Source organism: Giraffa tippelskirchi, chromosome 2 (assembly GCF_054371585.1).
Source record: "Giraffa tippelskirchi isolate mGirTip1 chromosome 2, T2T-mGirTip1v1.2.pri, whole genome shotgun sequence".
Lineage (NCBI taxonomy): Eukaryota > Metazoa > Chordata > Mammalia > Artiodactyla > Giraffidae > Giraffa > Giraffa tippelskirchi.
Window position 1 is genome coordinate 7,279,293 of NC_137276.1, and position 287,704 is coordinate 7,566,996.

At 47.6% G+C, this 287,704-nt stretch overlaps 2 protein-coding genes and 2 long non-coding RNA genes across 16 annotated transcripts; 2 read left to right on the top strand and 2 right to left on the bottom strand.

Annotated features, from left to right (window-relative positions):
- The first annotated feature begins 19,936 nt into the window (after positions 1-19,936).
- CTBP2 (C-terminal binding protein 2) lies at positions 19,937-187,059 on the top strand. Of its 3 annotated transcripts, XM_081533652.1 has the most exons (13): positions 20,447-20,736; positions 72,523-72,627; positions 82,749-82,866; positions 91,338-91,486; positions 138,933-139,092; positions 174,510-174,664; positions 174,944-175,088; positions 178,900-179,106; positions 182,223-182,437; positions 182,894-183,024; positions 183,554-183,681; positions 184,203-184,320; positions 185,664-187,059. In XM_081533652.1, exons 5-13 carry the CDS (start codon positions 139,035-139,037, stop codon positions 185,842-185,844), a joined length of 1,338 nt encoding a protein of 445 aa, XP_081389778.1. In that variant the 5' UTR covers positions 20,447-20,736; positions 72,523-72,627; positions 82,749-82,866; positions 91,338-91,486; positions 138,933-139,034; the 3' UTR covers positions 185,845-187,059. The 3 variants fall into 3 exon arrangements, with proteins under 3 accessions (XP_081389768.1, XP_081389778.1, XP_081389758.1); XM_081533642.1 differs by lacking the exons at positions 82,749-82,866; positions 91,338-91,486 and adding an exon at positions 19,937-20,188 and having other exon boundaries at positions 20,518-20,736; XM_081533632.1 differs by lacking the exons at positions 20,447-20,736; positions 72,523-72,627; positions 82,749-82,866; positions 91,338-91,486; positions 138,933-139,092 and adding an exon at positions 149,181-153,758.
- LOC145523458 (uncharacterized) lies at positions 142,629-167,564 on the bottom strand. Its single transcript, XR_014066578.1, has 2 exons — positions 166,470-167,564; positions 142,629-146,945 (listed from the first exon to the last, which is right to left on the bottom strand). It is a non-coding gene; the product is annotated as an uncharacterized LOC145523458 (long non-coding RNA).
- Positions 187,060-189,732: 2,673 nt separating the features above from the next.
- ZRANB1 (zinc finger RANBP2-type containing 1) lies at positions 189,733-259,274 on the bottom strand. 11 transcript variants are annotated; one of them, XM_081533724.1, is made up of 12 exons: positions 258,877-259,274; positions 234,104-234,278; positions 231,987-232,837; positions 213,884-214,005; positions 209,537-209,724; positions 204,772-204,925; positions 202,437-202,508; positions 199,394-199,592; positions 193,940-194,060; positions 192,084-192,213; positions 191,751-191,980; positions 189,733-190,574 (listed from the first exon to the last, which is right to left on the bottom strand). In XM_081533724.1, exons 5-12 carry the CDS (start codon positions 209,558-209,560, stop codon positions 190,356-190,358), a joined length of 1,149 nt encoding a protein of 382 aa, XP_081389850.1. In that variant the 5' UTR covers positions 209,561-209,724; positions 213,884-214,005; positions 231,987-232,837; positions 234,104-234,278; positions 258,877-259,274; the 3' UTR covers positions 189,733-190,355. The 11 variants fall into 11 exon arrangements, 9 of the variants coding, with proteins under 9 accessions (XP_081389850.1, XP_081389840.1, XP_081389815.1 ...); XM_081533714.1 differs by lacking the exon at positions 234,104-234,278; XM_081533689.1 differs by lacking the exon at positions 213,884-214,005 and having other exon boundaries at positions 189,733-190,570.
- On the top strand, positions 236,065-244,145 carry LOC145523464 (uncharacterized). The gene is made up of 2 exons (XR_014066591.1): positions 236,065-236,254; positions 243,526-244,145. It is a non-coding gene; the product is annotated as an uncharacterized LOC145523464 (long non-coding RNA).
- Positions 259,275-287,704: the final 28,430 nt, after the last annotated feature.

Sequence of the window (287,704 nt, forward strand, 5' to 3'; positions counted from 1 at the left end):
GCTCCCGAGTCTTATCATTAAGATTTAAATGGCCCTTGGATTGGGGGCACTTGGAGCATTCACACGAAAGATTGCTCCAAAGAGAAGCCCTTGGGTTTGAGTGACAAGCTTAAGCAAGTCTTGCCTTGTTATTCTTGGTCTTCTACTCCAGGGCCCATTGTCTTACTCTGCTGCTCCTGCCAACTCCTCCATAATACAGTAAAAAAATCAAAGCCTTAAGTAATAGGAGGTTATTTGCAAATGGTATTCTTTTTTTTTGTTTAAGTAGAGCAGTTCCTTGTTAATAAATGAAATTTATTGAAAACTCTTTAGAGAATCCTCATGAGTAGCAGAGGCTGGACAATCTGTTCCCAGCCACCAGTGGTGAGAGGAAGAAAAAGAAAACGGCTCTCTGTCGACTACTAAAGTTCCTCCCAAAGAACCCGCTTTTGGAAATTAGAGTTTTGCACATTTCCCAAGTGTATCTTCATGTGAACTTAGAAGCCACTTTTCCGTCTGGCCATTCACTAGGAGTTCTGTCCAGCGTCACTTGAGCCAAGTGAGTGCAGCCGCTCATAATCAGAATGCCGCCAAGTGCCAGGCTTTGCTTGGCGTGTGTTTCCAGAAGTGCCACGGCTGGAGGATGTAAGACCCTCAAGCGTTCTTAGAATCACTCAGGGACTTGGTACCAGGCAAGGGCTGTAAGGAAATGCCACCAATTTCCATGTTATCAGCAAACCTATTGGGTATTTATTTCTGTCTCAACTCATCACGAAGAAGAATGGGAGTCATGTTATGGAAACTCATACAACACTGCACCAGGATACTGCATGTCAAGTCCCACCAGAAGACAAAGGCACTCTCCAAATAGAACCATTTAAGGCAGGTCGATTTTTTAAATTTAATTTTTGGTTGTTCTAGGTCTTCATCGGGCACGCAGGCTTTCTCTGGTTTCAGCAAGCGGGGGCTACTCTTCATTGCAGTGTGCGAGCTTCTCACTGCAGTGGCTTCTCACGTTGCAGAGCACAGGCTCTAGGCACTCAGGCTCAATAGTTACAGTGCACAGGCTTAGTTGCCCTGCAGTAAGTGGAGTCTTCCTGGTCCAGAGATTGAACCTGTGTCCCCTGCATTGGCAGGTGGATTCTTAACCACTGAACCAGCAGGGATGTTCTGAGCAAGGTTAATTTTGTAAAGCGTGGGTACAGGGAAACCCCACCAACGAGTGCAGCAACCTGGGGCAGAAGCTGAGCTGTTATCAGCTCTAGGTCCAAAGGGCTGGGACAGGAAGAAGTGACTACAACACGGAAAGAGAGAGATGTAGCGTGTCACAGGGAACGTTGAAGGAAGTGCCATACTGATGCATGCTACTACAGGAGGAACCTTGGAAACATCATGCCAAATGAAAGAAACCAGACCAAAGGCCACTTATTCCATGACTTCATTTATAGGAAATGTCCAGAATAGGCAAATCCACAGACACAACAAATAGATTAGTGGCTGCCTAGGGTTGAGAGAGGGGAGGAATAAAGAATGAATGACTCCTAATGGATTCCAGGTTTCTTTGAGGGGTGATGAAAATGATGGAATTAAATAGAAGTGGTCATTGCACAACCCTATGAATACACTATAAGCCACTGAAATGGTACTTTTTTAAAGATGGTGACATTTATGGTATGTGAATTATATCTCAAGAAATATTTAAAAGAGGGCCTGGAGCGTGACCTTTGGTGAAAAAGCAGTCAGTCCAAGGCAACCAGGTGAGGGTGGTGGGAGGAAGGAGGGGAGAGGGGGAGACTAGGGAACAAATGCACTGACTTCCCTCTCCTTCCTCCCTCTGGTTGACGGTGGCTGCCCATTGGCCAAACCCAACTGGAAGTCAGTGAGTGAGCAAATGTTGGTGTCGTCTATACAGGCCAGCCTCCACGACAGATCGCGGGTGGGAAAGGATGCAGTGTGGGTCTGGAGGGCGAATGGGAGCCATCTGGACCCCAGAATAAAAGGAAAATAAGAATACGTAAATGAGGGGATGTCCCTGGTGGTCCAGCAGTTAAGACTTCGCCTTCCAATGCAGGGGGCGCAGGTTTGATCCCTGATCTGGGAACTAAGATCCCACGTGCCTCACTGCCAAAAAACCAAAATGTAAAACAGAAGCAGTTTTGTAACAAATTAATTCAATAAAGACTTTAAAAATGGTCCACATCCAAAAAATCTTTAAAGAAGAATACGTAAATGAAATGGAGCTAAGACTGACAAGAGAATTTAAAAGCTGTCCTATAAGAGACTCCCTAGTTGCAAGAGTTAGTTCAGACTTGGGGTGTGAGTGAGCAAGCAACTAGCACAGAAAGGAAACCTACCAAAAAGGAGACGTGGGGTGTCCCGTAGGTAAAAACAAGCTCGAGGGGAAGATTGAAGGATGGACACTGTGCACGCTTGTGTTGACTGGCTTGCAGAGATGGTGCGGGAAAGATGCAACAGGAAAGTGGGCAAAAAAATTGCTGTTCTTCTGCACTGGCTCAAGATTCGTAGACTTCCCTCCCTACACTCAGCTGGTGGGGTGCTGCTCCTTTGAAGAGACTTCCGACACCAGAAAATCACAGAATGCCACACCGCACTAGAAGGTCGTCCAGGGCACGTTATGAGGGCTCAGCACTGGGGTCAGACCACCTGAGTGAAAACCCCTGTTCTAACAGTTACTCCTCTATGACCTGTGGACTCAATCACCCTACGCCTTGGTTTCTTAGCCTCTCAAATGGGAATGATTAAAATCTACACTGCAGGAGGTTGTTGTGAAAGTAAATAAAATATTGCATAGCAAGGGTTTGATGTTGCCCTGGCACACCATATGTTCTTAATAAATGTCCCGATTGATTCATTTTTTGTTGTTGTTGTTCAGTTGCTCAGTCGTGTCTAACTCTCGTGACCCCGTGGACTGCAGCACGCCAGGCTTCCCTATCCATCACCATCTCCCAGAGCTTGCTCAAACTTAGGCCAATGGAGTCAGTGATGCCATCCAACCATCTCATCCTCTGTCGTCCCCTTCTCCTCCTGCCTTCAATCATTCACAGCATCAGGGTCTTTTCCAGTGAGTCAGTTCTTCCCATCAGGTGGCCAAAGTATTGGAGTTTCAGCTTCAACATCAGACCTTCCAATGAATATTCAGGACTGATTTCCTTTAGGATGGACTGGTTGGCTCTCCTTGCAGTGCAAGGGACTCTCAAGAGTCTTCTCCAACACTACAGTTCATAAGCATCAATTCTTCGGCACTCAGCTTTCTTTATAGTCCAACTCTCACATCCAAACTGGAAAAACCATAGCCTTGACTAGACGGACCTTGGTTGGCAAAGTAATGTCTCTGCTTTTTAATATGCTATTTAGGTTTGTCAGAGCTTTCCTTCCAAGGAGTAAGCGTCCTTTAATTTCATGGCTGCAGTCACCATCTGCAGTGATTTTGGAGCCCCCCAAAAATAAGATATGTCACTGTTTCCACTGTTTCCCCATCTATTTGCCATGAAGTGATGGGACCAGATGCCATGATCTTAGTTTTCTGAACGTTGAGCTTTAAGCCAACTTTTTCACTCTCCTCTTTTACTTTCATCAAGAGGCTCTTTAGTTCTTCTTCACTTTTTGCCATAAGGGTGGTATCATCTGCGTATCTGAGGTTTTTGATATTTCTCCTGGCAATCTTGATTCCAGCTTGTGCTTCATCCAGCCTGGTGTTTCGCATGATGTACTCTGCTTGTAAGTTAAATAAGCAGGGTGACAATATACAGCCTTGACGTACTCCTTTCCCGATTTGGAACCAGTCCGTTTTCCCCTGTCCTGTTCTACCTGTTGCTTCTTGATCTGCATACAGATTTCTCAGGAGGCAGGTCAGATGGCCTGGTATTCCCATCTCTTTAAGAATTTTCCAGTTTGCTGTGATCCACACAAATGCTTTAGTGTAGTCAAAGAAGCAGAAGTAGTTGTTTTTCTGGAACTCTCTTGCTTTTCGATGATCCAACAGATGTTAGCAATTTGATCTCTGGTTCTTCTGCCTTTTCTAAATCCAGCTTGAACATCTGGAAGTTCTCAGTTCACGTACTATTGAAGCCTAGCTAGGAGAATTTTGAGCATCACTTTGCTAGCATGTGAAATAAGTGTAATTGTGCAGTAGTCTGAGAATTCTTTGGCATTGCCTTTCTTTGAGATTGGAATGAACCTTTTCCAGTTCTGTGGCCCTGCTGAACTTTCCAAATTTACTGACATACTGAGTGCAGCACTTTAACAGCATCATCTTTTAGGGTTTGATCATTTTTTGAAATATTTATTTATTTGGCTTTTAAAAATATTTATTAATTTGGCTTTTAAAAATATTTATTTATTTGGCTTTTAAAAAAAAATGATTTATTTGGCTTTGCCAGGTCTTAGTTTTGGCATGTAGGACCTTCGATCTTCATTGTGGCATGGAAGATTTCTTTAGTTGTGGCATGTAGGATCTAGTTCCCTGACCAGGAAGTGAACCCAGGCCCCCTGCATTGGGAACTTGAAGTCTTAGCCACTGGACCACCAGGGAAGTCCCCAGATTGACTCTTGACTAAAATGGTGACATAAGAGTTGACAAGCCCTGCAGCACCACCTCATTTCATTTGCTCACTTTCACAGAAGAGGAGAAGGAGGCCCCGAGAGGGGCATGATCAATCCAAAGTCACATGACCAGAAAAAAGACAGTCAAGACAAGAACCCAGCTTCCAGTCTCCCCACACCACGGTTATTCTCAGCAGTGGCTCTTGGGTTTGTACTTTGCCTCGAAACAGTGCCTGGCAGCCCATATGTACCAAAGAGAGCAAAAATATCAGAACCTAGGTCGTGCTTTACATGCAGTGGACATTCAGCAAATGCTTCTGGCATGAATTTGTGAATTTTTGTAACCATTGCCTGGCATCCCCCCCATGCATTCTTTGAGGGCAGGATCTGTTCCCAAATTGTTCTTGTCTTTCTAGTGCCTGGCACGGGAGCCTGGCATAAATTAAGTGCTTAATAAATATTTTACATGTATTAATTATTAACATCTGAGGCTATTTATAAACAGCTATGTGGGAAAAGCCCAGCTGGGATTACGACCTGTATCAGAGGTTAAATTCTCAGCCCAATCCCAAAGAGCCATGTCAAAACACGGCTGCAATCCACCCAGGAAATCTGGCTTCCTTGTAACGACATAAAAGTGAAAATGCCATTCAAGAGGCACGTGAACTGATCCCAGAGTTACAAATTATCCTCTGGCTGGCCTCTGCCAGCTGATCCGAGAAAAAAGAAAAAGAAACAAGCCCCTAGGCCCAAATGTTATGCATTTATTTTAAATAAAATTCCACTCTCCCTCTCTAGTGGGTAGCGCTGTATCAAATGATTCGTCAAGTCCTCAACCCTGGCACCTATGAATGTGACCTTGCTTGGAAATGTAGATGTCTTTGCAGATGTAACTAAGGTCAGATAAGGTCATACTGGATTAGGGTGGGCCCTGATCCCATGACAGGCTTTCCTGGTAGCTCAGCTGGTAAAGAATCCACCTGCAATGCAGGAAGTGGTGGTGGTTGTGATTTAGCTGCTAAGTCATGTCCGACTCTTCGTGACCCCATGGACTGTAGCCCGCCACGCTCCTCTGTCCATGGGATTCTCTAGGCAAGAATACTGGAGTGGGTTGCCATTTCCTTCTCTAACAATGCAGGAGACCCTGGTTCAATTCCTGGGTCAGAAGACCCCCTGGAGAATGGATAGGCTACCCACTCCAGTACTCTTGGGCTTCCCTGGTGGCTCAGATGGTAAAGAATCCACCTGCAATGTGGGAGACCTGGGTTCGATCCCTGGGTTGGGAAGATTCTCTGGAGGATGGCCTGGCAACCAGTCCTGTATTCTTGCCTGGAGAATCCCAAGGACAGAGGAGCCTGGCAGGCTACAATCCATGGGGTCACAAAGAGTTGGACGTGACTTAAGCAACTGAACACAGCACTGACCCCATGACTGGTCTCCTTATAAGAAGAGAAAGCAGAGGTGCAGAGGTAGACACACAGGAAGACTGAGGCAGAGGCGGCAGTGATACATCTTCAAGCCAAAGAGTGCTGGCAACCACCAGAAACTGGAGGGGCGAGGAAGGATCCTCCCCTAGAACCTTTAGAAACAGCATGGCCCTGCCAACATATTGATTCAGATCTCTGGCCTCCAGAACTGGGAGGGGATATTTTCCTGATGTTGTAAGCCACCCCGTCTGTGGTCCATCCCTGTCACTCTTGCTCTTACGTTTCCTGTCAATTTCTGCTGAACAAGAAGCTCTGGACAGGTTAGAAAGGAAGTTAAACTGACAGAAGGCTTCCCAGGCTGTGCTAGTGGTAAAGGATCCGCCTGCCATGGCCAAAGACACAAGAGATGCAGGTTTGATCCCAGGTTGGGAAGATCCCCTGGAAAAGGGAATAGGTACCCACTCCAGTATTCCTGCCTGGAGAATTCCATGGACTGAGGAGCCTAGCAGGCTACAGTCCATGGGGTCGCAAAGAGTCAGACATGACTGAGTTTGCACACACACACACACATACGCTACTTAGTGACCTCCTACTATGTGCCAGGCTCTGAACCAGAGTTTCCACAGTTTATCTCACTGACTCTTGTCAGTAATTCTATGAGCTAGTTCAGTTCATTTCAGTCACTCAGTCGTGTCTGATTCTCTGCAACCCCATGAACTGCAGCATGCCAGGCCTCCCTGTCCATCACTAACTCCCGGAGTTTACCCAAACTCATGTCCATCGAGTCAGTGATGCCCTCCAACCATCTCATCCTCTGTCGTCCCCTTCTCCTCCTGCCCTCAATCTTTCCCAGCATCAGGGTCTTTTCAAACGAGTCAGCTCTTCGCATCAGGTGGCCAAAGTATTGGAGTTTCAGCTTCAACATCAGTCCTTCCAATGAACACCCAGGACTGATCTCCTTTAGGATGGACTGGTTGGATCTCCTTGCACTCCAAGGGACTCTCAAGGGTCTTCTCCAACACCACAGTTCAAAAGCATCAATTCTTTGGCACTCAGCTTTCTTCATAGTCCAACTCTCACATCCATACATGACTACTGGAAAAACCATAGCGTTGACTAAGCACTCACTTATTCATATAACACGCAGTTATAGAACACCTCCTAGTGAGACTGTCCTGGCATGAGTTTCTCCAGAAGCAGAGTCTCAGACAAGGTCTTGGGTGCAAGAGGTTTACTTGGGAGGTGGTCCCAAGAAGCAGGAGTAAGGGTATTGGGAGTGGAAATAGGGCATCAGGGACTCACTTATCCTGGGAACTCTGAGAAGTGTACAAAACACACGTCAGAAGCCTGTGTCCAGGGAGCTGGAGCCCAAGCACATTGACCAACCACTCCCACTGCCAATAATGCCCATCACTTGTAGGAATCCCTCTCCACACACACTTCATTTCCCCTGACCTTCTGAGCTGTAGCTCAGTGCGGGCGAAGGCAATCCTTTGGTGTTGGAGAAGGCTCAGGGCAGAACACGGAAAGTTGTGCTGTTTGTGTGTGTGTGTGTGTGTGTGTGTGTGAGCAGTGTGTCTGTCAGTGTCGGGGGTGCCTGAGCTTGCACTCAGCCATCCAGCCCATCTTGCTATGAAATCAGAGGTGGGTCAATAGATTTGAGGGATGAGACTGGCTACATAATTTGCGGGACTCAGTGCAAAATGCAAATGCAGGGTGCTTGTTAAAAATTTTGTAAGTGTTTTCTGAGGGCAGCCACAGAGCATTAAAACCCAACACAGGGCCCTTCTAAGCCCAGGGTCTGTGTAACTGCTCATTTTGCAGCCATTATGCTGGCCAGTGGTGGAGAGCCCACCAGCATTTGCACTAAGAGGTACTTTGTCCTGGGCGCTATACTGAATGCTTCACACGTGCAGCGAGTGGTATTTCTTTGCATCCTGCCTCACATCAGTCACGTTGACTATCTCTCTTTAGTGGACATGAATTTAGACACATACATGTCCCTTCCTGGCCGGCAGTCCCTACGCCCACACTTGGTCTACCACCTGCTCGCTGACAGCCTTGAGCCCAAACCTGACAACTTCCGATTCACGTGCAAAGGAGTTTAGCCAAAGCTTGAGCACCGCATGCTGTTGTGGTGGTTTACCCGACGACCATCTCTGACATCAGCACGTCACAAAGAGCTGATACTGAACACAAACACCGCTTTCCTGCCTTATCCAGCGTAATTCTGCCAGATTGCCACAGACATGTCAACATTTTTTTCCTGTCATCACGAAGACATTCATGGGAAATTTGAAAATGACTTATCAGGTCATTGGGCTTCCATGATGACAGTTTTATGAACAGTAATTTGTAGGGGCCTCAGAAAGCGGCAGACCCCCTAAATACTGAAGTTACTGTCTCTAAGGAAGCTCACCCTGAAGTTCCAAAGCAGAGCAGGAGGAAGGCCTAGTCTCTGCTCAGAAGGGCCGGTAGAGCTCACGACCACTGGACGGAATCTGTGCACCGCAGCTGGGTCCTTGATCCCTCTCAAAAAAATCTAGTAAAAGATGTTTTGAAAAGTTGAGGAAATTTGAAAACTATCTGGAAATTAAGCAGAGCTTCTCAAACTCTCTGCAGTGAAGAACCAGTTTTTGTTTTTATTTTTTTGGTGTGTCTCAGATGCTTTTCGGAGAAGGCAATGGCACCCCACTCCAGTACTCTTGCCTGGAAAATCCCATGGACGGAGGAGCCTGGTAGGCTGCAGGCCATGGGGTCGCTGAGAGTTGGACACGACTGAGCAACTTCACTTTCACTTTCATGCACTGGAGAAGGAAATAGCAACCCACTCCAGTGTTCTTGCCTGGCAGATCCCAGGGATGGGGGAGCCTGGTGGGCTGCCATCTATGGGGTTGCACAGAGTTGGACACGACTGACGCCACTTAGCAGCAGCAGCAGATGCTTTTATAAAATATAATAAAAGTAAATTTCTTGAAAATAAAATATACAAAAATGCAAGCCCAGGTTTTTTTATTATTAAACTTATGAGGTCTAAAATTACCCTGTCAAATTACTATGAAAGTGGGATTGCCCTGGTGGTCCAGTGGCTTATACTCCACACTCCCAACGCAGGGGGCCCAGGTTAGATCCCTGGTCAGGGAACTAGATCCCATGTGCTGCAACTAAAATCCCTCTTGCCATCACTAAGATCCAGTGTAACAAAACAGATAAATATTTTTAGAAAAATTACTGTAAAAGTTTCTGAAACCTTTCTCTCGCTTTTGGTATTTAGCTTGTTCCTGATAGTCGGCCAGATGACCCCAGCGGGCTGACCACACACTGAACAGCACTGAATTGGCAGCCTTGATAGTACGAGAAATTATTCATTTTCACAGATGTGATAAGATATTAGTGTTCTGTAGTAGAAGATCTTTCTTATTAGGAGACACATGCTGAAATTTAGGGAGAAAACATCAGGATATGTGCAACTGACTCTCAAATGGTTCAAGAAAAAAAAATTATCTATGATAGAAAAGGTCCATATAGTCAAAGCTGTGGTTTTTCCAGTAGTCATATATGGATGTGACAGCTGGACCATAAAGAAGGCTGAATGCCAAAGAATTGATGCTTCTGAACTGTGGTGTTGGAGAAGACTTGAGAGTCCCTTGGACTGCAAGGAGATCAAGCCAGTCAATCCTAAAGGAGATCAGTTCTGAATATTCACTGATATTGATGATGCTGAAGGACTGATGCTGAAGGACTGATGCTGAAGCTGAAACTCCAAACTTTGGCCACCTGATGCAAAGAGCTGACTCATTGGAAAAGACCTTGATGCTGGGAAAGATTGAGGGCAGGAGGAGAAGGGGACGACAGAGGATGAGATGGTTGGATGGCATCACCGACTCAATGCACATGAGTCTGAGCAAGCTCTGGGAGTTGGTGATGGACAGGGAAGCCTGGCATGCTGCAGTCCATGGGGTTGCAAAGGGTTGGGCATGACTGAGTGACTGAACAACAAGGATAGAAAAAAAGGGTGAAAGCAGATGTCACAAAATGTGAACAAATTGTTGTAATATAACAAGTGGTGAGTCTGTGGGTATTCACTGTACTCTTAAATCAACTTCTGTACAGATTTGAGCAATCTTGAAAAGTTGGAGCTGGGAAGAAAAACTAGCAGACCACAGCTTCGTTTCTTCCCAGCACAAATTAAACGTGAGGGCAAGTCTACAGAGATGCACAGGCCTGGGACATGTCCACTTTCTGGGGAGCACTGGGCAGGCAGACAGCAGAGTCAGGGAGAGCCTGGGAAGTCCTCGGACCTGAGGCTTTTTTTCTTTCTTTCTTTTGGCTGTGCTGGGTCTTTGTTGCTGTGCAGGCATTTCTCTAGCTGCAGAGAGCAGGAGCTACTCCAGTTGCAGAGCACAGGCTCTAGGTGCACAGGCTTCAGTAGTTGTGGAATGCGGGCTCAGTAGTTGCAACCCAAAGGTTAGTAGTTGCGGTTCATGGGCTTAGTTGCTCCATGGCATGTGGGATCTTCCTGGACCAGGGATTTAACCTGTATTCTCTGCATTGGCAGGTAGATTCTTATCCATGCCACCCCCAGGGAAGCCCAGAAGTGCAGTTTCATCCTGGACTCCCCAGCTTGTCTGCTGAGAGGCTTTGACAAGTGATCCAAGCTTGAAGCCTCAGCATTCTCATCTGAAATGCAAGAGCCGCCCTTGCTAATATGAGACAAATGATGCCATCCTGGGACAAGTGAGTGCACCGTGAATGGTAGGAATTGGCAAGCCTAGGCTCCCCGATCAGCTGACCTGATGAAGATGGGCCTTATTTGTGGATTTTCAGGGATGCACCATTTTTTTTGTTTGTTTTTAAAGTACAAAGTTCCCCGAGGAGAAGGAACTCACTGACATCAGTTCCAGTTTAGGGCCTTTTGCAGGTGATGGAACTGCAGGTTGCATGACAAGTTTAAGACCCCAAACCCAGTTCTTCTTGGAGCTGAGTAACACATCCTTTGACAATAGTGTTCGTTTCCCTGCATGCAGCAATTCCAGGGGGCTGGCCACCCCCTTGGCCATTTCCATTAGCTGTCCTACCGTGGACTGTGGGCTGAGTCACATCAGTGGCCTGTATGACTCTGGTGTTAGTCATGGTTGCTGACACGTCTGGATGTCTGGATGTCACAGAAAAGCTAACATTAAAATTAACATTCTGGGACTTCCCTGGTGGCTCAGTGGTTAAGAATCTGCAAGGGGCCCAGATTTGATCCTTGGTCAGGAAACTAGATCCCATATACTGCAACTAAGACTCAGTGCAAATAAGTAAATAATTTTTTTTTTTTTAATTTAACATTCCAAGGGTAGGGTCCCAAGCTGGGTGTGTGATAAGGTGGCCTCATAAGAGGCCAGAGGACTTTTGAGACTGATGTTGACTCTGTTTGACTGCCTGGGACACTAACCGAGAATTCTAAGCTTTCCCACTGCACAAGGATTGGACATATTTTATCACGTATTTCAATCAGTTTCCCAAAGCAAATGAAGTACGGTATACTTGGAGGTTAGACAAACAGCCCTGCATTCTAGATCTGCCACTTGCTGAGGGACCTTTAGGCAAGAGATTTAAATAGGACCAGCTACTAACCTGTGGGGTTCAGGGTAAAATGCAAGGTCCTCGAAGATGCAAGGTCCTTGTTCAAATTATTCAGAATTTCAAGACAGCAACTGCAGAGAATTAAAGCACGCTCAGGGCCCTTCTGCATATGAGCCTGTGTGACTACATGGGTCGCAGCCCATGGAGCCGGTCTTGCACCAAATCCTCCTTCATTTCTCACAGACAACTGTGGGCTTTACACCCTACCTCAAACTATGGTAAGGATTGAAACATGTAATACTCGGGCCAGAGCAGTTTGCATGGGGTCCTCTCTCCTGAGAGGCAGCAACCAGCTCGGGTTAATCTTGTACCAAGGGTCCAGCCCAGGCCAGGCACAGAGCAGACCTTCCTTCAGTGTTTGTTGAGTAGTAGTATCTCAATATGTTTGTTTATTTCCTCCGTATGTTACACTACAGATTCACTCACTTCCGCAATCAGCATGCTTGGTTTCCTAGGAATGGAGTCACTGTTTTTCAAAGGATTCAGGCAGTGTTTGTGTGTATGTGTGTGTGTTTACTTAAAAAATAAAAGTGATGGGCTTAAACCCAAATGCCAATTAAATCCTGAAACTGAGAGCTTCATCCACTTGGATCTGTACCCCTCACTGCATAGAGTGTGAGCACAGGAGTTTTAACACGTATTTGCAAAGGGCCACAGCATCTGCAAAGGCAAAATGTACTCGCTGATCTGAATGAATTACGAAGCACATCGTGGTTGTATCATAGCCACCAGGAACACAGCTACTCCACAGAAAACAGCCCAGCAAAATTCCCACCTCCATTCAGGACAGCAGCTGAGAGCTTCAGATAATGTGGTTCTGAAGCGAGCTGAACCCTCAACAACATAGATAGGTGAATGACAATACAGTCAAGTCCAACTCCCAGCAACTCTTACCACACAGATCCTTGAAATACTCAAGTGCACGCTACTAGTCCATTTTACTGCACAAAACAGTCACAATAAAAGAACCCACTATTATCTAGGGCCGCTATCTTTTTTGTACAACCGTTGGTTCCTAGAAATGAAACAAGAGAGAGATAGGGAGAGGAGAAATAAGGCCCTCAGTTAGAAGGCTTTGATGAAGGCAGGGCAGGCGAAAGCTCCCGCCCTCCCCCAGTGGCCGGTCCCAGAGGCCTTTTATAGGCCCCAGGGTCCAGAGTCATCAAAGCTGCTCTCAGGGAGGCACAAAGCAGGGAAGGAATTATGCCTTCCTGTTTAAAGACTGCTAAACAGGAGAAAATAAGTGCCTTTCAAACTCAACATTTCACACTGCAGCTATGGATTCCATTTTTTCTACTACTTTTTAAAAAACTTTTTATTTTGAAATAATTCTTAAACGAACAGATAAAGTGGTCAGTCGTCCCATATATCCATTACTCTGATTCAGCAGTTTTTAACATTTGGCACATGGGTTTTATACACTTATTATTTTTTTCTAAACTGTTTGTTGCATATATCATTTTCTTTTTCCCTTTTACTTTTTTAAGTTAAAAATAATAAAAGAGAATAAAGATTAAAAAAAAAAAGCTTTCAGGATAACCCCCAATCCTACCTCCCTAATACTAATACTAGGTTCAATTAAAAATGACTTTATTCTCCTTGTCAGTTTGAATATATGATTTTCACACAGCTGAGATCTCTTGAAATATATTCCCTGAATGATTCATTCATCCATCCAAGAAATACTTAACCTAGTAAGTAACTCCTTCAGTCCAGGCCCTACAAAACCAGTCAAACCATCATGTAATTTCATGTTACAAAATGTGATAGCTGCTATTAAGAGCAATTCTTGCAATTTTCTCCAAAGGAAAAGTCCCTTGCCCTGACTCAGGGATGTTGATATGGCTGGGGCTTTTGTGGTATTTATTAATATTTTCCCACCAACTTCTAAAAAAAAAATATTTTAGTTGGTTATAGTAAGAACATATAAGCAACCCTGCAGTAAATCAAAAAGTCAACACGTGAGCTGGAAACTCTTTTCAACAGTTTCTCAGACTAGTTTTTTCAAATCCAGGAAATGATCCTGTGTCACCAGCTCAGCCAAGCAAGGAGATTTTACTGAGCTTTATTTTCCACAATACGTACCATCAAACACTTCGTATTTTGCTGTCCAGACATAAAATTATATGAAAAGATTTCATATGCCTTTTCAAACAACACAAACCAGCCCTCTCTTATAGCAAGTTGAAGATCACTTTTCATGGAGGAAGGCAAAAGTTAATTCCTGGAACGTGACAAGCAGAGTGGCTGGCACCCTTGGGCATCCGCATTTGACTTTAGCTTCATCTTGACTTGAGCCCAAGGCAACAAGGAATCATGATGGTTTACAGTTTTTGATTTCTTTTTTAAATGTTTCCTTTTATACTGGGAGTATAGCCGATGAACACTGTGACAGTTTCAGGTGAACAAGTGAAGATCTCAGCCATACATACACAGACATACATACACAGACATACATACACAGCCATACATACACAGCCATACATACACAGCCATACATACACAGCCATACATACACAGCCATACATACACAGACATACATACACAGCCATACATACACAGACATACATACACAGACATACATACACAGACATACATACACAGACATACATACACAGACATACATACACAGACATACATACACAGCCATACATACACAGACATACATACACAGACATACATACACAGACATACATACACAGACATACATACACAGACATACATACACAGACATACATACACATGTGCCCATTCTCCCCCAAACTCTGCCTCCATCCAGGTCGCTACACAACACTGACCAGAGCCCCAGGCGCTTGCAGTAGGTCCTTGTCAGCTATCCATTTTCAACATAGCAGTGGGTTTACACTTTTCAATTATCTGTTAAAAGCAAACCATTAGATCTTCGTGAAAGATGTCCTTTGTTTATTTATATACAAGTATGTGTATGTACCGGCTTCTCTCGTGGCTCAGATGGGAAAGAATCTGCCTGCAATGCGGGAGACTTGGGTTCAATCCCTGGGTTGGGAAGATCCCCAGAAGAAGGGACCGGCTATCCACTCTAGTATTCTTGCTTGGAGAATTCCATGGACAGAGAAGCCCGGTGGGCTACAGTCCACGGGGTCACAAAGAGTAGGACACGACAGAGCAACTTTCACTTTCACTTTCTTTCACGTGTATGTATGTATGCGAGGCTTCCCAGTTGGCGCAAGCAGTGAAGAACCTGCCTGCCAATGTAGGAGACATAAGCGACAAGAGACGTGAGTTCGATCCCTGGGTCGGGCACAGTCCATGGGGTCGCAAAGACTCGGACACAGCTGAGTGGCTAACACACACAGTGCATCCATGGAGGAAGGTGGCCCTGTGGGAGGGACTAGAGTGGGTGGTGTGTGCTCTGGAGGAAAAGCAGCATCTCTAAGGGTCAGCTGTGCCAGGTCTGGTCAGCAGGGGATGGCCGAGTCCACAGGAAAAATGCCCCTGCTCTGTGTGTGCTGAGAACTATACGCCTGCCCACACGCCGCAGCACTAGGGCTCCTCTGGGCCAGACCCCTCAACTGGAGAGAGAAGTCTTCTCCCCAGACCCTCAGGGTTGGAAAACACCCCTGATGTGAATCCCAAATTCCAGTACCCAGAAAGGAGGAGGGAGACTTCTTGAACAAGGGGAAAAGTCACTTTGCTAAGGACTTGAAGTACCAAAGGAGACCTGATAATCCAGAAGAAACAGAATCAAACCAGAAGGCACAAAGTTGCCTTTTATTGGCAACATCTACCAGGAATGGAAGCTCCCCAGGCCAGAAAATTGAGTTTCCCAGAATAAAGGAAAAGCTTCTACCGGACATCTTTGGGCAGTGTGTACATTTCCAACTCCTCCCACTTGAAAAACTTGATTAACAAGATTGCTGCTGCCACGTTGCTTCAGTAATTTCTGGCTCATAGCGACCCTATAGAACGTAACCCACCAGGCTCCTCTGTCCTTGAGATTTTCCAGGCAAGAATATTGGAGTGGATTCCCACGCTCTCCTCCAGGAGAATCTTACCTACCCAGGAATCAGACCAGCATCTCTTAGGTCTCCTGCCTTGGCAGGCAGTTTCTTTACCATTAGATTACCTGAACAAATGAGATATTCTGGGTGAATGGATTTTTCTATTTAACTCAGATCATCAGGAAAAAGTGATTATGGATCTTTTGCAAGGCAAAAAAGAAAAAAAAAAGTATTAGATGCAACTTTTCTGAACTATTTATATTACTTCTGCCTTAATATGAAAGTAATATGTGGAATCCTGACTCTCAGTAATCGTTTATTTTTTACTTTCACTATCACAGCTTTTGTTGGTTGTTCTGAAATTGATCCTCAGGAGTCTTAAAATCCACCATATCATACCATCATCTTTCTCTTTTTATTTTTTAACCAGTGTCTGACAGCACATTTATTTTGGAACATTCCTTATTTTTCTTCCTTTAAAGATTAGATTGAAGGCTTATTACTAAAAAAATGAAGAAAGAAAAACCTGTCATATAGGAAGCTAAAAATATGTTTTTAAAGTAACTAATTTTGCCTGTTTTGAATCCACACTAATAATGAAGGTATATGTATATAAACAAAATCAGACAGACAGGGGTCTAGCCCCAGCTCCTCACTCACCAGCAGTGTGACCTTGGGGAAGTCACACGAAGTCTTTGCCTCTCACATTCTCTCAACTGTAAAATGGGGATAATCCTAGCATGTCTCTTCAGGGGTTGCTATGAGGATTAAAGATGCATGTCAAGGGCTTAACCCAGTGCCAGGCATCCTAGTGAGTCAAGGACCAACATTTGTTGCTGTTATAATTATTTTTGTGACTCTTTTTTGTGTCTTTCAAAATCTATGTTGGGACACCAGAAATTAAACCTGAACAATTAAATAGGATTAGATGAGAAGAGAGCACAGAGAGTACTAAAAAATTAGCATTTCAGTACTATATACTGTAAAGGTAACTGGCATAGATCAAAATTGGTAAAAGGCATTTACTCAGAAAATTAACTGAAATATATTTTAAAACATTGTCTCTTGATTTTTTTCTTATTGAAAAAATACCTTTATATATAATTGTAAGTATAAACTAAGGTTTGTAAAACAAAAGCTACTTTACAACATTTATATTGCAGTAAAACGTGCATAAAATTTACCAGTTTTGAGGTGTACAGTTGTGCGGCATTAGGCACATTCACAATTGTTGTAAAATCTGTCACCACCATCCATTTCTGGAACTTTTTCATCATTCCAAACAGAAACTCTGTGCCCATTAAACAATAACTCCCCTTTCTCCCCTCCTCCGTGCCCTTGGTCATCTCTTTCCATTTGTCTCCATGACTTTGCTTATTCCAGACACCTTATATCAGTGGAATCATAGTATTTATCCTTTTGTCTCTGGTTTATCTCACTTAGAATAATGTCCTCAAGGCTGGTCCATGTTTAGCATGTGTTGGAATTCTCTCCTTTTTAAAGGCTGAATAATATTCTATTGTGTGTATAGACCACATTTCATCCATTCATCCTTTGACAGATATTTGGGTTATTTCCACCTTTTGGCTACTGTTATGAAGATTGGCATACAAATACTTGTTTGAGACCCTGCTTTCCATTATCCTGTGTATATACCTAGAATTGGAAGTGCTGATCATCTAGTAAATTCTACAGTACTTTTTGAGGAACTACCAAACTGTTTTCCACAGGAGCTGCACCAATTTATATTTAATTTCTGATTTCTGACATTGTTACCAACATTTGATATATATATTTTTAATAATAGACATCTTGATGAATATGATGTGATATCTTTCTATGATACTGATTCACGTTTTCCTTATGTTAGGGAAATCTCCTTGTTGGTCATTTGTGTATCTTCCTTTGAGAAATGTCTCTTCAACTCTTTGTCCATTTAAACATTCCTATTGCTGTCTGGAACATCTTTTTAAAAACTGGAGTTTGAGGGACTTCCCTGGTGGTCCAGTGGTTAAGAATCTGCTTGCCAGTGCAGAGGACAGGGGTTCAGTTCCTGGGATAGGAAGATCCCACATGCCGCAACTAAAGAGAAAAGATCCTGCATGCCACAACGAAGACCTGGCACAGCCAAATAAATAAATAAATATTAAAAAAATTGGAATGTGAAATAACTCAAATTGCTGGGGGGCAAATAATTTGTGTTGGGGGCAAATGGACTCTATTTCAAAATACAGGGTATCAAGCTGCAATGAGAAATAAGCTTTGGTTCTGAGGATACCTTTTTCTTTTTTAAACATTCTTAAAACAATGAACACAGTATTTTCTAAGTTTAGGTCAAAATCATGTAGACATAAAAGTTGAAGAAGTGATCTAAAACACCAGCTGATTTTCTGTGCTTTCTGGGTAAAAAGAGGGCCACTCACAACCAAAGATCATCAGTGAAATAAGCAAGCAGAAAATCTTTCTAGTTATTATAGTTTATGCCTAAAAGACAGAAAAGCAGATAACAGTAGCCCAGTAGTCTGGGGTGGGTGGGGTCAGGGTATAACCTAGAACTATCTTGGGCGCCATGACCTTGAGGCAAAACTGTTGGGGAGAGGAGCGCCTGGAAGATGTTTCTGAGGGTGCAGGGTGGTCAGAAGATGGGGACCATTAAGAGTGCGACTCTGGCGGTTTTTCAGCGGAACCGGAGCCACTCCAGCTGGCCCTCCGGGGCTAATAGGGTCAAGCAGAAAACGAGCTTCGAACATCCTAGTAACCGAATTTTGTGAACTAGCTGGTGTGAAAAGCCTCGTCCCGCGCTGCCGCCACTTCTAGGAGGTCTTCAGTAGGGTTCGAGAACCTTTTGTTGGATGATAAAGCAACCATCAGGAGTCAGGACCCCCACAAGGCCGGTCGCGCCTGCCAACCTGGGCGCACTTTAGTACACGCTGCGTGCCTGAGTAGGGGTTTTAAAAATGTTAATAGACCGAGAGGCCTAGAGCTGCGCTCTTGGGGAGGCAGAACAGGGCTTCGCGGTTCGGGGGCCCTTTCTCTGGCCCCCAGGCCCCGGCTGAAGTTGCCTCTGATTCGTAGGGCGTGGTGCACTCCCGGGTACGCGGGAAGCCAAACTCGGCGACTCGGCTCCGGGAACCGCTGCCTCGGCGGCCTGCAGAGGCCGGGCCTCACACCCCTCCCCACGCTTTTCCAGCTCAACATCTCAATCTACTTCGTAACATCTCAATATGGTTTTTCAACAGATCGAGACGAAGGGCTCCGTTCAGCCCACACCAGGGGCCCTCGGAGGACGCTCGGCCGATCTCGGGGACGAGAGATGAGAGTCGGTGGGCTTCTGGGTCGCAGGGAGAAGAACCCTCCCAGCCCGCATCGCGGAGTCCCTTTAGCAAACCGCGCTCCAACGCCGCGGGCCACGGGCGTGGGATGTAGCTGCAGCCGGCGCTCGGCCTGGATCCCAGGTTTGGTGTCCAGACACCAACCTCGGGGCCTCGGGACGGCGCGCGCGTCCAGGTCCCCGACTCCGGGGCGGGGTGTGGGGGTACTCAGCCGCAGAGCGCCTCCGTCCCGCGGGGCCCGGAGCTCCCACCCAAAGGCAAGGCTTTAAAAATAGCCCCGGCGAGATTCAGGCAACAGGAAGGAACATTTTTTTTTTAATGTGTAAAAAATGTTTTGCTTCTCGTAGGGAACACAACCGCTGCGAGTTCCAGCACATCGGGCTCCCTCCGGCCCGCACCCACAGCCATCCGCCGCCCCTCGGGCCAGGCGCGGGCAAGCGTCTCCCGGATCCGGATTTGGGGAGCGCAACTGCCCCCTGTGGCCGGCCCGCGCCTGACCCCGCGGCCTGAGAAGGCAGAAGCGGCCGGCGGAGGGGCCCGGGAGGAAGTTGAAGCCGCGGGGCCGGGAAGGGGACAGGTCGGCGCCGCGGGCCTGGCGGGGGGCCCGCCGGAGCCAGGGCCACCCTGGGGCGCCGCGCCAAGGCCCGCGCGCACTCGAGTCCCCCCACGTGGCCGGCCGCCCGGGGCCCCACGTGGAAGGGGCGGAGGAGGAAGGAGGGCGGCGGGAGGGCCGGGCTCCCGGCTGCGGCCGCCGGACCCCCCCGCAACCCCTCCCGGCTCCTGCCCCCAAGGCCCCAGCGCGTCTCCAGGGCCTCCCGGGCGGGGCCAGGCCGGGGAGTGCCCGCCGGGCCGGCCCCCTCGCCCGCCCGCCGCGCCCGTGTGCACTTTCGCGGAGCCACTAATCCCCCGAGAGAGCCGATTTGTAGTGAAGAGTATCTGTAGGGGGCGAGGCCGGCCCATGTGGGGTTGTGTCATTGGTTTGCAAAGAGAGACCCCGCCTTTGCCCAAAAAAAAAAAAAAAAAAGGGAGCGAGGAGTGAGCGAACGGCGACCCTCACCTCGCCTCCCGCCTCGCTCCTGCGCAGCCGGCGGCCACCGCGAGACGCGGCCGCGCCGCTTCTTTCCCTTTCCTTTTCTCTCCGTTTCCCTCCTCCTTCCCCGGAGGAGAAAACAAATAAAGAAGAGCAAATAGCCGGGAGGCGCTCGGCTTCCCGGACGCTCCCTTCCCCCGCCCCCCCACCCACCCGATCCAAGTTGGAAGCAGCATCCTCTCGGGGGTGAGCGCGGCGCGGGGCGGGTGCGGGGCGGGTGCGGGGCGGGGACCCCCAGCGCGGCCCCCTCCTGGCAGGCGGGCGGGCGCGGGGCCGGGACCGGGCTGGGGAGGATCTGGAGCCGGGTGGGCGGAGGAAGGGGGTGGGGTGGGTGGGGAAGTAGGAAGAGGCTCGGCGGCGAGGGGAGGAGGAGGAAGGGAAGGGGAGGGGAGGGCTGGGGTGGGGAGCGGAGGGGAGGGGAGGGGAGGAGAGGAGAGGCCGGGAGGGGGAGGGGCGGGGAGCTGGAGAGATTAAGTTTTTGTGTGTGTGTCCCTGTGTGCGTGTGTCATTTTAAGGTGGCCCGGGAGCGGCCCAGAGGAGCCGGCGGCGGCCCGAGGAGCGAGGGACGGAGCCGGGAGCCATGCCGCGCTGACCCGGGGGGCCGCACAGCCACCGCCACCGCCACCGCCGCCGGGTGGGGTGGAAGGGGCGGGAGCCGCCGCCGCCGCCGCCGCCGCCGCCGCCGCCTCCCGGGTGGGCGCCCTTCGCCGTGGACGCCGGCGGCCCGGGACGAGGTAAGCGGGGTGCCCGGGGGAGGGCTAGGGCTCCGCCGCCCCCGCCTCACCTGCGGCCACGGGCTGGGGGGCGCCGCGCCCGCGCCTCACTGCGCCACTGGGGGAGGAGGAGGAGGGCGAAGGACACCGAGCCGGCATCTGAGGACATCTTTGGTCTGCGCCCCCCCCCCACGGCCCGGTGTCCCCGCTTGGCGCTCGGGGGGTGGGTGGGCGCAGGCCTGGGGGTCCCTGCCTGCCGTTCCCCCCCCTCCATCCGCCGCCGCCGATCGCGCCCGCTGGCCGCTGTTTGCGCCAGGATTTTTGTTGTTGTGATGAGAGTTGATGAATGCGAAGTAGGCGGTCACCTTCCTTCCCATCAGGATTGGCAAAAAAAAAAAAAAAGAAACCCCGAGCGCGGCGGCGTCCGGAGGGCAGCGGCGGCGGCGGCGTCTCGGCGACGGTTTCCTAGGCGCCCCCGGCTCCTGTTCCCCGAGGCCGGTGGGTGTGCGCGCGCGCGGGGGCCGCTAGCGACCCAGGCCGAGCGCGCGGCGCGCCGCGGGGACAATACGGCCGGATCCCCCCGGACCCGGAGTCCGAGCGCGCGGGGCCTGGGGCCTGCGGGGCGGGGGCGGGGGAGGGGAGCGGGGGGTCCGCTGGGAAAACGGGGCGCGCGCGGCTCCGGGCCCCCAGGGGAGCGGCCCCTGCTGGCGGGGGATCCTGCGCGGCACCCCGGGAGCGCAAGTGAGAGACGGCAACGCAGGCGAAGTGGAACCCTTTTGTTTTGCCGGCCCCGCATTGTTGGCTCCTCCGGGCAGCCAGGCCACATCTGCCGCCGCCTCCGCCGCCACTGCCGCGCCGGGCTCGGCCCGCCAAAGTCGCAGCGGGGCGGGGGCCCGGGGCGAGCCGGGCGACGGGCGCGGGCGGGGGCCGAGCTGGCCGGGCATTTCCTCTGCCCGGCCGCGCTCCCGCCGGCACCACTTCCTCCTCGCCCGCCGCTGCCGCGGCCGCCGCGAACCCTGCCCGCCCGCCCGCCTCCCCCGCCCTGGCCGCACTTTTCGGGTGGGGCGAACCCAGAAGAAAAAGTTTCGCAGGAGGGGCTGGCGAGGGCGCGCCCCAGGCGGCGGGGACTCGGCGCGGCGCGGCGCGGCGCAGCGACAGCCGGGCGGCCGCGATCGCCTCTTCTTCCTTGTCCTCCGCGGCGCCGGACCGACCCGCGCGGCCGAGGGGAAGCGCCTTTCTTTCTCTGCCTGGCGCTCTTCCCAGCGCCCCGGGGCAAGTTGGACACGGGCGCGCGAGATCCGGGGCGCGCGGGGGCCCTTCACCAGCGGGAGAGACCCGCGGCGTGGCCGGTCGCCTGCTGCCCACGCAGCGCCCGGGTGTTGGGAGGCCGCGGGCCCGGGAGCTCAGCGCGGTCACCGCCGGCCGCGTCGAGACACACACGCGCACACACTCCCTCCGGTGGCTCGCTTTCCGCAGCCGCCGATGGTCACGGACACCGAGTCTGAGTGCGCGCGCGAGTGTCTGTAGTGCTCCCAGCCCCCCGAATACTTTTTCCGGAGGCGGCCCAAGCGGCAGTTGGCTCCAAGGGTCCCCGTGCCTAGTATTTAGCAAGTGAAAGGAATTTTTCTTAGAAATCCCCGCCTGATCTGCGTCCTAGGCGGTGGAGGCTGCTGGCAGTGGCCTGCGTCGTCACGCCGGGCTCACTTGCTCTCTCCGGGGTAAACAGATCTTTCTGGATTTTTCCCCGTTTTTTTTTTTTTTTCTTTCAAGACTGGAGATCGGGTTAAGTTCTTAGAGAGTCAGACGTGAGTGGCTCGAAGGGTAGACCAGAGAATTCTATTCTATAAATATGCATTGGGAATTTAAAATGCTAAGTGCCTTATTTGCAATTCTGTTGGATATTGTAGAGACTGGTATATTTTTATCTGACATGGATAATTTGGAGGGGACGTTTATTTTGGTTAGTTTACTAAGTGATTCTGCCTCCCGACTTAGGTGAAATAAATCAAACTCTCCTACCACTCCTTCAAAGAAGACACTTCTCTGCTAGATGCTTGGGTTCAAAGACAAGTTTAAAATTTACCTCCTGTTCAGTTCTTAACTGCTGTTCTGCCTCTACGGTTCTCAAAGTAGAACTTTAGTTTTCATGTGCTTAGGAGAATTCCACTGTTTTGATTTTAAAAAAAATTCCCCCCCCTACATTGTGAAGTAATGGAACCTTAAAAGGATCTTGTTTTTATAATCATTTTATTTCAAAGAGTACTTCTTAGAGCAATTACAAAGTAATATTCAAAATGCTAATTAAACACTTTCAGTCAGAGCAGCTTTCATATTGAAACAGGATTTTTTTCTCTTTTTTAAGTACCGGGGACCCTATCCCAGAGTTGAAACACTAAATATCCTTTTGTCTAGCATCACATCTCTTTGCGGCTCTGACACTCTCCTGTAAAAACCCTAGTGCCCTTTTTCTTGCCCCCAAAAGAAAAGTTAATGAGATGGTAGATTTCAAGCAAAAAACCAGGCCCTCCTTCTTGCAAAATATGCTTCCAGTTGCCATTGAAGTTAGATGCTAGCTGTGAATGCACTTGCCTTTAATAAAACCAGTTTAATAGTTCACACTTGATCAAGTATAACAGGACCAAACAAAGGAAATAAGCCAGCATATTTCTGTAGAGCATTGAGGGGTTTAGGGCAAGTGTTGATGCTAGGTCACCCCCTCCCCCCACTCTTTCCCTGGTAGCAGGGAGTGAGGGTTGAAGGCAAAGGGAATTTATGACACTGATTGGTTTTCTGTGCCCGAGGGGTAGGGACCCGTTTGTCCCTGTAGAAAATAGTTATTAGAGGAAATTTACGAATCTTGGGTTTGGAGCTTGTTTTGGACCTGACTAGGTGCCTTTTGGTTTAATTCTTTTTCCTGTTGATAAAGCTAGGAGGGAAGATAAAGCTAGGTTTGTTTTTGTCCTCTTTTCTGATTGTGCATTAATAACAGCTGGGTGGTGGGTGCTCTCTGTAGCTCTGTGGATTTGAGCTCAGAGCCCTGCTATTTAAGATTTCAGTTGGGATCTTTGAAACTGTCCCTTAACTGGGTGTTCTCCTGGGGGAGGGGCAAGGCGAATTACCATCTCTTATCTGTGATTTAAGCAACAACAACAGCAACAAGAGCAAACAAAAACAACAACAAAACTCTTTGTCCCTAAGAGGGTTTTCTTTTTGGTGCTGGAATTGCAACTTATGTCTGGCACTTAGTAATTGACTAGGTTGAAGAAATATTTGCAAAGTGTGTCTCTTTAAAGTTAAAAAAGTTAAAAGTTTAGCTACTTAAAAACAAATACTACTAGCATTGTAAAAATACACCAGTGACATACTTTGTGAGATATTTTGGCCTTTTAAGACTCAGGGCACACCTGTTCCTGCAGAGTCCAGTTTGCTTTCCCTGGCATTGTTAATCTGGTCGTGTACACAAGATGAAACAGGAAAACTTGCTATCTGTATAATGATTAACTAGCCATCAGTTACCCTTTCAGGGAATAATCAATACGTTTGCTCTTGACTTGTAAAACTCCAGAAGGAAATCCTATTCATAAGTCTGAAAAGTGTTTTAATGAGAGACAAGTGAAACAAACAGCAACAACAGCAAACAAAGCTGCAGAATTAACCTGGAACTTTTTTAGTGTTCTGAGTAGCTAGCGACCAGGTAAAGGATGAGTGTGTACATAGTGTAACATAGTGCGGCAAGCACAGTGCAGGACTGGGAAAGAATTTTATTGCTGGGAACTGTTAAAATACTCTGGCAAAGAGAGCTCAGGATGGCTCACACCATTGGAAATCCTTGAGGTTCAAAACCAAAAGGGTGGCCCCGCTGAGGTCTAACACCCCAAAGCCATTTGCCAACAGTTCTCTCCATCATGAATCATTTTTGAAGGCAAAGTTATCCCCTTTGCACTTAGCACTTTTCCCTAAATGGAAAAAATGTAAAGCGTTTACAGCAACTATAGAATGGCCACCCCAGTTGTCATTTTTTACCACTGTCATTTCGGTATAGAAGGGCTGTCACCATAACGTGTGTGAGTACAAGCCTGGGTCCCTCTGTGAATGATCTTTCTGTCGGTGAAAAGCAGCAGCAGTCCAAGTGTCTCATGTTCCCGATACTGGCCACAAATACCTACTCATATAGGACATGATTGGGGGAGGAAATTTATCTGTTCGGCAGAGCACAACTCTGGTAATATTTCCACCGCCTGGCTGATAGTTCAATTACAGCGGGTGGAACACATTTTCATAGTAATTAAAAAACGGGAGTGCAGTTTGCTTGACTCTTCCAATAGACGTACTTAGACTTAACACCGTGTATTGAAACGCTGTGCCTTGTTCTCCAAGAAGGTTCCTGTGCTACTCGCTAGCTAAGGAATGCTTGTGTGGACTTCCCCTACCGCAGACTTTTAGCAGGCTCATGAAAATGCTGGAATGGATATGCTTTCAGAGGCTATACTGCCTGGGCAGTATCAGTTTTCTCCTTTCCAGCTGGTAAGCATGTCCTAATTTACGCTGCTACAGTTAAAGTTACAGCGACCTGGGAAAGAAGGAAAAATATAAAACTCCCCACCCCACCACCTTCACCTAATCTTTTGAAGTTAATTTTTGTTCAAGTGTGTGTTTGATGGAATATGTATCAAAGACTCATGAAAGGGATTTTTTTCTTTTTTTAAAACATATCTCTGGGTTTGGAAAATTATACTTAATAATTGCTAAAAACTTCATAACCATTTTAAAAGGTGTTCAGAGTTTCTTTTGATCATGATTTAATGGACAGCAGTATCCAAATGCCATCAATGTGACTCTAATAATCTGAACAAATCATGTGCAGTTTGCTCTTAGCATCATTATTAGTGTTTCCAGCCGAAATTACGGCTACACTTGGGCCTTCAGGACTGCACCAGTGAAAAGAAGGGCTTTGCACATTGTGTTAAAAACCGGGATTCACAGATGAATACCGAATGTACAATAGTGAGCGAGCCAGGCCATTGTTTGTGTGGAATGTTGACAATGGGAGCCGAGGGGCAGCTTCATGCTCTAACTGCTGGAGAACTCGGCAACTTCAGGAGCTGCAGACGGGGTGGGAACCAGTCATCCGCCTTTGCTCAGCCGCTGGCCTGCTCCCTTTCCAGACTTTTTCTTAGAAGGTGGTCTTTTCTGGACTGCCGGGGAACTTTGCGTGCTTTCTCTTCTCAGTGATCTACTCTTTTGGAGGCAAGATTCTGAAAGCAAGGTAACAGAGTTCTTCAAAGAAAGTGGACACGAAGCAAACTTTTTGTCTCCCTGGAATGCAGTTTTCAGAAATTATACTCAACCCTTACAGAAATCGAGGCATCTGAAGTCACAGGAAGCAGTGGTGTTTATTTTTATTATTTCCCTCACATTAAAGTCGTTTTGGGTTTATTGGTGGTGTTAGGGAAAGTGCAGCGAAAATGAGTATTTGTTGGATTTTCATATTTTGCTACATAGCTGCTGCTATTTCTGGAAACGTTCCTCTGAGTTGCATCTTCTTCCTCCATTCACAAAGCTTCCTGCTTGCACATGGGAGCTGAGGTTCCCAAGTACAGCCGAAACTCTTGCTAAAGGGGCGGGTGCCCCTGTTAACCTTCTCTTTCGCGCCCCCACCCCCTCCAGAACTGGGGTCATTGTTGCCCTGGCTCCTTGCTGAGGCCTGATTGATGCCTGTTCTGATTGGAGTGAGGTGCTTTGGTTACAACTTTGGGGGCCAGTTGACTTTCTACCTGTGTCTAGCCTGGTTCCTCCTTGAGTGAATGTTTTAGAAATGATCCGCTTTAACTGTTTCTGTAACGAAATGTAACAGATGGTTGCTTGAGGTTGGCTTAATATTCACAAAAACAGTGATAAGACACTTGGGTTCTTACTCATGGATTCCTGGAGGGGATGCTTTTCCTTTCACAGAGAATTGTGACTTTGCTCCTGGGTAATAATACAGCCTTCATTTTCCCTGGGACCATCGGATGGTATTTAGGGGATGTTAATCCCAAATAGCTGTTGTTGCTTGAACTTGGTGGGCAGCCTCACCTTTTGAGTGTTGTTCACTGAGAGTCCAAACATGTCCTGGGCTGGGGGGAGGCGGCGCTTTTCAACAGAACCCTGTGATTCTTAAAATCCATTGAGCTTGTAAGGTAAAAAACCCAGCAACAACAAAACTTTACGTTGTTACTTTCCCTCCCTCTCAAAAATGCTCAGAAAGGTGCTTTTTGCTTTAAAGTAAACCCTTAGTTATGACTTGAGAGGTGCTATTAATTGGCTTGAAGATTGGTTCCAAGCCCTGGCCATGTTTCTGTGTCTCATCCCAGCCCATGTGGCAGAATCTTGGAAGGGCCTCTGAACAGAGTTCATGGAGAATGTGTGGGTCTCTCTGCAGCGCCCAGGCTGGCCAGGGGGTTGTAAACTTACTGCCCTGCTCCAGTCATGCCTGAAATCTGGCCTTCAGCACAGGACAAACAAAAACTTCATTATGTGGAGTCATGGAATCCCAGGAAGTTTCTTTGGAGAGAACTGGAGACCGAGATCATAGAGGTCAGCTCCTCCGGCCTGATTCCCCACGTATGGCAATTTAAAAAGCTCGATGGGTGAAAATGCCCTGCATCCAACCTGGAAGTGATTGTGTAGTTTGTAGCGGCCCCAGGTATGTGAGTCTGTGTAGGGGGAGGTGAGGGGGAGGGATGGATGGGGGAATGGGGGTAGGGGGCAGGAGGAGCTGCAGGTGAATTTCCTTGGCTGTCCTGGGTAGAGTCCAGGAAGCCTTGTGTGCACCTTTCCTGCTGAAGGAACCCTGGCTGGGACTTGATTCTTTGGCTGATGGATGTGTTTAGTGCGGTTGGTCCAGAAGTGCAAACAAAGTCTGCTTGTTCAGGCCCAGGTGGGCCGCACACCCATTTGGATGGTGAGGAGCCTATAGGGTGTTGCAGCTTCCGGGTCTGCCCACCTGGAGGGCAGCCAGGGCCAGCGCGAACGGGGGGGGGGGGGGGATAGGATGGGGGGAGGGAGGTGGGCTCGGAGCTCTGAAAGCCCTGTCCAGGGATGGTCCAGGGGACTGGAGTGGAGCAGCCTCGCCTGGTCACATGGGCGTGCTTTGCTGGGAGGGACGGTGCTAGTGACACCAGGGAGGCCTTGCTGTGGGAGCTGCCAGGCCAGACGGGCTGCGTGGGCTCCTAGCACTGGCTGAACTTGACTGACCACTGGGCCCCCCCGGGTGGAGCAGAGGCTTTCCAAACAGCAGAGCCTCCCCCTGCCCCCCCACAAAGGGCGGCCCACGCTTGGGGGCACTGCTAAGGAACTGAGGGGTAGGAATGCTGCGATTTCTTCCTGGTGGTGTGATAAACGCTTTGAAAAGTTTCTTTCCGGCTCTTCTGCAGACGGTGAACTGTGTGGGCTGCAATGCTGGCTGATTCCTCCAGCTGCCCCTTGGGGCCCAGTGTGGATGCCACGGTTTCTGCCCATATTCCAGATACGGGGAGGACACAGTGATGTACCTGATTCCATTTCCTCAGCGCTTTGTGGTCGTGGGCTAGAAGTCACTCGGGGGGCAATCAATACAGTATATTTTGCCGTGCAGATAGCAATATGTACATATAAGTGCCTACAAGTAAAATCTCAGAATGTTTTTGATCTTAAGAACATTTCACAGTCATTAATCTTCACGACGCTCCTGCGGGCTAGGTAAATAGAGCAATTCCTATTTTATGCGAGGAAGAAATGTTGAATTGCCTCTGCCAAGTCATAAAGAGGCTGATCTCCCCCTCCCGTTTCCGTAGCGGGAGTTTGGGGGCCCCGAGCGCCCGGGAACACCATCGTACCGCCCAGACTGACCGCAGGGCGACTTCCGGGCTCCTGCTCGACCTTGTGCTGCGGGGAGGGCAACGCTGGGGCCTGGGTGAAGGCCAACCCGCCCAACCTGGCCGCGCGCTACCTGGAGGGGGGCGTGGTCTGCGGCTGCACCGCCCTTAATGCGCCCCGCCACCCGGGGTGCTGGGCCCTGCTGGAAGGACGTCTCCTGGCGTCTGGGGTTCGGGGCTTCTGGGACCCCAGCCCCGAAGGTGAGGTCCTCCTGATCCTCGGGAGCCCGCGGACCCTGCAGCTCCTTCCCTCCTTTCCAGACTGGCTTACCTGGAGGCTCCGCCTCCGAAGACCGCCTATTTGCGGCCTCGCCCCTGCGATCCTTCCCTGCCCCCGGGGGGGCCCTCAGCTATCTGCCACCTCCACCCCACCCCCAGCCCATCCACGGCTCGGCCCCCGACTCTGCCGGAAGCGCCCCTCCCCCGGCTCTTCGCCCTTTCACTTGCAGATAGGGAGCCGCTTCCCGCTGCGGGGGCCGCAGTCAAGAGATGTTGGAGATGGCCCTTCCCCCCCCCGCAATGCCCACTTCCTCCTCCTGCTCCTCCCTCCCGCAGCCCCGTACAGGATCCCTCCCCTTCGCGGCGGCCCACCCGCGGGCTGGCCCGCGCCCTGCCCAGCCCCCGCCCCCACGGCGGGTACCTGGAAGGAGCCGGGAGAGGACGCAGGACACCGAGGTGGGCCCCGAACCCGCGAGCGAGGCTCGGAGCAGAAGCAGGTATCCCGCTAGACCTTGCCCCAGCCACCCCCGCTTCCCCCGCCTCCCTCAGCGATCGCGGGTTCCGGGGACCTTAGAGCTGGAGTCCTGTGTGGTTCCGCCCGCCACCCCCCGCCGGACAGGGAGGTTTGTCCATTGCACGATGGTGGCTGAGATGCAACGAGCTTGTAGATGGTCCCATCGCCGGGGCCTGGCCGGATCGACATTCTGTCCCCGGGGCGGTGTTGAGGCCGTGGTTTCCGCCGCCACCTTCAAAAAATCGGGGGTATTTCGCTTGAACTGCGCAGAGCGCGGTCGTAGCTCCGAGGGCTCCCGGGCCTTTGCAGGTTTCTCCAGGCTGGGAGCCGGATGGGCCATGTGACCAGAGGCTGCGGCCAGGAAGTGAAGAGCCGAGATGACTTTTCCCTACTGCAACCTTCTTGGAGGAGGAATTTCTCTGTGTTTGGCGCTTTCTCGCCACTCAGGCTTAACTTGGTACCCAAGTAGTGCTTGCAGGCTGTTCAAGACGTTCTGTTTTTGTGATGATAACACGGCGGACTACCTTTTATTGAGCCTCTATTTAGTATCTTTCTCACTCTCACTAAGACACTTCGCCAGTGTTTGCATTGAACCTTCACAACAAGGTGGGTGAGGTGTCTGGAACAGGGCGCTCTCCCGCCCTCCAGGTGGCAGAGCTGGGACTTGAAGAAGCTCCTGAAGTTGAGGACCAGGCGGGAGTCCCTGGTGGAGGGGCTCTTCCCCGTGGCGCTGAGAGCAGAGGGGAGGTGAGCGTTCAGGCTTGCCCCACATCTGGCACTTTCTCCCCAGGGTTCAGATGGCTTCTCCGAAACAATGATCTTTCTCAGGCCCAGAGTTGCCTTCCAGATCACATGGGGCTGTGAGAAGTCTGGCTTGTTTTAATTTCCGTCTTTGATTAGTGGTCTTTTGTTGGCATCTCACGATCTAATGCCAACGAAGGGTTTCTAGATGGTTTCCTGGACCAGGCCTGTTTTAAATTCACTCCGTTTTCTGAGTTAATGAACAGCATGGCTGCTGAGCAGAAGCCTGAGGCTCAGTAGATGCGGGGGTGGGGTGGGCTGGTGGGTGCAGGGGGAAAGAGTTCTTCCTCTGGACCACAGACTCACTGTCCGGGCAAAGACTACACACCAGAAGGACCCCGAGGGCTGGGCACAGTGCCATTGGTCCGGCCTCTCCCAGGCAGAAGTGATGGTCACTGTTGCACCAATCAAGAAACAGTGGGGGGCGGGGGGCTAAGCCACCAGAGGGCCAGAAGCCAGCTCCACCTGGCTCTGGTTTCTCTGTGATTGATGGAGGCTTCTTCTGGCTTTTGATTTGGGATTTGGGTGCCTTTGGGGGTAGCTTTGCTGTGCTCCCCACGTCCGACCCCTTCTGTCCTCCTGATCGCCTTTTCCCTTGTCTCTATCTGGGGGATGTCGCTGAAGGGCAGCCCTTCCCCAAACACGCATGTGTGTGCATGAGCACACACACACTGGCCCTGAGATTATGTGGATAGCTTTCAGTGTTTGGGGCTTTTTGGTGGTAAAATTGGATTTAGTGGCCAGGTACCTTTTCTGCCGGTAGGTAAGGCTTGGATTTACAAGTCTGTGGTCCGGGTGAGTGAGCCCAGAGCCTCCTTCCCGGCAGGTTCCCCTCACTTGGGGGAGGGGCTGGAGGCGGTTGGGGTCCTCCCCTCCCTCCCTCTGGCTCTTCCCTCTTTCCTGGTGGATTCTTTACGCACCTCTTCCAGTGGGAGTGAGCCCCTGTGTTCATCGTGGGGTGGGGGGAATCTGGGAGAAGAGACCAGGGAGATGGTGAGGATTTCACCTAATCAGAATGGTCTTGTTTGCACCACTACTGTAAAAACTGGCCAGAAACTTGATGCTGCTGGGTAAACCTCCTTTGGGTTGCTGCCCTGCATTTGTGTTGGCCTTGGAAAGGAATTTGAATGAATACTCCCGAACAAAAGGAGCAGCTTTCTTTTCACAGAGGCTATCAGAGAATTGAAAGGGAATGGCACAAAGTTGGGTGTGTCCTGAAATCTGGAGACTGGCCCTGCCTTGAGTGATTAACTCACCTGAAAGGCACCCGGAGCAGGTGATGTGGGAGCGCTCCGACTGACCTTGGCTTCCTTTAGGGTAAGGTCCCCACGAGATGGAGATTTTCCTGAAAAACAGGCTTTCCTTTAATTATGAGATTATCTTCCTGCCCTGCAACGCCTCTCTTCCTTTAGTTGAACATGTGTGTGCTTGGGAAATAGATCCCTGAATTCTTTACTGATGCCCCAGGGCTCCAGTAAGATGAGCGGGGGAGGGGGTGGTTGGGGATGCTAAAGACTGCCTGTTTCAAACTTCGAGTTCTGCCTGTTCCCAGAGGGTTGAGGTCAGCTCGGGGTGGGTTCTTTCTACCAGTTCGTCTCGTTAGCCCCAGCGTGGTGGCTCGGCGCCAGCTTAGGTCATGATTATGCCCCGTGATTCTGTCTATTTAAGCCCCCCCACCCCGCAGTTTTCAAACAGGTTCTCCGTTCTGCTTTACTCCCCACGGGAAACGGTGGGGGGGGGTGTGTGTGGCGGGCTGCAGCCATGCAGTGATCAGCCTTGGGCTAGCTCACCACCTCTTAGGCCTCCGCAGTGCTCAGGGGAGAGAGAAGCTGCTTCCTTGGGGTTGTTCATTCTGGAGGGTAGATGTGGCTGGATCTTAGGGCAACTAAACAACACAGGAATGTTCTGGTGGTTCTCATAGTTCTGTCAGCCAGGGCCAGTCGAAAGCCAGATTTGCGGATGGCCCCAGAACATCTTTTGGATCTTCAGGTGTCTATCATTGCCTTGCCCCGGGTTTAGGGACCCCTGGCTCCGCAGAAGGGCCCCTGGGCTAGGCCCTCCAGCACAGCATGAGGGAAATCGGATCAGTTTCCACACACCCATGTTGGTGAGTACACCAGGTTTCCCAAGACCCAGTTTTTCTCCGCCTTGTGCAGAGTTCTGTTTATTCTCCCCCTTCCTCCAAGATGTTTGCTGCTTTTTGCTCAGGGCTGAGTTTTTGGGTTTTTTATTTTTTTCCCTCCACACTCAGACATCCTTTCTTCTCATTTCTCAACTAAGCCTGGGATTTAGAATGTGGCTTCATCTGACAAAAGCCAGGAGATTTCAGAATTAACATTGGAATTCTATCTGTAATGATGTCTTCCTGGGTATTTAAGGAGGGCTTTGAACAGTGGGTAATTTTTTTTCTTCGCTAAAACTGGTCAGACGTACTCCCCCAAGTAGTGGGCAGAGGAAGTGGCTCAAAGTGGTTTGCGTTTTCTTTACAGTAATTGTGAGCTTGCCTTATTTAAGTCCCTCCTGTGTCCCAGGGGCAGGAAGGGAGAGGGCTTGTGACTAACAGTTTGGGTTGTGCTTATGATGTGCATCTCAGATGTCCCAAGAGCATAGACGCCACTCACAGCTTAGCAGAACCATTTGAAATGTACGTTGCAAGTATAACAGTATAACTCTGGTTCTTGGAAAGGTTTCTTCTCTGCAGGGGAGATTAAAGGATTTTTTCCTAATTTATTTCATCCTCTTGAGCAGCAGTGGGTGGGCTGAGGTCTTGGAGGGGGAGTGACTGACCGGTAGGAGTCGGGTCTGGGTGCCCTTGTTAGTGGAGGGCAGGGCAGGGTCAGGGCAGGCACCACTTTTTGACCATGCTCGTAGCTAGGAGTTTTGCAACCTGGTGATTACTCGGCACATCCGGCTGCAGGCTTGAATCCAAAAGCTTTTCTCTGAGCCACCCCGGCAGCCCATTTTGGAGCTCTGGGTGGATCTCAGCGTTACCTGGGCACTCTTGCTCTGATGGCATTGGAGAGGTCCCAGCAAAAGGACTCCTTTCCCAGGACTGAGGCTGGGCCGAGGGAGGAAGGGCCCTGCCTTCAAAGTTAACACCCATCCCCACCAGCAGGGGAGGAGGCATCAGATGTGACAGACTGTTCTAGAAAGTGTGGGGAAAAAAGGAGGGATGGCATGAGACATGTGACTGCATTCAGAATTTCCTGAGCCCTTGCAAAGGGCTGTGTTTCTGAATCTGAAGCAAGGGTAAGAATAGGGTGGGCTGCAAGGGTCTGATGAGGTTATATTTATAAAGCGCTTCGGTTCAGTTCAGTCTCTCAGTCATGTCCGACTCTTTGCGACCCTGTGGATTGCAGCATGCCAGGCTTCTCTGTCCATCACCAACTCCCGGAGTTTACTCAATATCATGTCCTCTGAGTCAGTGACATGGATATGATGCCATCCAACCATCTCATCCTCTGTCGTTCTCTTCTCCTCCCGCCTTCAGTCTTGCCCAGCATCAGGGTCTTTTCCAGTGAGTCAGTTCTTCGCATCAGGTGGCCAAAGTATTGGAGTTTCAGCTTCAGCATCAGTCCTTCCAATGAATATTCAGGACTGATTTCCTTTAGGATTGACTGGATGGATCACCTTGCAGTCCAAGGGATCTCAAGAGTCTTCTCCAACACCACAGTTCAAAAGCATCAAGTCTTCGGCGCTCAGCTTTATAGTCCAACTCTCACATCCATACATGACTACTGGAAAAACCATAGCTTTGACTAGAAGCATTTTTGTTAGCAAAGTAATATCTCTGCTTTTTAATATGCTGTCTAGGTTGGTCATAACTTTTCTTCCAAGGAGCAGGCGTCTTTTAATTTCTTGGCTGCAGTCACCATCTGCAGTGATTTTGGAGCCCAGAAAAATAAAGTCAGCCACTGTTGCCACTGTTTCCCCATCTATTTGCCATGAAGTGATGGGACCAGATGCCATGATCTTAGTTTTCTGAACCTTGAGCTTTAAGCCAACTTTTTCACTCTCCTCTTTCACTTTCATCAAGAGGCTTTTTAGTTTTTCTTCACTTTCTGCCATAAGGGTGGTGTCATCTGCATATCTGAGATTATTGATATTTCTCCCAGCGATCTTGATTCCAGCTTGTGCTTCCTCCAGCCCAGCGTTTCTCGTGATGTACTCTGCATATAAGTTAAATAAGCAGGGTGACAATAAACAGCTTTGACGTACTCCTTTCCTGATTTGGAACCAGTCTTTTGTTCCATGTCCAGTTCTAACTGTAGCTTCTTGACCTGCATACAGATTTCTCAGGAGGCAGGTCAGGTGGTCTGGTATTCCCATGTCTTGAAGAATTTTCCAGTTTGTTGTGATCCACACAGACAGTGGCTTTGGTGTAGTCAATAAAGCAGAAGTAGATGTTTTTCTGGAACTCACTCGCTTTTTCAGTGATCGAACGGATGTTGGCAATTTGATCTCTGGTTCCTCTGCTATTTCTAAATCCAGCTTGAACATCTGGAAGTTCACAGTTCACGTACTGTTGAAGCCTGGCTTGGAGAATTTTGAACATTACTTTACTAGCGTGTGAGATGAATGCAATTGTGTGGTAGTTTGAGCATTCTTTGGCATTGCCTTTCTTTGGGATTGGGATGAAAACTGACCTTTTCCAGTCCTGTGGCCACTGCTGAGTTTTCCAAATTTGCTGGCCTACTGAGTGCAGCACTTTCACAGCATCATTTAGGATTTGAAATACCTCAACTGGAATAAAGCGCTTAGATCAGGCCTGATGTTGTTGTTGAGTTGCTAAGGCGTCTCTGATTCTTTTGTGACCCCATGGACTGTAGCCCACCAGACTCCTCTGTCCATGGGATTGTCCTGGCAAGAATACTGGAGTGGGTTGCCATTTCTTCCTCTCAGCTATAGGCATGGTCAAAAAGTGGTCCCTGCACTGACCCCACCCTGCTCTCCAGACCAAAGGATCAAACCCAAGTCTCTTGCACTGTCAGGTGGATTCTTTACCACTGAGCCACCAGCGAAATCCAATTTGAATTTTTCAAGAATCACCATCTACTTTACTTCCACACATATTTTGTCCTAATGCGCCCTGTGTGTGCTCTCAGTCACTCAGTCGACTCTTTTGCGACCCCACAGACTGTAGCCAGCCAGGCTCCTCTGTGCTTGGAATTTTCTGGGCAAGGATACTGGAGTGGGTAGCCATTTCCTCTTCCAGGGCTATCTTCCCCACCCAGGGATGGAACCTGAATCTCTTGCATCTCCTGCATTGCAGGCAGATTCTTTACCACTGTGCCACCTTGTTAAATTTATAAATACAAAATAAACAGAGAAGTAAATTAGTTGCTCTTGCCCTGAGCAATTGATGCTTTTGAAGAGTGGTGTTGGAGAAGACTCTCGAGAGACCCTTGGACTGCAAGGAAATCCAACCAGTCCCTCCTAAAGGAAATCAGTCCTGAATATTCATTGGAAGGACTGATGCTAAAGCTGAAATTCCAATTCTTTGGCCACCTGATGGGAAGAACCGACTCATTGGAAAAGACTCTGATGCTGAGAAAGATTGAAGGTGGGAGAAGGGGATGACAGAGGATGAGATAGTTAGATGGCATGACTGACTCAATAGACATGAGTTTGAGTCAACTCCGGGAGTTGGTGATGGACCGGAGGCCTGGCGTGCTGCACTCCATTTGATTGCAAAAGTCACGACTGAGTAACTGAACTGAACTGAGGTGCTGTGTGCCCTGAGGAGCAGATTTCCTTGTGCATTCCTGGAGAGAGCTCAGGGAGTCTTGATGGAGGCACTGGAAGGGGAGGGGTTGCCCTCAGGGGACATCCGAGAAGGCTCCCTGGGGCTTGACTGGTTTGGCTGTGCAGGGTAGGAGATGGGCTTGCTAGGCAAGATGGTGGGTGGGTCCTGTCCTAGGGGAATGGGTCTTTTAGGGGAGGGAGACTTGATCCTTTGCACAGAAGAGGTGGGTGAGTCTTCCAGAGTCAGGGGAAACCCCGGGTAAAGGGGGCGGGGCCTAGGAAGATGTGTTTGGGGTGAGAGTTCCAGGTCCTGGTGCTCTTAAAAAAACACTGATCTACAATGGGAATTTGCTGTATGGCTCAGGAAACTCAAAACGGGCTCTGTATCAACCTAGAGGGGTAGGATGGGGAGGGAGACGGGAGGGAGTTTCAAAAGGGAGGGGATGTATGTATACCTGTGGCTGATTCATGTTGAGGTTTGACAGAAAACAGCAAAATTCTGTAAAGCAATTATCCTTCAATAAAAAATAAATTAATAAAAAAATAAAATAAAACTATATACCAAAAAATACCGAGTTAAACAGCGCAGGGAGGGTGAGGGGGAGGCTGGCCTGGGTAGGGAGTGATTCTGGGGCCTAAGCGATGAACTGAAAACTGTTCTGAGGTTGTTTTTAGATGGTGGAATGTGACTTGGTATCAGGTCCCTCTGAGGGATGCCCAGTTAAATATTTGCTTTCTATTTAAGACCTACTTTCCCTTCCCAGAGAAGGAAGAACGAGTGAGTGAGTGAGCGGTGGGGTGCTGCTCCTCCTTTGCCTGAGCATGGGCAGCGCCCTGGGCCATGGGGGTCTGCTGGTGTTGGCGCTCGGCTCCTCTTCCCAGAGGAGGTGAAAGCACGGCAGAGGAGGGCCTGACCGGCCACGTCCCTGGGGGGTTTGTCTGGGACAAGGCCCTCTCCCTGTCCCCTTCCCCGCACGCATCTGCCTTCATGTGTCCCCTTCCTCTTGCTGGAGGAGGAACATCTGGAGCGCAGCAGCAGTGAACTCGGGTCCCAGAGAACCACGTGTTGGGTTTGTCTTCTGGCACGTGGTGGGCACTCGGGCAGCAGCAGCGTCGGTGACCGGCCTGGGTCCAGCTGGGTGTCCGGTGTGCCGTGGGTGTTTGTGTGTCCCAATCTGGGCCCAGGAGATCATCTCCCTCTGGGGCACTCGCCCGCTCCCAGAGATGGACTGGTTACCCCCACCCCCAGCTGTGCCGCTGCTCCCAGCTGCCCCATTGGGTCAGGTGAGCGAGAAACGGTTGGGGGCGGGGGACTGGGGTTAGGGAACATGTCTTTCCAGAGTCTGTGGAAGAGACCGATCATCACCTTCAGGGTGGCTGGTCATTTCATGGACCAGCAGTTTCTTCGGGCTTCATTCATACTGTTAAAAAAAAAAACCTCACTTGTAAAGTGAGATGATCCTTGCAGATGCTCTTGGGAGGCAGCCAGTGGTGGAATGCAAGCGCATTTCAGGGGTCAGGGGCCAGAATGCCCTATTGCCACGTTTGCAAATGTGCACAGCAAGGAAGGCTGATGCAGGTGGGAAGGGTTTGAACGCGAGCTGTTTGGTGCTCTTGTTGTTTGCGGTGGTGATGGAGGAAGAGGGGAAGAGTGGCAGCTTCGGTGGCTCTTAGGTAACGGAGTGAGGGTCCTGCCCCGTCCCGCCCCTCCTCCGTACTCTGTGTCTCGCGCTTCATCTGGAAAAGAGAGTTGGGGTTGGGGTCTTCCCCTGGTGGCTCAGACCATAAAGAATCCGCCTGCAGTGCACGAGACCCGGGTTCGATCGCTGGGTCCAGAAGATCCCCTGGAGAAGTCCATGGACAGAGGAGCCTGACGGGCTACAGACCATGGGGTCGCAGAGAGTCGGACATGACTGAGCGACCAAGCACAGAAGCGCGTACACACACACACACACACACACACACACACACACACGGAGGGGTCCTCTGCGCTGTTGTTATCAGAAGGGAGCAGGTGAGTTGGGCACACGTTCAGTGGTGAGAAGCTGGCTGTGGGCTTGGTGGTTTTCACATGAGTGACTCACAGTCCCTGGGGAGGGCCTGCTGGCTGCCCAGGTGCCTGGAGAGGGTGGCTCTGGAGCAGGGGAAGCCCCAGGGCACCCTTGGCTGGGAGTCAGTCTCTTGGGGCTCCACTTAAGGAACATCTGGACTGAGAACCGCCAGGAGGGGCTTCTCAGAGCAGCCAGTCTGGAGCCTGCCAACGGCCCGCAGACCATCTTTCTTTAAAAACAAAGCACACCCCCGACACACACCCACACAACTTGAGTCTAGATTTTGAACATTTGGCATGACCGATGATTGAAGGATTTTATATTTGAATCCTCTTCCCCCATCTGAATGAATAGATCTCAAAGTGGAAATCTGGATTTCTGCCTGACCAAGTCTCTCTCTTTTTTTTTTGGTTTAAGCAGGGGTTCTACCCCCTCAACCAGCACTCAGCATTCCGAGGGACTTGAGGGAAATTTAGTGTGTGTGTGCGCGTGCACGCCTGTTAAAAGTTGGAGCCGGGTCTTTGTTCCGATGAACTTGACATTTAACTGTCTCTTTTGACCAGTCAGCAGTGCTCATGGGGAGGAGGCTGGTCTGAGCGTCATAGCCTGGTGGTAAGAGAGAAATTGTTTTTACAAATTATGTTTTAGTAAGGTATGAGCCGTGGTGACAGTGGAGCGCACTTTGAAAGTCTGTATAGGCAAGCCGAGGACGGGTGCAGCGGAGTTGGTGACTGTCTTTGAAGGCAGAGATCAGCATGAGGCACTCCCACCTCACCATGTGGGCGAGTGAAGTCTGTATCAACTTTTTAATCTCACTTGTGCATTATTTCATCTGTGTTGCCAAGCAGATTTGGGGATGACACTTTTCTGTTTCAGAAATGCAGATACACACGTTTTGTGGCAAATCCTTTTTTACCTTGGTGAATTTATTGATTGGTATTGGTTAGTATTGAATAAATATAGAATTTATTGATTAGCTTCAGTGAGGCTGATCCCTTATGTTGCTGTATCAAGGACATCTTTCCTTTAGTCCCTTTGTAGGAACACCGTATTATACACTTGCTTGTTGTTTTGTTTTTAGTGATGACCTCGGTAGGAGGTGGCGAGGCTTTCCCAATACAGGGAAGGGCTCACAGTTAATAAATGATGGCACAGAATCTGAACTGGTTCTTTTTTCCAACACCAGGCTGCTTAGAGGATGGCTGTGTATTCAGATAGTTCTAGGGATGGCGGGGGGCGGCGGGGGTTATGTACACATTCGAAGGCAGAGAAGCGTGCAGGGTGGTACCCCCGTGTTGAGGTCTGGAGGAGCCTGTGGCACATTCCCTGTGCCAGCTGAAGAGTGAACTTGAAAGGCCATGTACAGTGTCCACCGGGGATTTAAGGGGTCTCCACCTGCCTCTTGATATGAGGTTGGCAACTGTGGTCTTGGGCAGAAAGAATTTGCCCTTTCTGGTTTGAGTAACTGCTTTCTGGGGGGCAGTTTGGGGTACTTTTTGAGTTGCAGGCTAAGCCACTTTCTGGGAGAGAAATGATAGCCATTACCGTCACCCTTACCTGGCAGAGTGGCACAGAGCTAAGTGGGCCACATGTTGAAAGCTTACCAACTGTGCTTAAATATGATAAGTGGGAGCCTTTGGGGCCCCAGTAGGCTCTTTGGGGGCTGCTTTTGGACTTTATGATTTATGGTGTTTATGAAGACTAGCATACCTATCTATTTTCATGTAGACATCTTAATAGAGATTAAATACAAAATAAAGCAGAATGCATGAACAGAGATATTCCCATAAGCAATGTTGTAGTGTTAGGCAGTGTAATTATGTTTTGTACACTTCCCAATTAAGCAGTTATGCATTACTGGGAAAACCACCTTTAAGAGATTGAGGAAAGCTTTATAACTTAGTAGATCAAATAAAAATGGATGTATAATATTTTATGCATAGGGTTTAAAATTTTTACAGCGTATGCTAAGGTAGCTCAATTGGGATTGATTTGTGGAAATTGATGCTGTGACATTGAGATGCATTTGCTTATTCTGAAAATTGCTTGTTGAACAAAGATCTGCTTCTTCAGCAAATAGAGCTCCTACTGTGTGACAGATACCAGGGCTGCAAGCAAGAGCAAGGAGGATTTACTCTGAAGTTCAGAGAGCTGGGATGGGGGCAGAGTGCATCCCAAGTGCAGGGGTGGAGGGTGGGTCCTCTCCAGGCCAGGGGGTTAGGGACAGGCGATCTTGGTGTTCTCCTGGCCTGAGGAAGTGCTGTGTTGTGTAGCCCTGGTGGCTCAGATGGTAAAGAGTCTGCCTGCAGTGTGGGAGACCCGGTTTGATCCCTGGGTGGGGAAGATCCCCTAGAGAAGGAAATGGCAACCCACTCCAGTATTCTTCTCTGGAAAAATCCCATGGACAGAGGAGACTGGTGGGCTACAGTCCATGGGGTTGCAAAGAGTCATAGGGGCATGACTGAGCAACTAACACTTTGACTACGGAACCTACAGACATCCGCCTCCCATCCTGGCGACCCCTGGGGCTCAGCCGCAGGCCTGGGGAAGGTCCCTACCTCCTTGTGTCCTTGTGGTGGGTGGGCGTTCTTCGTATCCACCTCTGGTGTGTGTGAGGACTCAACGAGTTAATGCATGACAAACCGTCAACATTGCACCCTGAGTTGTCTCCAGTGTGGGGTTTATTGTTTTTACTATTATTCTTATTCTCTCTTTGTTGGAGTAAAAGTGTGAGGTGTGGGGCAGTCGGTTGGGGCTGGGGAAGCCAAGAGAGAGGGCTAGATTTACCACCACCAGACATGGCATTTTATCTTTTTGTTGTTGTGCTTGAACTCAGTCGTATCTGGCTCTTTGTGACCCCACCGACTGTAGTCCGCCAGGCTCCTCTGTCCATGGGATTCTCCAGGCAAGGACACTGGAGTGGGTTGTCATTTCTTCCTCCAGGGGATCGAACCGAGTCTCTTGCATCTCCTGCGTTGGCAGGTGGATTCTTTACCACTGTGTCACCTGAGAAGCCCCTTTATTTTATTTACTTATTTTTATTTTGGCTGCACAGCGTGGCCTGTGGGATCTTAGTTCCCCTACCAGGGATTGAATCCACACCCTGGGAGTTCAGAGTCTTAACCACTTAACCACTGGGAAGTCCTGGGATCAACTTCTTAAGAATGCTACATAGTTACACTTTATGTACAGTAAAATTCACTCTTTCAGCGTGCAATTCTGCATGTTTTGTCCAACGCTGTGTAAAAGCCATGTGGTTGCAGACCAGTTCCATCTCCAAGGGAGGTCCCAGGAGCTCCTTGTGGTTCTGCCCTCCCTTACCCTTCCCACCACTGGTGCAGTTTGTCCCTCTTTGATGCTAGCAAGGCCAGCCTGGGAAGCATGGGGAAGTACGTGGGTGTTCGTGTGAGGTGCCAGGATTTTCTCAGATGTCTGTCATGTCCAAGGGTTCCGCCAGCTCAGGAGGACACTCCAGGCTCACCAGACAGACTTGCCTGAGGGGGTCCCACCGTGTCATCCCAGGGAGGAACACTTAAGGAAGTTGGCCAGGCTGGGCAGACTCTGTGGTTGGAATCTTTATTTGGTCCATTAATTCCCCCGGCCCCCAAGGCCCCCCCTCCTCCAAGTGGGCAGTTCCACACCCACACCACGGGCCTGGGTACACCTCCGCCCATTGTCCCCGGACTTTCCAGGGACACACACACACCCAATAGCTGCTCACCTTCCTCCCTGGGTTGGAAGGTATCTGGGGACAGGTGCTTCCTCTGTCCACCACGGCCACTCCAGAGGGCCTGGGAGTGACCGTGGGCCGCTGGCTCCTTCCTGTTCCCTTGGTGGGGAAGTGGCTGAGGAGAGAGCCAGGCGGTGTTTGCTCTCGGGTTCCTGCATGCCCAGGCTGGTCCCTGTGCCTCTAGGGGCGCAGGGCATCCCTCACGGCCTAGTCCTGCTTCCCACAGGTAGAGGCCAACCGGGCCAGCCCCTAGTCTGTGGTCAGGGAGCCTAGTTGGCTGGCAGCCTGCAGGGACCAGCGCCCTTTCCTGTGGGAAGGTCAGCAGTGGGTCACCTGGCTCAGCGTCCTACCCCGGAGCCGGAGTCCTGGGCTCCACTGCCACCCTTGCCAGCTCCTCCTGTGTGTCTCAGGGACCCTGGTTTCTCTCAGGAGGAGGTGTGTGATGGAGGGGCCGGCCCCTCTGCGCCCAGAGGACATGCTCGTGAGTGGTCTCTGTTGCACTTTGGGAAGGAGGCCACTGCCAGCTCACTCTTCATAGTCTTAAAATATTCTGTGTCTGTTCATTTGGGGGAGATTTTATGAAATGAGTCTGAATTTTTGAAATTGTTACGTGGGGATCGCTGCACTTATTAGCGTTCTGGTTGTTGCTGGAGCTGCCTTTTCAGGGCTCGTGCTGTTTGCGCCCAGCACCCCAGCGCGCAGGGCAGGGAGAGCACTCACCGGGCGGAGTGACTCCCAGCGCGTTTTGCCTGCATTCACTGGTAGCAAACCCTCTGATGCCTGTGAGCTCAGACTCACCCTGACCTTGATTCCTGGCCTGAGATTCCCGTCTGAGAATCCTTGGCCTCTTTGGGGTGGTCATCTGTGAGCTGACACATGCCGTGAGTGCAGCAGAGACGTGACCACATGCTTAGAAGATGTGGGGAGCTTCCAGATGCAAAGAGGTTGGAGCCTGGGGTTAGTCGCTGAAAGGTTGGTGCCCCAGTGGGACAAGGGCTGTTTGAAGCACCGTTTTGAGCTGCTTGTCTGTGGGTGGCATCCACACTCTGACAATTCTTCCTTGGGGATTGGACACCACCAGCCTGTCTGGAGACCCGAGTCCTCCCAGCCTGGGGACCTGGCGGCCGGGAGGTTCTGGTGTCCAGAAGCTGCCACGACCACCCTGAGACTGTGTCGTCTTCCCATCCTTGCCCAGGGGAGAATTAGTTGGCCAAACACTGGAATTTATTAACAGGAAAAGTCAAAGGCTGGATTTTATTTAAACAGCAGGGAAATGGTTTCTGTCCGGAGGCGCTCTGGAAGCATCTTCGGTGGTCCCACGTACACATGACCTTCTTACCCAGGCGGTGGCTGTCTGAGTCCTGGGGAGCACAGTAGGACTGCAGTTCTAGGCAGCCCCAGGGACTGCCCGTGTCCATCCTGCCCCTGGGGTGCCTCCCCTGCGCCCTCCTGGAGCTCCACGCCTTTCTCCGCAGGGTAGCTCGCCAGGTTAACACAGGTAACAGCGGGAAGCCACTTCACTTGAGTGGATCCTGAAATTGCAGTGGTCTTGGAGGAAAGGGAGTGGGCAGCCGCTGCTGAGCCTGTGGGGCGAACAGCTTGCTGCTATGTGCTCTGGCCCCACTGGCCTCGGTGGGCAATCGTGCCTGAGGTGTGCCAATTGTCAAGCGACTATTTCAGAGAGCGCCAGTTAAGAAAGGCCTTTGCCTTCACTTGGAAACACTAGAAATATGTTAATTTGGTGGGTCTATAATAATAATTTTTCTTGAGCACCAGGAGTGAGCCAGGAGGGAAGATGATAAGAACAGATGAATTCGGTGCCTCCATAATAGGAACAGCTGAGATGCCCTTCCGGCTGGAGGCTGATCTTCAGCACATGAGGTTCTTTCTGGGCAGCTCAGTCGCCTGCAGGGACACAGCCCTTTGAAATCTTGGTGGGATTTGAATCAAAAGCCTGTTCCTTTGCACAGCTTCCCAGGTGGCACTAGTAGTAAAGAACCTACCCGCCAATGCAGGAGACATAAGAGACGCGGGTTCCACCCCTGGGTCAGGAAGATCCCTTGGAGGAGGGCATGGCAACCCAGTCCAGTATTCTTGCCTGGAGAACCCCACGAACAGAGGAGCCCGGCAGGCTGCAGTCCATGGGGTCGCACAGAGTCGGACACCACGAGCGACTAACCCTTGCACAGCTAACCAACTGCGTGTAGTGCCATCTGACAAGTTGTTTGGGTTTGGCTAGTCTTGTGTCTCACACCCAAGAATCATGGTCCTGGAGGGAAGTTTCAAGGCTCTGGAAGCTGCCAGGAACACAAGAACACAACACGTTTCCGAAAACATACATTTTTGTGTCTATGTGGGTAGTGGTGGTTTTCTGGTTTAATTTTCTTTTTTAACCTTTTGGCTTGGAGAACTCTTCTTTTTGGTTATGGTAATTATCCTTCCCTGACACGTAAATTGATTACACATTTGATTATCCATGAGCCTCCCTCTGCCTCTTATTTAGGCTTATTTTTAGCACAGTCCTTGAAACCTCAGCATGAGACTGTCCATCTTCTGCTGTTTTTGAAGGTCGTTTTAATCAAGTGCCTCACAAGTCAACATGATGGGAACAAGGCCTGGGCTGCTGGATGAGCCGTGGGTTTGCTCTGGACATCTCGAAATTCTGAGCTGTCTTTCTTCATCTTGGTCAACATGGGGATGAGTGAACTTGACCAGCAGCCACCTGGATGGATCTGGAAGGTCTACGACGGCGGGATTACAGGGGCTGGAGGGTGAGCTCAGGGGAGGAAACCTGAAGGCCTGTCCCCCACCTGGATAGGACCTGTTTCATAAAGGTTCAAACTTTGCTCCAGGTCAAATTGATGCCTGTCCCTGACTGTCTGTGCAAAAGCCCATTGCCAGCCTGGGCTTTGTAAATTGGGTGAGAGAAGTGTGGCAGGGTTTGGAGGTTCAGGGGTCTCCCTCATCTGGTCCTAGGGGGGCCTTTGCGGCATCTGATTTTTCTCAGAGGCCACCTAAGTAAGTCAACAGCCCCAGTGGACTCCCGGATGTTTTCTGAGCCTCACCTTGATAAAGAATAAAAACGTTTTAGTGCTTGATTTGATTTGTTTGCTGGAAGATTAGTACAAAAGCAGGAAGGAAAAAGAATGTGTGGTGGAGGTGATTGCTGGAGACTGGCAGAGGGTTATTTACGGATTTTTGCTGACAGTCCTTGTTTAAAGGAATTCCCTGCGAGATTTATGAAGCCTTTCCAATTTATTGTCTTTCCAAGTAAGGTAAGCAAATAAATAGGGTATTCTCTTTTATTATGAACCTCGCCAAAGTAAGATTAAAAATAAGAGGAAACAGGGCTCTTTTTTTTTTTCCAGCCCAGTGTGTTTCTGGAATTTGGAAAGCATCTTGGGAAGGCTTTTTGTTTTGTTTTTGGCTCGAGCACATTGTGCATTTAAAAGATAAAGTCTGACCCTTGATATTGTGTGTGCTGTTCCCCATCCTTGAGAGCTGGCTGAGCTCTGGCAGGGGACTGTGGGTGGGGGTGCTGGCAGTTGAGCCCACCACAGTCAGCAAAGGCCGCACAGGCCCCCGAGCCAGCCTCCTGCTCTGAGATGGAGCACCACTGTGGCAGCAGAGGGGACTCTGGGTCTACAGACAGTATAGCTTTGTGTAAAAGATCAAAACCTGTTGTGGTCAAACGGAACTTTTCCTTCACTTTCCTTCATATCTGCTTAATTTCCTCATCCCTTTCCCGTTTTAATCTCCTTCTCTGCAGTTGTGGGTGGTTTTGATATTTCAGTGAATTGTGGTTTTGGTCACATTGGTATGTGAAGACCCAGATGGAAAATTTTTTACTTCTAGGTAAAGAAGCAGCAGGAACATGAGACGTTGTAATAAAACAAACATTTTGTTTCCTGGTGGTGATGTCAGTGCTAAAGGTTTGGGTGGGGAAAAGTTTGACCTGACCCCTCCCAACTGTAGCTCCCCCCTCCCTTCCCCTGCCCGGAGCCCATTTGAAGTCAGAGCCCCTTCCACGCGGTAGGCAGCCCCGCCGGGGAGACGCCCTGTTGCCATTTTGGGAGAATGTGTTTTGTGTGTCTGTCCCTGTATGTCTGTGGCCTAGTGATGCTATTTTGGGGGGACTAATAGCATTTCGAAGGGTGTCTTGTAACAGACCGTGCGGTCCGGGTTCCTCAGCTCCCTGGCAGGGGGTAGGGGTTTGCTGTGGGTTGGGTGGATTTAGCTTTCTGGGGGCTGCGGGGGGCAGGTCAGGAGTCAATTGGACCTACGGCAGGGAGGCTTGGAAAGATGCCCCGGGCATGAATCCTGTGCGAATGGGCTCCATGGGGTTCGTCTTCCTTCCTGCCCACTTCCTCCATGGCACCTTCTATCTGATGGACCTTCTGTATTCTACCGGCTAACGAGCCTTGCGGGGAAGGCAGGACAGTGTCCCTAGCTAGGGTGGTGGCCTGAACCAGCCTGACCCCGTCCGGCCCGCAGGAGCCCACGTAGGCAGAGGGCAGTGGACGCGCAGGTGAGCCGGCAAGGGAAGCCTCCCAGTGGCCCCGTGAACTCACCAGGACAGGAAGGGGAGAGGGGACCGCGGTGCTGGGTAGCGCTGCAGTGGTGCTGGTTTAGTCACTCAGTCGTGTCCGACTCTTGTGGCCCCATGGACTGTAGTCCGCCAGGCTCCTCTGTCCATGGGATTCTCCAGGCAAGAGGACCGGAGTGGGTTGTGCTGAAATGGGGAGTGGAGGAAACCCTGGAGGAGTTCCAGGGAATTGTCTCCTTTAGAGGCAGTGGGTTGCTGTGGAAGGCGCTGGGGGAGGGGTTTTGGTGCCCCCAGGTAGGAGGAAGCAAACATGCGTGTGATACTTGGACCCGGGAAAGGGTCCCTTTAGCTGGACCAAGTGGGTTAGGGGTGCCCAGACCCCTGGGCGCTACAGGGTCTTGTTCACACACCCGAGGTCTGGGAAGTCCTCTTGAAGGAGGTGGGCTGTGGGCTCCCTCCAGCTCCCCACTTCCTTGGAGGCCATCATACCCTCTGTCCCCATCCTTTTCATCATCACCTGGACCTGAGATCACCTGGGGAGGCTTTGAAAAAAGATCCAAGCCCAGCCCCTCCTGGGGTTCTGAGTCCCTGGTTGCAGGGTGGAACCCGCCTGGTTGATTAACAAGCTCCCAGGTGATTCTGATGGGCAATCGTGTAGAGAGGCCCTGCCCCACCCAGCTGAGGCCACTTGCCCCTTTCCAAGCCTTGGGGCTGGAAGGCAGGGCCTCAGAGAGTCGGGCAACTCCTAACTTCCCTGCCCCACACGCTGGAGGCAGGGGCAGAGAGGGACTTCTTGGGAGGCCCAGCTCCTCAGCCACGGGTCGGCCGTGACAGGTACGCCTCTGCCGCCGGGCCAGGTGACCAGAGCCGCTCACCAAGGAGTGGCAAGGGCAGAGGCCCTGGGTGGACTGGTTCCCCATCGCCGGGTGAGGGCCTGTGGGGCTGTTAGCTTTGCCAGGCTCTCCTGGAGCCAAAGTGCCCTCAGTTTGGCAACACAGGTGCCTGGGGGAGAGCTAGCTGCTGGGGTCCCATCCGCCTCAGGGCCCCTCTGGAAGGAAAGTGGGCGTCTCCCACCCTTGAGAAGAAACTCCAGGAATGCTAGAATCTTCCTGCCATGGTCAGTGTGTGGCTGTAATGGAGAGAGTGGCTGTTGCCTAGGAAACAAAGCCGGAGGGCCTGACTCAGGCCTGTGGACTTCTCGGGCTCCGTGCCTGGGTTGGGGGTGTGAGCCCCAGGAATGGTACGAGTCTAGGGGAGCGTGGGGTGGGGAGGGTCCTATGGGTGGGGTTTTTTTTTGTAGGAAAAGAATCCAGTGCTCAGCCTTGTCTCACGGGAATCTAGGGCGTTCAGCACCCCTGCGTGAGGTTTCTTGGCCTTCGAAGGCTGGGTTGGGGGTGTGTTCTGTGAACTCACCAGGACGGGAGGGAGAGAGGGGACCAGGGGGGCTGGGTAATGCTGAAGGAGGAGTGGAGGAAACCCTGGAGGAGTTCCAGGGAATTGTCTCCTTTAGAGGCAGTGGGTTGCTGTGGAAGGCGCTGGGGGAGGGGTTTTGGTGCCCCCAGGTAGGAGGAAGCAAACATGCGTGTGATACTTGGACCCGGGAAAGGGTCCCTTTAGCTGGACCAAGTGGGTTGGGGGTGCCCCAGGACCCTTTGTGCGTGATGCCAGCCGGCTGCTGCCTCTGAATTATGGAAGGAAAAGGATCTGAGAGTCGAAAAATCACAAATCAGATCCTGGGGTACTGAGTGGTGAGTGTTGAGGTGAATCCATTGCCGGAGGTGGGGTGGTTAATGTGGGATGGGGGAGGAAACTGACCAGACCAGCGGGCAGACGGCAGAAAGCAGAGGGGCCTGAATGCCCCAGGGGGTCTGTCCTGCCGCTTAGTCTCCTTTTGCTGAATTCCTCCTGCCCTGTTGATTTCTGCTGTGGACTCTGGCGTGAGGCTTAAAGCCTCAGTCCCCCCTTGCCCATGAATTGGGAGTAGTAACAGTTACTTGATGGCGTGGCTGTTGGACTGAAAAGAGGTGATGGGTTTAGGAGATGGGCTGTGTAGGGGTGGTCTTGGGGAGCCCCCTTAGTCTTCGAACCCATAGCGATTGAGAGCCCCAGGATGTGGCTTTTGAATGCTCGCCTTCCTTCTGATCACATGCTTTTAAAATCTCATGTGTAGCCTTTTGTTTCTTTAACATCATACAGGTGTTATCTTAAATGCCTTTGTGTGCCTTTGTATTTGAAAGCAAACTTCATTGCCTGTGGAAAAAAGAAAGCTGGATCAGTCTTGGGGCTGTGGCCAGAAGTGTGTGTTGGACTCAGAATTCAGTTAAGCAGCCCTGGTTCCCCCAGGTCAGGCTTGGGGAGGATACAGCAGGAAGGAGGCGCTTCCTTGTCCCTACGTAGCTGTGGGCTTCACTTGGGTTTGAAGGTAGGCTTCAGGATTCTTCCTAAAGACAACTGAGTGTTTTAATTTTGGTTTATTATATCCAAGGCAGAAACGTCATTTCAAAAGACCAGTCCACCCTTTTTATAGTGACTTATAGTTTACAACCATGTTCTAATATGTTCTAATTACAGCCTCCAAACAACAAGCTTGGTTTTCAGATGAAAAAAGACACAGGGCTCAGGTGAATGTGATGGCCCTCTGCATTCTCTGGGGGTGTCAGTGTGTTTCCTTGTCCCCTGGTCATTGCATGCTTTTTTAAAAGCTAAGTGAATGTAAACTCACTGCCGAGATTTAACTTGGGTACCACTTACAGTGTGATGACAGGATGGAGACACAGACAAGAGGATGAGTGGGCATGTGAGCAGGGCTCTGGAGGAATCTGGACCCACCTTGGCCATCCCAGACAGTTCCAAACATCCAGATATTTCCCAGCAGTGCCCTTGGCCCTGAGGGCCATAATGAGCTGGCTAGAGGCAGGTGCCTGCCCTGGGCAAGAATTTGACCCAAAATCTATGTACCATCTTTTGTGGGTACTGACCCACCTGCTGTACAGGTATTGGAACAAAACCAGGCACCTGGTAGCAGATTGGGCCATTGGGGCCAGATCCAGGGACCCAGAACTCCTCTCCTTGTGTGAGAAGCAAGCCCAGGGCCAAGTGCAGATCCGTGGGCCATGAGTGGATTTGAACTAACTCATCCTTTCTGATTTTTCTCTTGTGGTATCTGTCACTTGCTGAGAAGAGTTTGTTTTCTGGGGCTGTCATTCAAAGCATCATTTTGTACCATACCATTAAAATTTTCAGAGTGTTTGCTAATTTGTGTTCATTGAAACTAAATTCATTAGGGTGATGTGAAAATAGCGCTCAACTGTTTACCAAATCGGATTCTTGTTTTTGATATTTCAGTACATCATCTGTTCTCACTTGAATGTCGTGGAATTAGTTGGTTAAGTGTTATGCAGATGAAAACTCATGTTTTAGTGGAGTTTTCTTTTTAATTTGGATGTATTTATAAGAATATTATACCCAAGGTGCTCAATTTGCCGTTTGAAGCAAAATTTGTATGGATGTGAGGATGTTGGGAGCGTGACTTAGCCTTGGAGAGTTTTCAAAACTTGCTGGGATCTTGACCCAGATCCAGATGCTGAGTCAAACTGGTTGGAAACCCCCCTCGCCCAACTGTCCCTCACCAGCTGGGTGACCTCTGGCAAGTCACCCAGTCCTGGGCTAGGCTCTGTGAAATTGCAATTCTTGTGTTTCTTTTACAAGGTTGGCTTGAAGACTTCAAGAGCACTGTTGTTTCATTGGTTTTCAACATTTTGGGATTGAGTTCTGTCATAAAAACTGATAATATGGTATAGTTTAATTGATTTGATTTATTTTTCCCCCATTCTTATTAGGCTTATTAAAAGATGCTGGGTCTAAGAGTTGATGATGGCCATGAAACCATTTTGCGAACATTTTCCAATAAAAGGACAGTTGCTTAACTTTTTACTTGATCAGTGAGAGTCGAGTTGTGACCAGATTTCCACGTGAATGCTACAGCTGTGTAGCAACAAGAGAAGTTAATAGATGCATTTCCAGAATTGTTGACATCTCTTTCCGGATTTGGTTCAGTGGTCAGGTAGCCTTGGATTATGGTGTTCAGAGAGAGCTGACGGCCTATATTGCTTCTAAAATAAGCCTGTCTTGAGATCGAGTTGGAACGTGTAAGTGTGGTGGAGACGACCGGATGTCCACCAGAGATCAGTGCTTCGCGTCGCTGGTGGGGACTTCTGCTGTGGTGGCTGCCCCACCACCACCTGGGCAGCTCCTGGATACCCCGGGTAGTTGTTGCCAGTGGAGCCCTGGTGGGAGTCGGTGTCAGTTCCTGGGAGAAGTGGTTAGGAAGCAAGTGTGCTTTAACCAGTCTTTCTTACCTGGATTGTCAACTGGGTGTGGCCTGTCCAGAAGAGAAAGTGAGGATCCTGGACCCTTGAATCTCCACGTGAAGAGTTGCCCACCCATTGGGAACACTGATCATTTTGTGATACAGACGTTAGCTTTTATTGTGTTGAGTTGATACTCAATTTTGGGTTCATTGTTAAAGCAGACAGTGTTAACTAATAACGCTGAGTTTGGGTAGTTGATTAGCTTGCTCACCCACCAAACCAGCTCCTGCCTCGCTCTCTGCTTCAGTGAGCAGGCGGCCACTTCTCCAGGTCCCCAGCCTCATACCTTTCACTTCTTCACCTGCTGTGTTCATTTATCACTAAGTCCTGGAGATCCCGTCACCCTCCCCTGTCTTGTTGCAGGGGGGCCCTCCCTGAGGGTGAGCATCCCTGCAGGGCTTCCTGCCTCACACCTGCCAAATGACAGCCACCTAGACATGGGGTGTGGCCAGGTGGCCCTGGAAGTCTGACTGCCAGTCGTTGGAGAAGCTCAGAAGCAAGCCTTGGGTCGGAAACGTGTTGCAGTGACTTGGCATGGTGTGGCTGTCATGAAAAGGCACCCCTGATCTTTTTCCTTCTGGGAATGTAACTGGTGGCCCCAAACACCTTCCACAAGTGGACTCCAGCACTGCAGTCACAGAGCCCTCATTCCACAGGCCTTTCCTAGCTAGGGCCTGAGCTCGGTGGGGGATGCCAGCCTGTCCCCGCGAGAGCCGGGACTCCTCCCAACAGCCTGTCCTCTGGGCCCAGAGACTCCCCTCTGGCCTTGAACTGTACGGCAGGCCTCTAGAGGAGTCAGACCAGCGTCTCCCTCTGCCTCTTGTTTCACGTCTCCCAAGAAGTCTCTGGTATAGTCTGTTATTCATCTTGTCCTGGTATCTGTTTTTGGAGGATCTGAACTAACACACGTTGAATTTAAGATAAAGTAGGTCAAAGGGTCAGTGCCCAGGAATTTCTTCCAGTTTGGGAAGCAAGTTTGCCTGCCTCCACAGTGCCAGGTCTGTGCTTGCTGACAGCTAGGACCTGCCCAGATCCAAGGTCTAGGATTCCGTCAGGAGTTGGTTTCTGTCACTCTTGCGTGTGAGCAGCGACTCTTTAAGTGTGCTTTTGTCATAGCTTTCCTGCCATCTGGGTGAAGCATCAGTAATGAAACTGTAGCGGGTGCCACGTTGACCTTTTGGAGTGTCCATGCCCTAGCTTTTAATGGGAAAGTTGCACGTATTTTCAGTACTTGATACTTTAAAACCTCTTGGGTGATAGAGAGTCTGGTAGGCGCAGTCCACGTGTGACCTGGCGCTGGGAACGCAACCTGAGGCTGAGAGGTCTGACCTGTAGGACTCAGCATCTAAGGGCGACAGCGTTAAACGTCACATGGCGTTTAGCAGCTTGTTTCCAAACGTGCCTGTGTAATCCGTGTGCTCTATGGGAACTGTTTGTGGCCAAACAGCTGGGAGAGATTGAAGGTGGGAGGAGAAGGGGATGACAGAGGATGAGATGGTTGGATGGCATCACTGACTCGATGGACATGAGTTTGAGCAAGCTCCGGGAGCTGGTGATGGACAGGGAAGCCTGGCGTGCTGCAGTCCATGGGGTCGCAGAGTCGGGCGTGACTGAGTGACTGAACTGAACTGTGGTCAAAAAAAGGCTGCTCTTGGGGGTTCTGCCTCAAAGCACTGGAGCCTACTGGATGCAAATGTGACTGCCCTGTGGGTTTATTCTCACTGGGTTGGGACCTCCTGTTTTATCAGCCTGCATTTGTACAAACAACCCTTAGCCTGTCCTGTGCCTCCTTGAATTCATAGGTCTGTTCCTGGAGAGAATGGGTGTTACTTAGACGCCCACTGCTCCTACACTCTGGTTTGGGGCCACGATCTGTCTGGGCCTCTGGGGTTTCAGCTCTAGGTGGGGAAATGGCCCTGACCTTGGGGGTGTGTCTGTGGTTGTCATTCTGCGGGTGGGTCAGAGCCGGCGGTTCCCCCCAAGTGGTCACATGGTACAGTGAACCCCCCCAGACCCCAGGCCCAGCACTCCCCGCCTCCCTGCCCATTAGTCTGTCTTGACTTGGCAATGTCCTTGCTTGGCTCCACCCCTGCCTGGGTCCTTCAGCATGCATCTCATTTCTGAAGTTGACTTTTTGTGATTCCTTTAGTTTAGTTTTTCCTTTGAGATAGGACTTGGGGGAGGTGTTCAGGGGGGTGGGAATGGGGGTAGATCCTAGGTGTGCCAATCCATTTGTTTTGACAGATTCACATACCTGGGTACCCCGACGTATATCACAATATACAGGTTAGCACCAATCCAGAAACTTCCTTCATGGCTCTTGCCAGGTAGCCCCCATTCCAGTCTCCCTGATCATCTCCGGCAAATACTCTCCACTCCCACACAATTAATCTTTCATGTTCTAGCATTTCATTTCAGTTCAGTTCAGTCGCTCAGCCATGTCCGACTCTTTGCGACCCCATGAATCGCAGCACGCCAGGCCTCCCTGTCCATCACCAACTCCCAGAGTTTACCCAAACTCCTGTCCATCGAGTTGGTGATGCCATCCAACCATCTCATCCTCTGTCGTCCCCTTCTCCTCCTGCCTCTAATCCTTCCCAGCATTAGGGTCTTTTCCAGTGAGTCAACTCTTCGCATGAGGTGGCCAAAGTATTGGAGTTTCAGCTTCAACATCAGTCCTTCCAATGAACACCCAGGACTGATCTCCTTTAGGATGGACTGGTTGGATCTCCTTGCAGTCCAAGGGACTCTCAAGGTCTTCTCCAACACCACAGTTCAAAAGCATCAATTCTTCGGCGCTCAGCTTTCTTCACCGTCCGACTCTCACATCCATACATGACCACTGGAAAAACCATAGCCTTGACTAGACAGACCTTTGTTGGCAAAGTAATGTCTCTGCTTTTAAATATGCTATCTAGGTTGGTCATAACCTTCCTTCCAAGGAGTAAGCGTCTTTTAATTTCATGGCTGCAATCACCATCAGCAGTGATTTTGGAGCCCAAAAAAATAAAGTCTGACACTGTTTCCACTGTTTTCCCATCTATTTCCCATGAAGTGATGGGACCAGATGCCATGATCTTAGTTTTCTGAACATTGAGCTTTAAGCCAACATTTTCACTCTCCTCTTTCACTTTCATCAAGAGGCTCTTTAGTTCTTCTTCACTTTCTGCCATAAGGGTGGTGTCATCAGCCTATCTGAGGTTATTGATACTTCTCCTGGCAATCTTGATTCCAGCTTGTGTTTCTTCCAGCCCAGCGTTTCTCGTGATGTACTCTGTGTATAAGTTAAATAAGCAGGGTGACAAAATACAGCCTTGACATACTCCTTTTCCTATTTGGAACCAGTCTGTTGCTCCATGTCCAGTTCTCACTGTTGCTTCCTGACCTGCATACAGGTTTCTCAAGAGACGGTCAGGTGGTCTGGTATTCCCATCTCTTTCAGAATTTTCCACAGTTTATTGTGATCCACACAGTCAAAGGCTTTGGCATAGTCAATAAAGCAGAAATAGATGTTTTTCTGGAACTGTCTTGCTTTTTCGATGATCCAGCGGATGTTGGCATTTTGATCTCTGGCTCCTCTGCCTTTTCTAAAACCAGCTTGCACATCTGGAAGTTCACGGTTTATGTATTGCTGAAGCCTGGCTTGGAGAATTTTGAGCATTACTTTACTAGCTTGTGAGATGAGTGTAATTGTGCGGTAGTTTGAGCATTCTTCGGCATCGCCTTTCTTTGGGCATTTAATATACTTTCTAGCATTTAATATACTACATAATATATGTGTACACACATTATACATACATGTATGCTGCTGCTAAGTCACTTCAGTCGTGTCCGACTCTGTGTGACCCCGTAGATGGCAGCCCACCAGGCTCTGCCGTCCCCGGGATTCTCCAGGCAAGAATAGTGGAGTGGGTTGCCATTTCCTTCTCCAACATACATGTATATGTACATGCAATATTACACACATGTGTTATACCACATATACCTTTCGGCAAAAGCTTATACCTTTCAGCAAAAGCTTTTTAAATTTAAATTCACTATGTTTCTTGAAATTTTGGGGTGTTCTCGCCTGGAACAATTGCCTGTTCCTTTTTACTTGCTGTGTAATATTCCATTGTGGCATCCACCATAGTGAGTGTATCCATACACTTGTTGATGGACACTTCGGCTATCCTAAGTAAAGCTGGAGTGAACTATTCTCGTACATGCCTTTTTATGGACATATGTTTTCATTTCTCTTGAGTAAATCCCTAGAAGTGGAATGTTGGGTCATAGAATAGGTGTATGTTTAGTTGTATAAAGCAGTTATAATAAAGTTTTACACTGCTGCCAATCACGTATGGAAGATGGAGCTATTTTTTAAACCACTTAGCAGAACGTTGGCTTTCTGCTTGAGGGCAGTATAACGGAGTGAGGGACACCTTCCTCTACCTTGGTTCCTCCGGTAGCAAGATAGATCCAAAGTTTGCCCCGCTGCTCTGCTGGGGGTGGGCCATAAAGTGTACCTGCTTTGGAAAAAGGAACCTTTTTATTTTATTTCGAGGCCTGCTTCTCTTGGCTTTCCCTGGCGATTCAGGACAATTGTTGATTTTCCTGGGCCGTGTCTCTCCCTGCTCCCATTCCCACGCCATCTCCCACCCCCTTCCCTGCCTCTCAGATAACTGTGCTCTCCAGTGAAGCATAAGGGTCAGGGCCTTTGGTCCGTGGTGTTTCTTAACATTTGTGCCCACGGTTTTGCATTCACGACGGACAGAAGTTGATTTTTGGAGCCCGCTGGTGATCACATGGTAGCGTGTGCATTTCTAGTTTGCTTCGGTGTGGAGAAACTGGCTGAGCAGGTGTGCTATGCAGCTCTCTAACCAGCCGCAGACCAGGAGCCCTGTGAGCCGGGCCACCCAGGAGCCCAGTGGTCTGGAGTGTGCTGGCCTTGGGGAGGCTACTGCCAGCTTCTCCAAGTCTCTTCAGGGCCAGTGCTTTGGGGGATGTGGTTTATAGGGCTGCTAGTAGGTCCTAATGAGTGGATTACATCTTTTTATATCCTGTCTTTTTGGAGAAAGTATTGGTTGGCCAAAAAGTTCATGCAGGTTTCCCTGTGAGCTAGAAAAACCCAAGCAAACTTTTTGACCAACCCAAAACTTTGAGGATTTAAAAAAGAAAAAAGAATACTGTAAGAAGGGATGAGGTTGGGAAGGACTAGCGTTGATTAAAAAATGGACATACACCGACCACAAATTTCAGGACAGTTGGCTGTGAGCAGTTCTCTTTCTCTGAGTTTAGAGAGACGGTGTGTGCCCTTGAGCTCATCCTAAAGAGAAATGCTTCGTTAGAGGTAGTTATAGGGGTAGAGGTCCTGTAATGACAAAGGTTCATATAGGCAAAGCTGTGGTCTTTCTAGTAGTCATGTACAGATGTGAGAGTTGGACCATAAAGAAGGCCGAGTGCCACAGAATTGATGTTTTCAAATTGTGGTGCCGGAGAAGACTCTTGAGAGTCTGTTGGACCGCAAGAAGATCAAACCAGTGAATCCTAAAGGAAATCAACCCTGAATATTCATTGGAAGGCCTGGTGCTGAAGCTGAAGCTCCAATACTTTGGCCACCTGATGTGAAGAGCCAGCTCAGTGGAAAAGACCCTGATGCTGGGAAAGATGGAGGGCAGGAGGAGAAGGGGGCGACAGAGGATGAGATGGCTAGATGGCATCACCGACTCAGTGAAGGCTAGATGGCATCACCGACTCAGTGAAGGGCAGGCTTGGTCAGTTCCAGGATCAGAAACTTAAGTCAGGGCAGGATCTGGCATGCTGCAGTCCCTGGTGTCTCAAAGAGTCGGACACAACTTAGCAACTGAACAACAACAACAAATAGGAGTTGAGGGTTCTACCAGCAACTAAGGTCTGGTAACACAAGCTGCTGCTTGGACCTGGTCTGCAGGCAAACTTAGAAGCACAGTGTTGAGGGAGAATTTAGGGGAAGCCATTCTGTGAGGAGCCCTTCTAAGGGTATCATTTGATTGAGATGGAATTTTAGATACTTCAGGCTTCCCTGGTGTCTCAGACAGTAAAGAATCTGCCTGCAATGCAGGAGAGCTGAGTTCGATCCCTGGGTCGGGAAGATCCCCTAAAGAAGAGACTAGCAACCTGCTCCAGTATCCTTGCCTGGAGAATTCCATGGACAGAGGAGCCTGGTGGACTACAGTCCATGGGGTGGCAAAGAGTCAGGCGAGACTGAGCGACTAACACTTTTTTTTTTTAACAATACTTTTTAACTAGACCAGTTGAGTTGGACTGGGTCTTTCTCCCAAAATGATATTTGTCTCAACTGGATTTTTTGCTAGGTGTTTTAGAGAAGATGGTTGGAGTTTTCATTCTTGCCCAGGAATTGATGTGATTCCAGTGTGGAGGTGGACAAACGTAGGGGCAGGCTTGGTCAGTTCCAGGATCAGAAACTTAAGTCAGGGCAGGGTCTGGACTTGGTTGAGTCTGGGACTCCACAGGGGTAAAGCAGTGGTGTCCATGCTAGTGAACCAGCTGAGTTTGGGGGTGGGAGGGACTTGCAGTCAAGTATCTGGTAGGCAGAGGGGGGAGGGGTGGTAAGGTAATCTGGAGCTCCTTGGAGGGACCAAGGAAGACAGTGATTTGAGAGCGTCTGAGTGGGAGTTCAAGCAAAGTTGCTGCCTCTCCTTCTTCCATATCTGCTTCTCTAGCACTTGGCGTTCTGTTCTTGCTCATTCTGGAACTCCTTGAAGACAAGGTTATGTCTGTCTCCAGATCTATCTCTCAGCAGTACCTGCCCTTCCCTTGGTGCCGAAGCAGAATGGATGCGGTAGTGTGGGTGTGCGGTCCAGCTGGGAAGTTGGACGGCAGATGAGAAGGAGCTGTTGACCTTGACCATCAGGAAGGAGTCCGTGCCAGATTTTTTGGATGTGTTGTGTGTCTATATGGCTATAGCTACAGATATGTGTGTATACTTCGGGTTCATTAAGCTTGATAAATAGCAAAGCTCAAAAAATAGGACTGAAGCCGGAAGAGTCTACTGGGGAGGGGGTGCTGGATGGATGACTTCTCTGGGCCCCAGATGTGGGGAGACAGGAGCACATGTGTTAACTGGGAAGGCCTCCCTCTTAGGAGGAGACTGTGGGTGCAGGAAGCACGCAGAAGGTCCCCCATGACACATACACATTTAGGTTCAGCCATGCTTTCTGGCTTCTCCGTGGGTGCCAAGGTCAGTTTGCAGGGTCTGGCCTCATGGGTGGTGCTTACTGGCCTTTCTCCTCCATGCAGTGGGGGGTGCGGGAGGGGCCCACCACCCAAGGAGGGACATACACCAGAACCCAAAGAGAAAGAGAAGTTCCCATCATAACGCTTCTGTTTCTACGTGCTTGTTCTCTGTCCAGCCCCAGTGAGTAGAGAATTGGCTCTAAGTCTCAGGAGTTGCCTGTTTTAACTGGAATTAGAACTGGAGTTATAGAAACTTGGTGTCTCTGGAGCTTTCCTCTCCCATCCCGGAGAGAAGTTGGTTTCCTAGAGGCAAAGCGACTTGCCTGAGGTCACGGTGTAGGATGAGACAGCAAGGTGTCCGCAGCTGAGGTTTCCCAGCTCCAGCCCAGATTAGGTTGTGAAGCGTATCCCCCCCCCCCACCCAGTCCTCTCCCAGGCTGCCCACCAAACAGTGGGTAATCTGTCTCCAAGGCTCCCTGAGTTGTGAGCGTGCATGGGTCTGGCCTCCACCCACCTCTCGCCTCCACGGGCAGCGCCCCTTCCCCAGGAGGAAGGCAGCCGGTGCCGAGCTGGGCTGGGTGCTCTCCCCAGCCTCTGCCCTGATGCTTCTTGAGATAACTTTAGGATCTTCCTGCAACATTGGTTGGAGAGGGTGGTGGTGAGGCAGTTGACTTACCCACATTTCGTCAAGTTTGGCTGAGATACAAAGAGATTGGCAGTGAAAAGTCCCCCTTCCCTGGTGTTAGAATGACTCTGAGAGCTCTCTCTTCCTTCTGCTGTCGTCTCTGCTGACTCCTCGATTATTCCCATGCTGGTCCCTAGTTCTGAGGTGGAGCAGCTATGAAGAGTTTGCACTTCCTTTGGACACTTGGTATGCGGCATGCTTAACTGACGGGAAGTCCTTTGGTCTGTTTTCTTTGTGAGCACTTGTAGTTGGCCAGGGGCTGGGGCTTGCCTTCCAGTAAAGATGCTTTCTGCCTTGTGTTGTTGTTCAGCCACTAAGTCATGTCTGACTCTTTGCAACCCCGTGGACTGCAGTGTGCCAGGCTCTCCTGTCCTTCATCATCTCCCCGAGTTTGCTCAAAGTCATGTCCATTGAGTCTGTGATGCCATCCAACCATCTCATCCTGTGGTCCCCTTCTCCTCCTGCCTTCCGTCTTTGCCAGCATCAGGGTCTTTTCCAGTTGAGTTGGCTCTTCTCATCAGGTGGCCAAAGTATTGGAGCTTCGTCTTTACTTTTCACAAAAAACAACACTTCTTATTATTAAAACACAGCAGTGCCATGGACCGTGTGTGTTGTCTTGAGTTCCCCAAACAGTTGAGGTTGACAAAGACTTGCATTCCTTAAGCTAGGAAGAAGAGGGCTTGCAGTGTAAGGCTTTATCTGTGTCTCTAAGCATTTCAGAAGAAAGATATATCTGTGCTCTGTTTAAATATAGCATGGTGTTTGCTACTGAGTTGGAGAAGAAGCAATTGAATATGTAGGTCATTGACTTAGAAGAATGAGTTCGGAGTTTTTCTTTGCATCTGATTAACACCGTCTTACAATTGGGCCGTTGATGCTGTGCCATAATTGGGTTACACAGAGTTCAACGAGATACCTGGCAGGGAAACTGCGAGAATCATAAGAAATACCTTTGCTCGCTTAAGGCATTCAGGGGTGTGACTTGGTGTTGGTCCCAGTGGCCAGGTGCTTCGCAGCCAGTGTGGAAGCATTAACCCCCTGGAGTTGTTTGGGGAGGAGACGTACAGTGCCGCTCTCCGGAGCAGATCCTCAGGAACAAGGGGAGAGAGCTCTACTTAATCAGGATAAATGCCAGCGGTGTATTTTAATACATGCTTGATTCAGAACGCACTGTTTGGAATTGCATATTTAAAAGGAAACTGCCATCCCCCTTTGAAGGTACGTGACATTTAAAAGATCTGTAGCAGGCGATAGGTTTGACAGCTTCGAATTATATTTGAAAGAGTTTTTCTTTTGAGAAAGAAAATGATTACTTCTATTTTAAATGTCATCACAAAGACATAAACATGTTTAATCAAATGATATATTTAATTTATGTAGAATGTAATTTTTATTCCCGCAGAGGAGTCGCCGGTTATTTCTTTATCAGCTTTGAGGCTGGGCAACATTTGAAAGTGTTCAGCTTTTTTGAGTAAATGGCTATTTAAGGGTTTATGGAATCTGAAAAAATAGTATTATGATGGAAATATGTTTTATCTGTACATTGTACCGAATGGTACATTTTGGCGAGAGGGGGACTACTTTCATGATTGTTTCTTGGAGGCATTGAGGATAAACTCCTGTTGAATGGATTGAAAGAAGTGTGACCCTGAAGACAATAAAGGCGAGACAGCAAAGATGCTCCTGTAATTTTCTCCTTCTGGGTTCTTTGAATCAGCAGGGAGGTGCCGGGGAGTGTTGGGACTGACTGCCAGCTCTCCTTAAAAGGGAGACAACAGGCAATCTCGGGGGACAGACGCCGAACGCCACAAAAGACCTTGAGGTTGAACAGTGTGATTAAGTTGGGTCACAAGAGGCTGACGGGGAGTTCGAGGGCAGCCTCAAGGTCCCCAGGCTGCTGGAAAAGCAGGAATGTAGCTGTGGGTCAGCTCAGACAGGTGGCTCGCTGGTTCTGGCAATCTGCTAGGACTCACCAGCTCCAGAACTTTCTCTGAGTGAGCTGGGTGTTGGAAGGTGGCCAGCCCAGCATACAACCGCGCGTGTCAGCCAGAGACGGTCTTGACCTGTTCCAGCCTGCCGCCTGGTGTTTTGAGGTAGCCCGGTGGGGTCCAGGAGTCCTGGGGTTCCTTGCCCACTCATCCACACGGAGCAGCCCTGGGGGCTGGCTTTCTCCTGTCCTCTCCAGAGCTGTTTTGTGAGATATGACCTGGGTAGCCCTGGGCAGCTGGCAGCAGCTGGGCAAGAGAAACCAGTCAGTCGTGCCTGTTCCCAGGAAAGATCTTACGTAGCAAGCATCTTTGCCAGCTCCAGTGGAGAAGGTCAGGGTTCAGGAGCCATGTAGCCTGGCAGCCAAAGGAAGATGATCTCAGTTCAGAGCGTGAAGCGTGTCAACAGGCTAGGCTCCTTGTAAACAAACCCCGGTCCACCACAAAAAGGAATCGCCCTGTTTATTGGTCAACGTGCACCAAAGGAACAGACAAAACAGGACAAAGCTACTTGTTATTTTTGTAATTAAGCTTGTCATTGTGACGTAATCATAGAAACACATGTAGGTTGTAAGAGAAATAAGACCCTTTACCTGGTTTTCCCCCAGTTGGTAACATCTTGCAAAACATAGTGACAATAACGTTACCAGGAAATTGAGACTGATACGATCCACAGATACTATTCAGATTTCCCAGTGTTACATGTGTCCGTTCGGGTGTGTTCACTTCTGCTGTTGTACCGTGTTCCGTGTGCCCCACCACAGTGTCACAACCCATGAGGATGTCCCCTGTTCCCCATTTACAACCACATCCACTTTAGGTGGCATAGACGGTTCATGGCCAACATACAGGCTTGTCAACAGGGCTGGCTGACTTCCAAGACCCTGCTCACACAGAGAAAGTTCTGGAGCTAAAGTGTCCTACCTCCTCCCGAGGCCCTAAAGCCTGACAACCTCTGATCTGTTCTCCGTCTCTGTAATTTTGTCCCTTAAGAATGTTATAGAAATGGAATCAGATGATATGTAATGTGTAGCCTTTTTGGGGCAGAGTGTTTTCACTCAGCACAGTTCCCTTTGAAATTCACTCAGCACTTGTATTGCCGGTTGGTTCCTTTTTGTTGCTGAGGAATATTCCATCCCAAGATTTTTTTTAACCCAGTCTTAGACTGGAACCCTGGGTAAGAGGAAATCCATCGTGGAAACCTGAGAGTTGCAGAATGAGAGGAATGAGACATCTCTGGCCTCTGCTTAGCTTACCCGCATCTTGCAGCAGATGTCCGTGGGGTGATGTTTGAAAAAGCTTATGTGCTCTGACGGCTTGGCTGGTTTGGGAAACCAGTGGAAGAGCCTGCCTTCACCGTGTGAGATTTGTTCATCTGTGCTGTTGTGTTTTTGAACAGTGCATATGGACTGAAACAAAAGTTGGGGTAAAAGGTGACTGGATTTTGATGTTTTATTAGCACTGCTGCTAAAAAAATAACAGACGGGAGTTCTGGTCTGGTGCACAAGAGAAGTTAAAAGCTGCGTGAGCATGATTTCTTTAGAGGAAACCCTGAGCACCTCCCTGGCGTTGGCATGCCTTCACGAGAGCTATAAAGTGACATAGCCCCAGAATCTAATTTCACAGGGAAAATTTTAAGCTGTTGTTCCCTCAGAAAGCAGATGTATTTGCACTGTGTTAAACATACATGCTTGTGTATTTACACACGTGTCCTGTCAGTGAGGAGAGCATTTATGAAGTTATTACCCCCCTGCAAGGTCGCCTATACTTTCAAAATTAATGAGTGCGATGGAGTGATTCGGTATGTGAGGAAGCTCGTTGACGATCCCCAGTGTTACTTAGCTGATCCATATGAATCAGGGGGTTTGTATCAAACAGCCTGTAAGGGGAGGTTCCTTTTCCCGATAAGATGCTCCCTGAGGTCTCATCTGGCTCTGGGATTTATTCTTTCTTTTTTTGGCTGCACCGCACGCCACGTGGCAATGTGGGATCTCAGTTGTCCGACCAGAAGCCACATCTCCTGCAGCCATGCATGGGAAATGTGGAGTCTTCACCGCTAGAACACCAGGGAAGTCCCTGGGATTCATTCTGAAGACTAGAATTTGTTGCCTGTAGAGGAAACTTATTTTGGCCCCGTGAATTTCCTTTCTGTTCGACCATGGGGGTCTTCACTCGTGTTTGTAGTTGTGGAGTTGCGCTGCGTCCTGCTCCCTGTGACATGCCTAGTGCTGCAAGTGGCTTTTAAAAAGTGAAGTCGTCTCTTTGGTTGCAGGTGCAGCAGCCGGTCCATTTGATGGCAGTGAAGCACTTCATTTCACACCGAAATCTCCCCTGAACCTGTAGGTTTGGGTTTGAATACATTGGTTTTGAAATAAAACGAAATAGGCCTTTCGTCTTCGCAGGACTCTGGATTCTTGAGTTACTCTAGTCCTGTTAGAAAAGCGTTTGTCACACAGTAGAAGTGTCCACAGATACGTTTCAGAGCTGAGCACTTTACCTGCGGCATCACGCCTCACCCCACTGTGGCCCCTCATTCTAGGTAAGAACAGTCATGGCCTGGGTTTATGGGTGAAGAAGCAAAGCAAGGGATCAGGCAGCTTTTCTGGGGCTACTCACAGCCTCCTTCAGTGCTCTTCACTAGTGGTTGGTCTCCAAGTTCTCCAAGATAAAAATTATGTTGTCCCTGCTCACCTTCCCTGATGGAAGCCATCAGGGCTTCCCTGGTGGCTCAGATGGTAAAGAATCTCTTGCATTGCAAGAGACACGGGTTTGATCCCTGGGTCGAGAACATCCCCTGGAGGAGGAAATGGCAACCCACTCCAGTTTTCTTGCCTGGGAAATCCCATGGACAGAGGAGCCTGGCGGGGTACAGTCCATGAGGCTGCAAAGAGTCGGACACGACAGAGGGATTAACGGTCTTCACTGCTCACCTGGAGCTGACCAACTAAACCAATGACAAACCTGGTAAAATGGTTGGTGCCCTTACAATATATGATAGAGTTGGAGATGGGGAAACGGTGAGAGCTGGGGTCTGAGGGGCTGTTAACCAGCTGAATTCATTTTTACTCAGCTTCCTCCCAGCTCGATATTCTGCCTACAGTCCCATGATCAGTAGCAGTTGGTATCTAAATCTAGTCACAGTTTTTGTGAGTAATTTTTCCAGGGCTTGTGAACTCAGCCGTTTGACTCTCAAGTCATATATGTGTGTGTGTGTGTGTGTGTATGTGTTTTGCTTATCTCTGCTCATTTTCTGCAGTCTAATCTGTAGCCAAGAACTTGGCCGGAGCCTGCCAAGTCCACCTTGCGGCAGTGCCATCCTGTCCTGCAGGCTCTGGGGAGAGGGGGTTCTGAGCTCCCCGTGGGGGTCAAGGGGTCCCTGCTGTGTTGGTGCCCCCTTCCCCTGCCCCTCTGGGCTTCTCCCAGCTTGATTGGCCACTGGAATTCAGATTGATGTGTTGGCATCCATACGAGGGACACCTTTTTGTTTTGTTTTTTTCCTTAAGATTTTTTAAATTTTTTTTTGTTGTTGTTAAACACACTTTTTAAAAGTCTTTATTGAATTTGTTATAATATTGGTGCTATATTTTATGTTTTGGGTTTTTGGCCCCAGAGGCATGTGGGATCCAACCCACACCCTCTGCATTGGAAGGTGAAGTCTTAACCACTGGGCTGCCAGGGAAATCCCTGTTTTTAGATTAAACTTCATGAGCTTGGAGGGTATACCTTACTTACAACTTCTTCTGGACTCAGCTGGACAGTGCAGCAGTTACTTAAGGGCTTAGATCCTAAATAGAGTCATTCTGCAGTGATGCTGTGGCCAGGAACCATCGACAACAGCTCCCTTTCTGTATTCCCAGCCTCAGCGCCCTCTCCAGATGTAGGAGCCCACACAGACTCACTGTACATCTTCCAGACTGTAAGAAACCTGCTCTTTACAGAAAATGGAGAAATCGAGGAAAATATGAAGACTTATTTTTATGATCCAAAGGTGATTTTAAAAATCACCTTAGCATGGAAAAATAATTTCTCTTAACACATTGGGTGTATTTTCTGTCTCATGCATATATGCATACACTAACAAATGAAATTCACTGTTTAAAGAATTTTTTTTTTTTAATATATAAGATTTAGAGTCTGTTTTTTATTTGTTTTTCCATTTGACCTACAAGTGTTTTTCCTAAGTTATGAAGCATTTTTTAATTTTTAAAACGGAGTAAATAGTCTGTTGAGATTACAGGTATCATAATATATGTAGGTATACCATGATAGCTGTTTGTCGTGTCTGTAGTGTAGCAGAAATAGTCATCCAACTCTTTTCTGTTTTAGGGATCATCTTAGATGGTTTATATTTTTGGCGTGGTATGTGGAATCTTGGTTCTGGATCCAGCCAGAGATGGAACCCACGCTGTTTGCATTGGAAGTGCAGAGTCTTAACCACTGGACTGCCAGGGAAATCCCTGAGATTTATTTTTATATAAATCTTGGCTCCTCCTCTAGTTACTCCCTAGGGGTAGAATGAGTTGGGGGGTGAAATCTAACTTTTCAGAAAAGGTGCCCTTTCATACTCCCACTGAAGTGGTGGGAGTTGGGGGGGGGGCTTGTCTCACCAACACTTCAAACGTTCTGTTCTGTCATCCGTGGATTTTACGTTAAAAATCCTCAGCTCAGTGGGTTTTATGTCCCTGTGTTGAGCATCAGGAGACGTGCTTACTGTCTGACCCTGTGTGCTTGGTCAGCGGGGTGTCTGATGGAAAGGAACTCAGCACCCTGCAATCTAACAGAAAGCCGAGGCCAGGGCGTTCTTCAAGATGCTCCATTGGTTAGTGGCTGCTACTTGCTGTGTTCTCTTCGTGGGCTGGCCCATCTCGCCCAGTCCTGGCAGGTTTGGAACCTCTCCTAGAGATGGAGGTGCCTGGGCCTGTAGCTTTCTGGTTCACTTACTGTCTGGATCCACAAAGGCCACCTACAGGATGTCTGATTTGCCTTGTGGACTTATACCCCTGTTGCCCGATGCATTAGCCAGTCAGCGGCCAGGCTTTGAGCCAGGCTGATTGTATGGGGGTCCTCCCCCAGAAAGGTCTCCACCGCTGGGCATTTCAAAGTTAACAAGGCAGCTTCACGGCTTGTCTGACATTGGGACAGATGCTCGGGGTCACAGCCAGGCTTCTGGGAGCTGGGGGTCAGACTGCTCAGACCAGCACTTCCACGGCCAGCTGGGCAGTTTAGGGTGTGGGAACGCTGCTTGAATTCACAGGATGACGTCGTTGTATGTGTGGGTTGCTGCTTACAGCTCCACTTTTTTTTCTTTCTTTCAAAACTTGGCTCATATCCGGCCTGAGCACCCGTCGACTTGCTTTCCATGTTCATTTTTCCAGCTGTATCCAACCCCACCCCCACCCCCAATCTGGCATCCCGATGCCCTTGTTTATTCCTCCATCACTGGAGCCTTTCTCCAGAGGATTGAAGCTCAGCTAATGCCGTGAGGCTAGGCTCCTCCTGGTCACCTAGCCCGGCTCACATCTGCTGGCTCTGTAGGGTGGGTGCGAAAGCTCAAAGCTCAAAGACAGCCGAGGAATGGACACATTAATTGACTACATCTGAGACAACACTGAGAAAATATCCTATTTTGTTTTCCTTAAGAGAGTGGCTGGGTTCCAAGACTTCCCTTACAGTTTTCCACTGGCTGTCCTTATATTTGAAGACAGAGTTCTGAAATCTTGGCTGTTGGGCCTCTTCATGTTCTTAAAACTTAAACCCAGCTGAAGATATTTAATATTACAAAATTTCCATAAACATTCCTTCTACAAAGACTGTATGTAAAGTTTGTGCCTGGAGGGCCTGTTTCTTCTTAAAGTTGAAACTCTTGGACACGGGGGTAATCATGAAGTGTTGATTTGACCTTGGGTGTCTTGATACTAGCGTAATTGTATCGGGACATGGAAAATTAACTTTCAGGGTCCCCACCCCCCTCAATAAGGGGTAATTGTTTCCAAGCTAATTAATATGGTTTATTCATTATTAGGCAGCAGTACGTGGAATTGAATCCTGGAAAGGAATGACATGGCTGTAAAAGGGGAAGGCATCTCAGGTCATACTGTGTTAACTCCGTCTTGCCCAGCTTTTCCGTCTTTAGAGGACATTGTCCTTCCCTGGTGACAACCAGTCCAGAATTCCACCCTGCCTTATGCCTGGTAGGCCAGGTCTTTCTGGGGGCTGTGTTAATATCGAGAGGCTGGGCACGAATGGGAGCCCCATCCCACGTGACTCGGGTCAGCCTGAGGTCCTGGTTGGGGTCAGATCACACTTGTGTGGCCCCCGAGTTCTGAGCACAGGGGCAGAGGTTGGGGGGGGTACATCCCAGCAGCTCCTGGCCTCTCCTACTCAACCCACCTCTCCCCCTGCTGCTCAGAGATGCCCATTTGTGCTCCCAGCAGCCCCCCACATATGCAGCTCTGGTCCCCTGGCCCAGTTGAAGTCTGAAACCATCTGTTTCTGTTGTGGATGATCGTGGGTCACTGGATGTGGGGGAGACCTGCTGAGGGTGGTCAGATGTGAGCCAGGAGCTGCAGGGGTTGGGGAGGGGCCCAGGCTGTTCAAGGGTCCCATGAGCTGTGCTCCAGGAGCCTGTGGCCTCAGATTGACACCTCTGTCTGGGTGTGCCTCTCTGGCCAGAGGACTTCTGTTTGCTGATAGGAGTGGGTCGGTTCTGCGGGGCAGGCATTTGGTTTCTCTTGGGGACTTCTGGGTTCCATGTCTGCTTGGGGCTTTTCCCCACCTGCCACCCTTGAACTTGAGATAGTTCCAAGACCCTGCTGTGGATACACGGGGAAAGCCCCTGGCACCCACTTCCCATGCCCTCACATCCTCACTGTGACTCCATCCCAGAGGGCCACTTCCTTTTTGAACAGGTTGACACAGGGCTGGCCTGGGGTGACCCCCAGATCACCATGGCTCCCCAGGACCGGCTTTTGTCTGGAGCTGGGGCTCAGGTTCCGTGTCTGTTGAGTCCCTCTTGCAGCAGCCCATGGGCAAGTGGTTCCTTCTGCCTGGGGCACAAGTGGGCAGCTGAAGCCCCGGGGTGGGGCCCGGCAGCTGTGGGCAGCTGACCAGCATTTCTGAGAGTGACCGTGCATCACTTCAGTCATACTTAGTTTAAAAAACTTTTTATTTTGTTTTGGTATAGCCAGTTAACGATGCTGTGATAGTTTGAGGTGGACAGCAAAGGGACTCAGCTGTACCTACACATGTATCCATTCTCCCCTAAATTCCACTCCCATCCTGGCTGCCACATAACATTGAGCAGAGTTCCCAGTGCTAAACAGGAGGTCTTTGTTGGTTATCCATTTTAAATACAGCAGTGTGTACCTGTCCATCCCGAACTTCCCTGACTACCCCTTCCCCTCATCCTTCCCTCCTGACAACCCTAGATTCGCCCTCTTAAGTCTGTGAGTCTGTTTCTGTTTTGTAGGTAAGTTCGTGTGTGTGTCATTTCTTTTTAGATTCCGCATCTAAGGGATGTCATACGCTGTTTCCCCGTCCTGTCTGACTTCCCTCAGTGTGTTCAGTCGTAAATTTGATAACAACAGGCGCCCCCTTGAGAGGGCCCGCCAGCAGCATCTGAGCCAAGAGAGCATTGATGAACGCAAAGCCTGGGATTCTGGACAGTTCTCCAGCCGGTCCCTTGTTCCTTTCCTGAGCACAGCCTTGCCTCACTCTCACCATGGGGAGGGCGGGTCCACCCTGCCGTTGGGGGCTGGGGAGCACGTGTGGGTCCCTTCGTGACCTGGCGAGAGGTACTGGACTCGTAGGCCAAACGGGAACCATTTATCTCATGATGCGAGCAGAGACTGGTTGGGTCCTTAGCTGAGGCTGGTGGTGACACACTCAAGTCAGAGGCGCGTGCCAGTATCTGATGATCACTAGCATTTACTGAGCACTTGCTGAACCCTGGCCCTGTGCTGAGCACCCCCCGGGCATGATCGCTTCGAAAGGACCTGATCAGCTGTGAAGCAGTCGCTGTCACCTCCATCTCAGATGGGACAGAGTCCCAGGGCATTAGTCTCCTCGACCCATGGAGCACTGGGATTCTCCACGGTGTCCTGTTAACGCCACGCTCCCCCCTCTGTTCCTTCTCACTTGCCCCTCAAACTGCGGTAAATTCGTGATTGCCTGAGGGAAGAGTCTGTGGACTGCTTTCCGGTTCTCTGTTGCAGCACTAAATTTTTTAAATTTATTTTTGGGGACACTGGGTCTTTGTGGCCGCTCACAGCCTTTCTCTGGTTGGCAGCGAGCAGGGGCTACTCTGGTCGCGGTGCGGGGGCTTCTCATTGCACCCACTGGTTGCAGCGCAGGGACCCTACTTGCTCCGTGGCGTGTGGACCAGGGATCGAACCTGTGTCCCCCGCATTGGTAGGCGGATTCTTAACCACTAGACCAGCAGGGAAGTCCGGAAGTACTAAATGTGAAGGGGGCCCCCTGGATCCGAGACAAGCACAGCATGAAGGAGGGCAGGTTCGAGACAAGACCAGTGTTCTCTGCACCAGGGTTTCCTGCTTCTGTCCACAGTTACCCCTTGAGGACCTCCTCTTCTGCTCACAGATTTCCAGGCCTCGCTTTTGCTCAGTGGCCACCTTGTTCCTCCCAGCCAGAGGGAGAGAAATAGAGGCGCTTTCCTTGGAAGCCCGCCTCCGCCACCCATGGCAGGACAGAGGACGGGCATTTCAAAGCCTCAGTGACCCAAATGTGAGTCCGACAGAGCAGAGAATCCAGGTAGGGTTCAGGCAACCCCCCGGTGGTAGCAGAGCTGACGCATCAAAGCTTTAGAGGCGTTAGAAATAGTTTGTCCAGAGTAACTGCCAGTAAGTGGGCACTTTGTGATACCTGCCGCAGGTAGGGTGGGGGAGAGTCCTGGGGAGCCCACGCTGGGCTGCCCTCATGCCCCTCTTCTCTGTAGAGTTAGGATGGTGCAAGACCTTCATGCAGGGCACAGAGCAGAGCACATCAGCCATTCCTTGAGAGAGCAAAGTTGAAGTGGGAACAGGGCTGGTCCTCCTGGAATGAGCCAGGGCAGAGCCTTTCAGGCCCCCTTGCAGACCTTTTTAGAGTGCATCTCATTCAGTTTTAACTGTGGACCTAAAAGGTAATTTTCATATGCTCCACTCAGGATAAGAAGAAACTAGAAGTCCAGGTGGTGGGGACCCTGCTAGGCAATGTGTCCCAATTTGTAAGTTTCCTGCATGAAAACCCCAGCCTTGGCTCAGACTCCTGCAGGCCCTGGGTGCTGCCTCTTCTTGTGTGTGTGTGTCTGTCTTTCTGTCTTGCCTCTCCCCTCCTGTGTGTGTGCACACGCGCTCACACCTTCATCATTATCAACTGTGGGCGGAACACATTGGCCAAGTGATGTTTAATAGATTCACCCAGGTTATTGTACAAAAATAGATGCCCTTTCCCTTGGCCAGATGAAGCCGAGTCAGCTTGGAGCTTCCTGGCGTTTACTGGCCGAGGCCGAGTTATGTACTTGGTGGAACTGCTCGCTTGGGTTCCTGGGGTTGCTGGTTTAGGAGCGGTGGTGATTTTAATTGGCCCAGTCATTTCTGTGTCTTGTTGTATACTCCTGGAAGTTCTCAGAGGAATCCTGCCAAAAAAATTTCCCCTGGCGAACCCATGGGGCACTGCTCCCCGTCGTACTGTCATCAAGTATCTACGGAAACAAAGTGTTTTTGAATTTTTAGCCTTTCTGTGGCTCCAGTCTTTTTAAGTACTTCTTTTCCACCTTCAAGTAACAATGGGCACTCGCTTTAAAGATTCTGACAGTCTTCCAAGCTTTTTAATGTTCTTAATCCGCTAAAGGAGCTGTCACTGTTCACTTGGGCAGTCTGCAGGCTCTTCCAACTTTTTGGCTTGAAATTCCATGGAAGGTCACCTCCCCTGGCCTTCTACACAGGTGGGGTTGTCTGTTCCCCATTTAATTAATTTTACTGTGAAGTATCTCAAGGAGAGCGCCTGTACCCACCGCTAAGATGAGGTGGATTTAACATGTTAGCTTTGTCGTCAGGCCTTAGTTGAAAAGAATGTTGCTGACACACATAAGTGTACACCCACACTTGTATGTTGGTGCACATAAGTGTACACCCACACTTATATGTTGTTGTTTAGTGGCTCAGTCATGTCCGACTCTTTTGCAACTCCATGAACTGTAGCCTGTCCAACATATGTATATATATTTATATATAACATATATATATGATAATGTATTATATATATAAATAATTTGTTTTTCAGTTAAATGTTTGATTTCCCACTGTGTTCCACACCTGGAGGAATTTGGAGATCAATGATGTGTAGTCAAGGCATTGAAATATTTTAGAGACTTGATGGTGTGCAGAGTGTGTTACAGCCTGGCAGTCAGACGTGGAGGTGTTACAGAAGATGTCCAGGCGATGGGATTTGAAGGGTGGATGAGAGTTTGTTAGGCAGGTTCTCGCTGCCTCCAGAGGATGTTTCTTTGGCTGTAATAGGTACTTAGTCAAGGAAACTGTCATTAGAGGCTTGTGACCATTGAGAGCCCATGACTGTCCGTACCTTCCTAGCACTTCAGAGACTGGATGTCTCTGCTCTCCCCACCCACTCCCTTGAATTGGAAAGTTTGGGGTGTAAGGTAGTGTGGGGCGCGGTAGGAGTGAATTACTTCTTGACTTTGGGTATATGCTAACCCTGACCATAGTGACCACCATGTTCCTGTTCTTGACTCAGGAGTAATGGACAAGCAAAAGCTGATTGGTGTCAGGGTTTGGACCCTTCCTTACATTAGAAAGAGCACAGGAATATGGCTTTCTTGCTTTCTTTTTCTTTTAATTAAAAAATTATTTATTTATTTGGCTGTGTTGGGCCTTAGTTGCAGCATGTGGAATTGTTAGTTGTAGCACGTGGGAACTAGTTCCCTGATGAGGGGTTGAACCTAGGCCCCCTGTATTGGGAACATGGAGTCTTAGCCGTTTGACTACCAGGGAAGTCTCAGGAGTATGGTTTCTTTTGAATGGTTTGAAAAGTAGAGTGCACCTGGGAAACAGGTTACAGTAATTTCATACATTTTTAAAAAAACATCCATCAACCGTTTGAATCCTGCTTGATTGTAAGGTGAGCCTAGAAATGGTCAGGGTCGGCCGCAACAGTTCTTTCCCACGGGACTTGAGAAGGACTGCCTGAAAACGTGAACACTCCTGGCGCCTGGCACCTCCAGCGTTGCAATTGTTTCTGTCCTTCATGGGAAAGGCACAGGGAAGACACGCCTGCCGCCCAGGTGTTTGCCTTTTCTATCAGCCCTGGGAGTTGTAACTTCTGCTTCCACCCCTCTTACTGCTCTGAGTGTGCAGGAAGTGGTTCAGATAATGTGGAAGGTCCCATGTATTTCCTCTTCATTCCACGTATAGTAAAATAAATGTGAGTGCTGTTTAATGCATCACCTCGTTTCATATTGCATTTGCCAAGAAAGTGCAGTTTTATTGAACATTAGGATTGAATTCTTAACTGAGTAATCAATTTCAGTAGTAAGTTAAAATGCCTTCTATTAATGACAACTGCAACCGTTAATCAGTTACAGTGGATTAACAGTTGTCAGCACTTATGCTAATAGCACTTATAAACCATGGGATTCTGGTTCGCACTTTATAATTCCATATATCTCAAACTGCTGGTAAGATGGTTTGCTTGAAGGTATTGATTGTTTTGTCCCTTTGCTTGCTACTTGGAGATGTAAAGAAGTTAAATGACATTTTCACAGCTATGACACAATATCACCTTCTGGTTTTGCACACTTGGCTTCATGTCAAAATAGATGGAAAGAGATCATTTGTTCTGGTGCTCTACTGTTTAATTTGATCTGGTGTATGACTAAAGCAAGACAAATAGTATTTTTAATGAAACCATTTAATAACCTCTGGTAGCTTAGAATCGAAGGCGTTGGAAAAATGCAATTAAAAGATGGCTAGATGTAAACAACAAAGAAAGAAATCATTGCCTCAGCTCTACTGACCCATTTCATTTTGCTTTCAGGGTTTCATCGCCTTAAATGGTTTTGAACCAATGAAGCTGGATTCTCTTAAAAAAGACGGACAACCCATCGTGTGAACTATAGAGTTTGTGGACAAATTTATGTTGGTGAGTTATTATAAAATGGCTCCAGGTAAAAGTTCAGGTTTTTCAAAAGTCCCCTTTAGAATGTGTTTTCAATTTGTTGATGACTATGGCTCTCCTGCAGCCTCCGGATATTTCATTGGGATGTTTAATAGCGGGATCATATTGATTGTCTTTCAATTAATTGCATCTGGTATTTTCATTTATCAAAAGCAAAATACATGTAATTAACTGAAGCAATACAGTTCAGTGTAAAGTGATGTTGCTGCTGTCGCTGCTGCTGTAGAGATAAGTCAACGGAAATTACACTAGGAAACTCGAGTCAGGATGGAGCCGTGCTAGGGCTTCTCGACATATTAATTACAAAGAATAAAAATGAATTAGGGAAATAGTCCCATGCCATCCCAAGTGGCTCGAGCAAAATGGTAGATGGACGTCTTTAGGAAGAAAGCAGCTTGCTGATGATGGTGCATCTTTAATGAGCTAAGAGTCTGAGAGTTACAAACCTCTAGGATGTCCTTTTTTAATTTTTTGCCACAACCTCTCAGGCCTGCGGGATCTTAGTTACCTGAAAGACAAAGTGTTAGTCACTCGGTCGTTTTCGACTCTTTGAGCCCCCTTGGACTGTAGCCCGCCAGGCTCTTCTGTCCACGGAATTCTCCAGGCGAGAATACTGGAGTGGCTAGCCATTCCCTTCTGCAGGGCGTCTTCCGGACCCAGGGGTTGAACCTGCGTCTCCTACGTTGCAAGCGGATGCTTTACTGTTACGTGGCCGGGGATTAAACCTGTGCCCCTGCAGTGGAAGTGCGGACTCTTAACCATTGGACCACCAGGGGAGTCCCTCTGGGATGTCCTGAGCATAGAATGATTTCTTTCTGGTGGACTGGATTAGGGATGTGGGTGTGTTCTGAGGAGAGCCTTCAGTTGTCAGCCCTCATGTGGAGTGTGGTTGAGAAAATATTGATGGATAGACTTCGGTCCCCTTCCCACCACCAGAGCAAGGACTTGGAGTAGGCGGGGTAAGGGGGCTCCTGAGTTAATTTCAACGTGCCTTGAGCCATTTCCCACAAAACCTTTACAGAGTCTCAAAGTGCCAACTTCTCAGAAATGATTGATTTTCATCCTGCTGGGGAAAAAAAAAATTTTGCTCCTTGAGCTGACAGTGTCATTTTAAAGCCAGGAAAAAAAAGAACGTGCGCAAACTCCCTTGGTGTTCTTTGTGTCGAGGCCCTGCGTTTACCCCCTGCAGTAGTGAGTAGGACGGGCTGTCTCTCAGCTCTGGGTCAGAGGCTCACAAAGTGTTTGTACAGCAGCGTCCTCGCCTGGGCTCCTGAGCAGGTCCCTGCACGTGGCTCTGGAGTAAATGTTAGTAGTAACACAGAAATACATGCTGCCTTTAAAATGTTAGCCTTAGGCAGCCTGGCTTTGCTGGGTGGTACTGCCTGGGCTTGAGGAACTGACCCTCAGTCTCAAGCCAGCCAAGGGGGTGTGGCCCAGGAAGGGTCTCACTGTACAGGTTCCCCCCATTTCCCATGGAGGAGAGTCATTTGTGGGCCCTGGGGCTTCTCCCCTGGACCTGGGCCTGCAGAACCTGCTCTCCAGCAGGTCCCTCTTAAAGGCCTCTATTTGTGAAATGAGTAGTTCTGCTATGGTCCCCGTGAGCCCCCGCCTTGTATTGGGTTGGCTAGAACGTTTGTTTGGGTTTTTTTCCATAACATGTTATGGAAAAATCCGAACGCACTTTTTGACCAACCCAATAGATGTCCAGAAACCTTTGCCAAGAGTCATCTGAGGAGGCTGCCCGGGCAAAGGTCACAACAGAGTGTGCAGGTCACAGAGAATGACTTAGCAGAGAGGGCTCCGTAATCTTTGAACAAGTCTGAGTCTTTGTATTGAGGGGATGAGAAGCTAGAAATAATCGGTGACCCTCCTTTGGGACAATGGAACATGAGTGTGTCTGTTTTAGCCATGGAGGCCACTCTCAACCATATACGTTCAATTTTGCCTTTTAAAGCCAATATTTCTTTCTTATCTGGCTGCCACTCATTCTTCTAAAAGAAGCCTTTGTTTTAAAGACCCCATGTGCTGTAATCTGCCCCGGGTTCTCGGGCAGGGACGTCATTGCACACATTTCTTTGTGGACCTGGGAAGGCTCCAAGACTGGGCTCTGGGGCTAAAGATGTGTTCGGCAGCTCATAGCAATGGATATCCTTCAGGCTCCCACGTGCGTCCAGTTCCACATCCAAGCACTGGCAGCGCCTGACCCAAACATCAAAAAAATGGTTAAGTAACAGCCTTTTCATTTGATTCGACCTAATAATTGTACCCGTGTGGGATCCTGTTGATCCATGATCTCTGTCTCAGAGAGAAACATTAACATGGCATAAATGCATCCAGTGTCAGAATGAGATGGCAACACAATTCTGATAACACTTTTCCTGGGCACCTAGCATGCTCAGACATTCCGCCTAATATGATGGTTCTCAGGACTTACGTGTTTTTAGCATAATTTGGGGGGTCAGGTTTTTGGCAGCGCTCTGGAAAAGCTCAAGAAGCTCACTGTGACCCTGGGGTTGGCCCTGATTGGAGCATGGCCACCATGCCTGGAGGCTGCCTCATGGTGTCCGCGACCTCACCCATGGCAACTGTGGCTCTGTTGGCCTGGCTCCTCCCCAGCACTGGGCACCCTGCCAGTGGATTAACCTTTGCCCCTGACCACCCCCAGATGTACTCGCAGGGTGGGGCTCGTCCCTGTCCCAGAGACATGTGTTAGTTCTGAGCTCTCTTCTCTACGGCTCATTCCTGCTCCCAGTACACCGTACCCCACTTTCTGGGTGGCTATTCAGTCAGCCCCTCCTGTAGCCCATCTGGGGCAGCATCTTGAATTGCAGCCTGAGAAAGCGACCCCATGTTGATTTCAACCTGATAGCTTACCTGTTGAGATCTCCTTCTCGCCACGTCTTTTTTTAATATGGGAAGGGGAGAAGGAAATAGATGAAAAACACAATTCATAGGAAGTCCGTCTTGGAATGGCAAATCTGTGTGGTGCTAGAACCGTTTGTGGGTCTTTCTTGTGGTATATTTGTGCGTGTCCTCATTTAAAAGCATGAATATTTCTCTTAATATTTCTAGACTTGATACTCTCTGGCTTTTGTGGATTTTTCTTTTCCTAACTTCAAACCAGACATTTCTACTTTCTCCCCAAAGAGGCTCCTCTGTCATCCGTAATGAACAACTACCCGCTACGTTAAGAGGCTGCTCTGTCATCCGTAATGAACAACTACCCGCTACCTTAAGATCTGTCGCACTTCGTCCTGCTTTTACTATCCAGCCTGTAGTTGTTGCTTATTACGGTGAAAGCCCTACATGCCCCCAGTTTGCTGATTTCTGGAACCAGCATTAGTTCTCCCATGGTTCGGATGGGTCCATTGTTTCTTCTTGTGCCATTTTGTCATTAAGCGTTAATATTTGTAGCGGTGCCAGGTAACCTTGTAATTTTAACAAAAGTGTCGGGGAAAGAAATAAGTGCTTGTTGTCAAATGTCTACAACTAAGTGGAAACACAAATCACAGCCCTTAGCTTTTATTCTGTAAAATGATGGTGGGGTAGCAGTGGCTGTGGTTTGGCAGACACGGCGGCGATTCCGGCTGCCTGCACCCGGAGACGCTCGTGCGCTGCTTTATTTTGACAGATTGCGATAATGCTGTAGAAGCTTGACCGGCCTCACAAAGCCCTAGGGAAAGGTGATCTGAGGTTCTCCAGGCGCTCGTGACGCAGGGGAGGGCCTCGCAAGGTCTGCCTTGGGGACCAGGCAGTTCTGACCTGAGCGTGGCTTTGGTGGGCCAGGGGCGTTCAGTGATGTTGTCTCCAGTCTTTAAGGGTCTCTGCCCCGTTTCTGCCAACACAGCTTCCTTCTCCCCCGACAGAAGGGGAAAGGACTGCCTTACCCCAGAGACAGATGCCTGCACCCTGCAGCGGCCCTGAGTGCTGCTTCCCCAGGCCCTGGAGGGACCCGGCTGTGGTCACGCTGGTCCTCAGTTGTGGCCTTCAGGGTCCCCTTGAGCTCTCGGTCTGCACAAGGGGCGTGTGATCCTCCTCCAACTTTTAGGCTAGAGGCATGGCTGCCAACATGGGAAACCGCAAACCAGAGCAAGATTGGCTGGGCCTTTCATCTCTGGGGACTCTAGATGAGAGACAGCCAGAAGGCCTCGATCCGGGCGGCGGGGGTGATGCTGATGGAGCTGCAGCTCGCTCTCGGTGGGGAGAGGGGAGGGCCCCGCCGGGGCTCTGGGTTCCTGGTTCCTGTCTGTTTCTTCCTGAGCTGCGGATCCAAGCTCCTGCAGGGGCCCTTCTCTGGAACATGTTGGCTCAGGCCTTGTCCTTTCCTCCTAGAATTTCCAGATTTCCCTCAAGGCTTCTGGGCAGCCCCAGGGAGATCAGCCAGCCAGTCCCCTTGTTCTGTTTTCAAAGACCGTCTGTGTCCTGGTCACATGGGGTCAAGTCCCCAGCCCTCGTTCTATTAGGTCATTTCTCTGCTCTGTTGGTGAGCTATTCCCCACCTCCCACCCCTCCGGATTGATGGCTGGTTCTAATCCAAGTCTCTTCCCCAGCCCGGGAGGCTTGGAACTCTGGCATCCGTGTGTCTGGAATATAGGCAGTCTGCCTCCTGTACTTCCTGGGGTCCCGGCCGGGGAGGGACTCTACTGAGCTGTTCTGCCGGGCAGGAGGGGGGCCTGGCTGGGAGAGACTGCTTCTTACAGCCCTCTGTCCTGGGAGGGACACAAATTGGTCATTACCAAGCATACCATCCAGTGTTATGCAGGGACAGGCTAGGTATTTGGCCCTCTCTTCCCAAGACCCTATGACCTTGGCTGAGATCCTTGTTTTATTACTGAGTAATAATAGTATTAATTTATTAAGTGATGCTGAGATGGTACGCCAGCACTTGGGACCCATGAGTAGACCTGGGGCTCAGACCCTGACAGTGTAACCCCAGATTCAGGGTTCCCTAGGTCCCTGCTGAAACACTTGAGTCCTGTGACATGCTCTCTCCCAGCATACAGGATCCCTGGGTAGCGATGACTCTGTCATGCTCGCTCCTGGGGTCCGCGGCTCTCTGGGAAGTCCATGTTCTCATATGCACGATGGAGTCTGTGCCTGCCCCAGGCACTTGGTCCCCGGGAAGCAGGGGCCAACCGTGGGCTGGCTGCTTGTTCCAGGGGGTGTGACTGTGTGCCAGGAAAACCCCTCTAAGGCCAGCCATGATGGGGACCTGGACAAGCCCGCACACGGGGATTCCTACCCCTGGCCTCCCTGATAGAGAGGAGCAGCTGCCCCAGGTTCTGGGACCACCAGAGGCCTGTGTCACGGGTCTGATCCTTATCATTTCTCTGGAACTGGGAGCCAGGTGTGTGTGGGAGGGAAGAGTAGATGGAGTTAAGGACCTGCCACAGGGTTAGGGCCAGGCCGGCTGAAGGAAATACTTTATGTTGACTGTAAGTTTCAGGTTGAGTGTGTACATGTCAGTGTGTGAGTGGCTGGGGAAATGAGCTTTCGCGTATAAAATTGTTTGGGTCTCAGGCAAGCATTTTTGCATGTGATTAATCAGAGAGGAAGAGGTTATTTCTTTGTATAAATATTTTTGTTGAGCATTTATATGTTACCCCTGCTGCTGTAGCTATTTCTAGAATGCGTTAGACCAGTTAAACATCTTTTTAAAATACAGTCTTAGTTTTAGGTCCTTTTGGTGGTCATTCCATCTAAGTCTTTGTGGAGGAACACACAGCACCTCTCCAGGTTCATCTGGCCCTGCTTTCAACTTCTAAGCTGTAAACACTAAGGAAATACCCCACAGCCCAAGAATCAGTCCATGTGATGCGGAAAGATCCAGGACACTCACGAGTTTCTTCGTTTACTCTCTGGGTCCTGAGTTGCCGTGTATTTTCTGAAGGAAGGCTTTGGGAAGTGGCTGGACTTCAGTTGGCCGACGTGAAAGTGGCTTCCCCTGCTTTCCCGTCTGTCTTAACAGGTGGCCGAACACGTTTGCTTTATTGATGGTTGATTCTTTTATTTTTGGCAAACTTGGCAACTCCCACCTGGCCCCATGCTGTTAAAAATAGTCTTCCTGGTTTAACTAAAGGCATTTGCAATTCATTCTTCCATGTAGCAATTAAGATAATTCCCTTAGACTCTGCACCAGTTGAAGATAAATAGGAGGTTTTAAAAGAAAATGCCTCGTAATCCATCGGTTTGTGTGTGCGGGCAGATGGGTAATACTTGAGAATGTCTGCCGTGAGTGGACTCCTGTGAAAGGGGGTAAAATGCAACATTTTTCTGTACTTCTCTCAAGCACAGCCCGAACAGTGACATTTATACATATTTTATAACGTGGTTTCTTTAAGCAGAGGGCTCAAACAAATCAATTTCTCAGCAGTCTACTGTTTAAAGGCAATAGCAACAACCTGTGGGGTAAGTTACAGAAGCTGTTAAAATTAATTATATTTGTCAAAAAGATAGAACGTTAAGGGGAAAATGTGACTATGTGGGGTTAAAAAACAGACCAGGGGCAAGGAGCAGTTCCGAGCCTCTGATCCTGGTATTTAATTTCCATCTCTTCATGTGTCTACCGATCAGCCCTGGTGGCTCCCACGCGGGACCCGCTTTCCAGCCTTTCTCCAGGCTGACGGATGGATCAGATGTCCTCGTGAGCTTCCTCAGATCTGCTTAGGGCAGCCTTGATTTGTCGGACAGTATTGTGCTGTCCTTTAATATAGGAGGTTTGCAGAAAATGAGTCTTGGTGCAGAAATATCTGGTTCCTGTGTCTTGTAACTCAACACCTGGTCTGTGGTTGCTTCCCCTTTTCCGGTTCAGCTTATACATTGTTGAACTCAAAGGAAACCTTTGTTGGCCAGAGCAGGGTGTAACCTGCAACTCCTGGAAAAATTCAGCTGAAGCCAGTAGTACAGGGCAGCGCTCGGGTTCGTGGGGTCCAGAGGGAGGCTGTTGTTGGCTGGATGGGGCTTTCATTCCAGGTACTGGAGCCTCAGGACAGGCCTTGCGATGCAGGGTTACGGGGTGCCCCTTGGTTCCTCAGGTCATGATCACCTGCGTGCCAGCCCCTCTGCATACTGCAGACAGGTGTCCACAACTCAGGAACGGACATTTGGGAAGAAGCACCGCAGGAAGGTGGGTTCTGCATCCTGCGAGGTATTGACTCAAGTTGCCCTTGGCCTCATCCACATCTCTTGATCAGTACTGATAACCTTTCCTGGGTGCCAGAGAGTTGCCCAGTCATTGTTAACATAGAAACCTAGGACTTGAGTCTCTCCTGGCTCCATCAGGTGAGAGGAGATAAAGATTTTGTGAAGAGACTCAGATTCAGAAGCAGTGCTCTGTTACCATAGAATATCCCAGAGTGATTTCTGCAGGCTCTCCGAAGCAGAGGCCACATCTGATATGCCTTCATGATCTCTTTGATTTTCTGTACATAGTCCACACGTTACAGATGCCACAGGACTACCTTTTTTTTTTTTTAAACTATTTATTTGGCGGCACCAGGTCTTACTTGGGGCATGCAGGATCGACTTCCCTGACCAGGGCTTAAACTCAAGCCCCCTGCAATTGGGAGCATGGAATCGCAGCCCCTGGACCACCAGGGACGTCCCAGGACTGCTTTTTGAATAAATGAATCCCGGGCTGTGGAGAGACCAGGGAGGTGCTGGGTGGCTGAGCCTGTGCTGGAGTCGGCCCGTCCCAGCATCTATCCGAAAGGAAGGGTTGATACTGCGTCAGCTGGGAGTGTTTTCTGCTGACAGAAGGCAAACCAGCATGTGCTACACTACCTGTTTGGAGGAGGTGTGTGTGTGCTCTGAAATGATAGATCCACGTTCCTGAACTTTCCGCAGCAGGAGAGCATGTCTGTGCCTCCCCTGCGTGCAGGTGGGCATGCATGGGCAGGGAGTTTGAATTCTGCGTGTCTAGGGGACCCGGCTGTACTGGGGCTGTGCTTGTGGCAGCTTCGTGGATGGGGCGGGGTTGTGACTCAGCCGCCTTGATTGCGTCTGAGCTGGGATTATGAGGACCCTGTCGTCGCCCCAGGTCCCTTGGGGCCGAAGGACAGATGGTGCGCGTATCAGATTCCTTCATGGACACAGTGTGGCGGCGGCCTGCCCTGCCCTGCCCGCCTTTGGAGATCGGGAGGCTGGGATTCTGTGCAGGCGGATCTGTTTGTTAAAAACCTGAACTTTGAGAATCCAGTGCTCCTGACTTTTCATAATTCAGTCAGGCTCGCCGCCACTTCCTAATTACAGTGGAAGAGGACCCCCAAACCGCGATGCAGGGTTGAACTTCCTCTCGAAAGAGGGTCCTTATTTATTGATTAGTACTCGGATCCTCCACGGGCTCCAGTGGCAGCTCCGCGGAGGCCTGTTTAAGGCTGGAGAGACTTCTGCTGGCCTGTCTAAACGAGGCAGAGGGATGCGGCCTTAGGCTTGGCCGGAAAGCTGCCCAGCTCTTTAGTCTGGGACTGCGCGAGCTGAAAACAACCCCATGGCCTTGGCACCTCCTCCTTGTGTTTCCATGGGGAAGGTTAAGATTGCAGTAACCAAGGCCTTGGTGATGGTGGGGGGCAAGGTCCTGAAGGTGGAGCCAGGAGATGCTTGCAGGGTACCCTGGACCACCTCCAGTGCAGACTAAACCCCTCTTTACTTAGTGCCTCGGGCTCTCTCTCTGCCAAATGCAGGTGAGTTGGTACTAAATCCGAGTTGTGGGGGTTCAGTGAAACGTCATCAAGGAGGGCTTGGCCAGTACCTGGTGCATCGTGAGGGCTTCATAGAGAATGACTGCGTCATCATCACTGTTGTTGTCGTCATTCGCAGCATCCGCAAATGAGACGGTCACTCGGCTTGGAGGGGAGCCCCGGTGACCTGCCCACGGCTGGAGGAGCACAGAGCCCAGGGCGCCCCTCGAAGGAAACACCCGGACTCTGGGTGGTGTGAACATTGAGATGAACTCTGTAGACTCCCTTGTTCATGGCAGCTCTGCCTGGCTTTCCTCCTGGGATGTTGAAGTGGCACGCACCCCCCTTTCCCACCAACCTAGTACTGTTTCTTCGTCAAGGGATGAAGAAGGTGTGGGGTTCCCTGAGGCGTTCCCCACGTGTTGCACATTGATTTTGAGCTTTTATTTTCACGAGGATGAGCTGATTGCAGCCATAGCAGGGGTGAAGTGCTGGTAGCCGGGAGCTTTGCCCAGGTGTGCCTGGCTACCTGGATACCTGTCTAATGATGCGTGTCTTGGGAGCGGTCCCCCACTCTCCTGTCAGAGGCTAGCGTCTCTGCAGTTTGCCTGAACATTGAGTGTGACCAGCAGGGGCTGAGGCCGACTCAGCCCCCGGTCTCTCCCCAGCGGTGACCGGGTCAGCCGTGGAGAGGGACCGGCACACGGGGCTGTATCCTGAGAGGCGAGCCGGGGGAGGCTGGTTAGCACGGCCACTTCACATGAAAGGCTGTTAGATTCAGGTCACCGGGTTTGGACTCCTGCATTTTATGGCAACGTCTAAAAATGCAGATTTGTAACAACCAACGTTAATGAATTCAGACTGTTTGAATTTCACACTGAATAATGGCTGGAATTATCAGAGCCGGGGGCTTATGAGATCCTTGGATCGGTGTAATCTTTTCTCAAGATTCAGTTGATAGCATGATGTAATATCACATTACTTTTATTAACAGTCCTGGCCATAAAAGAAACACACCTATTAGGACAGGAGAATTTAGTAAAAATAGTAGTAATAATGAGACCATTTGGAATGTGTAATCTATTCGGTAAATTTCAAGATGCCACATCTCATTTAAAATGCAATGTTGTGCCCCTAGATATTGAAGGTAATACCTCTGTACCCTAGGGCTTCTTTTTTTTACATTAAAAATACTCTATTTAAATGCAGATTTGATTTGCAATCTAGGAAGAGAAGTATAGGAAGAAGGACAACTCTGCATCTATTAAATCAGTTCTGGTTTCATGTAGTTCTCTGCCTTTTCGCCCTTACCTTCTACCCCAAAGGGTAATCTGCAAACATACAAGTTTAGGAAAGTGCATAAAGTTGCAAAGGATAATAACGTTGTAATATCTTTGTCTTCCTTAGAATTTTCCTCCACACACATCCCACCACAAGTTGAAGAAACACAGAAGGCCCCCAGATTTCATCAGAGGGCAGAAGCTTGAACTGACTCACAAGAAGTGAACACACATCCAAGGACTTGGTTAACCTAATTTCTTTTTAGAATGTATCGCTTCTAATTCTGTGTGTGTGTGTGTGTGTGTGCATGCGTTTTTATTCCCCCTGAGTTCTGTCTTTCCATGGCTTTTTTCCACATGTATTTAAAGCTCATTACCTGGAAAACTAATAGAACAGCCATATTGCCGGGTGCAAATGTCAGGAAGATACTAGGGCTTCCCTTCTGAGTGCAGAAGCAATGCGTTTGATGTTGAGCTTCAGTTACCAAAGAAATGGATTTATAGCTTTTGACATTCTACTCTTAGAATTAATTAGGTGGCTAATCATTATAAATACCATTTTCTTTTGCTGTTGTCTCCATTTAACAGAGCATCTCCTGCTATATGCACATGTCAGTTTCAAACTGAGAGTTGTGTTTTGGCTTTTATGCTCTGTCAAGGGAAAATGAAAGTAAATTCTTTATAATATGCTAATTGATCTATTCGGGAGTTTTCAGATATAGACAACATCTGTGCTTGCCAGTAACACAGTTAATAGCTTCCGATCTTCCACATAAGAAAAGATTTTCACTGTATGTGACCTCGCTGAGACATACTGTGTCCTCCCCAGGGCTTGGCCCTGTGGAATTTAGGCCATGGCAGCAGTCCCCAACCTTTGTGGCACCAAAGATCGGTTTTACAGAAGACAGTTTTTCCACGGAATAGGAAAGGGTGGTAGTGGTTTCAGCATGGTTCAAGCATGTTACATTTATTTTGTACTGGGTTTTTTTTTTTAATTATTTATTTTGCGCTGTGTTGGGTTTTCGAAGCTTTGTTCAGGATTTCTTTAGTTGCAGCGAGCAGGGGCTACTCCTGGTTATGATGCTCGGGCGTCTCACTGGGGTGACTTCTCTACTTGCGGACCACGGGCTCAGCAGTTGTGGTGCACCAGCTTGGTTACTCCGCAGCATGTGGGATCTTCCAGGACCGGGGTTCGAACCCAAGTCCCCTGCATTGGCAGGTGGGGATTCTTACCCCCCGCGCCACCAGGGAAGTCCCATGTGGTGCACTTTTATCTCTAATGCCACCGCTGATCCGACAGGAAGTACCCGTCTGTGGCCTGGAGGTTGGGGACCCCCGATAAAGAGGATGGCCAGCTATAGTCTTGTGTCCCCACCCCTCACCCCAGCCTAGACCAGACTGGCTGGAGGGATGGGTTTGGAGCAAGTGACCTTGGGCTTGGGCAGCCCTCAGAACCTTTCTGTCCTCCTTGGAGATGCCACCTTCTCTGGTCACAGGGTGCCCTTGTATTTTCCCTTAGGCAGTGGTTTTGGCAACTCAAAAATGTTTTTTTCTTACAAACCCATAGCTAGGAAGTGTCCTGTCTTTTCCTACTGGCTGTGCGGAGCTGCACCCTGTAAATGCTGCCTCCTGGAAAAGGAGAGTTTCTCCAGCAGCTAGTGGCAGATGCTCCAGATTGTGCAGGGGAGGTGTCCCTCCAGTGTGCCTGGGCACTGGGGCTTGTGTTGCAGGCCTGCCTTGGCCATGGAGCGCAGAGTTGAAAGGGCACTTGTGCTTGGAGGCTTGTAGTGGTTCAGCACTTGACCGCAAAAGGAGGCTTGCCCATCCCTCCTGGGCCCTCAACCTCATTCGGTCTCCTGTGTGTGGCTGGTTCTGTGAAGTTGGGAAACAGGGAATCTTTATTCTTATTATCTTGGGGGTTTCCCTGATAGCTCAGTTGGTAAAGAATCCACCTGCAATGCAGGAGACCCTGGTTCAATTCCTGGGTCGAGAAGATCCCCTGGAGAAGGGATAGGCTACCCACATCAATATTCTTGGGCTTCCCTTGTGACTCAGTTGGTAAGAATCCGCCTGCAGTGCAGGAGACCCTGGTTTGATCTCTGGGTCGGGAAGGTCCCCTGGAGAAGGGAAAGGCTACTGAGCAACTTTCACTTTCCCTGTAGTGGATAATGGAGGTGAGTTACCTGCTCTTGGCTCCTGGCAGGAGCAGAGGTGGGGTTTGACCCCACATCTGGGTTGTACCTGCACTCACAGCCTGTTGTGGCCCATCACCATCTCCCAGAAGCCTTTGGACACTGGGTGTAAAGGGCTTGATGTTGAGTGTCCCTGGACACCTGATCTGATGGTTGTCCTCTTACTGCAGACTCCCAAGTTTGTTGCAGACAACCTCCGATCAGGGGCTTCTTGACCGAAATGCTCCCAGACAGTTGCACTTACCGCGTTCTGTTTGGGATCCAGAGCTCCGAAGACCCAACCTGGCTGGGGGTGGCCCCAGACCAGGACAAGCCCCTCGGACTTTGCAGTAGTCAAGCCCCCGGGCTGGACCAGTGCAGGGAGGGGAGCTCTAACCTCAGAGGGTCTGTCCCTCCTATTTTTATCGCTCTGTTTAGCAGAAGCAGCCGCCACGTTGGCACTATGAGGACGTAGCTGGGGTGGGGGCCAGGCAGGGGAGAGGGATGAACAGCAGGTCTTCTCGCCCGCCCCCTCCCTGGAAGCCTGGCCCTCTCACCCCCAGGTCCTGGTCTTCCTGCAGGCTGCTGACCACAGAGACTCCAGCCAAGTGATGTATTAAGGGCCAGCCACGTGCTGGGCACTGCTCAGCACAGTGTATCCTCCTGTGAGCCCTGATGCTCAGCCACCTGTGATGGTGTGTAGGTGTTGTCATTCCCAGCACAGATAGGGAAACGGGCTGTGCCATCTGAGGGTTTCTGCCCAGGAGCCTACAGCCCGTTCTCTGGGCTGAACCACTTCCTACTTCACACCTGCCCAGGGACCGGCGGCTGAGAAGTCGCAGTGCACTGTAGGGCCTTCACGAGGGTGGTTAGTGACTTTACTGTTGGCCTCTTTTCAAAAAATAATTATTTGTCTGCTCTGGGTCTTAGTGCAGCACATGGAATCTTCGATCTTTGTTGCAGCTTGCAGGGTGTTTTAGATGCAATGTGCAGCATCTTTAGTTGGTGGCGTGTGGGATGTAGGCCCCGAGCGGGGATTGAGCCCGGGCTCCCCGCACTGGCAGTGCAGAGTCTTAGCCCCTGGACCACCAGGGAGGTCCCTCTTTTCTCTCGTTTGAACCTAAATCCTTTGGCAAAATCACTACACAGAGGTTGTCATTGAGATGACTGAGTTACCAGCACCCGTGACCTATTCATCTCTGGTTGAACTTGTCCATTCAGGTGCACTTAGATGTACACACAATTGCACACATTCAGATACACATGCATACTCACATGCACACACATGTGGACACACTCCTCCGTGCACATGTGGGGGTGTGGCCCTCTTGTGGTGTACCCCGTGATGGAGGGGCTTCTCAGGCCCATCCCTGGGTGCTCGCCTTGGCTGACTCTTGGGATCGGCTCGAACGCGTACAGGCTCTCTGCTTCCGTGGTGGTGAGCAGAGGTCTTAGACAAAGTCATCCATCTACACTGTTGCCTGAAATGTTTATAGAAATGGAGTTGGGGGTAATCAGACGCTGCTGCTTCTTTCTCCATCTTCCCCAGCTTGATGCGTAGGGGCAGTTTCATCTGAGACTAGTAAACGTTATAATGGATTTAAAAGAGGAAGCTGCATGGCCCTGGCTGGCACATTCGCTTTCCCACTGTGGCCTCTGGAGCCTCTCAATGCGTATGGATCAGATGATTTTATTATGCCAACATTAATATTGGGTGCACACACGTAATCTAGAGTCAGCAGGTTCACACACTACTATCTCATTAAATTTTCAGGCAAAAGCTTCAAAAATTAATTGGAGGCGTGTAATAGTTTAGAGTGTGAGCCAGCTTATGGTAATATAAATTATATGAATAGAAGACAGTTTTATATACTGAGAGGGGGAAAACCGGTTTACTTTAATGAGAAGAGATGGAAATGTAGAGCTATTTTTTCGTTACAGATGCACTCGAAAGTGTTTGGACTTAGTTGATGAATAGAGTTAATTCTTTGCTACAGTTCCAATAATTCATGTTGCACAGTTTAATGACTTCTAGATAAAAACAGGATTGAAATGTTAATTCCTCTGAAGAAATTGGGGCACCCTTGTATATCAGGCTTTCCCCCCTATTAAACTGCTAGTTAATTTCACTAAACAAGTCTCCTGGAGATATTTCATGCTACATAGACTTTTGTATTTGCTACCTGAGGTAGCTTACTTTCTTTTTTTTTAAACCGTTACGTACTTGATCGTCTTAAATGAGAGAATTTGTTGGGCAGAGCTGTGTCTACATAATTTGACCCAGTGGAGGATCCCCCTACCTGGAGATTCGTGAACATGACGTTCTGTATTTCAGTGACTAATAACTTTGCTTTGCTTTTTGTTTGACTTTGGTTTTGGATGGGTAGGTCTGTTGTCCCTGATTTTGAGCTGGAAAATAAGAAATCTTGATCAGACCCTATTAGATTCCTGAGGCTTTGTCTCAAATCATGCAGGAATTTTTCATCATCACCATGTTTTTTGGCATTTTTGTTTTCTTTTTCACTTTTCGTAATGCTGGGCTTTTTATTCCCGTGGAGCCGATTCGAAACTGAATTCAGTGTCTTCTCTTACTCTTTAACCTACTCTCAGAAAAAGATGAGTAGGAAGTAGTAACTGCAGTAACAAAAAATTGGGCTTCCCAGGTGGCTCAGTGGTAAAGAATCCACCTGCAGTGCAGGAGTCGTGGGTTCCATCCTGAGTTGGGAAGATCCCCTGGAGAAGGAAAGGGCAATCCACTCCAGTATTCTTGCCTGGGAGATCCCATGGACAGAGGAGCCTGGCGGGCTACAGCCCATGGGGTCTCAAAAAAGAGTTGGACGTGACTTAGCGACTAAACAACAACAAACAGGAAGTCGAGTAACGGTGGTGCTGGGTAATTAGGGAACAGTCAAACCTTCGTATTTATTCCCAGATTTTTTTGCATGGCTTTTTTTTTTTTTTTGAGTGTGGTTATTGTTTTGCTTTGGTTTTTGATTTGTTTGTTTTACATTGGGGACAGAAAACAAACTCGAGGGTTTAAAAAGGGAGGGAAAAGATGACTCCACCCTGGTTCTCCGTTTGCCTGGTTTTCCTGGTTTGCCATCCACGGTGGATGCCGTCTTCAAAGGGCTTCCTAGAAAGGACTCCGTTAGGGTTGAGGAAGTGAAGACCTGGGAAGACTTGAGTTTTTGGAGTTGGGGGGAGGGCCTTGCTGCAAAGCATGTGGGATCTGAGTACCTCAACCAGGGATCAGACCCGCAGCTCCTGCATCCTTGCATTGGAAGTGCAGAGTTTTAACCACAGAAGCATCAGGGAAGTCCCAAGGCTGACTTTCAGCTCCCAGGGGGACACAGGGACCCCTGCCTTCCACTCCACCCCCCACTCAGTTACTGACCACTGGGCAGATGTGGTTACGTCCTGAGAATAATCTTATGGATTTTGTTTATCGGGTTTGAGGTTCTTATCTGTTGAAGTAGGCTTTCTGAATCCCTCCATCCCTCTCTTTACCTTTATTGGTTTAGGGACCTTCTAACATTTAGGGGTTTGGTCTTTTTTCCTGAGATCGGTTGGTAGGTGTGTGTCCAGCTTTGGCTTCCAGAGCTGTCAGTGGCTCGGCTGGGAAATGGAACGTGAACTTGGAGCCCATTGAGAGACTCTGCCTGGGAGTCTGCTTTCATCTCCCGGTTCCCAAATGTGCCCTTTGCGCTCCCGGCTTCTGCTTTCACCGCACGCAGCTGTGGATTGGGCACAGTTAGGTCCTCCCCCATGACGTCACATCAGTGATATCTCTTCTGTCCCACGCTGGTGGAAAATTAACTTGTGAACCATCAACCCCGGCCATTTCTTAGCGTTTCTGTTCCTTTGAAGCTTCAGAAGCTTCAATTTAGGATTCTTTTCAGGGCGTTTCTCAGTTCCGGGATTGTTGACATTTGGGACCCCTACTGAGTCCCTGGTGGGGAGCTGTCCTGTGAGTCCTGGCCCCACCCACCAAATGCCAGGCTCACCCTTCCCACCTGCTTTCCGGCAGCCGGTGTCCAGACGCATCACCCAGGGTGCCTTAGGTATAGGTGTCCCCACCGAGACCACTTTTTTCCCTGGGCTGATGTCTCCTCCATCCCTGCTGGGAAATCACCTTCTAGCCAGTTCTGTGTCTTTCGGAACACACGGCCTGCACACCTGTGTTGGCTGCTTGCTCGCTGGTCCTGGTGGAGGAGGAGGCCTCCTCCTGCGCTGAGATGCAGTCCTCCTCCCGCTTACCCTGCAGACTCAACACGGGCAGTTCCTGACAGTACAGCCGGCAGACAAGAGCTCTCACCTTGCTGTGGTGACCTGTCGGGATGGGCCCCCGGTCCTTGGACACTGGGCCTCGGCATCCTTCAGTCTGAACTGGAGGAGCCTTATCAGCGCCAGGCATAACTTACTGCCTGCTTTTCCCTGTTCTTTAACTTTTAATTGAAACCATTTAGTTACCACCCCTGCTGCTAGGAATCTGGGGACAATTAGGGAAGTCCCATCTGTCCTTTGAACCGCGTTCTATTGCCTTCTCCGCGCTATCTCCAGAAGTGGGTTTGAACAGCCCTGTCTCTGCTTCCCCCTGGTTGATGGTTGTTATCTCACTTGAATGAGTTACGGCAACTCTTTAAATCAATTATTTTCCCGGGCGCGGGCTTGGAGATGATTTAGTGGAGTCGGACGCCTGGTTTTCCAGTGCAGAGCGGTGACACCGCCGAGGCAGTCGGGGGGAGTTTCCAGCTGTCACTTAACAGGAGTACCTTCCCTGTTCACCGCTCCCCCCGCCGCCTGGCATGAGCCCCTGTTTACCATTTCAAAACAAAGATTGGAAATGGCAGATGCCATGGGCTTTGCCAGTCTTTCCCCGAGGCGAGGAATTATCTGTCCAGTAATATTAGGTCAGTGAATTCCTACCCAGCTGTGTGTCTGAAAGGAGGGGGGAGGGGAGGGGGAGGGGCGGCCTGGGTGCCAGTCAGGAAGGCCGTTTATAAATCTATAAATGGGTGAAACCGGCCCCTCTCCTGCTTTGCTGTTTGACTTGGAATTAAACAAAGCGTCATGAGTGGGAGGTGTGTCGGACAATCACTTTAACCAGTTTGCTTTCTAATGTGGAAAATCTGCCTAAGATAGGACCTACTGCCGTGACTGTCTGCAGACAGACAGGCTGGCTCAGGCACTGGGACCAGAGCAACATGCGGGGTGGCAGCGGGCACTGGGGCCTGCCTGTTTTTGGCAAGAACTCGGGGGCCGAGCTGGTCTTCTTGTTTTCCTCAGGGGCCGCAGGGTGCCCGTGGACCTGGCTTCAGGTCACAGGACACAGTGAAGCTTTTTTCCTGGAGTGGGTTGCCATGCCCTCCTCCAGGGGATCTTCCCAACCGCGGGAATGGAACCCAGGTCTCCTGCATTGCTGTGCTGTGCTTGGTCGCTCAGTTGTGTCCGACTCTTTGCGACCCCGTGGACTGTAGCCCACCAGGCTCCTCTGTCCATGGGGGTTCTCCAGGCAAGGATACTGGAGTGGGTTGCCATTGCCTCCTCCAGGGGAACTTCCCAACCCAGTGAGCGAACCCAGGTCTCCCGCATTGCAGGCAGATTCTTTACTGTCTGAGCCTTCAGGGAAGTCCATGAATACTGGAGTGGGGTAGCCTATCGCTTCTCCAAGGGATCTTCCCGACCCAGGAATCGAACTGAGTCTCCTTCATTGCAGGCAGATTCTTTACCAACTGAGCTCCCAGGGAAGCCCTTGTTTCTGGAGGGTGTTTTTAACCCAGTACTAGGGCTGTCAGATGCTTACTGAGAAAGCAGACCAGGTGATGATGGCTCTGACTTGCAGGTTTTTCCAGGAAAAGGCAGGAGCCGGGACGCCAAAGCAGGACAGAGCTCAGCCAGCTTGGGCTCCAGAATCCCCGGCTGCCAGGTGCATGCAGCGTCGCCCAGCTCTGGGCACCGGTCTTGCTCCACCCAGCAGTCCCAGCAGGGCCATGGCTGCCCTTAAGCTCCAGGAGTAGGGGCTGCCCCGGTGCCTCTGCAGAAGGTGGGCTGTGTCCCTGGAGGGAGGAAAGTTAGTAAGACGCTCTCAGAGATTGTGAGTACAAGGTGATGAGTCAGACTCTTCAGACGTGGCAACCAGTGTCGCCTCCAAAAATGACCATGTATGCCCTTTGACCTCCTAATTCTCCCTTCCCCACCCATTGCCAGGAAAGCTTTCATACACTAAGGTGGTGTTATTTGATGGCAAAAAGACAGATGCCTCAAGCACCCGACACTGGGAAAATAGCTCGTTCGTTTTAAAATGATGCTTTCACAGTTTGAAATAACATAAGTAGAAGGCTTGTCTTGAAGTGGAAAGATCCAATATTGAATGTACATTTATGAATAAAGCCAGAGAAATACTCACGGGGGATATCTGATGATGAATATTTTATAGTGCTTATCTTTAGCTGGTAGAATTTGGGTGTGTTTTTTCCCCCACTCTCTTCTCATTCCAGTCAGTGTTCTCTAATGAATATATGTTGTCTTTTTTTTTCTTTAAATAGGGAAAAATTTTGCTGGTCATCTTGATGTTTCCAGAAGGGTTATATGCTTAATGAAGAGGGAAGAAATGCAATACAAGATCTATAAAAGCAAAGTCAATCATTCCAACTCAAGATAAAACGTCAGGGTTTTTTCTCCATGCTTTTCCTGAGTATGTATAAAGTGTATAAACACAAGGGTTTCTGTTGACTTATCCAAAAGAACCCAGCCATCCCCGTATTTCCCTGTGATTGTCTTTGGTCACGTGAGTGGACACAGGACTCTCTGTGTCACTGGGTCTGTGTACTTGCTTTGTCTTTAGGTTTTTGCACCACCACCCACCCCTGCCGTTTTTGTCTTTCTTGGCAGAGCCGTGTGTGCTGGGGTCCAGCCGCCCTTTGGTCGCTGTGTGGCTTTGGGGAGATGGTTCGTGCTCTCTTGTGCCTCAGTTTCCTCCTTAAAAACAGGGGCAGTAGTGCCTGTCTGGGAGGACTCGAAGGACTGGACGAGTCGGCGTCTGTCCGCCGGGTGAACAGCCCCTGATGCCTCGGGCTTGGTCACAGTACCGCCCCGCTATCTTTGCCGGTGTCACTCCCGTCTCCCCAGTGTGGGTTGGTTTGTTTTGATTTTGATTGGCGTGTCGTTGATTCACAGTGTTATTTCCCAGTGTTTTTAATAACCAGCATTAGTTCACATTCTCCCCATATTTGTAATCAAAGCATTAGTTCACATTCTCCCCACATTTATAATCACACACACATAACACTTGAGGAGCACAGAACTCAGTTCATAATACGCGTCCTTTGCATTTAACGGCCCTAATACAGCAGCCAAACTCTATCCCCCTCCTCAGAGGCGGTCACAGATTCTGTGTTTGAAGGAAACTCCCTTTTGGGTTACTCCTGTTCCTTCCCCTCCCCGCCACGAGCAGACGTTATCTGTCTGGAGCAAGCACGTTTGGGTTGTCATCTTCAAGGACTGTGGCATTGGAGCTGCCTCCTGGAGCCAGGAGAAATTCAGGGGTGGACCCGGCTGGAAAAGTGTTCCCAGGGACAAAAAATGAGTGCTGACTTATGGGGGAGACTGGGGCGGGGGGTTTGTGAAAACAGAACCAGCAGAGGCCAAGGTGGGAATCCACCTACCAATTGAGCCCATCCAGGACAGGACAGGTCCTGAGACCTGTGTGCTGGGTGATGGGGCTTCCGATGGACAAAATTAACACTGCATTCAGTAACCCCAGGTTGACTCGTCCACCTGGAGTCAGGCTCTCCCTGCTCAGGCTGTTTCTTCTCTAGTTCACCTCTGTACTTAGCTTTTTGAAGAATAATTTCACTGATTCCATCAGGTAATTTTGTTGCCCCGATTTAAATTGGTTTTTTGCATCAACCTGCGCCTACGTCAGAAATCTCTTTAGTTGTGTTTGCTTTTTCACAAGAGTGTTGAAAAGGAAAACAGTTTTTATTCTCGTCTAAAATCTGTTGCCAAGAGCAAATATCTGAAAGTTAAAAAGAGAATGTTTTGCATCATGTTATCAGGCTCAGGAATATCCTGTGCAGGGCTCAGCTTCCTTGGGGGACATACATGACAAATATGCTTCGGGAGAACTCTTACTCATATTCTATCGCATGTTTTGGGGAAGAAATTAGAATCCGGCCTTTGGGTCTCCGATACCAATTTTACATCTCAGGAACCAAATTGATGAATCCCAGCTAGAGTAAAAGGCATATCTGATAGGCTACAAAATTTAAATGGTTACGTTTGATATTTTATCTTGTCTTGATTGATTTGCTCGGTAGAATTCATCATTGAATCGCAGGGGCTGGGCAGAGCTGAGACTTGATATTTATCTCCCTTCCAATTGGATCTCCTTATTTGGGGCGTTTCTTTAAGGTCAGTTTGCACAGTGGTGAGAAGGAGAATTATGGGCAATGTGCTGTTATGTGCTCCTTCTTTTGGTGTGTATTTTAATTTCGGTGGGGAGTGTACCACGCGACTTGTGGCAACTTAATTCCCAGAGCAGGGATCGACCCGTGCCCCCTGCAATGGGTGCAGCCCCTGGCGTGTATTTTAAGGAAAATCAACACTCTTACACACCTTAGGCAGGACTGTTGTTTTCCAACAATTGGAAACAGTAAGTGATTCCCAGGAAAGAGACATCCTCACATGCCTTTGAGTCATACAGCACAGTCCAGAAGATAACGGCGCCAGAGGAAATGCAGAGGTCATCAAGGGTGTAGGCTTTTCCACTGTGTCCACTGGTGAATGCTGCTGGCGCTCCAGCACTGCTTGGGTTCTTTGGCCATGATTGAGTGGCAGACACTGTCAAATGAATGTCTTGAATGAATATGTGCTCAGTTGTGTCTCTTTGTGACCCCATGGACTGTAAGCCTGCCAGGCTCCCCTGATCATGGGATTCTCCAGGCAGGAATCCTGGAGTGGGCTCCCATTTCCTTCTCTAGGGCATCTTCCCAACCCCAGGGATCGAACCCAGGTCTTCTGCATTGGCAGGCAGATTCTTTACTGCTGAGCCACCTGGAAAGCCTATCAAACACTATCCAAGTAGAACCTTAAAGGGCATGGAAGGTTACTGGAGGGCAGCGTGGATGCTGCAGCCTCGGTGGAGAGGGAATGGTTTGTAACTCTTCCCTTTGGGTGGTGGCTCATGACCAACCCTGGTATCCCTGTGTTGTCCCCTCCCCCAGCCCAGTTCCTTCCCTGTAACAAGGAAACCTGTGCCCCTTGCCAACTGCCTGCTCCATTCCGGGAGCAGCGTGAAGGATCCTGTGGTACGTATTTGACCCCCGGGAGGTGCCCATGACGTTCCTCTGCCCAGGAATGCATGTGACCTTTAGACTCAGCAGGCAGAAGAAGGGGGGCAGAAGGAGAGTGCGAGGTGTGTCCCCAGCAGGCCCCGCAGCCTGGGGTGCTGGGGTCAGATTCCAGGGCTGGGTGCGGCTGCATCTCCACCCCTGCAGAGCTCACAGAAGCACGTTGAGCCTAGGGACTGGGCTCTGGAGCAGAAGGAGTGTTACCTCGTGAAGGGAGGAGGCCACTAGCCCCAGAGGGCAGAGCTGGGCGGGGAGGCGGGAAGTCTTTTAAACCCAAAGAATGTTTCTTTTTTGGCCTCGCCCTTCGGATCCTTCCCTGGTGGCTCAGACGTTAAGGGGTGTGCCTGTAACGCAGGAGACCCCGGTTCAATCCCTGGGTTGGGAAGATCCTCTGGAGAAGGAAACGGCAACCCACTCCAGTATTCTTGCCTGGAAAATCCAATGGATGGAGGAGCCTGGCAGGCTACAGTCCATGGGGTTGCAAAGAGTTGGACACGACTGAGTTACTTCCCTTCACTTTCGGATCCTTAGTTCCCCAACCAGGGACTGAATCTAGGGCCCTTGGCACTAACCACTGGGCTACCAGGCAAGTCCCTAAACCTACGAAATTCTTAAGATTAACACATTGTCCAGTCATGAGTCAGAGCCCTGGATCTGGTGGACTGCCTGACAGGCCACCTGTTCAAGCCTGCCAGGGTCACTGCGTGTCTGGAACGTCTGCCTCCCAAAGATATGCTGGAGTCAACGCATGGGAGAGGCCCACACCCTTCTAGATGGTGGGGGGATGGGGGAGGTTCTTGCTTGTCGGCCAACAGAAAAACTCCAAGAGAAAATAAATGCAAAGAGAGAGACGGGCTGTGGGGTGATGGGTCAGCAGCTTTGCAGAGCTGGGAGGCTGGGCTCCTTTAGCCGACAGACCTCACCCTCTGGGGGCTGGCAGGGTGTGCCTTGGTGTGAATGAATGGATGGTCCATCCCCAGGGCTTGCTTTCCTTTGACCAGATGACACTCACAGATGCTTCTGTTCATAGCAAGAAAGGGGCCCAAGCCCCTCTTTTCAGGATTGAGGTGGAGGCTGATCAGCCTGTGCTCCCTACAGACTCAACCACACATCCGTTCAAAAATCATGTGTGTCAGTTCACACTTAAAACATTGGTGCGTGTACGTGCCAGAGGCTGTCCTAGGATTTGTGTGTACCGCCGACAAGCTGTCACAGAGCTTGTGTGCTAGAGGATGATAAGCCCCTGCTGATGGTCTTCCTGAGGGGTGTGTGAGTGTCAGACTGGGAATACAGTCTGTCTTGGACAAAGTAGCCACTTTGGCAGGAGTGTTGAGAGCAGGCCTCCCAGGATAGAGCTGAGGTTGGGGTGGTGGAGATCTGGCTGAAGGGCCTCTGCACAGGGCATGCAGGACAACAGCCAGTGTGGCTGCGGCTGCACAAGAGGGCGCAGCAGTGGGAGGCCTGGCCATCAGAGTCCTGCTGTTGACCGTCAAGGCAGTGGGAGCTGTGATTTCAAGGACAGCGTGATATGGTCAGGTTTAAGTTTTGAAAAAAGTCCTACCCCCTTAAGCCAGAAAAACTGAGACCCCTCGGTGTCTCTGGAAAATGGTTTCGAAAGAGGCCAGAATAAATGGAGACCATTTAAGTGGGCCTGTAAGGTCGTGGTCCATCTATCTACTAAGATTACTCATACTTTAGCTAAGAATGTCTGAGTTAACTTGGAGGTGGTGAGTTTGAAATCAGTCGGAGTAGATTTCCCTAAAGTTTCCTGCAGGATGGTAGCATGGCCCCAGAATAACTTCTGAGGTTTTCTGTTGTTTTTTTTTTTTTTGCCCTGATCTCAGAAGTAAAGCTCACAGCTCTGCCTGGAGTCTGAGTTGTTTCTGGTCCGTAGGATCCTTGGGCTTCCCTGGTGGCTCAGATGGTAAAGAATCCGCCTGCAATGCAAGAGACCCAAGATTGATCCCTGGGTCAGGAAGATCCCCTAGAGAAGGGAACGGCAACCCACTCTAGTACTCTTGCCTGGAGAATCCCATGGACAGAGGAGCCTGGTGGGCTGCAGTCAGTGGGGTCGCAGAGTCAGACACAATGGAGTGACGCGCACACACGGATGTTTAAAACAGCAGAATCCCCCACTTGAGCACTTTCTAAAACTGCCAGTGCATACGGGGTAGCAATCCTGCCATATGTCCTCAGAGCTTGCTTTCATTGTCATTAAAAAGCGTCAGACGTGCGTGTCAGAAAGAGATGAGATCCTGCTGTAAGGACTTTGTCTTCATCTTTTCTCAGCTGCTTAAATTGCTGTCAGGGCCTGCCTGTAGGAATCTTGGACAAGGGGGTTTGCTCTGATCTAATTATGTTGCTAGTAAAAATCTTGGTGCCTTTTCTCCACTTTCCGTCTTAGCCACTAAAATTAAAATTTATCTTGGAGCTGGGCAGCTGTTTGCACCCTGCCTCCTGTTTCCTCTGGACATATTGGTGTCCTGGCTCAGGCAATGGGTGGGCGCAGGGGGTGAAGGGTGACTTCTGTCCTGGTGGCCAGGAGCCCTGGTTTGCCCGGGGTAGCTCCAGGTCGGGTTGCCTTGAGGTTTTGCCCCCAGAGCTGTTGCTAAGGAGAGGGCTTTGTTTACATGGAGCCTGGGGGATGTTCAAGGGCAAGTGCACTTTGGCGAAGATTCGCAGATTGGCAGATTTCTGGGCTCGTGTGTCAAGCACCCTCAGTGTCAGGTGAAGAAGCTGACATGTCCGGGGGCAGCAGTGGGGCAGTGTTTTGGGGATCACGAGGAACCTGGGCGGAAAGGAGGCCCTGATGATCAGCAAGGCCAGGCTGAAGGAGGGAAGGTAACAGGGAGCCGGAGCCTTGTGGCCTTGCTTCCTGGGTGGGGTGGTCACGACCTGCCCTGTGATCAGAAGGCCCACCCTCTCTGCCAAGGAACCAAGGATGGAAGGAGAGAGGCTTGTGGGTGCTTCTGAGAATCCCAGTGTCCTGAGAAATCCTGCCAGACTGGGGCCACCAGCAAGGGCTGCCAAGACAAGAGGCTGGGGAGGGTACCCCTCCCCGTGGTGCCCTCCCTACCCGGAGGGGCGGGGAGGGGCAGGGTGTGGGGCAGGGCAGGGTGTATGGCAAGGAGGGCTGCAGGAACACACCCGCAGGCCAGCCTCTTATTCACTAGTTACCTTTCCCTGCCCAGCTGCCCTGGGCTCCTACTAGAAGGACCCTGGGCTGGCCTCCCCTGCCATGGCCTCCTGTGCTCTGGGCCAGGGCAGAGTCACAGGCCACCTCGATCCCCCCTGCGAAGGAGCCGCCGGTGCATCCTGGCTCCACGCTCAGTACCAGTTTGGACTGAGATCTTGGAGGGCGTGGTCCCCCTCTCTCCCGGCCATGGCCATCTTCCTCACCTTCTGCTCCTGAGGAAGCTGAGTCAGGTCGTCCCTCAAGGGCGGGGGCTCATGTGAGGTCACGCGACAGTGTGCCTGGTGCTTTGTGGAGGAGCCTGCGACGTCTCTGTCCCGTCACACGTATCTAGAGATTCTTTTTGGTCCAGGAGCTTTTCCCCAAGTGACCTGGCTGGGCTTCGCTCCCGTTTGGGGAACTCGGTGGGGATTGTATGCTAGCTAGCCCCGGCGGTCTCACACCCAGCCACGTCTTTGGGGTCTGACTTTGTTGGTGCTGGCTTTAGCTGACCGCTGTCCCTGTCCTCCCGGGTCACATCCTCAGAGGATGGTGCGGACGGCCACTTAGAGAGATGGTCTCTGCCCCTGGGTCCTAGGTAGGCACTGCTCCCGGTGGTTCAGAGGGAGGAACACATAAACCCTGTGCTCTGGGCTCCTGGAGAAAGCGCTTCCAGAACTGAATCTTCTAGCAGCAGGAACGTGAAGAGTGGAAGGTAGTGCTGAAGCCGGCTGGCCTTGTCCTTTGAAAACAGGCCAGAGGAGAATGAGCGTGGCTATTTGCGCCGGCCGCTGCGATCGAGTCGCAGGGGAGAGGGAGAATTAGCTGAAAACGTTACCTGAGGCAAGAGGTATATGAAATTTTTATAAGGATTGATTGAATGATGAAAAAAGTCGAGAGGAGTTACAGAAAAGAATTTTTTTGTGGAAGCTCCTGACCGTCTTCTGCTTTCTCCAGAGAGACTGACTGGTCAGGCTGTGTTTCCATGGGGAGGAAGTCTGTTTTAACTGTGGGGAAGACGGGATTTTGAAGAGGTGGCCTTGCCCTGGGGCCCGTGAACGGCTACCATGGTCAGCCCACCTGGCTCTTGCGGGGACCCTGGGCAGGTCTGGCCCCTGGGCCACCAGAAAGGACGAGTGAAGGCCCCATGTCCTGCCGTGGGCCTCAGCCTTGCCACTGGGCTGCTGCCTGAGTCATCCCTGTCGGGTGGAGTTTGAGAACGGGGCGTGAGGGGGGTGAATTCTTGATCCTTCTCACGCCAGGGGCCTCCAGCTGAAGCCACGTCAAGCTGAAGCCAGGGACGGGAAGAGGTTGTGGGTCCAGAGACCGCCAGAGGGGCCTTGCAGGCCTGGGGTTTAGGTGTTTGGAAGTCCGGCTCCTCACTTGGTGGCCCATTTCTTGGAGCTGCCCCAGCGCAGGTAGAACACAGGCAGTGAAGGGTCAGAAAGCCCTCTTCTCCGCTTGATCTCTCCAGCCTTTCTAGAGCTCTGCAGTTTGTTTGAGGCCAGTGAACCCCAGACTGCGATGGCAGAGTGGGGAGGCCTCACCTGCCTTTGTCTCAGCCCACCCCTTAACCCACCGTGGGGCAGGTGGAGAACAGGATCCTAGAGGCCTCCTTGATCCCTCTGTCTGTCTGTCACCTAGGGCTCCTGACCTGTGGATCGTACTTTGGTTTTTTTATCGTTTTACCTTCAGGAGTAACAAAATCCCATTGCAATGATTTGGGTCCTGTGTTGGAATGTCAGTCAACCTTTTTTTCTTTTTTCTTTCATAAGTTATTTATTTTGGGCTGTGCTTGGGTCTTTGTTGCTGTGCGGGCTTTTCTCTAGTTGCTGTGGGTGGGGTTTACTCTCCAGTTGTGACGCTCCGGCTTCTCCCTGTGACTCACGTCCTCCAGGCTGTGTGGGCTTCAGCAGTGGCGGCACGTGGGCTCAGTAAATGCAGTTCCCAGGCTCTAGAGCACGGGCTCAGCAGTTGTGGCATCGCGGCTTACTTACATGGTAGCAGGCCCAGGGATCCAACCTGTGTCTCCTGCGCTGGCAGGCAGATTCTTTACCGCTGAGCCACCAGGAAAACCCTGCAATATCAGGTAATCCTTAAACTTGATCACAACTGCTATGGATATTTATGCCCATTTCTTTTTTTTTTCCCTTCAGTTTTATAGTCGATATGATTTCAGGCTTACAAAAGAGTTGCAAGAATGAGACAAAGAATTTCTAATTACCTAGACACCCCCACCATCACCGACTCGATGGACATGGGTTTGGGTGGACTCCGGGAGTTGGTGATGGACAGAGAGGCCTGGCGTGCTGCAATTCATGGGGTCGCAAAGAGTCAGACACGACTGAGCAACTGAACTGAACTGAGACACCCCCGAGTGATATTTTACCATGTTTGCTCAGTTCTTATTTCATACACACAAACACAGAAGCATTATTTTTCTTGAACTCTCTGAGATTCTAAATACCTAACTCAGATGTGTTTAGGGATTTAAAAAAAAAAAAGTTTTTCCTAAGTCCCAGCACATTCTTTTACAACACCAAGTATCAAAATCGGTAGATTAACACTGATGATAATATTATCTAGTCTTGACACTGTGTATATAGATTTTGCCAATTGTCACAACAATGTTCTTTATGGCTGAAGAAAGTTTAGTTGCCGTGTCTCCTTGAAAGAAAGTGAAAGTCTCCTTGGTCATCTTTAATCCGGGAGCAATCCGTAATCTGCCTTTGGTCCATAACATTGATTTTTTTCTTTTTTTTTTCTTAAACAAGAACAGACCAGTCATGTTGTATGTGGTTCTGCCTCAGGTTTATTAAAGTCAGCTTACGTACTTTGGGTGGGAATACTTGAGATGTGGTGTGTTTCCCCGTGACGTTGGTTTATCTCATCGCTGGTGAGGTTAACTTCAAACACTGCGCTTCAGTGCTGTTTCTGTTTTCTCTACTGTAAAGCTATCCTCTTTCGCTTTGTGATTAATAAGCATGTTGTGGGGAGATGTTTTGAGACCGTGGTGATGTGCTGTTTGATCTTCACACTTTCTCAGTCACTGATCTCAGTGTCCATTGATGATTCTCACCCAAATCAATTATTATGATGGTTGCCAAGTTATAATTTTCCAACTCCATCCTTTCTTCTACATACACGTATTTGCTTATGTTCTACTGTTTTTTTAAAGAAGCTTCCCCCTTTCCCTTACATATAATAAGATAAAGTACTTTATTTGTGTGTATATAAAAAGACTCAGGTTCTTATTTCACCTAATGGATTATGATCATCATTCATTGCGATGTTCAAATCGCTTCAGATTCGGCCAGTGGGTGTCTGTCTGACTGGCTACAATATTATCTCGTATTTTTGAAATGTCTCTTTATTTCTTGGAGCGTTTCCATTCTTTCTGACTCAACCTCCTTTTCTCCCCCATGTCATCCTACACATGATTTTGTGTATCTTTCTCCTACATACCATGTGTGGGTATGAACTGGGTGGGGGTGGGGAGGCAGCGTTGAGTATTTCTAGTTTGTGAGTAGGACACGTATGTGATCGCACACTCGGAACGTAGAAGTGCGCTTCTGTGCCCGTGAGTTCAGAGGCTGCTGCCTCGGGCTTCCTTGGGGCCGGCAGAGTTTCTCAGTGTCGACCTTTGGGGTCCAGCTTGAGACCCAAGTCTGGCCCTCCCAGATGGACCACGGCTAGGGTTCCCTCCATTCGGTAAATAATTTACGACTTCAGCTGCCATAGGCACGGATTTCTTTTTTTTGACCACTTGTTTATTTCTTCCGTGCATCTGGAGACCTTTGTGGTGTTGGGGCTTGGAGTTCATTTGAGAAAGGATCCCTAGGAGATCGTGTTTCTAATGACAACAGTCAGTGTGGCACAGATGGCAGCCCCATGATGTTAGGGGTATTCTCCAGTCAACAGGGGTCAATCCCTGTCCTTCCAGATGGGTCAGGGGGCAGTGACCAGCGGCAAGGAGGAGGCTGTGCCCTGACAAGCCAGCCTGTCACTTTCCCACACCTGCTCGGGCCCAGGTGTGCTGCTGGCTGCTGGTCCTTGGTAAGAAAAGGAGGCAGGTGCCAGAGGTAGGTGACTTGATTGAAGATGTAGACTTGTGTGTTTGTTTACCCCTGAAGCCAAGGAGCCTTGAGGGGTGTATTTCTCTTTAGAAGTTTTGACTGCTGTTCCCTTAAGTAGAGTTATATGGAAGCTTGATTTATCTGCTCCAAAAAATATGGGCCCCTCAGAGAAGTTAAGCAGAGGATAAAATCCCTTCATGGTAGTTAAATTTACACTCTGTTAAAATGATTTGTGCACTTTGCAGTAAGCCGTGATATTAAATGCATAAATATACAGCACAGTTAACTCGGAAGAACATTTTCTTTGACAGGATCACTCAGATGCTCAGGTACACCATTGAAACCTTTTAGCATAGTTACTGGGATTTTAAACTTCTGCCTAAAATACTCAAAATCAAAGGGAAAGAATGTAAGTCAGTACTTCTCCACAGAGCACTTGATACTGGAAGTGGTTTTTGTCACAGGAGAAAGGCTGTGGTTTCTAAAATCAATCTCCCTGGTTTCATAGGAGAAAATGCCCTGTAAATAAACTCACCATTGAAATAGTCGCTCCTCCTCATTTTGGAACTGATTCTATTCAGATTAACACCCGTTATAGGTATTTTGGTCTTCTGTCAATGAGAATGTTGCCCTCTGGGAACAGGCCCCTTGGTTCACACTGGGACACTGCTGGAGAATTAATAATTAATGCATGCTAGTGTGTGGCCCACCCTTCTGTTTGGAGCCAGGGTTTGCTTTAATTTTCTGTTTCAAAACAGTCTTTCCTCATTGTTTCTTCATATCCTATTGAAACCAGTCCACTGACTGTTGTGGGAGGAGAGCCTGGAGGGTGTGGCGTCCGCGAGACTAAAGGGTGCCCACCCCCCCCCCCCGAAGTTGGGATCAATTAAGGCTCCCGGAGGGGTGCCTGGCAGTGTGGGGACTCTGGCTGATGTCAGAGTCAGCAGCCACCGTGGAAGGTGCTGCTCCTCCGGCCTTCCGCCTGCAAGGGACCAGGGGACTCAACAAGCCAGGAGCCCCTCTGGCAGCTTCTGGACTCTTGGCGGAGGGTGGGGAAAATTGACCCACCTAGGGATGGAGGTTGGGATGCTCTTCCCCCAGTTTTCTGGCTGGCCTGGAAGAAATTTCCTGGCCATGATCCACAGTAGGAAAACAGAATTCAAGGAAGAACATTATAGGGACTGCTCCAGTGGTCTCGTGGTCGTTGGTCGAGGTCGTGTCTGACTCTCTGCGACCCCATGGACTGTAGCCTGCCAGGCTCCTCTGTCCATGGGATTTCCCAAGCAAGAATACTGGAGTGGGTTGCTATTTCCTTCTCCAGGGGATCTTTCCAATCCAGGGATCGAACCCTGGTTTCCTGCATTGCAGGCAGATTCTTTACCAGCTGTCCAGTGGTAATGTAGTGTTAGTCGCTCAGTCATGTCCGACTCTGTGATCCCATGGACTGTAGCCTGCCAGGCTTCTCTGTCCATGGGATTCTCCAGGCAAGAATCCTGGAGTGGATTGCCATTACCTTTTCCAGGGGATCTTCTCAACCTGGGGATCGAACCTGGGTCTCCTGCATTGCAGGCAGATTTTTTACCGTCTGAGCTATAGGGAAGCATAGTGGTAAGACTCCACATTTCCACTGCAGGGGTCTGAATTTAGTCCCTAGTTAGGGACCTGAGATCCCATAAGCCTCTGGATGAGGCAAAAAAAAAAAAAAGTTATCACTGGTATGCGTCAAATTGAGTTGTGGGGCCTGCTCCCCGGTATATTAAAAAAAAATGCTCCTGGGTCGCCCTGTATGAACTAACACTGGCTGCAGCTCCAGAGTTGCCTCCAATAAAGAGGGACTCCCCCCGCCTGCCACCTGCCCAGGCTTCAGCTTTACAGTCCAGCCTGCCTGTGCCCCCATGTCTCCTTAACACTTTCCCCATAGACTTGGAATTGACCCTGGTGGAGCTTGTGAAGACCTGTCCAAGGCACTTTGGATTAAAACAGCTGTAGAAATTGAAGATTCGTGGATTGGCTGTTTTGTTACTGCTGTTCGGTCACTAAGTGTCTGACTCTTGTGACCCCGTGGACTGCAGCACTCCAGACTCCTCTGTCCTCCCCTATCCCCGGGAGTTTGCTCAAACTCATGTCCATTGAGTCGGTGATGCCATCCCACCATCTCATCCTCTGCCTCTAGAATATCTAATTCTTAGTAATGGAGTGTCCTTATGGACCACAACAGGTTCAGCTGCAAATAATTTATATATTTGATAATAAGACCTTACTTGCAGTGTGCTAGGGACAAAAAGTACTCTCCTCTTGTGATACAGAGCTCTGTCCTTGCCCCAGGAAATGAGCCCTAGGTGTTGCCTTGATTGTTGATTTCAGTGCACAGGAGTGGCCTCCCACGAGAAGTGCTCTGTTTTGGTTCTTACAGGCAATGTGACAATGAGGTCAGAGTAGGTTTCCTCCACTGCCTCCTCCAACGTTACATCCAGGGATGTTGCCTGTGTCTGGATTCAGACTTGACCCTTGAAGCAGTAACCCAAGGTAACCAAATGTTGAAGTCACAGAATTCACAGGAGAGACTCCAGGTGGTGGCCCCGTTTAGACAGGATGTTGCAGAGGTGACCTGTGGCTGATGCAGTGTTCAAAGTGATGCTGAGCCTGTGGAATGCAGTTGCCTTGGACACAGCTGCTATTTCAGGGGTGATTTCTGCAGCTCACCTGGGTTCCCTTTCTTTCAGGGAGGCTCCTGCTTGTCTGCCCCAGAGAGCCCTTTTCGTAAGAAATCCCAAGCACAGAACTTTTCCACCATGTGCCATTGGGCCACAGCTTTATTGTTTGATCCTTTTGGAAAATTAGAAATACCTGTCAGGGCTTCTCTGGTGGCTCAGTGGTAAAGAATCTACCTGCCAGTGGAGGAGATACGGGTTCCATCCGTGATCTGGGAGGATCCCGCGTGCCACAGAGCAACTAAGATTGTGTGCTCCAGAGCCCAGTCCAGTTCACTCGCACAGTTGTGTCCGACTCTTTGTGACCCCATGGACTGCAGCCGCCAGGCTTACCTGTTCATCACCAACTCCCGGAGCTGGCTCAAACTCATGTCAGTCAAGTCGGTGATGCCATCCAACCATCTCATCCTCTGGCTGCAACTGTTGAGCCCGTGTGCCCAAGAGCCTGTGCTCCAAAACAAGAGAAGCCCACACACTGCAACTAGAGAAAAGTCTACACAGCAGTGAAGACCCAAACACAACCGAAAAAACAGAAAGAATAGCTGTCAGTGTTGGCTGCCAGTCCTTGTGAAGGAGGCAGGCCACTCTGTTCTCTGAGGTCCGGGAGCTTGGAGTCAGCAGCAGGCTGATCCTTCCTTCCTGCTGTCCCGTCATTCTAATCACATCCATCAAGGAAGCATTTCCTCCCTCACGTGTGTCCACCTCACCCACAGGTGCCTTCATGTCCCTGCAGATGCCAGAATCTAAGACCTCCACCTCTTCTCCGCTCCTGCTGGAAACACTGAATGTTTCTGTACCCTCCCTCTCATTCCACGTGTCTCGAAAATGTGGCGTTTCTTTATGTATGTAAACCTACATTCACAGCTTTACACAATCGATAGCTTGTTGTCCCCTTACAATAGCTACATTTTGGTGGTAGCAGCGCCTGACACCCATTTGATTCTTATTTAACTTGTGAAACCTTTGGGGGTGAGTGCCTCTGAAAACATAAAAGCTTTCATGGAGGGCAGGAGCCATAATTTTGTTGTTTGCAAAATGGAGGTGTGATGCAGCTGGCCTCCAAGCTGACCTGTTGGTTAACTCCAGGAAGTAAAAGTTTGGATGACATCACTGCAGGGTTATTTCTTGTTATTGTAATTAATGGAGCAGCAGGAAGTAGCGAGACAGATGATTCTTGGCAGAAGTGATCCTTTAAAGGGGGAAGGATGAGAAGAGGGTCTGGGAAGGAAGAAACCTTTCTGGATGTTCAAACTCTCATGGGAAGAAATCTGGAAATGCGCAGACAGTCCTGAGAAATGAGCTGCCTCTGGCCAGCAGAGATGTCAGATTCTTAACCCCTGCTACAACTCAATTTCTCTTCCTTCTGTCTTCTCAAAGGCGCTCTGACCTGGCTGGCATTTGGTTTTGTGAGGCTCGTTTGTGCTTAAATGTGCCTTTTACGTGCAGTCGTTGGTGGGAGGGCTCGTAAAAATGAGCTGGTGCTTTGCGGAGAGGTTCCTGCCTCTCAGTTCCCCGTGTTTCCCTTGGTGAGGACTGGAGAGAGCTGAAGGATGTGGATGCGTCGAGACAGGAGAGAGGCAGAGGTCCTGGGGCTTGGGCAGCATTGTGATGGCGATCGTGGGCAGGGCGGAAGCTTCCAGACCTGGAATAGAGGTTAACTCTTCTTCCTCTGGGTTAAGCTGCTCATGGTGTGTGAGCTGAGCAAGGCGGGATGGGTCTGATGAGGGCACCCGCCAGGGAGCTGTGGAGGTGGGGCTGGACCCCGTGAGTCCTGCCTGTACCACCCTCCCGGGAATAACACGGGACTCCGGTCCCCTGAGTGGAAGCCACATGGCTGAGTCCTAGACACACTGGCTCAGGATCACCCTTGGGACTGGGGCAGTGGGACGCGGCACAGAAGTGGGTGCTCCCTCTGGTGTTGGGATGCGGCGTCTGGGTTATGGGAATTTGGAGCTTGAGAAAGAAGGCTGCTGTTCACTGCGGGGAGGAAAGGAAGGTCTAGGATAAGTGGAGGGACTCAGCCGCTCTTTATACATCTTTAAATTTTTCACGAAGACAGAATATGCAAAAAGTGGACAAATCGAAGTGTACAACTTGATGAGGTTACACAGCAGATATATTGTTTAACCCCCACCTGGGGCAAGTCCCTCAGAACTCTCTTTTGAAGACACCCCCACCCCCACCCCCACCCCAAGCCACGTCTCTCTCTCCTCAAAGTTACTCTTCCAACTTACATTAGCTTTGTCTTTTACTTACGATGGAATCGGTTTGTGCTCTGTATTTTTGCATTGCGTCTATGAGGTTCATCTGTGTTTCATACAGGCAGTAGCTTGTTTTACCCGTTGCTCTGTAATATTCCATTGTATGAACAGACGTCAGTGACTATGTCTTTCTGCTGCTGGGCATTTGGGGCTTTATATAGCCTTGGGCTGTCCTGGGCGTGAGAGGCCTCCCTGGTCCAGGCAGCATCCCCTGGGCAGCTCTGACGTCTCACCTGGTTAGCCTTCTCTGCCTCTGTGAACCTGTAGCCCATGAGGAGGAACTGCCCCTGGGTGATGGGGATTTAAGCTGGTTAATACATAGAAGGGGTCAGGGCAATGGGAGGTACCGGTGTGCTTCAAGGCACAGAAAAAACCATGGGAGAACAAGCATGAACCAGTGCTGTGTGTTTCAGAACGTACCCCTGGGCCACCCTGACATCAGTGTGCAAAGGGGCAGTGCTCGCCATGAACTCGCCAGCAAGACCCCACGTCACCCCTGTGGCCCACTGTATGGACCCCCTCCTCTCCCTGAGCTGTTCCATTGTCTTCTTCCCTGTAGTTACTGTTTTCCTAATGAAAACACTGCTGCTGTATGATCAGTGTGTTTGCTGGCAGTTACTTTGGCTCATGACTATTACAGCCTAAGAATATTTCCCCTCTCTTTAATTATTATTTATCCATCTACCTGTTCTGAAACTCTTGACTGAGCACGATCTGAGTTATACAGAATATTGTCCCATGAAATTGTTTGCAGATGCTTTAAGCTTGTTCTTTTAGGGATTCTGGCTGTGTTCCTCATTCAGAATTGCAAAGTGACCCACAGGCTTAAAGTCACAACATGCAAGGCTTGGATGGAACCTTTTGGAGGCCACCGGGTCACCCTCTTTGTTTTCCAGATGAGAACACCAAGGTCTGAAATGTGGCTTATTTCCAGGGAGAGAAAAGCATCTGAACTCTTAATGTGGCTTTAGATTGCTTGCTCGCTGAACCTTTTCATTAAGATTCTCAGGGAGGTGTTGGGAGGGGAATTTTGGGGAGAACAGTTACCTTCCAAGTTTCCTTTTGGGGGAGTGAGGAGTGGAAAGGGGTGAATCCACTGTGAATTGGAGGCTCATTCTCCCAAATGGACGGCCTGTCCTCAAGACCACACTTGAAAATCCAGCCCCAGCTCCTCCCCACAGTCACCATGGTAGCGAGGGATACAAGGTGCCCCCCTCCCCCTCATGATGCTTAGGTGATACTACACGTCCTCAGGAATCAGCGGTCCGAGACTTTGTTTTCCTTAGCTTGGGCCAAGGTGGTGATTTGTACATTGGCCCCTCAGTCCTATGAACAGTGTTGAGGTTTTTGTTTTTTAAGATTTCTTTATTTTTATTTTTTGGCTGTCATGGGTCTTCCTTGCTGCACAGCGGGCTTTCTCTGGTTGCGGCGAGCAGGGGCTAGTCTCCAGTTGCAGTGAGAGGGCTTCTCACTGCAGTGGCTTCTCTTGCTGTGGAGCACGGGTTCTAGGTCCCCAGGCTTCAATAGTTAAAGCACGTGGGCTCAGTAGTTGCAGTCCACTGGCTTAGCTGCTCTGTGCCTGTGGAATCTTCCCAGACCGGGGATCTAACCGGCGTCCCTTGCGTTGCAAGGTGGACTCTTAACCACTGGAACACCAGGGAAATTCCTGAAGTTGTTTTAAAAGGAAATTCTGTTGGAAAGAAAGATCCATCGTCTTGCCAAAAAGTTCCACAGAGTAGAAGGTATCTCTAGGCCCTCGGCATTGAAAATACAGATACAATGATGTGCAGACCAGCCCCCCACAGGAAAGGATTCCCCGGCCAAATGTGAGCAGTGCCAGGGTTGGGAGAACCTGAAGATGCCTGGGTGGCACTCAGCATCCTGTGTTGTTGGACATGTTTCAGGATCAGGGTCCAGGAGACTCGGGCTGGAGACTGGACTTGGGCAAGTAAGTCCATGAGAACTCTCAGGAGCTGATTCCATGTGTGGCCTATGGTCAAGAACAGACCATCCTATGGCCTGGGTAAGAGGGCATTTCCCAGCCTCCCAGCCCAGCACCTGGCCCTGGCTGGGGGGAGTGTTCTCTCTCGGGTCACTCGTGTCCACGCCAGCAAGCCTGTTGCAGATGGCAAGTCGTAGTGAACCTGTATTTTAAAAGAAACTTAATCTTATCTTTCTTTAGGTGAAAAAAAAAATCTGTGGTAGCCATAATATTAGGTAACCCCTGTAGGAATCAAGTGCTTCCCAGATAGCACTGTGATAAGAACCCGCGTGCCCGTGCAGGAGACCTAAGAGATGAGGCTTCCATTCCTCCACCTGGAAGGGCTCCTGAAGGAGGACATGGCAACCCGCCCTAGTATTACTCTTTCCTGGAGAATCCCATGGACAGAGGAGCCTGGCGGGCCACACAGTCCGTAGTGTTGGAAAGAGTTGGCCACGACTGAAGCGACTCAGAAGACACAAGACCTAGGTTTGATTCTTGGGTTGGGAAGACCCCCGGAGGAGGAAATGGCAACCCACTCTTCTTGCCTAGATAATCCCACGGACAGAGCTGCCTGGTGGGCTACAGTCCATGGGGTTGCAAAGAGCTGAACACCAAGTGATCACACACATGTGCACAAAGCAACTTAGCATGCACACAATCAAGACATCTGGCTTGCCACGTGAAAATTGTTGCCTGTGTAAAAATTGGTTTCCAATCCCGTCAATACGTTCACTTTATGGAAAAGTGCCGATTTGAAAGTGATGCGGAAGCCATTGGAGAAATGTGATGCTTTGGAGCATCAACTTGAGATTAAGGAAAAAACATCTAAACTTAACTGCAGTGGCCCCCATGAGCGTTGACGGATGGAGTCTTCAGGGTGATTTCTCAGGTGGGGTTTGACTGAAGACCCGGCCGGCTCATTTGGAGCCAGTGGAGCTGTGTCCTCGGGCTCCGGAGGTGGATCTCGGCGGCTCACTGTTCTGTCTTGACTCTGTTTATTGCATCCAACAGTTTAAGTAATGGCTTCGGTAATGATTGCCAAAACTGCAGGCAGTGATTCTGTTCATGACTGGGGGCCTTGCTTATAAAATATTTGGTCCTGAAGCACCTATCAAGGGGAATACGCCAAATCTCTGAGAGCAGCTTTTTATTGACTGGAGCGTTCAGGTCCTTCAAGGCCAGGTGGGGAGGCCTGTCAGCCCAAGTCTGCTTTGCATGTCCCTCTGAGAGTCCCAGACGGTCACCCAGCCCCTGCTGGTGGACGGTGTTGGGGGGCCTCCCCATTTAACCATGGGGAGCGGAAGGCTGGTGTGTGACAGGCCCAGGAATTGGCATCTATTACTTCCTGAACTTTTCTCCTGGGGCCTTTTCTCGCCAGGCCCAGGTTCCGTCCTGGTGTCCAGCATCTGGCTATAAAAGCTGGTGCCCAGGCCCCGAGGCGGTTGTGTGTTGTGGGCACAGCACAGCCCGGTCCGGCCACCCTCGCAGCTTGGAGGGGAGGCGCCGGTCCTGACCGCCCGTCTCCCTTCTCCCAAGTGCTCCAGCTTCTACATCTGTACGCAGCCGACTGTTTTGGCTCCTTCTCCCCGTAAACGTTGCCAGATTCCGTTTCCTGCTCTCATTCTGAAGGCGCAGCGTCGGGTGGACATCTTTGCAAAGGTGTGGTATCTGTTGTGGGGAGCAGTGGACAGCGCAGTGTCCATTTCTGGGGTGGCACTTTCTGCTGATCGTTTTCTTGTGGAAGGGAAAATGTTGGACCGCTCGCTCTGGTTTCAGAGATTTATTGTCTGCTCTGTTAAGGGTTTTTATTTTGCTGTTCCCGTCAGCCTGGCTTCTCTGAAGGGCTCTTAAAACCTGGCTTGACTGGTCCCTTCTCTGGCTCCTTGGCCGCTGTCATCACCATTAGCTCTGTTTCAGTTTGAGTCTTGTAAGTTTTTACTGCCATCTTTCTGGTCTGACTTCACTTGCGGGGGTGGGTGGGTTCCCCCTGCCTTGTTCCAAAAATTGAAACGCGAGTCTTCAGCATGTTGGATTAATTTCCTGCCCCACACCGGCTCATGCTTACTACATAAATGACCCATTTGTTAGCAGGCTTCTCCACTTCCTCCGTCGGTGGCGTTCTGCGTGTGTTTCCTCGTTTTTCACCGAACCCCTGGTTGGCCCCTCTAGTCCGATGCCAAAGACGGTCAGCCTTCAACAAGCTCTGAGGTTTGTGGACAACCCTCCCCCGTCACCTGGTTTATGCCAGCCTGCCTGCTGCTACGCTGACCATGCCACCCCACCCCAACTCCGTCCATAGAATCTTCTGGATGCTGATGGAACAGTGCTTTAACACAGGGCATGCGTGCTCAGGAGGGTGGAAATCAGGTGATCCCGGCCAGTGTGGGATTATTCTTTACAGGAATGCAGCGTCAGGGTGAAGAATGGATAACTTTTTTTCTTTGATTTAATATTTTTCGATCAATTTTACGTTTATATATTTTTTTTAAGTTTTACAGAAAAATTGAGATTATACAAAGATTCCCATATGCCCTGTACCCAGTTTTCCCTATCATTAACACCTGACGTTAGTGTGATTTTTGCAATTAATGAACCAATACTGATAGATTTCTCCATAGTTAATTTAGAAATGGTAACTTTTTATCTTTCTACAGCACTCAATTTCTTAAGAGGTTTTACTGTTCTGTTTTTGTCGTTTTGAAATGATGCAGTAAAGGAAATAATTACACATCTTCGGTTTCTGTTCAATTTTGGGGCGAGTGTCAGAGGGGCAGGCAAACAAAATATTCTGTGTAAAACCTCTATTAAAAAGGAGGTTTAGTCAGCAAAAGTCTCCATTTCCTGATTAAATAACAAAACAAACAGAAGTGACCGTGTCGTAGCTTAGGAATTTAATACTGGAAAATAGAATTGCCTACATGGAAACTTTGAGCAAGTACGTGCTGGGTGAAACTCATTGTTGTGGATGTTCTGTAGATTAGACTTACCCTGATTCTGGAATTTAAAGCCTTCCAGAACTGGGATGCCATTGCTCTGCGGGGCTGGTGTTGCCAGCCGAAGGCCCCCACCGTTGGAGCTCCTGGAGGAGGCCTTCACTCGGCGACAAAGCAGGGGACCCGGGAGCCCGGGAGCCTCGGCCATGGCACGGTTGAGTGGAAGCAGCCGCCCTGGCAGCGGTTTGCTGGGAGGGTGGTAGGGACCCACATTGCCCAGGCTCTTCGTGGGCATCGCTCCATTTCATCCTTGGGAGCTTTTCTAGCTGATCAGGAGCTGAAGAAACAGAGATGAAGTACACCATCCAAGGTCAAGCCTTGGGAGTCCAGAGGGAAGCCAAGCCTCGTGCAGAAAGAGATGGGCCTGGAGTGTTTGCTGAGGGGGAGCTGGGGTCACAGGGATGGGCAGGCCCTGGGCCTCCCCTGGGGGCCAAGAGAGCCCGGCCTCCAGGTTGCAAAGGACTTACTGGGTGACGCGATGAATGCCTCCCCGAAACCCTGAGCATCCCAGACTCCCTCGGGGCTGCGAGTGATGGCTCAGGAAGCCCTCTGTGTGGGGGGTGGGCATCGGGGGACTCCTCCAGCCGGTCTGAAGAACCAGGGCAGCTGTCTGGGCCAGGACCCCGGAGCCCTGGGAGCTCCCACTCCTCAGTCCAGGAGGCTGGGCGTCCTCAGCTCCCCCGTGAGATGAGCCTGTGACTCTGATGCTTCCTTTCCACTGTGCGTCATGCGCCGTCAGGGCTTGTAGACTCTCTTTTAGGAGGAAAGTTCTCTTTTTCATTGATCACTAAACCTTAGTTATTGAAAATGTTGTTGTGGTTCATTCCTTCATTCCTTTGAGATCCTTTGGACCATAGCCCGCCAGGCGAGAATACTTGGAGTGGGTTGCCATTTCCTTCTCCAGGGGATCTTCCCGACCCAGGGGTCGAACCCGAGTCTCCTGCACTGGCAGGCTGATTCTTTACCATCTGAGCCACCTGGGAAGCACATTTAAAGTATACATAACGTATTCTTTGCTCGCTAAAGCACCTTATTGCTTTGAGAGAAACAGGATGGTGGGATTAACGTGCAGAATAACCGTTTCCTTTGATTTCTCTCACTCCCTCTACATTATTTTTATTTTGGTGGTAAAAAGTACAGATGTAAGTTCGGATGCCTGAACTGGGAGAGTCGTTCTGTGGTGCTTGCCCTTTGCCTAGCGGGGGCTCAGGGGACGTTGGCGGACAGGACTTGTCATCCACACACCGGGAAGGTCCCTGGGGCAGGACCCTCGCCCCAGACCATCTGGAGTCTCATCCTGGGGTTGCTGCCCCATGGGAGGGCAGTTGTTACCCCCGCTTTGTTCCCTGCGGCCTTGTTGGACACACCGGCCGAGGTGAGACACACCCGATGTTGGGGGTGACTGGTGTTGCCCGATGTTGCTGAGATGTGGGTCCTGAGTGAGTGGGCGCTGCGAGGCCTGACGAGGCCCCTGTCGGACACTGAGGGGCCTGCAGCTCGCCGCCTCCTGGGGGCTGACCCTGCGCCTGGTGGCTTCCCGGGTAGGGCCAGGGTGACCTGGGCAGGGAAGGCAAACCCGCACACCTGCCTAAGGTGCGCCCCATGTTTTAGGACACACGCCCCACATTTTGGTGGCTGAAACAGTTACCTAGATGGTGAAGGCAGTTGTTAACATGGTGAGAAATGGCACATATAGGAGCGATTTATTTATTTAGTTTTTTTCCCTTTTTAAATGCTCATTGTTTTCTAGAACACTTGAAGAAAAGTTGGGGATTGGCATAGAGTTCCCACCTACCCCACCCCACTTCCCTGTTCCTAACGCGCCTCATGTTACTGTCGCACGTTGATTCCAACGAACGAGCCAGGGTCGACATTTTACTCTCTGAGGTCGGTCTTCTATCAGGTTACCTGATGTCCTTCTGTCCCAGGGCCCCTATCTGGGACGCCACATGACACTTATTCCTTGTGGCTCCGTCGCAGCTCCTCTTGGCTGTGACAGTGTCTCAGACTTGGCTTGTTTTTGATGACCATGGCAGTTCTGAAGTGTCTGGTCGTGTATGTTTTGTGGCGTTGTCCCTCTGTTGTGGTTTGTCTGATGGTTTTCTCTTGAGTAGACGGAGTTATGGGTTGTGTGGGAGCCATTTCTTGTGGGCTTTTTAAAACAAAAGATGCTTTACAGGTGAAACTTGGCCAGCAAGTGACAAGCCACCCCATGGAGTCGGTGTACTTGGGTACAAAGTTCTGTCCCTCAGACCTCGGCACTGACTGCGTCTGACCTCACTGCTGCCCTGGGTCTGAGGACTTTCAGGAGTCTCAGACTCTTGCTGGTGTTCAGTTCATCACAGACTTTTCCATGGAGCTGGAAAGACCATCCAGGGAGTTAGAGGCAGTCACCACTCACTGACCATAGACATTCACAGGCACAGAGTGGTCTCTTCTGGAATCCCCTCGGGTCACCCTGAGACATAAATGAAGTGTTACTGAGGGCCCCCACATCCTGGACCGGACCCTTCCTCATTCTATTGAAATCCCAGAGAGGTGGCTCCTTTGATGGATGAGGAATCAAGGTGTGGAGGGCCGAGGAGTCTCATAGCTCGTCCGTAAGGGACAAGAGTCAGCCCTCTGTCCTCAGGGGTCACCCTCCTCCACTGTTCAGACCTCCAGCGGTGGAACTGCCCCAAAGCCATCCACATTTCTTGCCTGTCCCCGGGCTCTGTCACCAGCCCCCACGCGTAGCAGCATCACCGCCCTGTGTGTGTTTGTTTAATTTATTTCTTTGGCTGTGCTAGGGCTTAGTTGTGGCATGTGAGACCTAGTTCCCTGACCAGGTATCAAACCTGAGCCTCCTGCATTGGGAGCGTGGAGTCTTAGCCACTGGACCACCAGGGAAGTTTCTCACCCTACTTTTTCGGCATTTTCGTGTATCTGCTTCTCCCTTGGACTTCTCCCCAAGGACAGGGAGCCCTGCTTCCTCGCCTGGTGTGTGTGGTACCACCTAGCCCCATGGAGGCAGAGCTCATTCTGGACTAGGGGTTTTGCAGACCGTTGCACTGGTCCTCTCTGCTGAGGGGAGGGTCTTGGCCATGGCCTGGCAGAGGGGCAGCTAGCTGTGTCCAGCTGCTGCATTTAATGCAAGTGCAGTGCAGGCTCAAGGCTGTGACATCCCTCTGCCAACATCAGCCTGGGTGTTAGAGCAGCTCAGAGTCACCTGGCTGAGAGCTGTCCATCAGCCTCACCTGGCAAGCCAGGCAGGACCACAGAGAAAGTGACATCACCCCCACTCCCCAACCCCCCAGCCAACACCCCTTCTTCAGGGGAGGCTGAACAGATATCACCTTGAGTCTTAAGCCTCAGGAGGATTTTTCTGCTGGGGCAGCCCACCGAGCCAGTGGGCACCGCTTCTAACTTGACATGCCCATCCACCCTTTCTCTGGACCCCCACTTAGTTCACAGCTCAGAGACCCACGGAATCAAAATCTGGGGAGCTGGATGCCCAGGGGCACAAACGTGGCATCCTTTCAGCTCTCCCGGCCCCCAGAGGCTTCTGGGCGTCAGCGATGAGACCAGTACCCGCATGGCAGTGGTTTCTGCTTGTGTTTTTGCTGCAGTTATTGACAGACTGGTGTGAGTTGAGTTACACGATGACTCTCCCCTGGTTATGCCCACAGAGAAGCGTGGAAACCGGACTGCCTTGCAGTGAGCCATCCTAGGGTCAGGCCCTGCGGGGTAGTGAGCTCAGCAGAGCCCCGGGGTTGCAGGATTTCCATCTGGGCTCTCAGGATGGCTTGGCCTTCCTGGAAGGGCCAGACGCCAGGGTCAGAGAACATTCCAGATAATAGCTTGTGGCAATAGCTTGTGGCAGGGAGAGCGGCTGTTCATGGGCAGTTTGTTTGTGTTCTCCCAAGACCCGGTTTCCCCTCCCAGCCGCCGAACCTGGGAGATCCCTGGGTGTTCTCTGAAGCCGCCTCCTGATTGATCTGCAGTTTATGTGGCGAGCGGCGTCGGAGCACATGAAACAGCTGTGGTTACCTGTGGGGCTGTTTGAAGATCATCATTAGAGAGTGCTCTCTGCTCAGTAGTAAAACCAGTGAGGAAGGGAAGGCTGTGAAACTAAAACCGGAAATATGCAAAACTTGGCCAGGAAAGAAGAAAAGAACAAAACCAGCTTTGAGCCAAGTGACCAAACCAGAAAGTTTTCATTCTTTCTTCTTCCTGTGACCTTGACCACAAACCCAGACTCTATCTCCCCCCACCCCCGCCCCACCTCCCGGCCCAGCTCCCTCAGTCCCTGGGCAGGGCGGGGCCGAGGGTGACAAAGGGACAAATGGGAGTGCGGCCAGAAATGGCAAAAACCAACAGCCTGGACACTAGTAACGTCTCTGATTCTTTTTTGTTTGAGAAACCAGCCTCTGCTTTGTATTTCACGGTTTCCGTAAGAACAAGATTCTAAAATGGATTCAGAGCCTCTGTTCTGAACATACAGATAGGAAGTAAAGCCCGTTTATACGGCGGGGTGTGACACCGGTGTTTCTTGTTTGTTTGTTGCTTGGGTTTTTGACCACACGCCTCGCAGCACGTGGATCCTAGTTCTCCAAGCGGGGATGAAGCCCGCCCGCCCTGCATCGGGAGGCAGAGTCTTAGCCACTGTGCTGCCAGCGAAGTCCCAACACTGGTGTGTTTCTAATGTAATGCGAATTCTTGAATTTAATGTGGGGGGCTTCTCATCTGAGAGCAAAGGCTTTGAAGAAGCATCAGTGACTATAACAGAATTCTCCTTAAGAACTTCCTACCCCAAGTTTGCCCCCGCCCCAAAAAAAAGGAAAGATTTTTTTTTTTCCTCCAAAGGCCTCATTTTCAGGAGTTGGGAAGAACTAAACTTGAAACTTGAGTGAAACTTGCATGTTACACTGATTGTGGATAAACCGGAAAGTAATTTACCCGTTTTGTGTCTCTGACCTGGTTCAGTTAGAAAAAGATCAACCCATTTCGGTCCAACACGTATGGAATTAGGCGAGGAAGGCAGTAACCGTAACCCACGAAGTGGTGGGAACAGCGTGTCTTGAAGAGCCTGGCGTTGCTGTCATTTGACTTTCGCAGTGTTGCATTGCTCGTGTGCTCAGTCATGTCTGACTTTTTGTGACCGCCCCCCGGACTGTAGCCCGCCAGGCTCCTCTGTCCCCGGCATTTCCCAGGCAAGAACACTAAGAGTGGGTTGCCATTCCCTTCTCCAGGGGATCGTCCCAACCCAGGGATCTAACCTGGGTCTCCTGCGTTGGCAGACAGATTCTTTACCTCTAGTGCCGCCTGGGAAGCCCCAGTGTTGGGCCTCACCTAATTGTCTGGTGCAGCGGATATGCTATTTATAGATTTATTGTCCCAGCTGAAAATAAAAAAGCAATCAGCAATGATTTGTTTCCATGAGTTTTTAATTCCAGAGTTCCTCCAGGTAGGCGGAATTGAAATATTATGATGGGCTCTAAAAGTCAGAGAGTTGAGGTTCCAGGGTGTCAGAGGGCAGCACCCCCGGGAGGGGGTGGGCAGTGATCCGGTGCAGGTGGGCTTCATGAGTCCCCACCCCAGGCCTGTGCTGGAAAATCTTGTCCTTCCAGACACCCTCTGGCTTTGAGAATCTGTGTGACAACCACTGCAGGGGGTGAGGGGACCTGGGTCTGCTTAATGCCTTTGTTTACTGTGGAAGTTTGTCCTGCGAGAATGAATTTGCGAAACTTTCATTCCCAGTAAAGCTGTCGCTGATCCAAAACACAGCAATAACTTAGGTGATGTAGTTAAACCACTATTGAGTTTGTGCCATCCAGGAGTTGATAAATCGTAGCGCTTCATTTGGTAGGAATCAGCAATTTTATGTGGCAATTAATTTTTTACTACTGGCGGGGAACCAAGGGCCTAGATTTTTTACCCCAGTTTTTGTGTGTATTGAGAAGAACTTAACGGGGTCACCACTGTGAGAAAGGATTCCATTTGAGGACTGCCCAGGGGGTGGCCGTGTTGGGGCCCTTGCTGCCGCTTTGCCCAGGGGGTGGCCATGTTGGGGCCCTTGCTGCCGCTTATGGGTTCCTTGTGTGGCCGGAGTCAGGCCCGTGAGCAAATGGCCTCTCCTCCTCGGGGTGTGCTGGGCCTCACGATGGTGTGTGATGGGCCTGCACAAGGCTTACGGAGGAGCAGATCATAGGAATTTCTTAGACAGGATGTTTCGACCCAGAAGAACAATCTCCCACCCTCGTTCCATGTCAGAAATGTGCTCCTGGTAACACGTAATCAGCTTTGCAGACCTCTCCCCATATGGAAGGATGGTGTGTCATCTGCTCACTGGTCCATCTTGGATTGACCCATATTGTCTGTTGAGTGCAGTCTGTGGTGGTGAATGTCCGGGTTGAGCTGATGCGATGTGGGGCGCTGAACATTGTGGCAGGCGGCGTCCTTCTCTCCAGGGTGCTAGCCTGCTCTCTGGAGCCCAGCTGGCTCCACCTGCCGCCCTTAGGGCCACCAGGAAAATGCAGGGTGCTCTAACACATCACTAGGAACAAGCTCGCCTGTGTGCTAAGAATTTGCTTCACCGTCCAGTCCCCACAGCTGCTGTGCAGAGTGGGTGGCACTGTCCCCATTTTACAGGCGGCAGTGAAGGTGTTAGTTGCTCAGTCTTGTCCGACTATTTGCGACTCCACAGACCTGTAGTCCTCCAGGCTCCTCTGTCCGTGGAATTCTCCAGGCAAGAATGCTGGAGTGGGTAGCTATTCCCTTCTCCAGGGGATCTTCCCGACCCAGAGATCGAACCTTGGTCTCCCATACTGCAGTTGGATTCTTTACCATCCGAGCCACCAGGGGAAGCCTTTGCATGTTACAGATGGAGGACCTCACATATACAAAAGCAGAGAAAATTTGTACCAGACATCCAGATCGTCCATGAATGGCCAGTCCCATTTCCTATGCAGGCCACGTTAAAGCAGAGCCTTGCCATTATTTCCTGGCATCAATAAATGTGTTCAGTTTATATTCCTAAGTGATAAGGACCCCTTCATTTAAAAATGTAGCAATAATAGCATTAGGGCACCTAAAGAAAATTGAAGTTCGCGACCTTGATGTGTCACTCCTGTGGCGACCCCCCCGCCTTCCAGTTCAGGGCCACCTTCTCTCTGATTATCCATAGCTGGGGGGTGTAGACTGAGGGCCTCAGCAGCACACCCCCACCCCACCCCACCCACGACCCCGTCCAGCCCTTTGAAAATACTAACAGACGCCCGTGAGCTTTGTCCCTGCCGCAGAGCCCAGTGTGGGGTCTTCACTGCTATAACGTGTGGGGAGTGGGGACCCTAATGCTAATAACCTGTTTCTCGAGACTGTGAACAAGGAGGAGGTGATGCCGCAAACACCAAGAATGGTGCTCAGACTGTGGATGCTGGTCCCGCTGCAGCTCTGCTCCCCGTGGTGCTGCTCACGTTGCCGTGGCCCAAGGGGCTGGGACCGGCTGCAGCATGCATCGGGCCCCAGAGTGCCCGCCTCAGTGCCATTGGCCCTGGTTGGGGAGTGTCCAGTCTCACCACTCGGCTTCTCTGGACCCTCTTCTCCTCTCCCACGCCCCAGTCACCGCGGGGCTGAGTCCCAGGCTGCCCTGATAAAGGACTAGGGTCTGTTCTCCAGCAGAGAGCAAGAGAGTTGGTTTTTGGTTTCACACATTGGCTGTGCCTCGGAGCAGGTTGCTGGCAGGAGAGGGAACGTTCCCCGAGCTCCGGGGGGGGGGGTGCACCCCAGAAGCAGACACCACCCCCCAGGGAACATGTGGGTGTCATGCACCCCCGGGTCCAGAGTGAGAGCCTTTTCCCTGATCGGAGTGTCTGGTTAGACGGTTCCACCAGAGGGGGCCGTTCCACTGGAAGTCCCGGCAGGAAATATTTTTACCCAGCTTGGCTGTCCTAGGAGACAAAAATAAGATGTTTGCTTTAGCAATTTACTTAGTCCTGAAAACATTCCTAAACAATGCCAAGGCCTCAGTTGAAAATAGTATGCTCAGCTTATTGGGATGGTCCCAGGAAGGATGTTTTGAGTGAAAATAAAGTGGATCATACCAGGGCTGTTTCCCTCCGCAGGAATCCCATGAGAGTTCAGAATTACCAGGGCCTCGGGCAACCTGGGGCCAGTAGGGGCTGGCGGTGGGCTGTCCTGGTGCACACCTCTGAGGCAGGCCAGAAGGTTCTAGAGCAGGGGAAAAGCATCTACAGGTTTGAAACAGAATATCCCTCCCCCACCACCTCGAGGAGGTCGCCTGACTGGACTGTGCCCCCTAGGTTGGGGGAGAGGGGCGTCTGGCTCACATCCACAGACAGCCCGTCCTTAATGGTGAGAAACTCCTTTATCCATCTGAAATCTCTCCTGGCTTCCTCGCCCTCTTTGGTCACGGCTTTGCCTACACGGGACACAGGCGATCTTCTGCATGACTGCCCAGCACATAATTGCAGGCAGAGATCATGGTTCCAGAACTTTCTCTTTTCCTTAAGCATGACCACTTCTTTCCAAGGTGGAGTCTCAAGCAGGTTACTTGTTCAGAACCAGTATTGCAGGTGGGTTATGACACACACACACACACACACACACACACACACACACACACACACACAAACACACAAGGGTTGTAGAATATGACAGCCAGTGGACGTGAGTAAGAAAATTGCATTTCCATTTAAAGGCCACTTGTGTCCTTTTTTTTTTTTTCTTAAAAAAAAAAAGTGCTTGAACTCAAATAATTTCAAGTGATTTGTTTGATGACCTTTGTCTCAGGGAAGGTAGCAGACAGTGTGCCTTGCGCTGGTTCCTTTTGTAACCATGTGAGTCCGGAGTAGCCAGAGCGGCTCTGTCGTCTACTCTTTTTCCTTTGTGGATCCCCTTGGCAGTGTTTCGGTGGAGAATAAAAATAGCTCACGAGGCCCTGAAATAAATGGCTGCGTGGAATGCTTGTGCGCGTCAGCTGCGTGCTGTCACATATGTTCAAATTCTCCATACTGTTCACTCCTCCAGAGAGTGACTTGGAGACGTGGTTTGCAGCGGCCACCCTCCGGCAACTGTCTGGTTCTGGGGGAGAGACCTCCCTGCCTTTGGTCCCGGGGGAGGAAGGACCTGAGGGCTTCCGTCCAGGCAGGGGACTGTGTTCAGCGGGGTGGCAGCCTTGCGGTTCACCTGTGAGGCCTGGGTGAGCTGCTTAGGACCTGAACCCCATCTCATCCTAAGTGTCTACCCCAGGAGAGCAGCTCAGTCAGACCCCACACGGGCTCATCCTTTCCCGATGAGCCCAGCGGCTGGTAGATTCGCTAAGCCCTGGAAGCATGTCTCCAGCCGGTAGGCGGGACATCCCGAGAGGAGGGCCCCTCCCTTGCAAGGTTCTCTCCAGCTTCGGTGCCCTGGGCGTGGTCAGCTGGCACAGCATACTGACCTCAAGCTGTAGGCCTTCTTAGGGTCCAGGAATCTGTGATTCAGGCACGTCTTGGCCCCAAACGGAATTTTATCTGTATCACATTATTGTTCGAAGTTACGTATTCTGTGTTTCCCCTCATTTTCCACTACAGTTGGCCACATATTAGAGTTGTTATTGTTGTTCAGTCGCTAAGTCATGTCCAACTCTTTGGGACCCCATGGACTGCGGCACGCCAGGCTCCCCTGTCCTTCACTGTTTCCCGGAGTTTGCTCAAATTCACGTCCATTGAGTCGGTGATGCCATCCCAACCATCTCATCCTCTGCCTTTCTCCTTTTGCCTTCAATCTTTCCCAGCATCAAGGTCTTTTCCAGTGAGTTGGCTCTTCACATCAGGTAACCAAAGTATTGGAGTGTTAGCATCAGTTCCTTCCAATGAATATTCTGGGTTGATTTCTTTTTAGGATTGACTGGTTTGATCTTGCTGTCCAAAGGACTCTCAAGAGTCCTCCAGCACCACGATTTGAAAGCATCAATTCTTTGGTGCTCAGCTTTCTTTATGGTCCAGCTCTTACATACATACATACATGCCTACTGGAAAAACTATGACTTTCTCTATATGGACCATTGTTGGCAGAATGATGTCTCTGCTTTTTAATACGCTCTCTAGGTTTGTCATACCTTTCCTTCCAAGGAACAGCCTTAGGGACTGAATTTTAAGTTCTCATTTCTTACATGAGATTGCATGACTGTTAACTCTTCACAGAGCTGCAGGTGATTTTCTTCTCCATAAACCAACAAAACCCACCGGAATCCTGAAACAGCTAGCATTTGCTTCTTAAGTCTGGACTTTCAGAAAAATTCTCCTTTGGGTTACAAACTGTGTAGAAAAGTTATGTAATGCAACATACCAGACCGTTTTTATATAATTAGAACACAGAAACCTGCTTCTGCCTTTCCTACTGATAAAGAGACATTTTGCAGGTCCTAGAAAATCAGCATGCCCTAGGAAGTGGAATTTGGTGGTGGTGAGGTCTCTCAGAACCTGGCTGACTTGATTCGGTGATCTTTCAGTGTACGTTGTGTGGTTTCACGTTTTAACAAATGTACGGTTATGATGCGCGCTCACACAGTGCTGTGCTCACACCGTCCTCCTGGTGCTCCGCGGCTAGTAAAGAAAAGGCACAAATTCGTGGGAACGGAGTGGAGTTGGCAGTGGCAGGATTAGCTTTACCTGTCAACTGAAGAACTTTCAGCACCTTTCTTTGAAACTTTCCTTGTGCCCGTCCTCTTGAAAGTGGATGTCTGTGGGAAGATTGGAAACTGTAAATTCCTGACTCCTCTCCTGCCTGGTAGGAGGGAGAAGGAGGCTCAGTCTTTCGGATGTGGATGGAGCCGGGTACAGTCTTTGCGGGCTGCACAGGGGTTTGAGTTCAGGTAATACCCGCGGGCTGTCTGCTCAAGAGTCCGGGCTTCTGTGCAACCCAGCTCTGCTAACTGTCTATAAAGGATAAACAGAACACTAATTCCAGAAGGCCTCCTCATTTTATGTGACTCCAGTGAGAAGCTTGAAAGGGCCCTGGTTCATGAGAAGCCCCAGGCCTGTTCCTGCAGTGGCAGGGCAGGGGGAAGGCCGGCTCCTCCCAAGACCCTCCTCTGAGCTTGTGGACAGGAAGCGGGCCACCCAGCCCTGTGTCCTGAGTCAGAGGGACAAAGGCCAGGCCAGCCTGTCACCCGAGGGAACAGGACAGGGTCCCGAGGAGGATTAGGGGGTACACTGAATCTGGACAGGTCAGGCCAAGAGGCTTTGGAGGCTGGGTTTTGTCAACAGATGATTTTGGCCCTGGTTTAAGCCATGATATGTACTAAGATTTCCTGTTTTTCCAAAACCCCTTGTTTTGGTTTTCACAGTGATGGATTATTGAAATATTTGCTATTCAACTGACCCATGTTGTTTTCCAACCAAAAAGTAAAACTGGAGATTTTGGAAGAACCTCATTCCCTTTAAAGATGACTGCTCCTTCAGGAATATTTTGGCCTCTCTGGCTGTTCAGCCAGCGGGTGAACAAAGACCTAATTGCCAGTCAGGGTCCTGGACTGGTTTCTTAGCTCAGGGGCTGGCCTCTTGTTTAGCGGGGGGGGGGGGGGGGGGGGGGGGGGGCGGGGTTGGTCCAAGGACAATTGAAAGGGGCTTTTTGTTCCTCTGGACTAAGTTAAGCCATGTGTCTCTCTCTCTCTAGGAGTGTAGGTCTGGCCAATCAGAGCCACGCCAGTCCCACTCACTTCCTGCCGACCTTTCGACACCGACAGATGTTTTTTCTTACAAGTGTCATTAGGCCTCTCTACGCGCTGACCTCATCAAATTGTATTGGGGCCGTTTTCATAAGTTTTGTTTCTAAAAATTCATTTAACCCTTGCTGAGTTCCCCTCTGAGAATAAGAGCACTACCTCCTATTTCAGCAGGTCTCTCTTCTGTCCCCAGACCCAGCTGGGGGGAGCTGAGCCCACCCTGGGTCCCACAGAGCTGGGCAGATCCACTGTGGGGAGCTGCGGCTTCCACCTTGAGGAGTAATGTAGGGCCTTTTCCTGGCGTCCAGTGGTTAAGGCTTTGCCTTCTAATGCAGGGGGTGTGGCGGGTTCGATCCCACATCGGGGAGTTAAGATCCACTTGCCTCACGGAAACAAAACATAAAACAGATGAACCTGTTTGCAGGGCAGCAGCAGAGACACAGATAGAACGACAGACTTGGGGACACCGTGCGGGAAGGAGAGGGTGGGACGAATTGAGAGAGTAGCATTGAAACATATACGATACCATACGTAGAATTAAGTAGGTAATGGAACTTTGCTATATGATGCAGGGAGCTCAGATCCAGTGCTCTGTGACAACCTAGAGGGGTGGGATGGGGTGGGGGTTTAAGAAGGGACATTCGAATGTATACCTATGGCTGATTCATGTTGATGTATGGCAAAGTATTTATTTTTTAAAAAAGTATTGTAAAAAAGTTCAGTAAAGACTTTATAAATGGTCCACATTAAAAAAAAAAAAACACCTTGAAAAAAAGGTATAATGAAGACTAATAACCCAAGATTGCAGTGAAGGACCCAGCCACCTCACTATGAGGGAACCTTCTAGGATCTGCCAGCTTTGCATGTGGGTCTGGGTGTGATCACAGCTCATCAAGCCCTGGGGGCACAGGGTGACCCGGAGGCAGGTCCCCAGTAGGTGCGCCTCACCTGTGGGACCCGGACAATCCGTTGCCTGTGGTGGGGCTGGGATGGATCAAGCTGGGGTCCCAGGCCCGTGGAAGTTTCTGGAACTGACGCCCCTCCTCTGGGAGAACAGCCTACCACCATCTGACCGGAGGCCAGATCTGTTCTGGAGGCAGCAAGGTGAAGCTGCTGTTTTGGCCTTTACACGATAGTTTAGAGACCAGCAGATCCTGAGGAGAGGGTGTTTCGAGCCGTCCTGGGGCCCAGGGTTGTGACTTTACCTGGAGGAATTTAGGCTTCCTCTGGGCTCACTGAAAGTGCCTGGGGTTGGAGCAGCACCTCTGCCCTGTGACGCCTGGGGTGTTAGGGACTTGCCCAAAGCCTCCCCCAGAGTCCGTGTGGTAACCAAAGTGGGTGATTGGGTGGGGCGTGTTCCGTGCCACTAGACGCCTTCATTGTTGAATTCAGTGCTGCAGTGAATTTTCGGGCTATCTGTGTGCTTGAGTTAACCCTCTGCAAGCGCTTAGAGCCGAGCCTGCAGCACACTAAATCCTCCCTGAGTGATCGCTGTGGTTAAACTACCAGGCGTGGGTGCAAACTGTACTGTGGAAGGCCTCCCTTCCGCACGGTCCCACTCTTCCGACAAGCTCTGCTGGGGGCTGGGTCCCTTCTGTCTGGACTTGGTTTAATGTGTTTACACACCAGTTTTTCTCTTTTGCTGATCTGGCTCTTGGCTTACTTCTATGGCTCTTGGCTTACTTCTATGGCTGCTCCCTCCCTCAGGGTCTGGGAGCTAGCTCTCCCACAGCAGGGAGTCGTGTTAGATAGAGTTTAGGACTGGGGCAGTGGCTAACTGAAGCTGAGGTGAGCGGGAAGTTGAAGGAGGTGAACAGAAATATGAGCTCAGGGTTGAGTCTCTCTCTGTGAGGGCCGAAGAATGTTCCAGAAATGCCATGGTTCCAAGAAATCACCAAGGACCACATGAGCATACATGGATGATTGTGTGTTACACTCCATGCCCCCTTCTTTTGCCCCTCGGGTTCGGGCAGGCTTGCTGGTATCTTAAGCTCCCCTCTGCCCTTTCGCATGCGGGATTGCCTCTCATGGCACCTGCCTCCTTTTTGCTCTCTGCTTAAATAGCAGTTGCAGTTCAAGGACTTCTTCTAAGAATAAGAAAGCACGAGGGCCTGTTTATCCAGTGCATTCCCATGCAGAGGGGTGGCCTCCAAGGCTGCATTCTTAATGTGGGGCCCCGTCCCGGGGAGATCTTAATGATTTATGGGTGTGTATACGTCAGAGTGGAGACCCCAGGGTGCCCGAGTTAACTCTGTGCACGCTGAGCGCGGCCCTGGAATTTATGGACGCGTCTGGGGTAAGTGAAAACACCTCAAGCCGCCCCATTCTGCAGGCCTGTGGGCATCACTGGTGTGCACAGAACGGTTTACATAGCCGGATATATCACAGACACCCCTCGTGTCAGCGTGGGCAGCCGGGGATTTACAGCAGCTGGCCGGCCTCTTGTTAGCATTCTCTATCCTGTAGGTAGTAGAAACTTGACGTTGTTGCGGTACAGATGTGTTACTGCTTTTGTCTTTCTGTTGAACGACTGTAGTGGTGAGTTTGACAGACGTGGTTTAGTTCAGTTCAGTCGCTCAGTCGGGTCCAACTCTTTGCGACCCTGTGGACTGCAGCACGCCAGGCCTCCCTGTCCATCACCAACTCCCAGAGCTTACTCAAACTCATGTCCATCGAGTCGGTGATGCCATCCAACCATGGAGTGTTGTATTAGTTGTCTATGGCTCTGCGACCGACTGCCTCAAAACTTACGAGTCTTAGAACAGCGAAACCTTTCCTTGGCATCTTCTCAGGTCAGGAATCCAACGCAGCTCAGCTGGGTGCCCTGACTGCGGTCTCTCATGATAATGGCCAGCAGTGTGTCCACCCGAGTTGCCACCTCATCTGCAGGCTTGCCTGGGGGAGCCCTTTTGGGTGCTTGTTAGTGGGTTTTGGTTCCTCACTGGCCACCTCAGGTCTTTGGGCAGCTCCATAAAGCAGCTCACAGCTTGGCAGCTGGATTCCCAGGAGGGAGAGAAAGGAAGGGAGCGGGGCAGGGGGAGGGCAGGGGGAGGAGAGAGAAGACGCCCAAGATGGCAGGATCTCAGCAATGCGTCCCACCCGCCTGCCCGGTGCTGTTATTAAGTCTGTTCTTTAGCATCGGAGATGAGACGGGGTGGGGTCACTGGGGGCCACGTGTGTGTGTTTTTCTGGTCTCCATAGCGAAGATGGAGTCTGTCCCGAGCAGAGAAGGGGGAAGGTCATCAGCCTCTTAAGAAGGGTCTGCAAATCCTCCACGGTCCCGACAGCTCACGCCCCTTCCTCGCTGTTCCCTGGGCACCTCTGTGCCAGCAGCAGGGGGCCGTGCAGAGCGGCCGCATCCCTGGGGTTCTGGGTCTAGGCAGCCCCTGCGGGAGCAGGGTAGATCACACCGTCCTGGCCCCGCCACCTTCTTGGGAGTCCCAGGCAGCAGCACGTCCTGTGCTGGCTCTTGGGCTCATCGTGTCGCTGGGCGTGAAGGGCAACCCTGGCCAGCGCTTGCCGATTGTGTGCTGGGGTGTGTGTGTGTTCATAGTCAGAGATGACTTCCTTTCAGAATTTCCCAGGAAGTTTGGAAGCGTGGAGATGTCCGAGCTGCCCTGGTGGCATATTGATGGAGGCAACTCTAGCCTCAGTGTTCACCCTGAGCCTGGGGTCCCTGGCTCCGAAGCAGAAGCAACGTCTCCCTACTATGTACCGAATGCAGATCCCTCACAGAACCTGGCCCCAGACTGTTACCACCCAGACCCTGGTGTTCAGGGCACAGCCCCGTCATCTGCTTGCTAGCACCTCGAGGGGCCATGCGGACCCTGGGCAGATTCCTGCTGTCTCGGAAACAAGGTCTGCCTGTGCCTGACCGAGGAGAAGGGACAGGGCGGTGGCATGGGACACCCTTCCCCCGTCCCTGGCACCTGGGTGGGCACCTCCACCTGTGGCTAATGCGGAGGACACAGAGCCAGGGTGTTCCGAAGGGACTTTGGATTTGAAGTGGGAAGCACATATCTGACTCTGTGACCCCATGGACTGCAGCGCACCAGGCTCCTCTGTCCTTCCCCATCTTCCGGAGCTTGCTCAGACCCATGTCCATTGAATCAGTGATGCCACCCAACCATCTCATCCTCTGTTGTCCCCTTCTCCTCCTGCCCTCAATCTTGCCCAGCATCAGAGTCTTTTCCAACCCAGGCTCTTCGCATTAGGTGGCCAAGGTATTGGGGCTTCAGTTTCAACATCTGCCCTCCCAGTGAATATTCAGAGTACCCCATATGAGCTGGGAAGGAGGCTGTATTCCAGGTTTGTCTTGGTTTGTAAGTGGCCATCTTTATCCTGTGCCTCATGTGGTCTTCTGTCCATATCTCTTTGTCCAAATTGCCCGTTTTAGAAGGATCCCCACTCACCTTGGATTGTTGTCCAGTCACCGAGTAAGTCACGACTGACTCTTTGCGACCCCCTGGACTGCAGCTCGCCAGGCTTCCCTGTCCTTCACCATCTCCCGAAGTTTGCTCAGTCCCTTGTCCATTGAGTCGGTGGTGCTGTCAATCACCTTGGATTAGGTGATGCCATCCTTTGATTAGGGCCTTAGTTTAACTTCATTATCTCTATAAAGAATATCTCCAAATAAAAAGCCACTGAGGTATTGAGGCTTAGGACTTCAACATAAATGGCAATAAGTACGTAATTCAGTCCATGACAGGGTGGTGTGGCTGTGGGCAGTCAGTAGAAACTGTGTTAAGCCTTTGGGGGTCCATATACTCAGCCCACAGCTGAGCAGACTGGGCTTATCAGGCAGGAGGCCCAGTGCTTCCGGGAGGGGTACTTAGGAGCCTGCCTTCCCCCAGAAGATCATCTTGTCATCCCCATGGGTTGTCTGGTCCGGGGACATGAACGTGGTGTCCAGCTGTCCAGCCCCTTGGAGCCTCCTTCCCCTGTCCTTGTAGAGCACCCACGTACGTTAGCCCAGCAGACTTTTAAATGGCCATCACCTTGTCAAGACTTCTTTGGTAGGATTTCATGTGAAACGAGGATCCTGGGGTGTTAAGCACACTGTCGGCTGTAATCGTATAAACAGGCACCTCTACTCAACACGCGCCCCATCCTTCCCCACCAGCCCATTTGAACCAGCCCAGTGTTCACCCTGTCTGCGAAGAACCGAACTGATCGTGACAAGGATTCACACCTAGAAGATTCTTGGGGAGGGTGGAGCCTTGCAGCCACCTCCTCTCCCCAGTCCCAGCAACCGCTCAACACCAAGTGACATTTTAGCCACAGCCCAGAAGATGTGGAGCTTCACACGGTGCAGAAATGGCATCATTTACCCCCAAAGCCGTGGAAGCCAGCCAGGAGTCCACAGGTGAAACATTCAAGAAGACTGTTTAAACCTCAGGAATACTCTGAAATGAATAGCAAAACAAAAGCAGCTAGTTAGCGACTTTCTTCTTTTTTCTCAATTTGATCAGCAGAGATGGATTCATGTGACACGGGAGTGTCACCTGCTTCCCCCCCAACCTCTCACTGCCTCTCCCCCTCTCGTTACGGATGCGAACAAAGCTGGCCTTCCCACCCCCGGGGGCCGTTACACTCCCGTCCTCCACGTTAAAACCGTGTGAAGCAAAATGAATAGCCCCAAGCTGTTTTATTTCATGTTGTTAAATAGCTACATAGAAGATGAAGATTTTCCTTTCTGTGACTCTATAAGGTCTGGGAAGAACCTCTCTTCTATCGAAAGGACTTTCTGGGCTTCCTCATGTCTGATTCCCCGCTAACATTTCTAGAAAACTCTTACTTCAGAACACAGGGTCGTGTGGGCTTCCCTGTGCCTCCCCAGCTGCAGCCCGGTGCCTTTTCTTGTAGAGCAACGTGATGATGGGGTCTGGGTATCTGTCATGATACAGAGTTCTTACTCTGATCCCAAGGCCTGAGTTGGCCTTCGTGCATGTCTGCCTTTGCGCAAGCAGCGCGTCCTTTGCAATAAAGGATGGGCTGGCCCCAGGCCTGTGGAGTGCTCCTGCCCTGGCCATACCCTTGAGTGATGCCCTGGGACGGGATGAGCTGAGCTGTGTGGGAGTCAAGCCCGGGTCCCCAGAAGTGCTCCTCCCAACCTGCGCGCCTCAGTTCAGGCTGCGGGCGTGTGGAGCAGGGCTGTTCAAAAGCCTTGCTTGACTTTGGTTCTTGACTGGTGACCCTGTGATCCATCCAGCACTGCACTTGGGAAGGTGGATCCCTACACCTTCACTTTTGGAGTGAACTTTGGTGTTTGTTTTTGAGATAATCTTTCCAGAACTTGGTTTCTGAACACGGACAAAGAACGCCAGCCATCCATCCTTCACATGGATGATAACTTCATCTACTGGACCAGCTTGAACCCCCGTCTCGCCTGTGAGCCTGACCTGGGCCTTGCCTGCTGGCCTCTCTCAGCCTCTCCTCGGCCACGAGGTCAGAGCAAATCCCACTTAATGTGGTTTTGGAACAAGCTGGGGACTGGGTTGTGGTGTCAGAGGCAGGGCGAGAAGAAGGGCAGAGAGGCTCATGCAGGGGGCTTCCTGGAGCAGACAGAATCCCCCAGGATCTCTGTGTGTGTAGTCCTTCCAAAGGTATCACTTGCCAAGTCAGGCCAAGACTAAGCCAGTGGCATCAGTTGCTATGGCAACATTGGCTTTGAAGTGGTGGTGAGAAAGGATGCTGGTCCCACAGAGGTGTGGGGAGGGGGTGGGGGGTGTGTCCCTCTGCTCCAGCACTGACGGATGACCCCAGCCCCTCCTTTGCTTCTTCAGCAGGAACCATTTGGGTGCCCTGCACATACAGAGAAGGGAGCTGCTTTACTGTATCCTTATGTCAGCTTTTTTAGAACGTGGTGGTGATCAGCCTGGCAGGTAGAAGCCAGCATCCGTAAAGGTTGCCGCCTTTGGATTCAGGGACCCAGAGCGAAGGCCCCCACCTCCCAGCTGGTGCCTCTAGCCAAAATCAGTTCCTGAATAAGTTTGGAAAAATCTCCCTTTTTCCACCTTCCTTTCCAAATTGCCGTCTAATAAAAAAGTCAAGTGTCCTGAAATCATCCCTGTTTCACAACAAACGGATCTGGAGGTTGAGGACAGTGGAGCAGCCTCCAGCTAAGCAGGTGTGCAGGCTGCCCCAAGAGCTGTGGTTTGTAATGGAAACCCCAGTGCACTTTGCCCAGGCCCACCTCAGTCCTCTCCTCTCCTTGTAAATTATGTCTCTGATTTGTCTTCATCTTTCATCACTGTGGCTCCTTCCTCGTTGACGTATTGATGTCTTTACACAAGAAGCACAGATAGAATGGTAAGTCATGCTTCGGGGGGGCCCATGGCCTTCCTTGATCAGGACCCCCAAACCCAGGGCCTTGAGGCTCCCCCCCCCGCCCCCGCCGCTCTGTGACCCACCTCTCTGGCTCCCTCAGCTCTAAAAAGGGAAACCTTGGCTACCAGCCCAGGAGAGAGAGAGCTGGGGGCGGGGGGATTGATTTTCGTGCCCTGTTTCTGTCCCCTGGCTGGTCGTGTTTCCTAAAGGCTAAACACCTGTTGCTCTAAGGGAGATTGGAGGTCTCTTCTGTCCCTTTTGCATGCTGAGATTGAGGGGGGACGTGCAGCCCGTCATCCTGGAGCCATCTCAGACCTTCCCTTTTGGAGGTATCCAGGCTCACTTTCTCCAGCTTCTCGCAGAGTCCAAGTTAGGATTGAAAGGAGCCAAGATGAGTCCCAGCAAAGCAGCTCCGGCCTCTGCTGCCTCGGGAAGGCCCTGCAGGGTCGCAGTGCCCTCTGCTGGCCGAAGGGCCCCACTGCTGGGCGCCCGGCCTCCTCTGGGTGGGCCTGCTCCAGGAATGACCAGAACCGAAGGTCTGACCTCCTGGTGTTTCTGTCGGCTTTGAGACTGCAGACCACCTCCCCACGTGTGTTGTCTCCAGGCTGCACAGTGTCAAGAGCACATGGGCTGGGACCTCACAAGGACAGCAAAGCAATTGTGTCCCCAGTGGAAGCTGGACGCAGAGAAGCCAGTCTAGGTTCTAGGGCCTCCCAGTGGCAAGAAATCAAGAAGCAGACGTCTGCAAAATCTCACATCAAGCTTTTTAAACATTTAAGATCTCATCGTTGCTATTTGATAACCAACAAATTGCTATAAATGCAAGTGCAACTCATGTATGTTAGAATGAACCAAATAATCCAGAGTTGCCTTTCAAAGGTTAGATCTTCTTTACTCCCCACCTGGCACCTCCAGCTCCCTTCCATAGTCTGTTTTTAAAGTCTAGCATGAGTTTATCATATGACCTCCAGTTAGCTGTCTCCAGGTGGCTCCTGCTTCCATGGCCTCCCGGGTCCAAGCCCCAGTGGACATGAGTTATCCATGCTTTCACTCCACACTGGACCACAGCAAATGCACATGGGCGCAGTCCTTTCATAGCCTGCAGGCATCACCTTCAGGCAATCTTTGGGGCACAGAGGGGCCACCCCAAAAGCCGCACCATGGCCAAGACTCCTCTGCAGGCATTTCGTGAGACCTTTCCAAACTTTCTGACGTTCTAGCTTCTTTCTCTGCTCACTTTCACTCACTCAGATATAAACTTGTGTCAATAATTTCTTGCATGTAATATGTGGAAAAGGATCAGTCCTCCGGTCAGGATGGGGCTTCCTGTATCCACGGAGAAATTGAGAGTGCTCATCCCTTCACCCTACTCAACCAGACTCACAGCAATCGATCAGAATTGCCAAAGGAGGAAGGGGGTCAGAAAGTGGAACGGGAATATTCACTTGTGTGTCTTATGATTCTCCAGTCTCAACACAATGGAAACAAAAGGTGTCATTTGACACTTCCTAATCTGGGTGAAAGTTTGCTTATTTGCCTTTACCGTTTTAGTTTCATTTTGTTTTTTAAAGAATTCTCTAGTATTAGAATGAATAGTATTTATTTTGAGCATATTTGTCCAGTCAGGTGCTTTAAAAATGTGTGAAAATTCTTAACACAGAAGTGTCTCATTTTCTTCACCAACACTTAAATTTCATCATGACACAAATAAAACAACCAATTAGGAAAATCATGAATTGTTTTTGTTCTAGTCTTCTGTTCTTGATGAAAGCTTTTTAGCAAGTGAAAATATTTAGAATTCTTGAGTTTTACGTTGAACACCAGGAGATAATCTTTTCTAAATCTAAACCAGGCAAAAGAATTCACTCAAATTATTTGCTGGCCAAGGAGGTCGTCTCAGCGGAAGCGCGGTTTTCACATTGGCAGCCTCAAACCTCACAGGATGCGCTGGCCTTCCACCTGCTGAAAGAGGCACTTTCTATGTTTCTCTGCTGTCACACGCTGGACATAGATCATGGGCTCCTTGTTTTTCTCCTTCAAAGCCCCAGAAAATGGTTTGGTAGCGTTTAGGTAAAGGGGTGGGGGGGATCATAGGCCCACAATCCCTTAACCTCATATCCAAATTGTGAAAAGCTCTGAAAACTTAAATTCTTTCTAACCCATGACTTAAATTCTTTGTAACCCATTCGGTGGCAGATTTTGACCTGGCCTGAATTGTTGAGGGGATATGTTTGTATATTCTGTTAATCCAGTTGGGTAATTGTGTTCCTGTGTCCTAGTGTAGAAATGTTACTGCCTGTTTTGGGGGTCCATGATAACACGACAGAAGCATTTGGGCTGCCTTTCCCATCTGGATTCTGAAACCTGCCTGGCCTCTGGAGTTGGAGAGGGTGGTGGCCCTGTGCTCACAGTTCTGGAGTCATCTGCACTTCTCTCTGGGACACTGGTGTTGCGTCAGCCCCAGGGGATCAAGGGTGCGGCCCACGGATCAGATGGAGGGCATGTGACCGGGGTGTGACCTTGTCACCCTGGGGTTGGGCTGCCCCGCATTCCCTGGGGAAATACAAACCGCCTTGGGCTTCCCTGGTGGCTCAGACCTTAAAGCAACCACCTGCAATGCAGGACACCCAGGTTCAGTCCCTGAGTAGGGAAGATCCCCCGGAGAAGAGCATGGCACCCCACTCCAGCCTTCTCGCCTGCAGAATCCCATGGCCAGAGGAGCCTGGTGGGCTAGCCGCAGTCCAAGGAGTTGCAGAGAGTCAGACACGAATGAGCGACTAACACTAACTAACTTGCCCAGTGTGGGAGACTCCAGGAATCAGACGAAGCCTCAGTGGGTATTGAACGGTCTTGCTGGTTACCCTTGGGGTTGGGGGGTGCGGTGGAGGGTCAGTGTCCCTGAGCACCTTCCAGTGCTACGAGATGTCTGAACCATACGTTCCCCTCTTTCCCTCAAAACCCAAATATGCCCCAAAGCTACTGAGTAATAATCAGGGAGCAGTAATAGTTTTTGGACATGGATAAAATTAACTTCAATAAACTCATTTCCCACAGCTGATCTTCCCCCAGAGCTTCTTTTTCTTACTTAAAGTGCAGGGTTTTTTTCTTTAACATTTATTTTTTATTAAATTTTTATTGGAGTATAGTTAATTTACAATGTTGTGTTACTTTCCGTGTACAGCAAAGTGAAACAGTAGTTGTATGTATACGTATTATCCACTCTTTTTTAGATTCTAGCCATAGATTATTTTGTTGAATAAAGTGCAGTTTTACTCATTTTTGTTATTAATTGGGGTGTTGTGTTACAGTGTTTTTCCCAATGATTTCTCACTCCTGTCAGTTCAGTTCAGTTGCTCAGTTGTGTCCAGCTCTGAGACCCCATGGACTGCAGCACGCCAGGCCTCCCTGTCCATCGCCAACTCCCAGAGTTCACCCAAACTCATGTCCGTTGAGTCGGTGATGCCATCCAACCATCTCGTCCTCTGTTGTCCCCTTCTCCTCCTGCCTTCAATCTTCCCCAGCATCAGGGTCTTTTCCGGTGGGTCAGTTCTCACTCCTGTAGGAAGTTCCTTTTTTCTATCTGGATTTTAACTGGTCCTTCAGGCATAGTTGACAAAACCCACATCCACCTGTTGTTATGGCATGCTATGTCACTTCAGTCGTGTCCAACGTGATTCTGTAGCTCACCAGACTCTTATGTCCATGGGATTCTCCAGGCAGGAATACTGGAGTGGGTCGCCATGCCCTCCTCCAGAGAATCTGCCCAACCCAGGGATCGAACCTGAGTCTCTTACTACTCCTGCATTAGCAGGCAGATTCTTTACCACTAGCACCACGTGGAAAGCCCCAAGGATTCTACCCAGCTTATCATCTGCTGTTCATGTTTGTTTGGCTTCTAAAGATTCTGGAAGAGGAGTTCTTTCAAGGTGACCTGAAGCCCTTGGCTTTATTTGGTACGACGTGAAGAAGCAGAGGGTTTTTTGGTCATTGCTGTTGCCTTTGCCCGGATGGTGCCGACTTGCTGCTCACGCACAAGTTGGAGAGATGACCCTGTTGCCACATCAGGGGATCCTTGTCGGCCACGGTAAAGGAGACCCAAGGAGTGGTGTCATTCCTTTCGCGATCCCAGGAACCAGTGCTTCTGGGGCTGCAGGCGTCTCTTCTACTTGGATCAGGGCAACCTCTCAGACTGTTTTTGGCTGTGCTTGGTCTTCCTTGCTGCATTGGGCTTTTCAGAGAGTTGCAGAATAGGGGCTACTCTCTAGTCGTGGCGCAAGGGCTTCTCATTGCGGTGAGTTCTCTCGTTGCAGAGCACAGGCTGTAGTGTACGGGCTTCAGTAGTTCCAGCACGCGGGCTCAGTTGTGGCTTGCTGGCTCTAAGGCATGTGGGCTTCAGTAGTTGCAGCACAGGGGCTCATTACTTACTGCAGCTTTCAGACCCTCAAGCGTGCAACCTTCAGTAGTTGTGGCACGTGGGCTTAGTTGCCCCTGGCCATGTGGAATCTTCCAGGACCAGGGACCGAACCTGCATTGGCAGGTGGGTTCTTTTCCACTGCACTGCCACCAAGGAAGTCCAACCTCTCCGACTTCAAATCCCTGCCACCCACCCCTGCAGATCTTTTCAGCTTGCAGATTTAACAATGGACTGCATTCTGAAGACTCCAGGGGTTCACAAACTGTAAAACTTGGTCTCTCTTTATTAGCATAATGTTTACTACGTAGATTTCCTTAAAAGAATTGAAGGCTATCATCATGTTTAACTGGTTTTAGAGGACTTTTCATTTTGAGAGACATCACTGAAGACATTGTTTATTTTCTGTAAATTGCTTCATCTGCCTAATCTATAAGAAGACTTGAAACTGGAAGAAAGAGACTGTGAGGGAGTCTTAGAAACTTATTTGAGATGTCGAGAATGCCAATTAGTGATGGCTAGGTTTTGGTCATTATAGTGGTTTGGTCCTGACTGGCAAGGCTGCTTGTGGTCATTTAGTTAATCTTCCCAGATTTTAGTCCCTGAGTGGTGAGGGGGGAACCTTTTCTTTTCCTCAGTCTTAATTTTGGGTGTTTTGCATTTGTTTGTAAAGTGAAGTCTTTCTTTTCTCCCTTTTGTTAACGCTCAGGTTTGTCTTTGAAGCCTGTGTAGACAAATCTCCCGTGCCTGTAGCTTCCTTCTAGTGTCTCCAAGTAGCTTTCTTTTCTTATTTAATCAATGTATTTATTTAGATATTTGGGCGGGGGGTGCTCTATGCAGCCTGTGGGATCATAGTTCCCTGGCCAGGGATCGAACCCCAGCCCTCGGCAGTGAGAGTATGGAGTCCTAACCCGTGGACCTCCAGGGAATTCCCCCAAGTAGCTTTCTCACGCAAGCATCTTTCTCCTTCTGAAGTCGGTTGAATTCCCTGTCACCAAACCTTGCAGCTCTCCATCACACCCCTCACCTCCAGCTAAGAGACTTTAGGCAGATCTTTTCCCTTTGGGGTGGGGGAGGAGGCAGTGTTTTTTTTCTTGTAAGGCTTGTAAGCAGTGTGCCCCTTCTACTTGTGAAAAGACCTGCGTTTCCTCTTGACCTTTCTTAAGTTTCGCTACGATTTATCTCCAGGCTCGGCAGGCGGCGAGTGATCCGGTGTGACTGGGGCCCACGTCCAAGTAGGCCTCTCTCTCGCCAGAGGAAGTCATGAGCCGTTCTTAGAGGCCTGCCCTTGGGCTCCAAATGTCTTCCCGTGTGTTCTCGTCTGGTCCTCACAGCTTCTGTGTGACACCATCCCTGTTGTACAGACATGGAGCTGGCTCGTTCACAGTCATTTTGCAAGTGGGTTCTAGAACTCTCTTCCCACCCACACCACCATGGTTCGAAGGTTTATAATTTCAAAGTGGGACAACGTAATACATCCTCCTCCTGGTTTTTCTTCCCTATGTGGACCTTTACCTATTTGTAGTTAAATATGGACCAGATGGTGTCAATTGGTGATGGTACTAATAACCTCAGTGGCCCAGACTTTGTGATGTGTGTGTGGAGACTGGACACTGGAATATGGTAAAGGCAGAGGTTGGCTTGCATCACATCGGGGGCCCTGTCGAGGGAGCCCCGGACTGGTGTGCCTGGCGAGGTGCTGGCATTCTTGCAGGGATCACCAGCTGGGGACCACTGCCTACAGCCCAGTTCTGAAGCAGGGCCTGTTCCTGTCATTAGGAAGAGGGTCGTGCTCATTAAGTCCTCGTAAATAGCTCACTCCTTCAGAGGGTGAAGGGGGAAAATGTCACATTGCATACATCCTTGCTTCAAAAGAAATACTAGGGGGCGGGGGTAGAGGCTCCCTGAAAGTAGTGGTCACTGCCATAGTGTCCGGCCTCCGCCTGGTGGCCTCACAACTGAATTCTCCATCAGCAGGGCCAGTCTGAGGCATGAGAGGTACCACACCTGGAGGGAACGCCGCGGACGGGCTGGTCTCAGAGTACCCCCCACCCAACCCTCCCCCCCACCACAAGCAAGACACGGAAGTCAGTTGCTTTTTTTTTTTTTACTAATACTAGGACGCACACAATTTGTGTAAGCTGATGCCTGATCTTTCCTTTGATTGCATAATCGAGATTCTACTTATCAATTTTTCAGGAAGCCATCTAATTATACAAATTAAAATTCAAAGGAAAGCAAAAAGAATGATTATGCCTCACTTGGGGAATTAGAGGAGGAGGAGGAGGGTGTGAAACCCGTCTTGCCTCGGATGATAATGCTGTCATTTCTCATCTCCACGGCACTTCACAAATATTAACTAATTAATTCTCCCACCCCCGGATGCCACGGCTAACGTGGGGTCTGTCTCCGGAGCCAAGGAAGGAAGGACTATCTCTTGATCAAACCCTGGGACCCAAGCAGATGAAAATTGCCAGCTGGCCTCTGAGGGGCTCTCTCGGGCACAAACCCTTGCTCCAGAGTTCCTGCTCCTCCATCTATCTATCTGTCTCAAGGTGGCCAGTAAGGAACCACCTTCCCCCACTTTGCATAATTACCTTTCACAAAGCCCAGCAAAAGTGTAGCCACTTTTTTGAGTTCATGGTATGTGGGATCTTAATTCCCTGATCAAGGATCGAACCCGTGCCCCCTGCGTTGGAGGCATGGAGTCTTAACCACTGGACCACCAGGGGAGTCCCGAGGATTTTAGAAATCTGTCTACTCCATCTCCGTTTACCCAGATCTTCCCAGCAATCCCCTGGCTCACTTCAGGACCACCTTCATCTCCTTGCTTGGCCGACAGGGTCATCCCAGGTTGGGAAAGGGTTTAGTATCTCTTGGATGTTGCCTTAATTATTTATGTGATTAGAAACTGTGCTTTTTGTTTTTTTCCTTGTTCTTTTTTTAAAAATCACATAATTATTGCCATAAACCTTTAGGGTGCCTTTTCAGCCTCATTGCTGAGAAATTAGCCATTAACTTCCAGGGAGTCACCTACCTTTACACAGTCAGACCTGCATTTTCTGACCTTTGATAAAGTAACCCCAGCATTCTGCATAATTGATGACCACCCATAAAACTCTCATTATTAACCCTGGATCCTTGTGTTTGTCTCCTGCCCCCTCCTCACTTGCTGGATAACTGGGGTGTGTGTGTGTGTGTGTGTGTGTTGCAGTTGGTGGTGGTGGTGTTGTATATGTGTGTGTTGCAGCTGGTGGCGGTGTTAGGATAACCATAGCAATGAATCAGAAGCTCTAGGGCTTTGGAGGTTACAGATGATGATTTATGGCCTCAACTGGCACATTGGCTGAGCAGGGGATGAAGGTCTGGGCCTCCCCAAACAGGCAGCCCTGACTTTTCTCCACAAACTGGGCAGTGGAGTGCCTCGGGAGTGGCCCAAATACCCCAACCCAAATGGGAGACCCCTCCTCCTCTGCCTCACCCGCTTGAAACACCACGGGAGTGGGACGGGCACAGGCCACAGACCCCAGCGGTGGCCCCCCTGGAAGCCAGCAAGGCTTCGGAAGGTGGAATTGGGCAAGCCTTGGCTAGGTGGGGCATCCATTCCTGCCCCCTCCTTGGGCAGCGGGGGAAGGGTTTGAAAGGTGCTGAGCGGTGGCCAAAGGGCAGTTTTGGAAACGGCCTGGGGGATGGCGGTGGGGGAGCAGCCCCAGCTGGGTGCCTGCATCTCTGTCCAGATGGCTGGGGTGGGCTCTCAGGCAGTCTGGGCTGGTCTCTGCCTCTGTCCCTTTGCAGCTTCCAGAGGTTACAGAGCGGCGCCACTGGCTATCACTTGGTTTCTGGCACTGGAGGATGAAGTAGCCGGACCCAGGCTGGTCAGTGATTGGCGTTGGCAGTCAATAGCAAGAGCTCCAGATGGTGCCGCTGACCGCTTTCAGGAACCGATGACCTTTTGTCTTGTTCACCTGCTTCCCTCGGAGGCAGGAGACTGTCCCAGGGACAGGGAGCAAACCCGTCTCCAGCCTTGGAGAAGAACAAGTCCCCCAGGGCAGGTCCCCTGTTGCAAGTGGCGGCCAAGCCTGAATGACCGGTTGTCCTTGCCCCCAGGGTGTCCAGAGAGTAAGGCTTCTTTTCTCCTCGTTTCAGGGCGCGTAGTGGCGTAATGCCCGCAGACTCCTGCGAGGGCCCCTAAGTTCTTAGAGGACCGCTTTGCCTTTTGAATCAGAGAGGTGCAAAGTTCGATAAAGAATGGCCCTTGTGGATAAGCACAAAGTCAAGCGGCAGCGATTGGACAGAATTTGCGAAGGTAAGAGCCAGCGTGGTTGGCGGTTTTTAAACAAAGAACGTGGAGACCGGCCCTGGAATCCTGGACCTGGTCTCCTAGCCAGGCTGTCGTCCCATCCCAACCCGCGGTCCGAGGCGCCTCTGTCTGCGGTGTCCTTGGCGGTGACCTGGCCTGACCTTCGAGTAGGCTGAAGGGGGCTCCAGGAGGGCAGCTGGGGGGAGTCTGTGGTCCCAAGATCATTTTGCATATGAGAGACAACCTACTTCCTGAAGTTTCTGGACTTTCTCCGCTTCAAAGGGAAACAGTTGCCTCCACAAATACCTAGAGCCCAGCGTAGCCCCTCACGATCCGTTCATGTCCCTGGTTATCTTTGAAAATGGCTGGAATTTGTTCTGGTCATGAAAGGAAAATAAACAGAATTCACATCTTACAGAAACAAGGGACAGACCTCTAAAATGTGAGTTAAGGACCATCCTCTCCTCGAGGGAGTGGTGAGAAGTCTAGGGAGTAGGCTGGGCTGTGCGTGAAGGTTCCCTTGCCAGCCCGCATCCACGCTGCCAGGCTGGGTTGTTTGGCTTGGCCTGGTCACTGGTGACTTCACTGCAGGGCTTCTCTCGGGGGCCGTGGAGGGGAGCCCCTGGGCAAGGCGGGCTCAGCAGCCCCCAGACGTGCTAGCGCACTAGTTGGCTGGTCGACGCGGGCACGGGAATATGCCTTCCACAAGCTGTCGGCGTGGAATTGCTTGTAGATGTGGCTCAAGCTGGTGGTGTGGAGGCCTTAAAAGTCGTGTTCTGCTCTGGGGCTCTCTGCCCTGCAACAGCTCCCACCTAAAAGAATTGAAGAGCACCTGCTGTTCCCCACACCTCTGGGTATAAGGAGGTTTGGGGACTTAGAGATATTTTTAAATATAATTTTTCATATCTACAGAAAGATGGATCCAGTACGATGGATATTGATAATTTCCTTCAACTATAGTCACCAGTTGGTAACATTCGTTATCACTTGCTTCCTTCCATACCGAGGTACATAGATAGAGATGCGTGTGTGCGTGAGAGAGAGAATGAATGAATGAATGGAGGATGGATGGATGGACTTTTGCAGAACTATCTGAAAGAGAGCTGCAGATGCACCCGTTTATTCTTAAGTACCTTTGGCGGCAGGTCCTTTCCTACATAAACACACCACCACCGTCACCCCCAGGGAGCTGGAGCTCACTGCACCCTCAGCTGCACTAGACAGTGTGGTCATGTCTCCCCCGCGCGCCTGTCTCAGCTGGTTTGTCTGCCTCTGCACGGAAATCAGTGAAGGGACACATGTGGCATTTAGTTGTCATGTCTCTTTGGTCCCCTGAGTCGAAAATAATTCCCTGGCCTTTTGACTTTCAGCAACATCGATGTCATTGCAGAACCCAAGCCAATAGGTTTCTACAATGTCTTACCATCTAGGTTCACCTGATGGGGTTGGGGGGTTTAATTTTACTTCAGTCCTTCATTTTTGGTACCGAGTCCCCATTCCAGAAAGCCCCAGTGGATCAGCTTTCTAAGGGTGGTTATCAGGAATGTGTACGGGCTGATTGCACCCCGTGAGCCCCAGTGCTTATCTCGAGATACCACACCTCTGAGACCAGAAGGGGATCGAAGCGCCAGTGGCCTTTCCTCTCCGTGTGCAGGACAGTCGGTGGCAGCAAAAAAACCATTGAAGTTTCTTTCAAACCCTCTTTCTCAGTCATAGTTCACCAGTCCCCAACCTACTTTTTTTTTTACAACAAATTCCAGCATCTCCTTTATTCATGAACAGTGTTCCTGAGACAGTTCAGTTCATCTTTCAGTTTGACTCTTTGCAACCCCCTGGACTGCAGCACGCCAGGATACAGTTGCAATGGTTTGTTTTGTTTTAATTTTTCACTATCCACTGTCAAGGTAGATGCTTGACGTGAAGTTACCCAGGTGTAATTTATAACCATGATCCCACGCATTCATTTGGTGTCCCATGAAGTATAAGAGCTGTTTCAAGATGCTTCATTGGTGCTCCTTGCATTTATAAGCTGTTGTAGCACCTTTAAAGGTCGGGGATTGGGGGTCCCCTTTTCCCAGGTGTCGCCGGCGAGGTACAGGGCAGTCGGGGAGCAGCTCAGGCACCCAGGCCGTCTTCTGTTCTGCATTTGGCCTTGCCCTCCGATCAGCCCCGTGGATTCCATCATTTCTTCCTCCTGAAAGCCTCACACATCTCCATCCCTGGCTTTGGATTCTCACCAGGCTCCGTTCTGGAAACCTGAACTAACCGTTCGAGAATGTTCTCCTTGGAAGTCTAGCAAGCCCAGCGAATTATTCTCTCCTTCCCACTGCCCCCACCCTACCCCTGAGGACTTCCAGTATCTCGCATTGTTTTATGATTTAAAGCGTGAAGCTGCCCTGCTCTGCTCCGGGCTGGTAGGAACGTTGTTTTCTTACTTTGTCTCTGGGAGCACACATTCCTTCCAATTCTTCCCTCCAACCTGCTGCCAACCCCAAGCCAGACAAGCCTTCAGATGGCCTCAAGGGTGCCTCCCAGCCCTCCACCTTCCGCAGTGAACCCCTTTTCTCCAGCCGAGCGCAACTGAGGTGGAAATCACCCCTGAAAACATACTTCTCCCACATTCTCTTTCTTCCTCCCAGAGCCCAGTCTGTTTCTCCTTGAAACCCTTCACACCGGACCTTGGGGTCTCTTCCTCCTGAGCCACAGTCCCTTTGGGACCTAGTCTGTCCATCTTCATGCACCCAGAATCTGCACCTGTGCGCCTCAAAGGGGATGTTCCTACTCAAGATTAAGCAAAGTACAGAGTACAGCTTTGTGTCTCACCACCCAAAGTCTTGGGTTAAATTCAGTTCGGTCGCTCAGTCGTGTCCGACTCTTTGTGACCCCACAGACTGCAGCACTCCAGGCCTCCCTGTCCATCACCAACTCAGACACATGTCCATTGAGTCGGTGATGCCATCCAACCATCTCATCCTCTGTCGTCCCCTTCTCCTCCCATCTTGGGGGCTCCATCAAAATCCATTAGAGAATAATGGTCTTTCAAGCTGACTTAAAAGCCAGGTTTTCTTTTTTTTTTAATTTCAAAAAGCTATTCTTCTGTTTTGATATTTGTCATTTATTCTCTCTCGATGCCTACTCTCAAATACTCCTGGAGTGCTGTTGTGTAAGGATTGTATGGAGCAGAGTCTGTGAACAGACTTGACCAGATTGCAGTCTCCTCTTTTTGGTGTATGGTATAGGTCTGGATTTTCCTTTCTGTTTAGTTTGCTGGCTTAATTGACACATTGTGTTTGTGAATTACACCATTCAGAGTGTTTCAAGACCTAATGGCATCATGGCAGACCTAGTTTGATTTGCCCCAAGTATTTGTTGGCCAAAGAAGAGAGCTTGCCATCCCTTATTATGGCGGAAGTAACCCAGAAGAGCATTTTCTGGTGCCCTGGGTTTATAGAACTGTAATACACCACAATGGCCTTGCTGATGACTTTTTGTTAGAACATCTTATTGTCGGTTATGGTACAATAAATCACTAAACACCATCCTTTCCTGTGGGCTGTTGAAAATGTAATTTGAAGAAAAGTAGATATTTCATTTTACTTCATTTTGTTCGAATGTCTTATACATGTGGAAAAATGGTCCTGAGGATTATATCAGCTGAGCTAAGTCACCTTCATAACACAATTCACGAGAAGACTTCTGCTTTCCTCTGCAGAAGAAAAAGAAATGTTAGGGACCTCCTATTAAAAAAACAATCAAATTCAACATTCCTTACCTCTGGATTAGCTTCCCTGGTGGTTCAGTTGGTAAAGAATCCGCCTGCAGTGCAGGAGACCCAGGTTCGATCCCTGGGTCAGGAAGATCCCCTGGAGAAGGAAATGTCAACCCACTCCAGTATTGCCTGGAGAATTCCATCAACAGAGGAGCCTGGTGGGCTACAGTTCACAGGGTCGCAAAAGTCAGACACAGCTTAGTGACTAACACTTCTGTTTCACCTCTAGGATGCTCTTGTGAAAACAGGGAATAAAAGGCAATGAGGAAGATGGGCGGGTTGGTTGGGTGGACGTGGAGGAGACAAAGGCCATCCAGTGTCCGTTGAACACATAGTTATACATCTTGGAAATCTTTATCTAGATTAACCTTGTCCCTAAGGAGCACAAGAAAAGTCAGAGAGAAAATACTATAGGGATGACGTGGAGGAAAACTGTTTCACCTGTGTCATTCTCTTCTTAATTGGATGAGCTTGCCATTATGAAAGCATATCTCCGTGGACCGTAATTCCCCCAGGGAAGCTCATTCATGGTCCCAGAGTGTTCAAGGAGCAAAAATAATTGTCTAAGAGCTTCTTGGTCTTCAAGGTGGCAGAAGCGGTGAGGGCGTCTGGGCCAGGCGAGAGCCCCCAGCAGGGAGGACTGAAGGCCTCTCGTTGCCTGGCTCAGACCCTTCGGGGCCCACAGAGCAGAAGGATTGACCTGTATTTCCCCACAGGAGGAGCCTCATCTGTAGACTTGGACCAGAGTCATTTAATCTTTCATATGTATGTTTTTTGTTTTACCTGTCTTAAGAAAAGGCATTGTAGAATTATTGTTTTGTTTTATAAAGCACTTGGAAGCACCTTATCAAGAAGCCGCATCAAAACTGGCCACCTTCCTTGGTCCACAATCATTTCTCATAAATATCTTTAAATAGCCCCAAAATGTAGACCTTAAAAAATGAGATTCATAATGTTGCTATACATTATAATTATATGTTTGGATCAGGCAATTATGTACATTTCCAGCAATTATGTGATTAGTGATAATTACATTAGGTATGTAAATATACAATAGTCAACCAGACATGACTTAAAACTCGGTAGTATAAATGAATAGAATGGAGCAACATGGTACTCAGGTAAAGGATCAGAAAAGGAAGGGGGAGAATGGTCAAGTTGCAGCTTCATAGACTTCGTTTGCAAAGGATAAATATCCACGGGATAAATGGTTTGAAGATAAGTTTGGTAACAGCAGCCCCTTCCCTGGGATGCCTGCTGTCTCTTAGGGATTGGGTTTGTAGAACTGCCCACACTCAGGCCCCCACTTACTGCAGATGAAAACCGGGTTCAATGTTATAATTATTTCCCAGTCATCGCTCATCTGTGAAATGCAGACTCAAGCTACTCTGCGTTTGTTGATGTGCCAGTGGACTCTCACCGGGCTTGGCAGACTTTTTTTTAAACTCCCCACATGTCTAAAAGCAGCGTGTTAAGGCTGCTTCCATTTCGGGGTTTGAGGTGTGGTGACTTTAGTCCGTGGCTGGGTGTGGCTGTTTATCAGTGCCTGGGTATCGTCTCGTGGCTGCTGCTCCACCTCTCGCCCCCACCATGACAAGTCACACTCCCCCCGAGGTGGGCAGCACCTGTCTCTGGGGTTTGGGGTCACATCTCTTAAAACATGAGCCGCCTGCCTCATCTTCCCAGCCTGCTTCTCCCTGGGTGTGTTTCATCTTGGTCAGTGGCACCTTTGAGGGAAGAGGGTCTGCTCCAGGCCCAATGAACTCCTCGCAGGAACCAGGGTTCCGACACGTCGGGCCAGGCCTCCTTGGTCAGAGCAGGCCTGAGGACAGCAGAGCCACCTGGCTTCACAGAGCTGGAGGCCCGCAGACGGCGCCCCCCAGAAACCTGGAGCATCATGTCCCACACAGCTCAACCTGATCACCAGTGTCGGGGGCGACCCTGCTACCAGCACCCCAAGATACAGGGCTTTGCTGCCTGCCTCCCACCCTCTGATTCCTTTTACAGATGACTTGTGTGGGTGGAGTAAGACTTCCTCCCAAAAGATACGGAGGAGTAAGTCCCAACTGACTTAACACTCATTGCATCAAACCATCACTTATTTGATGAGCATTCTGGGCATTGGTTGACTCCCTGGCTCTAGAGCGCAGGCGGGCTCCCGGTCTCCCCAGAGGCTTTCTGAGATGCCGGTTCTCCTTCAAGTCTGAGCTGGAAGCTGGCTCGGGGGTGGGGGCAGCGGGGCTGTGCAGCCGCCGGGGGAGCGGGTTCTGGGCGTGGCCGTGCGCCTGCTCACAACTGGCTCCACGCTGCCTGTGCTCCTTGCACGGACATCCGAGGGGCTGGAACATCCACCAGCTTGCTTCCTGGGTTCTGCTTGGAGAGATGTATGTGCCTGGAGGGGGCTTCCCGAGAGACTCAGTGGTAAAGAATCCACCTGGCAAGCAGGAGAAGCAGGTTCGATCCCTGGGTCAGGAAAATCCCCTGGAGGAGATGGAAACCCACTCGGGTATTGTTGCCTGGAGCATCCCATGGACAGAGGAGTCTGACGGGCTACAGTCCATGGGGTCGCAAGAGAGTTGGACATGAGTTAGCAATTAAACGACAACAGTGTGCCCAGAGGGTGCCCTCTTCCTGCCCATACCCTGGAGCGAGTGAAACAAGTGTGATGGCAGTCGGTCCTTTCTTGCCTGCAGAAAGTTCTTTATGGCCCTTACAGCCAGGGCCCGTGTGAGAGCAGCTGGGACAGCTGGGTCCCTGCCGGCAGGCTCAGATGCAGCGAGCAGTCATCTTCCTCTGCCATCTTCATTCGATGCCCACTGTGCCTGGGTCCTTGCAAGTGAGGGACTGTGCGTGCTTTAGCCTGGACCTGGGTTTGGACAGCAGGGTGCTGTGGATTAGGGCTGCTGGTGATCGTGTGCACCTTTCTGTCCTGTTTCCTCATCACAACATACACTCCTTGAGAACAAAGACTGTTTCCACAGTCTTGTTTCTCATGCAGAGTCCTGTTCTACGGGTTTGTTTTTACCACATGTGTGTCCAGCCAGCGAGCGCATGATGAAGGGAGGAAGGGCATGTCAGGAGGGAGGAGGTGCTATCATCTTCACGAAACCAAGGGATGTCTCTGGTTTCCAGGGGATGGCAGATGGATGCAGTCGTGGATGAGGTGTTTTCACCTCGAGAGGTGGCAGGTTTCTTTGGACTAGGGACACGTGACGCTGGGGTATTGAGGACGCTTCTTGTAGGTGGGCTAGGTGAGCTGGAGCCAGGCAGGTGGAGAGGATTTGGGGACGATCAACCAAGGTGGCATGAATCCCTTCCTGATAAAACCCATAGGAGACGTAACACGGGAGTGTGTCGGGGTGAGGGTCGTGGCGTCGAGATGCGTGGGGGTCACCTGAGACACTGGGACTTTGCAGGAAAAGCTGTTACTGGAGGATTTTATGGAGAGGAAGGAGGCAGAGTTTTCTGAGCACCTACAGACCTTGTGTCAGGGATCCAGCCAGGTCTTTCCAAGTAGATTCTGCCCCGTGCTTTTTGCAGGCCCTGCATCCGAGGTGTGGTCCCAGCTCATATTTCCTGCTTCACCAGCACAGCCAAAACATGCCATAAAAGAGACTTTTTAATCCCATAACCTGTGGGAGTCAAGTCTAATTTTCATTACACGGCTCTCGTTAAGCTGTATCATCATCTAGTCAAGAAATCAAGTCAGGAGCCATGCCCAAGGCTCAGTTGTCATTTAAATGGCTAAATCGTAAGTGCCGGGAGACCTGGGACTGTTCAGCGGGCAGCTGATTTAGTTGCAAGGCTCCACCTCGGGTCCTGGGTTTTCTCTGGAGGGTTGTGCTGATGACTGAAAGCCTCCCACTCCAGGTTGGAAGGCAGGAGCCCAGAGCCTGCGTCCATCCTGGGATGACCAAGATGTCTGGTCGGTTCTGCTCATTTTGTCTCTGTACTTTGTCGTACTCTGTACTTCGATGAAGGCTGTCTTAAAGCCCTGCCAGACCTCGTTTGCTGTTTTTCTAGTGTACATGGGGTTTATCTCCCCCTTTCTGATTTAGATTAGCCAAGTAAGTTGCTTTGGTAGGGGATACTGTGGAGACAGAAAGAAAAAAAAAACTTTTTTAAAGACAGAAAGCTATTTTTAAACATATATTCTCAAACACTTGACAGAAACAAGCAACAACCCAACACAGCCTGTACACATTTAAAAGTAGGAAGTGGGAGGTCACGGGCCTATTTTTGGCCGTTGCTGCCGGAAATGAGTGTGACCCGCTAACCCCTACAGTGCCCGTGGGAGGCATGGGGACAAGGGCAATGCTGTGGCCTCTTTCTGGCCAACAGCAGATGCAGGGAAGCATCTCCGAGGATTTCTGATTTCCACCTTGGCTTTCAGAGCTGCCTTGGGCTCCTGGCCCCAAGGACGGGAGAACCAGGAGATGGGGGGGGAGTCACTCAGTTGTGTCCAACTCATTGCAACCCCATGGACTGTAGCCCGCCAGGCTCCTCTGTCCATGGGATTTCCCAGACAAGAATATGGGAATGGGTTGCCATTTCCTCCTCCAGGGGAATCCTGACCCAGGAATGGAAACTGGGGTCTCCTGCATTGCAGATGGGTTCTTGACCATCTGAGCCACCAGGGAAGTCCCAGGAGATGGAAAGCCCAGGCTAGTGTTGGTCCAGCACAGGGAGGAAGGCCAGCCAAAGTGACTGTTGCTCCAGAGTCTCCTGAGAAAGGAGTGAGCATCCCTTGACGCCAGGTCAGCAGAAACAGCACAACTGTCGGGACTGCTCAACCCAGCGAACTTCATGTAAATCCAGTCTTTAGATTCACAAAGTTCACCATATACCTGATTTTTTTTTTTTAAAGGTGAGAAAGGACTTCACTGGTGGCCCAGTGGTTAAGAATCCGCCTTGCAATGCACAGGACGTGGTTCGATCCCTGGTCGGGGAGCTAAGTAAGGTTCCACATGTCGATGGATACCTAACTTAGTCCCTGCAGCACACCTCGAAGTGGGCATGCCACAATGAAAGATCCCGCAGGATGCAACTAAGACTGACGCAGCCAAATAGATAAAGACACAATTTTTTTTTTTTTTTAAGTGAGGACTAGACCCAGAGCAGTACTTCTATTTCCCATTCTTTTCAAGCAGTTTCCCAAGTCATTGTCGTGATGAAAGCATAAAACGCTTATAGGAGATCTGTCCGAGGACTGCTCCGTGGAGGGGATTGTTGGTTGTACCTCTGCTTGTCCACCTCGGTTTTTTCCCTGCTCTTCTGGCACTGTCTAAATTATCTCAATTTTCAGGTCTCTACAGTTTTCAACTGATGCCTTACGTTGCACAGGGAATTGAAGACTTGGTTTTGGGGGAATGTCGCGTATCACATTGAGGTTCCCATTCAGATGATGCTACAGGGTCAGCTTTATCTTGGGTTTGTTTTGTCTGCGAGAGGATTTGGCTTGCCTGCTTCTTCTCACTTTTCAGAAGATGACTTTTTCCTTTATGCAATTTTCTGTAGTGAGAGACTCTTTGCAGGATTAAAAATGAAGTCTACAAAACTCAGTAATCTTTCAGAAATTGGTCCCATCTCACTTTATTTAGTTAACATGAGATTTTTTCAGAAAAATCCTCCCTTTTCTAAAGACTGCAGTGAGGTTTTTTTGTTCTTTTTTTAATCTGCCAGGGTGTTCAGAAAAGTACAAGTCCAGTTACAGGTGTTTTTACCTAACACAGGAAAACATCTGTCATAATATTTGGCAGGTTGCAGAGCTGAGACAGCGTGAGTTTGGGTAGCTTCCAAGCAGAATGGGTCAGAAATTGATGGAAACAAATCTGGGCCTCCTCATTCTGGGGCGTAGTGTGAAGCCTCCCTGAAGCTCTCCCTGCCCACTGCTGACCTGCTCCCGGCATTATACCTTCGTACCTAATAAACCAGGGCTGTGGAGCACGTATGGCCCTAGGTTGTCCTGCTGAAGTAGAGGACTCAACCGAGGACTGGTTATTTGTAAGCTGGGTGAGTTACCACCAGCTACCCCGCTGCAAAAAGATTTGGCAAAGCTCATCGATGTGTCTCTGAAGGGAGCGACTTGACCACAAGTGGGGTTTTGCAGCATCAATACCACATTCATGTGAAGTTTTTCTTTATGACAGGAAGGAAGGGAAGGGAAACACTGCGATGGCATAATATTGATGCCTTAGACTGGTGCAGTCCCTTAGCTGAAGCCTGGGGCCCTGGCTCTGACAGGGGCCCACTGCACCTTGTTTCAAGGAGCTGGAGCAATCATCTGTTCAGGAATTACTGTTGGATACTCAAGTGGCTGATTTTTGTAAGTGACGTATATTATATTTGGGGTTTGGGGAAACCTTAAGAAAATAACAGGATTACTTTGTTAAAGAGGTTCCCCTTTTGCCGTTTCAGCAGGGCTGTTAGTTTCCCCAGCTCGACACAGGGAATTCCAGAAAGCAGAGTGTTGGCTTTTGGAGTTTGACTTGGGTCCTGTGCATCTTGGTACCCAACTTCTCCATCCTCACATCTTAGGGATGGGCGAAACACCCAGAGCAAGACCTGGTACAGACACTGAACACAGGTTGAGGCCCCTGTAATGAGGATCCTGGAAGAAAAACATGATGTCAAAGATGCCCTGTTTATGGTTGCCCTGAAGGGTCAGGCAGGACCATTGCAGCTCTTCCCACCCAGCCAGCCAGTGTTCTCTGACCAGTGGTGGAAGGATGGAGGTGGCAGGGGCAAATGGGGCAATGGGGCAGGACCCCCACTGGGATGCCACAAAGGCCCCTCTTGGCCAGAAGAGCCAAGATGGGGAGAAGGGGGTGACAGGTTTGGGTGGGCTGGCGCTGCCCAAGGTCATCATTTAGTGTCCTTTCTAGGGTGAGAATGTCTCCTGTTAGATACAGCAGGCGGGTTTTCACCCAGTCCCGTCTCCTTGTGGTCCTTCTTACCATAGACTGCCCTATCTTTCCCTGCCCTCTCCTTTCTGGAGGGGAGGAGGTTCTGTCTGGTTCTGAATGGTGCCCCGAAGAGAAGACCTGTGGAAATTGGGCTCGCCTGCCCAGCAGAGCTGGGAAACAATCTGCTGCAACCAGATAGTGCTGTTTCCATTTAGTTTGGGGCTCCAACGTTTTCCTGTCCTTTTTGATGTATCTTCGAAGTGAACACATTCTCGGGCTGTTGGCAAGATGTGTAAATATTGTCTTGTGTGTGGCCAGGCCCGTTGTCTCTGTCTCCCCTGCCCAGGCCTTTGAGCCCATGACGGTGAATGTTCCAGAAGAGAAATTAGAGAAATTGGCGCCAGCGGGCTGCTTTCATAGATGGAAACCCATCGTTTTGCAGCGCAGCTTTTTCTTTTCTCTTTTTTTTTTTCCTTCACTCATGCATCCTAGGAGGTGGAGGGGGTTGGGGGAGGATCAGAGTCGCTTTGCCATCTGCCAGGGCTTTTCCCCAGTTACCTTGAGGCCTTACTGGCATTTTGGGGTCAGAAGTGGTGTTGAAGTCACAGACTGGGGTCCCGGGCAGTGCTTTTGGGTCAGTTCCTCTGTAGTCAGTCGGGCTTCCCAGAGCTTTGGCTTTGGGGGACCAAGCCCTCTTTGGGGAGTCATGTTGGTTTCAACAGAGCTTATCCCAAAGTTTAATCTGTACTGATCAGGACAAGGGGGCGCTGCCCTTGTGTTTCCCTGAGCCTCCAGTTTCTGCACAGGAATTGGCACTCGCTTTCCTTCCCACTCGTAAGTTTTCAGTATTTCTCATTCAAAAAAAAATTTTTTTTCTAACTGGTAATTCTCTTTAGAGATTCTAATGGAATCTTCGGTTAAGGGACTTGTGGGTGAAGACAAAACATTCTGAAGTTTAATGGCTGCAAATACGTATATTGTCTCATTTTTAAACATTCTAACTAGACACGGCCCTTGTAAGCGTGGGATTCCCAGCTTTTGGTTTCGCTGTGAATTCTGTATCTTGGAACCTACAGTTGGAGGACCCTGGTCCTGTCTGCATTTGAGGAAATGTTTTAATGCTCCTCTGTGGGGCTTTCCTGCATGCAGATAACTGCTCTTCTCTGCATTATTGCACCTAACGTCCCTGGTGGGCTCTGTAAAATCTTAATCCATGGGAATATGGAACATGATCCACACAATCTGAGCCAGGCCAAGCCTGCTAGAATTAATGCTTCCCTTGCAAACAGATTTAAAGGCAAACATGCCTCAGATGCAGCCTCCTCCCTCCCGGCTCTGCTTCATAACCTTGGGGTTTAGTCGCTGACCTCTGTTGCCCTCTTAAAATGCTCAATTCTATGGACTGTATTTCCATTGCTGTGGTTTTTCCAGGCAGTATGAAAGGGTCTGTGTTGTGTGATAATACGAGAAAGAATCCATTTGGGCTTGAGCAGTGTTAGTAACTCGTTTGATTTGTAACCAGAGTCATCTCAGAGCCAGATTTCAATATTGGCAAAGCGTCGGGTGGCAGACCTGGCCCATCTCTCGGGCACCTCCTGCTCTAGAATGACACGTGAGGCTTTTTCTTTCTCATTCCGCCTGCCTGTTCACATTTAATTTGTTCTTAGCCGTGTGCAATGGATTAACATTTCATCAGGGTGGATTAAGATTGCATCGACATTAAAGCAGTCTTTTTCTATTTTCCTCCTGTCACTTTTAGGCGATCCTGCGCTGGGGGGAGGGGGACACCTTCAGGAGGGGGAAGGCGGTCTTGTCCAAAAAGTGCCCTGGTGAGGACCAGGGAGATAAGCCAGGGCTTCAGTGTGAAAAGAATTCCCAGTTGCAGGTCGGGCGGCCTGGATGGAGCCACAGCCGGTTTCATCGGTCTAACAAGATGTCACATGGAACAAAAGCTTTAGGGGTTTTATTTAGCTCCTAATCTGCAGGCTGAGAGAGCGGAGGTCCATGTGAGTGCTCCAGCCAGAAGGGGGGGGGGTGCCCGGCTGGCTGGCTGCAGCCTCCTTTCTGGGACTGAGCCGTAAAGAAAAGACCTCTGGTGCTACCGTTGGAGAGTGAGGCAAAGTTACCGTGAGTGTTTTGTCTACTAAGGTTTCGGAGAATTAATAATTCAGGCCATACTTTGAAATTGAAAACCCCCAGTTGGTCATTCCTGCCGTCTCGGAAGGGTTAGAATACAGCCAGGTCTGGTTTGGATGCATGTAATTGAAGATTTATAAAGAAAGCCTTCCTCCTCTGCCTCTGGCCGCAGTCTTTTTTTTTTTTTTTTTCTTTTCCAATGCCGGTTCCCAGCAGGCATATAAATATTGGTCGATCTCAGAGTTGGGATGCCGCTGGGTGGTACGAGGGCCCCTGGGAGATCGCGGAGGCTCCCGGGAGGAGAAGCTCTCTGACGGACGGAGGCGGAGAGGGCCCTTGGTACCCTGGGCTGCGGGATGTCGCTATGCCCGGGGCGGCGGAGCCCTGCCTCTACCGGGAGGCCTTCTACAGCACGGCGGCCAGAAGGAAGAACTCTGTCCCCGACTTTGCCTTTTACGACAGCAGACAGGCGGTGATGTCGGCCCGCGGGGCCCTGCTGCCCGGGGATTACTACAGTGACCCAGCCGGAGCCACCCGGGTGCCCGGCGAGCCTCCGCACCATCGCCACCCGGGAGCTGGCCAGCCGCTGCCCAGTTACGGAGCGCCGGGCAGCAGAATGACGTGGGAGCCAGTGGCAGGCCGGGCCCCTGCCCTGCAGGACACCAGTCACCTGTACCGGGACCCTGGAGGTAAAATGATCCCTCAGGGGCAGCGATCACACAGCAGGGCCCCTTCGCCCACGCGGTTCGTCGGGGAGCCAGCAGACAGCAGGTACGGGGCAGAGGCGCCCGCCTACCCCGCCGGCCAGGTCTACAACGATGCGGGCGAGAGGCCGGCGGATTCCACCGCCTCCAGGCAGATGGCCCCCACGTGCCTGGTTGTGGACCCGGGAGCGGCGGCTGCCTCCGGGATCGGCGTGGGAACCACCCCCGGCGCCCCGCCCCGAGACTATGGGCCTTCCCGGGAAGGCATCCACCCCAGGATGGCTTACGAGAGGTGCGAGGCCTACCCGTCCGCCTTCCAAGGGCCCGGGGGCAGCAAGAGGAGCGTGATGCCAGAGTTCCTGGCCCTCCTGCGGGCGGAAGGCGTGGCGGAGGCCACGCTGGTGGCCCTGCTGCAGCAAGGCTTCGACTCCCCGGCCGTCCTGGCCACCATGGAGGATGCGGACATCAAGTGCGTGGCGCCCAACCTGGGCCAGGCCCGCGTGCTCAGCCGCCTAGCCAGCGGCTGCCGGACGGAAATGCAGCTGCGTAGGCAGGGCCGGGGGCCGCCCCTGCCCCGCACGCGCTCCAGCAGCTTCAGCCACCGCAGCGAGCTCCAGGGCGACCCGGCCGGCCTGGGCGCCGCAGCCCTGCAGCCCCAGCCCCAAGCGGGGCCCCTACGGGCGGCGTCCCCTCGGGCCGCAGACCCTGCTCACCGCCGCCCCTCCAGCGCGCCGTCCCAGCACCTCCTGGAGACCGCCGCCGCCTACTCAGCCCCGGGGGTGGGCGCCCAAGCCGCCCACTTCCTGTCCAACTCCGGGTACAGCTCCCCGACCCCTTGCGCCCTGACCGCTCGCCCAGGCCCTGCGTACCCGCTGCAGGCCAGCGTGCCCTTGATTCACCCGGGCCCCAGGACTGCCTACTCGACGGCGTACACGGTGCCCATGGAACTGCTGAAGCGGGAGCGCGGCGCGGCGGCCTCCCCCGTGCCCAGCCCCCACGGCAGCCCCCAGCTCCTGCGGAAGCCCGGCGCGCCCCTGGAGCCCCCTGCCCTGCCACCAGCCAGCCAGAGCCTCCACACGCCTCATTCGCCCTACCAGAAGGTGGCCCGGCGGACAGGGGCCCCCATCATCGTCTCCACCATGCTGGCCCCGGAACCAAGTAACGCGCCCCTCCCTGCCTCTTCCTCGCGGGGGACCTTGAGGGGACGGTGGGGGCCCGAGGTCTGAGCATGGGACAGCAGGCCCCTCGGGTTGCTGTTGCTCTGAGGCCAAACCTGGAAAGACCACCCACCCCCAACTCAGGCCCACAGTACACACCCCCTCCTCCAAACAGGGCACCCCAGCCAGCTGGCCAACACAGAGGAGGGTTCTCCTGGGTGAAACAGGTGTGTGTGGTTCAGGCTGACCCACTGAGATGGCATTGCCTTCGTTTTTCTCCAGTTGAGCTCAAGCCGATTTGTGGATTTCCCTTTATGGGGAGGAAGCACAACTGTTTATGGGGTGGGGGGACCCAGAAATCATTCAGAACAGGATGAAGCCCTCAGCTCACGGGCAGTGGCTTTGGAGGAGGCAGGGTGTTTGTCCAGCACCTCCCTGTACGGTGGGCAGCGTTCACTTGACATCGGGAGTGTCTTCTGGTGTGGAAACGCCCCTCTGAAGGGTCTACACAGTATCAGAGGTAGGGTTAATCACTGCTGAGCTAAAAACGGGTGTGCTTCCAGACTTGTATGTTAAACAAAGATGTCGAAATCCCTTAGAACTCCCTGTTTCAAAAACAGACTCAGTCTTGCATGTTGGAAAACACAGTTGGGGATTCTGCTTGCTTGTAGGGAAGAATGTATTTCTGTGTGGAGGAAAGAGAGAATGATCCTAGCTCCTTCTCTTCAAACCACGAGCCAAGTGGAATTGAGTATGTGTGTGCCCCTGGGCATCTGGATGCAGTTCCAGGTGGACACCCTCGGAGCCATGCTTCAGAATTGTCGTTTGGACCCTAGAATCCTTACTGATCATTTAAGCTATAAATCAACTTTCTTCCTTTTTTTCCCCACTCCCCTCAACATAGTTTAGAAAACTGCATCTTTTTTCAGTGATGTTTTTTATTTTAATGAATTACTAGCATTATAGGGTGGACAGAGTGGGATGAGAATTGTGGTAAAAGTAAGAGGGACCTTTTTGAAAATACCTCGTAAATAGCTGTGGAAGGGGCCTGGGAGCCTGAGATGATAACCCTGAGATAAGTGTTAGGTTTCTCTGATATGTTGGTGAAGCTGGTGATGGTTAGGCTACTTGTAGACTGAAGTGGGGCTGTTGCTTCACAAGCTGACCTTCACACATGTTCCTTTCTTATTTCCAAAGAAGCACTGGTTGAATTTCTCTGTTGTCTCTCTCTATACATTCTAGTTTTGTCTCATGTACAGATTTTCTTTTTCAGTCTTATCATAAAATTTATTTGACTTTTTTAAATCGGTGTGTGGCAGGAGAAAAGTCAGATAATGTTTCCCAGGGCCTGTGTCTTCGCCCTCACTGTCAAACATTCTTTCTTTGCAACCAACTAATTTGCATGGCGATGACATTTGTTGCTTCAGTAATTTCATCTGATAATGGCTGGGCTTGCAAAGCAGATCTGAAAACATATTCCTTAATTATGTGTTGCTAAGCAACGGGAGGGTTTGGTCATAATCACAGAAAGATTATCTGCATGCTGAAGTCCTGGAAAGGTTTTGCTGAAGGAGGACCTGTTAAATTGCCTTCTTTTCTTCTTCTTTTCATTTGTTTATTTTGCACTGCCTTCTAACAAAAACAGTCGCTGTTATTTGGGGATGGGGCGAGGGATCTTATTTAAATTGTTTGGAGTGTGATTGTTAACACACGGCTTTGCAGACCTAGGGATATTGATTTTTGTTCCATTTGCATGGCAGCAAGCCAGCGCCAAGAAGCCTGCAGTCGGAAGTCTGCCAGGAAATAAATTTCTCTGTCAGATGATCTGTCCCGTAGCAGTGTTCCTCTCATCCCTTCTCGATGTTGAGTGTGTCATCAGAGCCCTCCCCCAAAAGCAGTGTGTCAGGGACGGGGAGTGGGGTGGGGATAGGCGCTTGGATGCCCTGGGAGCGTTGAGCCTGGATACGAGACATTTTGTGAGGCAGGTTTCCTAAAGGCGATAGCAGATTGGGGTCTGTTGGAGCCTACAGTCCTACTCCGGCCGATCACTTTGCCCCCGAGAGGATAACACTGACGTTTCAGGGACGCACCACAGACAGACCTCAGGTCTGGAAACCTGAAGCTCACGGGGGCAGCCCCACCGCCCTCAGCTGAAACGGGAGACGGCGATCTTTCAATCCACATCCCGCCGCCTCGGTCATTTGCGGCACAGCCAGCATGAATAAATCTTCACTCTGGTCTTCGCCTAATTCGCATGTTTGCTTCTGAGCTGGCGGGGCAGGGGTGCCAGGAGGAGGCCTCTCTCCTCTCTCCCTCTGGAGCGGTGATCTGAACGCGTGCAGTGGGTGCCTTGTTTCTTTCTGAGCTCCTGGTTTTATTATATGTGCTTTGGGTATTTTCATCTTTTGTATGTTTTTCCAAGTGACTTTCCATTTGCAGGTATTACAAAGTATTGGCTATATTCCCCATGTTGTACGGCACATCCTTGAGTACATATTTTAATGTGTATTTGCTTTTCTCTGTCCGTGAACTACCTGCTTCATCTTGGTTGCCTTTGTTGGTATAAATAACTGGTTCCTGTGGACTGGGCAGTGGAGGGTGGCCAGGTGAGGACAGGCCCCCGGAGCAGCCCCGGCCCCTGTGATGCGGGATTACTGGGGCATCGTGTCAGACCCACGTGAGCGGCGGTGCCTGCTGGATCTGCTGCTGTTTACACGCTGACCTGCTGGACTGGGGCACAGGCTGCAGAACCTTCTGGCAGCGGCTGTCACCCAGCGATGCCCCCTCCCCCACGTCACATGGCGTTGACCGCAGCCAAGGATTTGCTGTCGCCCGAGCCCTCCCTGAGCTGGTGCAGCCGGACGCATCACGTAAACAGCAGCTCCGCAGCCATCTTCCCGGGTTTGTCCCCCTGAACGCAGCCACACACGTGGGCTGCAGGGGCCGCAGAGCCTCCAGTGTGAGAAGCGCGGCCCCAGCCCAACCTTCTTCTGGCCCCTTTTGGTTCCCGTCCGGGTGTTTTCTAGATACAGCTCAGTTGATGAAGCGCATCTGTAGCCCCGTCTAGTCCCTGGGGACACCGCCCAGAGCCCCTTCAGGACAGGACAGGGGTGTCTGCAGCCCGTGTACACGGGGGCTGTGGGGGAGGCTGGTGGTGTCACGCTGTTACATCAGCAGAACTGGTCACTTTAGCTTCATCATAGCACTGGTTTCCAGCACCGCTGGCGTGCGTGCCGGGTCCCCTGGGTAGGAAGTCCCATTGGATCTGAATGGAGGTTTGTTCCTGTCCGGCTCTTGCACACCTGGTGACTCCTCCCATGTCCCTGCCTTTGTTTGAAGGTCTGCACAAGAAGATCTGTGCTGGGGAGTGGGGTCCAGACGATTCACTGGTTCTGAGAATGATGACCCGGATACCATCAGCCTGGAGAGGGGTGCCATGGGACCCCCAAAGACACCCTCCCACCAAGCCAGCTGATCACACCCACTCCCCACCCTCAAAGCAGAGCTGGACCAGGAAGGGTGGGCTTAGCCAGCCCCCTCGTATATCCATATTCGGGGACTGGGTGTGAGGTCCAAGCCCGGGAGCTAGCTGGCCCTGCAGAGAGCAGTGGGATGCTGACTCTAGCTATTCCACTGTTAAGAGCCTACATCCTAACCCCAGGAGATGTGTGAAGGGAGCAGGCCTTTCTGGGCTGTGGTCCAGGGAGGGTTCCTGAGCACAGAGCCCTGGCTGAGCAGGGCAGGGCCAGAGCTCGGGGCTGGATCCCTCAGCAGCACTGCTCCAGCCCCCGCTGTGTTCCAAGCCTGGGGTCAGGTGTTGGGCACTGACAGGTGGGTGCACCCCAGCCCGGGCTTCTGGGGCATTCCCACCACCACCCACCCAGTCAGTAAATAAAAAGACGGTCGCTGTAATGCGATAAGGACACACGTGCAGCACTTGGAATGCATCGCTAAAGAGCCTGTGCGCTGGCAGGGGCCGCTGAGCGCAGGGCTCTGACTCCAGAATGACCGTCAAACTGCAGCTGTGGTGGTCAGGCTGAGGGAGAGGTCACTTTGCAAACCAGCGTGAGAGTGGTTGTGTGTGTGTGTCAGTGTTTGTAGCCCCGTGAAGGCTCTTGAGGTCCTGGCTGCTGCCTGGCGCTCCCTGGGGCACCTCCAGGCTTTCCTTGCGGGTCGACCTCTACCTCCGTGAGCAGGAAGTCCTAGCCTCAGTTCAGCTGGAAGGGCGTTCGCCCAGAGCCCTTCTCCTCCCCAGTAGTCACTTCCAAGTCAAGCTTTCAGGAAGGAGCTGTGCACTTTCAAGGTACTGGCAGGCCATTCCAAGTAGAATATCTGACACAAGTTCAAGGTCAGTAAAATCAACAAGCTTTGTTTTCCTTTTGTATTTGGTAGGTGTTTGGGGCTGGCAGAAGGAAAGTGGAGAAGGAAATGGCAACCTACTCCAGTGCTCTTGCCTGGAAAATCCCATGGATGGAGGAGCCTGGCGGGCTGCAGTCGGTGGGGTCGCCAAGAGTTGGACACGACTGAGTGACTTCACGTTGAGGCTTTTGGGGGGGCTGGCCCCTTTCCCCTGGGTTGAAAGTCCCAGCTCACCCTCTGGTTCACTCTTCTTCCTCACGCAGGTGCCCCATCAGCCAGGCCTGCTGCAGTCATTGGCATTGTCCTTGGCTACTTCCCAGGCCCGGCGGTGGGAGCCTGGCTATGGGGCATTTGGCTCAGAGACTGGCCTTATCCGGAGCTCTCTGTCCCTCAGAAGAGCCTGCTCTGACCCTCTCGGGTGTGGACTGGGTCCTTCTGTCCACGGAGGACGGCATCCAGGGGAGCTAGGGCCTGGCGGCGTTCCAGCTGCTGTCCACACGGAGGGCAGAGGGCAGTGCTGCCAGGCTTGGGCGAGGATGGGCCTTTCACAGAACCGGGCCTCTGGACACTTCTGTCAATTCATCTCTTCTGCGGCGTTCCACTCCCAGCTCTGTCAGCTCTGACCCGCCCCACACCCCACCAGGGGTGTATATCCGTGATCCTACGAGGTGTGGTGTCTGTGGGGACTTGGGCCTTGGGTTTTTTGTGGGGTTTTTTCGCTATTATTGATTTTATTTGGCTGTGGCATGTGGGATCTTAGTTCCTGACCAGGGATTAAGCCCATGCCCCCTGCACTGGAGCACTGGACCACCAGGGAAATCCCGTGTGGGGACGCGGGTGTGGACTGTCTAATAAGGTCCATCCAATAAGGGGTGGTGGGAGCGGGCTCCTGTCTGCTTGGAGGACTCTGAGGTCCTTGTTTAGTGGGTTTTCACCCTGGCGTGGTAAGGGGCACGGAGAACGTGGTGAATGAAGTCATTCTTGCTGTGCTTTCCTGCCATTCATTTTAAAGGAATCGATCCATGTTCTCACGGGGGAACGTGGGCCCAGGATTATGGCTGGACGCCAGCCAGCTCTGCCCGCCTTCCCGTCACCAGGCCCTCTTCGTGTGGCCCAGGCTGCCCAGCACAGGGTGGCCGAGCCTCCTCATCTCTCAGGCATTTTCTCGTCCAGTTCTGGAAAGCAGGCCTGAGTAAAAAGAGTAGGGCCCGTGCACCAGGGCCTCTGCCTTCAGGGCAGCCTGTCCCATGCGGCTCTGGTCTGCAGATAACAGTTTTGTGTGTTTGCATCTCTTTCCAACCCGCAGCTCCTCTCTGCAACTTTTGAGAAGCGGCAGTCTCGTCCACAGCAGGAGTTAGACTTTCCCGGGGACGTGAGCCCCAAGACAGGGCGAGCCGTGGTGCATTTATCTGCCCGAGAAGAGGCAAAGCCTTCCTCCCCCTCACCACGTTACTGCCTCACATGACCTTTGCCCTTGAGTGTCCAGTGTCCACACAGGGCTTCTCCAGTTCCCATGGGTAGGCCATGGGGCCCAGGAAGCAAAACCCAGAGTCCTCACTGGCTCTTGGCACCAGACACCTGATCGGCAAATATTCCCTCCCGTCTTGCCACTCTTTGGTACCATCCTTAGAGCACAGAAGGTTTCATTTCGATAAAGTCCAGTTTCTTTCTTTCCCCTCTGGTTGCTTGTGGTTTTGGTGTCATCATCCAAGGACATGAAGTTTCCTGCCCGTGTTTCCTCCCGAAGAAGTCTGGAGTGCTAGCTCTTCCATTCAAGTCCTTGAAGCATCCTGAGTTGACTTGACTGTAGAGTGAGGTAGGGATTCTCTGCGTTATTTTGCCGGTGGATACCCAGTTGTCCAAGCACCACTTTTACTCACTTATCTTATTGTTTAGTTTTCGCTGTGCTGGGTCTTCATTGCTGCCTGCGGGCTTTTTTCTAGTGCAGTGATTGGGGGCTACTCTCTAGTTGCGGTGTGCGGGCTTCTCATCGTGCTAGCTTCTCTTGTTGTGAAGCGTGGGCCTCAGCAGTTGTGGCTTCTTGCCTCAACAGTTGTGGCACACAGGCTTCGTTGCTCCGCGGCGTGTGGGGTCTTCCTGGATCAGGAATCGAGCCCATGTCTCCTGCATTGGCAGGTGGAGTCTTTACCACTCTGCTACCAGGGAAGCCCCAAGCACCATTTTTAAAGGAGAAAAATCAACATATATTAACGTGGAAGATTTTCAGGTGTTTAGAGCCTATTTTTTGTCCCCAAGATTATACAAGGCAAGAATTCTAAAGCCATTTCATAGGTTCTTTGCTGGTACATAGGGTTATTTGTTAGTTTATGAAAGGGAAATAGTGCTTTCATCCATAACATGGCCCACATAGCAACATAGAACCTACATGTACTTAATGTACTGCTTTTAGGTGTGCTTTACCCTCCTCTGAGGCTGGCTGATACACAAAGGACATTTTTAGTTGTTTTTCATGTAAAGGGGACAAAAAACAAGACTGTTGACTTCTCCTTGCTCCCTCCTGCTCAAGGAACAGGAAGGGACAGCTTTAACAGGGACCATTTAACAGGCAGTTAAATTTAGCCCAACGGTGGTGCTCAGTGTCTGAATAAAACACCCTTTGCCAAATTGTTAGGAGAGCATAAAATCAAACCTGTAAACACTTGTCCCCACCGAGAGGTGGGCGACTCGTGGGGATGTGTTTTCCCAAGCTCGGTTGAGAATTGATCCCAGGAACGGTTTGCAAACATGAGCGTAACGGCTCCTTGTTCACGGGAGAGCTGGGTGAGAAAGCCCTGGTGCGGAGTTTGTCCTCGTGAGCGAGGTCTCTGGATGGGCTGGCATGGGAGTCGGGGCTCTGTATCTGACGCCTGTGAAGTGCTGGCGAGGCCTGTGGGGAGCGGGTCCTCCCAGTACTGACTTGATCGGAACTCATAGCCCCCCACAGGGCTCAGGGGTCCCTCCTGGTCCAAAGCTCCCCTGATGGGCCTCTTGCCCTCTCCAGAACTGGGGTCAGAGAAGCCAGCCCTGAGTGCCTCCAGGACCTACCCAGCCCAATCAGTGTCGCCATCCTGCAGCATCTGGGTGCAGGATGATCGCATCTGATTGCCAGGAAGACTCTCAACATGTTCCCCTTCTAAAATGAAAAATCTGAGGCTCAGAGAGGTTCCATTCTTCCCCAGGTCACACAGCAGGGCAAGGATTTGGGGCCTGTCTGACTCCAAACCTGTGCTTGGTCACTGTGTGAGACCGAGCACGGCACGGGAAATTCAATAGCGCTGTGAGCTTGGGCCTGGTGCTGGAAGCCAGGCTCCACGCCCGCAAGAGGTAGTCAAGAGGGTGACTCTGGAGCATGAGCCCCAAGGTGCTGTGAGGTTCACTTCCCCAGGTGTGAGGCTGAGGGCAAGCTGGGGCCTCCCTCCCCACGTGGACGGGCCCAGGCTTTGCACAGCAGAAGCTCGGTGCTGGGTGCCTCCCAGGGCACCTGCTGGCGCTCGCCTGTCCCTGGCTGGTGCCCCGCAAGCTGCCCTGGGACACGCGTGGCTCTGCTGCTGAACCAAGCCCCTGTCCTCCGTATTGTGCTGCCTTCTGGGGGAGTCACCGAAATTAATTCTTCCATGTGATTAAACGGAATGTCAAATGTTCCTTGGTCCTAAGAGGATTTAAGCTTGGCTCTCTGAAGGGCTCTGACACACACAAGGGTAAAATTGAGTAGATGGAGAAATAATAAGCGCAGGAAAAGATGAAGCTGGGGGATAAGGCCAGAACTCAGAGGACTCCCCACTGTCCTATGCACAAAGGACAGGAAAGGATTTCACGCTGAGCTTCCTAGCCACCACAGTAAAGAGGGAAAAGAGATCACTGGAAGGTTCACATTGTGCCTAGGACGGGACCACCGAGTCCATGGCTCCAAAGAAGCTTTTTCTGAGCAATCGAGAGCTGAATTTCTGCTGCCCTCAACCACATGTCCAAGGAAGTCAGCACCGGCCCGAGGAGTGCCGGGTCCTCTCCCCTGCCTGCCCCAACCTGCACCCTCCCATTGACAAACTGTCCTACCACGTGACTGCTTCCTGCCTCTCATCTAAAACTTCAGACAAAATCCGTCCCAGGGCCTTGTCCAGTCGAAGTTGCTGAGCTCACACGCGCAGGTGTGGGGCCTGGCTGGGCTGCTTCGGCAGCTGGCTGCTGACTTCCTCTCCAGGGTGTCCGCCGCTTCCTTTGTCCAGCCCTCGGTTGGCATTGCCAAGTCCACGGGGAAGGGGCGGTTCTGCTTGGTTGAGGGGGCTCTCTGCCTGGGGTTGGAGTGGGGTGAATGTTGTCATCAGCAGCCTAGCCCAGGCCTGTCCCTTCCTCTCCAGCCGCGGTCCTTACAGCCTCCCCTCTTCACCTCACCAGCTTCCCTGCTGGAGAGCTTTCTGTGAGATGCTTTTTATTTGAAGGGATAAAGATGGCTTTGTGATGGGTTCTAGTGTTTTCCTGTGAACTGGGCTTTGAGCCTAGATTGCTTAAGACATCATTAAGTTTTAAGAAAAAGGTATAGCGGAAAAGAGCAGGGTGGGGACGTCCGACCAGCTGTCGCACTTGGGAAAATGAACTTCCTGGCTGCTCTGGGGCCTGAGGGCAGGACGCTTGGCCTCCCGCCCGCCGGACAGCAAGCCTGTGAAAGGGTGCTTAGGAATCACTTTCCTTTCAGGTTTTAGAGCCCCATGAAAACCTGCAATAAACTGAAAGCCTTGTCCCTGTTCTGTCTCCTTCCTGGCCTTAGTGGCTGCCACGGCTAAGAAGCAGGGCAGTGTTTTGTTTTTATGGGCCCTCAGCTCAGGCAATGCAGTTATAAAAATAAGCCCGAGTCTGCCAGGCTCTTCCAGGGGCCTTGAGGGAGAAGGGCCTGTTGTCTGTTCCTCAGGGGCCCTGGTGGAGCCGGTCCTTCTGATGAGAGGGGACAAGTCAACCACAGAGGCAGCAACCCAGGCGGGCAGCACCCGTGGGCAGCCCTGCCCTCCTCTTGATGTGTCCGCTCTGACCTCTGACCTTGGCTGGGGGGCCCACAGAGCCAGGCTGTTCCACTGCTGTTTCCTGTGCTTTGGAAGGAGTGGCCCTTCAGGAATCGACAAGACTGGGGTGTCCTCGGCCTGGTGGGGACCCCTCTGAGGGTGTTCCTGCCCCTGGGGTCCTGCCAGCCCATCACAGGCGAGTGGTACTCAGGGTGTGCAGCGCCTCCCTCTGCCGGACTCCTGGCATCCATTGGTTCTTTTCTCATCTTTACTTCACTTGTGTTTCTCTCAAACATCCCCTTGTTGCCACGGGCACATTTTTAGAACTTGAGAAATACTCAAGCGAAATATACGGTGAGTGGCTTCCACTGGTGGTCCCCCCGCCCCCATGCCGGGGAGCAGGCCCTGGACGCCCACCTCTCAGCCAGTCCCCACCTCCTGCTGCAGGAGCCCTGGTCCCAGGGAAGGGAAGCCGGGCCTGACCAAGGAGCGGTGGGTGAGCTCGGCCGCTGAGACACATGGCGTTGAGTTCACCGGGGTCACTGTCACGTGTGGCCTGGGAGCCCCTTTTGTCCTTGAGAAGTTCCCGCTGTGGGCTCATCTCAGCAGAGGCTTGGAGGAGCTGCCACCAGGAAGAAGGGCATGGGGGGGAGGCTCATGTCGCTGGGGGTAGGGGGGCACCCTCTGACCCCTGACAACCCCCACACTAAGAGCAGGGGCTCCAGAGGCTCCCACGGATGATGTTGATTGGAAAGGAGGTGTGGCGTGTGTATGCTCCCTGCCAGAAGGGGCAACTGAGGTTGTCCCCTGTCCTAGGCATAAGCTACCCGGTCACTTGCGCCTCCAGGGACTCTTCCCCCATGTTGAGAGGGGGGCAAAGGTGTAACCTCACCTGGACTGGGAGCCAGTGGGTTCTCACACCCAGAGACCTGCTGTTCCCCAAGCCCAGAGCCTGCAGCCCTGCCCCCACGCCACATCCTTCCCCGGATGCTGTGGGACCACCCATGTGAGACAGCCTTTAGGGGGACGTACCATTAGATCATTTGACCGAAGAGTCAGAAGCAGAGCCACACGTCCCTGGCTGCTACAGATGTGTTTCTTGGTGGCGGGTTTGCTTCTCAGTGGCGCTCAGTGTGGTTTTCTCTGGACCGGTCAGTTGGGAGGGTCTCTTGTGCTCTGAGCGGGTGATATTTGCCCTGCCCCCCTGCCGAAAGCAGTAGGTTTCCAGGCAGAACATCAGGTGCTTCTTCTGGGCTGCGGGGTTTACCAGGCACACAGGAGGCTCCCTGGGGACTGGGGGGACCACTGAAGACCTGGGGCCACCCTGCAAATAGTGTGTCCAATGCAGCAGGGTTGGGGCATCTAGATGCCAGGCAGCCTGCCTGGCCCGTGTGTGAGTGTCTAAGAAAGTGGAAAATGGGCCTGGTTTTGTTCTTCAGCTCTGTTGGGCAAAGGAAGAGTGTCTGTCACTTCTTTTTCTCAGTTCCAGTTCCTCGGTGTGGTATGGACCCTGCACACTTCAGGCTGCCAGGACAGTTCACCTGGGTGGCTCGAAGGGGTCAGTTAAAGTGACAGCTGTGCTGGTCTTTCTGGAGGTACAGAAGCTGGCTGCGTTGGGTCTCAGTCTGGCACGCAGGACCTCGTTGCATCCCGTGGGATCTTTGTGGCACACAGACTCCTGAGTGTGTGGGCTTCGGTAGTCACGGCGCACAGGCTTAGCTGCTCCGTGGCATGTGGGATCTTAGTTCCCTGACCAGGGATCGAACCCACGTCTCCTGCACTGCAAGACCGGTTCTTAAACACTGCACCACCAAGGAAGTCCCAGGTTGTACTGTTTTTTAAACTAGATGGCGCGCTTGCCACAAGTCTAGACCTCTGCTTCCAGAAGCTACCCTTGTGTGCACCCTGGATTCGCATGTCTGCCCAGTGAGCCTTGGGTGGGGTGTGGGCAGTGGCCAGGGCTCTGGAGAGCCCGTGAGCCTCCAGCTCGCCGGCTCTCTGTCTAGCTGTTAACCTGAGCTAAGGCGAGATGGCCTGAGAGCATCTCCCTCGGAGGCTATGACTCATTAAGATCCATGTTTTATTTAAGAAGCTAATCTACTTATCAGGCCACTCTGTAGCCATCTGGACTGAGCCTAAAGCTACCTTTATAGAGGTCACTAAAATCAGGACTGAGGAGTGGCTGCAAACCAGGCCCGCGCCGCCCCCCCCCCCCCCACCATGGGACACACTCAGCCTTCTGGGGAGCCCCCTTAGTGTGGTTCACCCCCAACAGTGCCGCCCCTGCCTGAGGACTCAGAGGGCCAGATCTCCCCATACTTGTGGTTTTTCACGCCAGGGCGGTGGTTACTAGCGTATTCACAGCTGAGTAGAGGAACCTGGCTTTGGAAGACCAAGCGGCATTTGAGTTGCTGATGGTCTTTCAGGGAAGGGCTGTGTGTGCAGTGACCAGTGGGCTTCCTGCCTACTTGATGGTACTGCTCATCCCTGGGCAACCTGTGGGCAGTGCCCGCACAGGGGTACTTCAGAGATGACTTGGGTTCTGTGCCCAGCCACCCCAGTAAAGTATCACAAATAAAGCTAGTTCATATTGGAATACAGTTGATTAACAGTGTTGTGTTAGTTTTGGTGTACAGCAAAGTGATTCAGTTATACATAACGCACGTACCTATTCTTTTTCAAATTTTTTTTCCCATGTAATTTATTACACAATATTGAGCAGAGTTCCCTGTGCTTTTCAGTAGGTCCTTGTTGCTTATCTTAAAGCATAACAGTGTGTGCATGTCCACCCCAGACTCCCAACCTACACAGATTTTCTGGTTTCCCAGGGTGTTCCTTAGTGGCTCCGTCAATAAAGAATCCACCTGCAGTGGAGACAGGGCTTCAGCCCTTGGGTCGGGAAGATCCTCTGGAGAAGGAAATGGCAACCCACTCTGTTTTCGAGAGAAAAAAAGAAGAAAGTGAAGTCGCCCAGTCGTGTCCGACTCTTTGCGACCCCAGGGACTGTAGCCCACCAGGCTCCTCCGTCCATGGGATTTTCCAGGCAAGAAGACTGGAGTGGGTTGCCATTTCCTTCTCCAAGGGATCTTCCCGACCTAGGGATCAAACCCAGGTCTCCCACACTGCAGGCAGACCCTTTACCATCTGAGCCAGCAGTGAAGCCCCCACTCTGTTTTCGAAAGGCCACCCCAGAATCCTGAAGCCTGCCGTTGGCCAGGCCTTGGAGACAGGCCCAGGTGAGAGCTGTGGGGACAGCCTCACCCATCATTGGGGGAGCCACTCCCTGACAGGGGTGTCCGTGTTGGTGAACGAATCCCATCACCGAATCGCCCCCAGCTTGATCCCTGCCTGGGGCCCCTCACCTGGGAAAGTCCGTCCTCCACGGGATCTCTTGCCTTGATCTGTCCTGGGGAGGCCTGGGGACCGGCCTCCGGGGGTTCCTGCCGCACTGGCGATGGGTCCCTGCTGGTCAGAGGACACGTGGGCTCTCTCCGCCTTGGTCTTGCCTTGCTGAACACATCAGTTTGCTGTCGCTGGGCGGCCAGTGGCCCCAGAACTTCTGGCGTGCAGGCAGCGGGGCTCTGCCGGGACTGGACAGCCTGCGGCGGCCCTCCCCTCCTCGGCCTGGATGGCTGGACCCTGGACCTGTGGTCCTGCCTCCCAGTGCTTCCCAGCTCACGGCTGGTCACAGTTTCACTGTGAATTTGGAAGGCGTGGTGAGCACCCCGGGGGCCCAGCCTTGGAAGCGGTGCAGCAGCCCCTCTGTCACTCCAGGGATTTCAGACCGAAGTTCAAGGCCAGCTCATTTCCCGAGAGTGGGGAAGTGGATTCCCCATCTTGGGATTGGGGGTGGGGGGCAACAGAGTTACCCTGGGACAGGGCGGGTGTCAGAGGCCACCGGCAACAGTACCAGGCACAGCTGAGGTCCTGCTGTGAGGAGTTGGGTGCAAAGCCAGGCACCTGCTGCAGAGCCCAGCCTCACCCTGGGGGAGTCTCTCCCCTTCCTCTCCAAAAGCCCCTCCCCATCCCAACAGAACAGAGGCCCGTCCCAGGGTGACTGCAGAGGGCTGCGCCTGGCTGGGGGGCCTTTGCGTCCTTCCCCTGGGGCCTCCTTATGTCTCCCTGCTTCTTTCCACGCTCACGGTGGTGTCGTGACGTGTGGAACACTGACCTTCACTTCCCTTTACCCAATCCAAGAGGGGGACTCAGTGCACTTGGCATGGCCAGCAGATGTCAGGAGCCCACGGGGGTCAGCAGGGAGCCTGAGACCAAGGCCGCTGGGATTGATTAGTCATGCCTGCCATGAGCGCAGTGGTTGTGTGTCTGCGTTTGTCGTCCAGGTCTGCATTCCTGCCCGGGATCCTGGGCCAGTGAGAAAGGGCTCACTGCCCCTCGGGCCAGGTAGGGCGCAGGATGGAGGCTGAGTGCTGGAGTGGGTAGTGTTGCGATGCAAAACTAGGCGTGAAAAGCAAGGCAGCCGAAGAAAAATTGGGTTCTCCGCCGTGCCGGGAGAGCATGTCTGCACTTGACCAAGTTTTCAAAATCAAACTGCAGCCTGGCCACATCCCAGACTGGCCCGGAGAAAGCGGACGTGGCTTCCTGGGCCTGGGAGAGCTGCCCAGGGACACCGCAGAGAAAAGCACTTTTGCCAAATGAAAAGGCAGATAGCAGTGTGGGAACAAAGATGAGATTTCCAAAAGTAACTGCACTCTTTTTTAACCTTAAAATAGCGCTACACTTAGCAACACACATCGTTCTGCAAATCCCTGCCTTGTAGCCGCTCTCTGAACCACCCCTTCACCTGCTCCTGCTGCTGTGGTCCCTCCCATGAAAAGCGAGGGGCGCTCCTGCAGGGCAGGCACCTTGGGGTATCGGGGACAGTCACTGCCTTCATTCGCTTTCCAAAACTGCTTTCTGAGTGAGCTCCAGCCAACTGCAGAACATTTGTTGTTAACAGTGTAGAACAGTTTTTGTAACGTGGATAAACATGTTAACAAAGCAAGGGAGGCCCGCCCCCTACGAAGCTCCACAGCCTCCTTCCCCAGCTGCCTCAGGCCGCGGGTGGATGAATAGACCCCTCAACGGAGCCACGTTTGAGAGTTGAAAGCCGAGTCTTGGATAAGGGCTCATTTCTGTCCCAGGGTCAGCATCTGGTTCCCGCTTGGCCCCACGAGTCATGAGCTGCAGCTCCGGGTCATGGAAATGCCAGCCTGTGAAACATGCTGCTCGTCAGACCCGGGATCTGATTCTGGGTCTGGCCTTCTGGGGATCGGAACTGACGAGCCCAGCCAAGAAGTTTTGTGGGAAGTGGCCTTTTCATTGGGGAGCAGCTGCATTTAAGGGGTTGGGGGGAGACGCAATCAGACCCTTGCGAAGTGGTCCGGGCTAGAGGGCTGCAGGTGCGGGCCTGACGTGTCCCTCCCTGCCCGCTCCGGACCTCTGGTCTCTGCTTGGCCGCGGCTCCCCATCCTCCCCAGGACCACTGCACGTGAGGATGGGAACTGCCTTGTACCTTCCAGGCGCCCCTGCAGGTCCTGGGAGCCAATGACCATCTGATTGATTGTCTCCCCAGTCTCTTGCTGAGTTGGGTAGAACAGTGCGTTTTGTCTCAGGTCTTTTTACGGCCCCACACGGGTCTCTGTCTGCTGGCCTTTGCAGGTTCCTGCTCAGGGTGTCAGCTGTCAAGACCAGTGGTACCGCACAGAGAATCCCGGGCAGCAGGGAAGATCTTAGGATGGATTTGGGATGCCTGGCAGCTCCTCTTCCCTCAGGGGTCCCAGCCCCACCTGTGCATCCTATGGGGCCTCAAATGGCAGCCTCGCTGTACCTGCCCAACCCCGTCCGTGAGCAGAGAGGTGACCCTGCACAGCTGTGGCCGTCCACACATGTGACCATCATCCATTATCCTGGCCAGCCTGGCTTTGGGGCCTCTGAGGTTGCTGCAGTATAGGGACACTTCCTAAAATCTGGTCCACTGTTAAAAGAGGCCTCTCTGCCTGCTGGGTCAAACGTGATTATTACAGCCACTATCTTTAGGGTAAAATTGCTCAACGACTGAAATCCAAAACCTGCAAAATCATGTCTCAGACGGTTTGGTTCTTGAGTTGCAAGCAACAGAAGCCAACTTTTAGAAAATGATGCATGGTTCTGTAGGAAGGATGTCCACTGAACTCCGTTGGTGTCCAGAAAGGCCAGGAAATACACCACAGGGCCGCTCTACGTGGCATGAGCACGTCTTCCTGTTTCTCTGACTGCAGCCCCATCAGCCTGTTGCCTGGGGGAAGGAGCTGTTGCTGTTATCCAGATAAGGTGGCATCAAGGCTGGGGGCCCGAAGTTTACCGACGTCTCCCTGGGGCCCAGCCCTTTCCACCTTGGAATTCGTAGAGTCCTTTGAACTTGGCATTCACTGGACCACTGGTCACTCTTAACAAACCTCCAGAAACTCAGCCTGGTGTGGTCTTTGTTTTCCACTAAGTGTGTCTAATTGCACAATTATTTGTGTGCAGCTGCAGCTCGAAGCAACACCAGGCCCAGGGGCAGACGTCAGAGGTAGCCTCGAGCTGGGGCGCTGCGTCCCTGCTTGTGAGGAAGCAAGCCTGAAACCAGCAAGTAATTGACACCAGCGGAGTCGGCTGAGGTCTCTCTGCCCTGCAGACTTAATGCTGGACAAGCTGTTGAAAGTGCACTGATACGCTTTCCGAGGTGTGTCCAGGTGCAGCTGGAATTATTCTGAAATGGGTGGAGTGAGTTCATCAGTGGGAAGGGAGACTGGAGAAGGGCAGTGGTCAGTCTGACTTGAGGGCCGCCAGGACCCTCTGATCCTCATCATCAGGTGCTTTCTCGGCCTCTGCTGGGTCCTTGGTGCCATGTGAGGCACCCCTTGTCATTCCCTGAGCTCATCTCCTTGGCTGTAAAGTAGGGATAAGATCAACGCTGAATGATTCTTGTCAGTTTTGGAATTTGTGGCGTTTCAGCAGTGAATCTTAGTTGGCAGCCCATTTTGATTTTAAATCACAAGCTTGTCTTTAGTGACTTCTCATTAAACATTGTGCCTTGCGTTTCTCCCCTCAGTTCCCCTGGTGGTAGCAGGAATAGGGCTCCTCCCTCCCTCCAGCCTCTGAGCCAGCTTGAGTCAGTACCCCATTTTCCATAGTCTCTGACAGAGTCAGTTTGCCATCTTACTGTATATACCATGTCAATCCTGTTCTAATACTGTCCAATTCAGTCATGTCCGACTCTGTAACCCCATGGACTGCAGCACGCCAGGCCTCCCTGTCCATCACCAACTCCCGGAGCTTCCTCAAAGTCATGTCCATTGAGTCGGTGATGCCATCCAACCATCTCATCCTCTGTTGTCCCCTTCTCCTCCTGCCTCAATCTGTCCCAGCATCAGGGTCTTTTCAGATGAGTCAGTTCTTCACATCAGGTGGCCAAAGTATTGGAGTTTCAGCTTCAGCATCAGTCCTTCCAATGAATATGCAGGACTGCTTTCCTTTAGAACTGACTGGTTGGATCTCCTTGCAGTCCAAGGGACTCTCACGAGTCTTCTCCAACACCATAGTTGAAAAGCATTAATTCTTTGGTGCTCAGCTTTCTTTATAGTCCAACTCTCACATCCATACATGACTACTGGAAAAACCATACCCTTGACTAGACGGACATTTGTTAGCAAAGTAACGTCTCTGCTTTTTAATATGCTGTCTAGGTTGGTCATAACTTTTGTTCCAAGGAGTAAAAATCTTTTAATTTCATACAGTTAAAAATGTTTCAAGTTGCCAGAAGCACTGGAGAATGTCTCAGTTAATGTGAGGTGAGATGTAAAGTCTAATTGCAACTTCATCTTCCTGGCATTTCCTGGATTCTTCCTGGGTACCTCCAGCAAGACTGTAGGGACAGTGTGTTCTGGGCACAGTGGCTTGAAATTAACTGGATTCTGAGGCGTGCGGCTTGATGAGTCCCATCTGGAACTGAAGGAGCATTATCTATCCCGTATGGCCCCTTTGTAGCAGCTGACCTTGGCAGTGACCTGGCTAAGCCGTCTTGTCGTCAGTGCTGGAGGCCTCATGTGGCCCCCTTAAAGCCTGGCCCTACACTGTGGCCCCTGCTCTTCATGCAGAACACCTGTGAATCTTGCCCACTCCCACCTGCCAGCCAACCATCCCCCCTCAGCACCCTTCCCCAGCCTTTGCACCTGAGCTTCGTGGTCCACCTTGCATCTCTGACCATAGAGAGCTTGAAGCTGGTATCCCAGCCTCAGGCTTTAGGAAGCCCATGGGTTTTGTGCATTCTGCATGCCCAGCCTGAACGAGGGCAAAGGGTGGGTTTTGCCAAAGAGAAAGACGACCCAAGTCGGGGGAGGGAGGGAGGCAATTGCTAGGCAACCCGGAGTTTGTTTCCCAGGTAACTGGATGCATGCACTAGGCTATGGATGGACACGTTGCGGCAATGGCCCCTCAGCCTCTCCAGATGCCTGCCTGGTGCCCACTGTCGTTTTCCCGTGTGATGATTTTTGAATTAACCACTTGGATCTCTAGTCATGATCGTGAACTTTGCAAATGTCGTCTGGTTAACCCTCCTGACAGCACCCCCCCACCCAGAGTGAAGTTGGGGTGTTCTTCACCCAGTGGGAGGGAACAGCCTAGGCCAAGTGAGCACGTTTGCCCACGAGGTCCTCCAGGGGCCCAGTCTTGGGCTTCGTAGGAGGTGTGGGGGCGGGGAGAAGCTGGGGGAAGAGAATGGGTCCTTGTCTCACCATCTCACCTCTCAGGGTGTGTGTGGATCCTAAGTTGGCACCGGCCACCCCCCCTTTCATCTGCTTCCTCCGGTGAAGTACTTTCCACCTTGTTCTTTTTCCTCGTCTGCTAACAGGACAGCGGTGCCATCTCAAGGGTGAGGCAAGAGGGTGTGAGGTGCCAGGTGACATCCCTGCTCCCCACTTCTCCCTCTGCGGGGTGCCCAGGGGTCCTGTCTGCAGATGTCACTCTTGGTCTTTGGGGTATGTTCTCCCCATCTGCACACAGCACCTCAGCTCTCACAGACCTTTCCGTTGGGCAAAGCAGGATGCTCGTGGGGCACTCGCCAGCCCCCTGAACAAGCAGCCGGCCTCAGTGCTGTGGGATGTGAGCTGGGGACCCTGTGCCCACTCGGGAACTCAGCTTCACTTAACCACTTGTGAGCCCCAGCCCGGCGCTGCCCAGAGGTAGCCTGCTGCCCCCAGCCACCCCGGCTGGTTCTTCCAAGGCCAGAACAAAAGGCTTTTCTCTGCTCGAGTTTAAAGAGCTGATTGTCCCCCGAGGCTGCAGCTGTGGCGTGGGAGCGCCGTCCGGGACACGCCCAGGTGGCTTGGGCGCTGGGGGGCCGCCCTCCCCAACCCTGCACATCCCTGAGGGGCACGTGGCCGCAGCTCCAGGCCCGCGGCTCCTCTTGATCACAGGCATGTGGCTGGCCGGGTCCTGAGCCCTGGTGGCCAAGGAGGGGCCCCACCCATGGCCATTTCATGGAAGCCGCGAGGGGAGCCCTTTGAGGCGGTTCTGGGCTGGGAGGCCAAGTCCCCAAAGATGAGCACGTCAGCAGCTCCTGCGTTGGCCTTCGGGAGCCTGAGCGAGCCCGCTGCTGAAGAGGATAAATAGACTCTGTGCTAATAAGCCTGGTCCTGGTGCAGTGGCCATCATCAGAGTTTATCTGAACATCTGAGAACCTCAGATGTGTGGAAAGCTTTCTTGTGACCTGTGATACCAAACACTTGTGATTTGGTAAGAAAATAGGAGTGGCCCTGTCCTGGCCACCTGGTGCTGCAGTTCCTCCTGAAGCCTGGGGCTGGGTCGTGGTGATTTAACAAATTAAGGTCGCTCAGTCATGTCTGACTCTTTGCAACTTCATGGACTATACAGTCCATGGAATTCTCCAGGCCAGAACACAGGAACGGATAGCCTTTCCCTTCTCCAGGGGATCTTCCCAACCTGGGGATCAAACCCAGGTCTCCCGCATTGTGGGCAGATCCTTTACCAGCTGAGCCACCAGGGAAGCCTGAGAATACTGGAGTGGGTAGCCTATCCCTTCTCCAGAGGATCTTCCCAACCCAGGAATCAAACCAGGGTCTCTTGAATTGCAGGCAGATTCTTTACCAACTGAGCTATCAGGCAACCCCAGGAAGGTGATTGAACATGGGAGCCAAAAATTCAAGACGTTCCTTCCAGTGTGAATGTGAAAGGAATGGTTTTGTCATAGAGGATGAATTGCCCTGGGCTGGTGTATGTGCCCTGATGATAGGTCCCCATGGCAGAGGGCAGACCAGGCCTCTGTCGTTCGGGTTGGAGGCATGGCACCACTGGAGAATGTGGACTTAGGCAGCACGTAGGCAGGCCCACCTCCTCGCCAGCTGTGGGGTCCAGCATCCTTTGTCTCCCATTAGAAGCATCAGCACATGAAAACAGCTCTGGCTGGTCTAGGTAGCTGACTTGCACTATGGTCCTTTGAGAAGATTCATTCGTCAAGTTCCCAGCAGGCCACCTGTGCCCCCACCACACACACACACACACCCCTCCACCACCTCAGACTGGCATCCTCACTTGGGCCAGGTGAGAGGGTCTGTGAGCCATGCACAGGATGCACGGCTCCCACGGGGTTCCTCTAGGAAGCTCGTATAGGATGTTGTTCAGTCACTCAGTTGTGTCCAAGTCTTTGCGACTCCATGGACCACAGCACACCAGGCTCCTCTGTCCTCCACTGTCTCCCAGAGTTTGCTCAGGTTCATGTCCGTTGAGTTGGTGATGCCATCCAACCATCCCATCCTCTGTGACCCCCTTCTCCTCCTGCCTTCAGTCTTTCTTTCCCAGCATCAGGGTCTTTTCTAATGAGTCGGCTCTTCGCATCAGGTGGCCAAAGGATTGGCGCTTCAGCTTCATCCCACAGGATGCTGGTGCCCTAACATGTCCCTCTTGTTTCACTTTAGCACATGTCACCCGTGTTTAGAAGGGCAGAGGGGCCTGGCGGCGACAACGAGGCACAGCAGAGGGGCCAAGTGAAGTCTGCTCTACCTCCAGGAGCCGTGGGCTAGACCCCTGGATGTCCTGAAGGTCTCTGGGTCTTGGAGGTTTAGGGGCAGCCAAGCAGTCCCCAGGCTGTCCCTGGTGGCAGCAACGGGTGTGGACTTGACCCAGTTCACATGGCGGTAGAGTTGGCCGCATGTGGTCCTGTATGGGGGGCATCATAGCTCCTCTGTCCAGTGAGCTGCACAGATGTTCCTTCTCTGTCTCCTGGGCTGGTCCCAGAATCCTCCCAGGAGGGAGGCACGTGGATGCTGGAGTCGAGGCACCTCCCTGGGCCCCCACCACCACCACCACCACAGGTGGGGGAGCCCCAGCCACTTGGCACACGCACCCTGTCCCCTCCCTCCCCCCAGGTATCCGCCCCCAGATCATGAACGGCCCCCTGCACCCCCGCCCCCTGGTGGCGCTGCTCGACGGCAGAGACTGCACCGTGGAGATGCCCATCCTGAAGGACCTGGCCACCGTGGCCTTCTGTGACGCACAGTCCACGCAGGAGATCCACGAGAAGGTGGGCCCCTCCCCATCCTGCCCATCCGGCTGGGGTTACCCCCTCCCAGATCAGGTGGCAGCAGCTGGCACTCAGCGAGCACCCCTGCCAGGTCCCCCTTCTTTCCACGCTGGTCTCTGCTGGCCAGTCCCTCACACCTCCCCCCTGAGCAGGCCCCCAGAGCCCTCTCCCCTAAGGGGACGCTGTGGACACCCAGGCCGCATCCTCGCTGGTCATCTTCCTGCCGGAATTCAAGGGCGATGGGGGTCTCCAACCCGTGCTGTGCTCGCCCCATCACAGGTTTTAAATGAGGCGGTTGGCGCCATGATGTATCACACCATCACGCTCACCAGGGAGGACCTGGAGAAGTTCAAGGCCCTGAGAGTGATCGTGCGGATAGGCAGCGGCTACGACAACGTCGACATCAAAGCTGCGGGTGAACTTGGTAAGTACCCGGCGGTGCCTGCCCAGTGCCCAGTGGAGCAGATGAGGCCGGAACTGAGATGGCGCCCTGCTGGCTCCAGGCGGGAGAGTGGTGGCTGGTTTCAGAGGGAACCTAGCCAGCCAGACACACCTCCCTGCTGGGGGCAGAGGCCCCATCGAGCGGCCTGGGGGCTGTGCTGGGCTGTCTCACTTGGGAAGGACGTGGGCCAGCTGAAGCCACAAGCCCTTCTCTGCAGAGGGGACTATGTGAGCGGCCGCAGCTCTGTGCCAGCCGGCCAGGACCCACCAACCTGTGGTTACTCTTGCTGGGCACACAGCTTGGTATTCCTGGGGTCAAGCCGTCTCCCCAGGGCAGCTGTCCACACGAGAACCTTCCCGGGTCAGGGCAGTGCAGGGGGACCACTGCCCAGCATCCCCTCGCCCGCCCAGCAGATGGACTCCCGAAGGCACAGCTCCCAGCTGCTTTCCACACCTCTGGCTGCACATCCCCCAGGGGAGGGCATTGGTGTGGCGGCCTAGCACCTGGTGTGGGCGCTAAGCGTGGTGGAGCATTGGCAGAGATTCAAGGGCCCAATCTGAACATTCTTTGGCATTGCCCTTCTTTGGGATTGGAATGAAAACTGACCTTTTCAGGTCCTGTGGCCATTGCCGAGGTTTCCAGATTTGCTGGCATGATGAGTGCAGCACTCTGAACAGCAGCATCTTTTAGGATTTGAAATAACTCAGCTGGAATTCCATCACCTCCACTGCCATCATCACCACCACCAAGGGGCCCAAGCTTTGACACCAGGGGTCCCCAGACTGCCCTGTTGTCTTTGGAGGGGCCAGGGAGGTCCTGCTGGACATGCACCTCTGAAGTCACCGTCCTTGCTGTTTTGAAGCATGTCGGCCCCGCACCTAGTATGCAGGTTGTGATCTGCCTGGTGCTCTGCGGCCATGAGGCTGAGTCGGGGACCTCCCAGTGGCTGGGAACGCAGGCCTCTGAGCCCTTACCTGCTCCAGCAACAGGCAGGAGGGTACACGCGGTGCCTGGCTCGGTCAGCTCAGCGTCACACCTGCGTGTGACCACCTACACGCGTGGGACCTGACGGTTCTGGCCACAGCCCACCGACACCCACCTTCTGCCTCTTCACCGGGGCGCACCCGGTGGGCTGCAGCTCCCCGCTGAGGTCCCAGGCTCGGATTTGTCCCAGCGGTGAGTTCCCCCGCCTGCATCAGGGCCACAGCCAGTTCCTGAGCTGCAGGAGGAGTTTTATGAACACGAGCAGGAAGCGGGGAAACCTGCCCCCAGCGGGGCCTGTTCTGAGTAGTGCAGAGCCTGGCTCTGATTCTTCATGAGGGCACCGGCCGGCTCTGCGATCTGGCAGGTCTGGGAGTTCAGGCCCCAGCAGGCTGGGCTTGCCGCCCAGGTGGCCCCTGAGGAAAAAGCAGGCGGTGGTCCCTGCCCCATGGGTTTTGCTCTTCCCCTCCCCCGTCCCGAGTGGGGTGCCTCGTGGCAGGTGGCTCAGAAGATCGATCTTGGTTTTTTCGGGGTGCCCCCTGGCCAGTCTCCAGCATCTCAACCCCCTTCCCCGGGGCTCACTTGACCCTGTCCAAGAGGAGAAGGGTCACGACGGGAGTCTGGCCAAGGAGGCTCCCACGTCCATCTCGAGTCACTCTCAGCCCCTCCTTGTCCCCACAGAGAAGCTTGGGGAGGACGTGAGCCTTCAGAAGCATGTCTAATGTAAACTAAAATTTTCCATTTTTCCCTGGCGGCGCCAGAAGAATGTTTTTGTTTGAAAACAAACGTTCTTTGTGCTCTGGAGGGAGCTGAGATCCCAAGTTCGAGCAGCGACTGAGAAAGTGGGGCCCGACTCCCCCAGGGCTCCACACCCTTCCTTCCACCCCGCCCCCCCCCGCCGTCCTGTCTCCATGGCGTGGCCCCTCGTGGCATGGCCACCCGCACATGTGTGCCATCGGGCTTCCTTGCCCTGACCCGGCCGTTCCTCTGGGGCGGGGGTGGGCTGGATGGGGGCGCGGCGCCTGCCGTCTCTGCAGTCGCAGGAGCTGTGCCCAAGTGGGGCCACCTTGGCCCTTACCCGCCCCCCCATACCCCACCCCACCCCCACCGCGGAGGCCAGCCAGGGGCCTGCGATGTTGGGTTGGAGGGTGTAAACTGCGTGTCCGCGGTGGCCTTTTCATTGACCCCAGTCTGATCTGATAAGAACACGTGGCTTCAGGGACATCTGCTGGGCCTTTGGAAAAGGGGCGTTTTCTAATGTGGAATCTGCAGAAGGAGCCTGGGCCTCCATCCAGCCATCCTTTGTCTCCACGTGCCCTTTGCCGCTCGTTCGGTCAGCTGACGTGTAATGAGGGCGGAAGAGCAGGTGGCCCAGGTCTGCTCCTCCGGAGGATGCCCCGGGTTCCTGGCGTGTGTTCCCAGGAGGGCAGCTCCCCTCCAGCAAGCCCTAGGGCCGGGGCAGGTAGAGGGCATGTCGCCCCAGGGTCCAGGAAGGAGCAGGAAAAGGCGGACGGTGGATGGCGAGAGCCCAGGCCCACACCGAGCACCGTCCCTCTGACCTTGCTGGCTAGCTCGCTGATCTGGTGTCCAGTCTGGCCCGGGTCAGCAGGTGAGAGCAAAGAGCAAAAGCAGCTCCTCCTGGGGGCGTCACCAAGACCCCGGAGCTCAGGGCGGCCCTCTCGTGGTGACGACACAGAAGCGGGTGCTCCACGGAGTGCGTCCCACGTTCTGTCTCTGCAGGACAGCTGCGGGTGCTCTGTGCCCCCACCCCTGACTGGGGAGACAGAGGAAGGCAGGGGCCCGATGCTGCAGCCCTGGTGTGTTTCCCGGGTTCCGGCACCTGGGACTCAGGCCAGACCCTTGCAGCCAGGCCGCTACACTGTGCCGTCGGGACACCTATGTCCCTCCTGGAAAGCTGCTTGAGAGGCCGCCTCGGGCCTTTGTCGGGGCGGGTTGGGGGGTTCGTCGCGGGTTGGGGGGGTCGTCGCAGGCCTGCTGGGCAGCTGGAGGGGCTGTCCCTCCCCCACCTGACAAATACTCTCCTCCTCCCGCCTGAGACCTGGGGCAGGTCTCCCAGAAGGCCCCCCGGTGCTGGCCGACTCTGGCGTTCGTCTCTGCTCCTCACACAGACCCTGAGTGCTCAGTTTTCCGCCCAAGTAGGAGGGGGTTGGGGTCCACGGGACAAAGGTGAGACTGCACCACAGCTCCGTCCGAGCCCAGCCCATGGGCCTTGAAGGTGTTCGTTTCTAATTCTGTCTTGCCTTTTTTAAAAAAAAAAAGTAATAACACATTCATGACTTTAGACTCATAATACAATTTTCAACAAAAGGCCAGTCTGCATGACCCCAGCCCCACCTCAAGAGCAGGATCCAGGAGTTCGTGTGTGGCAAGGAACCTCTCTGGGTCTCCAGGCCCCACAGCCTGTCAGGAGCAAGCCCTACGCGCTGGCTTCCTGGCACTGGATGTGGTGGGTGGTCAGAGCTGGCCCGCTGCTCACTTCACAGAGACGTGGGTCTGGAAGCACTGGGTGGGCGGGATGTGAGGTCAGTGAGGGGCTAGGGGCCGGTGAGCCAAGCCCTGGACAGCAATCCTCCTGAGATGGCTGTGGCACTGGAGGCCCCTGGGCCTCAGAGCCAGAAGGTCTGTGTCTTCTCGGTGACCAGCAGGCCTCAGAGACCCTGACCCACGGGGACACGCACCTCGAGTGGCTTGCCCTGGCCAACGCTGCCGCCCTAGGTGGCCTGGGAGCCCTGGCACTTCCCCACGGAACGCAGGGCTCTGATCCCCGCGCCTGGCCTTCTGTCTTTCCCAGGGATCGCTGTGTGCAACATCCCGTCCGCAGCGGTGGAGGAGACGGCGGACTCGACCATCTGCCACATCCTTAACCTGTACCGGCGGAACACCTGGCTGTACCAGGCGCTGCGGGAAGGCACGCGGGTGCAGAGCGTCGAACAGATCCGGGAGGTCGCCTCGGGGGCCGCGCGCATCCGTGGGGAGACCCTGGGCCTCATTGGCTTCGGTATGTGCGCCACCCCCCCACCCACTGCCTGGGGAGGGGGCTGCCGCAGGGACCCTCGGGGAGACGGAGGCCCGTCCGTGGAACTCAGGCTTCACCACAGCTGTAGGGGCCCTCTTGGGCCAGAGGAGGGCCGTGGCTGCATGGCCTGGGAGGTCAGCGGTCAAGGCTGGCTAGAGAGCTGACCCCCAGGGAAGATGGGGGCTGCTTCTGGAAGACCGCGCCTGATGGGTGTGGGGAAGGGAGGAGGCGGCAGGAGGGCGTCCCCAAGGAGGGGCTGTGCTCCCTGACCGCCCCCGGGGGCAGAGGGTGAAGGGCAGGGGCCCGCGTGGCGGCTGGTGCCCGGGTGGAAATCTGGGCAGTGGGCCAGGCCGGGCCTTGCACCCAGAAGTGCCAGGAGGAGGTGGGAGTGAGGAGTCTCTGAAAGATTTCAAGCCAGAAGGTGGCTCAGTCAGATCATCAGCTTGGAAAACCTAGCAGGCGAAACGTGAGACCCAGCTGGCAGCTCTGGGTGGGCCTGAGGCGGGTTAGCCCAGTGCGGGGCGGGGGAGGAGACACATTGGGTGGAGAGCAGCCGGACTGCCCGGCTGTAGGCGACACAGGGGCCCGAGGTAAACAGGAGGGGACTGTTGCTTGCTGCTGCATGTCAGCCCTGCTCCTTCCAGTTCTGTGACCTTGGAGGAAAGGTCAAGAACTCTACTTCAAGGACCTTCCAGGACTGGACCGCTCTCTGCCTCAGTCTCCCCGTCTGTAGGTTGGGGATGAGTGATACACGGTGGCCGCCCCTTAGAACTCAGAGGAGGCGTGAGAAGCCTGTGGGGTTGGTCCTGACTGCAGGGCTTGGCTTCCAGAAGGTCCCCCAAGCTGTCCCTCAGCCCTGAGCTTGGAGCTCTGTGTCTCTGAATAACAGGACCCCTGGGATGGCCATGGTGCCAGCTTCAACAGGTAGAGGGAGCGTCTTCCAGGAATCCACATCTTTCCCACACCCGAGTCTTGAGTTTAAGAGCCCAGGTGTCAGGGATGATCACGCTCTTGGAGGTAAACTTGTTACAAGAGCCCAGCTTCGTTTTTTCTTAAGTGGAAGATAGAAAAGGACTAAGAAATGCTGGTGCTGAGCCACAGCACCCTCTGCTGGTGCTGAAGGGCTTCCTGCTGCTCTAGGAAGGGGGTCCTGGAGCTGGTTCTTAGACCATCATGCATTCTTAAGCAGGCGAATGGGCCCCAGAAGGGTTCTGGCCACCATTAAGAGCCTCGCCCTGTGAGTGGCCCGGCCGCGTGGAAGAGCACTTGTTTCCATGGCTTCTGGCAGCACAGCAGGTTCTTAGAGGGGTCGTTTCTCGCGCTGTATCATTCCCCATCCGCCTTCTGAAGGCCGGTTCCGGGATGCCAGCCTGCTTCCTCCAGGCTGTAACCCATGCCCCCACTGGTCACGGTGCCCCATCTGCACTCCGTTTCTCCCTGCTGCCTCTGCTGGTCTCTCTGTAGCTTCCCAGAGCTGCAGGTGGACCCGAGACAGGAGGGGGCTCGGTTGTGGGCAGCCTCGCCCCCTGCTGCCCGCCATCCGGGGCTGGAAGCACCCACTTGCCTAAGACTCTGCCCAGCTGTGGCAGCAGGCCCCCACGTGGAGCAGGCTCCGCCAAACCCAGTTCATGCCACCATGTGGGGGCCTGGACGGGCCAGCCCAAGCTTGACCCCGGCCCGGGCTGGCCTGAGGACAGTGCTCAAGGCCAGCCTCCAGGTTGGGGACAAGCATGAAAGTCTGAAGGGAAACCTGCCATCGGTGACAGCGTGTGTACACACACAACACACACACCACACCACACACACCACACACACGCCAAGACAGTTGGGATCTCCTGAGACTGGGTTTGACCTCCACGTTGCGAACAAGCATGAAAATATGAAGGGAAAGTCTGCCATCGGTGACAGCGTGTGTGTGTACACACACACACGCACACACACGCGCGCGCGCGCGCCAAGACAGTTGGGGTTTCCTGAGACTGGGTTACACACACACACACCAAGGCCAAGACAGTTGGGGTCTCCTCTCTGAAACTGGGCTTTGACCAAGTCAGTAAGAGAAGTCATTATCAGGTATTGTACAGTTTAGTCAGGAAAACCCCATGGTGTAAAGATGAGGGTCTGTGAGTTTGCGAGCAGCAGAGCCGTGAGATGTAACATTGAAACTGGCCATGACTCTCAGCCCCTGGTGCCCCCATCTCCCCTGAAAGCACCAGGACATGGGGCGGGGGTGGCGGGTGGCTGATGACCCACAAAGCAGGGTTGGGGGTGTTCTGGTATTGGCTGTGAGCTCCCAGTAGCCGTATGGTGGGTCCGGATCCCGAATCTCAGGTTCATTAGAGGGTCTTTAGGTCACCCTTGTTCTTCCTGGCCCAACTACTCTGGGAAGGAAAGAGCTCCATCCCTGGGGGCCAGTGGGAGTCAGGGAAGCCTTTGCGTCCTGTTAGGTGATGTCGCTGACTTGCCAGAGGCCTGGTCCACGCTCCACACAAGCTCAGAGCCCCCCCAGGCCAGACTGCAGTAATCAGTTTCATTTTACCCCCTTCACGAGCAAGCAAACCTAGTGGTCATTACATAAGAGAGCAGTCCCTGTTTGACACTGAGGGCAATAACGAGATGAAGCTCAGCTTAAGAAAGCTGCTGTGTAAGCGAACAGGTAGGGGAAAGATAAATACAAAGGGGAAAGAAGGTTGGTGGTTGGGAGGTAGGAGACGGGCACGTGGAGGCCACTAGGTTGTTCTCTCTGGTTATGTTTATGTTTGAAAATGTGCATAATAATGACTTTTGAAAAAATGCAACATCTGGTAGTAAGTACAGTTGATAAAGCATTGCATTGCTCACCCAGGGAGCTGGCCCGGCTTCTGCCCAAGTGACCCAGGAAATGCTGGCGTGGCATTGCCAAATCTTGGGTGTTCGGTTCCTCCAGCAGCCACCACTGCTCGGGTCCAACTGCCAGCAGGCTCGGCCAGCCTAGGTTCCCGGTCTCAGAAATAATGAAGGCAGAGGAGGTGGGGCGCACCCCGCAAGGCCCCAGCCTGGTGACAAGGAGCGGCAGGAGGGGCCGGCCTCACTCACCGGGACGCTCTCTTTCCGCACAGGTCGCACGGGGCAGGCGGTTGCCGTTCGAGCCAAGGCCTTTGGATTCAGCGTCCTATTTTATGACCCCTACTTGCAGGATGGGACGGAGCGGTCCCTGGGCGTGCAGAGGGTCTATACCCTGCAGGACTTACTGTACCAGAGCGACTGCGTCTCCCTGCACTGCAATCTCAACGAACATAACCACCACCTCATCAATGACTTCACTATAAAGCAGGTAAATGGAAACAGACACTGGAGAACTTCTGTCAGGAGAGGAAAGGGGAAATGTCCGTGGACACATGAATGAGCAGGAAGAAAGTCCCCTAAGATACCGGCGAGGAGCTGGATGGGGTGGGTCCTGTCGTCATCATCCCCCTGCCGTTAGATGGGGCCAAGGTGAGCGGGGAGGAACAGGAACCGGCCCAGGGACCTGCCCTGCTCAGGCCTGGCCTCCAAGACCGGTCACAGCTCCAGCCTTCCCAGCTGTGGCCCTCTCTGAGGACTGGCGGGAGCGGACTCCTGGCTTCCAGCTGTCATCCGGACTCTGCACCCCTCCCTGCCCACTGCTGCCCGGCCATCAGCCAGCCAGACCCACCAACCTCCACTGCCGCCCCACTTTCCTCCTGAAACCTCAGTACCAGCAACTCCTGAGGGGGCAGCATCTGCTTACCAGCTTCTCTCCCGCCCCCAGATGAGGCAAGGCGCCTTCCTAGTGAACGCGGCCCGCGGCGGACTGGTGGATGAGAAAGCCTTAGCCCAAGCCCTCAAAGAAGGCAGGATACGAGGGGCGGCCCTCGACGTGCACGAGTCGGAGCCTTTCAGGTTGGTTTGGGGAGACTGTGGAGGTGTTTGCAGCTAGAGCTCAAGACTCATATAGGGACTTGTAGGACCCACGTCCTCACCCGACTCCTCGCTGTGAACTTGGGGCAGCTGCCCAGACAGGTCCTGGGGAGGCAGCTTTAACCGGAGGCTAAAGGACTCCGTTCTTCTAAGGGCTGTGCTGTATCCTCACTAAGGGTAAAAGGGCCGGAAGTTCCCCCCAGAGATCACCAGAAAGGGGGCAGGCAGCAAAATAGTGATGGGGGAGAGCAGGCTGTGTCCTGGTGAGAGGCAGGCCGGCCAGTCAGTCCTCCATAGGACTGTTTCCTCCTCCTGAGTACTCCGGACACTGTAATGACAGAGCAGTTGTATGAGTGTGTTCTGAAAGTCCCGACCCCTAGAACACACACTGCAGAATCCCTGTTTTATCTGTGTCAGCTAACATCCCACATGTCCAAGAGCTCCCTTTTGACCAGTTGGACGGGGAGTGATGTGTACTCGTCTCATTTCCTGTTTTTGTACGTTCAACCAGCTTCGCTCAGGGTCCCTTGAAAGATGCACCGAATCTCATCTGTACTCCCCACACAGCCTGGTATAGTGAGCAAGCCTCTCTGGAGATGCGGGAGGCGGCCGCCACCGAGATCCGCCGGGCCATCACAGGTGAGCAGGCTGGCCGTGGGCAGGAATTACTTTCGGGGGTCAAGTCGAAGGAAGATGAATGAATTGGGCCGTGTTTCTTTCAGAGGAAACCAGTCCCCTTTTGTATTAGCCAACGTGAAGTTTTGCGGACCTGGAGGGGGAGCCGCCCTTCTGTTAGGCTGAGGGACCCGTGTGGCTCAGACCCTGGAACAGGGAAATTTTAAGAGCCAGTCCTTCCTAGTAACGAGTAAGAGACTTGGGAAGCTTCCCTGGAGGCTTAGTGGTTGGGGCTTTGCCTTCCAGTGCAGGGCGTGCAGGTCTGATCCCTGGTCGGGAGCAAAGATTCCACATGCCTTGTGGCCAAAAAAACCAAAACATAAACAATATTGTAACCAAGACTTTGTAACCAACCATTTAAAAAAATGGTCCACATCAAAGTCTTTTTTAAAAGTAAGGAGACCAGCATGGTAGTTGTTCCTCCAAAACAGCCAAGTATAATATTTAACTTCATTGTATGATTGATTTCAATCGTCTTATTGCAGGTCGCATCCCAGAGAGCTTAAGAAATTGTGTGAACAAGGAATTCTTTGTCACAACAGCTCCCTGGTCAGTAATAGATCAGCAAGCAATTCATCCAGAGCTCAATGGTGCCACATACAGGTGAGGAGAGGAATGGCCTGCCTGAGCGCTGCTCCCCTGGGGTGGGGGGCGTAAAGCCAGCGGAAGCACTGGCGGGAAATCCAGTCCAGTCCCCTCATCCCTGGTTTCGGTGGAGCAAATTTAAGTTTTGGGGCAGAGCCGAGAATTGGAATTCCTATTTTAAAGCATCCAGACTTTGAACCACTGTGCCAGGATGTGACTAAATATTTAGTGCGTCTAACAGGACCTGCTCTGGGCAAGTGGCGCTAAACCATTTCTTCCCAGGTCCCATGGCTTCCTTTACATTTCACAGGTTCTGTTAAAAGTCCCGCTTGTGTTTTATCCTCATAAGCATTTTCAAGCCTTATTTGAGCCCAGCCCCAGATTGGGTTCCCCTGTACCCCTTAAGAGTCACATCCTGATTATTTCTCTAGACACAGCGAGGCTCCTTGGCCCCTAGGTAAACTGCTTGTGCTGGAGGGGCTTGCGGTTTACACGGATCCTGTCCGTCAAGAGTCCCCTTGGGTGGTCCCTGACCAGAGTCACTGTCCCAGGCCATAGGATGAGGGGAGGGGTGGCATAGCTTCCAGAGGGAAATACCATCCCCTTTACCGCAAGTAGGAAGGGTTGGGTAACTCAGATGAATTCTAAAGCCCCTGCCTCATAAGTACGTTCTGTCCTCAAAAAATGTGAGTCACGTTTGTGCACTGCGTACACACATACAGCCATCCCTGTGCCTGCAGTATAAGACAAACCCATGTTCAGCTGCCCTCCAGCCCATCCCCAGCTCACCGTCTCCCCTGCTGCCCTTCCACATCTCAGGTTACAGGAGTACAGGACCAACCAGGGTAGGAAGTCACACTTAGTAATTGCACTTCATCCTGTTAGTGAAGTGGAAGTCGCTCAGTCGTGTCCGACTCTGCGACCCCATGGACTATACAGTCCATGGAATTCTCCAGGCGATCTTCTTCCCAACCCAGAGATCAAACCTACGTCTCCCACACTGCAGGCAGACTCGCTACCAGTTGAGCCACAAGGGAAGCCCATGTTGTTAGGAAATCATTAAATCCATTGATAACAACAGACCCGGAGAACTCGAGTCTTGTTTCGCACAGAAATGTTTACCCAATGCAACACAGTTTCCCCAGACACAGTTAGTATGGCTTATTCACCGTCATCTAAAAGCTACAAAATTATAGTGCTTTATTGTTTATGAATTAGATGTCAGTGTTTAAATTTCCTGTGTGGATTTCTCCTTGCTTTGGAGGTAGGAAATAGTTACATATATTCCAGAAGAAAGACAGAGCCCACAGGTTGGCAACTTCCTGACCCTGATCCAGCCCTTTCTCTTGTGTGCTCCTCAGATACCCGCCCGGCATCGTGGGCGTGGCTCCGGGAGGACTTCCTGCTGCCATGGAAGGGATCATCCCCGGAGGCATCCCGGTGACCCACAACCTCCCCACAGTGGCACACCCCTCCCAAGCTCCCTCTCCCAACCAGCCCACGAAACACGGGGACAATCGAGAGCACCCCAACGAGCAATAGCAGCGAGTGACAAAAGCTAATCATTCGGATGCAGCTGGGACCAAGAGACAGTGAAAAATAAAAACTCAGAGAAAAGGAATTTGACAGTCTTTTTAAACTGATTCTGGACATATGCATCATTGACGTTGCAGTGTTACAACTACAAAAGAGCTAGAAGCCGAGACGTGGGAAAACTGAAGATGTCGTCGTCTGCTTGCGGAAGCGCTGAGAGAGACTAGGACGTGATTTATTAACGACCAACTTCTGTTATTGTGTGTTAAGTTTTTCATCTGTGCATCAAATCACAAAGAATAAATAGATCTTTTTCCTTTATCAGTCCCTTGGGCACAGGAGGTCCTGAACACCTTGCTCTAGAATGTTGCATCGAGAGTTCCAAACATCAAAATAAAATATTCAGAGGAAATCCCCACCCTATGACTCTAGTCCCTTCGGTCCACGGGGCTGGTTACCTCTCTTGCTAATAGGAAGATATTAAATTACTACAAAATGGGGAGAAGCTGTCTGCCTGTGTTAGACACCACGAGCACAGGATTGAAGACAGCACAGGCTCCTGTACAGAGAATTCTCTGCCATCTGAACTGCGTACTGAGCGGGCAAGTTGGTTGTGAGTTCAGTAAAACCCTCTGATGATGCAAAAAAAGAAAAAAGTATTAAGTTTCACAAGCTGTTTGTACTCAAATATATTTTCTCAGTTTCAGATCCTCAGCTATTTTATTGAGTGGAAAGTCTTGAACTGAAAGGGTTCAAGAAGAATAATGTTGCATTTCCTTATGTCTCAGGAAACACTTTTTATGGTAACTTGTCAGATTGTCTATGAACAAACCCACTTTTTTAGACATTGATAAAGTCTTCTTTTCTTCACGTGATATTTTATACAAGAACACTTCAGGTGTGTTATTAGATGTGACTGATTTTAACAAATCCTATTAGATTTGTATCAACTAGTTACATGTTATATTCATAGTCTTTTGTGAATCATCGCCTTTTTGTTTAAAAGATGGCCTATTTTGAGCCTTTGTATAGGTACATTCCTGTTTTTGTGACAAAAAAGAAAACCTTTAAAACTGTCCCAAAAAGAAAAATAATGGCTATCAGAAATATGTTTTGTTTTAGTGTGAGTTACCGTTACTGTATTTGTTTATTGTAAAGGTGGACATTTAGCGTTCAGTGCAGTTTTCAATAAAAAGTAATAAAAATTTCTGTTAAGCTTTGAAATTCAAGTACATCTCACTAATGTAAAAGTTCTCTCGAGATGTTAACTGCATTTCAATTAGCCCATTTCTTTCCCAACTCTTGTTATTCCCGGGTTCAAAGATTGACAATACTTTGCTACCTATTTCATAACCAGACTCAAGAATGCTGATCATTACTTCATGTGATAAACCAAAACTTCACATATGTCCATCCTTAAGATGAAATGGGTGGGTTAGAACTATAAGTCAATTCAAGAAACAAAATTGGTCAAGTTTTAGTTTTGATTTTAATTTACCCAAAAGTAAAATTACCTGACCCAAGCATTAATGCAGGAACGGAGGTGAATCTCAAAAAATTATTTGTAAATGATATTTACAAATGTTGCAAAATAATTAACATCAGTCATTTGCATGTGTTAAGAACTTTCAGTTGATTTCATGAGTCTTCCTTTCTTAAATAGCATTAAATCCCTTCTGTAAATGCTGGTTAAGTCCAACAAGTGCAGATATCAAACACCTTTACAAATGCCCCGCCTCTTTCCATTGAAAAAAAAAAAGTCATGCCAACTGAAAACATCAACCTCCTCACTCATTTTAAGGTGGTGGTCCCATCCCAACTCTCCCATGAAAAGTTACATTAAAACCACCTGACGTGGACTGAGGCGGAGCGCGTGGTTACTGACCTATATCATCATTCCAGGGAGCAGAGCAGCCGTTCACTGTCATCCTCATCACCACTTGTCAAACGGGTAATCAGTGAGGGGATGACATATGCTCACAAAGGAGACCCCAACCGCCTATGTGCAGCAGTATTCCCTTAACACAGACTGGTGTGTCACAGGATGAGCCTAAGAGCCAAAAACACGAAAAGGCAGGTCCAAATCCATGGTGCACCTGGCTTTTAATCAGAACAGAAACCACCACACTCTTCTCCCGAGAAGAGGAACCGTAAGGTTGAGTCCATACGGTTAAGGTATTACTGTCCACAGTCAACCAAGACACCGAGTTACCTGTCACCCCGCCACATGGACTCTCAGAAAGGGCTGCAAATTCTGTCTCGGGACGATAGTTATGGCTGTCTGATAGTTCAAGAGCTTAACATAGCACTGACTCACCAAAACGTTAGCCTTTACCAGCCAATCTGCTGAGAAAACCATTTAAAGCTCCATCCTGTCTGGAGCCTAGAACTGGAGTCATACACACACACACACACACACATATATATATATATATAAATATATACACATTCACACACACACACATATATAGTTCTTTCCCACAGGGAAGAATGCTGTACCTGTTAAGCTAGATGTGGCCAGGGTCAACTGATCGATAAATAAAGAGGCACCTCAGGGGGACACATCACTCAGCAGACACAACACACAGAGGGCTGAAGCCCAAGCCGCAGCCTCCCGAACAGCACTGACTGTCCTGGAGACCCTAGCCACCAGATGCTTCTCCCTCAAACCTTTCTCTTTGGCTTCTTCAACTGGCTTAACAGCAACTAGAATGGGTTGTCTGGCCACTACAGAATTCTTCCTATATACGAAGAAAAGTTCATAGGGATGCTATGCTAAGTAGTGAGAATGGCAGCCTTCTAAATCCTTGCTTAATTACTGTCCAAAACAAAAGCAAACCAGAGTGTCAATTTTGTAAGAAAACATCAGCCCCTTGAAACAGTAACATACCAATGTATCAAAATTCATTTATATGGAATCCAATTGCAAATATTTTTCCTGAAAGTTTTAGCATGCAGCAGCAGCGATCCTTTCATCCTGGGAATGCCTTTCAGTGAGTCTTCAGGGAGGGAAGAAAGAACTAAAGATATGACATCTCACAGGTATTTTACTATTTTTAGTATTTCAGTATCAAATCTGAGGTTGTGCACATTTCAATACCATCTAAATAGAACTTAGAAGGAAACAAGAAGCAAATATTTAAAGGTTTTCACAGCCTTTTTATCAAAGGGAAAGAGAGTGTGTGTGTGTGTGTATGTGTGTTTGAAACTCCTTGCCACATCAATAGTCTACAAAGTGCTTATCAGGACACTAAGTCTTTTTGTGTTCCTGAGAGAGGTCTGAAATTTTTACCCAGTACTGAATGTATACCTGAAGTGGTCAAATAAGACTTTTTATAGAAAGTTTTTCTACCTAAGATTATAATTATAACTTTAAATAAGAATGGCCACAATTAACCAACATGCAAAAATTCTCAGACTCCTCACTGAGAAATTCATTATACAATGCATTTAACCACCTTACTGCATTCTTAAAATCTTTATTCTATTCTGAACGGAAATTCGCAATTAGCCCAAGCAAAGGCATGCCTTTCTAACACAATTTGCTTAAAGCAGAGTTGACGATAAAGAATCCAAAGACCCTCTGCACGGCAACTTGGGAGTCTAATGTCCACAGAGGCAAGTGAGCAGACTTCACATAATTCATTCAGTTCGAGTGGGCTGGCTCCCTAACCACTGCCCTAATGTACATCCTCGGGGTAACTACTCACAGAGACTGCTGCCCAGAATCTGGTGGAGGAAGCCTCAGTTTAAGAACACTCTTCCAAACAAATAAGTACCTAAATACCGAAAGGCGGCTTATCAGAAACTGAAAAAGACAAAATAAGAGAAACCAAAACCCTTTTCAAAACAAGAGAACGATGTCTACATGAAGTTCACTCAATAAAAAATTCTGACTTTTCTTTCAGTTTGTTCCTTAAAGATTTGATTTTATTGGGCACAACAGGAACTAAATTACTAATAAAAAATAAAAGCTTGTTTTTATTTTTATGTTTTGCTATGGATAATTTGTACAAAAAGTTTCCAAATCTCTAGCGAGCTCTAGTGAGACAGAATGTAAAATGGATCTTTTAGGATGGAAGTAGAATGCCAGGTTCTACGTTAAAAAGAATTATCTCAAAGGAACAAAGAGTGACCTGCCATGTGCCTTTGGAGGTGCCCGTGTTGGAAAAACTTCTCAATAATGTGAAGATGCTGGTACAACTTTTCCTATTACACAACTTCTTAAACAACCACATGCGTTACATTTATAGACAGATTTACAATCTGAAAGGAAAAAAGTTCTGTCTTAATAAAGTTAGTTTTTTGTTTCTTTTTTTACAAACTGTAGCCCAAAGTTCTCTGTCTCCTCATGCAGCAGACACATCGTCTCTGTTGGGTGTGGATCAGAAAAAACCCTTCCAAGCAGATCCTGCCAGGTTCGCTTCATTCCATGCCGTGCACTCTGCTTGGAGCAACACACTCACGTGGGGTCCCCCACAGAGCTGATACCTTAGTCTTCTGTTCTTGGATTTTTTTTTTCATTCATCTTCATCATCTTCGTCTTCCTCTCCATCAGACAGGGATGTACAAGGCCGGATCTGTCGGTAGCGATCAAGCCATTTTTCTACCATTTGCGTGACCAGGGGGTGATTTCGCCGCCGAGAGCTCTTCTGCATGGCCACGAGAACACCCCCCTCAGTCACGCAGCAGTCCAGCCACTCCCTGAGCAGTTTTTCTTGCTGTTCCTCATTACCTAGCTTTTAGAGGAATGTGAAGAAAAGGAAAAATAATATGACAGATCAGAGACCTGACAGGAAAAATTTCATAGAGACCTACAGCTGGTATGATTAATGAAAGAGCCAGAGCAACGAAGTGTTTCAACATGGTTTCTACTCTCATCAATTTTATGCTTAAAACCCTATGGTTAAACAGGAAAAAATATCAACTTGAAAATTCACAGACAAACCTAGAGGGAAGAACGGCCTAATGATAAGTTCATCTGTTTGATACAATGGCAAAAAGCAAGTACTATCCAATAAATTGATGCTGGCAAAGAAAAGACTAGAAAGAAAATTTGCAGCTTCAAAAAGAACAAGGTAAGTTTGCTCAGAAAGTTATGTATAGGGTGAAGTTACAAAAATTATCTATGATTTTTTTCTTAATGTCATTCTTATAAAAGTTTTATAATCATTACTAGTATATTAAATAAAAGACCAATACTTTTTATAAGAAAGTGGGTTTTCTGTGAGTGTTCTTTCACACCCCACCACTGCCCTGCCGGGTCCACATCACTTCCCTGCAGCTACAGGGAGCTCCTACCTGCTGCTCCCACCACTGGCCAGGTACCTAGTCTCACCTGAGTGGCCAGTGCACCTCTTCTGTGCAAACTGGCTGCTGGCTCCCCAGCTCATCCAGAGTAAAAGTCAGATTTAAAAGACAGCCACCCCTTAGCCTCAGCCTCCTCTCTCCCCCTCGCCCGGTCTCCACAAGCCACACTGGCCTTACAATTCCCTCTGCTACAACTCTCCTCCCCCCGTTTCTGCAAGACTCCTTCCTCTCAGTTCAGGCACCACCTCCTCACTGACAACTTACCTTACCTCCACCTAGTTCAGTCACCGACACCCTGCACCCCCATCCCTCCCCTTTGCCCTCACCCCATCGTTTTACTTCTCCTCCTCAGCATTCATCACTACCCGAGGGCATGGACTTTTCATCTCCACTGCTTTATCTCCACACAACATCCCACACAGCTGTTCTGAAAAGGTAAATTTCAGTCTGTCTGACTAGTATTTATAGAAAGTGACAATTACTATGACCAAATTCGAAACCGTAAGCGGCAGTACAGATAACAGCACACCCGAAAGACACACAAGGCCGGGTTCGGGCGCAGCGCTGCTACTTCGAGTAGTTAATGGGAGAAACCGGCTTCTTACCTCCTGAGCAGAAAGGAAGTGCACGTGGAGTAACTTCCTCTCGCTGTCAACCAGAGGCAGAAATGTGATGGTGACATCGTCGTCGGTGTTCAGGTTAGCACCAGCACCTCGGTTACCATAGCCATCATTTTCCATGGCAACCAAAGCAGAGAAGTGGCCCCTTGTATAGCCCAGAGCGATCGGACTTTTCCAACAAAAACTCTGTTCCCACAACAAAGGCAAATACACACCTGGAGAGAGAAGAAAATCACAGTGGGATTTTCAGGATGTGACTGCCATGTGCCTTAAAATAATAAACAAGAAAGTTCCGAAATACTAATGATAATGGTTTACCTTGAAACCGAGTATATCCTAAAGTTTCTCCCCGAAAACTTTTATAATATTTTACTCCATAAACTATAATTGGTCGTCTAAGAATATGTGCAAGTACAAAAATGTGAGTCTGCTCCAAACTTGCTCCAGGCTGTACAGAACAAAACAAAAGAAAGAATTTCTCTTTAAAACATCCACTACCACCCTGGAAAACCGACAAGTATAACAAAATGCTGCCCTCCTTCAGCACACTTATCTCCATTCATTAAAAACAATATATAGTAATACTACTGTCAAGCTAAAGAGTGAGTCCTCAAATAGCAAAGTCCAATAAAAGAAATCTGCAAAGCTTATATACAGATATCCTTCGCTATCTAAAACTCAAGAACTAAACAGATTTGGCTAAATATTGATTAAGACAGCAAAATAAGTTTTATTTATATAGTTGCCTTCTGGTTAAGTTCTTTGTGAAAGTACTACCTACAGCAGGGTCCTCCTGAAGTAAAAAGATAAGCTTGATTGTCCTCACAGGAATACAAACAGCTTGCAAATGGCCACATCACCTAACACAAGAATACTCAACTGGTCTCCTTCCCTCAGCAACGGATTCTGACAGCACCTTTACAGCAGGTCCATGTCTCAGACATGTACCCTGCCCAAAGTGTGAACCCTGCCCAAATGGCCCAAAGACAGAAGGGACTTCCCTCACATGGTACTAATGAATTATGGTGTTTTCTGCAAAGAAAAGAAGTGATTTGTTGTGCATATACATGAACTTAACAGTTTAGTATATTAATGAAAGTGAAAGTCACTCAGTCCTGTCCAACTCTTTGAGACCCCATGGACTGTATAGTCCATGGAATTCTCCAGGCCACAATACTGGAGTGGGTAGCCTTTCCCTTCTCCAGGGGATCTTCCCAACCCAGGGATCAAACCCAGGTCTCCCACATTGCAGGCGGATTCTTTACCAGCTGAGCCACAAGGGAAGCCCAAGAATACTGGAGTGGGTAGCCTATCCCTTCCTCCAGCGGATCTTCCCGACCCAGGAATCGAACTGGGGTCTCCGGCAGTGCAGGCGGATTCTTTACCAACTGGGCTATGAGGGAAGAATATTAATAACACTTCACAAAACTAGCATGAGTCTGAGGGACAACTCGACACATCTATACAAGTTCATTCCCAATCACTTCTGTCCACGGAACCTTCTCCTTGGCCTACCTCACGTGGACAGAGCATCAACTGGGGAGCCCTACAAAGACCACACCTATATCCTCAGGGGCCACTATCAGTGCAGTGATCTTGGACACGAAACGCGAGCTAACCCATGGGAGGGTAAAACAGGCATAAAGCCACCATTCTTTTTTTTTTTTGAATACAGTTTATTTACAATGTTGTGCTAGTTTCTGCAGTAGAGTACAGTGAAATCATTTATACAGACACATACATCCACTCTAAGATTCTTTCCTATACGGACCATTATAGAGTCCCCTGTGCTACACAGCAGGCCTTCAGTTATCTATTTTGTATGTAGCAGTGCGTGTATGTCAATCCCCAAAAGCTACCTCTCGGTGAGGACAACATAACTGAAGAGCAATCAGAGGAAATATTTAAGAGGTTAGAATCACCAAGTAAAACTTTGATTTTGACAGTTTTTTAACCACTTAATATAAAAAACATACTGCCCTCCCTGTTCGGCAGCAAGGCCTATGGTCACAGAGCCAATGAACAGCAGTCAGGGAAAGCCGAGTCGCCTGATGCCAAGTCCACGACTCTCCTTTGTACCCCTCTGCTCCGACGTGGTCTCACTGTACACCAAGGCAGGCAGAGCAGCTGCCCCACTTTTTTCAGAGAAGCCACATGCCCAGAAGCATTCTTACCTGACTAGCAAGAGACAGTATGAATGCCCAGTCTTCCTGCCACTGCTCTTCTCTCAAGGAAAAATGTAAACCAAAGCTCTGAGAATACCAGGACTCCCAATCTTTCCAACGTGTATAAAACCTAAAAAGCAACACAGTAAAAAAGAAGCCTTTCTATAAAAAGTTCATTTAATGTTCTAATCATTTATTTAATGTAGTCTTTAAGCACTTCATATGCAGAGATTTAATAATTCATTTTACCTGGCTTGAAGTAAATTTTTCAAATTAAAAATGCCTCCATTCTGCTAGCATTTTTTTAACACACCTTCAGACATAATCTGATTCACCACCCACCAAACTTTCATCAGAACTTCAAACACTAATGACAAGAACAGCTGATTTCAACTGTCTACTATTGGTTTACAAATGAAAAAAAGAAAAACACTCAAAATCATCTGAGAGTTTGGATAAAATCAAAGACACTTTACTCCATTAATGAACAGTATCCACTACTTGGTCACAGACTTAGAAATAGCCCATGTGTTTACGAGAATATCAAAATCACTTCCTTGAGATTTCATTACATAAAATTATTTGAATAGCACGTGATAATTAAAAAAAAATGCAACTACGAAAATAATCCCCTCTTCATGCTTAGTACCTCTCTAAATACTTCAGCCTAATAAATTATGAAGATTAAAAATCAAACTAGGCCACTGGTAGACTGAATTACTAAAACAAAACATTCTTTTTCTTTATAACATCAAATATACAATTAAATAAAGTCAGATATAATTACACTGAAAACTGTGATCCACTGTCTTACAAAACAAACCACAAAGGCCTCTGAAGACAGATTCACCAGTAACAGATTACAAACTGTTAACCAGTTTGTAACATTACAATCTTCTCACATGTAAAAGAACTATAAATCCCCAGTACTTCTATGTACTTGAATTCTAAGTGAAAGAATCAAAAGATCAGAAAACATTCTCTTGCTATTGTTGAAAAGTTAAGGTATTAAATGTCTTAGTGTCACAGGTCTCTTTAACTTAATGCAGGGTTTCGTCAAAAGTAAATTAATGTATTTTAGATTTAAAATAGAATGTTACAGAGGTTTAACTCTTGATTAGAAAAAAAAAAATTTTTTTTTCTATTTCCAGTAGCCACAGGTTTTTTCTTTATAATTCAGGACTGTAAGTTTCAATGCCAAATGTTTAAAAATAAAATATGGATATCCCGCTTTTAAAATACCTAAGATACACAGAAATATATTTTAATGCTCAAATGACAAAATACATTGTTTTGATATCAGTTTGGGAGAATTACCATGAAACAGAAAGTTATTACAAACTGAAAGATGTATGCGGTAAGAAATTTCTTGGTTAGTGCCTAAAATCATTTTAATATTGAGACAGCTAAATTTGCCAGAAATCAAATGATGACTGCACTCAAAACTAAAGAAGACTGCAGAGTAAAGGGGTTCAAAAATATATTTTAAAATCACACCCACCACACAAAAACCTAAACTGTCAATCTACCTGGCTCAGACATGCACACAAATCCAGGAACATGAGACTAAGTGAGACAGCGATACAAGTTTGGCTTAACATTCAAAAGTCAATTTCAGGATCATGGATGATAAGACTCAACACTCTATCTGATAACACTCCCCAAATTAACCTCCACATTCAGTGCAATTTCTATCAAAATCTCAGAGGGCTTTTCTGCAGAAGCTGGAACCTAAAATTTACCTAGAAGTCCAAAGGCTTCAGAATCGCAAAAAGAATCTCAAGCAAAGAAGGATAAAGTTGGAAGACTTAATACTCCTGATTTCAAAACCTACCACAATGCTATAATCATCAAGATAGCCTAACACTGGCATAAAGACATGTAGATCAACAGGAAAAAACAAAGCGTCCAGAAACAAACATTTTATGAAAATATTTTTCAACAAAAGTACCAAGTACTTGAATGGAAAAAAATAAAATAAATTTAAAAACTGTAAATAACTATAATAAATATGTTAAGAGCTCTCTAATGGGATCGCAAAGAGTCGGACACGACTGAGCGACTTCACTTTCACTTTCACTCTAATGGAAAAAGACAGCATGCAAGAACAGATGGGCAACTCAGACAGAGAGATGGAAATCCTAAGAACAAACCAAAATGAAATGCCAGAGAGCAAAAGCACTAACAGAAATGAAAAGTATTTCTGACAGCTTTATTAGTAGACTGGACTTGGCTAAAGAAAGAACCTCTTAAAGAAACATCAATACAAAACTTCCAATCTAAAAAGAAAAGATAACATGGACAAAAAAACAAAATAACAACCGTGGGACAACTACAAAAGGTACAACATATAACATTACAGACAGTAAACAGGGAGAAAAAAAGTAACAGGAAGAAATAATCGAAACAGTAAGGACTGAGAATTTCACCAAATTAATGTCAGACACCACACCACAGATCCAGGAAGCTCAGAGAAAATCAAGAAGGAAAATCGCCAGAAAAACCACACCTAGGCATATCATATTCAAACGACAGAAAATTAAAAAGTCCTGAAAGAAGACAGTATAAAAAACACCTACCTATAGAAAAATAAAAGAACTATAACCAACTTCTCAGAAACCATGCATACAAGCAAGAAGAGAATAAAGTGAAATATTTTTTAAAGTTGAGAGAAAAGAAAAAAAAAACACCAACCTAGAATTCTATACCCTGTGAAATTATCCTCCAAAAGTAAATGAGAGGACTTCTCTGGTGACACAGTGGATAGGAGTCCACCTGCCAATGCAGGAGACACAGGTTTGACCCCTGGTCTGGGAAGATCCCACATGCTGCAGGGCAGCTAAGCCTGTGCTCTGCAAGTACTGAGCCTGTGCTCTGGAGCCCGCGTGCCACAACCACAAGGGCCCTGACACCAGAGCCTGTGCTCCACAAGTACTGAGCCTGTGCTCTGGAGCCCGCATGCCACAACCACAAGGGCCCTGACACCAGAGCCTGTGCTCCACAGCAAGAGAAGCCACCACAGTGAGATGCTCCTGTGCTGCAACCAAGAGGAGGCCCTTGTCACCACAACTGGAGAAAGCCTGCGTGTAGCAACAAAGACCCAGGACAGCCAAAAATAAATAAAATCTTTAAAAAAAAAAAAAACTAGAATAGAAATACATCCTTTTTCAGACAAAGATGGAGGCAATTTGTTGCCAGAGACCTGATTCATAAATATTCAAAGAAGTTCTTTAGAAAGAAGGAAAATAACACAGATCAGAAATTTTGAACTACATAAAGGTCTTGATTTGCATCAAGAAATAAATTGAAGATAAAATGAAAACATTTTATTTTTTACTCTTAATTGATCTAACAGATATTAGTCTATTCAAAATAACAGCAACAATATATTAAGTGTAAAACTTGATATACAGAGAAGCACAATACTAAGCTACAAATCATATTTCTAAAATAACTGATTTTTCCCATTTATATTACTCCCACTTGGCTCTCTATTTGGATTGACATGTCAATCAAAGACAAGTACGATATTCCATCTTGAACACCCGAGTCGGTTCAAATCACAGGCACTCAACAGGAAAGCACAGCTACTACTACAAAAAATGGCCTATCTTGAAGCGATGGGGGAGGGGTTTAAATAAAATTACTTTCTCCATTCTCATTTAGATATTTTATACAATGTTAAAAGAATGTCTCATCCCACCTGATTTGGATTATGAGCAAAGGAAATCCTAGCAAAAAAAACTCATTTCAAAGGAGAGTGCACAAGTGACATGCTGGCCTTCTCATTCTACCTCCTAATAGTAATAGCCGTATACGACCTCAGTCAACAAACTGGTCACAACTCAAAACAGTCACCACTGTAATGCTTATTCAGCAAGGCTGATACATTTGACCCGCGTCACTGAAGCGCTGAATCTACGGCAACATGTCCTCCCTCCCCATCTGATAATCGTCATTCCCTCTCCATCCTATCTCCACCTAAAGAAACTGAAAAAGACGTCTGTGTGATCACTATAACCCTTGCAGCTTCCTACTCCTTAATCGTAAAACATTAGGTGAAGACCCTGAATGGCAGGGACTCGAAGAGGTGGTACCAAGAGAGACATTATTTTCGGAAGCCTGTTCATATGCTGGCTGAAATATCCTTTTAGAATTAAGGCCTCTATTCCTGAAAGATCTGCTGCATCAGCACTTACCGTGGCTGCACTCATAAGACCAAGGTCTTCCCCACTCTACCAGCCATCGAGCCCATTTTCTACCTCAGATTATGGCACTCATCTACTTTCACATTAAACTTTGAGACTTCCAATGACTCAAAACTGTAATTTCAGTCCTAACATTAGTTACCACTGCTGAAATTTACAGTACACTTTCAACCTTATAACCAAGGCAGGATATTACCACCAGAGGAAAGACTCTAGGGTTGCCTGTTTTAAAGGACTTGCAAAATGGTAGATTTACCAAAATCCAGATCTAGCTTCCAGGCTGAGCATACCCAAAGAACAGATCCATCTTTTCAGGGCAGAGACACATTAATCAAACCTACAAGGCAGACCTACAAAACCACAATACCCCAAATGACTATCACCTCTCAGTGTGGGCAGGCCCACATAAACAGCCAAAACACGAGGATATTGTTTGATGAGCACACAACCCAATCCAGAGAGGCAAGACAGGATGGACACTTAATGGCATCAGGCTTACCTGGCCTGATGAATCCACACCACAAAAGGAATGGTATTCCCCCAATACCAAGTCAATCCACAGCAGTCTCCCTCCACTAAAGGGCACAAAAGCCCTCTCCACTGGACAAAGGCTAAATGCCTAAACCATCAGATAACTGAGTCAATGTTGACTTTCTTAGATGTGGTAATGAGGATGTGATTGGGTAGTAGAATATCCTTGTTCTTAAAAGATACAGGATAAAACACTGAAGGAGAAAGCATCACAGTGTCTACAACAAACTGTTTCTGTATTAATGTATAGAGATGGAGCACATAAAGGAAAATGTTAACCATCAACAACTGATCAAGCCAATGAAGGAGATGCTGGGGTCCACCAGACTGATTTAACTCTTCTGTGGATTTGAAAATTTGCAAAATTACAAAAATGTGGTCTTAAAAGAGTATCTGTCTCAGGAAGAAAAACGTGTAATACATAATCAATATAATATCTTAAAGTTGAACAAAAATACAAAATAATAGCTACTTTAATATATGAGCAAAGACCTTCCTATATTTAATAAGACCACTACCACAAATTCAAATGTTTCTATTTTAAAGCTTAACAAAGCAAATAAAAACCACTGGATGTTCAAAGTGCCTCAATGTCTAAAACCAAAGTTTCCCTCTCCCCCAGCTTCCATTAAAAAAACAACAGACAAAAAGCATCTAACCATTATAAGGACAGGTATTTAGCTAGTGCTCTACTGGATTTCAAAAGGGAAGGATGTCAGCTCACCAATGTGAACAGTCATGCAGGCTGTCATGCAGGGCTTTCCGAAGCACCGAGTCCTTGTCGTAAATGCCCCAGGTAGCTTGTAGTACTGAATCAAGTAAGCAGTCTCCTGCAGTCCGGTTCCAAAGTGCATACAGTCGACTGTCCAAACGTGTAGCCAATTCCAACGACCAGTTTATAATTGGAGATTCTTCTTCTAACTCTATATGAGGAATTTAACATATTCATATAAAACATCAATAAAGGAAACTGAAGATGATTCAAAGAAATGGAAAGATATCCCATGCTCTTAAGACTCGAAGAATTAATATTCTTAAAATGGCCACACTACCTAAAGCAACCTACAGATTTAAAGCAATTCCTATGAAATTACCCAAGACATCTTTCATAGAACTAGAATAAATAATCTTAAAATTTATATGGAACCATAAAAGATCCAGAATTGCCAAGGCACTCCTGAGAAAAAAGAACAAAGCAAGGGCTTCCTTGGTGTCTCAGCAGTAAAGAATCTGCCTGCCAATGCAGGAGACACGGGTTCGATCCCTGATCCGGGAAGATCCCACATGCCACGGAGTAACTAAGTCCGTGCACCACAACTATTGAGCGTGTCTGTGCTCTAAAGCCCAGGAGCTACCGCTACTGAGCCCACGTGCCACAACCAGGGCCCATGCTCCACAACCAGAGAAGCCACCGCAACAAGTCCACACAGCACAACTACAGAGGAGCCCCTGCTCTCCACCAGAGAAAAGCCCGCACAGCAACAAAGACCCAGCACAGCCAAAACATAAAAAAAATAAATAAAACTTTAAAAAAGAACAAAGTAGGAGGTCCAACCCTCCCAAACTTCAGATAAGACTATAAAGTTACAGTAACCAAAACAGCATGGTATTCACACAAAAAAAGACACATGGCTCAATGGAACAGAACAGAGAGCCCAGAAATAAACTCACATACCTATGGTCAATTAATCTTCAACAAAGGAAGTAAGAATATACAATGGAAAAAAAAGCCTCTTCAACAAGCAGTGTTGGACAGCTTCATGTAAATCAATCAAGTTAGAACACATCTTCACACCAAATACAAAAATATGCTCAAAATGACTTAAAGATTTAAATATATGACATGACATCATAAAACTCCTAGAGAAGAGCAAAGGCAAAACATTCTCTGACATAAACTGTACTCATGTTTTCTTAGGTCAGTCTTCCAAGGCAATAGAAAAAAGCAAAATAAACAAATGGGACCTAATCAAACTTAAAAGCTTTTGCGCAGCAAAGGACACCATAAACAAAGAGAGACGACAATGTACGGAGGGGAGAAAATATCTGCAAACAATGCAACCAAAAAAGGGCTTAACTTCTAAAATATACAAACAGCTCTCATGTAACAACCACAGAAAAACCACCCAACCGAAAAATGGGCAAAAAGACCTAACCAAGCATTTCTCCAAAGACATACAGATGTCCAAAAGGCACGTGAAAAGATGCTTTAACAATGCTAATTACTAGAATTATGCAAATCAAAACTACAATGAGATACCACTTCACACTGGTCAGAGTGATAATCATTAAAAAGTATACAAATACAAATGCTGAAGAGACTGTGGAGAAAAGGGAACACCCTCATGCACTACTGGTGCAGCCACTATGGAAAACAGTATGGAGGTTCTTGAAAAAACTAAAAAAAATAGGGCTGCCATATGATTCAGCAATCCCACTCCTGGGCATATACCTGAACGAAAACTGTAATTCAAATAAATAAACGCTCCTCCTATGTTCATAGCAACACTATTCACAATAGCCAAGACATGAAAACAACCTAAATGTCCTGTGACAGATGAATGGATAAAAACATGTGGTACATATATACAACAGAATACTACTCGGTCATAAAAAAGAATGAAATAATGCCATTTGCAACAACATGGATGGCCTAGAGATTATCATACTAAGTGAAGTCAGAAAGACTAATACCATTTGATATCACTTAGAATGTGGAATCTAAAATATGACACAAATGAAATTATCCAGGAAACAGATTCACAAACATAGATATCCTTGTGGTTGCCAAGATTGGTGAGGGGATAGAGTGGAAGTTTGGGGTTAGCAGATGGAAACTAGTATATATACGACAGATAAACAAGGTCCTATTATATAGCATATGGAACTATATTCAATTATCTTATGATAAAACATAATGGAAAAGAATATAAAAAAGAACATATGTTGAAGTATAAAAGAATCACTTTGCTATATAGCAGAAATTAACACAATATTGTAAATCAACTATACTTCAATATAAATAAATACACAAGTAGGTAAATAAATGTAACATGTTCAGTTTCATTCTTCTGCAATTTAGAAATATTCTATTTGGAAGAAAGAAAGAAACTGAAGTCGCTCAGTCATGTCCAACTCTTTGGGATCCCATGGACTGGAGCCTACCAGGCTTCTCCGTCCATGGAATTTTCCAGGCAAGAATACTGGAGTGTGTTGCCATTTCCTATTCCCCAGGGGATCTTCCCGACCCAGGGATTGAACCCAGTTCTCCCACATTGCAGGCAGACGCTTTACCGTCTGAGTCACCAGGGAAGCCCTTAGAAGAAAGAAACTATTCTCTAAGTGTTAAAAAAAAGTGTATATGTAATATACTAATAAACAGCTAGAAATTCTGGTCAATTGAAATATAAAACTTTTAAGTAGTGGAAACATCTTGAGGCTCTAGAACAATTTATTTAATTTTTAAATTCTTTATAATTTTCTTAAAATGTTTAATATGAAAAAATACTCATCCTAGAATAGGAAACACAAAACCAAGATTTTAAAACTTTTATACCTTTATTCACTCTACCACAGTTATGAGCTGTAAATGAGCTGTTTTAACAGCATAATACAATACTGTTCTTAAGGACTTTATACATTTTCAGTTTAAAGTAGAAATAAAATATGATGACTATACACCAAACTACTCCAAACCTTACAAAGCAGAGCAAAAAGTTTATTGAAATCACTAAAAATTAAATTATACTCATTAGTTTCATGCTTACCTTTTTGAACATCTCTATCAAGCACCTCATCAAATAATTTTTCTTGGACTGTTGGAGGCAAGTCTTCAATATCTACAAAGAAAAACATTATTTAAAAAAATCTTTAAATGCCTCATAACTTAAAAAACCTGATGGCAATATCTAACAGTAACTTCCTCTAAAATAACTCCCTTTCCACTGAAGACTGTCAAGTAGTGTCTTTTAAAAAACATGCATGTATCTCATGAGTTGTGTATATGAGGTGCAGAATATTTCCTTTCTGTACTTCATTATCAAAACAGTGATGTATCTACAAACAGTAAGAAGAAAAGCATCTGAACCAGTAATAACAATCAGCTATTATCAAAAAGACAAGAGATAACAAATATTGACAAGAACACAGAGAAAGGGGAACCCCTGTGCACCATTAGTGGGAATGTAAACTGGAGAAGCCACTATGGAAACGTCATGGAGGATCCTCAAAAACATAAAACTATCATATCCAGCAATCTCACTTCTGCGTATACAGACAACAGAAATGACAAACCTGTACCCCCATGCTAGCTGCAGTGTTACTCAAAATAGCCAACATATGAAAACAACCTAAGTGTCTATCAATGGGTGGATAAATATAAAGTAGATGGGTTACTAAGCCATGAGAAAGAAAAAATCGTTCCATCTGCAATATATAGAAGGGCCTTGGAGATGTTATGCTAAGCGAAATAAGTTCGACAGAGGAAGACAAATACTGCTTGGCATCACTTATATATGGATCTTAAAAAAATAAAAAGATGGGGAGAAACTGGTGAAAGTACAAACTATAAGCCATAAGATGAAAAAAGATAGGATTTGATGTAAAGCATAGTGACGATAATCAGTAACACTGTATTGTACACTTGAAAATTCTCTAAGAGAATAAAACATAAATGTTTTCACCCAAAATATAGATAAGTACAAGGTGAGGTAATAAGTGTGCTAACTAACTAGATTGGGTGGGGGTGGGGGGATCCTTTCACAATTTATGTGTGAATCAAATCACCATGGAATTCTCCAGGCAGAATACTGGAGTGGGCAGGCTTTCCTTTCTCCAGGGGATCTTCCTAACCCAGGGATCAAACCCAGGTCTCCCACATTGCAGGCGGATTCTTTACCAACTGAGCTATCAGGGAAGCCCCAAATCACCACAATGAGTATCTTTAAATCTTACAATTTTCTATGTTAATGACGACTTAATATAGCTGAAATAAAAGGGGGAAACAAAAACAGAAGAACAGAGGTCTCTGATACGCAAGTTAAAATAACAACAAACAAATTTTGTCTGTTTTCTGCCGCCCACCCCCCTCCCCAAGCTCAATCTCTGCTCAGAACTGTTTTTGCAGACTTTAGAATCTTCTTATAAAAGTCAATGAACCATTCCTTTTGGCACACAAATTTCTGTTTTTCTCACCTTCCTGAAATTCTCTACGCTCTATTTGGTTTACTAATTGAGTAGTCTAGAATAAAAAGCATGATTACCCTTACAACATTTTTTTAAACTACAGAACTATTTTCAATTCAAAATAAAATCTAATCACTCAGTGCAATAAGTTTAAATACATAGAGAGTGCATTTGAAATGAAATTTGTCTAATTTTAAAAGGCTTGGTTGTAATTTCCTATCATTTTGTAAATACCTCTGCTCACATCTTAATATAAGCTTAAAATAGAAAGCTCGGAACACTCAAAACCAAAATGTAAGTTTTACTTAGAAACTTTAGGTGTTCAATGTATTTACCCAGTGTCAACTGAGAAAAGACAACCTGGAAAACATTTCCACTTGTCATGGAACTGGAAAATAAAAAGTTGCTTCACAAATATAGTAGAAATTAACATAAAGAGTGAAGTAAAGTAATGACACTTCCAAAAGAATGCCAGTATCTTTGATCCAAATTAATTTGTATCTTAACCATCAAAAAGCCATGTTCTGATCTTATCTCCTAATATTAGGTAACCAATAGTTATCTAATTTAAAAATAATAAACACATGTGAAAGAAAAAGAAAAAAGCTGATTCATAACACTCTAAAATAAAAACAAAGAGAAAAAGAAATGGATAAAACAGATTTTTAAAAATATCTGAGGCCCACAAACAAGTCAGTTATTACCAGCTGCAGTCTTCCTCTCAGCTCTATAGCATTAGTTTATAAATGGCCTATATATTGATTACTTTCAGTAAAACACGATAGTCAAGTTATATCTATAAGATAGCTACTATCTACTAATTGTGGTTATCTGTTTTCTAACAGAATCATTTTCATTCAGACATTGAAAGAATATAATAAAGTGGAAATTTGTTTTCACAAAGAGATTTGGCGTTACCTGCTGGCAATGTAAATGTTACAAGGTCAGTTAGGAAATAGCAAGCAAAGTCCCCCTTTCTCTGGTGAAGAGAGGCAGCGATCTCACGACGGATCTGCTCTGTCAGTTCAGGACACACCATTGCGGGAATACACTTTGCAGCTTGTTGAGACACCTTAAATACAAAAGAAACTTTCCTCTACATCTCATTCATCATCATTGGAAGCAGAAATCAACAGCATTAAAAAGAAATTACCAAAACTTTCCAGTAACTTAAGGTGTTTTTGTTTTAAATATATGAGATATTGGTGTTATGTCCTCAACAGTATGAGTATATATCAGTACAGCTTTCCTGGAAAATAGCGCTAAAAATGCTTTACCCTCTCGATTCAGTAATTCTACTTTTTAGTGGCATTTATCCCAAGGAAATATACAAACAAGCATATAAAAATGTAAGTGAAGCAGAGCTGTTCACAAAGGTTCATCACAGGAGGGGGAATGAGGACAGAAGGCAAAGTAACATCAGGCCCCTAATAAAAACATGCTTAAACAGGGAATTCCAGCTTAGAGAGAAAGAGGAAAGTAGAAACTCCTGCTCTATAAGAAATTACTTCAAGTACGTGGACTTAAAGAAAGCATATTTTTAAAGGATTAGTTCCCAATGACCTTAAATCCCTCCCCACTTTTTTTTTCCCCCCCTATTTTTTGGCCATTCCAAGCTCCACGCGGGATCTTAGTTCCCCAACCAGGGATCAAACCCACACCGCTTGCAGTGGAAGCATCTTAACCACTGGACCGCCAGGGAAGTCCTTATAATTCTGTATTTTTAAAAAAGCATCCGGTTTCCCCAAGTGTAGAGCAGACAACAAAGCTCTGAAGTAGTACAACTCAACAGGAATGAAACCTGAGCAAGAACTTTCCTGTCCTTTTAAAATGATGAACAACAACCAAGGATGAAAAGGCGTTATCTTACATTTAAGTTGTGTTCCTCTGTGGAGCTCAAGAAATCTATACACCGAGAATTCTGAAACCCAAGGTGAGTATCCATCTACTCGAGAGGAAATGAGTCTGCTATGACCCTCCACTGTCACTACAGCTGCAGCCACTAACCTGGGCGACCTTCCTGAACAGACTTCCAGTCACAAGTGGGGCTTGGAGCAGCAGATCTTCCAATAAAGCTACACACAAAGTTTTATGATATTGTCATCTACATAACATACAGGACACACTTAATTGTAATTACTACTTAGGTAAGTAAACAGTGTTTCAAACACCCTGCATACCCATCACGACCATCAGACATCCCCTTCTGAAAACATCTGCATGAAAATTCAGTTCTAAACATTACTGGCCAGGATTAACATTGACAGTGAAGTTGTCACCACACCTGAACTCCACGAGCCCAACCTAAGCAACAAACTATGGAAAACTATTAAATATTTTCAGACTATAACTATTTCTCAAGTAATAGCATTAAAATGGATCTCAAAAGTAAACTCAAAAATAGCTTTTTGGAAACTGCTAACCCTCAGCCCCTTTGCAAAATCCTGGGGAAATTTTGAACACTGAACACCCCAAAAGAAACCTTAGAGCTAGTGACTGACTGCTAAACCTCTCCTCCCACCACTATCCTTAAGCAAATGCCCCTGAAGCCAGCACTCATCTCCTAACCTCTTCAGCCCCATGACTCTCCGTCAGCTCCTTAGCCTACTAGCTAATTTAGGGCCCATGAACTTGGGAAGGGTCCATGAACTAGAACAGAAAGTTCAATTAAATTAAATCCTTCATTTCACTTGCCTACATTTAAAATGCATGTTCTTATACATCACAAATTTAATATTCTGACAACTAAATATTTCAATGTAAACTGATTTCCTTTGCAAACTTATTTTCTATTTCATATATTTAAAAACAACAGTTTGAAAAGAAGTCCATTTATTCCACCAGACAACAAACAGGGCTCATGGTTTAAAATCCAATTAAGTAAGCCCCCAGCCCCAGACACACATTCCCAAAATGTAACACTCTCCTGTTCTCACCCTTGAAGTACCTGGCTGGCTCTGTGCCCTGTCTGCAGACACATCCCTCAGCCCAGACTCGTGCTCTCCCCGTCCCGGTCTCCCTATGGGCCCCTTCGGTTCTGCCCTGTGGAGTGCCCACACCACGGAGACTAAATTCCACCACCGATTCTGTTCTCTCCCTAGAACAAGCGTCCTTTCCACCTCCCCCATGTTGTGTGCCAGGACTGGTCCACGTGTACCACAGAATATGGCAGAAATGATGGAGTACCACTTCCTACATTAGGTTATACAGAAAAAACAGTGTGGTTTCCACCTCAATCACTCTCTTCCTCACACTCTCTCAGCTCACTTGCTCAAGGAGAGACCAGCCAGCACATGACCCACAGCCCTATGGACAGGCCCACAGGACAAGGACCTGAAGCCTCCTGCCAACACCCACGTGAGTGTACTTAGAACCACATCCTCCAGCCCCAGTCAAGCCTCTTGACAACGGTAGCCCTGGCAGTCTGGAACCTCATGAGACCCTGAGCCCAAATCATTCAGCTAAGCTGCTCCTGGATTCCTTACTGTCAGAAACTGTGATAACAAGTGCTTGTTGTCTTAAACTGCTAAGTTTTGAAAAGATTTGTTACACAGCTGTAAATAAATATACTGGGGTTCTACTGTCTTCCCACTGTTAGTCCTTAGAATGCTCTTAACAGGCTGATGGCTTGCACCAGTCCCTCCAGAACCTTCTCAGAGACCTCTACCAGCTGGAGGGGAATCTGCTGCTGCTGTTTAGTCAACAAGTTGTGTCCGACTTCTTGGGACCCCACAGACTGAAGCCCGCCAGGCTCCTCTGTCCATGGGACTCCTCAGGCAAGAATACTGGAATGGGTTGTCATTTTCTCCTCCAGGGGATCTTCCCAACCCAGAGCTCAAATCCACATTTCCTGCATTGGCAGGCGGATTCTTTACCACCGAGACACCTGGGAAGCACACCACTAAAGACCTGCATCTTGGTTCACAGCTGCCTTCTCCTTCTCGTCTCCAGCTACCACCAGCAACTATAACTCCACATGCCATCCCGTCTGATACACAACTGGGTGTCACAACACAAATGCAGCCAGACCTCAAGACACTACAGAAACTACCTCTAACTGTTCCATCCCATGTTCCAGAACACTAGTCTCTCTAATCACACAGCCGCCTTTCAAACAGTCCCCTTCTCCCTTAGCCTCTGTAGTGTTTCAGTCACTAAGTCATGTCCGACTGTTTGCGACCCCATGGACTGTAGCCTGCCAGGCTCCTCTGTCCATGGGATTCTCCAGGCAAGAATACTGGAGTGGGTTGCCATTTCCTCCTACAGGGAGTCTTCCCAACCCGGGGATCGAACTCAGGTCTCCTGCATTAAAGGCAGATTCTTTACCATCTGAGCCACCAGGAAGTCCTATCGTCAGTAAGTCTGCCCTTTGTTTTCAGCACGACTGTCTCTCAAGCCCTACTTTGCCCCTGGTTTAACTGGATTCTTAGCAAACTAAACACAATGGCAAGCTGTGTCAATCATGCTTCTACCTAACATTCATATTTCTTAACCGCTCCCCCCACTTTATGCTTTGTGCATAAATGTTTCCAGATACTGTAGAGTTCAAATACGCAAACAAGCATACACAGGAGTATACTGACCATAATGGATTTGAATCCACAACTAATCGAACACTGCACTTTTACCCAATTTCTCTTATTTAAAAAAAAAAAAAAATTACCTGGATGATACAGTCACATCCTAATTAATTCACTCCAACCTCTGTTACATGTAACATCTACCAAGTTATCTAATCTAGAAACCCAGAAGCAACTTTGACCCCCACCCACCAGTACTTCCCACAGCCAACCCATCCACTTAATTCTGCTAGCACCTTCAGCATCTCTCTCAAACCGGCCACTGCCATTACTGTCCCAGCAGAATTCCTGCCAGCATCACTGCAGTGTCCTCCTAACCAGGCTTGCTCCTCTCTAATTCCAGCGGCCAAAACACTCTGATCTTGTCACTCCTCTGTCCTTCTACCTAACCCTTTTCAAAGCCTTTAACTGCCCTCAGAATAATCTTCCAATTCTTTGGCCTAGAAGATCCTTCACACTGCATCCCCTACTTGTCTCTCTTACTTCCCATCTGCCATACAACCACACTGAGCTACCCACCAGCTCCAAATTCACCACAAACACCACCACCCTTGCCTCTGAATAGCTTCCTCAACGCCTTTCTCATCTCTACCTACTCTGAAGCTAACTCATCCTACTTCTTCAGATCTCAGCTAAAATGTTACCTTCTGTGGGTAAGAAGGTAAGTAAGATAACGCACAACACTTTCTCAAGTACTCCCCACAGCACCTGGCACTTGTATCTATGAAACTGCACTCTGTACAGAATCACTGTAACTGGAGATTCACTGAAGGAAGAGCCAATGTCTTCACTATTACACCCCTTTATGCCCAGTGCCTTCAACATGGTAGGTACTGAGTAAATATGTTAGCTGAATGAATGACTAATACATTTCGGTTTTTTAAAAATCAAACATATGACTCAATCATTGTGGCAAAATGTCCTGTTTTAAAAAACACATATCCTTTCTGTTGAAATCTCTCAAGTTTAAATGTCATTTTTAAAAGAGGGCTGATCAAATCTAAAACATTTAAGAACTGAGAAATATTAAAACATCAAAAATGAAAACTGAAGAACACATTTCCTTCATATAAAAGAACATTTAATCAGAATGCCACACTCACCTCTGTAAGCAATATTGCTAGCATATCCTGCCTCTGAAAACGTATAGCCAGATGTACCAGAGTATAGCCAACATCGAAAGCAGAAGGGCGATTCAGCAAGCGGACTTCATCTGCAGTGAGCTGGCGGGCAATGTCCCCTCCCGACGATTTGTAAGCTTCAATAGCAGCTAAATCACCTTCTACAACACCTAAAACAAGCATCAAGACAGAAAATAAGTTTAATTCTATTTTTCTTCAAAAAGCACAAACCTGTAGCGGTCACTCAAAACTCTTGATTCTCTGTGCTTCCTGGATCCCAGGGCATCATTCAAATGTCCTAAAGAATACAAAGAAAATTACAGTGTATTCCTTTCCCTTTCATTTCCTTCCAGAACTAGAACTGCCTAGTTGGGCACTTACCATCCCATTAGTGCTGGCTCCATGCTCTGGTAAAGTTTAGAGAAATTATTAGAATATATTAAGAGGATCAAAGATCAACCATCTAGTGTGAAGACATTAAAGCCCCTGTTTGCTGGTCCTGGTTCTGCAGAAACCAAGGAGACAAGGATGTGCTTGCTGCTGCTGTTGGGCAAGTTCTGCCCTTTATTCTGCCCCCCTCCCTTCTTATGGCTGTGCTGAGTGGCTTTGCAGGACCTTAGATCCCCTCCAGGGATCAAACCCCAGTCCGTGGCAGTAAAAGCACCAAATCCTAACCACTGGACCACCAGGGGTGTCCTTATGCTGCATTTTTAAGTTGAATCAAAGTAAATGCTGAGCCTTCCTTCCACATTGCTGTTAACTGAGACAATTAAGAGCAGTTAAAATAAATGTTTAATGTAAATAAAAGTTAGCAATACTCTGATTTCAGAATTTCTCACAGTCAAGTCTTCCTTATACCCATTAAGAATTATTAAATTATTAATACAGTAAAACTTGAGCTAGGTAATTTTGAATAGAAATATGCTAAAACAAAATGCAATAAACCAGTTGGGGGTAGAGGTACAAAACACGTTTCCAATTTTCCCAAATCCATAAAGAACTTTCTGTTCCCATTAAACCATGTTATTATTCTTAACACAAATTAATGTTAGGTAATAACAAAAATCTTATTAAGAACAGTACATCTATGAATCATAAGCAAATAACCTTGGCAAAAAAATGAAGGTGCAGGTTAGCTTCACAATTACCACAAATAGTGGTACACACACACACACCCACACCCCAAGACTGCAGGACTAAATAGCTGTTTCCTAAATTACATCAAGAAAAATTTGTTACATAAAATGCTACTGCTAGCTAAAAATATTCATAGTATACTTGCATTTTAAACTGCTATCTTGAATTAGGCATTAGATAAATAAGACTTATTCCTTAAAGTGTAATAGACTGGTTCAATGCAACAATCTCCCCCGTTATTAAGAATAACAAAGCTTTAAAATGATAATTCTCACATTCACCGAATGCCCATGACACACAGAGCAATATGCCAGGCAATGTGAGAAACGTAAAAACATGATTCCTATGCTCAAAACAGCTTTTCATCATATTTGTGAGCCACAAAAAGCCAGCTTCAAGGTTTTCCAACTCTGGGATCAAAGATCCCTTCTGCAAAACTAGATCCTCTTCCCAGAACGATGACCCCCAATCCCTGAAACACATTTTACAGGTTAAGAACCCACGGTTTCAAGTGATAATACCTTCCTAGATAAATTTTTATTTCACAGCAATATAGGTTAATACATTCCTCAACATAGGTTAATACATTCCTCAACATAAACACCTAAGGACAGCTGTAGCCCCTACTCCAATACATAAAGGACTTCAACAAAACCTTATGAGGCACAGCGCCTTGGAGACGTCACCAGGGCTGAAACGTAATATAGCTGGCATGAGATAAAAGGAGGTGGACTTCTCAAAAGCACAAGCCTGGAGATCAGACACAGAAATCTAAAATCTACCTGTTTTAATGAATAGATGAGAATAATCTATTAGGGTTCATAGCATTTTGAATAATTTAATGCAGCTTTTTTTTTAACTGAACATGCCCTGTTCCATTTCTTTTCATGTATACACTACTTCCTTATGAAGGAAACAACTTTTCACTAAAGCTCTAGCAAAGCTATTAACTACTCCTAGGTGCAGTATCACTGTACCTTTTACAGTTTTGAACTTCAACCTAGAATTATATGCATCTATAAAGTTTTCTATGATGTAAAAAATGTTCTAGGCACTTTCAAAAGCAACGTAAGGACCAAAAAGTCTGATCAATCTACCTGAAAAGATAAAAGAGGAAGACCTACACAGTGCACGCAGATGCGTGTGAGACAGTGTGTGTGTGTGTGTATACACACCTATTTTTTTGTTTCCCAAAGATGAGGTAATCTAAAAGTAAATGCCAACTAACTATGCTTTTTTGGTTGGAGAAGAGGAAATCTTCTAAATTGCTGTCTTCACTATTTTTAGTTAATTCATCACACAGATCATGTCTAGAAGGATCTCACCTCAGAAATACTTGCTCAGGAATTCATTTCCTCTCCAATGTTTCTGAAGGATTTCTGTAACTAGAAACTAATTAGCCAATCAAAGGTGGGGAAGGGTACAGACCAAACAGCACAACAAACTCAGCAGTTGTGCTCTGAAATTATGACTTACAGCCTACCTTCAAACTTAGTGTATTTTACCAAAGACAGGACTTCAAATGATGAACTGCATGGTATGTGAATTACATCTCAATAAAGCTGACATATATACATACAAACTGAATTTCTATTTGGCCTAATCCAAGATCTCAAAAACAACTACTTCCCCTGACCACAAGCTCTGCATTAAACTGCAAATGGGAAATGCTGCTGCCCTTAGCATGGAATATACACAGGAGGGCAGAAAATGAAGGTGAACAGAGATTTTGTTCTCTATTCTTCACAGCATAAAATAAATCTCCAAACTTTCGAGAACACGAAAAACAAATTCAACTACAGGGACAAAATAATATTTAAAGGAAAAATACTTCATTGTCTAATATTTTAGGAATATATAATTCCATTCTTTTCATTAACCATAATTAAGAGCTCATAGTTTCAGTTACTGGTGAATTCTGGGCTACAAAAGATCAGTAAATTACAAGTCAAATTTCACGAGAATGTCAATGAACTGTCCAGATGTTTGCTGTATATCACTTACACACTGCTCAAGAGGAGCTACTGATTAAAGTTTCTTCACAGATGAGTTTTCACTGTAAACATGGTGTCTAAAGGATCTGTCCTATACTGAGATAATTTAAGTTTTAGCTACTACGTGTTTTCTTAAGGAGAAAAAAAGCATCAGATTATACACAAAGCAACCAAGAAAATGTCTTTGAGTCCTTCACATAACAGTTTTACCACCTTTTAACATTAGGGGATAAAAGGAAAGCAGGAAGAAGGTAAAAGAAGTGGTAGGTAGGAAAATACAGTAAATAAATCTAAGTGGTAAAACCTCACTTAATACAACAAAGACCAGGAAAAAATGGGGAAGTTCCAGAAGAAGAGAAATAGGTAACGTATACAAGCTTTCTAGGTTACTGACATCTCAGACTAACTCCAACAGTTAATGGAAGCTTCTTTCTCTGTAATATGTTGTTCTGAAAATTTAACAAACATATATTACACACTCTGTCCCCTCCTACTCCAAGTGAAAGTGAAAGCGTTAAGTCACTCAGTCATGTCTGACTCTGCAACGTCATGGACTATATAGCCCACCAGGCTCCTCTGTCCATAAAATTCTCCAGGCAAGAATACTGGAGTGGGTAGTCATTCCCTCCTCCAGGAGATCTTTCCAACCCAGGGACTGAACCCAGGTCTCCTGCATTGCAGGCAGATTGTTTACCTTCTGAGCCACCAGGGAAGCCCATGTTATGAAAACCAATTAAAAAGACAGCTGAAGGCACTCTGAGAAGATTAACTCTATAAAACTAATCGGCCGTACCATTTACACATTCAAAATTGACTGAAACACACAACTAGCTAAGTGGTGGTGCATAGTTACCGATAAAGTTAAAATACTTTTAAAAACATAGAGACCTGAGAATAAGTGAAATAAAAAAAGAAGGGGGAAAAAAAAAAACTCATACTGTTCTGTAAGGTGGGCCAGGAGTAGAATTTAACATTTTGAAGTCACAGGTCACAACTCACGGAGGACTTCACAGCTACTATGGAACTCCGTTGGTTAGAATATGGAGCTGGCTCATAGATATTTAGAAAACAGACTTATTTTTTTCCCCCATATATGGCACAGTTTTCAAAGTTTTGCCTTGTTTCTTTTGACATAAAATCATAATGGTAACTAACTTTGAAAAGAATGCCAAATGGTAAAAAAAAAGCCAGGACTTACCTGAGCCCACATGGGCCAGCTCAACACTACCCTGGAGTTCTATGGTAGCTGTGACATCACAGCATGCTTTATGCTGTGGGGTCAGGGTGGACTTGGAGTCAGCTGGCACAATTTCAGGAGCCCTTAAAGAGAAAAGTTAGTTTTAAGTGGTAATGTTCAGAATGCCCTTTACTCTGGTCAGTAGAAAGATGCAGATGTCGGTGGCTACAATGTCTGGACAGCTTTCCTCTACTCGGGGTCTAACTCACTTAACTGTCTCTGCATACCAAAAAGGACACTTGACCACCCAATTCTTCAGACTCCTAACCATTTGGCTACAGTTCAAAGATGAACTTAAGACAGACACAGCCATCGCTTTCAATACTCAAATAGAAGCTGTTTTTTTTTTAAATAAAATGACCTCAATATTTTTAGGTGTCTTAAGTACATGCAAGCTCATGGCAATCCCAAAAACAGTTTGAGCAGACCAAACAAATCACCTTCTAGATGCATTTTTCACATAATAACCAATGGCAACAAGTTAAAATCTACCATTTCTATTCCTAGAATAGTGCTAATAAACAATAATATCTTTTCAAAAAACCAAGATGTGAAAATCACAAATTGGAAACAAATTCTTAATTGAATTTATCAAGATGAGTTTCTATTCAATTCATTCAATAAACTTGCTTCTTTATGAAAAGATCCTCTCTATTTATTTATTTTTGTCTGCATCATGTGGCCTGTGGGCTCCATTTCCCAATCAAGGATTGAACCAGGGCTATAGCAGTGAAGGCTGAGAATCCTAACCACTAGCCAGGGAACTCCCAGAAACATCCTCCTTAGAAAAATAAATTGAAATGATAGGGAAGTCAAAATAATATCTAAGGAACACCTTTAAATGTTCTATCATTAATCATGACAAGTGATGATAAATGCAGTTTACACTTTCAAGCTCTTACCCCCTTACATCTTTGATCAGACTGTTAACTGCCGTGGAAATATAAATCCCCACAGTCACCAAAAAAAATACCTGAATTGACAGAAACCTACATTAGAAAGAAGATCTTGCCATGCAGGAAGAATTACTGCTACAAGCACAATGGAAGGGTAGAAAGGAACATGTCACAAAGTTATTTTGGGAAGGTGATCAGAGATGAGGACCAACCTTAATGGGTTAAAGATGAATGTGAGTTCAAATTAGAAAGGTTACTTAAAAGGTTGTCACAAAGTCAACTGAAGGGATATTAAAGTTCTTCAAGAAAAAATTTCATCTGTTCTACTGTCAAGCTATCCTGGCCAAATTTAAAACTAATCATTAGATGTTTAAAGTTATACCATCTTAGATCAGCCTTCTAAAAGGAACTAAATAGTCTAGCTACTCTCTTTTACAAGTGAGAAAATTAGAGGCTAAATAAGCATTTTAAAAGGGGTAGACAGATAAAAAGAAAACCTCTCATGGCACAACTTTATACTTTTCAGATTATGTCCACATAACTCTTCTTCTAGCCAAAATATTGATAGAATTAAGAAGAGAATCATCAAATTGGGAAAGATATCAGTTCATCCTGATAAGGTCCCAGAAGGAAGCACAAGACAAGGAAGTTGCTATAACTCGCTACTGCAAGAGAAGGTTCCACAGCTTCAGTGAACACTCAGGGCCCCACAACAGTTCACATAAAAATCCACATAAAACTGAGTGCTAAATTTTTCCCCAAAGTTTCAAGCCCATATGTCCAACAACTCATTAGACATCCTCACTATAGCATGCCTAAAACAACTTCATGTCTTCTACATCTTAGAAAAATGATACTGATAGCCAACCCAAGTGTCCAAGCCAAAAACCCAAGTATCTTTCTTAATTCTCACCTCAACTCCAGTATCAATTCTTTCAAGTTTTATCCATCCTACCTTTTTAAAAAGTCTCTCTCAAATATACCCCCTCATTCCATCCACCACTGTCTCGACCTCAGGTCAAGGCCGCACTCGTTCTTATCTGCTGCTGCTGCTGCTGCTAAGTCACTTCAGTCGTGTCCGACTCTGTGCGACCCCCTAGACGGCAGCCCATCAGGCTCCCCCGTCCCTGGGATTCTCCAGGCAAGAATACTGGAGTGGGTTGCCATTTCCTTCTCCAGTGCATGAAAGGGAAAAGTGAAAGTGAAGTCACTCAGTCATGTCCAACTCTTCGCGACCCCATGGACTGTAGCCTACCAGGCTCCTCCGTCCATGGGATTTTCCAGGCAAGAGTACTGGAGTGGGGTGCCATTGCCTTCTCCGCGTTCTTATCTGGACTGCCCTAACTTCCTTCCAAACGATCTGCCTGCCTCCAGTGCTGCCCACTCCCAATCTAGTCTCTAGACAGTGACTGGAATGAGCTTCCCAGCCACACATCAGATGAAGGCAGTCCCCTTCCAAATGTTTACCACTGCCCTTACATTAAGAGCTAAAATCTTTAACCAGATTAAAAGGCCTTGAGAGGTCCAGCATTACTCTGCAGCCATCTCTCGCACAGGTCCCATTCTACACTCCAACCTGCAGACTTCAACTGAAAGGATGGGCCATGTTCTCTAGCCTCCGGGGTCTTAACGAAAGCAATTCCCTCTGACAGAAGCACTCTTTTCCCTCTTCTAAGGTTCTGGCTTAGATGTCCTCTCTTCCTGAAAGTCCTCTCCAAATTTCCCAATGAGATTAGGGTACCTACTTAACTGCTCTAGCCTCCTTTATTTCCTCTCCTGAAATTATCACACTACACTGACCAGACCACAAACTTACTGAGAGCCCTGACTTCTTTCTGAGTGCTTGGGAGCACACTCAATGATCGTCTGAATGTGTGCATGAATGGACAAAGGTGAAAACTAAGACAATTCTGAAAAGCAATGGGAGGGTGGAACAGGTTGGACATTTGCCTTTGAGATTTTAAGATACCTAATAAAGCCATAATTGTTTAAGCAGAAGTGCGATACTGATATAAAAAAAATCAAAATAAAGAGCCTCAAAACAAATGAAGCAGAACCATTTTATGTTAAGACAGAACCACCCAAATCAAAGGAGAATTTAATAAATCAAAATGGAAATTACTTGGAAAAAATATTTTAATTCTCAGTTTAAAAAAAAAAAAAGATGGTTAAAGACAAAATGCTGTAACTCTCCCCACAAAAAAAGGTAAAGAAAATGTTCAACAAACATAACTGGTACATATCTGTAATATAAAACATTATTTATATTCACAAAGACTTCATACAACTTAAAATAACAAAGAAAAATAGACAAAAGACATAAATCAACAATTCACAGAAAAAAATACACATGACTGACTAAATGAGATAGTCTGCTTCTTTTAATAACAAACATCAGCAAAGGTACAGCTATACAAGCAGTCTCTTACAGTGATGAGAATATAATCAGTACAGTCCTTCCAGGAAGCAATTTACTAATATGCATAAAATACCTTTGACACATTTACATCATTTGATCCTATTATCCCATTTCTGGAAACCTAAGAAAAGCATCAGAAATGCTGACAATTTTATTCCTGAAAACATTAGAATAAAAAATTTCCAAATAACCCAATGGCCAGTAATAAGAGCTACGTTAACAAAGTACGGCATCTCAAAGTCATAGCACACATTCATTTTTTTAAAGATGAAAATATTTTAAGTACTTCAAAATGTAAAATTCAACAAAAAAGAATGTACATTATTTCATTTACATAAAAATATTAAAAATTGAAAATACTCAAGATGCACAATACACACACACATGAAAGATTTCTTCTATATAGAGATAGCATAAACTGTATTTTCTTCATAGCTTCTCTTACCTGACATATTCTACAATGAGGATAGTCTGTTTTTATTATTTAAAAATGAATGAAACTCATAAAGGAAGTCAGTATATAATGTCAAGTTTGATAAAACAAGAAAATACTGCTATGTCCAACAACAAATGAATAGACAAACAAAGTGAGGCATATAAATAAAATGGAATTATTCCAACTTAAAAAAAAGTAGAAGAAATTCTGACACGTTACAACATGGATAAATCTTGAAGACATTACACTAAATGAAATAAGCCAGTCACAAATGGACAAACAGCATATGACTCCATTTCTAGGAGGCACCCAGAGTAGTCAAATTCACAGCGACAGAACAGCAGCTGCCAGGAGCTGGGAAAGAGGGAAGAGGGACTTCCTGTATGCAGGGTCTCAGTTCTGCAAAGTGGGAAAAGTTCTGGACACAGATAACGGTTATTTATGTTACAGAATAATGTGAATGTACCAAAGCCATTGAATCGTACACTTAAAAATAGTTAAGATGGCAAATTTTGTTATGTATATTTCATCACAATTAAATTTTTTAAAGGAAAAAAATGACAAAAGGACAATATTCAGAGATATTAGAGGTCTTGCTTCAAAAATCACCTATGTAGTGTTCCTCCCTCCTTCTCAAAAGATAAATGTTTATATTTCACCTAATCACATAGAACTGAGGCTCATTCTGTAAAACAAATGGTCTGGCCTCTGAAAATGGTAAGGACATAAGTAAACAAAAAACAAAAATGAAAACCACCTGAGGTACTGCTCAGATTACAGGAGATAAAACAACTAAATAACCTTGACTGAATGCAGTTGGAACAAAAGTTATTAGTGAAACTAATCGTGAAGCTGAATATGGACTTCACATATTAGAGTTTCTGGATAATTATATTGTGTGAATATATAGGAGAAATGTGTTCTTAAAACATACAATGCTGAAATATTTAGGGGCAAATGTCATGACATCTGGAGCTAATCTCAAGTCGTTCAGGAAAAACTCATACAGAGAGATGAAGACAAAAAAAAAAGCTCAAAATGTGGCAAAGTACTAACAACTGGAAAACCTATTTCAAAAGCATTTGATGTTCAATGTATTATATTTGTAATTTATCTACTGGTTTTGAAATTTCTCAGAATGAAAGGCTGATGGGGGAAAGTGTGGTTATCTCCACAAAGAACTGAAGGTGGAGACAAGAAAAGGAAACTTGCTTTTCTTTATAAATTCCTTCTATAACTCCCTGATTTTTATAACCGTGTGCATAGTTTATTAAATGTTTAAAGTTAAAGTCATTTTATGGTAAACAGTAAAGTTCCCTGGAGTCTAAATATATCTTTTCATACTTAATATTTAAATGCTACTTTTGGATTTCATAATTCAATGTGTTCATTTAATATAATGTTTTTAAAGAAAGAAAGCCTTCACAAAATCAGTGATGCGTATTCAAACATCAGTATCATACAACCAAGAAATCATTAGACATATTCCCTTTCTCAGCATTAGGAGGCACATTATTAGTTGGCAGGCCTGTGTAATCAATCATTTCTAAAAGCCAGGAACTATTACGTCTCAAGGACTAAAGGCAACCAGAAGAATCCTGCCAGGGCTCTATTTCTGCCATTGTCGTCCATCTGCCTTGACACACTCATTCCTGGAAGCTTCTTTCTTATCCCAGGTGTCAGGAAGCACTACGAAAAGCCATACTGGACTGGCCAGGGGAATACTTAAAATGAGTGTGCATTCCCTCCAGACTACAATCTTACATTCTGGAGAATTACCAAGATTCACTTAAAAACCATGACTTAAAATGTTATTCTAAAACAAGAGTTACAAAAGCACAAAAGGAAATCCTTTGAAACTTGAAGAAAAACAAGACAGAACTAGCTGAAGATAATACTCCTTTCACAGTGCCGAAAAGAATTCCATTACCTGTGATATCAACTACCTAGGGCAGGAAAGAGATCCACCACCAAAAATGTGTATGTAGTGAAAAGACACCACCGTCCTTATAGCTACATGCACACCTCACACTAAGAGTATCACACAGAGTTAACCAAGGACATACAAGGCACTGCCAGCATCGCAGCAGCCTGCTTTCCTTTTAAGGATACAGTGTCAAAGATCTGCTGCAGGAGTCTGCACATATTCTGGATTCTATTAAAAGCTTTTAATAGAATATTGCAGCTCAAACCATTTTTTTTTTAAGTTTTAAAAAAGTGTGATGGTTTTGAATGTCAAAGACTAAGAAGACCTTTTTTGCAGGCTCCACATTCATTCATACGTAAAGCAACGTATTAAGGAAAAAGGGACACTAAGTAAGAGCATCTTTCAGGAGGACAGCTTGGTATCAATATAAAACCAACCTCACAAGCTAACAAAATGGTCCAGCAGTTACAGAATAACCATAGCTTAAAACTAAGCAATTTCACAGGGCAGGAAAAATTCTAAAGATGGAAACAGCTGCAGTTTATCAGGTATAAGCAAACACAGCAAAGCAAAGAGAACAAATACTAGTGAAATACCATACTAAAAATCAAGCTCAAATAATGTGCCCTAGCTATGGAATGCTGAGAGACACTAGCAAGTGATAAGATTACCTTAGGATACGCAATAAACTTCACTTAGGCATACTTACTTAGCTGACTCGAAAGAGAAGACTGCAAACATTAATATTCATTGACATTGACATCAAACATCGTTCAAAAGTCCCAGTAACAGTATTTCTTTCAAACAAATCAAGGAAAAAAAAAAGAATCACCACACTGTGAATAAGAAATATACGGTCTTCATCTACTATTCCTGGCATATAACTCCTAAAACCCTTGTAATTTCCTATTAAGAGCCATAAGGGCATCTTTCGTTATACTTCTTAGTTTTGTTCTCAGTTCCTAAACAGTTTCAGAATGATAAAGATGAAATAAATAGGAGTCTTTGTTACTCATATGGCAAGCCCTTTCAAACACCTCTGAGTTTATGTTAATGAGGTGACTTTTAGGAAAGCCCCTAAGGATGGAGGCTGGTTGCCAGGGGAACCAACCCAGGGATTAGAAGGTTGGAATGTTCAGCCCCACTCCACTACCACCTCCTGGGGGGAAGATGGGCTGAAGGTTGAAACAATCACCAGTGTCCAATGATTTAATCCATCGTGCCTCCATATAAATCCCCGGTGCTCGGTTTGGAGAGTTTCTAGGCTGGTGAACCTGTGGAGGTGCTGCAAGAATCCCTTCCCATCCCGTGCCATATGCATCTCCTCTACCTGGCTATTCCTGAATCATATATCTTTTATAATAAACCAGCAACCTAGTAAGAAAACTATTTTCCCGAGTTCTGTAAGCCATTCCAACAAATTGAACCAAAGGAGGTGACTGTCAGAACCTAGGATTTATAGTCTACAGTCGGAAACACAGGTGACAACCTGGATTAGTACTGGCATCTGAAGAGGGTAGGAAAGAAGAGAGACAATCTAGTGGGACTGAGCCCTTCAAGTGTGGGATCTGAGGCTATTTGCAGGTAGACATCCCCAAGAAAAAGAAATGCAAACAAGCAAAATGGCTGTCTGAGGAGGCCTTACAAATAGCTGAGAAAGGAAGAGAAGCAAAATGCAAAGGACAAAAGGAAAGATATACACATCTGAATGCAGAGTTCCAAAGAATAGCAGAGATAAGAAAGCCTTCCTCAGTGAACAATGCAAAAAAATAGAGGAAAACAATAGAATGGGAAAGACTAGAGATCTCGTCAAGAAAATTAAAGATACCAAGGGAACATTTCATGCAAAGATGGTCACAATAAAGGACAAAGCTGGTATGGACCTAACAGAAAAAGAAGATATTAAGAGGTGGCAAGACTACACAGAAGAACTATACAGAAAAGATCTTAATGACCCAGATAGCCACAATGGTGTGATCACTCAACTAGAGCCAGACATCTTAAAGTGAGAAGTCAAGTAGGCCTTAGAAAGCATCACTACAAACGAAGCTAGTGGAAGCAATGGAATTCCAGCTGAGCTATTTCAAACTCTAAAGATAATGCTGTGAAAGTGCTGCACTCAATAGGCCAGCAAATTTGGAAAACTCAACAGTGGCCACAGGACTGGAAAAGGTCAGTTTTCATTCCAATCCAAAAGAAAGGCAATGCCAAAGAATGTTCAAACTACCCCACAATTGCACTCATCTCACATGCTAGCAAAGTAATGCTCAAAATTCTCCAAAACAGGCTTCAACAGTTCGTGAACCGAGAACTTCCAGATGTTCAAGTTGGATTTAGAAAAGGCACAGGAGCCAGAGATCAAATTGCCAACATCTGTTGGATCACAGAAAAAGCAACAGAGTTCCAGAAAAACATCTACTTCTGCTTTATTGACTATGCCAAAGCCTTTGACTGTGTGCATCACAATAAACTGTGGAAAATTCTGAAAGAGATGGGAATACCAGACCACCTGACCTGCCTCCTGAGAAATCTGTATGCAGGTCAGGAAGCAACAGTTAGAACTGGACATGGAACAACAGACTGGCTTGGGAAATCTGCACCTACCACATCCACTATCACACAACACACACACACACACACACACACACACCACATCACACACACACCACATACACATCCGGTAGCCATTAATGCTACAAATGTAATCTAAGATTACAGATACATACAAGTGAATTTTTTCTTACAAACACACTTATATGCTACCTTTGTCTAGAAAAGGATAACAATGTAGTGACATCACATCTGGCGAGTCAGTAAGCCTCTTTGTACCTCAACTTCTCTCGTTATATAACAAAATAATGACTCTTGTTTTGACACTGAACCAGTGAAGATTAATTTTTTCTGAAACTGTCAAATTAAGATGCTCTTTGTAATTTTTTAGAGTCATTTGTATTAATTTCCTATTGCTGCTTCTAACAAATTACTACATATCTAGTGACTTAGGGCTTCCCTGGGGGCTCAGCTGGTAAAGAATCCGCATGCAACGTGGGAGACTTGGGTTCGATCCCTGGGTTTGGGAAGATCCCTTGGAGAAAGGAAAGGCTACCCACTCCAGTATTCTGGCCTGGAGGATTCCATGGACTATCCGTGTGGTCACAAAGAGTCAGACACAACTGAGGAAATTTCACTAGTGACTTAATACAAATTTTTTATCTTAAAATTTAGGAGAGGTCAGAAGTTCCACAGGGGTCTCACTGGGCTAAAATCAAGGTGCAGTCCACAGGGAGAGTCTGGGGTAGCTGTGCCCTCTCCATCTTCTAGAGGCTGCCAGCATTCCTTACCCAAGAGCCCTGCACCACCTAAAACCTCTGCTGCTCCACTGCCTCATCTCATTCTCCCATCTCTCTCCTTCACTGACTAAGGCCCCATATTACACTGAGCTCGCCAGGATCATCTGGGATAATCTCTCCATCTCAAGGCTCTTGAATTACATCTTTGGCCAAGTAAAGCAGCGTATGCATAGATTCTGGGGACTAGGATTTAGGACTTTTGGGGAGCTGGAGGATACTGTTCTGCCTGCCAAACTTTTTAAATCAGTCGTGTACATCAGAGAAAACCCAAAGGGCTGGGGATAAGTGCCTGCAAGTAAGTATCAGGTAAGTAAAAAATACAAATTTGGACACTAACTCATCATTAATATTGTATTTTTCCAAGATACCTAATGTTCTGTGTTTTCAGACAATTCATCAATAAAATACCTCAGTAGAGTAATAATTTTTAAGGCTAAAGGAGTATTTACTGAACTAGAAAACCTAAGTTTCTATTTTTTTGGTTTACAATAACTTATATGCCCTGAATTACCTCTAAAGTTAAAAAGCCAGTCACTAAGACATTTGAATAAATGGATAAAATCATTGTTGTCTGTTATGTCAAGAATTTCCTTTTCTGTTTTGTTTTGATGTTGTAATTTTTTAGTATAAATCACCTTACTATCATTCCAGTACACAACACTACCATCCCTCAAAAACTAATACATGACTTTTTCTTCCACTGAAGTTAATTTTGGTTGGGTTATTGCACAACACTCCTTTCATTTGACCAGACACTGCATCTCAAAATTAGGAATTGAAAAAGTCATTATAGAAAATTACACATTGCAACAGGTATTTCTGGATGCAACACTGTGATTTATAGGGGAAAAAAAATCATCAGATGACCATATACATACATATATACGCAAAATTCAGACTTAAATTGAAGAAATTAGGGAAAACCACTAGACCATTAGGTATGACCTAAATCAAATCCCTTACAATTATACAGTGCAAGTGACATATAGATTCAAGGCATTAGATCTGATAGAAGAACTATGGACAGAGGTTCATAGATACTGTACAGGAGGCAGGGATCAAGACCATTCCCAAGAAAAAAGAAATACAAAAAGGCAAAATGGCTGTCTGTGGAGGCCTTACAAATAGCTGAGAAAAGAAGAGAAGCTAAAGGCAAAAGATAAACGGAAAGATATACCCATCTGAATGCAGAGATCCAAAGAATAGCAAAGAGATAAGAAAGTCTTTCTAACTCAGCAATGCAAAGAAATAGAGGAAAACAATAGAATCGGAAAGACTAGAGATCTCTTCAAGAAAATTAGAGATATCAAGGGAACATTTCATGCAAAGATGGGAACAATTAAGGACAGGAAAGGTATGGACCCAACAGAAGTAGAAGATATTAAGAAGAGGTGGCAACAATACACAGAAGAACTGTACAAAAAAGATCTTCACGACTCAGACAATCACAATGGTGTGATCACTCACCTAGAGCCACACATCCTACAATGTGAAGTCAAGCGCGCCTTAGGAAATACCACAAGCGCACCTTAGGAAATATCACTACGAGCAAAGCTAGCGGAGGTGATGGAATTCCAGTTGAGCTATTTCAAATCCTCAAAGATGATGCCGTGAAAGTGCCGCACTCAGTATGCCAGCAAATTTGGAAAACTCAACAGTGGCCACAGGACTGAAAAAAGTCAGTTTTCGTTCCAATCCCAAAGAAAGGCGATGCCAAAGAATGTTCAAACTACCGCACAATTGTACTCATCGCTCACGCTAGCAAAGTAATGCTCAAAATTCTCCAAGCCAGGATTCAACAATACATGAACAGTGAACTTCCAGATGTTCAAGTTGGATTTAGAAAAGGCATAGGAACCAAAGATCAAACTGCCAACATCCATTGGATCATAGAAAAAGCAAGAGAGTTCCAGAAAAACATCTACTTCTACTTTATTGACTATCCCGTAGATTTGACTGTGTGGATCACAACAAAGTGGAAAATCCTTCAAGAGATGGGAATACCAAACCACCTGACCTGCCTTCTGAGCAAACTGTATGCAGGTGAAGAAGCAACAGTTGGAACCATACATGGAACAATGGACTGGCTCCAAATTGGGCAAGGAGTGCGTCAAGGCTGTCTACTGTTGCTCTGCTTATTTAACTTATACGCAGAGTACATCGGGCAAAATGCCAGGCTGGATGAAGCACAAGCGGCAATCAAGATTGCCAGGAGAAGTATCAATAACCTCAGATATGCAGATGACACTACCTTTACGGCAGAAAACGAAGAACTAAAGATCCTCTTGATGAAAGTGAAAGAGGAGAGTGAAAAAGTTGGCTTAAAACTCAACATTCAAAAAACTAAGATCATGGCATCCGGTCCCAGCACTTCATGGCAAACAGATGGGGAAACAATGGAAACAATGAGAGACTTTATTTTGGGGGCTCCAAAATCACGGCAGGTGGTGATTGCAGCCATGAAATGAAAAGACACTTTTACTCCTTGGAAGAAAAACTATGACAAACCTAGACAGCATATTAAAAAGCAGAGACATTATTTTGCCAACAAAGGTCCGTCTAGTCAAAGCTATGGTTTTTCCAGTAGTCATGTATGGATGTGAGAGTTGGACCACAAAGAAAGCTGAGTGCCAAAGAATTGATGCTTTTGAGCTGTGGTGTTGGAGAAGACTCTTGAGAGTCCCTTGGACCGCAAGGAGATCCAACCAGCCCATCCTAAAGGAAATCAGTCCTGAATATTCATTGATACGAAGAGCTGACTCATTGGAAAAGACCCTGATGCTGGGAAAGATTGAAGGTGGGAGGAGAAGGGGACAACAGAGGATGAGATGGTTGGATGGCATCACCGACTCGATGGACACAAGTTTGAGCAAGCTCCAGGAATTGGTGAAGGACAGCAAAGACTAGTGTGCTGCAGTCCATGGGGTCGCAGAGTGTCGGCACAACTGAGCGACTGAACTGAACGATATAAGTATAAATATATATATATATAGTTGACCTTCATCCACTGTTCCTGGCTCACAGCTTCCCCAAACCCTTATACTTCCTGAGTGATAAAAGCAGTGAGATAATATTTGGTCTCTTTTCCTCAGCTCCTGAAAACACATCAGGGTAGGTGACTTTTGGATCCCACCCCACGGTTGGGGCTGGCTGCCAGGGGAACTAGCCATACGATTAACGGGTTGTGACATTCAGCTCCACCCACTATACCACCCTGACCTCCGGAGAGGGGAGAGAGGCGGGAGACTGCCCAGTGACCAATGATTTAATTAATCATGTCTACGTAATAAGGCCTCCATAAAACCCCAAAAGGACAGGGTTTCAAGAGCCTCCAGACTGGTGACCACACAGAGATTTGAGGAGAGTGGCACACTTGGAAAGAGCATCATGGAAGCTCCATGCCCCTTCCCCAAACCTTACACATCTCTTCCATCTAGATGTTCATCTGTATCCTTTATCCTATCCTTTTATAATAAACCAGTGACCCAGTAAGTGAACTGCTTCTCTGAGTTATGTGAGGTGTTCTAACAACTTTGTCAAACCCAAGGTGTGTGAGGATGGGAGTGTCATGGGAACCTCTGACTTAGAGCCAATCAGTCAAAAGTACAGGTTAAGAATCTGGGCTTGGGGCTGGCTTCTGGCATCTGAAGTGGAGGGAGGTCTTCTGGGACTGACTCCTTCACCTACAGGATTTGATTCAACCTGCAAATCCTACAGGGTAGACAGTATCAGAATTGAGCTGAACTCTCAGGCATCCTGATGGTGTTTTGAGAATTACCTGTTGAGACATGAGGAAGCTCCCCAATACAGACACACGGTGGAATTGAAACCCTTTCCACAAGAGGAAGAAAACACCACTAATAAAACTTTAGCAATTCATTTCCTTGAGAAAAACCATCATACACATGATTTTTAATACCAGTACCAAAATAAATTGAAAAGACCATTTTAAAATGGAAAAAGCCTATACACTAATTATTGTTAAAATGAAAAAAGTGGTAATGAAAGCAATACATTCTGATATGCTTAACAACATACAAGTTTCAGACATTTCTACAGTCTACAGTTAACATCTGACACTCTGGAGTGGACAGATGCATGTAACACTGTATATAGTAAGGGGGCCAAAATATAATCAGCATAAATAACAGACTGTAACTGCCACGAATATTACCTTTAAACAGAAGTTATGAGAAACGGAAAAACATTCCATCAAATACAACAAAATGTTTGCAGACACTTTGTAAGAAAAAGTTAAATCTACTGTATCTCCTATGTTTTAAGAATCACCAATGTTTAGATACACCAGAATTTTGCTCAGTAATAAGATTACAATCCTCGTGACTCCATTTCAACATGCTCCATGATAATAAGATTCTAGGTTAGCTCATAAGTCTGATTCTCATCAAGAGTACACCAGTACATACTGTAGGTCACTCCAAAGCTTGGGAGCAACAGAGATGTTACTAATGCATATGTTCTCTCTAATGCCATTGCCAAGCACAATTCTTTTCCTCCTCCACCTTCAACAGCACTCCTTCTCACTGTCTCCAACATCAAATCCTTTCCATCTTCATTAGCAGGGTCACTAGACAAGTTAAATGTAAGAGAAACGCAGCTGCTTAAGGCATAATGCAAAACAGGAAGCAACACGTCCAATGGCAACTGAATAAAAACTTTTCAAGAAAAAAACTTTGATTTAGGACTCAAGGTATAGAAAACACATACAATAATTTTCCCATCAAGCTATTAAATATTCATCAGGAAGATGGAGAAATTAAATGTAAAGAAATCTGACTTCAGACTTTCCATATCCATAGACCACCTAGTGATAAACTGAGACCTCTTCAAATAAGATCCATGGGACCTACTTGCTCTGTCTTAACCTGACAAGAAGCTAAGTTGGTCGAGGGTAGTCTGTAAGGTGAAAAGTACAGAAAGGTGGAGAGAAAGCAAAGAATGGAGAAATTTAGGAGAGAAGCAAAAAGGTTTGTCTCTGAAAGGTCTACTTGTCCAGATCCCAGTTTCCGCAAAAGTTTATTCACTGATTAACAAAAATTTCAATGTCTGCTATGTATCAGGCACTGTTTAAGGTACTAGGAAACAGCTGTGAACAAAACAGACAAAATTCCTGGTCGTCATAAAGCTTAAGTTCTTATATATTTACAGCTGATTCACACTGTTGTACAATAGAGACCAACAGAAGATTGTAAAGCAATTACTCTCCAATTAAAAATACATTTGCTAAAAAAGTTTTAAGACAGACACAGACAAATGAGGTGATTTCTAGTAAGTATACTAGGAGGTTAACAAGTATTGTGAAGAAAATGAAAGTTGGAGGAAAAGGATACAGAACAGGACTGAAATTTCAGATGCAGCAGTCAGGGAGGCCTCCCAGAGAAGATGACATGTGAGAAAATACCTGCAGGAGGTACAATTAGGAGGTTCGCTAATCCTGCAATCTAGAGAAAGTAATCCAGGAAGAGGAAATAGATAGTGCAAAGGGCTTGAGGCTTACTTGCAGATAAGAAAGGTTGCAAGAGTTGCTGGAGTCAGAGAGAGAGAGAGAAAGAGAATGTGTCTAAAAATGGGGGAAGTAGGTGTGGGACAGAGAGCAGAGAGAGCCTATAAAATTGGCTTTTACTTTGAGCAACACAGGGAATCACTGGAGGGTTCTGAGTGGAGTAGCTCCTATTCAGAGAACAACTGGTAAAGAAGGATACAAACAGAGGATCACGGCTTGGACCAGGGTGATGAGAGGTGGCCAGATTCTGGATATATTTTGAAGACAAAGCCAGTGAGAACGAAGTATGAGAAAAAAAGGAGAAAACCGAGGATGACTAAAGCTTTGGACACAGCAAATATAATAATGGACCTGCTGTGTCCAAAGTCATCAACCAACATGGGAGAGTGAGAGAACAGATTTGAGAGGCTTGCTCAGTCTTAGCCTCACTGAGTTTGAAATGAGTTTGAAATATTACATATTCAAGGGAAAATGCTGCAGAGGCAGCAGCTGGATGTGACAGTCTAGGGTTCAGGCATACAAGAAGTTATTGTAGAGATTTAACTTGAGATTCTTATCTGACCCTGTGTCTTTTCAAGGGATCAACTTGGGGGTCCTTGTTGGTCTTCTAAAGGGCAGCTGATTCGGTAGAAGAGCAGCACTAAATAATGAGTTAGGTGGTGCTGCCTTAATTCTAGAGACATCATCATCTATCCAGTGGGAAAGGTAGACCATGATTAGAACCGAGAGAGCTCCCAGAAAATAACCTAGCACTAAACTGCCGACATTCCAGAGACATTTAAACCCACCTCTGCCTCTACCATTTGGGCACCCACTCCCAGATTCTTTTTCCTCTGGCTTTGGCACTACTGTCCCCAAAGTCCCCTCACCACACAAGATAATATGACTGAGGTGAAACTTATACCCAACAGTCACGTAAAAGATACTTTCTTAATACTGTGGAAACTTCAGCTTTAGCCTTCTCAATACTGAATCTTCATTCCCATTTTAAAATGCTGGCCTCAGGTTGAGATTTTTTATTTCAATTTCAAATGGGAAAGTCTCACATTTTATACTTAGTATAAATTTTATGCATAGTATACACTTTATACTTAGTGTACATACTTTGGAGATGATTTTTTTTTAGTATATATGCTGCCAAAGCGAGTACTAAGATGGCTTTATTAAATGTCTAAATCGGTAAGCCATAATATATCATATCTAATGAAATCTGGAAAGCATAAGGCAGACAGAAAGGGAGAAGATTAATTTTCAATACATGTGGACTTCTGCTAATCCAACACAATGTAAACAACTAAAAGTTGTTTGTTTTTTTTAACATGTTTCAATGATATTTACAAATCAGGATATGACTATCCAACAAAGACAGGACCAAAATCTTTCATACAACTGTTTAGAACCATATTACATAGTGAAAAGTCAAAAATACTTGCTGGTAGGAAAGAGAATCCACAGTACCAAGAACCAATCAATTCCCAGCCCGAAGAACCTAGAAACTCTGGAGTATGTGGGAATGGGGACTTGACTTTGCTCAGTTATAAGAATTCAAAGAGGCAAAAAGATGGTTATCCAAAAAAACTCAATATATGGAAAGAAAGACAAACATCAAGAAGACACAGTATTCAGAAATGCAAGAAATAACAGCCATAAAGTCAAAGATATACTGACGGGTCCAACTTGTGCATGTCAAGGGGAAAAAATATTTCAAAGCAGTTCTTATAATTAGATCCACTAACCTGGAGAAACAGTGACCTCAAAGCAGTTAAAAAAAACACTGCAATCTAGTTTCTTACCATCTATAAACATACAGGTACTATAACACCACCTTATAGTTAATATTAACATATTACACTATTGCCTGCAAAAATAATCATAACAGTGTTCCAAAAGGCAGATAGGTAATTAAAGGACAATTACACCTAGATACAAAAGATCACATAAGATTCCATTTGTATGGAATATTCACAATAGGTATAGTCACTGAAACAGAAAGCAGACTGCTGATTACCGGCGACTTGGAGGTTTGGAACAATTGCTTAAATGGGTAATGAGTTTCTTCCAGGATGATGAAAATGTTTCAGAACTAGATGGAGGTGATGGTTGCACAACACTGTGGATGTGCTAAATACCACCGAATTGTTCACTTTCAAAATGATGAGTTTTATGTTATGTGAATTTGACCTCAATTTTTAAACATTCATAATAAATAAAACCCTTCTGTATCTCTGGGTTTTAAAAACAAGAAAAAACATTCACACCATATGTGGTACCTCAACCTGGGGAGAGAAAAAGAATCAATGGGCTGTAATGGAGCAGCGCAGACGGCTGAAGACAGCTCAGTGTGCTGTCATTCCTTGTCCTCAGGAGAGGGGAAAGTGGAGCTAACGGTCACTAAGCGCTGGCTGGGTCTGGTGTTCAGAAGGGCTCATCTGCTGGGACTTTCTTGGGGGGCCAGGACAAAGCTAAAACAAAAAAACAGATTTCTTGAAATCTACTCTTTGGACTTGTAGGTTCATAAGTTATGTACTCCATATTCTTGGGGCTATATTCAGGAGGATAAACAAAATTAATTGGTACTGGGAAATACACACACACCCCCCCCTCAAACACATACACACCCCTAAGCCATGTTTAAGGCATAGCTATTATTCCACACAAGACTGAACTTTAGTAGTCACTCAAAATTTTCTTTACAAAACTGAATGTCAAAGTAAGCACCCAATCCAAATAATTTAAATTTATATAATTCAAATAGCTAATCTACTCAAAAGGGGGGGGGTCATACAGAGGAGACAAACTAACTGCTTTCGTAAATTACATCATAAATAATTAACTCACAAGATCAGTAACTGGAGAGAATCTTACTCTCACAACATGTCTCTGTCCCTTAACAGCTCTAAGCCAGTAACTGAGACTAATATCCATCCTTAGGAAGGTGCTAAAACACAAAACACACAAATCATAATTTGAACTATGGAATCAGCTGGCCACATGAAATCAGTTTCACGAAGTTTGCAAATATTCACTACAAGACATTCACAAAAAATTAAAATCAGCATTTTGAAGGTCAGTATTATGTCTATTCAACTTCTTGGAGTCACACATTTTTGTGATATTTTTAACATCTGACTGAAGCTTCTACCATCACAAGACGCTCACACTGTTTACAGACACTCCAAAGCTGCAGCTGGCGCTCCTTAGTCACATCTTGTTAAAATAAGCAGAGTAGCAGTTTTAAACTGCAGGTATATATTTTACTACAGATCTGTAAAAAACTCCGCTGTAACTTGACGTTTCTCTCTCCAAAGATGGAAAGACGCATGCACAGTGAAATGGGAGGCGACACAGGACAGCGTCAGGACAAGACCACAGACCCAGAGGCTCTTATGTACGCATGCTGCGAGTGTAGCTGTCATGCTGAATCAACTAAACGCTAAATAACGTCACCTTCCTTATATCTTTCATGTCTTTAATATCTTTTCCCAACCCATTGAACAAATGCAGAAACTTACCCACACAAGCATTGAGGAACAGCCAGTCAGTCTTTTTCATCCTGTTTTTAATTTGCTTTAGTTTTTTGAAGTCCACTTCAAGTTCCTCCTTGCTGCCAACAGCACCAGCCAGCTCAATCCTCTGGAAATCCATTTTCACCTCTGAGTCCCGTTTCGTAGTCGGCGGTGATCTTCTCTGGCTGTTGCCACTGCTACAGCTTCCTCTCCATCGAGCTCTGTCTTGCTCATTAATTATTGAAGAAGCCTCTTCAGTCTCTGCCAACTCGATTGCTTCAATATTATTAGGTCTGGGATGATCACAAACAACACATTTTTTAGCCTTGGCCCAGTTTTCATATGTGCAAATAGAACAAGTCCAATGCTGGGTCCTTGTGTTCAGTTTATTTCTATCATTGTATTCCTCACAAGGATCAACAGAAAAAGCAACTGGTCTTGAGCCAGACCCTGAGGATTGAGGAGATTCTGTGGGACTCCTGGTCCTACGCTGGGATAAGCACTGAGTGCATCTGATTGCTCTTGGCCAGTTCAGATACGTGCACATGTGGCATGACCATTTATTGGCATTTTCCATGCTATATGAAGATTTAACCCTTGGTCTTGCACTCGAGTCTGGACAGATCAAAGGACTACTTCCTCCTTCGGTGCTGGAAGGATCCCAATCTCTACCAACATCACTTGAACCACTTTTAAATGGATCTTCTGTAATAATTGTTCCACTAGGTCTCTGGGCACGACACATAGTACACTTGATTGCAGATGGCCAGTTTTCATACGTACAGTATTCACAAGCCCACTTAATTCCACGTTCTGACATTGTGCACTTCTTGAAGTGAGTTATGTCAGGCAGGAAGCTATAAATAATTAGGACATGGTTATTAAAACAATACCTATATAATTCCACCCCTGAAAACATGCCCAAAATATAAAAGTAAGCTTCAACTTATAAAATATCAATTTCTCAAGGTATGCATGTAACATTTCATACTGACATTTTTTTTTTTTAATTTCCAGAGAGACACTGGAGATAGTTCCCAAAGAAAAATCTTAGACCTGGGGATTTAATGAAAATGTACTGTGGAATGCAAGAGGGACAGGCAAAGGGAAGTTTGTTCTAAGAGGGAAGGAGGTTAAAGCAGGAAGCCTCTCACAGAAATGTTTCATCTCAGCCAGGTCATCACCATCAATTTAGAAAAATAACCAGTAGTTAAAAGATTCAAATGTAAGGGATAGAACACAAACCATGTATCTTAAACACATTACATTCTCAAATTATGAGCAATTGACTATTATGCTATTGAGGCATAGTACCACAATGTTTGATTCACTAAAGAATTCAGAAGATCAAACAGTCAACTCTATCGTTCTTCCTAAGGGAGAAAAGCAGCCTAAATGTGCTAATTATCCACTGCTCTTAATAAGCACAGGTAGAAAAGATGTTGAGGAGTAACGCTTACAATTAACAAAGTAACAATGTGAAACAAAATAATGTTCCTTGATAGCCTACATCCTCAAAATCTTGCTCTGTCTACAGTGCAAAAAATAAAAACTGCACATTACCTACTCTCAGGACAACCAATCGACGAAATATCCCTGAGGTAACCACTAGCATAATCACTCCAATATAACTTTGAATATTTATACTCAAAATATTCAATATTTAAAATGCACTCAATTATATTAACTATTTAAAAGGTTCCTAGGATTCTACACTGGACTACTACAATACTATGAAGACTTTATTATTTAATGACAACCAATTTATAAATGAAGCAACATGCACAGCAAATGTAATAATTTTTTTTAATGGCTTGGATTTAGACATTGGCCACGAAAGCCAGCCTTTCCCTTTTCTTAAATCCCTTTCTCAACTAAATTTGTATCATCCTGATACCTATGTGAAACCAGAAAAGTGAAAGAAGTAACAGAAGCTTTTCCTTCTCTTTCTCAAGGATTTTTCCTTTTGAACCTGGAAAGCAAAACCTTCCACTTTACAAGTGTATTATTACGTCCCTGCTTGCCAAGTCCTCACTCCTTTTAATAGCATAAACTTTGTTAAGAGGACAATTTCACTATAAGAGAGCCTACTATTTAATAGCTAAAATAAAAATCACACTTACTAAGATTTTAGTATCCATGCTATAACCTTCACCTTGTACATGGTCAGAATGAAAGCACAGTTTATAAATCAGAACAAAGACAAGACTCAGTCGTCATGGTGGCTCAGATTCTGACTTCCTCAGGAGATACTGCAAAATGTGGTAAGTGGTTCTGCAGAACTGTGAATAGCTATTCCTGTAAAGGAGACCAAAACTGAATTTCACTTGAAGCCTGCTACTTTATCCAAAAGTATTTATTTTTTTAAAAAGGCTTAATTTTAATAAATTCTGTTTTAATCCTACTCATTTATTTTAATAATGGACTCCGATCTTTAGAATTTTAATATAGCAAAAAGTCAGCTAATTAGGTTGGTCAGTCAAATTAGGTACAGGAAAGATATTTTTCCCCTAAAACCTTAAACATATGTATGTATGCACTATTATCATTAATCTTAAATTGGTAGTAGGGTTTCCCTCATAGCTCAGTTGGTAAAGAATCTGCCTGCAATGCAAGAGACCCCAGTTCAATTCCTGGGTAGGGAAGATTCCCTGGAGAAAGGATAGGCTACCCAATCTAGTATTCTTGGGCTTTCCTTGTGGTTCAGCTGGTAAAGAATCCACCTGAAATGCAGGAGAACTGGGTTCGATCCCTGGGTTGGGAAGATCCCCTGGAGAAGGGAAAGGCTACCCACTCCAGTATTCTGGCCTGGAGAATTCCATGGACTGTATAGTCCATGGGGTTGCAAAGAGTCAGACACACTGAGTGACTTACAATTTAAGTTGGTAGTACTAATAAGTCAATTCCTACCTGTATTACTTATTATTATTGAAGAGTGAAAGATGGTATAAACCAAGTTAATAGAAAAAAGCAAATATATATATATATATATATCTTATATTTAACTTTGAAATCCTTTTCTCATTCAGCAACTTTATTTTTTTCAAACTCAGGTAATTTATATTTATCTATTTAGATTTTTAAATTTAGTTTGCACCTACTGATTATACACAATCTGACAGCAATCCAGAAGTGTGTTGAAGGGCAAAGGCGAAAATCATAAAAGCATCCATAAAATGGACAATTGAGATTTAATGGCAACTTTCATACTGATTAGGCAGTTTCTTCCTTTGGTTTCTCAGGAATGAAATAGAAATCACTTACTTGCTCATGCTACTGGAAACTAAAATGAGCGAACAGACACATGACAAGAACAAATGACATAATGTGCATATCCAAGGATACGCAATCACAGTATTTCAATTAAAACATTCACGCCTGCTTGGTAAGTATTACTTTAATATAGTCTCAACTAAACAGTTTGTGGTCTTACGTTACCTTAGCTAATCTTCATGGAATTAATACTGTGCCAGCATAACTTAAATGTCCATGTCTCACAAAAAACAAACAAAAGACCCTGCCATTAAAAAAATAAAAAGTCGTCATGTAAGCCTGGTAAATAGCCTGTGTGTGCTTAGTCACTCTGCTGCTGCTGCTAAGTCGCTTCAGTCGTGTCCGACTCTGTGCGACCCCATAGACGGCAGCCCACCAGGCTCTGCCATCCCTGGGATTCTCCAGGCAAGAATACTGGAGTGGGTTGCCATTGCCTTCTCCAGTGCATGAAAGGGAAAAGTGAAAGTGAAGTCGCTCAGTCGTGTCCGACTCTTAGCAACCCCATGGACTGCAGCCTACCAGGCTCCTCCGTCCATGGGATTGCCCAGGCAAGAGTACTGGAGTGGGGTGCCATTGCCTTCTCCAGTGCATGAAAGGGAAAAGTGAAAGTGAAGTCGCTCAGTCGTGTCCGACTCTTAGCAACCCCATGGACTGCAGCCTACCAGGCTCCTCCGTCCATGGGATTTTCCAGGCAAGAGCACTGGAGTGGGGTGCCAGTGCCTTCTCCGCTTAGTCACTCAGTTGTGTCCAACTCTTTGTGACCTCATGGACTGTAACCCACCAGGTCCTCTGTCCATGGGATTCTCCAGGCAAGTATACTGGAGTGGGTTGCCATGCCCTCCTCCAGGGGGTCTTCCCAACCCAGGGATCGAACCCAGGTCTCCTGCGCTGCAGACAGATTCTTTACCATGTGAGCCACCAAGGAAGCCTGATACATAGCCTACTCCTCCCCAAAATTCAGGTAACTAAGCAGTACCAAAACCAAGCTCAAGAATTCTGAGGTAAGTGCATTATATTAGACAATGATACATACAGTATACACTCTACTGAGACGTTGTAGGAATAGTCTTTTCATAACTGAAAGTTAAAATTCAGTTTTAACTACAGGGGAATTTGTAGTGTATTCACAATTTCGAGTAATTAATCTCAAAATAGATATATTTCTTCTGTAGTGTTTAGTAATGCTTCACAAGTATGGTCTAGTTCACTATTCAACATGACAGTATAAAAAATGTTTACTTATGAGCCCCTCCCTTTTGCTAACCACTGACCCATGCATCATAATACTCATAGTTTTATTAGTGTTTGAACTTGGAAGTATATAATTAAAAGCAGTTGTGAATTTAATACTACAAAACTTTTTTACAAAGTTAAAATCCTGGAGAGAATTATCTGAGAGCATCATTTGTACCTGTGGTAACAGTAAGTGGAATGGAAGAGGAAAAATAACATCAGTTCAACTATGTGATTTTGCATTACTGAGATGAAATTAATACTGAGTACACTTTTTCTACCAAAGTCAAAAACATCCTAGAAAGAACATGAAATTATTTTTAACAGCAACCAGCTCTAAGAGCTAATACTGCACATTGAAATAAAACCATTATTAAATATCTTTCAAGTAAACATATATTCAAACACCCAAGTAAATTTAATTTACAAGCCTACTTTTGCATGAAACACAGCTTTCCAAATTCTATCCAGTGACTCATACTTCAGCTAGCTGGTACATAAAGTAACAATAAAATCTATATAATAAGTGCCCCTTCAAGGGGCATGAGACACAACTACTACTCTTACATATTTCTTGGTTGAAATGCAATACCAGCAGTTCCCATCTTGTGGACCAAAGAGACCACGAATCTATACATCAAACGCTACCTGCAGACTGAATAATGTCTCCAAGTATATTAACCATTTTCTAGTATTAAATTCACAACTGCTTTTGATATACTTCCAAGTTCAAGCACTAATGAAACTGAGTATTATGATGCATGAGTCAGAGGCTAGCAAAAGGGAGGGGCTCCTAACTAAACATTTTTTATACTGTCATGCTTAGCAGTGAATTAGATCATATGTGAAACATTACTAAACACTACAGAAGAAACATATCTATTTTGAGGTCAATTACTCAAAATTGTAAATACAAATTCCCCCAACCACCTAAAACCCTCTGAAGGAGAACTAGAGAAGTGAAATGCTCCTCACAAAACACAAACTCCTTGAGAAACAAACTGACGGAAACTTAACTGCCAGTTAGTGTCAAATGACAAGCAGCTATCCAAAGGAAGGTCTAAGATATAAGTTTTATATTAGCTTTATTAATAAGCCTATATTTAGTAATACAAATATTAATTTTTAGTGTAAATTGTTAATGTAGATATTAATTAACATAAACCTGTGGAGATTTACAAATACTTAGAAAGCATTTTAGGGGAATAAAGATGAAAGCTAAAACTAGAAGGATACTCCAAGCATGTTGAATTTTCAGATTCTATTCAAATATTAGCACAAGGTAATTCTAAATGGCACTATTTATATTTTTAAAAAGTACTATGCTTAACTCCAGAGCTCCAAATTCCACATAGTCATTTCCTCTTTTCTCCTCAGCATCTTTCTACATCACTGTCTTCCTCATAACAGTCAACAGAAAAAACAACTGGTCTTGACCAGATCCTAAAGCTTCGTGATATGGTGGACCCTCTATCTACAAATCTCACCTCATTTCAGGACTCCAACAGCTTGTCGCATTCCACATTAAACCTCTTATCGTCCACCTACAACAAACCCCAGCCCGACTTCTCTCTCCAGTTTCCATTAAGGACACCACTAATACTACTGGACCCAGCATAGCAACTCAGACTCATCTTGAATTGTGCCTTCACCCCATAGATTCTTTCTAGTGGTTTCTGTACAATCAGTTTTCTTTCCATTTCAGCGGCCATCAACCCTTTTTCAGTTCAGGTCAGAACTACTCTAATAGCCTCCTAAGCTCCTTCCCTTTCTAAATCCATCCAGCTCACCATTACCAAAATAATCCTAATAACAAGTCCTTCTTTCTGAAACTCTTCTGTAACAGTACAAACTCTCAGCTCCTTCCCAACACACCAACACAGCACACATCTCAGACCCACTCATGTACTACCACCCCTCCACAATATAGACACGAAGACATTACCTTAGAAAAACAAGCACAACAGACACACACACTCAGTTCTGGCAAATCCTACCCATCCTTTAAAGCTCAGTTCAAATCTCATCTCTCTCATAAAGTTTTTCAAATCATTTCAAGTATATACACTCCAAGCAACCACAACACTTCTATCCACATTTGGCACCTATTGTATGTCTTCTTGGGTCTAGTTTCTGGGACACAGATTTGTGGAACATTGATTGTGTCATATCATTTCCTATACTCGGTTTTCAATCAGAGCTTCCCAGGTGGTAAAGAATCCACCTGCCAATGCAGGAGACACCTGGGACTTCGGTTCCATCCTTGGGTCAGGAAGATACCATGGAGTAGGAAATGGCAACCTGCTCCAGTACTCTTGCCTGGAAAACCCGACAGACAGAGGAGCCTGGCAGGGTACAGTCCACGGGGTTGCAAAGAGTCAGACATGACTGAGTGAGCACAGCAGAGCCAAGCTGTCAAGAACTTTGGCTCAGAGATTCTTGGGGACCAGTCCTATGTTTAGTAAAATCCAGAGAGGAGACCATGTTGAGTGACCTGAACAGAGAAAGGAGTGGAGCTTTTGAGCAATTTCAGGAAAAACAGGCGAGATTCTTGAGGATGGCATCCACTCCTGTAGCAAGACCTCACTCGACAGTGCCTACCACTAACAATTGGGTACCAAGCCAAAGGCACACAGGAGCTGGTTAAGCATTCAAGTCCTGAGGTGGCAAGGGCACAAATGCACCGCCTTTTGTGATCATTAAACATCCTCTGAAAGTCCTAAATCTGTGTGAAATCATGTATAAATGATTAAGAATCAGTAAGACCCAAAAAATATGCTGGCCTCCTCCTCCTTCAGAGATCACTGTTATCTATCTCATCTGTATACTAAACATATTCGCTAAGAAGATCCCTTCCAAGCAATATGTGGATAGGTTGGACAAAATTACTTTGGTTAAAATAATAGTTAAAAATAATAATAAATAACACTGTCATAGTAACTTTGGCCTTACTGGCACCATGCCTTAATGAACTAAGGCAGTTACCAGTACAACCAGCACATGTAACTTCATTCTAACAAAACTAAGTCCTTAAAATATAACAAAGAATATAAAGTTTACATTTCAGTAAGTCAACACTCTGTTAATCAGGAAAATTAATAAAAGCTACAATGTTAATGGTTTCTCTTAAACCACCAGATAACTAGTACCCCGCTGATATATAAACTCAAGGTTAATTTACAGTATGTCAAATCTCAAACAATAGTAAGGCTCCTTTTTAAAATCTGTATCCCAGTCATTTCAGGAGAAATTCTACCTGTTTACATACTAGCGCTTTTTCTGTAATTTCACCAACCTCCTCTGTACTCTCCAGTTCTTAGACAGTAACAAAAAAGAAAGGAGTGATAAATACAATGACAGATGGACACACAGATTGATCTTGAGCTACTGCAGAACCCGTCTTAGCATGCTTCCTATACAGAGTTTCAGACACATCGCAGGTCAATCATGCACCGCAAATTATAGTCCTTATAAACAAAACTAATTTAATGTATAACAACCTAGGACGAGTTACCGAAGGTCTACTACACACTCAGAAATGTGGAAAGATGTATCTATTAGATAAAATATTGTCCTTATGCTCAGGACACCTGCAATTTAACTAAATAAAAGATGACTACGGCTTTCTTAAATGCACCCAGAAGTGGAGGGATTATCTTCAAGAGTGCACATCAAGCCAGCATTTAAAGTACAGTAAAACAACTTTCGCAAAAGCAATGAACATGTTACTTCACTCAGAATTTGGTTTTTATCATCCTATCCATTCTCTGTTCACACTGAATAGATTAGTCCCAATTAACAATATCCACAGGAACCAAACAATATCCATGGGGTTCTCCAGGCAAGAATACTGGAGTGGATTGCCATTTCCTTCTCCAGGGGATCCTCCCGACCCAGGGATTGAACCTGGGTCTCCCGCATTGTGGGTAGATTCTTTATCATCTGAGCTACCAGGGAAGCCCAGATAGAAAGCAAAAGTCACAACCAAACCTAGTCCAACTAAAGGCAATCTTTTTAACTAAACACTATGTTATCTGTGTGACAAAGAAAGGGTAGAAAATTTTAAATAATCATTGAGTTCTGATATAAAAGTTGAAAAGCAGGCAGAAGCAAATGAATGAAATATTCCAGGGCAAAACCAACTCAGAGCTATTACAAAGACAAGTTGTTCACAACTGTTATTTATTAATAGTGTGAAGTCATTCAATCAGATTACTTTTCTCACAATTCCTACTATAATGAATAACAGGAAAATAGGGTGGGGATTTTGTGAGTTGCATTTTCACTGCTTAGGCAGGGAGAACAAGCATGCAAAAGTTTAGCAAAGGACAACCTGGGAAGGAATGCCAAAGACAGCAGCAGCTTGAAAAAGGACTGCTTATCCAACTATTAGAGGTGAATGAGTGTACAGGCCAACTTTGTCTATTTCACAATTTTGCCAGGGTCAGCCTTGTCCAACTAAGAAAGGAAAATAGCTGACACAAGGCTATGGTTTTTCCAGTGGTCATGTATGGATGTGAGAGTTGGACAGTGAAGAAAGCTGAGCGCCGAAGAATTGGTGCTTTTGAACGGTGGTGTTGGAGAAGACTCTTGAGAGTCCTTTGGACTGCAAGGAGATCCAACCAGTCCATCCTAAAGGAGATCAGTCCTGGGTGTTCATTGGAAGGACTGATGAAGCTGAAACTCCAATACTTTGGCCACCTCATGCAAAGAGTTGACTCACTGGAAAAGACCCTAATGCTGGGAAGGATTGGGGGCGGGAGGAGCAAGGGACAACAGAGGATGAGATGGTTGGATGGCATCACTGACTCGATGGACATGGGTTTGGGTAAACTCCGGGAGTTGGTGATTGACAGGGAAGCCTGGTGTGCTGCGATTCATGGGGTCACAAAGAGTCAGACACGACTGAGCGACTGAACTGAACTGAAGCATTTACTATATGCCAGATACTGTTCTAAGTACTGTACATATTATTAACTAATCTAATCCTCAGAACTCTACGAAACAGGTACTACCATTAATATAATCTCTAATTTTAAAGACTGGAAACAGGAAAAGAAAAGTTGAATAACTTGCCTGAAGTGACAAAACTGCTGTGTGGCAGAGCCAGGATTTGAACTTGGGCATTCTGGCTCCAAAGTCTGTACCAAACAGACAAGGTAATAAAAATACACTTTTACTGCAGCCCATAGTCACTTATTCCCATTATCCAGAATTTGGACAATTAATAAACTGTACTGAGTGACTCACTAAACAGTCTTGCCTAGATAACTGATAACAGACCATCTCTAAACAAGCAAACTAAACTTGAAAACACACACTTGGTCAAATTTTATTAGCTTTTTAAAGTTACACAGAATCTTCCCAAAGCTTATCTAGATTGAGAACTACTGAAAAATGTCTAAAAAGTTAAGTAAGCAGGACCTAAAAAGTTATTTCCAAAAACAAGATAACACTAGGTTTTCCATGTAAAATTGAGTGGGGAAAAGAAAAAAACAACCTGATATATACGTCATGGCTTCCGACTATAAAATGCTTTTTATGTATTTTTCATTCTGGAAGCAATCCCTGGAGAAGAAAAAAACAAAAGTCAGCTTGACTTCTGTTAAACCAATACACTAATCCAAACTACTAAAGAAATGAAAGTACATCAATTAAAAGTACATCAACAGAAAACCTTCCATTTTCATTGAGACAACTGAAAAAGGGTAAAGTCTCCCCAAATGACGGGCATGTGTGAATTTCACTACCTATCCATGGCCTTGTATTAGAGCAAAGAATGACTACCTGTGAGACAGTAAATAAATCTTTTTTTTATTGCTAAGAGCCTCAGTTTTCTCATCTGTGAAAAAATGAGTTAAGATGATCTCCAGGGACTCCCTTGGTGGCACAGTGGTTAAGAATCTGCCTACCAATGCAGAGGACATGGGTTTGATCCCTAATCTGGGAAAATTCCACATGCCATGGAGCAACTAAGCCCATATGCCACAACTACTGAGTCCATGTTCTAGAGCCCGTGAGCCACAACCAATGAGCCCCGGTGCCACAACTACTGGAGCCCTCACGCCTTAGAGCCCTTGCTGTCTGCAACTAGAGTAAGCCCCATGCAGCAGTGAAGACCCAGCAGAGCCACAAATAACAGATGGGCCCGAGGCTGTGCAGCACAGGACTCTCCTCAATACACTTTAATGGTGTGCTGTGTGCGCAGTCGTGTCCAACTCTTTGTGACTCCACGGACTGGAGCCCTCCAGGCTTCTCTGTCCATGGGATTCTTCAGGCAAGAAGACTGCAGTGGGTTGCCATTTCCTTCTCCAGGGGATCTTTCCGACCCAGGGATCAAACCCAGGTCTCCCGCATTGCAGGCAAATTCTTTACCATCTGAGCCACCAGAGGAGCCCATATTAAAAATTAAATATGTGCTAAAAATTAATTTAAACACTGAACTGATATTAAGAAGTTATTAAAATTTTAAGGTGTGATTAACAGTATGGTATCTATGTTTCTAAAAGAGTACTTCTCTCTTAAGAGACACATGCTGAGCTATTTACAGTATTATGTCTTGAATTTTGCTTTAAAATAATCCACTGCGAAGAAGCAAGAAGAATATAAATGAAACAAGACTGGACAAGTGTTGCTAACTGGGTGATGGATTTACATGAGAATTCATTCTCCCAGTCTCTCTGTATGTGTATTTGTTTGAAATTTTTCACAATGAAAAGTTTTTAAAATCTATCAAGAAGGTAACAAATGCTATTACAGACTAAGAATCAAGCCTTTAATTCTAAGACTAGATTGCTAAGACGAGAAAAGGAGCAAGCAGCAGTATATCGTGTATTGTTAAGACTGTTACTCAAAACTTGGTCCAGAGTCCTGTGATATTCTACAAACTGTTTACTAGTCTATAGAGAAAATGAGTAATTTTACTAGCAATTTTAAAGAATAATTTTATGATTGCTGAAAATAGTAGTATAACATCTGAGCATGTGTTTGAGATGCAGTGCTAAAACATTTAAAAAACTTATCTTTTTACAACTCACAGGTATGGTTCATCAGAGAGAGAAAACACATCAAAATATGAACCAGCTTCTTTCACGCTAAACTTGCAGATGAGTATCACACTTCAGAAAACCAAGACAGACTTAAATTGGAGTCATAAAAATCCGTCTTTTCAACATTTCTTAGGAACCTAGGCAAAAATCCTCAACAAAATAGCAGCAAATCAAATCCAATGATGTATAAAAAGAATTCTACATCAGAACTAAGTGGGATTTATTCCAGATATGCAAGCTTAGTTCAATGTTCATCAATACACATAACACATCCTATCAACAGGCTAAAGAAAAAAATCACATAACCACATGCATACATGCAGAAAAAGTATTTGACAAAATCCAACATGTAAAAAAACAGCCAGCAGATTTCAGGGAAACCTTCTCAATGCAAAATAGAGCATGTACAATAAACCTGCACATCAACTTTATACTTGATAGTGAGAAACTAGAAACTTTTCAGCTAATACCCGTGTTAGAGCAAGGTAGCCCCCTCTCACCACTCCTTTTCAACGTCAAACTGGAAATTCCTGCAAGTATTGTAAAAGAAGAAAATAAAATAAAAAGGATACAGATTGGGAAGTAAGAAATAAAATTGTTTATATTCGCAGATGACAGGACTGTCTAGGAAGAAAATCCAAAAAAGAATCAACACAACTACAGCTACTATAGGATTATAACAATGTTGCAGGATAAAGGTTAAGTAAGTCAATTGCTTTCCTATATACCAGCAATGAACAAATGGAATCTGAAATTTAAAACACATCACCATTTACATTAGCACCCTCAAAAACTGATTCCTTAAAGTCAGAGAACTTAGTATTCTGACTTCTTGACTTACTATACAGCTACAGTGGGCTTCTCTGGTGGTTCCGATGGTAAAGAATCCGTCTGTAATGCGAGAGACCTGGGTTCGATCTCTGGGTTGGGAAGATGCCCTGCAGAAGGGAATGGCAACCCACCCCAGTATTCTTGCCTAGAGAATTCCATAGACAGAGAAGCCTGGCAGCCTACAGTCCATGGGGTCGCACAGAGTCAGACACGACTGAGCAACTTTCACTTTCATACAGTTACAGTAATCAAAACACTGGTACTGGTGAAAGAACAGGTCAATGGAATAGAATAAAGAGCCCAGAAACTGACCCACACATACAGAGTCAACTGATATTTGAATAAGGAAAGGCAACACAATGGAGAAAAAAATCTTTTCAAAAAATTGTGCTGAAACCACTGGACATCCACACGCAAAAACAAAAATGGGTCACAGACCTCACACCCCTCACAAAAACTGCCTCAAAATGGATCACAGACCAAATGTTAAATTGTTGTTGTTGTTCAGTTGCTCAGTCGTGTCTGACTCTTTGCAACCCCATGAACCACACAGCATGCCAGGCTTCCCTGTCCTTCACTATCTCCTGGAGCTTGCTCAAACTCATGTCCTTTCAGTCACTAATGTCATTCAGCCATCTCATCCTCTGTTGTCCCCTTCTCCTCCTGCCTTCAATCTTTCCCAGCATCAGGGTCTTTCCAATGAGTCAGCTGTTCGTATCAGAGGGCCGAAGTATTGGTGTTTCAGCTTCAGCACCAGTGATTCCAATGAATATTCAGGGTTGACTTCCTTTAGGATGGACTGGTTTGATCTCCTTGATGTACAAAAGGGACTTTCAAGGGTCTTCAACACCACAGTTCGAAAGCATCAATTCTTTGGGGTTCAGTCTTCTTTATAGTCCAACTCTCACATCCATACATGACTACTGGAAAAACCATAGCTGTGATTAGATGGACCTTTGTCGGCTAAATGATGTCTCTGCTTTTTAATACACCGCTTAGGTCTGTCATAGCTATTCTTCCAAGGAGCAAGGGTCTTTTAATTTCGGGACTGCAGTCACCATCTGCAGTGATTTTGGAGCCCAAGAAAATGAAATCTGACACTTTCCACATTTTCCCCATCTATCTGCCATGAAGTGATAGGACTAGATGCCATCTTAGTTTTTTGAATGTTGAGTTTTAAGCCAGCGTTTTCACTCTCCTCTTTCACCTTCATCATGAGGCTCTTAGATCCTCTTCACTAAATCCAGAGCTATAAAATTCCCAGAAGATAATATGAAAGGAAATCGATGACCTTGACTATGCCAATGACTTTTCAGATAAAACCCAAAGACACAATCCATGAAAGATATACTTGATAAACTGGATTTATTAAAATTGAAAATTTCTGTTCTACGAAAGACATGGTCAAGAGAATGACAAGATAAGCCAAAAAATAGGAAAAAATATTTGCAAAAGACGTATCTGATAAAGACTGTTATATAACTACAAAGAGCTCTTAAAACTCAATAATAATAAAACACCCTAATTAAAACAAGGGCAAAGACTTGAACAGACACTCCATCAAAGATATACAGATGGCAAACAAGCATATGAAGATACTCAACGTTATACCTCATTAGAGAATTGAAATTAAGACTGCAATGAGATATGACTACACAGCTCTTATAATGACCAAAATCCAGAACACTAACAACAAATGCTAGAAAGGATACAGATCAACAAGAACTCTCATCCATTGCTGACTGGAATGCAAAGTGATAACAACCAAGTTAGTAAGAGTTCGGCAATTTCTTCCCTTGTAGCTCAGTCGGTAAAGAATCCACCTGCAATGCAAGAGATGGGGGTTCAAGCCCTGGGTTGGGAAGATCCCCTGGAGAAGGAAATGTCAACCCTCTCCAGTATTTTGGCCTGGAAAATCCCATGGACAGAGGAGCCTGGTGGGCTACAGTCCATGGGGCCCCAAGGGCCAGACACAACTTAGCGACTAAACCACCACCAGTGTTTCATTGTTGTTTAGTCACTAAGTTGTGTCTGACTCTTTGCAACCCACTGAACTATATAGCCCAATAGACTGCTCTGTCTATGGGATTTCCCAGGGAAGAATACTGGAGTGGGTTGCCATATCCTTCTCCAGGGGACCTTCTCTACTCAAGGAATGAACCCACATTTTCTGCATTGGCACACAGGTTATTTTCCACTGAGCCACCAGGGAAACCCCTATTCTTGCCACGTTGTTGTTCAGTCGCTAAGTCGTGTCCAACTCTTTGCAACCCCATGGACTACAGCAAGCCAGGCTCCCCTGTCCTTCACTATCCCCCAGAGTTTGCTCAAACTCAAGTCCACTGAGGCGATGATACCATCTTATCATCTCGTCCTTTGTCACCCCCTTCTTTTTCTACCCTCAGTCTTTCCCAGCATCAGGGTCTTTTCCAATGAGCGGGCTCTCTCACCATATGACTGAGCAATTGTGCATCTTGGAATTTACTCCAAGGAGTTGAAATTATATGTCCATACAAAAACCTGCACATGGATGTTTACAGCAGCTTTATTCATAATTGCCAAAACTTGCAAGCAACCAAAGTTCAGAAGGTGAATGGATAAACTGTAGTACATCCAGACAAGAAAATATTTAGCACTAAAGAAAAATGAACTAACAAGCCATGAAAAGACATGGAGGAACCTTAAAGGCATATTACTAAGTGAAAGAAGCCAGTCTGAAATGGCTCTAATCTGTTTGATTCCAAGTACATAACATTCTGGAAAAGGCAAAACTATGGAGATTAAAAAATAAGATCAGGGGCTGGTAAGAGAGAGGGATGAACAGGCCGAACACAGAGGATTTTTAGGGCAAGGAAACTACTCTGTATGACACTGTAATGGTGGGCACATGCCACTGTACATTGTCAGTGAGCGATGTACTCTGACTGGGAATCACGGGTCACAGTAGACTCATCAACGTAACAAATGCACCACTCAGGTGCAAGATGTTGACAGTAAAAGAGGTTATGCATGTGTAGAGTGAGGAGTACAAAAACTTGACTTTCTGCTCAATTCTGTAGTGAACCTAAACTGCTCTAAAAAATAAAGACTGTTTTAAAAATCTACTTCTTAACAATGTTTTTAGTCACTAATATCCAGGAAATATTTTCTTAAAAAAAAAAAACAGTCCTCAGAATGATAGGAAGTTTAAAAAACTACATAACTTTTGGTGCAAACTTATTAACAAAACTGCTCTAAAAAATAAAATCTGGGTTTCCCTGGTGGTCCTGTGGTTAAGAGTCCACTTTGCAATGTAGGAGACACGGGTTCGATCCCGAGTCTGGGAACAGATCACATACCTCAGAGCAACTAAGCCCATGGGCCCCAACTCTGAGCCCACTAGCCCTAGAAATCCATCCACAGTAAGAGAAGCCAACACAATGAGAAGTTTGCATACCGCAACCCGAGGGCAGCCCTCGCAAAGCAACCCAGTACAGCCAAAGATAAATAAATAAAATTGCAAAAAAATAAAAAATGAAATCTGAAATATGTTCACACTCAACATTTTAAATTTTAAAAAGACATTGAAATTAACATGAAGGGCTCCCACTAGCTAAATGTGAATCAACTCAGGCATCCACAGAAAATTAGGAAAAGATTTCTGAAGTACTAAAAGAAAACTCCATAAGTTTCCAAACAAATAAATAATGGAGAAGAAAAGTTCTTCCTTACAACAGAAATCAAATAAATGCAAAATGACTAACTGGATTAAAAATTCACCATTTGGCAATCTTCCCACTAGAATCAAAAAACGATCACAAGTGAACATTAAAACTAATGGGTGAAAATTAGAGAATTAACAGGATATTTAAATAGTCTCTAAGTATTTCCCCAAAATCATAACTGGTTATGTGACAAACCCAGCAGACACCTTAACCAAATAATCAAAGTTAACCACACCAGGAAAAACATCATTTGCCTTTTGTTATATTGTACTAAGAACAAAACTGTGTGGTATTGTTGCCAAAAAGTACATCCTCTGACTACAATCATGAGAAATCATCAGAAATGCCATATTAAGCAACTTTCTGCAAAATTTTGTGAGTGTGCTAAGTCACTTCAGTCGTGTCCAATTCTTTGTGACCCTATGAACTATAGTCCGTTAAGCTCCTCTGTCCTCCTCTGTTCTCCAGGCAAGGATACTGGAGTGGGTTACCATGACCTCCTCCAGAGGATCTTCCTGACCCAAGGATCAAATATCCACATCTCTTATGTCTCCTGCATTGGCAGGCGGGTTCTTTACCACTATTACCATTTGGGAAGCCCTAACTACAAAATTACTAGTCCTATATTCTTCAAAAACATATCATGAAAAACAAGGACTTTATTGTTCCAATTAAAGGAGCTTACAAAAAACAAGGCAATAGACTGTAACACATGATCTCAGATTTTCTTTTGTCTTTATAAAGAATATTAACAGAACTACTGGCAAAATTTAAGTAAGACTTATAGAATCTTGGAGAAGGCAATGGCACCCCACTCCAGTACTCTTGCCTGGAAAATCCCACGGACGGAGGAGCCTGGTAGGCTGCAGTCCATGGGGTCGCGAAGAGTTGGACACAACTGAGCGACTTGACTTTCACTTTTCACTTTCATGCATTGGAGAAGGAAATGGCAACCCACTCCAGTGTTCTTGCCTGGAGAATCCCAGGGATGGGGGAGCCTGGTGGGCTGCCATCTATGGGGTCGCACAGAGTCGGACACGACTGAAGCGACTTAGCAGTAGCAGTATAGAATCTTATTCTTAAGAATTAATCACACAATGTTAATTTCCTGACTTTGATACCTCTACTGTGGTTACACAGGAGAAAGCCCCCCTTTTTTTAAGAAAATACCCACTGAAATATTTAGAGATTAAAGGATATCAAGCCTGCAATTTACTTTCAGACAGTTCTGGTAGGAAAATATATTTGTATTTATATATGTCCAGGTGCGTGCGTGCTCAGTCGTGTCCTACTCTTTGTGACCCCATGGACTGTAGCCCACCAGGCTCCTCTGTCCATAGGATTTTCCAAGCAAGAATACTGGAGTGGGTTACCATTTCCTCCTCCAGGGAGGAGTCTTCCTGATCCAAGGATCAAATCTGCATCTCTTGTCTCCTGCATTGGCAAGCGGAGTCTTTATACCACTGAGACACCTGGGAAGTCCACGAAACAGGTACACAACAGTCCCTTTATATAAGAGCACATGCGGCCTCCCATATCCCAAATATTTCTCAACAATTGTCAGTTCTTTCTACTGCTACCACCAAGTCTTAGTTCATTATTTCTCTCAACTATTTTATTATTTTAACTGGTCTTCCTACCTTCATACTTCACATCTCCACCAAAGTAATCTGTTCAAAAAAAAAAAAAAAAAAAAAAACTGGTGTTGCTATTCAGCAACTTTAAAAATGTCAACACCCCACTGAAGTTAAGAGTCTTAAAAAAAACATAAAAGATCCTTCCAAACACAAACACATGTGTGTGTCAAGAATATCCTACAGTATTTTCCTTCAGTGATTTACTGCCTTTCACCAAAGCACCATTAAGGGAAAATGTACTGTACTTTACTTTGGGAAGATGAGTTCCATCTCTTGATATTTCATATAGAGAAGAATGTACTGCACTTCTTAGATATGAGTTCATGTCCCTCTCTACCTGTTCCTGAGTTGGGGATTTTGCCAAATCCTAAGACCCAAGGCTCTTCACCTGAAAAAATTATGATGCCTTATCTGTCTTTACTTGGGGGCTAATACCAATAATCTCAAGATCTACATCCTATAAATAATACGAACAAATGTCAGTTTGAAATAACACATCTTCTATTATTAATGCCTTCTTTTTAAATCTTAAAAATCCCTCCAAATATTGATATTAAGTGCATCAAACAAAATGTCTTTGGTATATTAAACTTTTGCTCTTCATGCAAAAAAAAAAAAAAGAAAGAAATAACACACCTTCAATTTTATACGAAGCTTCAGGTCACAGAACACTTGTATTATTTCACTTCATCATCAGAACCCTCGGGTACTTTCCAAACCCTCCAGTACAGAATCCCTCTGAGGTACAAGTATCTTCATTTTAATGACAAAAGATCTGTGGCTTCAGGAAAGGTAAAATGAACTTGCCCACGGTTACAAAACTTCAGGAAGTAAAGCCAAAATTCTGACCCCTATTTTCCGCAACTAATACACCACAGCCTTCCAGGGTTACAAAAACATTTTCCCAGAACGAAACGTGACTATTAGATTACAAGATGGACTGACTGTATAGTCACTGTGTCTGGCTACCACAAGGCATTGGCACTACCTCAAAAACAAGCCCCCAAATCTGAGATTTTCTCCAGATTACCCTATCATGCCCCACTCCAAGCCGCCACCAACTCTCACATAGATTACTACGTAACCTTCTCAATAATCTTGTTGCTTCTATTCTAGCCACCATCCTCACACAGAAGCCAGATGGACCCCTTAGAAATGTAAACCAGGTTACCACACAAGGTCTTAAACCCTCCTCACTCAGAATAAAATTAAAATTCTCCAGTCTTTCTTGCAAATCTTTACATAAAAGCGGATTTTGTTCTGATCCTTTTACAAGCAAGCTCAGTCTCACCATAAGAGTTTTCTAGGAGCAATCTCCTCTGCCTAGAATTCTCTCTCCCTAGATTTTCACACGGCCAGCTCTTGTCATCAAAAGCTAGATTTAAATATCACCTCCTCAAAAATCTTCCCTCACCACACTGATGTCATTCTCCACCACATTATCCTACTTTCATTACATTACAGGCAGAGTGCTTATCACCACCTGGGTTTGGTTTGGGTATTTGGTTGTTTGCTTCTGTTTTTTCCTTGTTTGCTCTCTCTATATACTAGAATGTAAATACAGATTTTAAACTTAATACAACAAATAGCCTCATCATATCCCCTCCCCACACACAGGCAACCCTTCCTTCTTCCTACCTGTAAAGACGATCTGCACTGAAAAGGATCATTTCTCCTATTTTCCAGCTCCTCAACAATACTTGCTCTAAGGGAAAATGAGGAGTAGGGACTGGAGAAGAGTAAGGCACTCACATCCAGGAGTTAGGAGCGATACTCCAACCTCAACCACACGCTTAAGCCACACTATATCCTCTGCTGGCCCTTATACGTAACATGTAATTGTCACGTCTCCACCCCTTCACTATATATGGTTGCTTCCGCACACAATGTTCTCCCATCCCACTAGCGTTCTTACTTGCTTGTATGTGTGTGTGTACAGATGTACATATAAATATACCTAGAAACCTGTCACTCCTTCTTCAAAGCCTAGCTTAACTGTTTCCACTCCTGTACAACCCTTCTTGATCCAATCATAATCTTGTGCTAAATTAATTTAGTCATTTCTTTACCACTTCACAGTACTTTGTTTAGTGGATTAAGGTTTGTTTCTAATGATCAACTGGAAAAAAAAAAAACCTCATTTTTATGTCTCTATAAACAGAGTTTGCTATAAAACAGCCGCTCACTGATCATTTAGTCAACAAAAAGCAATTCAATATTCTACTGGTATCAAAGGAGAGTATTTCAAACAAAGATTAGTCAAAAGTTCTGCAAATTGCTATCATACCCATGTTTAAAAACAAACTTTAGCTTCATTAAATACCAAAAAGTGAAGTTAATTACCCATCCCAATCAGAAAAGGATTTAAAAGTGTCTTGTTAAAAGTTACAGAAATGATGTCTTGCCCTCAGAATTCCAATCACAAGGATACTGCTGCAACCCTCAGTAGAACTCCACTTCTCCATTTGCAACATCAGGATAATTTCTTCAGACACCCAGGGAATGCTGTCTTGCAATAATCAATTTTAGTTGAGAATAATTATGTTACTAAAGCTAACTGAATTTCAGCAAATGATGCTGGGCCTACTAGACAGCCATCTGCATAACGAGTAAAGCTGGATCTCTATCTCATACTATATACAAAACTCAAAATTATCAAAGAGCTAAACGTAGGAGAAAACTGTAAAATTTGCAGAAGAAATGCAAATCTTCTTGACCTTGGATTAGACAATGGCTTCTTGGAGATAACACCAAAAGCATAAATGACAAAAGCAAACAGATAAACTGGACATCAAAGTTAAAATCTTTGTACTTCAAAGAATGCCACCAAGAAAGTGAAGAGACAACCTATGGGATAAGAGAAAGTACTTGCAAACCACTTGCATATCATCTGACTTCTATCCAGAATATATAAAGAACTCTCACAATCCAACAATAAAAAGACAAATAATCCAAGTGAAAAATGGGCAAAAGACTGGAATAGACATTTCTCTAAAGCTACACAAATGACCAATAAGAAAGTGAAAACATACTCAATACCATCAGCCATTAGAGAAATGCCAAGTAAAAACTAGGAGATGCCACTTTACTCAGATGGCTATAATAAAAAAAAAAAGTATTAATGAGCATGTAGAGAAATGGAACCCTCATAATACACTGCTGGAAGAGAACAGTCACAAAGTCCCTCAAAGGCTAAGCACTGAGTCACCATATAACCCAGCAATTCCACTCCCAGGTATATACCCAAGAAAAATGAAAACTTATATCCACACAAAAGCTTGTACACAGTGTTCACAGCAGCATATTTCATAAAAGCCAAAACACAGAAAAATCCTAAATGTCCCTCAAAGAATAGATAAATATAAACAAAATATGATATATACCCATATATGGAATATTCATTATTCCACCATAAAAAGGAATGAAGTACTAATATATGTACTAGATGGATAAACATTAAAACATCAAGCTAAGTGAACAAAGCCAGGCACAAAAGGTCACACACAGAAAGTTCCAAAAAGCAAAACTTGAATTTACAGACACTGACAACTACATTTAGATTATATTAGGTTTTATAAGTAATCTAGAGATAACTTAAAAGTGTATAGAAGGAAGTGCATAAACCTACAGACCTAGAGAAACCTAAAATACTTGGTTATTTCATGTAAGGGAACTGGGTACCCCTGGATTTTGATATCCGAGGGGGATCCTGGAACAAATCCCCCATGGATACTGAGGGACGACCACATTGTATGATTCCTTCATGGCAAATAAATCGGCAGAAAATGGAAACAGTGACAGACTTTATTTTCTTGGGCTCCAAAATCACTGCGTATAGTGACTGCAGCCACAAAATTAAAAGACCCTTGCTCCTTGGAAGAAAAGCCATGACAAACCTATACAGCGTATTAAAAGTCAGAGACATCACTTTGCCGACAATGGTCCGTACAGTCAAAGCTACGGTTTTTCCAGTAGTCATTTATGATGTGCGAGCTGGCCCATAAAAAGGCTGAGCACTGAAGATTGACGCTTTCGAACTGTGGTGCTGGAGAAGACTCTTGAGCGCCCCCTTGGACATCAAGAAGATCAAATCAGTCAATCCTAAAGGAAATCAACCCTGAATATTCATTGGAAGGACTGCTGCTGATGTTCCAATACTTTGGCTACCTGATACAACCGACTCGTTGGAAAAGACTGATGCTGGGAAAGGCTGAGGGTAAGAGGAGAGGGGGACAACAGTGGATGAGATGGTCAGATGGCATCATCAACTCAGTGCACATGAGTCTGAGCAAACTCTTTGACAGGGAGACCTGGCACGCTGCAGTCCATGGGGTTCCGAAGAGCCGGAGACTGAGTGACTGAACAACAACCAATTTATAGAGAACAGGCAAATCCACAGAGAAAGTAGACTTCCAGTTGTCAGGAATTGGGGCAAAGGGAGAATGACTGCAACTGAGTACAGGGTCTCTTTGGTGGGTGAGACAACTGTTCTGAATAGTGGTGATGGTTATATAACTTTGTGAATACATTAAAAACCAATAAAATGAATACTTTAAAAGGGTGAATTTTACGTTATATGAACTAAACTTCAATTTAAGCTGTTGTAAGATTTTTAAAATTTGGACCACTGTTGAAGTCTTTATTGAATTTGTTACAACACTGCCTGTTTTATGTTTTCGTTTTTTTGCCACAAGACATGTAGGATCTTAGTTCCCTGACCAGGGATCGAACCTGGACCCCATGCATTGGAAAGCTAAGTCTTAACCTCTGGACCGCCAGGGAATACCCTAAGCTAATATTTCTTAAAATTAAGAAACACCTGGAGATATGCAACTGATTTCCAACAATGCTTTATCCATTTGAATAGTTTTTACTCATGTAAATTCAATCCACATAAAATCTGACTTGCCAAACAGTACAAAATAAAAACCAAAATTGCGTTGTGTCACTTGAGAGGGAGTGGGGCAGTCTGCCCTCAATAAATTAACTATAAAAATAAAGGAAATCAGTGTTTTCATTACTAAAAAGTTCAATTCATTAGGCACCTGAAAAATTATTACTTTTATGTTCAATTTACCTAACCAACCTCCATTTTAAAATTCAAACTAATGACTCCTGTCAAACCAAAATACCAGAGAGCAAAGAATGCATACTGATCCAGACTTCTCAAGTGGCGAAATTACTGATCCCTTTTACAAATGCTAGTAGCCTAAGTAAAAATGCTTAGTGTTTCTGGAAAGTTAACAGACTAATTTTAGCTTCAATTATGCTAAAAAGGTTTCTGAAGCTTAAAAAAAGTTTTTATGTAAACTCGTTTCTAAAAACCAATCAATTTTAAGGGGAAAAAAAGTATTTTGATGAACTGGAGGAAGAGCACTAGATTCCATACAGATGCAGTGGATAAATCAAGATGATTAACTGCTAGGAGACTGCATCCACAAACCATCAGGCCTCCCACTCACACGCACAATTTTACAACAGGAATATACGCACCTATTTTCCAACTACATCAGCAACCACCCATGACCCGCATAATTACATGTATTATCCTTGGTAAACAAAACTACTATGGACCAGTTTGTGTTTTTCTTCCAACAGTGCTGACAGGTAGCAGTGAATCACATTCTCCTGAGCCTCACCTGCCTCAGTTTTTCTTCCAACAGTGCTGACAGGTAGCAGTGAATCACATTCTCCTGAGCCTCACCTGCCTCATGGTCAGTGACACATGCGGCCAACAGCTGAGGTTACAGATGCAAACTGAGACTACGGATGAACTTCCCCTCCCAGGATGCTAACTGCTACCTGTATACTTCCCTGGTGGCTCAGCAGTCAAGAATCCGCCTGCAATGCAGCTGACACAGGTTCAATCCCCGGATCAGGAAGATCCTCTGGAGAAGGAAATGGCGATCCACTCCAGTATTTTTGCCTGGGAAATCTCACGGACAGAGGAGCCTGGCGGGCTATAGTCCGTGGGAGTCACAAAAAGTCAGACACGACTTAGCAACTAAACATCAACACCACCACAAATATGGAACGACTAACCCTTAATGTCACTGGTGCCAAATTCAAACCCAAGTAACTGGCCCAGACTCAAAGATGAAATAAACCACAGACCTGTAGTACTTCATTTTTATCTGAATAACACAATGATCGTTATCAAAATGTTAAGAACCCTCTATAGAAAGAATTATGCTGATAATGTTGCTTAGTCTCTAAACCGTGTCCGACTTTGTATGACCCCATGTATTATAGCCCGCCACCAGGCTCCTCTGTCCACGGGATTTCCCAGGCAAGAATACTGAAGTGGGTTGCCATTTCCTTCTCCAGGGGATCATCCCAACCCAGGGATCGAACTTGCGTCTCCTGCTTGGCAGGCGGATTTTTTTTTTTAACCACTGAGCCACTTAGATATAAAAACATACTGGCCCAAAAAAAAATTTTTAGAGATTGTCATAGTTTCCAATGGACTGCAGCACTCCAGACTTCCCTGGCATGCTGCAGTCCATGGGGTCGCAAAGAGTCAGACACGACTGAGCAACTGAACCGATAGTTTCCAGTATTTTGCCTCATAAATCAAAGTTCAAGCAACTCCAATACTTAGAGAAGTACAAACTTCATATTTTAGAACATCTCTAAAACCAAAAACACTTTGTCAGACCATGTATCCATATTTTCAGAGCGTAATATATGGTCCACAGATGTAGGGCTTAGGGTTCATACCCAATCCTCAAAGATCTTAAAAATCTAATTGGGAAGTAAAATAAAAAGATAAACTGAAATCCAGGCCAGCATATTCTAAGCAGGAAAGAAAAAAAGACGAGGAAAACAGTCTCACACAGCAGAGGTGTAAATAGACCTCTTGGGGTTGAAGTATTCAAAAAGTCGTCTCAAGGCCAGAATAAAGGGAATGAACACAAGAAGAGGGTTTCAAACGGAGAGAAAGGCACAAAGAAAGGCCAAGAGGAGGTACTTCAAAGGAACAACAAACAAGTTAGTTTGGCTAGAACTAAAGATTCACAAAGGGAAGAAATAAGAGTTAAGATTGAAGAATGGATCAGGGCCAGATTATAGAGAAACCTGAAAACCACACTGAGGAGTTAAAACCTTACTTTTCATTTAACAGGGAGTGTTCTGGAAGTTTTTAAGTTGTGATGTGAGAAGGTGAGTGTTAACATGTGCAAGATATTATTTACTGAAAGCATTAGTGAAGCACAAATACTCCAGGTGAAACACATCACCAGGAGAAAAACGTATTCAAAGTCCAGGTACAAGAGCTTATTTTGGGGGAAGGAGGGAAGTGAGCAGCAGTGCACAAATGACACTGACCCAAGTTAAACAAAAAGCTACAGAGGTCTACTTCGGCAATCCCCATCTGTTTACAGTTTCCACCTATTATAAAAGCAAGGTAAGTACAAAAGCACACTGAACAGCTCTCACTGTATCAATTACACACAGGAGGCAATTTACCTCAAATATCCTACACCTGGGTCATGAGTTCCAAACCTTTGCTAAGCCTCAGACTTTACATGTAATATGCCAAAACCTTTATCAGCGTACAGAGCTGGATCAAGGCCACAAGCTTTAAAATACACTACCATGAAAGAGTTCATCATACTAACCCAAGCACATTTCAAAAGTAAATGGGCGGCTCAATGCTCCCAAGCATTAATAAAAGGGGTTGAAACAACAGAAATAAAAATCCCTCATGATATTCAAATAGGATCCTCCCCAAAGATTAAAATATGCCATTTCTGTCCTCTTAGTGCCACTAACAACCCTATAAAAACAATGTTATGAAATTTTAGCATAAGAAGGTGACTGCATATCTTGTCAAGAGCTAAAAATCAAGCAGGGAAGCAGGGTTCTAAATTTCTTTATAACGACCTCATTTAATTAATAATACTAATAACCAGGAGAAGAGATCCAGCTTAATTTTTTACAAACATAGTTTAGATGACTTTCCTAGGGCCCCTGGCACAAGCCAAGATCAAAATTCCTCATGGTTTCCCCTGGCTTATGGTTTGAACACTGAGTCATCCATGCTTGATCAAAACATGAGTACCCTTGAGGTCGCAAAGTGATAAACTCAACTAAAAAAAGAGACCTCGGATAGAAAAACCACTCATTATATAACGTTTCCAAGAGCGAAAGATTTCTCTTCAACTGGATTCCTAAAACATTTTTTACATTAAATTTATTGACAACAACATAATAGATCATAGGAGAAACACACAGATCACAATACTTGGGTGGAAGGGGACGGCGTTTAACCTGATACAAGTCTACGGAGTTACGGAATCAATTGACTGAAATACCAAATTCTCTGCCAGAACAGTTTCCAAACACCGGGGTTATCTCAAAAATAAATGGGGTCGCCTCAAACTTCCAGGCTGAACCTCAACTGCTGGCCCTTAGAGCTTAACATGCAAGTATTCATTACGGTCCTTTTGTCTGTGGAATGACCCCACACACCAAGCCACAGCCGAGGGAATAACAAGGTAAGTGTGCACGGAACCATCGTTTATTGCGAGCGAGAGGGCCAGACAATCTTTCCACTAGTTTCAGCTTCTCCGCCGACCACCACCCCCACCCCGCCCCTCAGCCCACCCCTGTCGGCCCCCACCTTTATTTTCTGAGAAAAAGGGAAACAACGGGAGGCCACCGCGGGAGACGGAGAGGAAGCCACCGGGGGGGGGGGTCTGAAATACAAGTTTGGGGGGACCGGCACCAACTTGTGGCGACAGACTCAAATATTGAGGGCCCTATTGCAGCGATCAGCCCGTAGGTGGCAGGAAAAGAAGTTGCGGGGGGGGAGTGACGGGGGGGACGGGAATCTGGCGGAAGAGAGGCGGCAGGCAGGCAGCGCGTCCACCCGCGGCGGACCGATGGTCGGTAAACAAGCCGGGCGGACCCACACCCTCCCACAGCTCCGGGCCTGTCCCCTCACTAGGAAAGCCCAAGATGGAAGCACGGCGAGGCCAGCCCGTGCCCCCCTCCCCTCTCCTCGCCGGCGACGCTGCCCCCGGGGGTAGGGTGGGGGGAGACGCAGAGGGGGCGGCCCGGGATACCCGGCGGCCAGGCTGCCGTGAGGGAGCGAGGGGCGGCCAGGCCGCGCGGCGGGGCCGCCAGGGGCCTGAGGCAGGGCGCCCTCCCCGGGGGCCCCGGTTACCTGGCGGTGGCTCCTCCTCCAGCTCCTGCTCCTCCTCCCCGTCCGACGCCCGGCAGCCGCGGCGGCGGCGGCGGCGGCGGCGACTCCCTCCCGAGCAGCCCGCGGCGACGAGCCGAGCCCGGCCCCTCTCCGCCTCCCTCCGCGCCTCCGCCCGCCCCGCTGCTGCCGCCTCCGCCCTCTCCCCACAGTCAGGACATGGTCTCCGCGGGCCCGCGCGCGGCTCCCGCTGCCGGAGGCGGGGGCAGAGGGGCGGAGAGCAGGCGTGGAGGCGGGGGGACGCCGAGGGGAGGGGGGAGCGAGGGGGGGGGGCGGCCTCGGACGCAGCGGGCTCCTAATGGCGGCGGTGAGAGGCCCCGGAGCCAAATAAACCCCGCGGGTAGCCGCACAACGTCAAGGCCGGACCCCGCAGCTCGTCGCCCTGTCATTGGCCCCGAGGCCGCCAGCGGCGCAGCCAATGGGCGGCCGCCTCTTTCCAGACGCGGGAGGCGGGCGGTGGGGAGCTGACATCACGCAGGCGCCGGCCCCGATTGTGAGGCAGCGGCGCGCGCCAGCCCCTCGTAAGCCCCGCCCACTTTGCGGCGGCCGCCGGGCCGCCTCAGGGCTGCGGAAACTCGGCGACGTGAGGGGGACGCAGAGAGGCGACCGTGCGGGATACGGAGACGCAGACGGGGCGACTAGGAGGGGTTCTCCTGGCTGCTTAACTCCTCGTGTTGCCTCTGTGCTGCTGACGCGTTAGAAGTCTTAAGTCAACCCCCACGTCTCATCAAGTGAACTGCTTAGTGACAATTCTGCATCACATTTTCTTAACACAGTTTCAGATTCTTGATAAGACCCCAAAGAATATAAATGTTTAGGTTGAGGTAATTTAATTTTTACGTAGCTACTTTTTACCACGTCCATTTTTATTCCTGCTGCTGACTAAAAAAATGTAGTCTCAACCTGAAAGGAGAGAGTTGTTTTATTTGGTGGGAATGTTTAGGACTCCGAGCCTGGGAGAGATCGTCTTGGTTCAGTCAGTTCAGTTCAGTCGCTCAGGCGTGTCGGACTCTGCGACCCCATGGACTGCAGCACGCCAGGCCTCCCTGTCCACCAACTCCCAGAGTCTACTCAAACTCATGTGCATTGAGTCGGTGATGCCATCCAACCATCTCATCCTCTGTCGTCCCCTTCTCCTCCTGCCTTCAATATTTCCCAGCATCAGGGTCTTTTCCAATGAGTCAGCTCTTCCAATCAGGTGGAGTTTCAGCTTCAGCATCAGTCCTCCCAATGAATGTTCAGGACTGATTTCCTTGAGGATGGACTGGTTGGATCTCCTTGCAGTCCAAGGGACTCTCAAGAGTCTTCTCCAACACCACAATTCAAAAGCATCAATTTTTCAACACTCAGTTTTCTTTGTGGTTCAACTCTCACATCCATACATGACTACTGGAAAACCCATAGCTTTGACTAGACGGACCTTTGTTGGCAAAGTAATGTCTCTGCTTTTTAATATGCTTTCTAGGTTGGTCATAGCTTTTCTTCTCAGTAACTCTGAAAAAACTGCTCCAAGGAGGCAGGGAGGAAGTCAGGCTATATACAAGTTTGCAACAAAGGGAGCAGGTAGTCAGAACATCAAAGATCAAGTACCGAGTTAAGGGATTTAGCATTCTATGTATGGGAAGATGCCGACCCCTGGGCTCATTGACTTCATTCCTTTCTTGTGTACCTCAGCTGTTTGGGGCCAATCCTGTTTCCTTGTTCACCTTAGGGAGTGGCAGATGGCTGCTTCTTGCATTCCCCCAGCTCTTCAGCAATCACCGTGGGGGTAGCAACATCTGCTGGATCACAGTTTTGGGAGCCCTCATTCACGTTGGAAGCCAGAAAACACTGATGGCTGTGATAGTTCTTGTTGATTAACGTGGCAGGAGATATTTTCATTTCACACTGCCTTCCAGGCAGCTATCCATTTATATTTGTGTAAGTGTAAATTTATAGTGTATGTATTACTCAGGTACATCAGTTCAGTTCAGTTCAGTCACTCAGTCGTGTCTGACTCTTTGTATGTACTCAGGTACATACATATATACATAATGAGAAGGCATGGAGTTATATGCCAGTTATGTCTCAAAATTAATTTTAAAAAAAGCCATAGAGAGTTTGCTTTTTGCTATCTTCTACTACTTCCTAGCTCTAGTTTGGGGGAAACCTAATTTTCTAATGGCTGCCTTTTCTGTAAGTTTTAAGGAACCCAAGTTCTAAAGAGAATATGTTATATGGTGATGTTTTGTATATTTCTTTCTCTTTTACTGTTGTTGTTGTTCAGTCACTAAGTTGTGTCTGACTCTGCAACCCCACCCACTGTGCACACCAGGCTTCCCTGTCGTTCACTATCTCCCGGAGTTGGCTCAAACTCCTGTCTATTGAGTTGGTGATGTCATCCAACCATCTCATTCTCTGTCGCCCCCTTCTCCCCCTGCCCTCAATCTTTCCCAGTATAAGGGTCTTTTCCAGTGTGGCAGCTCTTCTCATCAGCTGGCCAAAGTATTAGAGCTTCAGCTTCAGCATCAGTCCTGCCAATGAATATTCAGAGTTGATTTCCTTTAGGATTGACTGGCTTGATCTCCTTGGTGTACTAGGGACTCTTAAGAGTCTTTTCCAGCACCACAGTTCGAAAGCATCAATTCTTTGGTGCTCAGCCTTCTTTATGGTCCAACTCTCTCATGCGTACATGACTCCTGGAAAAATCATAGCTTTGACTATACGGATCTTTATAGGCAAAGTAATGTCTCTGCTTTTGTAATACACCATCTAGATTTGTCATAGCTTTTCCTCTTTTACTGTAAATGTAGTCAAATAGCCTAAGTCATTTAGTCATTTACTAAACCTCCATGAGTATATCATATTTTTCTGGCTGGAAAAGTGAAAGTCTCTCAGTTGTGTCCACCTCTTTGCGGTCCCATGGACTATACAGTCTATGGAATTCTCCAGGCAAGAATACTGGAGTGGGTAGCCTTCCCTTCTCCAGGGGATCTTCCCAACCCAGGGTCTCCCACATTTGCTTTTCTCAATGAAACTTCACCTTATACTTTTCATACTTCAAATTTTATTTCAAGAATTTGAATGACCATAAAAACACAGCAAGTCTTTAAAAGCTGTAGACCTCTTTAAGAGTTACCAGTTGAGGAAATATAGCACTGTCAAAGCATTTAATAATAGAATTTCTATTGGAGTCCTCCACTTCAATAGAAAGAATTTATTAGAGTTTAATTGGATTTTTAAAACTTGGATGGAAACCTCATTTAGTAAAACTATGCCTGATAGTCTCAGTCTCTTCTCTCTTTGCAGAAATATGCAAAGGTTGCATGTGCAGCTTCACTGTGGCCACTGAAGAGAAATACCTTATATAACTGCTTCTCATCAACTGCCTCTTACCTAATCATTGGTATGTTATATAAACCATTCCTGTGATATAGAGATTTTCAATAACCACCATCTTCCCAAAGCAACATTTTTGCTCAAGTACTCATCAATAAATTGAGCTTAAACTCCAAGTCATTTTCCTACAAAACTTAACACACATTATCCAACATATATTGAACACAGTTGAAGTTAAAATTAAACCACGGTATTATGAAAGAACACATGGTTCCACCAACATTTCACTTTGAAGATATTTAGGAGCCTCTGAGAACCTCCAGCTTGCCCTCCCTGAATCTCCACTACAAGTTCCCAAGAACCACAGGATCAGGTGTTTTTGTTTAGTTTGAATTGTAATTCATTTTATTAAGGAAAAGGGCTATTGTTTGAGTAAGCTTATTAACTCTTCATGCAGTTTAGCAAACAAAGTCCATGTGCCGAGGAATAACAAGCACACCAAGATGAGTAAGACACAGTCTGTGTTTGAGGAAACTACAGCATAGGAATGAGGACAAGACAAAATAACCGTAATTATGATAGGCAGTAGAATGTGCTAAGTAAATTCAAATAAAAATCATCTTGTAACTGAGAGGAGGAGCAACTCCAAAAATGACTCTATGTTGAAGCAGAAAAGGCATGTGATACCAAGCCAGGGGTTCTCAGCCCCAGCTACACATGAGGATCTTTTCAAAACATGCATATCTGGGGACTACCCAGACCTACTGACACCATCCCCAGCTGGAGAGCTTGCCCTGGCTATGTGTTAAACACACTTCCCAGGTGAATATCATGTGCAGCCAAATATTGATATTGCACCAGCCCCACAGTTTGCAGATGTGGAAACTAATGCCTAGAGATTTTAAGTGACTTACCAAAAGCCAGACCATCTAAGTCTAAAATTAGAATGTAAAGCTCTTGATTCCCCAGTCAAATCTCCTTTCCATTGCACCACATGTGGGTAAAAAGGATGTCAGCAAAGGCAGCAGACAGCACTGTCACAAAGACAGTGTTTGGCACAGAGATTAAATTATCATTCTCCTTACATATATTTCTGAGAACTATTTCATTTGGGAATAAAAAAGTATCCTTTTTTTTTTTTCTGAAAAAAGTTCTTTTTCTTAGAACCTTTTTACTAAAGTGTAGGGAGGGACATTATAGTTTTGCTAACAACTAGCTTGTTTGGGGTCTTATTTCAGGTGTTTTTCAAACTATCTACCGAAGATATGGTTCCCTGGTAGCTCAGTCAGTCAAGAATCCGCCTGCAATGCAGGAGACTGGGGTTCCATCCCTGGGTGGGGCAGATCCCTAGAGAAGGAAGTGGCAACCCAGTCCAGTATTCTTGCCTGGGAAATCCCATGAACAGAGGAGCCTGGTGGGCTACAGTCCATGGTGTCACAAGAGTCAGACAGGAGTTAGTGACTAAAACCACCCACCACCACCACAGAAGATAAAATTCCATTTTCCTTTTCCTGTGAAGGCCTTGCTGTGAGGGCCTTGAATGCCAAACTGTAGCTCTGTACTTAGTTCCTTTACTAGTAGAAAAGCATGGAGAGGTTTTTAGCAGGCAGGTGCCAGGTCTTAGAAGTTAACCTGGAATACCTGTGAGACCAACCAATGTAGAACCAGAAACAGGGACAGAGAAACCAATTAAGAGTCAAAGAGCTAAAACCTGTGGGAATGGAAAGGAGGGGGCAGACGTGAAATAGGGTGACCATAGAAGGTTCCAGATTTGCTAGCCTTTGAATCTGGAGTAGACGAAAGAATCGAACGTCAGGGATAAAATACAGGAGAGGAACTAGATAAGAGGTGATACTGACCGCTGGACCGGGTGTGTTGAGATGCTAGGCTCAGAAGGAGATGTGCAATGCAAGGGAAATGTTGGAAACATGATAGACTGGACCTAGAGATAAACATCAGGGAGTTATCTATGCAGAAGTTACCCTTGAAGCCGCAGGAGCAGGGAATAAAAAGAGAAACTCCCAAAGGAAGAGAAAAAGATGGGTCAGAAAGACAGGCAATGAAGAGTTGTTCTGGAAGCCTGGGGGTGGCAAGCCTCAAGAACACAAAGACAAACAGTCAGATTCCGCCGACTTAGGAGTTAGAACAGAGGAAAGGTCGCTGGATTTGACAAACGAGCCTCAGTGACCTTCCAGAGAACAATACTCAGTAGGATGGTGGGGATAGAAGCCAGATTTCAAAAGCTACAGGCATGTGTGGGCCTTGAAGCAGCAAGTATACACCAGTCTAAGATGTTTGGCAATGAGGGGAAGGCAGGGGATAAAAGAACAGACACAGGGAGGAACGAGAATGACAGAAAGGTTTTGTTATCTTTTAAATATTTTTTTGTTCCTTTGTTGTTTTGGCCATGCTGCATGGCATGTGGGATCTTAGTTCCCCAACCAGGGATCGAAGCCGCACCCGCTGAGGCAGAAGCACAGAGTCCTAACCACCGGACCACAGGGAAGTCCCCTTTCACTTTTGTTTGTTTTTTGGCCACCTCAGGTCGTCTTACTTGTGGCCCTCAGGCTCAGCAGTTGTGATGCTCAGGCCTAGTTGCCCCACGGTATGTTGGATCTTAGTTGCCCAATCCAGGATCAAACCCATGTCCCCTGCATTGCAAGGCAGATTCTTAACCACTGGACCACCAGGGAAGTCCCACATAATTTTTTAAAAAATGAGCAAATCTGAGCACTTTTTAAGCAGAGGGGAGAGAATTGGGGGGTTGGGGGCAGGGGAAGGATGAAAATCCAAGAGGAAGATAACCCAGAGCAGACTGATGTTTCTTAGCTAGGGGACGGGGAGGGGGCAATTTCCTTCCCACAAACAAGATAAAAGGAAGATGTGAGACATACAGTTGCAGAGAGATTCGGATGGGAGAAGTGGGGATGGTCATACATCATACCCTTTCTCCTCCTGGGGAAGGTCACCGGCTGAGGGCTGGGCTGGGAGCTGGAGGAGAACAGAGGGACTTTGGGACAAAGGTTGTGGGGAAGCAAACCAGGGAGAGAGACATAGAAAAGCAAAAGGAGTCACATTTTCCAAAACGGTTCAGCTGCCCAGAGTTAGAACTAGAACGGGGGTAGGGGTGAGGGGACAGACAGCAGAGACAACTAGAGGCGGGCATTTCCAAATGTGGGACATGAAAGGCACTTTGTTGAAGGAGATGACAAGAGGTTCAACTTGCTCAAGGACTGTGGGGGGATGCTGTGCTCTTATGAAGCATGTTGTCCAAAATTGGTAGCTTCCCTCCAAAAAAAATGTTAGAAACTTCAATTGTTACAAGAACAAAATCTCAGCTGTATTGCAGAAAATGTCAGTTCTATAAACTGCAAAATATCTTCCACTTACTGTGCCTGATTATACGTGATCCCTCAGTGGAAAATCCTTTTTGCAGTAGAAAACGCAAGATCATAACGTTGCCTAATCCATTCTCATGCCATAAATGCCACTGCTTTGTGGAATATAGGCCCCCCCTGTGACCCCCCCCCCCCCGGGATGCCAACCCAACTGCAAACCTGTCGGGGAGAAATCTCGCATGAAACACAGAGAATGGGTGTTAAGGCATGAGACAGCACACAGCCTGCTTGAGTCTTCCACGTCCTGGCCTGTGCTAGGATGAGTCTGGTCAGATCTGTAGGAATTTATGCTCACAGTAACAAGCTCATCCTACATCTAGATTAAGACATTGTCATAAAACTTCAGCTACTAGATATCCCTATAAAGTGGGCTTCCCAGGTGGCACTAGTGGTAAACAATCCACCTGCCAACGCAGGAGCCGCAAGAGATGCAGTTTTGATCCCTGGGTTAGGAAGATCCCCAGGAGGAGGGCATGGCAACTCACTCCAGTGTTCTTGCCTGGAGAATCCCACGAACAGAGGAACCTGGCGGGTTACAGTCCATGGGGTCGCAAAGAGTGGGACAAGAGTGAGCGACTGAGGAGGCATGCACACATCCCTATAAAGTAGACACTGAATTATGAGAGAATTGTTTAAATTGTATGGAGTCTGTTTAGGAAGTTTGGAGACATTGACTACCTGAAACAACTCTGTTATTCTCTGGACCCAGACAAGTTTTGTAAGACGCAACAATATGAGGTTGAAAGAACATGGACTTTGGAGCCATGCAGACCTGAGATTAAATTCTGCTCAACCTGGAGAGTCCCTTGGACAGCAAGGAGATCAAAGCAGTCAACCCTAAAGGAAGTCAACCCTGAATATTCACTGGAAGGACAGATGCTGAAGCTGAAACTCCAGTACTTTGGCCACCTGATATGAAGAGCCGTCTCATTGGAAAAGACCCTGAAGCGGAAAGATTGAAGGCAGGAGGAGGAGGTGGCGACTGAGGATGAGGTAGTTGGATGGCATCATCGACTCAATGGACATGAGTTTGAGGAGACTCTGGGAGATAGTGAAGGACAGGGAAGCCTGGCGTGCTGCAGTCCATAGTGTTGCAGAGTGGGACACGACTGAGCAAATGAACACAATTGCCACTGAGCTAGCCTCTGCATGCATTCCTCATCTGAGAAATATAAGGTGAAATTTCTCTGGCAGTTAACTGAAGGTTCACTGAGATAAGAGGGGACTTGTCCTGGCATAATCATAGAAGATAAAAAAAAAACATAAATATTTTTTAGAAAATACATCTTTATTTCTACTAACCTTTAATTGAAATGTAGCATTCACATCAATTATCAACATAGTCAACAAACTACAGAAGTATTAACAGACCTGGTGACTTTGCCAATAATAGAAATCACAGATTTCTTAGGACACATTACAGTCGTTCAGTTCAGTTCAATACAGTTCAGTCGCTGACTTCAAAAAGTCATGTCCAACTTTTTGTGACCCCGTGGACTGCTGCACGCCAGGCTTCCCTGTCCATCACCAACTCCCAGAGCTTGCTCAAACTCATGTCCATAGAATCAGTGATGCCATCCAACCATCTCATCCTTTGTCCTCCCCTTCTCCTCCTGCCTTCAATGTTTCCCAGCATCAGGGTCTTTTCCGATGAGTCAGTTCTTCACATCACATGGCCAGAGCATTGGACCTTCAGCTTCAACATCAGTCCTTCAAATGAATATTCAGGACTGATTTCCTTTAGGATGGACTGGTTTGATCTCCTTGCAGTCCAAGGGACTCTCAAGAGTCTTCTCCAACACCACAGTTCAAAACCATCATTTCATCTGTGCTCAGCTTTCTTTATGGTCCAACTCTCACCCATCCATGACTCCTGGAAAAACCATAGCTTTCACTAGACAGACTTTGACTATACAGACCTTTATAGTAGCTATCTCAAAACATGGCTTATCCTCATCATGACTACAAAAATCATGGTGGCTGCTAGACCTGCCACTAACTTGTTGTCTAATGTGTTATTTTGAAAGTACTTAAATGAATATTGTATGTGTGCTCAGTTGCTCAGTCTGATTTATAGATTTAAAAATATTTTGAGGCCTATATTTCAATATAATTGGTCTCCTTATAATCTCACTTATTTTATGCACTTGAAAAATTATTCCAAAGAGACCATGACACACACACAAAAGACTGAGACCCTAATCTAATTAGTGGAAAGTTGCATTTTGTTTATTTCTCAGGACAAAAAGACCAACTTCATGTAAAATAATCAGATTACTAACGTTGCAATACAGAGCACAGGGTAGCAAGCAATGCAATTCCCTTGGAAAGTAGAATTGGGAAATACACGGTGTGTTTTGCAGGTAGATATGATTAGCTGAACAAGTAGAAAAGAGAAAAAGAGGCAGGAGAAGGTGGGAAAGGTAGGTGACTCTGCAAGGGATAGGATGTGTCTCAATTAGGAAACCCTTAAAAAGTGAAAAGCAGATCTGGTCCTCAGTCAACCTCAAATATGCTTTAAGCCTAATCCCGTGTGAACAACATCAAAGGGGATATTTACTCCAGTTATTGTTTCTATAAACAAATTTCTTCCTGTTTTTGTGCTGACAAACTGACACATCCACCACCCCCATCACACACACACACACACACACGCACACGCGCACACACACACACACACACACACGAACGCTCACACACAGGACAAAAAACATTCTGATCTAGAATCTAATCCTTTACTACATGTCTTATTATATCATGATCATGGAATTGAAAATATTCTGCCATTTTGCCAAACACTAAAATGATAAATAACCTACAAAGTTAGGAATGCCACAATACTTTTCATTCCTTTCCTTGCAATCATTTCAGAGACTACATAGTCTAAAAATATTTCAAAATATTTGAAAGCACTCATGATGTCATTCAAGTATTTCACAAGTTAATTAGGATGATTCATTCAAATGATTTCATTTGCTTCAAAAACAGTATGTAAATTCAAACTGTGGACCAAAGAGAGTAATCCTTGTGGCAGCTTCAGACTTGAGATGAAACCATTACGTTCACAATATTTTATTACCTACAATGTGGAAGATTTATAGTAGCTATAAATTTAAAATATGCAGGTGAAATGTGAAGAGGGGGCTGATCAGACAGAAATGTTGTTTTATGGCCAACACCAAATTATTTGGTTGTTCCACATAAGGAGTAAAGCATGAATTATGTAATTAATGAACTCATTGACTGCCAGGATTCATACATTATCTGGAGCTTGAACAGAGGGTATCATCTCTGTATTTTATATATTTTGACTGTTTGACTCTAATGTATGTACTAATGAATCCTGAGCACTTCCAATAGCCCTTGATACATACAGGTGCTCGAGAAATATGTATTGAATGAATTAGCTCTCTTAATTTTTATACTTCAGGATCTTTTCAACCATCATTATTCTACTTCAATAACCTAACACATGTAAATTTTGTACAAGAACTTGGAATAGTCTGATACTTTCTTTCATTTCTTTTTCTTTTAGTTTGTAATTTATATATCTTGTGAAGAATTTTAAATGTCAAGTGTTATAAATGAATGCTGATGAAAATCATATCTAACACTTACATTAACTTTTGCATTTAGCAGTCTTTAAAAAGAAAATAAGATGTATCTTATGAAATTTTTCCAAGCCTTGACAGGCTTTGGAACCACGGATACCTTGAAATTATAAGATGAAATCCTCTGATGGTTTGTACTCTTCTGGAGATATGGTCTGCAGTTTTCATCAGTTCTCTAAAGGCATTCCTCACCCAAAAAAGTTAAAGACCGCTGTTTTAGACTATGTTTTTTAGGCAGCAACAATAATTTGAGTTTTTAGAATTCTTTAATTGTCAAAGCATTTTACTATCCACTGTCTCATTGTATTTTTATCAGTTTTGTCAAGTAAGTATTATTTTCAATGATTGAAGAGAAGACCAGGGGACAAGAAGTTACAGGACTCACTTTTTTGGAATTAAAGCACAGGCTCTCAATGTCAATGTTGTAACCCAGTGACACTTTCCCCAGGCTTTTCCATCTATCTAGCTGGGACCAAGAAAACACACAACTTTCAGATGTTTCTATAAAAGATGTCTAGAGTAAGCCTAAATACCAAGGCCTTCTCTACTTTTAAGATTTGTTTTTTCAGAAGTAGTCCTTGCTAATAGAATTTATCGGAAGATCACAACTTACTGGCCTCACCACACTTGTGAAATAGGAGTCACCCATCCCAATTATGGGCTTCCCTGGTAGCTCAGCTGGTAAAGAATCTGCCTGCAATTCAGGAGACCCCGGTTCAATTCCTGGGTTGGGAAGATCCGCTGGAGAAGGGAAAGACTACCTACTCCAGTATTCTGGCCTGGAGAATTCCATGGACTGTAGTCCACGGAGTCCACAAAGAGTTGGACACGACTAAGCAGCTTTCATGTCACATCCCAATTATGGGGGAAAAGAAAAATAGCATAAGTAACCAACTTGAAGCCAAACCTGATGGCTTTGGTTTCCATGATGGGCCTGAAAAAAAAAATGTGCTCAAAACAAGTGAATTTCTCACCCAACCTTTTAGGACAGATGATTAGCATCACGTTCCGAGCACTTTAAGAGCTTTGCCTGAGTTCTCTTGAAGCGTTAGGGTCAGCACGCTGGAGGCTGATGGTGTGGGGAAGCAAGCAGATCAGGCAGTTAGCAGGAGTCCATGCCCCCTGCAGCGCTGGTGGGTACAGGAAAGAAGGTGCTGCCAGGGTTAGGGCACACTCAGTACCACATTCATCTGACCGTGGGCTACAGTGCTAAGATCACTACCTGGCATGCCTCCGGAAGCTCTAGCAAGATGTCAGCAGCCTGGCTTGAGAACTGCTTGATATGTACAACTACCTTGCAGATCGCCATCCTTCCTCTTTTACATTCTCCGAGAATGTAAACAATTTACAACTCTAGGAGTGAAAAGCAGCAAGGAGAGCTTAAAAGGTCCCAAGCCTTTCATCATGAAATTCTATTCATGATGGAAACATTTCCAAACAGAAGTCAGAGGCAAAATAACCATTCTCCCCGTAGAGGCTGTCATAAGAAGACTTGCATGTCGGTGTCCCAGGCAGAAGTACATAGCACACACGAAGGGGAACACTGCAATTCTTTACACAGGCGTGGGCAGAAGAAAACCAACAAGGATGGTGAAACAACCCTGAGCTGGCAATAAAGGGGAGTCATTACCAAATCCTGGAGAGAGAGGAGTTATTGTAGGGAGGGCCACCTGGCAGGAGCTGGAGAACAAGCCAGAGGAAATATCCTGACCCCTCTGTCCTCCGTCCAGTCTCTGCCAGGACCTCCCATTGGCCAAACCAAATGGGTGACCATAAGGCGAGGGAGCCATGGAAGTAGTCCCTCCAGGTTAGTCTGCCCCAGGGGCACAGAGCAAGGGAGGACAGTTCTGCGGGGACAAATGGAGGCTCTCTAGCCAACAGAAACTCCAGCAGAACCAAAATAAAAGAATGGATTTAAAAGAATGGAAGCAACAACTTTTGCCATTTTGAATCCCTTTGAAAGCAACGACTATTCCACCCAACGATAATGTATTTTGAGAAAACTTGAATTTTCCTTTTTCTATAACAGCATGTTTGTATGCCAATAAGAAAGAATTATACTAATCCATTCTGTAGCTAAACTCAGAAAAGATGGATATCAGAGGTGGTACAGAAACATTCCAGTGAAATAATGAAGCATCATCAAGAAAAGACTCCCTAAAGTGAGAGGAAAGAAGTTTTAGTCCATGAACGGATAGGTTATCTCTTTCACAGTGTTTCTTTGGAATGAAATGATTTATTACAAAAGGGAAGATTTCTAGACTAGATTTAATGCCAGTCATCCTCATATGTCAAACAATTAAACTATATTGACACTTATATCCAGCTGGGGGATATGAGAGACTTCTTTTATGGCTTCAACACATGGTACAGTTTTGAGTCTGCAGGATTTCCATCACTGAGACCAGGATTAGAGACAAGGAACCTTTTATATTATTAAGTAGGAAAAAATTATGTTAAGCTAGCTCTAATTCAGAGATAAATATATTTTAATAAAGCAGAGAGATTCACAAATGACATGTAGCTTTGTGTTAACACAATATTCCTAAAAGCTTCTCTAATTATAAAGGGAAACCCCTCTCGAATAAAATATTAGCAGTTTAATCCCTAGGTCGCCAGGCACAAAGGAAAACTGACATTGCAGTGGCCTGGAGTTATTGGAACTGAAGCATAATGTTTTTCTTGTGTTGCTGTGCTGGCAGACAATGTCTGTCACTATTAGAAAGAAAGAAAATCAATCTTCAAGGGGAAGGTATACTCTCGCTCAAGAACTCAGAAAACAGACCTCCTTTTCTTTCTTTTTTTTTTTTTTTAAGCAAAAACACATTAGCTTTCCATCAGAAAGCCACTCATACTCTATAAAAACTGCCTGAGTTGATATTGCACTGTGGCATGGGTCAACAATAGAAAGATGCTTTCTTTGCTGGCAATTATTTTCAACAGAAAAAGAAAATTTAAGACGCCCATTTGGAAATGTTTTCTTCAGAGTGTAGAACTTAAACTCATACCTTGACAATCAACCCAGTACTATTATTTCCGTTCTCAAATGAAAGTTTTAAAAAATTATTTTCTGCTGTAAAGCGCAACAGTGAAATCTTTCATTTGGCTCCTTACCTGTGCAATTCCAAAGCAGCTGAAATGGAAGACTATTGAAATAAACATACCAAAATAATAAAGATGACAGAAACTAATTCCCCATTGGAGTTTTCCATTTGATTTTTAAAAGTTAGGCTAAGAACACCTTAAAATGTAGCTTTTCAAGGCCCTAGGGCTTAGGTATTGATTTATTTTCCTGAGATTCAAAGCCATCATTAACTTCAAAAGAAAATGAAGCTGGTGAATATGGCAGAACTTACTAGAAACTCTCCCCAACATCTATTCTTCTCTCCCTCCCAAGGAACAAAATGTCAGTTTCTACCAAAACTGTTACCCAGCTTCATGCCTTTACTGATTTTCCAAGTCTCCGTGATAGGAGGATGCGGCCATGTAACTAAGTTCCAGCCCATAATATAATAATGTTATATATGTATTTGGTTGTTGTTCAGTCACTCAGTTGTATCTGACTCCTTGCAACCTCACGGACTGCAGCATGCCAGGCTTCTCTGTCCTTCACCATCTCCTGGAATTTGCTCAGATTCGTGTCCATTGAGTCGATGATGTCATTCAACCATCTCATCCTCTGTCACCCCCTTCTCCTCCTGCCCTCAACCTTTACCAGGATCAGGGTCTTTTCCAACGAGTCAGGTGGCCAAAGTATTGAAGCTTCAGCTTCAGCATCAGTCCTTTCAATTCACATTATGCGTGTGTGTGTGTTGTGAGGGATTTTATGGAAATTTTCTTAAAAGACAGGGAATGGGTCATTCTGCTTACCTTTCTCCTTCCTAGGGTATGGATGTGATGGCTGGAGCTCCTGTGGCCATCCTGAACCATTAGGTGATTTTGAGCATGGTAGAGCAGAAGGCTGGGAGCCTGAAACCCAATGATACAGCCTAGAGCCATTGCACAGGCTATGCATGAACTGGCTTTCCCCAGACATTTTGTTCATGGGAAAGATATATCATATGTCTTATATAAGCCACTGTTATTTGGGGATTTTCTTTACGTTTTTATTGCTTAACACTCTGCCTTGCTTTTGTGAGAAGAAACCCTATTGAGGAACCAAAAGAAAGAAGGGGGAAAGGATCGTTGCAGAAAGTGTTTCATCCTTGGGAGATGCCAAAGATAACTTTCCTGAATCTCTAAAAATATGACAATCAATGAAGTATCTGCTTCAAAGAAAACTGAATTCATAAACATTACAGGGGAAAAAAAAAGGTTTCTAACCAGCATATTTTTAATATGACAGTTCCAATCTTTAAAATAACTTTTACCATAATTGAATGTTATGTAGATAAATTTTGACAGAAAAGATGGTGTAGCACAGTACTCACAAATCCCCAGGAGCTTGGTCGGCCCTTAGGTAGTATTTACAAGGAAGAGAATACAGGATAAAGGACAAGTGTGTCCCCTGGTCTCTCTCTCCCCCGACTCAGGCGAAGTGACCTGCTTAAATGTCGCTTTTCCAAACCTCAGCTTCTAAAATTCTAACTCACCCACCCCGTCAGTGCCACCTCCACTGACACGCTCTCTCTCTCTTTAATTTCTCTTCTTACCACATACCACTATCTAACAAGCCACATACATATGTATATATTTTTTAAAATTTATGTATCTTATTAGTTGCCTATTTCCTGTGCCAGAATATAAGCTCCATGAGGGCAGGGATCTTTTTCTGTATTTGTAACCCTTTACATGTGGGCGTCCCTGGTGGCTCAGTGGTACAGAATCCGCTTGCCATGTAGGAGATGAGGGTTCGATCCCTGGGTTAGGATTAGATCCCCTGGAGAAGAAAATGGCAACCCACTCTTGTATTCTTGCCTGGGAAATCCCATGGACAGAGGAGCCTGGCGGGCTACAGTCCATCGGTTCACCAGAGTCGGACATGACTCTAAACCACCAGCAACCCTTACATGTAATGGAGGGCCTGGCCCACAGCATTTACTCAATAAATTTACTCAATAAATATACAGTGTGCTGTAAAAGGAGGACTGTGAAAACAAAGCTGCTCTCTGACTGGATTATAAGTGGACTGTAACCCCCGGGGTGGGTAGGACATCTGGGTTCATACGGCTCCAGCCCAGGGAGGCTTCAGCTGCAGAGACTTTGTGACCCTGTGTGTCTTGAACCAGAGCAAGCTTCGGGGTGTGTAGCGAAGGCAGTCCCCCGGGCCACAAAACCAAGAGGCCCCACAATGGGGCTCCAGCGTTCCTCGGCTGCTTGCTGTCTTGAATTATTTCTTAATAATCTTATCTTTGAATTTGTGTTTTGTAAGTGACATTTCATGGGTCAGTGGAGTATGCATCAGGGAATCAGAGCCTGGGTTCACCCAGGGTCTCACTCCCTACCTCCTCTCTGCCTCCCCAGGATGGGGGCTCAGCTGCCCACTCCCCTGCTGCAATGCAGTGACCACACCTGCCCTCACTCCAGGAGGGGTCCCGGGCACGGGAATCCAAGTGGGTCACACACACCCTGTGTGCCAAGTCACCAGGCAAGACCCCTGGCAACACTGACATACTGCATTCGCCCCACAAATATCCCCATGACCCAGAGAAAAAGTGAAAGTCGCTCACTCATGTCTGACTCTTTGTGACTTCGTGCACTATATAGTCCATGGAATTCTTCAGGCCAGAATACTGGAGTAGGTAGCCTTATCCCTTCTCCAGGGGATCTTCCCAACCTAGGGATCGAACCCAGGTCTCCCACATTGCAGGCGGATTCTTTACCAGCTGAGCCACAAGGGAAGCCCAAGAATACTGGAGTGGGTAGCCTTTCTCTTCTCTTCCCAACCCAGGAATTGAACCAGGGTCTCTTGCATTGCAGGCGGGCTCTTTACCAACTGAGCTATAAGGGAAGCCCATGACCCAGAGAACATGACATTAAATAGCAAACAAAGAACACCGTGACTGATGAAGAAATCTCAGGTGAAGAAAGAAAAGGCCTTTTTTTTTTTTTTTGGCTTTTGAACAAGGATCCCCATATTTTCTTATTACACTGGGCCCCACAAATGATACAGCAGGCCACATTGGGCACAGATGTCAGAAGGGCCTAGGAAAAGACTCTACTCCAGGAAAGTCCATGTGTCCTGGGTCCAAGTCCACCTAGCCTTGCCACAGGAGTACCGAGTTCTCCCGGACGCCCTGGAGGCACTGCCCACCGCACCCCACCAATGTCCACCAGGGGATGCTGAGCACCGGAAACAGAGCCACTAAGCCCTTTCCGGTCCCAGTGTCAAGTCAAGGGGCCCGTCCATGCCTCAGGCTCACCTCGACGCTCTTTGAGCTAGTCTATGTTGTTGTTGTCCAGTCTCTCAGTCGTGTCCACTCTTTACGACCCCATGGACGCCAGCCTTCCCTGTCCATCACCAACTCCCAGAGCTTACTCAAACTCACGTCCATTGAGTCGATGATGCCATCCCACCATCTTATTCTCTGTCACCCCTTTCTCCTCTTGCCCTCAGTCTTTCCCCGCCTCAGGGTCTTTTACAATGAGTCAGCTCTTCATATCAGGTGGCCCAAGTATTGGAGCTTAAGCTTCAACAGCAGTCCTTCCAATGAATAGTCAGAGTTGATTTCTTTTAGAATTGATCAGGCTATGTGTGGATGTAAATGCTTGGAGCCAGGTGTATGCGGCTAAGTGTAACCAGCTCTCTGGGGACAGGTGCCCTGATTTTTAGTGTTTGCTGATTGTCATGCTATAAATATTCCCTCCAGGGCCAATTCTGAGCTACCAATATTTGGTAGCGAGTTGACAAAATTCTAGAAAATGAAACAATTGTCTCTCATAAGCAGACACAAGCAGGCTGCCGCACATTACTGCTTGGAGGGAAGCGGAAAGAGACATCCCTGTAATTCCATCTATAATCTGGAACAACAGGAAAGGCATCATTCACGGGAAAAACCCCCAAGAGCCTGAAAATGCGAAAAATATGCGCCAAGTGATGAGAAGAATAAAAATGAAAGCAAAGAGGAGATACACCACTTTTTAAAAATCAGATTGATAAAAATGTTAATTCTTGGAGCTTCCCTGGGAGCTCAGTGGTAAAGAATCCGCCTGCTAAGGCAGGAGACATGGGTCAATCCCTGGTCTGGGAAGATCCCACATGTCATGGAGAAACTAAGCCTGTGTGCCACAAGTACTGAGCCTGTGCCCCAGAGCCTGGGGGCCGCAACTACTGAGCCCATGTACCCTGGGGCCCGTGCTCTGAGACAAGAGAAGCCACCGCAGTGAGAAGCCCATGCACCACAGCTGGAGAGTAGCCCCTGCTTGCCACAACTAGAGGAAAATTTTGAGCAGCAATGAAGACCCAGCACAGCCAAAAATAAATAAATTTTAAAAATTTTAAAAAGAAAGATGCCAAGTTCCTAAAAAAAAAAAAAAGAAAAGAGGATGTAATCTCTTTTCAAAAATGTTAATTCTTAAGCTTTGGTGAGAAAATGAAGTCCCAGCACAGCCAAAAATAAATAAATTTTTAAAAAGAAAGAGACAAGCTTCTAAAAAAAAAAAGAGGATGTAACCTCTCTTTTTTAAAAAAATGTTAATTCTTAAGTTTTGGTGAGACTGGCGGAAATGTCATTTTGTTCAGACACTTTGGAGAGCACTCGGCTAGTGTTCAGTAAAATTCTAAATGTATGTAAGCCCAGCAGTTCCTCTCAGGGGTAGCTGAGGGCAGTTCCCACGTGGGTACAAGGATGTTCCCCTATAGGATTCTGATCATGAGCTCCAGGATCTGTCCTCCAGCATCAACACTTAGCAACTCATGGTCGGTCTTGTTTCAGTTTTTTCCCTACCTGCTTCTCTACTTCATTTATGGCAAGTAGAGAAGTAAATCCCAGACATCATATTATTTCATTCATAAATATTCATATTATCTCAAACTTAAAGAACAAAACAAAGAAGAAACCTGAAGTAGGCTTTTGTTGGGTATAGAGAGTAACCAAGGAAAGGCAGATAAAAAGGCAAGGGTACTTTTATGAGTCCTCTGGAGTCTGGTTAGTTTAAACATAATGTTTCAAGCACGTTCCCTGGGGAAATTGTCCCTGTTCCTTACCAGAAACAGCAGGCTGAAGGGACAGGCTTCTAGTTCTTGGCAGATTTTTGAGGTCAAATGGAATCTGTACTAGCTAATCAGCTTATTGGATAAAAAAAACTAAGGACTGAGATTTGCATCGTCCTTACAAACCTCTAATGCAAGGGATGGTTCTTATCACTACAATGGCTCCCTCAAATATTCACTTTATCATCATTATTTAAAAATATGTGCCTCACTGCTGTATTTAAAATGGATAACCACCAAGGGACTACTGTAGAGCACAGTAGGGAACTGTGCCCAGTGTTATGTGGCAGCCTGGGTTGGAGAAGTTTGGGGGAGAATGGATAGATACGTATATATGGCTGAGTCCTTCACTGTTCACCTGAAGCTATCACAACATTGTTAATCATCTATACTCAGTACAAAATAAAAAGTTTTTAAAACAATAAATTTACTTTTTTTCTAAAAAAAAAAATGTGTACCTGATACCCAGTAAATAAAAATAGCAAGTGTGTAATTACTCCAGTCCCAAAGAAAGGCAATGCTGAAGAATACTCAAACTACCCCACGATTGCACTCATCTCACATGATAGTAAAGTAATGCTCAAAATTCTCCAAGCCAGGCTTCAGCAATACGTGAACCGTGAACTTTCATATGTTCAAGCTGGTTTAAGAAAAGGCAGAGGAACCAGAGATCAAATTGCCAACATCTGCTGGATCATTAAAAAAGCAGGAGAGTTCCAGAGAAACATCTACTTCTGCTTTATTAACTATGCCAAAGCCTTTGACTGTGTGGAACACAATAAACTGTGGAAAATTCTGAAAGAGATGGGAATACCAGACCACCTGATCTGCCTCTTGAGAAACCTGTATGCAGGTCAGGAAGCAACAGTTAGAACTGGACATGGAACAACAGACTGGTTCCAAATAGGAAAAGGAGTACGTCAAGGCTGTGTATTGTCACCCTGCTTATTTAACTTATATGCAGAGTACACCATGAGAAACACTGGGCTGAAGGAAGCACAAGCTGGAATCAAGATTGCCGGGAGAAATATCAATAACCTCAGATATGCAGATGACACCACCCTTATGGCAGAAAGTGAAGAAGAACTAAAGGGCCTCTTGATGAAAGTGAAAGAGGAGAGTGAAAAAGTTGGCTTAAAGCTCAACATTCAGAAAACTAAGATCATGGCATCCGGTCCCATCACTTCATGGCAGATAGATGGGGAAACAGTGGAAACAGTGGCTGGCTTTGTTTTTCTGGGCTCCAAAATCACTGCAGATGGTGACTGCAGCCATGAAATTAAAAGATGCTTACTCCTTGGAAGGAAAGTTATGACCAACCTAGACAGCATATTAAAAAGCAGAGACATTACTTATTACTTTGTCAACAAAGGTCTGTCTAGTCAAGGCTATGGGTTTTCCAGTGGTCATGTATGGATGTGAGAGTTGGACGATAAAGAAAGCTGAGTGCTGAAGAATTGGTGCTTTTGAACTGTGGTGTTGGAGAAAACTCTTGACAGTCCCTTGGACTGCAAGAAGATCCAACCAGCCCATCCTAAAGGAGATCAGTCCTGGGTGTTCATTGGACGGATTGATGTTGAAGCTGAAACTCCAATACTTTGGCCACCTGATGCAGAGAGCTGACTTACTTGAAAAGACCCTGATGCTGGGAAAGATTGAGGGCAGGAGGAAAAGGGGATGACAGAGGATGAGATGGTTGGATGGCATCACCGACTCAACAGACATAGGTTTGGGTGGACTCCAGAAGTTGGTGATGGACAGGGAGGTCTGGCGTGCTGTGGTTCATGGGGTCGCAGAGTTGGACACGACTGAGCGACTGAACTGAACTGAACTGAATTAACCACCTGAGAGATCTTTAAAATGACGGTGGTCTTGCTAAATTCACTCCTAGCTATAAAATTTTGTCTCAATGTAATATTTCATACTGAAAAAAGGTCATGCTAGTATCAACTATTTTTCCGGGTTGTTTACAAACATTAATCAAAATAATTCCCCTTTCCAGTTTGCTGCTTTGGTTTGTGTTTTGTGGAAGGCCTTCAGAACTTTGTTTTAATCTGAAAATAAATTGACCAGAGATTGAAAACTAGAAAAGGAAAAAATACGAAGCACTCTCACATTTTAAGAGACATCACATGAAACTCTTAGTAAAATGCTCTATGTTTAGTTTCAGTAAAGTGCTAGAAAATTTCCAGAGTACAATAGAGAATATTTTCTCCACATGGAACTTTCTAATTCCTCCACACTGCAGGTAATTCCCCTAAACTGTTCCCTTACTCACTTTCACTCGGTAAGAATCATTGCTCGTTAGATTTAAGACTCATTAGATTTTAAGCAGTAAGCAGCTGGTGGGGAGGGCAGAGAAAAGAAAGTGCAAAAGAACACTGTGATTAATTGTTTTTTGGTTTCTTTTCCTGATTTCTGATTAGGACGTTCTGAAAGCACAGAGATCTGGCTAGCTTTTCAGTAGTACTAAGTCAGCACCTCGCCCTGAGGCCTGTACTGATACCAAATTGAACCTCCATCCAGAGCACGGGCAAGGCTGAAATGAAAGACTGGGATGGAACACTGTTGGATGTTCCAACTACTCTGAGAGCAAGAAAGCCAGAGCTGTGCTGTCCATCCACATTGATATAACAAGAAGTGTTTCCTTGGTGGATCTGTCACAATCACGCCTCCAGCTCTTAACATCATAACTTTCCTCTTGATAATATCTGATTCCCACCCCACTTCTATAAGCTCCCAAACAATTCTGTTCATTTTTTAATCTTTTAGCTGAATCATGTGGCTTGTAGGATCTTAGTTCTCCAACCAGGGATTGACCCCAGATCCCTGCAGTAAAATCACAAAGTCCTAACCACTGGATCGCCAGGGAATTCCCTACATCCTCTTTATTGATTCATTTAGTTTGCCTATAAAGACGCTGTATTTCAAAACTTTTTCATGACATTTAAAGCTAGGATAAAATCAGATATTTTATGGAAATATGCTTGTCATTTACCCTGGCTCCTCTCTTGAGGGTGGGGAGTGGGTTGCTGTTGTTCAGTCACTAAGTCCTGTCTGACTCTTTGCAACCCTATGGACGGCAGCACACCAGGCTCCCCTGTCCTTCTCTATCTCCAAGAGTTTGCTCAAACACAAGTCCATTGAGTTGATGATGCCATCCAGCCACCTCATCCTCTGTCACCCCCTTCTCCTGCCCTCAATCTTTACAAGCCTCAGGGTCTTTTCCAATGAGTTAGCTCTTCATGCCATGTGGCCAAAGTATTGGAGCTTCAGCTTCAGCAGCAGTCCTTCCAATGAATATTCAGGGTTGATTTCCTTTAGGATTGACTGGTCTGATCTCCTTGCAGTCCAAGGGATTCTCAAGAGGAATGGGACTGTTTCTAATATGCTGACTCTCCCTTCACGGTTTTTGCCTGGGCAGCAGGACAGTGTGAGGGTCAAGAGCCTGGACTCTGGATCACCTAACACCAGCTTATGATATTGAGTCAGATGTTGCATCAAGCAGCCTCTGTTTACTCATCTGTAAAATGGAATAATAATGCAGCTACCTGGTAGCATTGTTGTGAAAACTCAATGAGGAAATGCATGTTCAGCCCTACCTTAGCCACGTGATGGAGAAACTAAGCACTAGAGAGACTGTGCCTCAGAGAAGCTGCTTCAATTCCTCCTCAAGCCCAAACTCCACCTCCAACTCCTTTGCCCAAGGGCCAACAAGCCACTTCTCTCTCTGTGCCTGCTCAGTCGCTCAGTTTAAGTCTCTTTTATTTATAGAGATGTGGATGGACCTAGAGTCTGTCATACAGAGTGAAGTAAGTCGGAAAGAGAAAAAGAAATATCATATATTAACGCATGTATGTGGAATCTAGAAAAACGGTACAGATGAATCTGGTTCCAGTGCAGGAATAGAGATACGGACATAGAGAACTGACAAGTGGATGCAGTGCAGGGGAGAGGAGGGTGGGATGAATTGGGAAATTCGGTTTGACATAAATACACTGTCATTTGTAAAATAAACAGCTAGGGGGGAACTGCTGTATAGCACAGGGAGCTCAGCTCAGTGCTCTGTGATGACTTAGATGGGTGGGGTGGAGGGAGGTACTGAGAAGGAGGCTCAAAAGGGAGGGGACATGTGTACACTTCTGTATTATTCAGTCGCTAAGTCAGGTCCAACTCCTCACGACTGGATGGACTGTAGCCCATCAGGCTACTCTGTCCACGGGATTTCCCAGGCAAGAATACTGGAGTGGCTTGCCATTTCCTTCTCTAGGGGATCTTCCTGACTCAGGGGATCGAACCCCACATCTCTTATGTCTCCTGCATTGGCAGGAGGATTCTTTACCTCTGAGCCACCAGGGAAACCCCAGGTGGTGCTAGTGGTAAAGCACTCCCCTGCCAATGCAGAAGACGGAAGAGAAGCAGGGTTTGATCCCTGGGTGGGGAAGATCCCTTGGAGAAGGAAATGGCAACCCACTCCAGTATTCTTGCCTGGAGAATCCCATAGACAGAGGAGCCTGGCAGGCCACAGTCCAGAAGGTTGCAAAGAGTCAGACATGACTGAAGTGACTTAGCACACACACACACACACATATATAAACCTATAATTGATTCACTTCTTTGCACAGCCAAAACTAACACAACATTGCAAAGCAATTATAAAAATAAAATAAATGGATTAGATCGGATTATATATAAATTCCCTTTCAGGCATAAAATTCTGTTACCCCTTTTGAACTGATTGACACACCATTGTTTGTTTTTACAAAACAATATGCAGAATCCTATAGTAAGTGAAATTGTGACCAGATATCAGAGCCCCTTCTTCCATACATGAAACCTAAACGTGGGAAACCCACTCCAAGGGCTCTGAAATGAATGAACCTAGAAGGGGCTGCTGGATCCCTTGATGAAAAACAGAGTTTCCATTTATGAAGTCAGGCTAAATCATTCTTTGTTTTATCCAGTGAAAAAGGATTTTTTTTGTTCAGGAAATTGCCACTGTGACAATTCACTATTATCACATTTGTGCATGGAATGGACAGTTTTCCCAAAGGGCATAAAGTGGGTTTCCATCAGCCATTACTTGTACCACATTTGACTGTTTGCAAAGCATTTTCACAACCATCTGCCACAGGACCCAGTTCATCCTAAGTAAATCATTTTCCAGAAACTCAGCTCTTCTGGAGAACATGAGCTCCTCTGTTCCATCAAAGTTGAAGCCCCTCAACTATGGATCCCACCAAAAGATGATCACAGCAGTTTGGGGTTATTTTTTTGATCATAGCAGTTTTTGAGAATGCATTTTCCATCTACATCATTGAATATTTAGTATATGTGTCTGTGTGTGTGTAAGATACCATATTTCATGGAGTTTAAGATGTATGTTTTTCACATTTAGTAAGTCAGAAAGAGAAAAACAACTATTGTATAGTAACACGTGTATATGGAATCTAGAAAGATGGTACTGATGAGTCTACATGCAGGGCAGGAACAGAGACACAGGTATAGAGAAAAGGCTTGTGGACACAGTGGGGGAAAGGGAGGATAGCACGAATTGAGAGAGCAGCATGGAGACGTCTACGTCACTATACATGAAACGGACAGCCAGTGGGAAGCTGCTGTATAACACAGGGAGCTCAACCTGGTGCTCTGTGACAACCTAAAGGAGTGGGATGGGGTCGGGGGGACGTTCAAAAGGGAGGGGACATATGTATACCTATGACCGACTCACGTTGATGTATGGCAGAAACCAACACAACATTGTAAAGCAATTATCCTCCAATTAAAAATAAATTTTTTAAAAAAGATGCACGTTTTTCACATTTAACGTCTTTGAATTCAGGATACATCTGTCTTAGCCCTGTGTACTAGGCAAGATAAGAGTCCTCCAAATTCATATCCATCCAGAAACTCAGAATGTGACCTTGTTTGGAAATAAAATCTTTGTAGATGCAATCAGTTGCAATGAGGTCATCCCGTTTCAGGATGCCCTTAAAGTCCACATGCCTGGCATCCTTACAAGGAGAAGAGATGACACATCAAAGACAGGGGTGACACAGGGAAGGCCACGTGACAACAGAGGCAGAGATTACAGTGATATGTCTACATGGCAAGGAACACCGAGGACTCCAGGCAACCACCAAAAGCCAGGAAGAGGCAAGAAGGGATCTGCCTGTAAAGTTCCTTGTAGGAAGCATGGTCCTGCCAGGGCCTTGGTTTCTGTCAGCCTCCAGGACTGTGAGAGAAGACATTCCTGCTGTGTCCAGCCACTCAGAGTGTGGCCATTTGTTTCTGATGCTAAGGAAACTAATATACCTGCAAAGTCTGCATACTTATGTGTGTGTAAGTAAACACACACAACATGCACACACACGACACGCACGTAGGTTTGCTTGCTCTTCATTTCTCTTTCCTCATTTATACGGGAAGGAGGAAAGGAAGGAACAGCCTCTGAGCTGCCAGGCGGCGCTGAGGAGCCAGCCTCATGGAGGCCAGGCCAGCTCGTGGAACTCCCGCGGCTCCTGGCTGTCAGCACGCATGTGCACAGGGGAGACTACTGGCCTGACCACTCTGCGAAGCTGGCACGGAGAAAGTCCCCTATCGTGGAATGAAAGGACCTACTAGGCAATCACGACATCAGTCTTCACCCACAAGACAAATGGTTAGTGTCCCGGGAAGTTTTCTTAACTTCAATTTGTTATCTGCTCTGAGCTTGTCATTGACGGATAAACCTTAGCCTTCTCTGACCCAGCCACCTAAAGAAAGAGTCAAGAGGGTGGGCAGGGGGAGCCATAGCAGAGTAAATGGATGGGGTAAGTCCCTGGGGACATACTTGGGGACCTGCCCAAAGCAGGTGCAAGGAGGACCTGACTTACACCCTTCAAGACCCAGGGGCATGAGCTGGGGGGGGCGGTGGTCCTAGAGTGGACCTGAGTAGAGAGTCCTCCCTGAGAATGCTATGCCCTGACACAGCACGGCCACCATCTAACTCAGGCTCTGGATGCAGACCTTCAGGAGTGAGGCGTCTGATTCAATGGCCTTGACTAGGAGTGAGACCAGTTAATGCAAACAAAACAGCTTGTCCTGTAAATGCAAGCAGCCACTTCTTTTTTGTTAGGCCTCAGGCTCAGGGTTCAGAATCCCCAGACACTTGTTACAAGTGGTACCATAGGGGTTGCCAGTTGCAACCCCTATATATCAATACATGGCTACCTAGCTCCACCCCCTTGACTGGGGCAAAAAACTAGAAAAAATAGTTGAATATGTTAAGTATTCTTGGATATGGGAAGACCTTTCTATGTATGATTTCAAAGCAAGAAAACCATAAAGAAGATAGAGTGGTTTTAGAAAATAAAAATGTTAAATATATGGGGAAAAAAACCATCAACTAAAGGACAAATAAACTACGAAGGGGCCAGAGAAGCCAGAGAAGGGGCCATGAGGGTGTCCATAGAGTGTCCATAACAAGTATGTCGATGACAAGTGGTTGTCCAGTTGGCTTTGAGGGGAACGGTCAGAGCAGCAGGATCTGGTCCTCGAGTGCTTCTTTCTTGAGGCTGCTCAGATGCCCCCTGACCGAAGGGGAGTGTGCTGAGCAGGCCTGACAGTGGGGTCAAGAGGCTGCAGCTGGAGGAGCAGAAGGAAGTGGGAACGCCTCTTTGAAGACTGACAGTCACCAGCCCCAAATCCAGAGGGACTTCTTAGCTGACTCCTCAGTGGCAGCAGAGTTTGTAAATACAGTGAAAGAGCAGGCCAGAAAAGGGTATCATCCATCAACTTAAAATTCAGTATCCTTTTACCAAATGGGTTATTTAGCTGTTTTAACAATTGATTGTGGACTTCCCTGGCGGTCCAGTGATTAAGACTCCACACTTCCACTGCAGGGGGTGCGGCTTGGATCCCCAGTTGGGGAACCAAGATCCCTCATGCTGCACGCCATGGTCAAAAAACAAACACACACACACACACACACACAAATTGATTGTAACTCAGTCAATTGACAAAGTCTAGAGGGTAATCTGCTGAAGCTGATGCAAACCACCAAATCACAACTCTTGTCACCAAGCAGCTTAATCTACACGTGACTGAAATATACACGTAACAGATCATCCTGTCTCTAGGTGAAATTGCAGGATTTCAGCATTTACAAGCTAGTTCTGGCTCCATGGCAACCCATATTACATAGCACAGGACAGCATCTGGAGATTCTAAACCCTGAGCCTGAGGCTTAAAGAAAAAGAAGTGGCTGCAGCATTTTAGTGACAGGCTCATTCACTAAAAGAAAGAAAATTAAGAATTTAAGTCACAAAGGCTTGATAAATCACCAACTTGACAATTTTCTTCCATGGTGGCCTAGTGGTAAAGAATCCACCAGCTAAGGGAGGAGACATGGGTTTAATCTGTGGGTCAGGAAGATCCCCTGGAGAAGGAAATGGAAACCCACTCCAATTTTCTTGCCTGAGGAATCCCAAGGACAGAGGAGCCTGGTGGGTGACAGTCCATGAAGTCACAAAAGAGTCGGACACGACATAGCGACTAAACCACAATAACAACAAATTCTGACACAACTCAGCAACTAAACAACAACAACAAATTCTAGGAAAAAGGAGACAAAAGGGAACCGACTCTGCCTTTGGTCTTCATGTCAACCCACGGGAGGGACTAACCAGTGGTAGAGAACATGCATCATGACAAGAGTCCCCTGCAGGGTGGACAACGAACCAAAGTCAGGACCCAGAGGCGTATCCTGGACCCTTAAGAGGGCAGCTTTCAAAAGGCGTCGAGGAAAGGTGCCTGTGTCTTCCAGGGTCTGGAAAATTCTGACTCTGCTCCCACATCAGTCTCCTAAAGCATGGTGGGGTCCAGCAGGAACAAGCCACACTGTGATGTGCAGATGAGAGCCGCTGTCAGGAGGAGGGGGACTGAGGCAGTCAGAGGGGTTGTCACGTGGACCTGTGTGTCTGGGCGCATCAGTCCTCGGTCCTCCACGGGGCAGAGGGAAACCGAGACCGTCCGACTCCGAGCTGCCAGCCGGAAGTTTCTCTACATCATCTCTCGTTCTCTGCCCTGGTTGGCTCCTGCCTTTCCCCCGCGGCCACTGTTGCTGCCTTCCCATTCTCTGCCAGGACTGGGTGACGTTGAACTCGTGCTTCCTGGATTCCTCCAGGCTGTAGCTGTTGGCTCTTTGAGACTCTGGCTCCTCTGTTATCACCATTGTGGGTCCAGAGGTCACAGAAGGATTTGCCAAGACTATTGCACCTGGCCCCATGTACAGTGGCAGGCAGAGGAGCCTGGCGTGCCAAGAGAGAGACGGGACAGAGATGCCTATCGCGAAGGTGGTGTTGTCACTACTCACCACCGTGACTCTGTTTCCTGAAGTGTCTGCGACTGTACAGTTTGTCCCCACGGGACTGGCACACTCATCTCTCCAGTCCTGTCCATACATGAGGCTCTGGCTTTCTCGAAAAAGCCCGGCAGCTTCCCTCTTGTCTACCCTGGGCTCCAACCTTTGGACTTCATCCGGTTCTCTGGATTTGCCCTGATTGTCTCTTGCTAGCCTCTTCCAGCTGATGACAAGTTGGAAAGATTGACTTTCTGCAGTGACATTTCCCCATCATCCTGCCTTTCAGATTGCCTTCCAGGGGACTTCCCTGGTGGTCCAGTGGCTAAGACTCTGCACCCCCAATGCAGGGGGCCTGGGTTCTATCTAGTCAGCGAACTAGGTTCCACATACTGCAGCTGAGATCTAGCACAGCCAAATAAATAAATAAATACTAAAAAAAAAAAAAAGATTGCCTTCCAGGGTCCAGGTGAGCAGCCCACTCAACCTTGGCTTCTCCAGGTGTACCCCTACTGCTCTAGGAGGAGAAAATCAAACAAAGCTAATGTTTATTTCTTACAGAAGACCTGGAAAGTACAGGAAGAAATAAAGAAGAATATTAGAATTACCTATATGCCCCCAGCCAAGAGAGTTAATCACAGATAACATTTTAAAGATTTCCAGAAATGTGTAATTTGAATTTACCATTATTGAAGTTGTGTATATGTGTGTACATATTTCAGTGTATTAAGTGTACATATATATTTACTCACATTTATCTTTTCCCTACATGATTATATATGTATATATGTATGGGTGAACATAACATGCAAATTCTTAGAAAACGTTTTAGTAAATAACTATGTAAGTTTCTGTTTTATGAATATACCATAAGTTAGCAATTCACCTCCTACGGACTTTGAGGCTGTCTCTGAATGTTGCTACTTGTAGGAAGAAAGAACGTTTATGCCCTCTACTGTGTTCTTTTTGTTAA

Coding starts and splice junctions, on each gene's coding strand:
- ZRANB1 (XM_081533667.1), bottom strand. CDS start 234,144: ATGTACAAGGTGAAGGTTATAGCATGGATACTAAAATCTTA. Junction 202,509..204,771: donor AACATTTACATTGCCAGCAG/GTAACGCCAAAT, acceptor TTTTCTTTGTAG/ATATTGAAGACTTGCCTCCA. Junction 190,575..191,750: donor ACTTCCTTTCTGCTCAGGAG/GTAAGAAGCCGG, acceptor TTCCTCTAAAAG/CTAGGTAATGAGGAACAGCA.
- CTBP2 (XM_081533632.1), top strand. CDS start 152,096: ATGCCGGTTCCCAGCAGGCATATAAATATTGGTCGATCTCAGAGTTGG. Junction 175,089..178,899: donor CAAAGCTGCGGGTGAACTTG/GTAAGTACCCGG, acceptor TGTCTTTCCCAG/GGATCGCTGTGTGCAACATC. Junction 182,438..182,893: donor ATGACTTCACTATAAAGCAG/GTAAATGGAAAC, acceptor TCCCGCCCCCAG/ATGAGGCAAGGCGCCTTCCT.